This window comes from Lynx canadensis, chromosome B2 (genome assembly GCF_007474595.2).
Source record: "Lynx canadensis isolate LIC74 chromosome B2, mLynCan4.pri.v2, whole genome shotgun sequence".
NCBI lineage: Eukaryota > Metazoa > Chordata > Mammalia > Carnivora > Felidae > Lynx > Lynx canadensis.
Window position 1 is genome coordinate 94,994,293 of NC_044307.1, and position 259,726 is coordinate 95,254,018.

General features: G+C 37.7%; 2 protein-coding genes and 3 pseudogenes across 2 annotated transcripts; 1 reads left to right on the forward strand and 4 right to left on the reverse strand.

The window, feature by feature from the left end:
- The first annotated feature begins 47,967 nt into the window (after nucleotides 1-47,967).
- LOC115514973 lies at nucleotides 47,968-51,976 on the forward strand (annotated as a pseudogene).
- Nucleotides 51,977-64,826: 12,850 nt separating this feature from the next.
- LOC115514227 lies at nucleotides 64,827-65,638 on the reverse strand (annotated as a pseudogene).
- Nucleotides 65,639-68,374: 2,736 nt separating this feature from the next.
- HACE1 (HECT domain and ankyrin repeat containing E3 ubiquitin protein ligase 1) lies at nucleotides 68,375-190,574 on the reverse strand. Its single transcript, XM_030316034.1, is given in 26 exon segments — nucleotides 68,375-69,224; nucleotides 69,775-69,888; nucleotides 82,632-82,702; nucleotides 82,992-83,089; nucleotides 91,436-91,474; nucleotides 91,477-91,530; nucleotides 91,533-91,563; nucleotides 100,215-100,411; nucleotides 100,935-101,084; nucleotides 104,792-104,879; nucleotides 105,060-105,157; nucleotides 105,251-105,362; nucleotides 126,518-126,605; nucleotides 126,843-126,911; nucleotides 127,395-127,729; nucleotides 135,830-135,980; nucleotides 142,397-142,503; nucleotides 143,126-143,227; nucleotides 144,258-144,354; nucleotides 152,650-152,732; nucleotides 165,066-165,197; nucleotides 173,011-173,086; nucleotides 180,132-180,236; nucleotides 181,494-181,583; nucleotides 182,786-182,840; nucleotides 190,289-190,574. Coding segments are annotated over 26 exon segments (2,721 nt in total). The 5' UTR covers nucleotides 190,365-190,574; the 3' UTR covers nucleotides 68,375-69,121.
- On the reverse strand, nucleotides 129,662-130,347 carry LOC115514228 (annotated as a pseudogene).
- Nucleotides 190,575-198,612: 8,038 nt separating the features above from the next.
- On the reverse strand, nucleotides 198,613-198,879 carry LOC115513471 (apolipoprotein C-I-like). The gene has a single exon (XM_030314647.1). It carries the CDS (start codon nucleotides 198,877-198,879, stop codon nucleotides 198,613-198,615), a length of 267 nt encoding a protein of 88 aa, XP_030170507.1.
- Nucleotides 198,880-259,726: the final 60,847 nt, after the last annotated feature.

Genomic DNA, 259,726 nt, shown 5'->3' on the forward strand with positions numbered 1-259,726 from the left:
GCTACCTGACACATAGTATGGTGTTTCTCATGACTTTCTATAGGACTGTCCTTTTCCTTCTATCAAATTCATTTTAAATGAATCACAAGAATTAAAGAAGGAATACTCCAGAGAAGTAATCCCTAATTACAAAATTTTGTGCAGTATGGCACTGAGTTGTAGGTCCATAGGAACGGAGTTTCCCAGTGTAAGTGGAACCTTCCTTTCACATCCTCACATTCTTGCTGGTTCACAAAATGAGAACTTCTGCTCTAGCTGTAGACACTGTAGCTACATGAATGCTACTCACTGGCTTCTAGTAGGAGGGACATTTTTCCTCTGTGTTTTGTGATGAGAGCCTGATGTTCAGTAGTTCACTTTTCACCATTGGATGGATCAAAGGGTTCAAGGCTGCTACATACGAGTGGCCTCTCACTCAGGTTCTCTAAGCCCAACAGGTATGAGTGGGCCATAGTACTTCAATGAGATGGCAGGGGAAATACCACTCTGCAGGCCCAACCCATCCTCCATTCATGTCCGAAACTTGTTGGGGAGGGAGTAGGAAGCCCATTTTGGCCCCACATTCTCCAGTTTTATCCATAATAAAATTCCCATGTCTATTTCTGTGTTTTATTCTCATTGTCCATTTCCTGTGTCTATTTCTCAGTTGGTTCAGAACTCAGAGGGGAGATGGAATTGACTGAATGGTCCCCTTGAAACCCCAACATACAACATCTCTCAAATTATATAATTTAATTAACTATTTCTGAGACTGTCTCATAAATCATAGAAAATTTTCTCTCCACATGAAGAAATTAAATGGTACAAATGAATATACAAGATGATTCTGAAGAGTAGGAAAAAAGACAGACATGTAAACTCTATGAAAATCAATCTTATCCCTACTCATAAAGTCTTCAATGAAACAATATGATTTTTACCCTCCTCTTTTTCTATAAGCCATAGTCTCCTCAAATACAGATTCAGGATTTGTAATGCTCTCCAGACTCCATGCAACAATCTCCAAATACTTAAATCAGCAAAACAAATTTACCCATGAACAGCCTAGGAGCTGCCAGCATCAATTAAAAATAAGTGGTGTATAACAAATTGATGAAGGATAATTTTGATGCAACACCATTTCAGTTTATACAATGCCTTCCATCTCTAAAAATAAGCAGACCTGAATAACAAAAAAAAAAAAATCCCTAAGAAACAAACAAACATTTGTTCCATTCAATAAGAACAAATTGCTTTTATGTTATCTGAAAGGGTTTAGTCAAACAGAAATATTGGCACTGAACCACAACATTTGAATATTTTGGCAGAAGTGCTTTTAAACCATTCCTCTACATAATTTAATAAAAATGGCACTACCATTGGAAAAATAATGGAACAGAAAACTTTGCAACATACAATCAAGTTACCATAAAATGTGAACATTATAAAAGCAGTTAAGCTTTATTATGTTGTTCATGGTTTATATGGGACTTACTCTTTAATGCCCTTGAAACTATATTTTTTAAAAGATGAGTTTTAAAATAACATGACTTCAAATGCTACAAAATAAAAGTTTCTATTTTAAAACCATTGTCTCCAAATAAATAAGGAAGAGCTGTTTCTAAATAAGCCCAGAAATCTTTATGTAGTCAGTACTTTTCAGGGCCAGTTTCTCACCTTCCACTCCAAGTTTGGGCATCTTCTCATTAGTTCCTATTATGATTGCTCCAAATCTTTTCAATGTTTCCCAGGCTCTAGTGCTGTGTTCTCCACCAGACTCATAGTGATGAACCTGTGATACTAAGACTAAGAAACACCTCTCATCTTCTCTTCCTCTCTTCCCCCAAATGTCTGGAGAAGCTCTTCCTTTATTCCACTTTGCCCTCTACCTGTTCCAATTCCCTTCTCACCTGCAACAGCCTCAACACAGACTTCTCCCTGCCCTCTTCCAGTGATGCTCAGGGCCCCTCTTTTCCCTTTCTCTGACAAACCATGTGACAGATTTGGATCAAATCCAAATCCCAAAATCACTCTCCTACAGCAGCCACCGAGGTCATGCAAGTGAGAGAAATGAGCTGGTAGAAAGGATAACCATCAGGGACAGGGGGTCAAGAAAGCACATTATTTTCTAAAATGGACAACCAATTGTTGCCAAGAGGAAGCAAAGGCCATTGTTGTCAGATCTCCCAGTTTTTTCAAGAGAAAAAAAAAATTATGTTTTATGTGAAACCTCCCAGTTTTTAAATATTGAAAACTAATTTTTTTTAGTCTTTGAACACTGTGGAGCACAACGACGTGCAGGTCAGCTAAAGCACAGCGCGAAGCACGTGTGTAGCTAGTCTCTTGCCTCTGTCTACACTTAATACCTCCATGACTCCAGTGTTTTTACCTGTTTTGCAGTTTGGCTTCCAACCACATCACTATACTGAAACTCGATGCAACACTCTCTGGCTTCTTCTCATTCCTTACCATCCCTAAATTGCCACAGCATTGGACATCAGTGATTGACACTGATGACCAACTCACGCTCCTGGAAGTCCCCTCTCTTGGTGTCTATGACATCGTGTTTTCATGGTTCTCTTCTTCCCTCTCTGACTTTCTCAGGCCCACTGTCTCCTCTTCACCTCCCACATCTATCTATACTACCCTATAGTGTAGTATAAGGAGGTTCACATGGAGCGAATGCCTACACAACAAATTCCACAGGGCAGTTTCTGAGAGGACAGTATCGTAAGGCATCAATCATGCTTCTCAGGGGAGATATTTGGCAGTGTTTCTGACCCTTGGATGCACACTAAAATCACCTGGAGTGGAGGGCCTTAATTGGCCTGGATTGTAGCCTGGCCTCAGGATATTTTAAAAGCTCCCCAGATGATTCTAATGTGCAGCAAAGCAGAGCACCCCTAGTATACTTGGTGACTAAGTAAGTGGGTGACTATTCAAAATTGATGACTCTCACCTTGTGCAAACTGCTGCTTTCAGGGTATGCCAGACAGTGTGGCTCCACATACTCATCCAACAAGGATTTCTGAGTGCTAACAAGTGCCCTGCACCATGGCCCTAAAGGAAGGCAATGGAACTGGCCAAGCCAGCACTAGTTGCTAAAAGCATCCTCTCTCTGAGTATATCCTGTATAATGTGAATAAGCTTTTCAGTGAAAACAAGCTGTTTGTTTCAATGGAATATAATTTATAGAAACTTCTCTTATACCAAATTTTGACCTTGGCTTATAAATAGGAACTTTCCAAATCTATTTTCTCTCTCTCCAATTCTGAATACCCTTATCAAATTCATTTCTGCATTTCCAACTACTTGGTGGACATTGCTGTTGTTCTTCTCCCTACTATCCAAATCTTCTCCTCTTCCCAATTTCTATTATGATGTTTCCATTCCCACTGGAGTGTGAAATCTTGACCCAATCCCTGACTCCTCCTTCTAACTTCTCCTTTATATCTAATACTGTTTCTTCTCTCACTCTGTTACTGCCATCTCACTGTATCTCCCCATTCCCACCATACCTTCCAACTTAAGACACTGCTACTTCATACTTGACCTAAGGCAAAGGTCTTTAGTACTCTCACTGTTCCCAGCCTGTTCCTTAACTGGTCCATTGGGCTCCATCATTGTTTCCCCCTTCTTACAAATCTTTGTTGCATCTTGGAGGAATAGACAGCCTGGGTCTGCTGAGCTATTGTACCCATTCCCTTGAATAAAGACTCAGAGATGTGTTGACCCATTCTGGAACAGTTTCTTGTACCTGGTGAACAGGAAAACCCAAGCTAGACTCTACTGTGTGGTAAGGTAGGTGGCTATGAAATCCACCCCCCTCCTCACCCCCCAAGAATGCAAAGGTGAGCCTCTCGCTCCTGGTCAAAACCTCACCCTCAGAAATAGATTGAGTAGTTAGGAGTAACTTCTACAGGAACTTTGGGAGAATGATGCCTCCACTTGGGAACATGCCATTCTCCTGTTTTATGTAGTTATTTCCAAATGGGGATATTTCTGGATCCTTTGCCACTGAAGAACTTTCATCCTCTTGTTGCATCTATTGGCATCTTTCTGTATTCCATATCACCCTCCCAAAGTGACAGTCCCACAGATTCCAATACTCAATAATTAAGATCTATTTTTCTTAGAGCTGGTATCCTAGGCCCTTCCCAATCTGGCTTCACCACCCTTCTGGCCTTGATTCCCACTACACCTTTATTTTTACCCTGTACTCTGGTCTCAATAGGCTGCTTGCAACATTCATTAAGGCCAATAAGAGTCTGAATCACTAAAATGCCCCATCCTAAAAAGGGAATGGCCTTTTATATTTTCCATTTACTGAACTATAAAAACACAACATCTCTGAAGCTAAAACTACAGCATAATGAGAAATGTTGGAGATTATCATGAAAGTTATTCTTGATTTTAATAAAAGTTCTATCTCTCACTTTAACATTATGACTATAATTTTATATAACACTTGATAACACTTGACAAAGTGCTTTGCATATATTATCTCTCTAATACATACAATCATCCTGTGAACACCTACAGATGAGAAAGTGGACACACAGATATTTTTATTTTCCCAAGGTCGCACAGTGTATCGGTGGCACAGATGGGTCCCAGTCCCATTTGCCATAATTTTAAAATTCTATGAACATTCTACTACCTGGTCTTGCTTTATTTACTAATATAAACCTCCACACTGTTCACCAAAACTTACAATGAGAATTACTACAATAAACTACCTATCTTTGAGAATTTCAATGCTAAGCTTTCTTGATACTGTTCTGACTCTTTTAGGGCTGTAATAAGGAGAGTATGTCTCTCTGTAGATTAGTATCATTAGAAACATCATATACTCAACGAAGACTGTCCACAGATGGAGAAAAGAAAGCTTGTAAAAGGCACTGGAACTGAACAAAAAAGATAGTAATGAAAAGGTAAGAAGACAAATAGCATTTCAGTGATTACACTGTTCAGCACAGAAAGCTGTCCATCATTAAATATTGGCCTCTTTATGTTGTTATGCAAAAACCTAATTGCACCATTTGCCTTCTATTGTGCTGTAGAGAGAACAAAAGAGCCAAGCATCATTTCTTTATTACTGTCATTTGCCATGGATTCCAACACTAGAAGGAAGAAGTAGAGATAATGTAGACCTGCAAGAATCTACTCTGTTCTAATACTGGTGAAGATAAATGTGTGTCTCCAGGAAAACCTTTGGCATACAGATGGGAAAGGGGCTGGGAACAGCTGAAGTGAGTGAAGGAGGCATGACATGAACTCTCAAGGCCTGTCTCATGGCACACTGCTTGGAGGGCTCAAATGGCTCAAATTAAAAGTAGTCAAATATGAATATTTTTCACAGAAACAAATTTTACTCACTTGTAAAAAAGAAATGCTTCTCAAATCTTTGACTTAGCTATCCCACTTCTAGGAATTTACCTAAGAAGAAGAAATACACAGGGATACCTAGGTGGCTTAGTCGGTTGAGCATACAACTTCAGCTCAGGTCATGATCTTGCAGTTCCTGAGTTCGAGCTCCATGTCAGGCTCTGTGCTCAGAGCCTGGACTCTGCTTCAAATTCTGTGTGTGTGTGTCTCTCTCTCTGCCCCTCCTCTGCTCTCTCTCTGTCTCTCAAAAATAAATAAACATTAAAAAAAATTTTTAAGAAGAAATATACAGACACATTCACACACACACAGACACAGAGTCACTCATACCTATGTGATAACAGTAGTTGAGTAAGACGAGGATGGCAGAGGGAAGACAAGGAGAGGTTAAAGGAGATTTAATTTTTACTGTGTCCTGTGGTCCCTTTGCATTTTTATCATATAAACACCTATTATATATATGAAACTACCTAAATAAACAGGATTATTCTTAATTCATGCTTCAAATACACAGTCTATAACCCAGAAATGTCTCTTTAAGCTTATTTACAAATAAGCACCAAAATCTGTACAAGGGTATTTGGTGCAGTAGTATTTATTATACAAAAATCAGATTGAATCTAACTTCCAATCAGCAGAAGAAGAGTTTGATAAATTCCAGCACATCCATTCAATGTAAAACTCTGCAGCCATGAAAAGGAATAATATATCTACACGCAGAATACTCTGCAAAAAGCAGAAAGCCTAACTCACCTACCCATATTAATCAGCCTTGTTCTTTGTTCATAAATCTGAACAATCAAGAATTAACGGTATATAAGGAATAGCAACAATCTAAAAGAGAAGGACCAATAGAAGCAAAGGAAACAACTAAACTGGCATGGAGGGAAGTCACTTACTATTCCCAGAGATATGTGAGATAATAATACAACCTCCACCCCCTAAAAATAAAGAAATGGAAAACAAATTGTTCTTAGAAACCAAAACTATGATTGATAAATATAAAAAAGATCATATGTATTATGCAATCAAAACAAAAAGAGGGGTGCCTGGGTGGCTCAGTTGGTTAAGTGTCAGACTTCCGCTCAGGTCATGATCTCACAGCTCACAAGTTTGAGCCCCCACATCAAGCTCTGTGCCAACAGCTCAGAGCCTGCAGCCTGCTTCAGATTCTGTGTCTCCCTCTCTGTCTGCCCCTCCTCCACTCGTGCTCTGTCTCTGTCTCTCTCTCTCAAAAATAAATAAACACAAAAAAAATTTTTAAAGAGAGAAAATATGAAAGAAAAATTGATACACAGAGGATAAATCTTTAAGAACACATATTTACCTAATAAAAGTTCTAGAAAGAACAAAAAAGAAACAGACATAAAATAATCAAATAAACGGTTGAAGAAAATCTCCCAGAGCTGAAGAAAGACATAAGACTTCATACTTGCAGTCCCAGTGACAGCCAAACAGAAGAAATGAACAAACTCTTAGGAAATTAAGAACCCCAAAAATAAAGAGAAAATTCCAAAAGACTTTCCTGAGGATGAAACAAACCAACAAAAACAAGTTTCTTACATAGGAATGAGACACAGAATCACAGGGAATTCATTATCAGTTACACTAAATGCTAGAAGATAGCCAAATGATGGCCTCAAATAAAGTGAAATTAATTTTGAATCTGAAATTCAGTACCCAGGAATCTAATCAAATGTGAAGGTAACATAGATATATCTTCAAACATAAAAAAAAAAAAAAAAACAACTGAAGCAATTAAGCAATCCTTACCAAAATAACACCAGCATTCTTCACAGAGCTAGAACAAACAATCCAAAAATTCGTATGGAACCAGAAAAGACCCCAAATAGTCAAAGCAATCCTGAGAAAGAAAAAAAATCAAAGCTGGAGGCATCACAACTCCAGACTTCAAGCTGTGTTACAAAGCTGTAATCATCAAGACAGTAAGGTACTGGTGGGGTGTTGGTTGGGGGGGATGGGCTAAATGGGCAATGGACTTTAAGGAGGGCACTTGTTTGGATGAGCACTGGGTGGTACATATAAATGATGAATCACTAAATTCTATTCCTGAAATCATTATTACACTATATGTTAACTAACTTGAATTTAAACTTAAAAAAATAATAATTAATATTAAAAAAAGAAAATTTCCAAAAAAAAAATCCTGAGACAAGTCTAAATTAGTTTTAATTGGGCCTTTTAGATGGCCACTTAAGCACTTACTTTTCCTAAACTATCTGTTTTTTACAACTAAATATGCAACGTGTTGCCTTCTAATTTCTTTAATTCCCTCTTCTTTTCTCAGGAGAGTGTTCTGTATAATTGAGTATGCTATAACTAGATGAACCCAATCAAATGACTCAGACTTTGGTGTAGGAAGATAAATATCAGTGAGATTCTGTAGGGATAGATAATGTCAAAGATACATTTAGGAAGTGTCTACTTAAAGTTTTATGAAATCAATGCATTTATGTATTTTTCCTAATGAATTTGTGTAACACGTTAAAATCTTCACAAATACTGAGTTTTAGGACATCATACAATAATATATAATTTGCAAAATTATGTTTAATTTCTTTACATTTTTTTGTTATTTTAATATTCACAAGTGTGCCTATTCCCAAAGAAACTGTATGTGTCTTTATATGAAACAAAATCTTTTGGTATCCTTAAAAAAAAAAAAAAAACCTGAAGCAATTAAAAAAAAAAAAAAAAACAAAACAGAGGCAGTTTATTTCCCCTGTACTCTACTATGGTTCCTTTTTACCTACTATGGTGGATCCATATTAAAGAAATATTATTATTAAGCAGTAAAACAATCTTAAGATATGATGTCTTTCTTATATAGAAAAGAAGACCAATTAGAAGTATCAAGAGAAACAAAGAAATAAAGAAGAGACTGTGGTACAAATAGTGTCATGGTTTTGAATAATTGACAATGTTAAAAAAAATTAAAGTCCATTTGATCTTTATGCTTAGAATGTTCTTTTATGAACACAAGTTTTATGACATTAAGATGATATCTTCTCCACAGGTCCAATCATACTATTTGGCTCTACAAAGAAAATATTTTTTATTTTATAAAATTATAAAAACTATCGATTCTCAATTTTCAGAATCAACCTACTAACCAACATGGAAAACATAAATATAATTACCAAACAGAACATAAATATATCTTGACAACATAAAATAATAACGTATCTGATGATAGCTGGGAGTTAGTTATATGGGTAGCGGGGGCTGGAAAGGATAAGAGCAGGAATTTCCTCATGATAACAGTAGGGATCCAGAATTTTGTCTAATGTTTGCTAGGTCAAGAAACAGGGCTATGTAAATAATTCAAAGTTATAAAAGTAATGAATAGAAAAACCAAAATATAATGAACTCAAATGGGGCTAGTAGGGTGGATATGGAAAATGGCATGGAATCAACTGATAGTGTTTAAAGTTGATAAATCATCTTATGAGTGTTTGAGATATATTTTACATAAAAATTAACTTTAAAGTATTTCTCAATGGCTTCCCCTGGGAAGTGAGGTCAGGCTGTAGGGCAATAAAGTCTTTTCATTTTTCTTTTATTCACATTTATGCTGTTTGAATTTTTACTTCTATGTTCTTAAGCTTTTTTATAATTTTTTAAAATGTGCTTATATAAATCAGCTCATAAATTCTAATCAAGACATTTATATAAGTATTATTATTAATGATAACAGTAATAATGAATAATAGTTAAACTTTACTCAAGGCTTTTTGCATGCTAAAGGTTTTTTTTTTTTTTTTTTTTTTTTTAATGTTTGTTTTTGAGAGAGAGAAAGAGAGACACAGAGCACGAGCAGAGAGAGGGAAGGAGGGAGACACAAAATCTGAAGCAGGCCCCAGGTTCTGAGACGTCAGCACAGAGCCTGACATGGGGCTCGGACCCATAGCTCATGAGATCATGACGTGAACCGAAGTCGGACACTTAGCCTAAAGTGAGCCACCCAGGCGCCCCGCATGCTAAAGGTTTAATGAGCACTCCCACTGAACCATCACAATTATGATACAGATACTATTATCTCTGTTGTTTCATGCATAAGGAAACTAACACTTGGAGGTTAAGTAATTTCCAAAGGTAAAAACAGCAAAGACTCCAGGGGAAGTAGTACTCAAACCAGGTCCGCTGACTCCAAAGTAATGCTTCTTTTTTTTTTTTTTTTAATGTTTATTTATTTTTGAGAGAGAGAGACAGAGACAGAGAGACAGAGCATGAACGGGGGAGGGTCAGAGAAAGAGGGAGACACAGAATCTGAAACAGGCTCCAGGCTCCGAACTGTCAGCACAGAGCCCGACATGGGGCTTGAACTCACAAACCGTGAGATCACGACCTGAGCCGGACTGAGCCACCCAGGCGCCCCCAAAGATAATGCTTCTAACCACTAAAGTCTGCTGCCTGTACTTATCCTGTGATTTTTGAATTTGCAGACCCTATTTTTTCTATCAGCTATATCAGCTTTGACAGATGTTTATTTGAATTCAACGGTGGCTCCTTTGAAGCCGATTCCCAAGACCAACATTTTATATATCAGCTGCACTCAGTGCTAGAAGATTACCACAGATTCAGAGAGGGAGAGAAGAGATAATTCAATACCCAAGGATCTCATCAAATGTAAGGCTGACGAGCACCTGTCTGGCTCAGTTGGTAGAGCATGTGACTCTTGATCTCTCCATAACTTCAAGCCCCTGTTGGATGTAGAGATTGCTTAAAGATAAAATCTTTTTTTAAAAATACAAGGTTAGGACAGAGACATTTTCAGACATAAATAAGTCTGAGTTTATTTCCTTTGTACCCTTTCACAAAAAATTGCATGAAGATTTATGCCACGTGGGGAATAAGTCCCAGCACAAATGGACCACTTGAATTAGCAAAAAAAAAAAAAAAAAAAAAAAAAAAAAAAATCAGTCCTTCCTCTTACTAGAAGGTTTGTAATTAGGAAAACAAAAAAGTCAGCACCCCTAACTTCATATGACAAGTTACTTAGTTACTACTTTGGGCAAACAGAATGGTAATTCCATCATTCAATAAGTGTTTAGAATCACATAGCTGGGTGCTGGGGGATATGGCAGTGAACTACAGACATCATTTTGAGGAACTCACCATAAACCAAGGAGTTCCTTGAGGGGCACTTGTGGCCCGCTCATCTCAACCAGCCCTCCATGCCTACCATCACCACCGTTCTTCTGACTTTTCATGATGATTTTAGTTCTGGGAGAACAAAACTTCAGGCCCTCCACATATTCCTCCCCTTCAAAGGGACTGCTGTCTCAAGTCCATCCTACATAAAAGTTCAGAAACTATTATTATAGCTTAGGATCTAGTGGGGATACACAAACAATTAACCAGAATTATATAATTCATGACACATACATGGGTGATGAAGGATTCTAGTTTTTTAGTATTTATAATATTTTACTGTTATATTGTTATATTAAGTGATAGAACAAGAAGTTATGGGCCAAGCAATACAACACAGTTTCAAGGTAAACGATAAGAGTAATCAATCACAGGGGTGCCTGGATGGCTCAGTTGGTTAAGCATCCAACTCTTAACTTCAGCTCAGGTCATGATCTTAGGAGACTGAGCCCTGCATCGAGCTCTCTGCTAACAGTGTGGGGGGCCTGCTTGGGATTCTCTTTCCCTCTCTCTAAGCTCCTCCCCCATTCATTCTCCCCCCAACACACACGCACCTCTCTCTCACACACACAAAATAAATAGGTAAACTTTGAAAAAGAATTCTAAAAAGAATAATCACATTTTTCTTTTTCAACACAGTTTGATTAAGTTATGAATTGTATTTTTACATTTCAAAAGTATTTAAAATCTCCACATTGCTCATATAGGTATATATGCAAAAATCTCTTTGGGAAGTACATGTTTCCATTTACCAACTTCAAACAAGCGTCAGAATAGTACATATTATTAAGATAACATGAAATGCATTCTTTTTTCTGAATCCTTTTCATAAATCCATGACCAGATATTTTGCAGAAGGCTCTTCAGCTTAAAGTAGAAATTCTCTTCTGGAAATAGCTAAAGAAAATTTGAGATGTTTAACCACTCCTTTATGGGTCAAATACAGATATGCTTCAGCCCTCACAGCACAGCTAAACTTTCAGTCATTGACTGCCTTAGTTCCCATTTCCTTCTTTCCCTCAATGCCTTTAAGCTGAGTCCGTTTACCACATTGGTTTACAGAAAATTCATTTGATGGTTCCTCCCATGCCTTCATACCAAACAGTGAAGTTTGATTAGAGATGTGGAAAATTATGCTACCCATAGTAGAAGTGACCCAAATCCAGCCCTGTCTTCCCCCTTGCTAAAAGGATGCCTTTATTGTTTGGGTGTTCCCTCTCCTCTGTATATGCTGGTACTCAGGAAAGGAAAACAGACCCACCCCACATCCCTCATTTCATGTTCCTATTGCCAAGAATTAGTTTGAGCAAGAGCATGTAGTATAATTCTGAATACTGTGATGTGTAGGAAATCTTGGAAAGGCTCTCCTTATTAACAATGAAAAAGGTTGGGGATAAACATCCCCTGCTGCTGGAGGTCACTATGTCTACAAGGATTCCCAGAGTTGTGGGCAGCCATTTTAGAACCATGTGGGGAACTAAGTCAACAGGCCCAGGAGGGCAGAACAGAAAGATGCAAAGAACTCGGGTTCCTGCTTTTTTGTCAAGCAACTGAATCAGTCAATCTGCAGCCCTCCCTCCCATACTCATACTTCCTGTTATGTAAGATAATAAATGTTCCTCATTAAGCCATTTTTAGTCAGTTTTCTGTTACTTAGCAGATAACGCATCCAGATTGGTACATATGAATTAGTTCTCTCTGTTATCCCTCTCTTCCTCCACTGAGCCAACATTTTAAATATTCTTAACATAATTTAATTGGTATTAACATTTTTATGTAGGTAGATTTTGGCTTTCTTCAATGATAAATTTAAATTTATCCTCATGTTTTATACTTTAGCTTTAGGAATCTACTTTAAGAAACTGAATCTCATCAAAGATACCTGGTTCCTATACCCATACTAATTATATTTTTTTAAGGTCATGCAAATATCAGTATGAGACTACAATGTTTTTTGATAACCAAACATATCCATTTTGACCAAAGACTCTTGCCCCTATTAAAAAGAAAGAAAGAAAGAAAGAAAGAAAGAAAGAAAGAAAGAAAGAAAGAAAGAGAAGAAGGAAGGAGAAGGAAGGAAGGAAGGAAGGAAGGAAGGAAGGAAGGAAGGAAGAAGAAAAGAAAAGAAAGAAAGAAAGAAAGAAAGAAAGAAAGAAGAAAGAAAGAAGAAAGAAAGAAAAGACTAGAAAAAAACTCAGTTATATGTCGAAGCTTTCTAATTCCTATCCCCAACTTTTTTTGGATAGACTTTCATTACAATTCCTTGAAGCCTATTTGGCTTTCACAGTTTAATTTCTTAGCTTTGAGTTAATATTATTCCCCTAATCTCACTAATCCCCTGAGGAAGATGAACATAATGGTGAACTTCATATAAGGAATATTCTATTAAATTTTGAAAAGATTAAATTGTATACATAAAAATAAAATATGAATACACATTGAATTTACATAACTTCCTCCCCAAATTTCTAGATTTAAGCCATCTTTTCACCAATTCCATTTCCAAACATCCCTCTATGTGAGCTTTATCAAGACAAGTGTCAGAATTCATAAAATCAACCAGAGCAACTGAAAGGCCTATGTTAATTATAAATCATAACACAAGTCAAGGTTAATTACACTTAGATTTTAAATGTTTTGCTTGAGGATGCTTAGCTTAGTCTAGAACATATTTTTTAAAATGAAATGCTTATGTAAGAAAGATTAACTTTACCCACAGCTGTGGGGGGGGGCGGGAAGCACTAACCAGCACTATTTAAACATTGCACTTTCACCTTAAAACTAACAAATGCAAGCAGTTTGAATGTAAATTATTCTCAGGGCTTTTTAGCTCTTAAAAGGAAATAAATGTAAAGGCCATAATCTCTTAAGCACTTCTGAGCAATAATAATTTTAAAAAATTCTAACTGGGATGAAACTAAGATGCCAACATTTATTTATGGAATTTGCAGCCAATTATGTCATACAAATGCTTTACTAATATTTTCTCATTCCTGCGTATTGTTCTAAGAGTTCTCCAAAACAAAGCCTTAAGTTTAAATCAAAGTCAAATTGAATCCACCCTACCATATTTTTAGTGACTCTCTGGTTCCTTATAAGGAAAAATATTGGAGATGGAATTAGAACCTTTGGGTAACTCTAAGAATGTGAGAGAGGAGGGCACCTGGATGGCTCAGTCAGTTGAGTATCTGACTCTTGATTTCAGCTCAGGTCATGATTTCATGGTTCATGGGATAAAGCTGGCTTTGGGCTCTGTGCTGTCAGCACAGAGCCTGCTTGGGATTCTCCGTCTCTCTCTCTTTCTCTGACCATTCCCTACTCATGCTCTCTCTCTCAAAATAAATAAACATTAAAAAAAAAAAAAAAAAGAATGTGAAAGAGAACAATCTTACCCAGTCTGGAAAGTGGGCATGGGATTGCTAAAGTACAAGTATACTGGAAAGTCTAATATGAAACTGAATGGAGATATTCTACAAGTAAAAATATAAACCCTTTTCCTCAAGGGAAATTCAAAGTAATTTTAAGAATTGTACTTTGGCTATGCAGCATATAAATGTCTGAGGGATCTAGTAGAAGATACACAGAGTTCTCATTTTTCTAATTTTTTGAAAAATCTGAAGTTAATACAAAATGAAACATGTAAAAATGCTTTAAGATGCTTAAAATTATTACTATTTTCACATGAGAAATTAACTCAATTGTCTAAAATTTTAGTTTCTGACCAGGGTCAAACTAGGTAAGAATTTTAATGTGTTGGAAAAAGCTTCAATATGTAGTCCATAGCCTCAAATCTTGTCTCAGTTGTCAGTGGTATTTAAAGACACCAATCTCCATAGATAGATATTTATTTCATATGGCTGAGTTTTACATAGAAGAGATACTGCAAACTCCATGGACATACACCTGAGTTTGGATAGTATTTGAAATCTGACTTAAATACATTGCTCTTTTATTTGGTAGTTTATCAATTCCTGTCAAATTGCTTCATAACATTTCTAATTTTATGTTTCTTAAAAATAAATCACAGAATTATAGACCTAAAATGACCTATAATTATAGTCATACACTCAGAGCTCAAAACGATATTACAGATTATCCTAAATGGCACAGGGATGTGAAGGGACTTACCAGAGGCAACACACTATAACCTGATATATAACATCACACAACATAACACACCAGTTAATTTCAATATGGGAACAAAGATTGGCTCATATCAAAGACATTCTTATAACAATTAGGGTATTTAAACATGGAATGACTACTAAATAGCGTTATACCATTACTGCTAATTTCCTTAAGTATAACAACTTATAATAATAAGTTATGTTATATAATATAATAATACATAATAATTATATTAAAAATTATATAATTAAGTATATTTTGTTATATAAATAAGTATATTAAATATAACATACTTTTACTTTAATACACTTATACTTAATATACTTATAAAATAAATATATATAATATATAGTTACATAATAATAAGTTATAAAAATAAGTATATTCCCATTGTCTTTATTCTTAGATGATGCTTGATTTATTTATGACTTTGGAACTCATTATTAATTTTCAAATGGTACAGCATATGCATCTGTGTGTGTGTGTGTGCACGTGTTACCATATTGAGAGGGCAAGATAAAGAAACTATGAAAAAAATGTTAACAATTATTTTATTTACATGGAGAGCACATGGGAATTAAAATTTTCTGTACTTTTAAAAATACAGAATATCACTGTACTTCACCAAAAACCACAACAGCTCTCATAATAGTACTTCGTCTCTCTCACATTAGTAGCACTGGTACTAGTGACTTTGTTTAGAGCATCACTGATTCTTTATAAGCATACAGCTCTTAACAAAGTTGATTTTTCTCTTTTTCTTAAGTACGGTGATTAAAAGCCAAAATTGAAGAGACAGAAATGGATGTCAGAGATGGTCACAATCCATTTGACAAACATTTATAAAGTATCCACCAGACTTGTGAAACAGCAATGGCCAAGATATGATCCTGGTCCTAAAGGAGCCCATGATACAGCTGGCAACAGAGACATGCAAACAAATAACCACAATGATAACTAAGGTACCTAATACAGAGGAAGAATAATAAATAGTAGATACAACTGTATTAATAACCAGTGAGAAATGAAACTCACAATGATGACCCTGAGTCAGAAGTAAAAGGTCAAATTTCATTTCATAAACATTTAGAAACTTAGAGAAATTAAAATTATATTTTATAAATACTATTGTGAAAATATTTTAATAACTAAAGATTTAAAGCTTACAGAAAAAAAATGTTTTTACTTATTAAAAATTTTATTTCCCTGGATAGTGTTGGGGAGGAAAAACTTTCCTTCTATCCTTCTAGGTTCTTTGGCTGGTCTAATAATTAAATTAACATAAAACAGTGTAATGAGAGAAAAACAAATTTAATTACATTACCAGGGCCTCATTACGAATGTAAGACCTATAGGCAGTCAGGCAAATGAGGCTTATATGTTACCCTGAGCTAAGAAGAAGGGAGCAGAGGTTTGGGACTTCAGAGGGGAAGAAAACAATTCACAGATAGATGGAAAGAGCAAATGTTTAGTAATCAAATATTTGCCATGCTATGTGGAGAAGTCTTTCTTATGTAAAACAAACATATCTTTGGTGACAGCTCTCTTCCTGGTGCACACTCCTTATCTATCTAAATTATTTTGAGCAATTAAGGGAGAAGTAAAAAGAAAAACTTCTTCAGCCTTCTGTGTCTTAAAGATAACCTACCTAAAATAATCCTAATGCCAAAGAGACACATTTTGGAGTGGCGATTTTGCTCTCCAACCGTAGGATGTCTCAATATTCTTCAGTTGTCAATTCTTCCTAACTTGATCTATTGATTCAGTGCAATCCCAATCAAAATTCTAAAAAGTGATTTTGTGTATCAACAAATATATAAACTAAAATTTATATGAAAAGACAAAAGACCCAGCAAAAGAAAAACCAACACAATACTGAAGAAGAACAATGTCTGAGGACTGATACTACCTAACTTAAAGACATACTATAAAGCTAAAGTAATTATCCAAACAGTATGGTATTGATGAAAGAATAGACAAAAAGATCAATGGGACAAAATTGAGAGCCCAAAAACAGACCTACACAAATATAATCAACTAATCTTTGACAAAGGAACAAAGTCAATTCAATGGAGAAAGTGTAGTCTTTTTAACAAATGGTATTGTAACAACTGGACATCCATATGTGAAAGAAGGACAGAAAGACAGAGAGAGAAAGGGAGGGAGGGAGGAAGGGAAGAAGGAAGGAAAGGAGAGAGAGGAAGAGTAAAGAAAGGAGGGAGGAAGAAAAAGTAAAATATAGACACTGGCCTTACACCTTTTACAAAAATTACCTCAAAATTAAAATGGATCATATACCTAAATGTAAAAAGCAAAGCTATAAAACTTCTAGAACATACAAGAAAATCCAGGTGACCTTGGGTTCAGCAATGAGTTTTTAAACAGAACAACTAAAGCACAAGCAACGAAGGAAAAATTACTAAGTGGTACTTCATGAAAATCAAAAACTTCTGCTCTACAAAAGAAAATCTTAAGAAAATGAAAAAAAAAAAAGGCACAGACTGGGAGAAAATATTTGCAAAACATATAATGAAAGACTTTGTATCCAAATATACAAAGACCTTTTAAAACTCAACAATAAGAAAATAAGCAACCCAATTACAAAATGGGCAAAAGATCCAATCAGATACCTCACTAAAGAAGATATACAGATGGCAAATAAACACGTGAAAAGATGTTCAACATCATATGTCAGAGAATGGCAAATTAAAACGTCAAGGAGATACCACTCTATTCCCATTAGAATGGAAAAAAAAAAAAAAAAAAAAAACTAACAATATCAAATGCTGGCATCGATGTGGAACAACAAGTACTCTCATTCAGTGTTGGTGGTAACAAAAAGATTCAGCCACTTTGGAAGAGTTAGGCAGTTTCTTACAAAACTAAACAGTTTTATCATATAATCCAGCAATCACACTCCTAGGTATTTACCCAAATGAGTTGAAAACTTACTTCCACACAAAAACGTGCACACAAATGTTTATAGCTGCTTTATTTATAATTTCCCCAAGCTAAAAGCAATCAATATGTCCTTCAAAAAGTGAATGGATGGGGCGCCTAGGTGGCTCAGCCAGTCAAGCATCCAACTTCAGCTCAAGTCATGATCTCACAGTTTCTGAGTTTGACAGGCTTGAGCCTGCTTCAGATTCTGTGTCTCCCTCTCTCTCTGCGCTTTCCCTTCTCATTTTCTTTCTCTCTCTCTCTCTCTCTCTCTCTCTCTCTCTCTCTCTCTCTCTCATAAATAAACATAAAAAAAAGACCAAAAAGTGAATGGATAAACAAACTGTGAGACATCCATACAATGGAATATTATTCAGCAATTAAAAAAAGAGCTATCAAGCCACTAAAAGACATAAAGAAATCCTAAATGCATATTGCTGAGTGAAAGAAACCAATCTTAAAAAGCTAGGTATGTTATGATTAAAACTACATGACACTCTGGAAAAGCCAAAACTATAGTGACAATAACATCAGTGGTTGCCCAATAGTTCAGAACAGGAGTAGAAGAGGGATAAATAGAGCATAAGGGGTTTCTTAGACCAGTAAAACTATTCTGTAGGATACTATAATGCATACACATAGAACATTACGCATTTGTCATAACCCATAGAACTGTACAACACAAAGAGTGAACCCAAAGGTAAAATATGTTTTTTAGATAATAATAATGTATCAACTACAGATATTAATGATACTGTATCAATATTGGTTCAATTATAATAAATGTACCACATTAATGCAAGATGTTAATAAGAGGGGAAACTGATTAGGGGAGAGAGGGAGTATATGGGATGTACCGCTCTAAACCTAAATTGCTTCACAAAGTAAAGTTTATTAATTTAAAAAAATTTTTATGTAATATTCATTTTCCCCTAATGCCAAATAACAAGGCTCCTTTGGAATAAGCATGTGTTGCTCACAGGTAAGTCTTTATCTACACTAAACTGGCTTTTTATGAATTGTCAATCACTTTTAGATATGCTAAAATAATGAGCACATAAATTATGGGTAGGCCCTGGGTAGAGTTTGGAGAAGTGTGGTCTTCAAACCACCTGCACCAAAATCATTTGGATGCTTGTTAAAAATCATATCCCTACTAAATCAGAGCCTCAAGGGGTGGGCAATCTGCATTTTTAACAAGTTCCCTGGGGATTGTGATGCACAGTAAGCGTGGGAAGTACTGCATTAATAGCGTATAAGGATACTTAAGGAATACTCCTTTTATTTTACTGCTTATAAAAAGCAAACAATTAAAACATACCAGCTGCCCAGTAATTGAGAACAGGTTTTTCTTCATCTCCCTGGCAGAAGATGACAATCAGTGACTTATTTTGCAATTTCAGGAATTCTAGCCATAAGGACTAAATTCTCCAGAAGCACTTTATCATGTAACACCTTGTTTTTTTAAAATACTGGTTTTTCAAGAAAGAAATAACTAGATGGTGAAAACTAGACTGATGCTTATGGTCCTTTTGTACGTTTTTTAATTGAAGCTTTATGAATCATAGTTTTAATAAAGGATTAAAGAAAAAGCCGATGCCATATCATTTATTATTTTCCAAACTGAATATTTTTTAATAAAAATTTCAGATGACACTGCCAATTCCTTTTTTCCCCAAGAAAATTAATTTCTATGAAATAATTCTGGTGTTGCCCTTTGCAGGAAGATATAATTTTACTCTGTCTATATCAAAGAAGGTCACAGAGTCAGAACACAGGGTAATGCTTCACAGCAAAGCCCCAGAACAATGATAGAGTGAGCCTGATCAATCCTAGCTGTCATCATTTCTTTCAGACTCTCCACCTTGCCCTTTTGTGATTTTAGCAATCCACCTTTAAGCTGTATTGTATTGTTACTACCCAAATTTATCCAGTGGTCAAACTTCAAGCAACCTTAGCCATTCATAACACAGCAGAAACATACGTTTGTCAAATCTTTGCGTTACCTTTCTGTATCCTCTCCCTGCTGCTCTAACATATCATTTACAGTCCTTCCTTAGTAGAAATGATCTGATGGGAGTCATTTACACTTATAATCTAAGGCAGTGCTGCTCAAATCTGAGTGTGTACCAACTGTCATCTGGAAGGCTTGTTAAAATGCAGATTGCTGGGCCCCACCCCCACAGTTTCTGATTCAGGGGGTATGAGATGGGGTCTGAGAATTTGCATTCCTAATGAGTGATACTGGTGCTGCTAGTACAGGGAACACACTTTGAGAACCACTAATATAAGGTAATTTACCACTTTTGTTTAGCATTTGTTCCAGATACTATTGTGACCAGTGTTGTGATTTATGTAAACCGTTCCAAGACACATTAGAGTGAGCATCCTAATTAACAACCTCTGGGTGGTATATTAGAAATGATGCAAATTAGGGGTACCTGACTGTCTCAGTTGGTAGAGAATACCACTCTTGATCTCAGGGTTGTAAGTTCGAGCCCCATGTTGGGTATAGAGATTACTTAAAAGTAAAAATCTTTTTAAAAAAAGAAATGATGCAAATTGATGACTCCTTTTGACAGTACAGTGGTCACAGCACCATACATAATATTTTTCCATTTTCCCAAAGAAGATCATGCAACAAAAATCTCAAGTTAGCACATGAGAACTCTGGCCTTTTACTTGTCAACCAAGTCTTAACTAGCCAAATCTCACATCTGCCTCCACCTTGAAAGCACTGTCACTCAATTTCCACTTGCCTGCCTGCAGTCTTGCCTAATCTGTTGGAACATGGATCCACTACATGAAGACCTGTGTCTTCCCACCATGAACCCACATCCCCCACTGCCATCCTGCAGAACCCAACCTATGATTCTGATCTCATCGTGGATCCTCTCCATCTTGGCTCCCTGAGTACCTGAGGAGTTCTGGCCCAATTCTTTCCAGGGCTCCCAGGACTTAGTGTGGATAAATCTTTGGCATCAGTCCTCTTGGCAGCCTCTCCCTGACATGATTTGGAGAAGCATGTTTACTCTCTTTTAAAGGGAATTAGAAGCATGCCAAAGATGAGGTGAGGTAAAAGCCACAGTGGGAACTGGGTAAGTGAATGTGCCCCCCTCAGTAGATGGCAGGAGAAAAGGGAGCTTTCACACATAGGAGTGTATTGTTGAAAGAATATCAAGTCCTGCTTCTTTAGTTGATGTTCTCCAATATTTTTCTTAAGTGAAGTGATGACCAGAGTATTTTCTCACCTTCCAAGAAGACTGGCATGCACTGCAAAAGATGTAGCACTCGGAAGATGAAGATTAAGGCCACAGGAAACCAAGCAACAAGAAAAGTGGGCCACTTTGCCAGCAGAGGGCGGCAGACCACATTACAAAAGGACCCCATCCACAGCCACTATTTCCACAGGAAGTCCAGGTCTGTAACTACTGCTCATTATGGGGATGCTGAAGGGAGCACATTGAAGTATTACTGTTGCTTCCCTGTTGTTATTTCTCATGGCTCTAACACTAATAGGGAAATGTCAGCATTGCATAGGAAAATAGCACAGGACTTGGGAGAAGCTGGACTCCAGCATTTTCTAGCTATTTGACTTGGTCAACAACCCAGAGCCTCCATTTTCTTTTCAGTGAAATGGAGGGGAAAAAATAATAAAACCAAGAGCAATCTCATGTGGCTCATCAACATTACAGGTTTGCCCTTGGGGTGATGAGTAAAAGGAAAAAAAAATCTTTATGCACAAACATTACTTATTTCTCAGAGAAGATGTGGGCTGTGAACTCAAGACAAAAGAAGTGTGTTAACCCCCAAAAGGCCACCTCAGCTCTTCACAGGCTCCAATGCTCAAGAATTCTTTAACCTTATTGCTATTGTTCAAGGCTATTTGGGGCACCGGACTACTGAGATAGAGGGGATTTCTAGGGTAGAAGTCCATTCAGGGAGGTACCAAATCCCACTCCATAATTAATGGCACAGAGGAATCCACCCCAATCACAGGTACTTATGTGACGCTGGCAAAAGAGAAGCCAGGAGCCACAGTGCAGAGAACTGATGTGGGGGAAGATTAAGAGAAAGACCAATGGGCGCCTGGGTGGCTCAGTCGGTTAAGTGGCCGACTTTGGCTCAGGTCATGATCTCGCGGTCCATGAGTTCGAGCCCCGCGTTGGGCTCTGTGCTGACAGCTCAGAGCCTCGAGCCTGTTTCAGATTCTGTGTCTCCCTCTCTCTCTCTGCCCCTCCCCCGTTCATGCTCTGTCTCTCTCTGTCTCAAAAATAAATAAACGTTAAAAAAATGTAAAAAAAAAAAAAGAGAGAGAAAGACCAAATCTAGGGCTGTCTTTCCCAAATAATCACTGGAAAATTGCAGAACCAATCCTCCCCAGGATATCTCTGGGAAAATATTACTTTGTGTGATTGCATCTTTCACAGAGCATACGAGAACACTGCCAGGCATTGCAAGGCAGAAGCTAAGAGCTCCAGTAGTTATGGTATGCCTTTATGGGGTTTCTGTGCTTAGTTAATGTTGAAAGAAGCACAAAATTTAAATGCCAAAGTTAAAATCACAAATTCTGGACTAAACTACAAGTCAGAGTTCCAGATGATTTCATTCCATTATGTGACAGGCTATTAATTGCAATCACTGCACAGAATTTTTATTTTAGGACAGCTAAGGTTTCTCCTGCCTGCAAGTCCCAAGCAACATAGTCCCCTCTGCTACAGAAATTACTCTAACCAGTTTTCCCGTCATCTGCCTCACAGTCTTGTTCAAACTGACACCTGAGAGTTAATTTACACCTTCCTATTTTATAAAACAATCCCAGAAGAAGGTACCAAATTCTCTCTCCCATTTGAATTAAAAGCCTAAGTTCTGATTTTCAGTCTCTGCTATGTATTATATAAATGGGAACCCTTGAGGAGGACACTCAGATGAATGTCCTACCAAGCTAGTTACTTTCAAATCTACCTCTACCTCTTCTTTAAAATCCAGCTAACAGGGGCGCCTGGGTGGCACAGTCGGTTAAGCGTCCGACTTCAGCCAGGTCACGATCTTGCGGTCCGGGAGTTCGAGCCCCACGTCAGGCTCTGGGCTGATGGCTCAGAGCCTGGAGCCTGTTTCCGATTCTGTGTCTCCCTCTCTCTCTGCCCCTCCCCCGTTCATGCTCTGTCTCTCTCTGTCCCAAAAATAAATAAACGTTGGAAAAAAAAATTTTTTTTAATAAAATAAAATAAAATCCAGCTAACAAACAAATCATTATAAATAGTGCCTTTTTAGAGAAACGGAAGGTATCACCACTGAATTGTTCAACAAGGAAGTCATTAACATAGGTAGGTGAAAATTAGAACCACCTCTGAATAGTCATGTCTTCTCTGAACCTTAGAATAGACATAGGGACCTTTATAAATTGAAGATAATATGTATTAGAATTTGTTTAAACTAAAATATATTTAAGACCAACACAGGTTTCTTCTGAATACATGTGGTATTATGTTTATCACTGACACTGCCTATTGCCTGCCTTCCAGGCAAGTAGGTGATAGTATTAACACTTCCCTGTCCTTCTGAAATTAGGCAGGGCCAAGTGAACTGTTTTGGCCAATGAAATGAGACAGTAAATGCACGCATCACTTCCAACAGAACATCAGAAGAGCCAATGCCTGATTGGTCTGTTCCCTCACCCAGCCACAGTGTCCAGCTATGTAGCCTAAGCCCCGAGTAAGAAAATCATGAATCAAAGGCTCCTCGAAGGCAAAACAGACACGTTGTACCCATGACTGATGTGCAATAAATATTTGCTGTTTTAAGCCACTGAGATTTGGGGGTTGTTTATACTGCAGCATAATCCAGCATAGCCTGACTGATGCCACATCAGAAAATCGTACCTTAATAATGCACCAAGACACAGGCTTTGTAGAGGCAGAGGTCAGGGAAGGTATCACTGGGCAAGGTTACAGAGAGATTTAGTTCTCAAGAAGTGGTAGGAAACTGCAGAAAGAGCTAAGCTTTCAACACTGAAACAGGCCAGTTTCAAAATCTGGCTCTGATAACTATCCCTGATTACAGAGGCAAGTTCTTTAATATCTCTAAGCCTCAGTTTTCTCCACCAGAAACATGAGAATAATAATACCCTCCTTAAATGAGAACCTACATGCTGTAAAACACCTTTCACACAGTAAAATATCAATATAGCTTAAAAATAGCTATTATTATCACTTGTTCTTATAGAAGAGAATCTGAACATGAAAAGTGCAAGAGCAGAATAAACATTTCCACTTGTTCATCCTTAAAAAAATGCTATGTTAAGCACTGACACTTACATTTTCTAGTTAAACAAGCCCTGTACAGGAAATACAAATTTTATGAATAGCAGTGCTGGCATCTTATGAATGCAGAAAATAATGAATATATAGATGTTAAGTACACAGCAATTCGATGATAGAGAGGGATTTATTTATTTACTCAATTTATGAATTTGTGACCTTGAAACTCTTATGCAAAAAAGCCATTAATCCCAATTTGTAAAGTACATGAAACTAGCAACACGAGAGGTAATATAGATAAAGGACAACACAAGAAGAATTAGAATGGCTTTTAAAGCAACATTTGTCTGCTCCCTTCTCATTAAGACTGTTTTAAAAGGTGAGGTATATTCCTGACCCCAAAAATTAAAATTCCGTACCCCAATCAATCTGGTTTTGTACACTGAGATATACTGCCTTCCTCCACAAGCTCTAAAAGATTTTATAAACCCTGGGGTAGCCAGAGATGAATTTCTTAATAAAAATTCAATTTGCAGGGTTTAGATATTATTTACCTCTTGATTGGAGAGCAATGTGTAAACCTTACCCAGCATGGCTACATAACTTCTTCTTCTGGCAATGGGAGTAAAATTGATTGGATCTTTTCACGAAATAACACATGGGTTGATCCAATTTTTTTTTCTCTCACATATCACATATGGCCTTGCTATTTACTTTCTGTCAAAATAATCCTAGCATGCCAGCCACCAGGCAAAACATAAATTGTTATCTAAGAATTTTCATCTTTGTTTACTAAACAATTCTGTCTATAACAGATTCTTCCTGCTCACCAAATCCACATAGGGCGAAGAAAAGGATAATTTGGGTTTATCCATTTGTTTCACCTTCATCAAAAATCTGCTGACACCAGTCCTTGCTTCTCATTTGTACTAAGGACTCCTTTCCGTATTTTGCACTTCTAGAGCTATTAGTTCTCTTCAATAATCACTCAGAACTTAATTATACCTCCAAAGCCAGAAAAGACACATCTACTAGCCACAACCACATGCCCTCCTCTCAGTCACACAGGCCAGTTGACGGCCCTCTTTGGACTTGGCCATGTTTCAAGTTTCATTGGCAAGACAAGATAGTCCATATGGGCATGGCAATACAAGTGTTTCAGAGCCTAAAGGAAAATCCATCCTATTACGTTCTCTCTGAATTTATCAGTTTAGGTCATAAGTACGTGGAAAGAATCCCTCCTTCTCATAAGGGAGTCATTGCTGGGAATGGGAAGCATGAACACATGTGGCCCTGCAGTGGCATTCCCAGTAAGATGTGCCCCCTAATTGAGCTCTCTGACCAATGGTTGATCATTCAGCTAACCTTAAATTCAGGGAAAAGTAACAATAATAAAAATAAAACACTCAAATATCATAGCACGTTGTAGGATAATCATACAGCACCCACAAGCCCAATAACACTGGGGGGGGGGGGGTATTTCAAAGTTGAAACCTGCCTTGGATTCTCCCTGGGGCAAGGAGAGAAGATACAGTAAAGGAGACATCGAATTGAAACTACTCAGAAGCCTCCAAGTGCTTCAGGCTGAAAGGTACCAAGCACGATGTAAAAAACTGGCTGGGTAGTCTGCATTTCCTTTGCACTACATCCTGGGGATCTAGTTATAATCATGATTGTTACTGATCAGAACTGGACTTTGGTTGATGGTGTGTGAAGTGGTATAAGGATGTGTGCTCTTACGTGCAAACGTACACAGCTCATTGACTTTATTCTCAAACTCCTACACAGTGCTCATCAAAACATTATAGGAGCTGCCCCAGAGAGGAATATCCATCCAAAACAGTCAGTTGAAAGATAAGCCAAGGACGGTGTAGCCAGAGAAAGGAATTCCAACATGACAGATGTTTGACTGCTGTAAGTTCAAAAAAGCAAAGAAAATGAGAAACAGAAGCATGAAGCTGAGGTTAGAAAGGCTTCTTTCGTGAAGGCCTTGCCCAAGAGCAGCTGCTCAGAAAGACCAAACTGCCATATAGGCACCTCTAAGAAGACAGTCAACAAGAAGGCTTTACCCTGATGCTAAAGATCAGAAGCTGCAGACATCTTAGTTCCAGCCTAGAACATTACAGGTCAGAAAGAGCTGGCTTAGAAGCCTCTGGTAAGAGATAGTAGTAATAGCTTATTTTGATAACATACAATCCAAATAAAGTTGTGCTTGCTCCTGCTTTAGGACGAGCCTATTTTTAAAAACAAAATCCTGGGATGCCAAGGTCGGTGGAGAATCTGACTCTTGATGTCGACTCAGATTGTGATCTTGCTATCGTGAGATCAAGCCCCATGTCAAGCCCCATGTCACTGAGTGCAGAGCCTACTTGGGATTCTGTCTTCCTCTCTCTCTGACCCTCCCCTGCTTTTCCTTATGCACGCACATACACGCTCGCTCCCTCTCGCTCACTCTCTCTCAAAATAAATAAACCTTTAAAATTTTATTTTTTTTTTAATGTTTATTTATTTTTGAGACAGAGAGAGACACAGAATGAGCAGGGAAGGGGCAGGGAGAGAGGGAGACACAGAATGTGAAGCAGGCTCCAGGCTCTGAGCTGTCAGCACAGAGCCCTACGTGGGGCTCGAACTCACAAACTGTGAGATCATGACCTGAGCCGAAGTCGGACACTTAACCTACTGAGCCACCCAGGCGCCCCAACCTTTAAAATTTTAAATTAAAAATAAAAATAAAAATGAAATCTCAACTCTGGATCACACCTGAAGATTTTTATTAAGGAAAGCTGGTTGGCAAGCAAAAGAGGTATATATTACAATATACAACACACACTTAAACTTTCTAAAAATCCTCTTTTCTCATCTCTGCTCCTAAAAGTCCTACTTCTTGGAACAGCTGCCCCGTTCTCATTCTCTATTTCTTAACATGCTCCAGAATCAGTAGGCTCTACTTCTCATTAGCCTATCAGCAACTCTCCTGTATTCCTCTGACAGTTTCAGGTTCTTTCTTATGTTCAGTCATCATGCTCTTCAGTGTCTTCAGGTTTTATCTCTGACCATTTCCCCAAGTAGATCCAGTAGCTTTGCAAGGAAGAATCCTGGCTCCCAACAAGACAGAAGAAGGAAAAGGACTATCTAAATTGTTCCCTGAATATTCATTTTTCATTGCACACACACACACACACACACACACACACACACACACACACAGGTACACATACAGACACTTATACAGCACAGTGATGGGATACATGGAGAAGCTACAGTCATTCAAACATTCACTAATGAACCTACTCTGTTTATCCCACTCTGCAACAGCATCTATCCACTCCCAAGCTGAGGTCATCACTTTGGTTAGCGCCTGGCTATATTAGTATCATATTACTATAAACTAAGTCCCTTGAAACAACACAAATTTATTCTTCTACAGTTCTGGAAGTCAGAAGTCTGAAGGGGTTAATATCAAGGTGTTGGAAGGGCTTGAGCCTTCTGAAGGTTCCAAGGCAGAATCTGTTCGTTGCCTCCTCTAACTTCTAGAGGCAGCAGGCTTTTGTTAGCTGGTGGCTGCATTACTCCAATCTCTTGTTTCCAGCCTCAATCCACCACTCATTCCGATCTCTTACCTTCCTCTTATAATGACCCTTGCGATTACATCAGACCCACCTGAATAATCCAGAATAAGATCTTTATGATCTTGGAGTGCCTGTGTGACTCAGTCAGTTAAGCATCTGACTCTTGGTTTTGGCCCAAGTCATGATCTCGGGGTTCATGAGTTCAAGCCCTGTATTCTCTCTCTTCTCTCTCTGCCCCTCCCCCATTCTCGTGCTCTGTCTCTCTCTCTCTCAAAAATAAATAAACTTAACAACAAAAAAAAATCCTTATGATCTTAAGAGGCTTAACTGAATCATATCCACAAAGTCCCTTTCACGACATAAGGTAACATTCACAAATTCAACAAATTAGGATGTGGACATGACTGGGGAGGCCATTATTCAGCCTATTACACTATTAGATGTCACAAACTTTATTTAAAAAAATCAGTACAAATTCAATGCAAGACGATCACAAAGAGAAACTGTCAGACTTGCAAAAGATGAATGAATCCATAGTCAACAAAAGTTATGGTTGAGAACTGCTGAAATTATGAGCAAAGCCATTGACAAATGATGATTCAGCAAGATAGAACCTGAAACAATTGAAAAAAAATAGAAAATCAGCAGGAAGAGTAACAGCTGGGTACAGCAAAGAAAAAATTACGGAAATACTACCTGATTAAGAGAGAATCTTGGAAAACTGATGAAGCTCCTCAAATTTTTTGCTTATGATGAAAAATGTGAAATGGTGTATATATGATCATCCAATTGTCTTAACAGATTTTTTTTTTACCAAAAGCAAATCAATCTGGATTCATTCCTTATTGAATCTAAGTTCATTATTATAATTATTGTTAATTTTATTCCAATAAGAAAACTTATTTTCATAAGTTTTTAGTTTTAGTTTTCAAGGCAAGAAGTCAATTTAGGCCTTTTTCATATTTACTAGAACGTTTTGGTCCCTATTCTAAATGGATTCATTTTAAATGGCTATTTTCTTATAAAAATTAGCCTTAGAAAAAAATAGGGGGTTGGGGGAACCCTCCAAAGAAGCCAAAATATACTCTAAAGCAAAAAGGAAGAGGCCCAAAGCCATAGCACAGCTGAAGGGGGGAAGCTATGGAGACCAAGGTGCTAGGACACCTTAAAAAGAGACCATTTCTCTATCTGGGACAAAGATTTTTCCCCTTATTACAGCCTAGAACTTCAGCTGTGGGGGAAGAAAATCACCAGTCTGGTAAATTTCACACTACAAAGTGATCACAAAAGCACAATGCCATATGGGAAAGTATTTCACATTTCTGAAGGGGGAAATATCTACCATTTACTGAGTGCCTCCAAAATGCCAAACAGGATAGGATACATTGTCACTAATCCTCCACAAATTAAGTGCAATCCACCATTTACTGAACAAGAAGCTGAGATTCTACAAAAGTTGAATAATTTTCCCAAGATCTCACAGATAGGAAAGAGCAAAATCAGGGAGCAACTGGAATATTCCCCACCCTACAGCTTCTTTTACTACATCATGTTTCTTAGCATGGTTGCATGTCATAACAGGTGTGCCCGTGGTCTCAAGAACCTGCCTTTCCCTGACATAAAAGGACAGATGAGACTGACTGGATGTGTAGGCCATAGAACAACAGAAAGATCAGGAGTATAAAGGGAGAACATCTTGTCTTAGGTCTTCTTCAAGATTTGTCATTTTTGTGACTTTGAGCAATAACAATGTTTAAAACCTCTAAAAAGATCTCTGCTTCCTCTGTAAAATGAGAATATTATTAACACTTGTCCTCATAAATTTGTTGATTTCAAGAAGTCAAGTTAAAATTCAGATGAGTAGCTAGTAAAACTCAGTATTAAAGTAACGATAGCCATTTAATGCTAGCCCAATAAAGATACCAATAGGAATATTTGGAATGAAACAAGTTAATTCTAAAGTTAAATATGGAAAAATAAACTTGCAAGAATAGTCAAGGATGGTTTTGAACCTACTTTATAACTGGATTATAAGAAAATAACGAATTTGACTCCATAACAATTTTTAATTTCAGCTTGAAAAGAAATCACAAAGTGGAGAAAAACAGCCCCACTATTCTTTCTATTCTTCTTGCATGCCTCAGGTATTTTTACTTGCTATTCTCTCTGCCTGAAAATGCTCTTTCTCCAGCTTGCAAATGCCAAACAGGAGAACCTATCTTCAATACACATAAAGATTCCAATATATCAATCAGAAACTATCAACAACTCAAAGGAAAAAATGGGCAAAAACAGTAAGTCACAGAAAATGAAATACAGGGTGCCTGGGTGGTTCAGTCGGTTAGGCATCTGACTCTTGATTTCAGCTCAGGTCATGATTTCACGGTTCATGAGATTGAGCCCCACAACGGGCTCTGCGCTGACAGTGCAGAGCCTACTTGGGATTCTCTCTCTCTCCCTTTCTCTCTCTGCCCCTTCCATGCTCTCTCTCTCTCGAAATAAATAAAATAAACTTAAAAAAAGAAAGAAAGAAAATGAAATACAATGGTTTTCCTACATGTTAAATATTCAAGCTTTCACAAAATAAGTGAAATTCCAATAACACTATGATTCCACTTTTTAGCAATCAGATTAGAAAAAAACAAAACTTTGACTGCATATTATATTAGAGAGATGAAACAAATACTCTTATAACAATGTTGGTGGGAAGGTAAGTAGAACATACCTTCTGTTTCATTCACAACCTTGGGAACATCCCAAGTGAAATCTGAAATTAGCTCCCGTACACAAAGGGCAAGGAGAGACCCAACACACAAGCAGATCACTCACTCCAGACTGGTTGGTAGCAGGTTTAATAAGTAAGCGAACTTAAATAAAGGCGTGACTTAAATGGCTACAAGAAAAAGTAGATTTCTATACATACCCCTCAGAACTGTAAAATTTTATATAGAGCCCTTAATGGAGTTCAGTCAGGTATCCATCCAGATGGTCTCAAGAACACATTACTCTCTGAAGGCTGTGTCGTTGAAAACAGCTCCAGCTATGGGCACGGTGTGTAAAAAATATATTCTAGGGACAGGGGAGGGGGTGATGAGCCTCTAATTGCCCAGGTCCAGCTCGAAGATCAACTGGTGGTCATGTCCTCATCTCTTCCAAAATCAATCTCTTTACAGAGAAATTTGGGAGTATCTATCAAAATGTAAATGTACAATTTTTTTTAAGTTTACTTATTTATTTTGAGAGCAAGAGTGAGTGAAGGAGCAGAGAAAGAGGAAGAGAGAGAAAACCCGAAGCAGCCTCCACACTCTCAGTGTAGCACCCAAGGTGGGACTTGAACTCACAAACTGTGAGATCATGACCTGAGCCGAAACCAAGAGTCTGACACTTAACCGACTGAGCCCACCCCTAAATATACAAATTTTTGACACATAAATTCTACTTATATAAAAATATCTATGAGAAGTTTATATATACGTATCCTAACCCTAATATATACTGCTAAAATACTCTCACATATACACAAACAAGTATGTAAAAGGGAATTAAACGTAACTTTTTTTTGGTAATAGAAAACAATCAGATAAAAATCAAACACCCTTCACTGAGGACCAGTTAAATAAGTGACTGAACACACACATTCTGCAGTCGATGATGGTAGTGAACGAGCTCCAAGTGATATTACTATATGAAACAAATCAAGGTGCAGAACAGAATATATGGCATGCTACCATCAGTGAGTGTTTTAAACGATATGTGAATACAGTTACAGCTGCACATTGTAGCATCAAGGATAGATGAAGACTTTTGATCATGTTCATTATCTACTCAAAAAATTACAGAAAAAATGTTCAAGCAAGGCCTTGGGCAATTATCTGTGATTTTCCTCTGCCAGCACCACTGAGACTTGTTGTTGACACAGATAAGGAAAAACTAAACGTACATCATCTCTCACTGTTCACCGAACACTGAATTCAGCGAAGTCTGAATTCAATGGGAGATATATGATGCAGTGCACATACACAGGAAGCACAGGAGCTGAAAGACCTGGGTTCAGTTTTCAGCTCCACATCATCAAATCTGTGTAATCTAGAAAAAGGCACTTATACTTCAAACCTCAGTTTTCTCAACTATCAGTAGGAACAAATCTAAAGAGGTTTCCTGTGAGGCTCCAACTGGGTAATGACAAAACTGAAAGCGCCATATCAGTTTAATGTGACACAAACATGCTAGTTAATATCTAATTCATATCTAAGAATTTAGTGCCATATAAACTGAAAGTGACATAAACAAGCTCATTAATAGGTAATTAATTTTTAAGAATTAAGAAACTCAGTGGCCTGAGTAGAAGACAATAATCTGGAAAAATCTTAATGAAGATCACATGGTAATGAGGCTTAAATTTAAAAACCCACAGCTGCATCAGGCAAAGATGTTTAATGTGCCAAAGGAGACAGCACCATCACACATATGTCCAAAGAGTGGGTGTGTGTGTGTGTGTGTGTGTGTGTGTGTGTGTTTGGGGAAACATAGTATTTTCACCTTTCAGCTTGAACCCCAATCAAGATGTCTGTCTTCTCCTTCGAGGAATTTCATGAATTCAACCCTTCCCTCTGCCCTGACAGATGCTGAACACAAAGCGACACAACCCGGAGGCAGCTGGCTACAGAGCACAGAGCTCAATGAAAGGCAGAAAATTATGACAAGCCATTTCCAGGTGCACCAGAAGCATTTGGTCAAGTAAATGTGAAAGCCAAATTTCCATACAATTGTTAAAAACATGTTATTTATGGGGCACCTGGGTGGCTCAGTCAGTTGAGCTGTGACATCAGTTCAGGTCGTGATTGTGTTGTTTGTGAGTTCCGGCCCCGTGTCAGGCTCTGTGCTGACAGCTCGGAGCCTGGAGCCTGCTTCAGATTCTGTATCTCTCTCTCTCTCTCTCTCTCTCTCTCTCTCCCTCTCCCTCTCCCTCTCTCTGCCCCTCCCCCACTCAAACTGTCTGTCTGTCTCTCTCTCTCTCTCTCCCCCCCAAAATAAATAAACATTAAAAAAAACATGTAATTTAAAAATCTAAATTTGACTAACCTCAAATAAAAACTGAAAAAAAAACCCTGCAAATAATACTAAGGACCCTAATATAAGGAAAGGATACTACACATGAAGTAAGAATGAATAGAATGACCAGTAGAGAACATAAAAGTCAAAAAAAAGGAGGGATCAGACAAATCTGGATATGAGGATTTTAACATCTATCTGTAAATTCTGGAACACTTCTGTCATCAGAAGTTATGTTTCTAGGTTCTCTGCCTTTGAATCTGGGTTGACCTTAGTGAGAGTGACTTTCCTAGTCATGGACCTATGAAATCATAAAAGGCCCCGTGCTCAGAGGGCTCCTTACTGCAATCTTCAGATTCTTAGCAACAAAGGACTCACATTTTCATTTTGTAGTGCCACCCCCCCAAATTATGTAGCCAGTCCTGCTTCTGAGCCTGGGTCACAAAAGGCAATGCAGTGTGCACTTGGTTCTCTGGGACACTTATGCTAAAGCCTTAAGCCACCACATGAGCACTCTGAATTAGTGTGAGGCCATCATGCTGTGAAGAAACTAAACTATCCCACCCAAGGAGACTACAAGTGCTGAGTCTACATGAAGAGAGAAGTGCCCAGCCAGCACGCAGATGCCCTAGGTCCCTGATGTTCCAGTTCCAGAAAACATAAGACTGTAAACACAGGAGACCTAGAGCCAGAACTGCCCAGCTGAGCCCTCCAAATTCCCAATCAGAAATTGTCAAACCTAATATAGTAGCTGTCAATGTTCTATGACTTTAAACTTAGGCTGATTTTTTATTTTTATTTTTTTTTAATTTTTACAAAACAACAGTTAACAGGAACAGTGGAATATGCCAGACTAGATTGTATACCTTAAACCTTAAGTTCCTAATCTTTTTTATGACTAAAGGAGAAAAGAGCAGGTAACAAAGAAAAGAGACACTTTCTTTAGCCCCTTCTCTAGCTATTAGCCATGAAACAAGAAAGGGAGTCAGTTTGGGAGAGCAACTAGGCTTGGAACCCAAGAAACAAAGTACATCCTGACCAGTCAGTGCCTGGAGTGGAGCCTCATCCTGGAGCCCAGTGAGCCAGGGATGCATCAACCCCAAGAGCCTTAACTGAATGAGATAAAAAGAGTGAAAAGAGACCTTATCTTATTAATCTAAGTAATCTCCATTTGCTTTGTGTGTCTCCTGGGATCAACCTCACACTGCTGAGCCCTTCTGAAACTCCAACCTCTGATGTGGTTTGCAGGACTAAGGGATAATGGCAACCATTCATCAAGAACTCATCGTGAGCCAGACTCTCCACCTACACTTGCTCTCATTCCATAAACAACACCATGGAGAGGGTTTTATTGTACCCATTCTAGGAGTTAGGGAAGGAAGCTTAAAGTAATGAGGTAACTTTATAAAGCTGATGTCTACTGAATGCTGATTATGTGCAGCTTCTACTGTGTGTTCCACATGCATTATCCCACTGCTCCCTAAAGTAGGGAATAACACCATCCTTGTTTTACAGCAGATGATACATATTTCAGAGGTTAGATAACTTGCCCAGAATCAGAGTGGCCTTGAGAAAGCAATCCTCCTCAGACCCTCTCTTCTATGGTAACTCCAAAGGCCAGGCTTTGCCCACAGGATACCTTGTTGCCTCTTTGTAAAGCTCCCTCTTTAGAAGAGGGAAAGAGAAGTGAAAAACCACGGGAATATATCCCCAAAACCAAGAGCATACTGTACACACTGTACGTTAGCCAACTGACAATCAATTATATTTTTTTAAAAAATTGGAAGAGGGAAGGAGAAGCAGTGCCCCTAACATCAAGACTATGGTCTTTGTAGGGTGAAAGGGGACATGTCCCTCAACTCTCATGGCCATGTTATAAGATTATTGAAAGGCACAGACTTTACAGGTTGGGAGATGCATGAAACGTATTTTATAACAGACTATTATAAAACTTCACTGAGTTCATTTTGTGCCCCACAAGGGCTCCTGTCAATGGAGTGTGCCATTCAGTTTAACAGTAGGAAATGGTATAGTATAAGATCTGGCAGCGGCCTAGGGAGAGCTCTCTGGAAACATAGGAGCTCATCTTGCCTCTACTTGCATGAAATGTCTTTACATGCCTGTAGACCTACCTGACTTCTGTGTGGTTCCACTTCTCTAAGACAAGGCAGCTGTACTATCCTGGTTGGGTCTAATCACCACTACGCAAGTGACATGAAGCAAAAAGAAGTCTAAACTTTTTCTGTCTTTTGGCTTATATTCACAGGTTTTTTATAACTTTCAGAGCCAATTTTGTTGGCAGTTCCTAAGGTTAGCAGCATCAACCCCATCAAACACCTCTTTTCTATCTCCTAGATGGGATCTTACACCGTCTATTCCCAATCATTGCTTCTTGCTTATTGTGTAAATTGCATTTATCACTCTAAAAGGACTTGAAACATCTTGACTGTTTTCTTCTTTGCGGAACTTGAAATGCATCGATTTCAGTTGCTACAGCCCTAGCTATATGCTTATTATCTGTCACTTCTAGTTTACTTAGAAGTTGCCTCTATAGAACCTAACAGTCTAAAACTAGTTCACAAAAGAAAGAGAATCAACAGTCATATTTCATCCAAATGTTGACACTTGCCACCCACCTTCCCAATTCTACTCAGCATGTTTCCACTGGAAAGACCCCGGCATCAGAGGACTTTCTCTCCTTCAGTGGCCATCAGAAAAGCCTTCTAAATGCCTCCACTTGCTAGAAGAGAACAAAGTTGTCAAATTCAGATCACAAATTCAGACCTGTGACCAAATTCAGAAATTCCTGGTATTTCTCTCACCATCATGAAGTATGTTACACAGCAAAGCCATGTGAACCTCAGTTTCCAGGACCCCTATAAAGTCAAGAATATCTTTACTCCAGTTAGGTCCTCAGAAATAAAAGCAGGTCTAGAGAAGGAAGGGTAGGCTTTGAAGCCAGATGGATGTGTTGTTGGAAAAGTCATTTAACTTCTTTTGAGGGGTAGTTTTCTTCTCTGTAAATGGTATAGATCAAGGTTCTGTAAGAATTAGAAATAATATCTGAAAAAAACTTGTTTTCATGCTTAACAGATAGAAGGTCCTCAGTAAACAGTAGCTATTATTGCTATTTAAAGAAACTAGTATAATAGCTTTCTTTTATTTATTTTTAAATATTTATTTTTGAGAGAGGGGCAGAGAATAAGCAGGGGAGGGGCAGAGAGAGAGGGAGACACAGAATCTGAATCAGGCTCCAGACTCTAAGCTGTCAGCACAGAGCCTGACGCAGGGCTCTAACTCACAAACTATGAGATCACAACCTGAGCTGAAGTCAGACACTTAACCGACTGAGCCACCTAAGCGCCCTTTTAATGGCTTTCTTTTAAATGTTAGTTTTATTTTTAACAAAGTCACACCTGCACATATTTTAAGGGGTAAAATGGGGCTATCAATTTTGTTATAAAAATGCTACTCTTTATGTTATGCTTGCTTCCTATTTGAAATGCAATGACAAACTGTTTTCTAAATTGGTTGGATCCATTTACACTCCCATGAGTCCATAGGCTCTTTGATTCTGGAAACTCTTGTCCTTCAATACTGAGATATTTTAAAAATTATTTTTGGGCACCTGGGTGGCTCAGTCGGTTGAGCATCCAACTTTGGCTCAGGTCATGATCTCACAGTTTGTGAGTTCAAGCCCCACGTCAGGCCTTGTGCTGACAGTGTGGAGCCTGCTTCAGATTCTCTTCTTCCCCCCCCCCCCCCCGCCTCTCTCTCTCAAAAATAAACATTAAAAAAAATTTTAATAAATAAATAAAATTATTTTTGGTCTATATTCTGGCTTATTTCTTCAACTTTATCTTCCCACCCTTCTGCTGAATTTTCATTTCTTCTCTCATAGTTTTAATTTTTAGAATCTCTTACAGTTTTCTGAATGTTACTTTTTATAGCCAATATTTTTTTTCTCTATGGCTGCAATATCTTCTTTCATCCCCCTGGTTAATAATTTCCTTTGGTCAGGGGTGCCTGGGTGTCTCAGTCAGTTGAGCGTCCAACTTCAGCTCAGGTCATGATCTTGCAGTTTGTGGGTTGAAACCCTGCATTGGGCTCTGTGCTGACAGTTCAAAGCCTGGAGCCTGCTTTGGATTCTGTGTCTCCTTCTATCTCTGCCCCTCCCCTGCTCATCCTCTCTCTTTCTCCCTCTCTCTCTCTCTCTCAAAAATAGACATTTTAAAGAATTAAATAACATTAATAATTTCCTTTGGTCATATTTTTCTCTTCCTATTGTCTTCCTAGTGCCTATTCCCTCCAAGATTGTTTTTCAGGTTGTTTCCGTCTCCATCAGCCTTACTGGCACACTTTCCTAAAAGGTTAGAAGATCCCTGGTTGTCTGCCTCTAAAAGTGTCGCACCCACAAGTTCATTAAAGCTCTGTGTGCATGGGTGAGACTTGGCAACTTTGTTCTGTCTAGTCATCTGCCTAGGTGTTTCACTGGCCGCCATTCAATGTCAGGAGATGAAGGTCTTTCTCTTGCGCTGGTCAGATTTTTCAGATCAGACTCTTCCAGTCTCCTACATATACATATAGATGAAGTCTGACTCCATATTCTGGGAACGAGTAGAAAAAATGGACAGGGAATGTATCAGTATGCGAGTATTCACTTAATCTCCCCGTTTTTAGTATGGTCCTGCATAAATAAACCTAGTTTCCTGCCAGGGTAGGTGAGAGGCAGTCACCTGGTTGTGCAAAGTGGGAAAGAAGGTCTTAAGATCTGTTTCTATGTTAATTTGGAAGATACTTTATTTCTTCCCAAAACAGTTGAAAAGAAGGTAGTTGGTCCTGGTTGAGTTGACTTTGCTCCATGAGAAGGAAAAAAAAAAGTCCAGATGTGTTCTATTTCTTGCTCCACCTTCTTCTAGGAGGTCCTCTTCAGATGGTACAAGTCAACTCAACACATGATATCTATATTCCAGCTCACAGGAAGAGAGGAGAGAGAAATTGGAGGAAAATTAACTTCTTTTCTAAGAGCCTGACTCATCACATCCTATTAGCTACAATTTATTCATGTAGCCATCTCTCCCTGCAAGAAAGATTGGGAAATGTCACTGCTAGCTGGGCTGTACATGCTTAGCTAAAACACGGTGATGAGGGGGTTCCAAAAGGCAGAAACAGAGATTGGATTTGGAGACAGGAGCCTTCTCAGCTGTAGCTTCTCAAACAGATTTTCAATCAGTCCTTCTGTTCTTAGCCCTACTTCCACTTCCCCTTCTAGAAGAACCTGTGACACTAACCTGTGACAGCTTTCTTGGGGTTTTGTAGTGTTAATAAGATTGCTTTTTTAACTTTTACAACTCTGGGCCAGGATTCAGAATTCTCAAATCCACTTTACTTTTAATTTTTTTTTTTTCAACGTTTATTTATTTTTTGGGACAGAGAGAGACAGAGCATGAACGGGGGAGGGGCAGAGAGAGAGGGAGACACAGAATCGGAAGCAGGCTCCAGGCTCTGAGCCATCAGCCCAGAGCCTGACGCGGGGCTTGAACTCACGGAGCGTGAGATCGTGACCTGGCTGAAGTCGGACGCTTAACCGACTGCGCCACCCAGGCGCCCCAAATCCACTTTACTTTTTGGAGATAATCCACCTGTTCTCTAGTTTCCCAAATTTCCTGGCTGTTGTCTTCTTCTGATCTCCTTTTCCTTGAAGATGTATTCTTTGTGAAATACAATCTTTTATTCTTATTTTAGCGGGACTGGGGAGGGAATGGTGGTTAAATATGTGTGCTCCATCTGCCAATTTTAAACAACTATGATTTTACCAATACTGATTTTTAATCAGGATTAAAGGTGATAGGCATCTACTTTCGGTCCTTTCATTGGTTGCCTTTCATTTACTCATTTATTCATTCCAAAGGATTTAAAATATCTGTTACATGGCAGTCATTGTGATAAACACTGAAGAGACAGTGGCTTTATCAACCTTAGAGCCCAAAGAAATAAACAGACAGTAAATACATTTTAAAAGTCACATCTTGGTGGCTCAGTTGGTTAAGCATCCAACTTCAGCTCAGGTCATGATCTCACGATCAGGTTCACGAGTTCGAGCCCCATGTTGGGCTCTATGCTGACAGCTCAGAGCCTGGAGCCTGCTTCAGATTCTGTTTCCCTCTCTCTCTGCCTGTTCCCCACTCATGCTCTGTCTCTCTCTAACTCTCAAATATAAACATTTAAAAAAAAAAAACTTTAAGAGGTAAACATGCAATAAAAACTTAAGAAACATTCAATAAATAAAACAGTACACTGGGCTAGAAAATAAAGAGTTAAGAGAAGGCCTCTTTGATGTGGTAACACTTGAGGTAAGATTTGAAAAAGACCTAGAAGCCACCAAAGCAAAGTACATGTGCTATGCTTGCTTTGTTTCAGGAATTAAAAATATGCTACTGTGATCTTGTGGCTTCCCACTTTTATAAATTCCTACTTTCTGACTGCCAAATAGTACCACAAAGTTTTTTCTTGTTTTTCTTTCTCAACTTATAGTTGGTGGTGGTATAATGACATTACCCTCTGACTCAAAAGATAGTTCACATTTTAGTTCTGCCATTTTCCAGCTGTGTGACTCAGCCAAGTTTTTCAACTTCTCAGAACTTAATGTCCTCAGGTAAAAAGTGAAAAATTATGGAAGGCTTATAGTGAGAATCAAAGCAGATGATTCATGTGGAAGTACCTGGCATATAGCAGGTACTCAGAAATTGTTGAAACTAAATCTAAATATTGAACACGTTCTCAGGTACATTAATGGATTCCTCCCTAAACTGGCAAAAGACCCACCAATTCGTTTTCTACTCAAATAATGAGAAAAAGAAAAAAAATCTGTGAATGTAACAAACAAGTATTTTAGGGAATGAAATCAGAATGAATGGGTCAGATCCATGTCTCTCCCCACTTAGAATCACATCTGATGGTGATCTTCAGAAGCATGTTGTGTAAGGCAGTAGCTATGCCCCCGATATCTGTTTCAAGGGTGGGATGTAACATGCCTCAACATTCTACCCTCCCATAACCTATTACAGAAATACAGCTAATGGACTTATCTAATGCGCTTTGAATAATTCTCCTTTGGCAGCATGTATAAACTTTTGGGAAGTGTAAGTTCCATAAGTTTAAATTTGAAGTACTCCAGTTTATTTTTCTATAACTTAATGTCTTGAATACTGTGTAATGCCCCTGGTGATATTATTTAGACTTAATTCAAGAAACCTTGATCATTCACTTCCTAGACATACAATACTTTGTTAATGTGCTGGGAGGTATACAAGGATGAACTTAATATTTATAATCTAAAATTACAGACAGTTCCAAAAGTCCTTTTTCAATGATTGGGAGAGCACTTAATAATCTTACACCATTCCAGAGTAATCACTGTGAATATCAGTTACTATTCTATATGGTCATACTTGTAAGGAACGGCTGAATAACGTCTATAAAATACAAAATAGTAGCAAAAGATTGAGTTATCTTCTCACTCAGTTCTATGTGGAACTTGGGAGCTTGATATTGTAGTAATCCAAATCCTGAGAGAACTGCCCTTCAGATTCTGAAGTATTCAGGAGCCAGGCCTGTCCATTTTTGCATTCTTAGTATCTAAAATTAGGTGTGGTATGCAGTGTGCACTTAAAAAAATGTGGAGGGTTGAACACAGAGATGACTGTCTAAGGCCTTCTTTTTCTATTTATTGCCCTAGAAAACACAGAGTGGTAAACACTGACATTAAAGACATTCCACTATAATACTGAAATTTAGCATTTGCCTTGCACATAGTGATGCTACCATTTCCACAGCAGCATGTATAAGTGTGAATAAAGGGTTAATATCAGGCCTGGCTGAGGCAGGCCTGTCTGAGAATGACCTCCTGCCTCCCATGGCCTTGTTTCCTGGGAAACAGTAGAGTTAAGATAAATGGGGAACAGTTGTCTCTCCCTCTGTATTGTGTAAAACAAAAACCTGGGCTGAGGGATCTGTGAGCTGGCATGCAGACCTCAAGCTTGATGAAAACCATATACAAGACTGGTGGGGGAAGTGGCCTCTTTGTGACAAGGTGACCCCACCCACCCTGACTCTCACACCTTGGACCTGTGTGAGTGAGGGGGCAAACAAAAAGCTGCTACTAAGGTAGCTGCTAGGCATCCCCATGAGCTGATGACACTATCTCCTTGCTGGTCTTTGGCTGTGTTTCCTTCCAGGAAGTTCAGTAAGAGTTGTATTGATTAAAGCCTGTCTGTGTCTCCTAAGTCTGATTTGCCAACTCGAATTCATAATGGCAACTGAGCTGACGCAGTCAGTAATCTTCACAAATGGCTCTCCTGCTCCCAGATGTAACTTTCAGCACAGAGAAGGGGGAGTTAAAAAAGAAAAACAAAAGAGAAGAAAAATCTCCAATACTATGTTCCCCAAGATGGAAAATAAAAGCTTCTCAAATATTGGGGGATGCCATGAACCCCAGGCAAAACGCAGACTGGCTCCCAAGAGGTCAGCACGCTTGATGGTCACATCCCAGCAAATGAGAACGAAGGGGATTAAAATTAATCCAAGTGCCAATGTCTGGTGTAGGCACTGCACAATTTAAACTGCATTACCAAAGAAAGGCCATTTGGGAAAGGAAGTGCAAAAGAGAAAAAGCAGGATAAGGGTAATTTGACGACTAGGAAAAGGTCAAAGGGGCATATTCGAGAAGGTCCCTCTGGATCTGTGAAATAAGAGGGGATAAAAGCACATGCATGTTCACTGAAATTAAAAACCCTTTTAGGTTGTCTTCTCTGCTAAATTCTTAGGACTTGAATGATTTTAAATTCCTGAAAGCAACTCCTTCCCCTCTGAGTGAATGTTTAGCCACTTTAATGTGCTTTACCTGGGACTTTTGTATGTGCCTTCAAGCTAGGAAAAGAGTTTTAAGAGGGTCTAATTCTCCTTTAAGGCATATGTATTTTTTCGAGCACCAAACAGAGTCCACAAGCCAATGAAGACTAAAGAAGCCATGCAAGTGACATCAGACAGAGCACCACCCAAAGGACTTGGTTCAGAGCACTTATGACCATCTTTACTACCGTTGATTCATTATCATTCATTTTTTTAATGTATTGAGAGCCCACCATGAGCAAATCAAATTGGCCCTAAGTTTCTTCTACTTAATTTATTCCATGTGTCTAGTTCCAAAGAGAAATGTGCTACAGGTCATTACTCTCCACATATTTAAAAACATCTAAACAACCTACAGTGGATCAATTCCAAGAAATATTGATAGTTTTAGTTATAGCAACATAAAATTAGCATACATGTCTTTGAAATGATACCTCTCCCTCCAATAAAATCCTATATGCAATATATTTAAAGTAGCCTAATCGTGCTAATATTATTTTAAGAAAAATTGCTTATATTCCTACAGCCCTTTATATGTCTAAATACCTTGCATAAATCACCTCATTTTTATTCTCAATAACCCTGCAAGGTAGCAAGGTAGATATTATTATTATTCGGCTGTCCTAGAAATACAAAGTAGTTTAAAAGTGCCCATAAGAAGACAGAAAGTTGTTAAATGACCTTAAACGACAACCCAGATAGTCTGATTTCTAGCAAAATCCTTTTTCTACTATACAACTTAATAAAAACACAAGTTTTTTCCAGTTCACTTCTACAAAATTTCAGTTAATAAAAACAAATAAAAGTTGTTAACTATCTCCTCTCAGAAATAAGGTTACTAGTAATTTGTAGGGGATTATGTAAAAACTCAAGCTTTTGAGAAACACAGAGCCATTTTTGTGATGCTACTGGGTAAGGAATTCATTCCATTTCTTTTTTATTTCCCAGGAGGGATTTACTAGACAAATACCAAGTTTAAAAATCCATATAGCTCAAGCAAAGTTCAGAAAGTTTAATTCCAGCAATATGAATACTTTAATTTCCTGAGAATAAATTTTTTTTTCAAAAATCAAAATTCAGACCCACTTCCTTTAGTATGCTGCATTCTAACAGTTTACCAAGCTCCATATTTTGTTTCAGAACAGATCTAGTGGGCATTGTAACCCTTTGAGGTAATCTTCAGATTTGCTCTGAATTCTACTGGAAGATTCACACTTTTATAGTTGGGGGGGGGGGCAGGAATTAATGACTTCTGTAAAGGATAGAAAAAAGTATTTATAATGGGATTTAGGGGCAGGGGCTTTGCAATTAAAAATACCATTTAAACATTTTACTTAAATCCAACCAAACTGGAGTGTCAGCACAATTCTATTCGTTAATTTTGACATGATTTACTGAGTAAAATCCCCTTAAGTCAGAAGCTGACCTCCACAGCATTCAAGCTTCCTGTGGGATCAAAAGGAATAATAAGAAACATGTTACTACTGTAAAATAAGCAAGTCTGGTGTTGCGCCATAGGTCTGTTCCTATGTTGTCAAATAGACAAGAATGCAGCAAATACTCAGCAATAACAAAATAAGTGTCCAGAGACCTTTTTCCAACCAACAAGCCGACAACTCAGCAACTTCAAACAGATTTTTTTTTCTTTCAGAGCCAATTCACTTGCAGTGTAGGCTGATAAAGCAGTATTAATCTCCTGCTTTAAATCAAGTTTCTGTCACTGGGCTCCATTAATCTCCCCCCTGTTATCAAGTGTCTCCATGGCAGGAAATTATATTTCTAAATTGAATTTTGTTCTGTTTCGATGTAGTAAGAAATATTTTCCAGACTACTAATAGGATGCATAAAGATTGTGACTCTGACAATACCGTTAGATAAATAAAAGCTATAAATTAAACCCACCTTCATTCACTAGCAAGCATAATAGCAAAATAGAAAGCATTGATTACCTGGAAAGAGTAATCAAATAAAAGATTTTAAATGAAAAGTGAGGTAGCAGATGGTTAACTTTTTAATTTACCTTTTTATAGCAATTGCCCATAAAAGTAAAAAGAAAAAAAAATCAATCCAATGAGTCTCCTGGTGCTAATAAAACACATATTGATTCTCAGTGCATATGCTTACTCTACAAGATGCTCAAACCTGGTTCTACCACTGGTAATAGAAGCAGATACTGTTTACGAGCACTTCAGTGGAGACAAATTTACAGTAAAGCAATGTCTCTGAGCTAGATTTATTATTAAAGAACAAAACTTTATAACCACAAGCAACAAAGAGATTTCATTTTACGGTGAGGGATCCACTCATAGGAGGCCAAGACAACTCAAATGGCAATTCAGTCGCTGGAAGAGGCCTTCAGAATTACAGTCTCCCTTTTTGTCAGTGAACAATAGTGATTTCAAGAAGGTTTAGTTTTTTTTTCCATTGATATAAATTTCCTTGTACTGCCTCCCTTAATACAGGTCTAGTTTCTCATTGACAGTAACAATTTGGAAAAAATCTCTTCAACCACTTATTGAAAACATGGTCCCAAGGTGGTCCATTAAAACTTCGCATACTTAAAGCAACATTGCATGAAAGAAGCTTTTCATTGTGCATCAGTGTAAGGGGCTTATAGAAGACGTAATTAATGCTATCTGACAAATATACAGAGGAATGTGGGGAAAGTCTTCCAGACAGAAGAGAGATGAATGGATACCAGCACCTCTTTTCTACTCTAACCTACAGATTTTAACCTGAATAGACAAAATAAATGGATCAAATCACTATACCCTCTTTAACTTCACATTCAGAATACCATGCTTCAAACAAAATTACCATGGTGATTTAAACCACTGTTACATACACTATCTTCATCAATTTAGGTATTCTCAGGTCTCATTAAACATGTAAACCTTATTTATAATGAGTAAGAGAATAATAACAATGTGAAGTCACAGAACTTAAAGTTTACAAAAGTAAAACTGAGAATCTGATGAAAATTATAAAGAATACCTTCAAAATAATAAATCAATATTAACCAGAACTAGAAAGCAAACTGAAACAGAATAAATTACTTTCAAAAGAAGAAATGCAACATGTTTTTATAAATAAAAGCAGGTAGTAAAAAGAGAAGTCAGCATTTGAAAAACATACATCCTCCTCTTTTACCATCTGAGAAGATCTTACCTACATATGTGAGAAAGAAAACTACAGCATCATAAACTACAGGTCAGAAGTCACATTCCTTAAGAGTAACAAGCAGTAATGGTACGTTTGGAAAACTCTGAAGCTTATTTGTTATTATTATCAACATAATTTTGACTAAAATGTAGACCATAACATGTTCCTGGGAGGAATGGCAGCAAAAGGGAATGACAACCATTATTTTTCTATATGCTGCAATTTGACAATGTATTTTGCATAAAGCACACCACCAGATGTCTAGCCTCTGGACTCACTTTTTATTAGAAAGCCCATCTCATCAAGTGTGATGTACATTTCAAGCATTTACATCATGCTCTGTTTAATGCCAAAAGGTTTGGTGGGATTCCACATGGAATTAATTTGTGATGCTGAAAGCCAATTCAGGACAGTCTCAATTTCAGGCTAAGTCCATCTGCCAAAATGTTGCTTCGCAACGTGAAATGCACTTGCTCATCACTAATTTTCAGAAGTGTCTCTTAATCACCTACCGATATATAAAACATAAGAGTTCAACTGCTATTCATTAAGGGAAAAAAAAATATATTGCCTAAACAAAGCACAAAACAGAAGCCACAAACAAGGACGTAAAAGCATTTCAGTTCTACAGTAGAGAAATTTCCTATACTGCATGTATTAGAGTTTTCCAGCATCACACAATCTCCCATGATGAATATTCAAGATTTTCATTTTCACCATTAAATGGACCCACTTTAAAAGCATCACCTTACTTGGCAAAACATATTTACATACCCAGTTGTGTGGTTCAAAAGTTTCTAGTTCTAAATATTTATAGTTAGAAAAGAAAAGTGGTAGAAATCCACTTCACCTTGCCTTTACCTGAGATTTGAAAAAGACTGATTGGGGCACCTGTGTGTCTTAGTCACTTAAGCAGCCAACTCTTGATTTCAGCTCAGGTCATGATCTCACAGTTCATGGGATCAAGCCCTGCATCAGGCTCTTTGCTGACAGCACGGAGCCTGCTTGGGATTCTCTCTCTCTGCCCCTCCCCTGCTCACTCGGTCTCTCGCAAAATAAATAAATAAACTAAGAAAAAAAAAAAAAAAAAAAGACTGATCAACTACACATCAGAACATCAGGATATGGCCAGAGGCTTTGCTCTTCAGCTGTGAGATAAAGTTTTCTCAGGAAGGAAATCTTAAGAAAGGTATCAGGAAACTAAGAACTATGCCAGTCATCTTTAAAGAGCTCAAAATACTTCAGAGAACAAATGTTCAACCACGTTCTTTTTTTTTTTTTAACAGAGAAATCAAATCTCAAGATCAGCCAAGGAAAAAAGATCACAAGGAATATCCTATCTCTATCTCCAAAAAAAAAAAAAAAAAAGAAAAAGAAAAAAAAGTGGCACCCATTTTCCATTTCTAAAATGTAAGTATTTTTATCACTTCCAAGTATAACATTTATATATATTGAGAGCTTTTCTCTGAATAATGGTGCTGGATTCTCCATAGTGTATTTCCCACACCATTCTCCTTGAATGTCACATTGCCCAGGAAGCTTCCTTAAGAGAGCCTTACTTCCAGAAGATACCAATCCCTAAAACTTGAGCTGAACAGGAGAATAAATGCTTGATTTTAAAGCATTTTTTCAAGTTCTAGATGAATAGAAGGGACAACTCCCAGGACTAACATAAAGTATCTTTGAAGATCCAAATTAATAAATGACTGATTAATCAAGAATCAAAGCTTAAGAAGGGAAGAAAGTTCACTGACATGGCTTCTTAATACCTATCTGGTTCAAAACAGTCAATATTTATATTAAAAGGCTAAAGCTAATAATTTTTTTCCTGTCTGTATCAGTCTTAAAATACATCAAATCTACAATATCCTAGAATTCCTCCAACTAAATTCTTCAGCAACATCTATCTCCAATCCACAACATGAGGAGAAATATAGCAGGATACAAAAAAACTAAAAGAGCAGGGTCTCTCACCTTAACAGAGTTTTAAATTCACTACTGCCATTTTAAAATTTGAATATTTCCTATAAACATTCAGATTAATGGGTTTTTTTTTTTTTTCTTTAATTGTAGGATCCAACATCATTGGGCCTTCATTGCAGTCTGGCAATAACTGACTGGCAATGAGTGGCTACTGCTTAATCCATTGGTTAGACTATCTCCAAAATCCTTCAGGAACAAAAATCTGAGTGCCTAAATAAGACTGTAGTTAGTTTATTGTTAAACTTTTCATTCAAGTAGCATTAACAAGGTGCCTACGTGTCTCAGTTGGCTAAGTGTTTAACTCTTAAGTTACTCATCTCTCTGCTCCTCCCCCATGCTCTCTCTCTCTCCTGCCCTCTCTAAAATTAAAAAAAAAAAAAAATTAACAGCATTAACAAAATAGAATTCATAAGTGTGAAGCTCAGAACACTTCTTTGATGTGAAAGTGAATTTCAGAATTACGATTCTTAAAAATGACAGGGAGGTTCCTCTTGTACTAAATAAAGCAGGACTGCCTTACCATGGCAGCAACACATTATCAGTAAGGTAAAACTAACCTATCCCATGATGGTCTAATCCCGACTTTCCCTCCCTATTAATGAATGAATAATTCACCAATGCTTGGTGAATTCTACTTCACAATGATAGGAAGAGACAATTTCAAAGGATCATAAAGCAACATTGTTATGAACGTTTGGCCACCACAAGCCAGTTATCCTTGTGGTAACTCTTCTGACACCTCCTACTTAAAACTTACCAAGATATCAGAAGGATCATGAGGGCCTGTTTTCACAATGTGTATTCACACTGAAAATCAAGATCAAGGGAGCATCTGTCCTTCTGCTCCATGGAAGCTCACCTTCCTGAGCTCACCTTAGGACACCTGCATTACGGTTTGACAGGTATATCACCCCAGGCCTGTATGGCAGCCTGCCAGCCATACTGGTAATGTATGTTGTGCTTGTAACATGCTTGTTGAACAAGATTTGAGAAGGATGGCCCACTCAGCGTACTCAATTATGTTGAAGAAGGCTAAGGCACCATCTTCATCCAGACTCCCAACCTTGAACTGCAGCCTCTTGAAGACCTCTTCCAGGGCCTCAGATGTCTTCCAGTCAAGGTAATGAATCTCACTCTTGAAGCTCTGCATACACCACCCCTGGACCAGAGAAAGGAGGTTCCAGGTGCAAGGAAGAAAGACAGGTGGAGCTAACCAAGGTGGACTATGGTCTAGGGCCAGGCCAGGCCTGCCATGAAAGAGGAGGCTGCCCAGCACATGATGCTCACAGGACCTGACACAGAGACTGACAACTACACCAGGCACAACCTGACTGGCCACAGCCCCATCCAGCTGTACCCCTCTGTGCCCCAGGCTGAGCCTAGAGAGACATGGGGCCCACTTCATCACGGAACAGTGTTCTATGCATGTGTGTGCCCTTATCACCAAAATCATATGGAGCATCACCTACCACAGCTGGCTGGCCTTCATGCCTTTGTGCTGCTGCTCTGGGCTTGCCTCATCTGGTTGATGTGCAGCTGCCACCAGCTGGCCATGCTCTGATCACCTTCCATCCTGCTCTACAGGCTGGCACTATGTGGGCTACCCTACACGTGGGTCATGGAGGAGTGTCCCGAGCTCACCACGACCCTGGCCCTGTCAGCCTGGCCATCTGGAGCTAGAGAACACCTGCTACCTCTGCTTAAACCTGGGTGCCATGGTGCTGTACATTCTTACCTTCTGGCTCCTGCTACACCTGGTGTATCAAAAGGTAGCTGCTAGGGGTTCCAGGGTAGCTCAGTCGTTTAAGTGTCTGATTTTGGCTCAGGTCATTATCTCACAGTTAATGAGTCTGAACTCCACATCGGGCCCTGTGCTGTCAGCGTGGAGCCTGCTTCAGATCCCCTGTTCCCCTCTTCTCTCGGCCCTGCTCATGCTCTCTCTCTCTCTCAAAAATAAATAAACATTTAAAGAAGAAGGAGGAGGAGGAGGAGGACTGGGGAGAGGAAGGGTGTGGGGAGGGGAAGGGGAAGAGGGAGGAAGGGGAAAAAGCTGCTGAAGGTGAAGCCCCCACTGCACTAATGGAAGTCACCACGGAAGACACAGAGTTTATGTAGATGCTGTTTCAGAGCCTAGGGCAGCCAATCACAGGTGTCTATGCCAAGTACTGGATCTACATGTCTGATGGCATGTTCATTGGTGTCAGCTTTGCCGGCTGCCCCATCATCTACAAGATCATCTCTGTGTTCCCCTTCTTGCTCCGCCTCACCCTCTTCCACATCTACTATAGCCGGTAGCAGAAGTTGTTCAAAGCGTTCTGGTGGCTGGGTGTAGCCTACACCATGCTGGTGTTCATCGCTGTCTATACTTTCCAGTTACACAACTTCACCATATACTGGCACAACCTGATGGGCAATGAGCAGTTGGGGGACCTGAGCCTGGAGCAGCTCAGCATGTCCAAGTTCTTCTCCAGCATCTTCATCCCTGGCTTTTTCCTGCTCCCCTGCATCCTGCACAGCACTCCTTCCACCAGCCCTTTATGCAGCTCTTCAGTCTGAAGCATGTCCCCTGACCCGGCACCACCTCCTGTGTGGGGTTCACAGGCAGGGTGTGGTAAGTGGCACCCCACTGGTCCAGCAGCAGGAGGAGGATGAATAGGTTTCTAAGGACAAGGGGCTGAGCACAGCTGGCTCCCACCAAGCCACACAAGTTCCAGAAGCAACAGCAAACAAGTGGGGCCTTGTGGGCAAACAGCTGTTGGAGTTGGCCACTGGCTTCTGGGATGTCCTCACCGACATGCAGGTGTTCTTGTGATAACTGCTAAAGCTGCATATCTTCAAGCTGATAGTCTTATACACTATCTGGATGGCCCCAAAGGAGGTGTTAATGATGAACCTTTCACTGGTTGTGCTGTGGGCCTTCATCCTGCCTTACCCCCACTTCTGGTCCATGGCTTCTTGTTAGTCTACTGTATGGATCGGCATCATCACCCTGTGCGAGACTGTCTATCGAGATCATCAACCCCATGAGTACTCCAGAAACTATACTGAACCCTTTCTCAATAGCACCAACTTTCAGAAGACAGAAGAAAAAAAAAAAATCAGTTTTTGCTATACCAACGGCCCATTAACCCTGCTAACTGGTTTGGGTGTGTGGAAGGGCTTTCCAAACCTGGGCCACATCCAGAACCACCTACCGACCCTACTGCTGCTGGCATCTGAGGCCACCATGTACCAATGCCAGGATCATCACCATCCACAACACCTGCTGGCCCCTGCTGTCTATAAATGACAGCACTCCCCAGTGGCTGAGCCAGGACTTGCTCAGCTGCCTCAAGTTCTTCTTCTACAAACTTGGGCTGGGGATATTCCTGATGGCCGTGAACGTGTTTGGGCAGTGCAGGAATGTCATGATCTTCCTGCATGGCCATCCTCACCCACCAGCACTCTGGTCAGTGCCTCTTCCTGGCACTCTTGCTGCTGCACCAGTACCTGCTGTACCTGGGCATTCTCCCCACCCTGTGCATAAACTACCTGTAGCACTGGGGCCAGGCCATCCTTGTGAACTCCACATGCAAGTGGTGTGCCTGCCCAATTTATTCAGGGCCCCCAACTCTACCAACCTCATAAATGACTTCCTCCTGCTGCTCTGCACCTCCTGCCAAGCACACAGAGGGGTGGCCAGCATCAATACTGACCACCTGGAGCCTGTGGAGGGGAGCCTAACCCATGAAGCTAACTTCATCCCCTGAAGGTCCTACCTCAACATGATGAAGGTGGCCATCTTCTCATTCCTCTTCCGGTTGGCCTTAGTCAAGGGGGCCACTCACATCAGCATCTTCAAGCTGGGCTACGTACTAGTATGCTTATACCTGCTGCTCTTCAGCACCAAGCTGCAGAAGAACACACGTGCCTGCCTCCTGCCATGGGACTGCCACATTCTCTATACACGGTCACCACCATCATCTCCAAGAACATGCTCTTGTTCCTGTCCTGTATGTTTGTGGAGTAAATGCAGAGCAACTTCAGCTGGGTCACTCAGCTTTTATTGAAGTCAAAGGTTACTATGACTCCAAGGAGACGCTGGGCAGGAACCAGGACTGCCTGCTGCCCGTGGAGGAGGCCGGGTCCTCTGCGACGGCCTCTGCTCCCTGTTCTTGCTGCTGCAGCGCTGCCTCTTCCTCAGCCACCGCTTGCTGCACATCGAGGCCAAGGTCCACGCCACCCGCCCTGCAGGCCTCCAGGAGTTTCGCCCTCTACAATGCTGTCAACCTCAAAAGCATCCACCCGTGGCACAAAGCAAAGAAGTCCCTGGCACAACTGCGCCAAGCAGGAGAAGCACAGGCAGGACCCAGCGGGCGGTGGTCCGTCCCAAAACCAGGAGCCAGGGCCCGGCAGTCCAGGGGTCTTCTCCCTGACGCAGAAACAGTGGAGGTGGCTGTGGCGAGACCGCCCCCGACCCGTCCACTTCCGCCCGGGACTACTTTCTTTTCGAGTCCGACAGTGAGGAGGGGAAGGTGGCCCAGTCCACGGACCCCAGGCGGGGGGCACAGAGGGCCCTTCAGATGGCACAGCAGGAGCGGGTGTCCAACGTCCCGGTCATGCTGAGGCGGCGGTGGCAGCGCCCGGCAGGACAACTGCCCGCGGGACGGCCTGCGCCCAGAGGCGGAGCCAGCGGAAGGCCTGGCGCAGCCACGTGACCCAGCGAGCGCTGAGCACGAGCCCCGTGGAGTTCCCGCGGGGAAGGAGGCCTGAGCCGAAGTCGCGGGCCGACGTACTGGCTGCACAGCTTCGCGCGGCACCCCAGCGCCGAGAGCGACGTGCTGCGCGCCGGTGCCAACTCCACTCGCAGGATCTCCTTCGGGGGCGGAGAGACGCACCAACGCCTGCTGGACCAGCTGTAGGAGAGCAAAGCCCAGGCCACGCTGCCAGGCCCCTCAGAGGCCCGCGCTGCACCAAGCACAGCATCAGGTGAGCCGCTGAGCAGCACAACCGACGACACAAGCAGTCCCCTCAGCGCCGGCTACAGTACCCTTAGCAGCAGCAGCAGCAGCAGCAGCGAGGAGGAAGTGGTCCCGAGCTGGTGGGCTTCCCTGTGTGACCGTGGGAGCTTCCAGCCCACACTGGCAGCCGGACGCGCATGGGCAGTGAACCTCTCCTCACCAGGCACCTGTGCGTCCCAGAGCTGGAGAAGGCCCAGCGGTTCGCGGTGGGGCAGGGCCAGGCACTGAGGCTGCTGTAGGCCACTTACCAGTGTATGGCCGCCCACTCGGAACTGCTCTGCTCCGTCCTCATCGTCCTCAACCACGTGGTCACCGTCTCAGCCACCTTCCTGGCGCCGCCGTGTTCATCTTCCTGTGGGCCATGCTGTCCATCCAGTGGCCACACAAGGAGCCATTGCCCCCACCAAGGAGGACATTCAGGCTGAAGTGAGGGACCGGCCTAGGGACAAGTTCCCAGTGAAGCTCAAGACCCCCAACACAAAGTTCTTTGGCCACATTTTAGGAGGGAGAGCCCAAAACCCAGAAGACCCTCAGGAGCAGGGGACAGGGGCTGCTCTGGGAGAGAGAAGGGGTGGAGTGACCCCCAGGAGAAAGTGAGGGCAGCTGGGCTCCACCTACGGAGCTTCTTCTGTCTGTCCCTGGCCCAGAGCTATTGCTAACTCAGAGCATATATCAGCAACAGGTGGCAGCTGGCCAGGCAGTCTGGCAGCTTGATGACCGCCACTCAAGGAAGCCAGCAACCCCTGAGCCCACACTCTCCTTCCAACGCTGGACACTCATGTCATGGTAGTCATCCTCCTCTTTGGGCTGCAGCTCCTTCATAGGGTTGGCTTCAGGCCTCCTGGGTACACAGATGTAATTGGGGAAGCGGTTGGGGATGGCCTGTAAAGGGTACCCTCCAGCAAGCTGCCTGGCTGTCATTGCACAGTGCTGTTCCATAGTGTGATTCTCGGTGTACTCCATGGAACTGCTATTGGCCAGGTCTTTCTGGAAGTTCCAGGCTGTCTCTTCTCTGTGTGAGTAAAAGCATTGTTCCATCCAGTGTTTAGCTATGTTCCGTTTTCCTTCGTGACTCTGATACTAAGATGCAGTGGGCACAAGTATTTGGACTCTATACCAGTTGGCTCTCACTGTAATGTTCTTTTCTATCCTCCGTGTAGTTGGAGTCCTCTCCTGGCATTGATTACTGGTACACAGTGTTCTGCTGGACAGAATGCTAATGGATACCTGGGTTTCTTTTGGGTGATCAAAATTGCCTAAGCTTAGATCATGATGGTTGCACAACTCCACAGATATATTAATAGATGACATGGCAACAGTGCTCTTTGTGGATAAAAGTTCACTACAAATTCACTAAAATTAAAACTCTGTATAACCAGTGCTTTCTGTAGCCTGGGTCCATGTAAGGATTATACCCTCCAGGGACTTAAATTCCCAAGAAAAGAGAAGCCCATCAAGCCAGGCTTCTCATGTCCTCCACTTTAAACATCCCAGTCAGCCTCCATATTCAAAGATCTCAAGAAGCCTAAACATAAAAGCAAGCTGTGATGCAAGGGATAGTGTATAGGAGACTTTCCTCTAACACTAGTTTCAATACTTTTCTTTGCTGATCCACCAGAGAAAAGTTGGATGTCAGCTTAATATCATCTTGTCCTACAACTCATGCAGGCTGGGAATGTAATGTCAGGCATTAAGGGTAAATTTCACTAAAATCAGATATTCCATTCATTTTTTAAAAAATTTTTAACGTTTATTTTTGAGAGACAGCATGAGCTGGGGAGGAGACAGAGAGAGAGGAAGTCACAGATTCTGAAGCAGGCTCCAAGCTCTGAGCTGTCAGCACAGAGCCTGATGCAGGGCTCGAGCTCATGAACCATGAGATCATGACCTGAGCCGAAGTCCGATGCTTGACCGACTGAGCCACCCAGGTGCCCCTCCATTCATTTTTTAAAAGATGGTTTACGTTTTAGCATACTGCTACTTCAGCCGTCTTGATAGTATTGTTTCTTCTATTAAATTCCTAGGTCTATTCAGAAAGGGGAAAGGGAGAGATGCTTATATCCCCAAATATTTTCCGTTGTTCATCCCAGAAGATGGATCCTTTTTACTCGCAAATCTAATGGTAGTGAATGTTGTATGAGTGTGGAGCAGAGTGGTACCTCAAACATTGTTACTGATTTAGCAGTACATTGGGCACAAGTAAAGTTGCTATTAAAAGCAATGTACTCTTCCCTCCCTCGCATATGCCTGGGGTCACTTTTGTTTGGCATTTATGCTCCCTCACATTATTACAAAACTGTACCCCAGAGAATTGCTAACTCAGTTTTCTCTTTACATCACTACATTCGATGTATTTTTCACATCAAGGTGTTTCTATAGACTGGACACAGTTAGAGTTCAGCTTTTTCTAGCCAAAGTGTTTAAATTTGACTAGACAGCAGCAATTGCTTTTTAATCAAAGCAAACTGATCTGTCAAAGGCAATCAACTCAGGGAAGTTATTCCGGGAGGATCCTAATAATCCCGATGTATCACACTGCCCTATGTGAAACTCAGCCGCTGAACTCTTGACATAGTGTCACAAGCACTTAGGGGAATTAGTACATACAGCTGAACCCTATGTTCACACACAAACTCTAGCCTCTCGTGCATAAGCTAATGATTACTGCATTCGGTCTGGGGAGGAGCACACTGCTGTGTGTGGTGATGTCTGTTCATCTTTAATGATGTTATGTCACCTAGGCTTCATATTGTGTCATGTCCACAAGCATTTATCAACAGGATGCTCCATTCCTCTAGATGTAAATAAAAGTTTGTCATGGTTATTTTTTTTTAAATCACCTCCTATCTTTTAACAGGGGTTCCTAACCTCTTAATAATGCTTATACCAATTTAGGGCTTTACTGTCACCAGGATCTTTAAGTACATGTTCTTGTTTAATTATTGCAACAACACTTGAGAGGTCTATAGACATGGTAACATCATTTACCTCATTAGTAAGTTACAGAACAGAAACTCAAACCTAGAGCTGATGGCTTGAGGTTTTGAAGTCTTCCTGATGCTGTAAATCTTGGTTTTGGAGCTTTTTTCTAGTGTTAGGATTAGTAGGATAGGTGGGGGGGGGGGGGAGCATTGTTGAGAATCTTGTCCCCAAATAAGGCAGCCCTGTCAGGTTCCCTCTGCTCCCCACAGAGAACCCTAACAAACTTACGATAAAGAAACAAAATAGATGAGGAGGCAGCAATAATGAATGGGATCTCATGGAAGGCTGGGCTGAAAATTCTTCCTAAGTGATGGTACAGGTGTTCTTTGAGAATGATCTCCTCTAACAGTTGGAGGAGAACTTTAAGAGAAATAATGACACACACTCAATTCAGTCAGAGGGCAATGAAAGAAGAGATTGGTTACAAGACAAGCTTGGAAGAATAATGAAAATAGTAATATAATAGCTAATGTATACTGAGCACTTGATATTTTCCACTATTCTGAGTGTTGTATGTATATTAACTTATTAAATTCTCATCACAACCCTCTGAAGCAGGTACTGTTACTCTGATGAAAAATTGAGGCAATAGGAGGTTGAGTTACCTGTTACCATACAGCTAGTAAATGTTAGAACCAGCATTCCAACTCAGGCAAACTGATTCTCCAACTTGTGCTCTGATTATTGTCTGGTAGTAATGGTGAATTTTCAAAGACTTCCTGAATTATGAGAAATTTCACTTGCTTTTCTGACTTAAAGACAATAATGAGTATTTCCATCTCAGGCAGTAATTGTAGCCTAAATGGTCTGACTGACCCTCCCTTTGAAAACACACAAAATCAATACAGAATATTAAAAGGAAAAAAACTTTTTAAAATATACTAATAAACTGGCAAGAAAGTAAGGAATACTTAGGTGCCTAAAATCACGTGAAAATGTGGACCCAAAAAGACAAGCAGAACCCCAAAGTCAGTTTTCACTCTGATAATATTCAATGTTCCTGTAGATCTTGATCTTTGATTTCTCATAGGGTCATGGGCCATGGAGACACAAGTGGCCTGACTGGGTGGAAAGACTAATAGGAGACTTCAGTGACCCACAGATCTACTGCCTACATTAGAAATAATAAGAAAAACTAACTTTTCAATCCCTAGGTGCTAGTAGAGGGCCAAAAAAAAAAAACTCTCCTAAGAATTCATAACCACAAACAGACCTTTATTTGGGTTCCTAGTCCAAATTTACACTACTAGAGTGGTGCCAAAGAAACTTCAGGTTAAGAATATGGTTTAAAATTTTATTGTGTTGGTAGTGCACTCAGATGCCTGGAAGAATCAAAAGCAACCCAACTCAAAAGGGGCCAACTGTAAGGTCGATTCCCAAAGAATTCCCACAGATAAACTACCAGACAATAAAATCTAGAGTAGAGTATCACAAAACACATAAATAAAGGACCGTGAGTTTAGGGCCATTGGAAACTATAATCATAAGAATTAGACCCCAGAAGACACCAGAGAGTGTAATTATGTAATAGAGAATGACAGGTGTAATCTGGTAGTGTTTCACTTCAGCTGTTCCACTTATCTCTTGCTTTCTATCCCTGGGCTTCTCTCATGTCAGTTAGGATGTATTCAGAAGTCAAGAAGGCACTCATGCACACACATCTGGAATTATGGAACGTTGCCATCCTGGGGCAACCTTTGACCAATGGAGTATGAAAGTTAATGGATAAATGCCCTCATTTTTCACTCTTTTAGTGGACAATTCTAAGGTACGAGATCTTCAAAAGTCATGATGGAATTGAGTCCCAGTTGCCCACAGTGAAGATCAATCCATAGGACACCCTTATATTGGCTTTCCCTCCTTTCCTTGTTTCACTTTCTCCAATGTTTCCCTGGGTTCACTTCCTCCAATAAACTATGTGCCTGAGAATTTAAAATATGAATGAAGAACAAAAAAATAAAAACACAAAAAGGAAGTTTCAAAAAAAGAACCAAATAGAACTTCTAGAAATGAAAAATGAAAGTTTTATTTTTTCCTTTATTTATTTATATATAGAGAGAGAGACAGAATGCCCAAGCGGGGGGTGGTATGGGGGGAGGGGTGGAGGAAGAGAAAAGTGGGGGAGAAAGAGAGAGAGAGAGAGTCTTAAGCAGGCTAAGCAGGCTCCACACCCAGTGCAGAGCCCGATGTGGGGCTCGATCCACCCTGAGATCATGATCTGAGCCAAAATCGAGAGTCAGATGCTTAACTGACTGAACCACCCAGACACCCCTAAAATAATTTTAATTTAAAATTTAAAGGATGGCTAAACAAAAGAATAGACACAGCATAAGGCAGAATAAACTGGATGATAAATCAGAATATTTTGCATAATGCAGACAGAGACACAAGCATATGAAAAATCTTGAAGAGACGGTAGAGTGGAAATATCTACTTTTACAAAAGTCAAATTGGAATGTGTGAAGGAGTGAATAGGGAAACTTTGGGGAGACTATATTCAAAGAAATAATCGCTGAATTTTCTAGTTTGAATGATTTAAATCTTCAGATTCAGGAAGTACTAAGTTAGAAAAGAGAAAAACAGAAAAGCTGGATAAATAAAAAACAAATTCATGCTTTTTTTTTTAAGTTTATTTATTTTGACAAAGACAGAATATGTGAGTGGGGGAGGGGCAGAGAGGGTGGAGAGAGAGAATCCCAAGCAGGATCTGCACCTTCAGCAGGGAGCCCAGTGCGGGGCTTGAACTCACAAACAGCGAGATCATGACCTGAGCTGTAACCAAAAGTGGCATGCTTAACTGCGCCATCCAGGTGCCCCCAAAATCATGTTTTAATAAACATTAGCACATGAAAATAAATTTAAAATATGAATTATTATGTAAATTTAAATTAAAAAATGAATGTGTTTAAGAGTGAAGATTATTGGATTGGGTAAAAATAAATCCACTTATAAGCTGCTTTAAAAAGAATCCTGTGTTTGTGCACCTGGGTGGCTCAGTCAGTTAAGCATCTGACTTTGGCTCAGGTCATGATCTCATGGTTGATGAGTTCCAGCCCCACATTGGGCTCTGTGCTGACAGCTTGGAGCCCCACCTGCTCTGTATTCTGTGTCTCCCTCTCTCTCTCTGCCCCACCCCTGCTCATGCTCTGTCTCAATAAATAAACATTTAAAATTTTTTAAGTAAAGTAAATAAAAATAAAAAGGATCCTGTGACATAAGGATAACTAATAGTTGAAATAAAAAGATGAAAAAAAATATGCACATTGCAGATAACCAAAATAAAGCTGATGTTACAATATTAATATCAGACAAGATAGATTTTTAAGACAAAGGGCATTGAGACAAACTACATAATGAGAAAAGGTTAATTCACCATCAGATATAAAAATTCCAAATAATAAAGCTCTAAATAATATAGCTTAAAACTATATAAAGCTAAACTTAAAAGAATTACAAAAAGAAATAAACACAATGGTAGAGCTGAAGAAGTTTTTAACACACCTCAGACCTCAGTGATTGATAGCCCAAAAATCAAGCAGAAAAAAATTAATAAGGGTATAGAAGATTTAAACAATACAGTTAACAAGCTTTACCTAATAAATATAGATAGAACATTTCACCCAAAAAGTGAAGTATTTCAGGCCTCTCTAGAAATGGTAATTTACAAGAACTGAATGCATTCTGGGTCAGTGTTTTAAAATTCAACTAATTTTAAATGATTGGTATCACACAGATTATATTCTTTGCCACAATGCACTTCATAGAAGACTGGAGCACAAATGGCCAATAAATTATAAAAATGCTGCTAAACTTTTTAGTAATAAGGAAAATGAAAATTTGAGTCACACTGTGATATATTTCACACTGACTCTCTTGGCAAGATTTTGAAAATCTGACAATCTGAAGTGTTGACCACAATCTAGGAATAGTCACCTGTCTTATACACTGCTAAAGAAAGTATTAGCTGATATCACCACTTTGGAAAACCATTAGGATCACCTATTAAACTTGGAGAGGTGCATTCCCTGTGATCCAGCAATTCCCCCAGAAAAACTGGCACATATGAAGACATTCAAGAATACTTATAGCAGTATTGTTTTAAAACAAAAACAGGAAGCAGTACAAACGTCTACCTTAAACAAGGCCACAATTAACAAGTTATAATGTCCCCTTATAGACAAGTGTGAAACTCTTCTAGGAAATATAAAGCATGAGACAACTGAACCATAGGCACACACATATTTAGTTTTACCAAATTTTTCTAGAATTATTTTTTGGAATGGCCCTACCAGCTAACACTCTAAATATCAGGGCTTAAGAGTTCTCACATGGTCATTAAAATTTAGTATTTTCTATTTTCTAATATTTGCTATTCTGATGTGGAACCTAATTTTTATTTGAAACTTGCCTGTTTTGTTTTGCATCTCTTCATATACTTGTTAGCCAGCTGGGCTTCTCCTGTGAATTGCCTAACCATGTCCTTTGCCCATTTGTCTCTGGGTTTCCTGTCTTTTTCTTGTTGATATGCAGCATTTGTTTATATATTATATATATATATATCAATCCTATGTTGGACTTAGACATTATAGATCTCTTTTCCCCATCTGTCATCTGTCTTTCTGTATGATGTCCTTCAAATGAAAGAACCTCTTAATTTTGGAGCAATTTTTCACCATAAAGTTTGAACTTTTTGGGTCTTAAATGTTTTCCTCCACCTTCAGGTCATAGTCTTTAAAAAGTTTTAAGGTTTTATCTGTAATTTTTTTTTTTTAATTTTTGAGAGGTTATTTCTTATTTTATAGTTTTAGCAGGTAGTGTCTAATTTCCAATTAAATTTTCTGATTGGTTATTGCTGATAAAGACAAATGCTATCATTTTCATCCCATTAGTTCTAACAGTTGTTCTGTTCAATCCACTTATTTCTTATGTAATTATATCTGCAAATAATTTTCTCTTTCCAATCCTGATAACTTTTACTTACTTTCTTTACAGCATGGCATTAGTCGAACCTTCAGTATTATGTCAAACATTAACAGTGATATTGAGGATTCCTGTCTTGGAGCAGATCTTGATGAGAATAAAGTTTCCCCATTAATATGATATTTACTGTAGAATTTTTGGTACACAATGTGTATTTATCAAATCAAGAAATTCTTTTAAATTCTGAATTTTGACAGTTTTTATCTAAAGGGATTGAACTTTATGAAGTGCTTATTTCTACACTTATTGATGTAATCATACAGATTTTCACCCTTATTCCAATAATGTTCTGACCTCATGAATTGTTAAGATAATAAATGTTTGTGGTTTTAAGACACTAAATTTGGGTAGTTGGTTACAGCAGCAATAGAAAACTACATAAAATATGTAATTCTCATAATTTTACATCTCCTTTATAAATTGTAGCAGGGAGCAGTTAAGAAACTTGCCCAAGGTCACATAGCTGAGGAGTCAGGCTGGCTCATGGTTAAAAACCTATGTGATTTTTCAGATGTGACCATGGCAATTACAAAGGCTTTACCTGGCAAGCCTGGTGGGAGAAAGCTGCTGCCCCCCACCCAGACTTGGCACACAGCAAATGCACTGCAGTCTTTGAAGGCAGTTGCAGTCCACTCAGGCTCCCTGCTTACTCATGCTCTTCACATATTTGCATTCCTAGCCTGGTGTCTTCATCTCTGGGTCTCTTTATCTGAGGCCTGGGGCAGAAGCCTTCTTCAGGTGCTTCTGCTGAGTCTTTCTTTTGACGGGAAGAAGTGGAAACCCTGAAAACACTTTGTTCCACTGTGACTTTTCCCTGTGATTTTCCACTCCTAACCTACCTCCTTCACCCTCCCCTCAACGATAGGGTCCATAAAATTGCTGCGGCCTTTAGTTCCAGCAACATCCGACATCTGTGCTGATATACCCAACCCTGGATTAGTGCATTTTTCCATGATGGAATGTGACAGGGGGCATCAGTGCCTTCTCCAGTTTTATACTCTCACAGGTACCATTGCAGCAGATTAAAGGCCTACCTCTTTCATTCTGAGTTTGTTGCATTAATTAGCTACTCTAACATCTGAAGCTCAGCCCGCTTTCCCAGCTGAGGTGGGCTCCTAACAGTTACCAGTGCGAAAGCTGGAATTCAAATCCAAGCAGTTCAGTCTAACCCTGTATTCCTAACCATAATGTGCTACTGCCTCCCCTTGTGTTAGAACACTCTAGTCCAATAGATACTGGCGAGGATGTGGAGGAACGGGAACCCTCTTGCACTGTTGGTAGGAATGCAAACTGGTGCAGCCGCTCTGGAAAACAGTGTGGAGGTTCCTCAAGAAATTAAAACTAGATCTACCCTATGACCCAGCAATAGCACTGCTAGGAATTTACCCAAGGGATACAGGAGTGCTGATGCATAGGGGCACTTGTACCCCAATGTTTATAGCAGCACTCTCAACAATAGCCAAATTATGGAAAGAGCCTAAATGTCCATCAACTGACGAATGGATAAAGAAATTGTGGTTTATATACACATGGAATACTACATGGCAATGAGAAAGAATTAAATATGGCCCTTTGTAGCAATGTGGATGGAACTGGAGAGTGTTATGTTAAGTGAAGTAAGTCATACAGAGAAAGACAGATACCATATGTTTTCATTCTTATGTGGATCCTGAGAAACTTACCAGAAGACCATGGGGGAGGGGAAGGAAAAAAGAAAAGAAAAGAAAGGTTAGAGAGGGAGGGAGCCAAAACATAAGAGACTCTTAAAAACTGAGAACAAACTGAGGGTTGATGGGGGGGGGGGGTGGTGGGAGGGAGGGTAAGGGGTATTGAGGAGGGCACCTGTTGGGATGAGCACTGGGTGTTGCATGGAAACCAATTTGGCAATAAATTTCATATTAAAAAAAAAAGAACACTCTAGTCCAAATAACTTATCATGGTGACTTAGGACAATAGAAGTTGACTAAGGTGTACTAAACAGGTAAACTCAACAAGAGTTGGTAATGGGTCGGATGTAGAAGGTGAGAAAAAGGGAAGAATAAAGGATGACTTTTCGGTCTTCAGCTTAGAGCAATGAGGTAGATGCTGGTGCCCATTTGCTGAGACAGGAAAGATTAGGATGGGGTGACAGGTGGCAGGGGGACAATGGAGAAACAAGAGATCATCTCTGGATATATTTAAGGTTTCAGATTCTTAATAAACACCCAACTGAAGATGTCAGGTAGGCCACTGGATATGGAATTTTGGAATTTGAATGAGAGTATTACTTTTTTTTTTTTTTACAGTTTTACTTTTTTTTTTTCTGTGTCTAGATATTAGGAAAAGACAAATACTGTATAAGAGAATACTGTGCAGATACCAACTTAAGCACTTCTCCCCACTCATACAGTAAGCTTTCAGAATCAGATATTGCCACTCTTCTGAGAAAAATACAGAGCCATCTTCAAATATGGTTGGTATATGGACACAACAGTCTCCAAATTATGAAAAACTACCAGATCAGAATTCTCAAGGAATGTCTAGAATCTAGAACTGAGCAAGCTAATAATTCACTAATTAAAAATCTGAGAACCCAGTGACTGCCACACATTAGCCTAGTTGTTGCAATTTTATCATTTTTAACCTGATGTTCAGTTTTGTCCAGTCAACAGGGTGAACAATTTATTTGTCTCCATATCTAGAGAGCAACTTAGTAATTCAGTTAGGCCAAATATTTGAAGCTACCTTGGATACTCAGTTTATGTTAAACCCTTCTTCCCCTATACAAATACATTTCTGTAGCTGGTTTTTATACTTAATCATATGCCACACTGCACAGTTTTAAAATCTGTTTCAAATATGCCTTCCATCTGCCCAACCCAATTTCATTTCCTTTGAGGGTAGGGACTGTGACCCAGTCCCTAAACCAATGTTGAATACTTTTAAGGGAAATTTGTTGATTTGGAAAGTTGTCTCCACTAACTGCATATCCAGCACTCACCTAGGATGACTCACTCTCCATTTCACTCAACTAGACTCCATTCACTCACACAAGTATACAGTAATAGTCGTCATAGTCTCGGTTTATGGTTTTAATGGTATTGCAACATTAGATTCACAACATATTTCCAAGCACCAAGTATGCTTGAAATTGAACATTTTTATAAAGATAATAAAACTTAATGACTACCCATGATCTATGATCTGACAATACATCTGTTCTTTTTCATCTTGAGATGGTAAAATACCCACCCTAGCTCATTGTGGCACAGTGGGAGAGAAGAAATATAGTCCTATTAATCACTCTTAACTATCAGCTTATTAAGTTATAGTTTCCCAACAGGCTTGTCTTACATGATTGTTAATAGGCTGCAGGTGTTTTTCCAAAAGAGTCTTTTTACAATGCAGTTATGTCATAAAAGAGACAGCATGGAGTAAAAGAAAAACTGGTGGACTAAGAATCAGAAAATCTAGGTTTTAAATTCTAGTAGTAAAGTAGCCCTGAGACATTAAGTCAGTCACCACCTCTCTGATCTCCACAATTTTCTCATCTGCAAAATGAGAGGACTTATTATAAATTTTAAGAATGGATTTATGACATTTATACCAGATCAGTAGGCAGGTAATCATAGCCCAGGACCTAAGAATTTCTTTCATAAAGGACATTTAAAAAAAAAATCTCTCCACATTAAAATAGCTTAAGCCAAAGTGTAAAATTGAGATTTGTTACTATTGTTAACTTTTAAAGTAAATTTTGTTACCTAACAACTGAGGATATGCACAGGAATAGAGGAACATGTTTCACATGAAAAAAAAAAAGTGACTATTGACACATGTTAATATGCCTAAATCGTCCTGAAAACAACCACAATTTTACTATTAGCTAGAAACTCACTCATAGACACAGCTCTTATAGATACATTTTGCAATTGATGAAAGGGTTGCATTCCAAAAGCTTGTAAATCCCTTTTTGGAAAACTTTGTAAATGGAAGCGAGGTTTCTAGTTTAACCCATAAGAGCATAAATAATTGTTGATATACCTGAACTATATAATATTAAATGCTCAACTTATATATAGGTCCTGAGAATGGGACTTGGGTGATATTGATGAGTCTCCTCCCCTGTTCTTGGAAAGACTAGAAGTAAGCAATGATTAAAATTGATTTACCTTTATCACACCCTTCTACCTCTCTAACTTTTTACACTCTGATAGAGCACACAGCCCTAATCATGCTGCTGAAACAATCCTATCCAGTCCTACCTACCATCAGTTTCAACAGCACTTCCTTGAACCTTTAAATAGTAATTTCACAACTGTGAAGCAGTTGATGGATATTTCAACAAATAATCCAGAAAATATTACCACTCCTAAAGTAGAACTAGTGTTGAAAGAGACTGTTACTTATACAAGCAAAAATATTAGAATATTTAAAATATTAAAACTTAGACAAGCAAAAATATGAGAAACCTTTTAAAAATTTTACAGAGATGGTCAAATAAATTGATACATTGATACGACTATTATGCCAACGTTTAAAAAATGTTTACAAATAAGTTGTAATGACATGGCAATTGTATAAAATAAAATGCTAAATAAGTAAAAATGATACGTGCTATGTTCTTTATGAACTCAATTATTGAAAAAATGTATTAAGACTAGGCGCTAATAAAATTGTTGGGTAGACGACTTGTAATTTATGGCTTTTCCCAAGTGAGTACATGAATCCATGCTTTCCAGATTTTCCCATACCAGTAAGTGCTGTTTAAAAAAAAAAAAGAAGGAAAATCAAGGGAAAAAAGTATAAATTCAAATAAATCTCTAATAGGTAGAATTTTAGAGAGCTATAAACAGTGCTAATTAACGGGGAACGTGGAAATAGAGTTTTGTGAGCAAAAGAGCATTCCTTTGTTTGCAAAAGTTTAATTAGGAGACTTGTGTGTGTGTGTGTCTTAATTGAAAGTCCTTTACTGGTCCTGCTCCCATAAGCGGCTGCCACCCAAGGAAAAGGGGAGGGGGAACCAGGTGGTCAAGGAGGGGTCATCCCAACATTCCATTTACACAGAACTAAATAGACAAGCACAGAGTCACTACTGAGGTTAGAAGTTGGCAGCATGGGGGGCGCCTGGGTGGCGCAGTCGGTTAAGCGGCCGACTTCGGCTCAGGTCATGATCTCACGGTCCGTGAGTTTGAGCCCCGCGTCGGGCTCTGTGCTGACAGCTCAGAGCCTGGAGCCTGTTTCAGATTCTGTGTCTCCCTCTCTCTGACCCTCCCCCCCCCCCCCCCGTTCATGCTCTGTTTCTGTCTCAAAAATAAACACTAAAAAAAAAAAAAGTTGGCAGCATGGGAAGAGGATAGAACAGGTGGGGAATTGGGAGTTCCATTAAAAAATCTCAGCCCCCTCCCAAACTGGGGTGCCTTGGAGGAACTTGGTCAGCTTCAACCCAAGAGGAATCAGAAGATCAAAGACGGTTTGGGAAGACCATAACTGTCACGGATCGAGGGAGGAAGAAGGTCCAGGAGGTGAGGGGACTGTTTAGCAACTGGGCTGAAGAGATTGCCATTCCCCTGCTGGGATCCCCCAGGCCCTCAGGTCTGGCAGGACAGAGGCAGCCTGCAACACCCATGGGCATGTCTGGGGCTGCCAGATTCTCCAGGCAGGGGGCTTAAGGGGGCTTTCAAAGTCTTGCCCTCCCGGGAGATGTCAGCACTGCCCCCCCCCCCCCAGCTTCTCTGCCAGGGGGCAGGGGTCCTCGACCTCCTCATAGCAGTTTACTTCTAATTCATGCTTGATCTCCATCAGCTTCTTCCTGGTGGCGTCCTTGGAGCTGACACTGATCATTTTACTCTTAAGGGGTGCACACAGGTGCACACCAAGTCTTAATCTTGCTCTCCTTGGTCTCAAAGGTTGTGTCATAGAGGGCATAGCAGCTGTCCTTGTCTGGGAGCATCTTGACAAAGGTGGCATGGGGTCTACAGTCTGGCCCACATCAACTACCAGAATCTCCTTGCCCTCCTCCAGGATGATGTTCTTCTTGTCCTCGCCCAGGCAGAGGAGTACTGCCTCCTCTGGTGCTGGGGGCTTATGCACCTACCTTCATGTCACTGAACACTTTGATGACACCCTCAGAGACCACCACAGTGGAGGCCATGTTTCTGGAAGCAAAAGGGTGATAGCAAGGAGAGTCAGAAGAGAGGAGAGCCACCGCCACTGCCAGGATCTGACTGAAGGAGACTTATTTTAAATTAATCACATTATAAAACGGTAAGTTTTGTGGTTATAAAATATCACTTATTGCTATTGTTGTGGATTTTATAGATCCAATAAAACCTATTACTGATACTTGCTTCCCTTGATTAAAGATACTAGACATTTCTTTTTACATATACCACATAGAAAATAACACAGGCATGTGATTTAGACAAACAGGAAAAAAAGGATATACAATGAAGGAGTCTTCATCCCATCTTACAAAGCTTTCCCACCTAGAGCAATAATCCATGGCCCAGAAATTGTTTCTGTGTAAAACTATCCCGTGTAAATTGTATTTATATGCTAATCACTCTTCTATACATCTTACCTCATTTAACATACCTTAGAAACATTTACGTACCAGTATTATACATGTATAAATCCATCTTATTCTTAGCAAATACTACTTAATATTCTCCTGGATGGCTGTAATTTATTAGGAACCCTTTACTAATGGACATTTACTGACAGACATTTAAATTATTTCCAGTTTACCTTTATAACAAGGCTTCAGGGAACATTCTTATATAAATATCTTTATGTACATGAACAAGATTACCTATGAGATAAATTCTTAGAATTGTTGAGTGAAAGAGTGTATGTACATTTAAGAAATCTGATATTGCCAAACTGCCTTCCAAAGAATTTATACCAATTTACACTGCAGGGGAACATTTCCGATCACGACAGATTCCTTGAAGAAAACTCCAATGCTATCAATGGCCAGGAGGGTAACATGAATTAGTAAGGCAGGCTGGAGTAAGAAAATGGTCAACTGAAGAGCATATTCAGTCAATGAAAGAAGCAGCTTCAAGCCTACTATGCCTTCTAGAAATCTATGCCTAATATTGTTATTCCCTTGATGTCTCAAAAGCCTAAAATCTAGACTTATGCATGAAATCTCTAGATTTTTAAAATGTTGACAACTCATTAAATTTCTAGAATCGGCAAGACAGACAAAACTGTGAGTGGCAATCATGTTCTGGGGCTCCAAACTGTGGCCTATGCTTTAAAGCCTTAATTTCCACCTCCACATCCAACAAAGACTGTCATGGCTTTACTTGGTGTGTAGTGTACAGTTTTAAAGCTGGGATTTCCTTAGATTCCATTTTGGTTTTAGATGAACAAGAAGATTTTATTAACAACATGGTCACTATTCCCTCAAAGTATTTGAACAACTTAATCTACTCTTGCCCAGATGTTTTTATTAATCAGTTTCCTACATTAGGGTCCTTTGCCCTACATGATTCTTCCTTTAGAGTGCTGTGTTCCTCTGTTTTCTTTGTTATATGGAACTACAACATGTATTAAAGGTTGAGTCATTTTCCTGTTAATCTTTTACCCGAAGGAGTTGAAAATCTCTAGTCATTTTTCTAAACTACTTTGCATTCAACATATCCATCTACTTACAGAAGAAATTATGGGAATAGAGTATATTAAAAAGACCTGCTGCCTCTTGCTTATTTTCAATCCACATAAAATATTTTATATAATAACTACATTCTTATAGTCAAAAATAAAGACAATATAAAAATATAAACCCTGAAATCACTAAATCTGTATCAAAAAATATTCAAATTCAGGGATAAAATACTATGAGATTTTTAATATTTTATTATCTCTTCTACATAAATAGTTGCAAAAGAACCAATCTGACAAAGCCAATATATTATATGATTATTAATGGAAATGAGTATTTGTAAAAATTCTAATTATGAGCAATATAATTTTAATTATTTTTTAAGTTTATTTATTTTTGACAGAGATAGAGTGTGAGCATGAGCTGGGGAGGGGCAGAGAGAGAGGGAGACACAGAATCCGAAGCAAGCTCCAGGCTCTGAGCTGTCAGCACAGAGCCTGACACAGGGGTCGAACTCACAAACCGTGAGATCATGACCTGGGCCGAAGTCAAATGCTTAACTGACTGAGCCACCCAGGCACCCCATAAGCAATGTAATTTTAAAGAGGTCAGTTATCTATTTGAAAACTCAGAAGGCAATGACCTCTTACACAGATGAATTTTGAAAATCAAAATTTTAAAATTAACTTTATTTATTGTAAATAAGCATGTGAGTCTTAATTTTAAAACTAATTATAATTTTTAAAGAATTTCTAGTTTTAAAATTAATCTGGTGAGAGACTACACACACGCACACACACACACACACACACACACCCCTACAGTAACAAAAGAAAACTAAGACATATATTAAAGAAGCTTTATAATGTAGCGAAGTTTTCAATGTATACTGAAAACATGAGCGAAGCTGTTCATATGAGAAATCTGCATGAGTCATTTTACCAACATTGATGCCAGTAGACAGTGTACTTTTAGTTTCCAAAGGCAAAGTTCTAAAGATTCTACAAAGGCAAAGTTCTACAGATTCCTCTCTTAGCACTTCTAAATATGTGAGTGTTCTATGCTGTAACTACTCAAGTGTACCTTTTCAAAAGAAAACTCATAAGATCACCTTTAAAAGCCCAAAGCTCTGTATTAGGCATATGTCACTTGAACTCAACATTTTAACCAGGAGAAACAAATAAGAAGTTCAAAATTACAAATTTAAATTGTAATCTGCACACTGGATTACTTCTTCCAATGTATCATCAGAACTCAGAGATAAAACAAAAGTAATGATGTGGTAAAATATTATATTTAATTTTACCTAAAGTATAAATTAAAATAGGGCATAAGAAAAACGTTGAGACCGTAATACATATATGGAAAAGTGACCACTGAAAGATGCAAATAATTCATACAATATAAGCTTTAATATATAAATTAAATGTCATTTCATCAGCTGTTAGTCACATCAGTCTAAACTTTATATATTAAAATATTAAAAAGCTAAAAAACATCATTGCAATATAGATTCAATATGGGAAAATACATATTTGTGGCTTTATACACAATCTAAATTAATCCATTCTATACAATAGTTTTCCAAAATATAAACGGCACTTTACATGCAATAGAACATACCAGGCTGGATGTCCTAATATAATTTAATATATAGGAAAATAAAGAGAAAACACCCTTTTAACAAGACAGTTACATAGTGTAGGTGGAATGTAGAATACGGTTTTGCCTTGACACGATCTTGGATACGAGTAAAGAAATATGAAAAAGGACAGTTTCTACTACTTTCAATTAGCATTTTTTAAATTGAAGACTACTGTGATTTTATATTTTCTAATTGTATCACAAAGAGAAAACAAAAAAAGGAAGCAGGGAGAGGAGGGTAGAAAGCGTCATCCTTTATGAATTTTAAACATCACCCCTGCCTGTGGGCTGCATTTAGGCTCCTTTTCTGTTGACAGTTTCCTAAATTATTTCTGCCACTTGGAATTGCGCATCAGTAATCAGACGAATTTTCCAGACTTAAGCCATTGTGTAACCATAGCTGCCACAGTGTAGTGCCACAAGAAGTCTGTCCTTGAGTATTTCTTTACTTGGGTATTCAGGTAACTTGAGCATGTTGATGCTTTAAAAGAAAAATATACCACCATTAAATAGGAAATCTATGAAATTTCTGATTGTTTTGTCTAGCAGTGAAAACACTACTCAAATTAACATAAAACCACCCTCTAAATTTGCATTAAAATTGGAAAACCCTGAAGAAGTATTTAAAAGACTAAAAAAAAAAAAAAAAAAAAACCTGCTGCATTGCAGTTTCCTTTAGCATGCAAATGTAGTGAAAGAAAATAAGTTCCTTTCAGCCTAAAATAAATAAGCGATAAGGGAATTTAGTTTGAAGTGATGGTGTAACTCAGTGATACTTATGACAGGATAACTTCAGTGATATGTGAACTACATTTTATTAAATTATAGGTAGTTTCCCCAAATATTTTCCCTAGCACAAAAGGGAGAGGCAAGGAATTATGTTGGTACTTATTTATCAGTGATTCCAAAATGATGAAAGAGATTATTGTTGAGGTTTTCTTCTCAATGCAGTAGTACAATAGTTAGACCTTTAATTATTCAAAATTAATCAAAAACAATTCACAGCATTTAAAAAAACCAATTTAACATACCATGTGCTTGAAGTTGGTAGGAGATTTGGAGTATATGGCACAGCAGCAATTGTAAAGTTTTGCAGTCCACTTCCACCCATGATATTAGCAAATCCACCATGTGGGACCCTGGAACTAAGAGTTCGTATCTTAATAAACTAATCGTGCAAGGAAAACCTTTGTGATACATATATTTCAACTGATCGCTTAGGGTAAGAATATATTCAGCTCTAGGATACTGACCAGGTAACATTTCTGGTTCTGCAAAACTCCAGCTCATTATTAAAAGGTGCTTCATGGCCAGTTAGCAAGCTTCCATGGAGACAGTCCTGGAAATTTCTGTAAGCCATACTATGCTTTCAATTGGCCATAGCACATACCTCTACTATTGTACATAGTGTCTCCCTACTAAACTGGGACTAATTTGAGGACCAAATGTGTCATGTTTATATGACCCTGGGGTTAGCAAAATGACTGGCATCTAATTAGATATTTGTTGAATACATGAATGTTTGCTTGATTAATTCAAGCAATAGAGAGGCTCTTAGAAATAATCCAAATGATTTCCCTATTTGTGAAAATATCTAGGGTCTGATGGAGTTAAAAGCAGGCCACCCCAAAATATGCCACTTTGGCACACTGATTATTTTGAATTAAAGTTACTTAAAACAACCAGTGCAAAAAGGACACTCTAACCTTCCCCTGTCTCCCTGAAAACAGGAAATAATTCTCACTTGTAAGAGGTACTCTCCCTGTACCAGGAGGTAAAGAAACATCCTATGACCAGAGATAGGGAATTCAGGGCTTTGAAGGTGTAGAAATAAACCTCATACTTCTTCATCAATTTACTACCCCAAGCACAAACTCCTTTGTCTTTTTTTTAAATATATATAATTTATTGTCAAGTTGGCTAACATACATATGTGTATATACAGTGTGCTCTTGGTTTTGGGGGTAGATTCCTGTGATTCATCACTTACATATAATACCCAGTGCTCATCCCAACAAGTGTCCTCTTCAATGCCCATCACCCATTCCCCCCAACCCCCCCATCAACCCTCAGTTTATTCTCTGTATTTAAGAGTCTCTTCTTTGTCTTTTCAATTCCTCAAACATTTATTGTCTCTTTGGTCTAAAAGGTGTAAAACCTGCCTACTTTGGTCACTTCTCTGAGACTCCTATTTCTATGACCTCCAAAACATGTGAATTAAATTTGTTTCCCTCCCACCATTGATCTGTGTATATCAATTTAATTCTTAGGCCAAGCAGAATAACTTTGAGTGGTAAAGGTAAATTTTTCCTTCCTAATAGGTCAAAGTGATGAGGGAGCATGGGGTAAGCTGAGGGCAAAATACAGCTGGAACACCCCCCAGCCAGGTGGAATACGAGTGATATTCCTCGAACACTCCTGGCCACCCAAGAACAAAGGTTTAAGTGCTTGCCATGGCAATGTGAGAAACTAAGGCAAATGAGGAATTAAATTCTCTTACTGCCTATGCCATTGACAAGTCCTTGAAACCAGCAGGGTGACCTCCCTCTAGGAGCTCAGCTGCCTGAAAGGATGACACTTTGCTAGGGGCAAAAGAGAGTCTTAGCTAACATTGTCCCACCTGGAGGATCCTGTAAGTCTACTTCCTTTATCTTAATTGCCCCAAGAGAGATGCTGGCAATCATACTCCAAGCTTATAGCCCCCCACCCCATATACATCTGAAGGGTCTCATGACTGAGGTTTTATTAAATGGTAATAAATGGTGTTTCCCTAGCAACAGCTAGTCCCTTGAGGTCCTAGAAACCTTGCTTCCAAAATACCTTAGAGGCTTACTCTATCCCTGAGCCCCTCTCCCAACCTGAGGATATATATTGAGTTACCGTCAGGACCCCAGTGCAACTCTTCCTGCCCACAGGTATTGTCCCAGGGCTTAATAACATCAGCTTTTTGCACCAAAAACATCTTCAAGATTCTTTCTTGGCCGTCTGCTCTGGACCACCCCACCATCACCCCAAAACTTCATCAAAAGGGTTTTGGGTTTTCACAGTAGGAAAACTAGAATATTCTTTTTTTTTTTTAAATTTTTTTTTTTTTTTAAATTTTTTTTTTTTTTTATTTAATTTTGGGACAGACAGAGACAGAGCATGAACGGGGGAGGGGCAGAGAGAGAGGGAGACACAGAATCGGAAACAGGCTCCAGGCTCCGAGCCATCAGCCCAGAGCTGACGCGGGGCTCGAACTCACAGACCGTGAGATCGTGACCTGGCTGAAGTCGGACGCTTAACGACTGCGCCACCCAGGCGCCCCAAACTAGAATATTCTTTACATTTCCGTTCCAAAGATTCAGAATATCAGACGTATTTATATTTTTTTTAATTTTTTTTTTAACGCTTATTTATTTTTGAAACAGAGAGAGACAGAGCATGAACGGGGGAGGGTCAGTGAGAGGGAGGACACAGAATCTGAAACAGGCTCCGGGCTCTGAGCTGTCAGCACAGAGCCCGACGCGGGGCTCGAACTCCGGACCTCGAGATCATGACCTGAGCCGAAGTCGTGCCGCTTAACCGACTGAGCCACCCAGGGCCCCCAGACGTATTTATTTTTTAATGTCACCTAACATAACAACATCAGATTCAAATTGGAAAACCCTAACAAAATGCATAAACAGTACTAGAAAATTTAATCTTGAATACATGGCCATAGAGAATGTAATTACAACTTCCTAAAATTCTATTGTGTTACATTTGAAAGACAATTAGTATTTCAAATTAGCCTTTGATGTATCATGATTAGACAATCTGATCCTGTAAAACACTTTGTTAGTTTTTTGTTTAAAAAAACTTTTTTAATGTTTCTTTAGTTTTGAGAGAGAGAGAGAGAGACCGAGGCAGAACAGAAAGACAGATATGAGTGGGGGAATGGCAGAGAGAGGAGACGATCTGAAGCAGGCTCCAGGCTCCAGGCTCTGAGCTGTCAGCACAGAGCCTGAAAGGGCTCAAACCAACAAACCATGAGATCATGAGCTGAGGTGAAGTTGGGACCCAGGCAACCCAACACTTTGTCATTTTAAAAATGAGATGCTGTAGTGCTTTTAGATAATAAGAATGATGACAAAGAAATATTTAAGGTACAGGTAATTAAATGCATAGGCAGAAGTCTGACTAGTATTAAACTGTTTTTTAGGGGTGTCTGGGTGGCTCAGTCGGTTAAGCATCTAACTTTGGCTTGGGTCATGATCTCATGGTTCATAAATTCGAGCCCCACATCAGGTTCTCTTGCTGTCAGCACAGAGCCCACTTTGGATCCTCTGTCCCTGTCTCTGTGCCTCTCCCCCACTTGCACTCTCTCTAGGTCTCTCTCAAAATAAATAAATAAACTTAAAAAATTTGTTTAAAAAATGTTTTCTAACATTGGATCCTGAGTACAAAGCATAATTCAGTTTATTAAAAACAAAAAAAAAGACCAAAAAAAACCCAACTTGTTGAATCTCCAATAGCCAAAATAATCTTGAAAAGAAGAACAAAGTCAGAGGTTTCACAGTTCCTGATCTCAAAACTTAAACTATAGAACGATGGTTATCAGAACAATGTGGTACTGGCATAAAGACAAACATACAGAAATAGAATAGACAACCCCAAAATAAACCCTTGCATATATGGCCAAATGTTTTTCAACTAGTCAACTGGGAAAGGACAGTCTTTTCAACAAATTATGTTGGGAAAACTGGATATCCACTACCAAAAATAAAGTTGAATTCTCACCTAATACTATACACAAAAATGAATTCAAAATGAATGAAAGATGAAAACATGAACCAAAACCACAAAATTTTTGGAAGAAAATAAAGAGGAAGAGCTTCACAACACTGGATTTGGCAATGATTTCTTGGATTTGACATCAAAAGCACAAACAAGAAAAGAAAAATAAGTTGGATTTCATCAAAATTAAAAACTTATCCACCAAAGGACACCATCAACACAGTGAGAAGGTACCCATAGAGTGGGAGAATATATTTTCAAATCATAAAACTCATAAGGAATTGATATCCAGAAAAATAAACAGAACTTCTAAACAACTCAACGAGAAACAATAAAAATCCAATTTAAAAATAGGGAAAGGACTCGAATAGACATTTCTCCAAAGAAGATATACAAATGGCTTATAAGAATATGAAAAGATGCTCAATCAACATTACTAGTATTAGGGAAATGGAAACCAAAACCATAATCAGATATCATTTCATACACATTAGGATGACCATTTTAAAGAAAAAACACAAAAATGAAAAAAAAAACACAAAAAGAACAAGCATTGGAAAGGATATGCAGAAAATGGAATCCTTATGCACTGCTGGTGGGAATGTAAAATTTACATCAGCTGTGGAAAACAGCATGGCTGTTTCTCAAAAAATAAAGATAGAATTACAATTTGTAGCCCAAAGTATTGAAAACAGAGACTGAAAAAGATTATTTGCACATCCATGTTGACAGCAGCATTATTCATGAAAGCCAAAAGGTAGAAGCAACTCAAGTGATCATCCATGGATGAAGGGGTAAGCAAATGTGGTATACACATACACTGGAATATTATTCAGCCCTAAAAAGGACAGAAGTTCTGACATATGATCCAATGTAGATGAACCCTGAGGACACAATGCTGAGTGAAATAAGCCAGTCACAAAGGACAAATGATGTATGGTTCCATTTATATGAAGTACCTACAGTAATCAAATTCATAGAGATAGAAAACAGAATTGTGGTTGCCTAGGGTGGCAGGGAAGGAGTATGAAGAATTAGTGTGTAACTGGTAGAGTCTCAGCTGAAAAGGATAAAGTTTGGGAGTTGGATGGTGGTGATGATTGCACAATATGAATGCACTTACTGTCACAGAACTGTATACTTAAATGGTTTACAATGTTAAGTTATATTATGTATTTTCTGTCATATACACTATAAAAAACTATGAATTTGCACCAGGATTTTATTTGAAGTTATAAATGATATGTATACATTGACAGGGGAAAAAATAACAATCTAATATAAATAAATATCTAAGAATAGTTTCCTTTTATACCTGGGAAGTCATTTGGTTGCGATTAAATGCTTTACTGATTAAATGCCTTAGCTTACCTTAGAAATCCAAGTGAATACTAAAACATTCCTGAATATTTATATTCCTGGCCTGTATCTTGTTAGAAAATACTAATGCATGAGCAATTTCTACTTAGGGCAAAAGAATAGCTAAAGAAACTGGACTGAAATAAAATTCAACACTAATCTATGCATATTAACCTTTGCTTGAAAAATCAACAAATGCAACCAAAAATGAAAAGGGATAAGAAGCCAAGTTGTTCTCAATTTCCTGTAGAGGCAGAATTTATAAAAGTAAGTTCCAAATAGGCAAGGAAGAAGTCAAACTTTCACTATTCACAGACAGCATAATGCTCTATGTAGAAAACCCAAAGAATCCACCAAAAAATTGCTAGAACTGACACACAAGTTAAGGAAATTTGCAAGATACAAAATCAACATACAGATATCTGCTGCATTTCTATACACCAATAATGAAGAAGCATAAAGAGAAATCAAGGAATGATCCCATTTACAACTGCCCCCCAAAAACCATAAGATACCTAGGAATAAACCTACCTAAAGAGGTAAAAGATCTGTACTCTGAAAACTATAGAACACTTATGAAAGTAATTGAAGATGACACAGGGAATAGAAAACATTCCATGCTCATGGACTGGAAGAACAATACTGTTAAAATGTCTACTCTACCCAAAGCAATCTTCCCAATTTAATGCAATGCAATCCCTATCGAAATACCACCAGCATTTTTCAGAGAGCTAGAACAAACAAAAATTTGTACGGAACCACAAAAGCCCCCAAATAGCCAAAGCAATCTTGAAAAAGTAAAGCAAAGGTGGAGACATCACAATTCCAGGCTGGCACAAAAACAGATACATAGATCAATGGAATAGAATAGAAAACCCAGAAATTGACCCACAACTTTATGCTCAACCAACCTTCAACAAAACAGGAAACAATATCCAATGGAAAAAAAGACAGTCTTTTCAATAAGTAGTGTTGGGAAAACTGGACAGCAACAAGCAGAAGAATGAAACTGGAACCACTTTTTTACACCATATACAGAAATAAATTCAAAATGGATGAAAGACCTACATGTGAGACAGGAAACCATCAACTCCTAGAGGAGAACAGAGGTAGCAACCTCTTTGACATCAGCTGAGTAACTTCTTACTAGATGCATTGCTGGAGGCAAGGGAAACAAAAGCAACATGAACTACTGGGACTTCAAGATAAAAAGCTTCCGCACAGTGAAAGAAACAATCAACAAAACTAAAAGGCAGCCTACAGAATGGGAGAAGATATTTGTAAATGGCAGCTGATAAAGGTTAGTATCCAAAATCAATAAAGAGCTTATCAAACCCAATACCCAAAAAACACTTAATCCAGTTAAGAAATGGGCAGAAGACATAAATAGATATTTTTTCAGAGAGCATACAGATGGCTAACATGAAACATGTTAAGACACATGAAAATATGTTCAACATCATTCATTATCAGGGAAATACACATCAAAACCACGATGAGGGGTACCTGGGTAACTCAGTTAAGTGTCTCTTTTTTTAATGTTTATTTTTGAGACAGAGAGAGAGAGAGCCTGAGAGAGAAGGAGACAGAGGACCCAAAGCCGGCTCTGCCTGACAGCAGAGAGCCCGTTGGAGGGGCTCAAAATCATGAACCGTAAGATAATGACCTGAGTTGAAGTCGCTCAACCACCGACTGAGCCACCCAGGAGCCCCCTTAAGCATCTGACTCTTGATCTCAGCTCAGGTCTTGATCTCGGAGTCCTGAATTCAAGCCCATGCCCAGTGTGGCGCCTACTTACAAAAAAAAAAAAAAGAAAGAAAGAAAGAAAAGAAAAAACCCATGATTAAGATACCACTCACAACACCTGTCAGAATGGCTAAAATTAACACAGAAAACAACAGATGTTGGTGAGGGTGCGAAGAAATGGGATTGGTGGGAATGCAAACTGCAAATGCAGCCACTCTGGAAAGCACTATGGAGTTTCCTCAAAAAGTTAAAAAGAGGGGGCACCTGGATGACTCAGTAGGTTAAGCATCTCATAGTTTGTGAGTTCTAGCCCTGCATCGAGCTCTGTGCTGACAGTATTGAGCTTGCTTGAGATTTTCTCTCTCTCTCTCTCCCTCTCTCATTGCTTCTCTCCTGCTTACACATGCATTCACTCTCTCTCTCTCTCAAAATAAATTAACTTAAAAAAAAAAAGAAAATAGTTGCATTAATTAAAAAAAAAAGTTAAAAATAAAACTACCCTATGACCCAGCAACTGCACTACTAAGTATTTACCCAAAGGATACAAAAATACTGATTTGAAGGGGCACATGCACCCCAATGTTCATAGCTGCAGCATCAACAATAGCCAAATTATAGAGAGAGCCCAAATGTCCATCAGCTGATGAATGGATAAAGAAGATGTGGTATATATACAATAAATAATACTTAGCCATCAAAAAAGAATGAAATCTTGCCATTTGCATGACATAAATGGAGCTAGAATAGAAAAGGTAAGTACCATATGATTTCACTCTTCTGTGCAATTTATGAAATGAAACAGATAAACATAGGGTAAGGGGTCAAAAAAACGAGAGAGAAGCTAACCATAAAGATTCTTAACTATAGAGAACAAATTGTGGGTTGATGGAGGGGAGGTGGCAGGTGATGGGCTAAATGGGTGATGGGCATTAAGGAGGGCACTTGTTCTGCTGAATACTGGGTGTTATATGTAGTGAGGAATCACTAAATTCTACTCCTGAAATCAATATTACACTATATATTACCTAACTTGAATTTACATAAAATTTTGAAAAAAATTTTTAAAAAAGTAAGTATACCACTTTACCAGGATAGGATGAGAAAATGAGACTTGACACAGTTTCTTACACAATTAATACAAAGTATTTCAATATCATAATAATCGAGCTAATGTTTTTCGTATCACTAAATTTTCAAAAATAAGCTTGAAAATCAGAAGATTCCCCAATTTTAAGATCTAAACTAATATTACACTGTAAACTGATATTCACAAACAATCTCTGAAACTTTACTCCTCTTCTTCTAAACTACAAACAAATATGACTGGGCAGCTTAAGCATGTATGAGAAAATAAATGAAATGGTCTTTGAGTATTATGACACTTGGATTATACAATATAAAATTACAGTCAATGAAAATGACATAATACTTTTATTTATACACAAATTATTAAGTCTGATTTCATTATTCTCAACAGTAAGAAACACAAGAGTAAGACATTTAATTAAGACAGTCTTTTTTTTTTTAATTTTTTTTTCAACGTTTTTATTTATTTTTGGGACAGAGAGAGACAGAGCATGAACGGGGGAGGGGCAGAGAGAGAGGGAGACACAGAGTCGGAAACAGGCTCCAGGCTCCGAGCCATCAGCCCAGAGCCTGACGCGGGGCTCGAACTCACGGACCGCGAGATCGTGACCTGGCTGAAGTCGGACGCTTAACCGACTGCGCCACCCAGGCGCCCCAAGACAGTCTTATAGGCCAACAAAATAATGTTATACCATAAAAATATTTTTAAAAAATTTTTAATGTTTATTTTTTTATTTTGAGGAAGAGAGAGACAGAGAGAGAGACAGGGCATGAGCATGGAAGGGGCAGTAGAGAGAGAGAGACACACAGAATCTGAAACAGGCTCCAGGTTCCGAGCTGTCAGCACAGAGCCTAATGCGAGCCTCGAACTCACAAACTGTGAGATCGTGACCTGAGCCGAAGTGGGATGTTCAACCAACTGAGTCACCCAGGTGCCCCACCATAAAAATATTAAAAATTATTTTGTACTGAATTTTGCTTCTAGTAATTGGAACGCATTTGACATTTCACTGAGGTTGCACCAAACTATACTATGTATGTAGAGAAAGAAATATATCTAAATATAAACAAATAGATAAGCAGAATTTTCGAAACACTGCTGAAGAAAAAAATATAGACATATATGTATGTACACACACACACACACACACACACACACAAAGTTTAGAATGGCAAATGCTATACCTATACTTGAGTCCAATATAAAAGAAAATTCAGGTTTAAAAAAACTTAGAACTTAACTCAGCCTGAATTCAAAACAAGGACTCTATGTAGACAGTGTTGAAAGGTGGCTTCTTCAGCATGATGGTGAAGCTGAGCTCTCTGTTGTTCCCCTCAGCTTCTGTGGCTTCTATTTTTTACTCACATCCTTCAGTTCAAATGGATTCACATTTTTTACTCACATCCTCAGTTCAAATGGATTCACATGTTACACTTCATGACCAGTTAAATAATAAACAGTGCAATCCTTTTCAGTACTGCTAACAATGATTATGCTATTGAACTGGAATTATGCACTCTGACACCAGTGGTTTTTATTCTACAAGAGCACAACTTAACAGACATTTTTAGTACCAGAAAACTTGAGTAAACTCTTATCTGCACTTTAAATCATACCAACCAAATCATGGTGTGTGTTTTGGGGAGAGGGGATGTAATAATAATTAAATAGTGCTTCAATATAAATCATTTTGAAAATAGTAACAGCTCTACCTCACAACATAAACAAAGTCCAGATGATTTAAAAATTAGAATGTAAAATAAAAAGTTACAGAAAAAAATGCTGATAAACATATATATCAAATCTTGGGAGTGGGGAAGGATTTATAAAAACCAAAAGGAAAGGTACTGATAATCACTTACAAAATTAATTTGATTTTATAAATGTTATAAAGTAAATTTATAACTTTTTTAAACTACATGGAAATCTGTATATTTACCTTTATGAAATTAAATGGCAAACAATAACTGGAAAAAGTATTTGCAGCGTTCATGTCTCATATAAAGAACATTTAAAAATGAATTTTTCTTTTTTTTAAGTTTATTTATTTTGAGAGAGAAAGAGCAAGCAGCAGAGGGTGGGGGGGAAAGGGGCAAGAGAGAGAGGCAAGGCAAGGAGGGTGAGAGGGAGAAGGGAGAGAAGATCTTTCTCTCCTTTCTCCTTCTCTCGCTCTTTTCTCTCCTCTCTTTCTCTCTCTCTCTCCTCTCTCTCTCTCTCTCTCTCTCTCTCTCTCTCGAACTCCCTCCTTTTTTCTTCGCTTGCGATTCAAAGACCCGATGTGGGCTTGAACTCATGAACGCAAGATCATGACCTGAGCTGAAACCAAGAGTTGGACACTTAACCAACTGAGTCATCTAGGCGCCCCAAAACTTAATTTTAGAAAACGACAATAGAATAATGCATACATTTAAGACAGGCAATTCACACAAAATTACATAAATAAGGGGGTGCCTGGGTGGCTCAATTGTTGGTTAAGGGTCTGACTCTTGATTTCGGCCCAGATCATGGTCGCATGGTTTGTGAGTTCAAGCCCTGTGTCCTCTGCGCTGACAGTGTGGAGCTTGCTTGGATTCTCTCTTTCCCTCTCTGCTCCTCCCCCCGCTTGCAGGCACATACACACACTCTCTCAAAATAAACATTTAAAAAAATTATATAATAATAAATTATATAAAAACGGAAATTATTACACCCTGTATTGATGCAGTAAATGGAACAGACCCTCTCATTACCTGTTGATGTGAATGAATACTGATAACTTTTTGAAGGGTAAATGAACAATATGTATCAGGTTATAAAAATTTACATACTTTCATATCCAAAAATTTCCCTTCTAAGAATTTATTCTATATAAATAATCAAACTGGCCCACCAATGTATAAGTGCAAGAATTCCTTATTTGTTCAGCATTATTCACAAGCAGGAAAATTACCAATTAAGGGAGGACAATACCAATTAAGGGAGGCCCATAAATTGGAGACGAGGTAGCCATGAAAAAAATTAGATCCATAAATGGAACCATTAAAAAAAAATTTTTTAATGTTTATTTATTTTTGAGAGAGAGAGAGAGAGAGAGAGAGAGAGAGAGCATGCATGCAAGCAGGGGAGGTGCAGAGAGATGGAGACAGAAGTTCTAAAGCTGACAGCAGACAGCCCAATAGCTCAAACTCACAAACCAGGAGATCATGAATGAGCTGAAGTCCGGACGCTTAACCAACTGAGCCACCCAGCTGGTGGCTCCCAGAACAATTTTTAATAATATATTCTTAATTTCAAAAGTTACAAAAGAAGAACATGTTTCAATGTTTTAAAAAGTAAAAATTTATGTATGTGGGAAAATTTCTAGAATCCCAGATACTGATATTAGAGGTGAATTTTTTAAATTGAAATTGCCTAACCCTCCTACATAGAATAGAAAATTTTTTAAATTCTTTTATTATTAAATTACTTTTTATTAAATCTTTGGGTATTTCTTGGCATTAAGAATTAAAAAAAAAAAAACAACTTTTTCTGTTTTCTTTCATATCTTAAGTCTATAATCTGTGAATATTCATGGTGTTTTTAAAGATTTTATTTTTAAGTAATCTCGACACCCAACACAGGGCTCAAACTTACAACCCCGAGAACAAGAGTCATATGCTCTCCCAACTGAGCCAGCCAGGTGCCCTTGAATATTCATGTTTTATTTATCATTTAAAAATAGACATATAATGTGATTCCAACGATTTTTCTAATTATATAGTTAAAGACTTAGAAAATAGGGGTGCTCGGGTGGCTCAGTTAGTTAAGCATCTGACTTCGGCTCAGGTCATGATTTTACCATTTGTGAGTTCGAGCCCAGTGTAGGGCTCTGTGCTGACAGCTCAGAACCTGGAGCCTGCTTCAGATTCTGTGTCTCCCTCTCTCTCTGCCCCTCCCCTGCTCACGCTGTCTCTCACTCTCTCAAAAATAAACAAACATTTAAAAAAATAAAAATAAACATTTCCAAAGACTTAGAAAATAAAGCAAATGTTAATAGTATTATCTCTGAATAGTGGAATTACTTAATGGATTCTCATTTTCTTCTATCTATATTCTTCATTTTCCAAATTTTCTATAATGGTTATAGACTACTTTAAAAAAAAAAAAACCTAGTGGACTTTAAATTACGTGTATATTTCATAGAGACATATAATCACAATTATGTTTTTAAAATGGCAGAAAAAATAGAGTAAATACATCAAATTGTTTACAGTAGTTATTGCTGGCAGGGAGTGTTTTCCTTATTTGTTCTCATTTTATGTGTGTTCCAACTTTCTTAGAAGAACCATGTACATTTATAATGGAACAAATGAACAATGTTTCCAATAACAGGAGGGCACAGATGAAATTCTACGATACCAAGAAGGAAAATCAGATTTTTTAAAACACCTTCCAGAAATATAAATTAAAGGAGGTTAAAATCATCTAGTTTTCTAGTATCTATGATATTTAATCAGTCCAAAAGTAGACTTTCAAGAAGTGTGGTATCACAAATTATTTTTTAGCCATGTGTCTTGAGACTTTAAAATTTGATAAGAAGTGTAGAAAAAATTGCTGAGTGTGGGTATTACATATGTCAGGTGTATGTGTCTGTCTGTTGTCCAGCAACACACAAATATTAAAAATTTGGCACTATCATTGACTTACCTATGGAATGAAAAGATTACCAAATTATAAAATACAATATATATGCTGACAGTCCTGATTAGAACAGCTTATTTTTTATACAGTAAATAAACATTTATTGAGCACTAGTTTATGTTTTATCTTTAGTAGCTAAACAAATCTTTGTTTAATACTAAAAACAGGAAAGGGAGGTGGAAACTGACAATTCAAAGTAATAATGCATTTTTGTTGTTTAAGTAATTAAAATTGGAACACATTAAGTTCTTTCCACATTAGCATATAAACACTTCTTACCTGCCAGTAACAAACTGCAAGAGAAGAACTCTCTCCTCTGGAGTAATGTCTTCCACAACTTCCCAAAACCACTAACAACAACAATGACAAAAAAAAAAACCGAACTCAAATTTCTGAGCAATTGTAGACTTCCTAATACCCGAGAAACATGCAATATTCATAAAGCATATTTTATTCTATGAAACTCATTTATCAAAAATGCTTTCATACAAAGCTTTCACATGCAATATCCCCATGAGAGGAGTTTAGGGGAAAATTTTTACTTTGTTAATTAATGTAGGTTTTCATCCAATAGTGCTGTAAAGCTTATAAATTAAATGGCAAAACTTAACTTCATTCTAGGCTCTAGAGAGATTTTACCTGAATAACTGGATCTTCTCTTTCGTAGCCACTTGTGTATTCTGTATTTCTTATCCAATCGCTCACATCAATTTCTGGCATGCCAGAGAGCAGGTAGTTCCTTTGGGGAAGAAGAAAAGTATTTCATTAATCTTCATTAAGAAAAAAAGCTATTACATTTGAATAGTAAATTTGCCTTGATTAGAAACTAATCCCATGTAAAACTGATTTATTTTTGTGACAGTTTCTGCACGTCATCAATAACAAGTACTACATGGGAGAGAATTCTTCATCCTGATAATCTCAAATACTGCTGAGATGTGAAATGTCTCCACACTGATATCTCACTAAAAACATAAGAGATAAATACATGAACACATATGCAGCAAGTTTACATTTGCAAACAATTTTATGAATGTTATTATCTCTGGTAATATGCCTATGTTTATTTTAATGAATTTGTTAAATTCTGAAGAGACCATACTCTCAACATGTAAGTGACAACAAAGCCCTGAATAAATTCTGGGTTAAGCAAAGGAAAAGATCATCCAGAAACTCTATCACTATGAAAAGGAGTAATATAAAAAAAGGAGGTATAAACAAAAATAGTCATTATGTGGAAAAAAACAACAGATTTTAGGCCTGTGAAGAACTCTATTTTGGAATGATTCAAATCCTTTAACGTAAGCATTCCCAGCGTTAAGGGAAAAAGCAATTTTCCTAATGACAGTCTTTTTTTTTTTTTACATAAAGATCATCAAACAAAATATTAAGTAAATAAAAATGAAATTAAGAATGTCAAAAATATTTACCATTATGTTTTCTAAGAGAAAAGAGAACATGGAAAGAACTTGTCCATATGGCTCCATCAGCCCGTATCTCACAGTGGATGTATTTACATAGTCAGATAAGGCAGTGACTATACTACATTTAACTAAATACTGACAAGCCAAACAGCAGGGTTTGTTGTCACAGACATGGACAGAATGTGATTCAAAATCACATCTCCTAGAGCACATATCTGACTAGTAAAGAAGTGTGCTCTGAAGAAAATTAGTGAAGGTTAATATGAGATGGTATCTGACAACTGTTGGGAGTTTCTAAGATCTTTTCAGGGTCTGCAAGGTTCTCCCTTCTCCAACATATCTGAGGCCGGAATTTCTCTACACAGTTCAAGCAAACAACATATTACAATTGATTATATGCAGAAGCAGACATGAGAACCCAGTGTCTTCTATTAACCAGATAGTAAATAAACTTACAAAAACACAAAACAATGCCACTCTTCCCACTACTTTTAAAATTTTATTTTTTCCTCGTGAAATGCCCCTCAATTTTTTTATTAGAAAATTATAACCCATTGAGGGGCGCCTGGGTGGCTCAGTCGGTTGAATGTCCGACTTCGGCTCAGGTCATGATCTCGCGATTATGAGTTCAAGCCCTTCATCAGCTCCGTGCTGACAGCTCCGAGCCTGGGGGCTGCTTCGGATTCTGTGTCTCCCTCTCTCTCTGCCCCTCGCCCACTCATGCTCTGTCTCTGTCTCAAAAATAAATAAACATTAAAAAAAATCACACTGAAAAAAGAGATCAAAACAAAATCCCTATGAATTCGTCATCTAGCTTCAACAACCATCCAAACGTAACATAATTATTTGCATCTCCACCCCCATGTTTGCTTATGCATTTTTATTTTATTTTATTTTTTTTTTAAATTTTTTTTTTCAACGTTTATTTATTTTTGGGACAGAGAGAGACAGAGCATGAACGGGCGAGGGGCAGAGAGAGAGGGAGACACAGAATCGGAACAGGCTCCAGGCTCTGAGCCATCAGCCCAGAGCCCGACGCGGGGCTCGAACTCCGGACCGCGAGATCGTGACCTGGCTGAAGTCGGACGCTTAACCGACTGCGCCACCCAGGCGCCCCGCTTATGCATTTTTAAAGAAATCCTAGGTGTTATGGCATTTCATTCCTAGTATTTCATGATACATCTAAAAACCAACTATAGAATTTCCTTACCAAACCACATGGCAATATTATGTAAAATACAATTAATCTGACTTCTTGAAAACCATCTAATATGTTTCATATAAATCGCCCTGACTACCTAGAAATGTCTTTTATAATCAATTCATTTATTTTTTTATATAATTTCTTGTCAAGTTAGCAAACATACAGTATATACAGCATGCTCTTGGTTTGGGGGGTTATCTTCCCACTATTTTTAACTTTATCCTGGAAAATGCAATTTTCAAATATTATTTATGTTTATATGTAATGGATCATTATTTCTATATTAAGAAAATATTTTATATTTTTGTTTTAATTTCAAAATATAATAAATATCAATTATATAACCCACATAAACAAAACTTTTGTGTAAGTGTGTCCTGAAACCAAAAAGTTTGAGAACTGCTGATCTGAGATGTGTTTTAGTCCTCCTTCCCATAGTATTATAAAATACTTTTACTAGATGGACATTCTGGTTAGTCTCCATTTTAACATTCCAAATACATTCTCCACCTTCTTTGTACTATTCTGTGCCCCTGGAGACCAATCCTTACAGACTGGTTTCTCTTGCCTATCAGCTTTAGACTGGGTTCCATCCTTAGGAAACAGGCAGGAGTGTAGAGGTGAGGATATTTTCTGCTCCCACCTTGCTTCAGCCCATCTTTACGGTAGCCATGGACCCTCAATAATAGCTACTACCAGGTGGCCCTCATTGAGGACCAGGGGTCCTCACATACAGTAGTCCCCCCACTCTTACCCATAATTTCACCTTCTATAGTCTCAGTTACCCATGGTCAACCGCAGTCCCAGAACCAAATGACTCCCCTGACATACTGTCAGAAAGTCAGTAGTAGCCTAACGCTACGTCACAATGCCTACATCATTTACCTCACTTCATCTCATCACATGGGCATTTATACTGACGTCATCACAAGAAAAAGGATGAGTACAGCACAAGAACATATTTGAGAGAGAGACCATATTCACACAATTTTATTATAGTATATTGTTAGTGTTGTTGTAAATATTATTATTATTCATTATTGCTGGTAATCCTGTGTCTAATTTATAAATTAAACTTTATCATATATATATATATATATATATATATATATATATATTTAGGAAAAAAACATACTTTATACAAGATTTGGTTCTATCCACAGTTTCAGGCATCTACTGGGGATGGTAGGACGGATTCCCTCTTGATAAGCGGGACTACTATAATTCCTCCACCTGTCTCTTCAATTCTAAGGATGATAAGGCGATCCATGTTGCTAGTCTGTGGATGCCTCACCCTACTGCTGTTTATTCTTAATACTGCTGTACCTCTATAGTAGCCCTTTTGGTAAAGTTTCTATTTGAACCATCTGGGGGAAATTCTGGTCCCCTGGCAAGATCCTGATACAGATCTTGCCAAAAGGTGAGTGGGGATGAATTTTACACACATTTCATACAAGCCATGAAGAGTTTAATTCCTCTTCCCTTCTAGACTGAAGATAAGCATTTAATAATATCAAGTATGCTTTCATTATTAATAAATTATGAATAAAAATGACTGGGACTGTATTCTCTCAAGAAATTTGAAATCATTCATGAATATATTATTATGACTTTTGTGAAGAAGATGAAAGATCTTATTATCCCATTTAACACCTAGGCAAAAAAAAGTTATTACACTGACTAAAAACAAGTAGATAAAATAGTAATTCCACAATAAAAAGAAGCAAGAAGATTTCAAATCCCAATCAATAATTTATTGCTTTTTAAAAATATGACAGGGGTGCCTGGGTGGCTCAGTAAGTTAAACGTCCAACTCTTGGCTTCAGCTCTGGTCATAATCTCACGATTCATGGGTTTCAAGTCCCACATGGGCTGTGCCTGCGTAGGATTCTCTTCTCTCCCTTATTCTCTGTACCTCCCCTGCTCACTCACTCTATCGCAAATAAACATTTTTAAAAATGGGAAAATAAATGAATAATCCACTGGAAATTGGTATAACACATATAGCCCCTACCAATGGTCAGAGACTGAGTCCTGCAAATGTTCACAGCCCATTAGCTTACCTAGTATTCACATGGTTCAATGTTTTAATATTCGGGTACCAGCATGGATAAGCAGCACAGTATGAAAGGACAGTCCCTCAGATATTTGTAGGGATCCCTCAACTGTTATTGTATATAAGTGTATAAATGATAGCAGTGTTGTCACTATTTGTTTTTTAATGTTTGTTTATTTTGAGAGAGAGAGGCATGAGTAGGGAAGGAGCAGAAGAGAGAGGGGAAACACAGAAGTCCATAGCAGGCTCCAGGCTCTGAGCTGTCAGAAAAAGCTGCGTGAACCACAGACGCATTACCTGAGCCAAAGTCAGACAACTCAACCGAGCCACCCAGGCGCCCCAGAGTTGTCACTATTTTTGAACCTATAATCATCTCTTGACTTGGAACTTGCTTCTGTCCACAGTGGATGAATACAACCTCAGTTCAGGACACTGACACTACAGCTACCTTCCTATCACTAAACTTTAGAATCTAACCTGTATCTTTTAACTCAGATGCACATCTAGCTCAAATGTCGGTGCCAACTTTTAAAAAAGAGCTTCCTAACCCAGTGTAGCATAGCCCTTTCCCATAGAAGACATAAAGTCATACAAAAGGTTCTAAAAGTCCCCATTTAGAACTCATGCCTCTGAGAGGCCGTCTGGCAATACTCGATAAGACAGACTGGGCTGTAGGTCACAGAACATGGTTCCCAGCATGGCTCTAACCACATACTCTATGAAGGAAGCAGTTCTGTACCTTCTTTGGCTTAGTTTTCCTCATCTGTAAAATAGAAAGAATAATACCTCAGGGGTCTGTTGTGAAAAAAATTTTAAAGTTAATACATTATAAGTGCCTGGCAAATACTACAATTTTAATAATAATTTTCATCACTACATAATTAGGATCATGCTGACAACACTGCTCTTCCCAAATAAGCCCTCTATTTGAATCAGCTCAGGTGGAATAAAGCCAGAATCTAACACAGAGTAGGAATCCAGACCTAACTCCCAATATAAAACCACTATAGAAACTTAACAGTACAGACCTAAATAGGAAGATAAAGGAATACAGATAAAGGAATAAAGGAAAAATAAAGATAAATATAATAAAGGAATAAAGGAAAAATAAAGGAAAAAACCTTCATGACCTTGGAATAAGAAACACGTTCTTAAACACACAAAGAAGACACAAAAGGTTCCATTCATTAAACAAAGAAAAACCAAGTGATAAACCAAACTGTGTTAAAACTAAAGGTTTTATTCCCAAAGGACACCAGAGTAGAAGACACTCACAATACAGATAACAAAGACTCCCAAAAGAATCCTATAAATCACTAACAAAAAAAAACCCCAGAAAACATAATAGAAAAATGGACAAATTAGTTAAACTTCAAAACCAGAGTGCAAATGGCCAACGAACACACAAACACACTCAACTTCATCAGTCAGGAAATGAAATACCACTACTGATCCACAAAAATGATAAAAATGAAAAGAAAATATCAAATGCTAGCACAGATGTGTATATCCCGAGCTCTCACACCCTAACTGGTGGGAATGTAAATTGACACACATACCCTTGAACTATCTGCTAATACCTACTATAATAGAAAATGAAACACCTGTATCCCAGCAATTCCACTCCAAGAATGCATACATATATTCTCCTAAGAGAATATGAAAGTGTATGAAAGTGTTCCTAGTAGTGCTATTTCAAATAACCCAAAACTGAAAAGTGCCCACCAAATGTTCATCAAGAGTAGAAATAGACCTCTCTACACACACACATGCACGCACACACACACACAGACACAATGAAATACTATAATGCAAAAAAATGAACAAATTACAACTTCATGCAACATATGTATAATTCTCACAAAAAAATTAACCTGAATAAGTCAGATATATTTTAGGTGATTATTCCATTTATATGAAGTTCAAAACAGGAAACCTAATCTATGGTATTAGAAGTCAGAAGAATGGGTTCCCCATGAAGAGGGGATAATGACAGGAAGAAGACAGGAATAGACATCCTGGGGTGCTAGGAGGTTTCTCTGTTTCTTGATCTGGGTACTGGGTGTATTCAGTTTGTAAAAATTCATCAAAGTATACATTTATGATGCATGTGCTCCTCTCTATGTACATTGTAGATCAATAAGTTTCATAAAACTTAGCACTATCAGTAATTAGGAGGCAAAGGGGTGCCTGGGTGGCTCCAGTCAGTTAAGGGTCCAACTCTCGACTTTAGCTCAGGTCATGAACTCTCAGTCGTGGGATCGAGCCACGCATTGGGCTCCATGTTAGGCACTGGGCATGGAACCTGCTTGGGATTCCTACTCTGCCTCTGCCCCTGCCCCACTCACACACACTCTTTCACTTGCTCTTTCTCTCAAAAAAAAAAAAAAAAAAAAAAAAAATTAGGAGGCAAAGTTTTTGTCATTATTATATTGTTGCTTTTTTTTTTTTTTACATACAGGTTAAGAAAATAATGTAATTATCTGGTTTGAAACTTTCATAAAAGCTAATTTAATACAAGCACAGTACATAAAAAGTCAGATTTTAGTCATGTTTAATAATAGCTCATAAGTACTCCTTAGCTTTAAGTGCTAAAAATAACTTATTGCTATGCAAAAACTAGACAAGTCTATATACTAAACAAACTATTAATCTTGTAAGCAAAACTCAAAACTGACATTTAATCAAACTAGTCACAATGGACAACTTCAAACTTAATTCACAATTTTGTTCACTACTATACTAAATATACTATGAATGATAAACTGAAAATACTGGCATATATGTAAAATTAAAAGTGTATAAACCAGTGTACTTACTCATACAGTAAAGTGAAAGGCACAGGATAAAACTAATTTTATGGAAAATAATAAAAACCAAAGAGGGACACCTGGGTGGCTCAGTCGGTTTAAAGTCCGACTTCAGCTCAGGTCATGGTCTCACAGTTTGTGAGCTTTTCTGATAGCTCAGAGCCTGGAGCCTGCTTTGGATTCTGTGTCTCCCCTCTCTCTCTCTCTGCCTCTCCCCACCTCACACTCTGTCTCCTCTCTCTCTCTCAAAAACAACATTAAAACAACAACAACAACAACAACAACAACAAAGTATACTTCTCCACTGATCTAAAAATGTGCTATTCCAAATTATAATTTTTAAAATAAAAACAGGGGCACCTGGGTGGCTCAGTCGGTTGAGTGCCCGACTTTGGCTCAGGTCATGATCTCACAGTTTGTAAGTTTGAGCCCCACATCAGGCTCTGTGCTGACAACTCAGAGCCTGGAGCCTGCCTCGGATTCTGTGTTCTCTCTGCCCCTCCCATGCTCATGCTCATGCTCTCTCTCTCTCTCTCAAAAATAAATAAACATTAAAAAAATTTAAAATAAATAAAAAATAGTATACTCTATTAAACTACTGTGTTTTATTAAGGCGTTAGACAAACTCAAAGTTTCAAAATAATTCATTACTAACTGATAAAAGAGAAAAAGGATATGAGGGAAAATGCAAACATAAATCATATAAAATTAGAAATCCTGTTAGGTCACAGTAAAAGCATGCAAATTAAAAAAGCAAACAAAACATTTACCTAGATATTGGAGGCACAACAGAGAGGGACTCCACAGAGATTTTAAAAGGAGAATGAATAAATTATATATATGGTCAAATGAGAAACTAGAGAAAACTAAACAAATAGAATAAGAAAAACCCTCTTAATTCTCCTTTTGGAAGTACAGGAAGTCAGTATCATTATTTTTATCTCATATGGTCAAATAAAAAATGGAGAAATACATTTGATTCTTGAACAATGCAGGGGTTAGGGACTACCTCACACAGCCAAAATCCACATGTGACATTTGAACTCCCCCAAAACTTAACTATTAATTATGTACAGTTGACCAGAGGCTTTACTGATAACATAACCAATTGACACATTTTGTACATTGTATGTATTATATATCATATTGTTAGAATAAGGAAACTAGAGAAAATAGAACTAAGAACACCAAAAGGAAGAGAAAAACATTTACAATGATATACTGTAACACATCCACATTTTAAGTTTCAAGCCACACAGTTCAAACACGCGTTGTTCCAGGGTCGACTGTAATATGAACACCGCTTTTGAGAAGACTGGCCTTCAACATCTCCACATAAAATATTTGAAAATGTATTCCATCTTTGTTTATCACCACTTCGCCCCGTTTCACACTGAGGAATTATTAATCGGTTATTAAGCTCAAGAGAAGCACAATCACAAATCTTGTAACAAACCTCTAAACATGAACATTAAAACATAATGTCTTATTATATATTATTCATTCACAGTACCACAAAATTATTCTGAATTGCAGCAACTGGAGTTTTGTATGGCTTATAACAACAAAAGAACTGATGTTTTTCCTTACCAATTCATATTCATCGAAAAGTTGTATGAGAGAAGGTGAAGGAACATATGAAAGCCCTGTAAAAAAGCATTGATCTGAGGCTGAATGGCTCTGTCATCCGAAGTTCAGTAACAAGCTGGACCGTACTCTGCCTATTAAAAAAAAAAGTGATGATTTTTCTTCAATTTCACATATTTAAGACACTATTGATATACTCATTTCTCATTTTAGAGGTAAAGGCTTGGAATTATTTGGCACCATTATCCACATATCTCAGTAAACCCATAATCTACCAATCACTAAGCTACTTAGGCCAAAATCCTAGGAATCAATCACCCGTGACTTCTCTCACAGGCTGTATCAGTGGGTGCTATCACAACTGCCTCCAAAAAAATACTGAGTCTGACCTTGTCTCACCACCTCCACGGCTAGCAAGCGGTCCAAGCCATCATCTCTCACCTGGATTACTGCAACATGCGGTGCTCCAGCTTCGTTTTTGCCTCTGTACTGCTTCTTCCTTACTACTGAGTGGTTTTTTAAATATGTTTTATATGTAATTTCATATACAACTCAGACCACATAACTTCTGCTTAAAATCCTATAGTGACTTAAGTAAAATCCAAATTACTTTCCTAGCCTGTAAGGCCCTAAGTGATCCAGCCTCTGCTTTGCTCTCTCATCTCATTTCCTTCCACTCTTCCCCTTGTTCATTCTCTCTGTTCCCCAAACTAAAGTTTATTCACTCCTCAGAGTCTTTTTTTTTTAATGTTTATTTGTTTATTTTGAGAGGGAGAGCCAGAAAGAACCAGCGTGCACATGAACGGGGGAGGGACAGAGAGAGAGACAATCCCATGCTGTCAGCACAGAGCCCAACGTGGGGCTCAGGTCTCACAAAACATGAGATCATGACCTGAGACGAAATCAAGTGTCAGACGACTGAACCAACTGAGCCACCCACCCAGGCACCCCTCAGTGTCTTTACACTTCCTAGCGTCTCTAACTGAAATATCTCATTAGAATATAGTATCTCTGCAGGCAGGGAATCCGTTTTGTTTACCAGGATACATACATGTTCCCAGCTCCTAAAAAAGTGGCTGCCACTTTGTAGAGTGTTCAGTAAATATGTGATGAATGCATACTTTCAACAAGTGCACTTAATACAGAGTTGGAACTTGATAAATGGGCCATTTAAACATAGTCAATTTGATTCTGAATTAAGGTAAACTATTTTCACACATTTTATTTTAAAACACATCATCATGAATAGATAAAAAAAGATGTGATATATATACACATACACGCACACACAGGCACAGTGGAATATTACTCATCCATCAAAAAGAATGAAACCTTGCCATTTGCAGTGACATGGATGGAACTAGAACATATTATGCTAAGCAAAACAAGTCAATCAGAGAAAGACAAATACCATATGATTTCACTCATATGTGGAATTTAAGAAACAAAACAGATGAACCTATGGGAAGGGGGGAAGAGGGAAACAAATCAGAGGAGACTCTTAATGATAGAGAACAAACTATGGGTTGATGGAGGGAGGAGAGTGGGAAATGGGCTAGACAGGTGATGGGTATTATGGAGGGCACTTGTGATGAGCACTGGGTGTTTTATGTAAGTGATGAATCACTGAATTCTGCACCTGAAACCAATATTGCACTGTATGCTAACTAAAATTTAAATTTAAAAAAATGGAAATAAATAAACATAAATAAATAAAATATATCCTCATAGAAAATAATGTCACTTAAAATTTAAGGTAATAAAAACATATTTTGGCTCAGACAAGAATGAGTTGCCATATCTCTCAATCAACTCTATCAATTGTTATCGTTTATATATTTTAAATTACGTCTAAGTGAAACTTTGTCATTTAAAAGCAATATATTGTATATATTTCTCACCTCTCAGGTATGATTACTCTGAAGAGGTGAGAAAGCCTGTTTCAGGTTCCTTCCTTAATTTTGTTTGGCGCTAATCTAATGCTTTGCCTCCACAAGCACTAAGTCAGCAAATTGTATTTAACCACTAGCTATGAATTCTCCATACATGCCAAAGCTACAGAAGTGTCATGGTGGATTCCCCACAGTTCTTCCCAAACCCAACGTGGTCCCTTGTGTAATCTGGCACAGCGAAAGCTGCCATCTCTGCTATTCAGTCTACGCCCACCCCAAACTGCACTCCCTACCACCCAAAAGTTTTTCTCCACTACACAGGAATGAATCAGTTACTACAAGTTACATTCAGGTAGTTACTAGAGAGAGGGAGATGGAAATGTGTGCCAAACAATCAAACAGAAACATAAACTAGATTTTCCAATACAGGAAATAATATACACAGCACACTTCCAAGTGATAACCAGCAGTGATTTCAACATTAGCACCTCATTATCTTTTAATTTATGTCTGCTCTAAAACTGCCTACTTGAACTACTACAATTTTTCTGCTCCATTCACTTGTCAATTGTATGTTTAAGGTACTATATGAGACCCTATCTTCCTTTAAGAAGAATAACTTTTTCCCAGGGGCACCTAGTTGACTCAGCGGGTTAAGCATCTGACTCTTGATTTTGGTTCAGGTCATGATCTCAGTTTGTGGGACTGAGCCCCACATGGGGCTCCACAGTGACAATGCGAGTTTGCTTGGGATTCTTGCTCTCTGCCCCTCCACCATTCATGCTCTCTCTGGCTTTCTCTCAAAATAAATAAATACACTTTTAAAAAATAGCTTTTTCCCAAAAGGTTTTGCACTTAGAATTTTGTAGTACTATTCAGTAATCATTGTTTAAGATGTTAAATTATGAAGCATAAAAGTAAAAGATTTGTGAATTGCTCAAGGGCACTTTACCTATTTTAATTTGCCATTGCAGTCCATATTTATCAGAATAGTACACATTCCATTTTCTACCAGCTAATTCCTATTATTTTCTCACACATTCTTTTTAAAATTTTCACAAGTATACTAATCTTTCCTTACATGTTCCCTTCTATTCCGTCTAATATTAATTATTTTCCACATTTATTTCTATAACTTTGACCCCTAGCTATTGGATATCAACTTATGGAAATCAGCTCCTTCACATACCATTCTCCATATTAACTTAACTGTGGATGAATCTTGGTCTAAATTATTTCTCAGTAAAATAATAAAATCCTAGCCATCACAAATCCTCCTGAGGTATTTAATAAAATAGTTTTCCATGTAGCTGTAAGATAACTGTGTTTAATAAAAGAAATCTAAATCCAACTGCTGCTAAAATGTTTCCCTGCTTCCTTAAACATTGCACATCCTCAAACAGAAGGACACAAATTAACATTATCTTGATGATACAATTATTACCATGAACAGCCACTATTATCACACACTAACATTTTGACTATTCACACTGTGCAGAAATATACTGGCTGCATTCCCATTACCTATGCAGACATCCAAGGGACTCATCCCCCCACACCTTATGCCCCTGCATCAAATATCTTACATGTTTTAATAAGGAAACAGTGGATGTACAGATGATAAGCAGTCCACAAAACACTGGCATAAAGAGTTGCATAATTAAACATTAAATACAAACCATACCAAAACTCTCATTTTGTTTTAAGTTATTAAAAGAGATTGATAGAACTTGGAGGCAGGAGATCTTTTATCCCTAACAGATGGCATATCCTAGGAGTCCTATTTGCTCCCACCTGAGTTTTGCCGTCAATTCTTTGAAGGCATAAATTAATACCAGATGCCAAAGAATTAAAGAATTGATCATATTTAAAAATCTTAGTACTTATAATGGTGAAATAATTATGTTAATACATGGAAATCTTTCAACTGAGAAAGTCTGAGCATAGAAACAACAACAGCAACAAAAAAAAGAGCCGTAGCAACTTTTTTCTGGCTTTAACCTCCAACCCTGGTCACTGACATAAAATAGGTAAGCAAAAAAGAAACTGCAAAGTGAAAAACATAAAAAGATTAAGATTAAGAAGAATGAACTTCTGTACATTAAATTCCAATTAATGTCTAGTTACAGAACCATTTTGTTTTAATAATCTCCCAGTCTTTTGAATATGGGAAATAAATAATATCCACCCCTCAGAAATCTTCCTTAAAATTTTAACTTCTCTTCAGGCTTTGAACCTAAACTATATCTTCTTATGAAGAGTGGTGGTGATGCTGAAAACTAATGCATTTGTTAAAGCCATCTTTCTTCTTGAAAATCTTTTTTCTCTATCTCTTAAAAGATGTCCGGAAAAAAACCATTTACTTAAATAATAGTTAACTCTTTTTAAAAAAAAATTTTTTTTTAATTTTTTTTTCAACGTTTTTTATTTATTTTTGGGACAGAGAGAGACAGAGCATGAACGGGGGAGGGGCAGAGAGAGAGGGAGACACAGAATCGGAAACAGGCTCCAGGCTCTGAGCCATCAGCCCAGAGCCTGACGCGGGGCTCGAACTCACGGACCGCGAGATCGTGACCTGGCTGAAGTCGGACGCTTAGCCGACTGCGCCACCCAGGCGCCCCTAAAAAAAAATTTTTAATGTTTATTTATTTTTGACAGAGAGAGAGAGACAGAGCATGAGCAGAGCAGGGTCAGAGAGAGAGGAAGACACAGAATCTGAAGAAGGCTCCAGGCTCTGAGCTGTCAGCACCGAGCCCGACGCGGGGCTCAAAGTCAGACCATGAGATCATGACCTGAGCTGAAGTCGTACACTCAACGGACGGAGCCACCCAGGCGCCCCAATAGTTAACTCTTAATAGTGAAAACAAGATTTTTTCCCCCTCCTCGAAGTAGAGATAAAAACTGGACCACGTTTATAAAATGGTTTTGAATAGTTATTTTTTTTTAATAGTTAACAGGTTAAATGGTGTTGTTATTGGCATAATTCAAGTTACCATTTGAATATAAATCCTTTGGTGATAAAAAGCTTCTTTCCTGGGTTTATCCACTTATTATTGCTCTAGTATGTAAAAGTTCTCACTGAAAATTTCTCTACTGAGAACTCCAAAGGATAATCAGGTTTCTTTTGTAGAAATAAGCAGAAATATCAAAAAGGCTAGACACTATCTCATTTTATCCTCACTGTCACTGTCTTATAAAATTCTCATGCATCTTCCCCACACCAATGCCACAATCCCCTAGCAGCTGTCCTGACTCCCGTATCGCCCTATTTCAATCCATTCTTCACACTCCAAGTTGAGGCTGTTTTGTGGTTTTTTTAAACACCAGAATTCACTCAGGAAACTTGGCTCTGTAACACCTGCAATCATCCCTGCAGTCGTCACATTAATTTTCAAATTCCTAATTGTGGTTGCAGAGTCTTTCAGAATTTGGCCCCCATATACTCCCCTCATCTTTTACCACTCATTTACTCCACAACCGAAGCTAAGATCTACAACTCTGATCTACCTGTGGTTCCCCAAACACATCATCCTCTGTCATCCTCAACTTCGTGTAAGGCCAGAACATTTCCTTTCCCCCTTACTCCTTCTATCTGACCACTTAATGCATCTCCTCTATAAGTTAACTTCCATGGCACCTCCTCCATTCCTTGATATCCTGTCTTACCCCACCCCTAATTCTTTCCGTCCCAGCCTGAGTGAACTTTATGAGTAGTATTGTAAAAGTGTTAACATTTAAAACTCATGTAGTTTACTCTTCAGTTCGAGGAGACAGAACTGAAGATCTAAGAAAAACTGTCACTTCTAACACAAATTTTATGGTTCCATGATTCCAGTTTTTGGTCAAGAATAAAAAAGTAAAAGTGAAAAATAGAAGCAAAACTTTTAAAAGAAGGTGAAAGTATTATTTAAATGTTAATGTTTAGCTCCCGGTTAATTCAGCCATTTTCAAAAGTGAAACCAGAGTTTCATTTTGTTATTTGTTTTTAAGATTTTTAAACAAATTGATAGATACAAAATTAAATTTAAAAGAGCATTATATTTCAAATGTGGAACAGATATATATTCTCTGCATACATCATTTGTATTTATTTAAGGTACTCCTTTTTAAACAAAGTTATTTTCATCTATTTGGTTTCCCTCTATAATTACCAAAGACTTTCCATAAAATTCAGGAATAAATGACTCCCCCATGTGGACATCAGCTTACACAGATTTTCTCATACTAACAAGCTTGGCAACTCATTTAAGCTTCAATATGCTTACAGATTTTGACATTGAACTCCAAACGACAGTTACAACTTTACATCTATAGAGAAGAGTAAGTAAAAGGCTAACCCTAAAGTAACAAAAAAGTTCATGAAAGAAAGGTATGTTTAAAAGTAACAAAATCTCTAAAAAACATGGTTTGAAAATTGTATTTACAAAGTTAATACTTTAACAATCTTAGAGCAAGTGATCAATTTAAGATGCAGGTATGTTTCTAAAGATTTTTAATTTTAAAAAATTAATCAGGTTGCTTATTGGGTAAGCATTAAATGTTTAAACATCAATAATCTGATATACAATTATACTTGACTCTGGTAATATTAGAAAATGAAGAGGTTCAATTATTTCAAAAAAATGTTTACATCACAAAATGAAAGCTGAGAATAATGAACATATTAGTGATTGAGATCCTGCTTTTATCTCTATTACCGAAACTAATCATTAAAAAAAAAAGTTAGCCTATAATCAAATTAGTTAATACAGTGAAGTAAAAGTGTATTGAACTTAGAAGCAACTTTCAAGTTCTTTAATATTACAATAGTATTCTAGCCTCAAACTAGGCTCACAACGAAAGGTATACCCCCAATATCCATATATTATTTTTGTTATTACTTACCAATACTACATTTCAATAAAAGACACAAATGCAAAAGAATTAATACAATACGCATTTTTAAAAATCTAAACAAAAGTCATTTCATAATGAGAGGGGGACTATTAGGAGATACAAGGATAAATATAACTATGCATCATGCAATTGTTAATGGGTCTTTCAACTTTGTCACATAAAACATACCTGACAAGAGTGACAAATCTACTCATCAGATATAATATTCACAGATAAGAATCATATTTGAGTTTCTTGAAAAGCAATCTCTTGCTTATAACAAAGATTCTATAACTTCATTACTCTTAATTGAGAATAGGTCTCCAGTGTAAAATAAAATAATAAATGCATGACAGGGTAGACAATCTAATAATTAGATTTTTTAAAGTATTTTAATTCATTGGCAAGCTTATATACATAATCTTAAAAATAAGCATTTTATAATTTTCATCTTCTAGAGCTTAAAATGACTCGTTATGTTAAAAATCAAGTAAGATCTTCCTCAACATGTTTTGCAAACAGGAAGAACATTAGATTTGAAACTGGGTTTTGGCCCCAGTTTTACCATTAACTCTTTAGGCTTCAGTGTCCTCCTGGATAAAATGAAAGAGGAGACTAAAAATTGTCCAAGTGTACATATGCAAATACTCAGTTCCTGATCTTATTTTCAACAATTACACTTAATGTTTTTTTATGTGTATAGTATCTAAGTTTCAAAAAGTAAAACTACAGAGCTTAATATAACTTTCCAATACCCTGTACGTATCTCAAACTAAGAGCCTCTTTATAGAAAACTATGCAATAACAACTGCCTTTTGTGTTATGGTTTTCAGTCAGCAAAACGCTAGTAACAATTCTGTATCAGAAGTATTATTATCCTGGGGTGCCTGGGTGGCTCAGTCAGTTAAGCGTCTGACTTCAGCTCAGGTCGTGATCTCATGGTCCGTGAGTTTGAGCCCCACGTAGGGCTCTATGCTGTCAGATCAGAGCCGGGAGCTTGCTTCCGATTCTGTGTCTCCCTCTCTCTCTGCCCCGCCCCCACTCACGCTCTGTCTCTCGTTATCAAAACATGAATAAATGTTAAAAAATTTTTTTTTTAAAAAGGAGTATTATTATCCCAAGTCTATAGAATAGAAAACTGGGGCTAAAAGAGGTTAAAGTGCAGCCAAGTCTTTTGGGCTTTTAAAAAAGAATATATGCTTTACTAAATCAATGGACATTATTTCTTATAGTTAGTTGCTTCTGAAGCCGTCTTGGAATTATAATCCAACTAACGGAAAGGGAAAAGATTTTAGTCTTGTTTAACCAAAAGTTGCTACTGGCAAATGACAGAAGTGGAATTGCCAAACCAGATTTTCTGACTCCCAATTTCCTACATTTTCAAACATAAAAATGTATTATATATTAAAATAACATATTTTTCAACAATGAAATTTAAAACATATGCCAAAATTTAAAACTAATATGTACAGGTGTATGTCAATTATTTCTCAGTAAAACTGGAAAAACTACTTACAGACAGAAGATACAATACATAATCAAGTTATAAAGCTTAAAAAAATCAAGTAGTCGAATAGATCTACTAGATCCATTAGCTCTACTGGATCCCAAAAGCAGGTACAGAGCTTAACATGGGAATTTCTTCTTTTCTCCATTGGAACTCTTAATATCATACATTAAAACATGAAACAGTGACTGATCAAATATGTTCTTGATGTAAGCTTCCATTTCTAATTGAATTTTTCAGTATACAGTTGCCCAAGTTATACAATCAACTAAATTGTGCTCTAGGCTGCTTCAGGCACTGCCTTGACTGTCTAACACAATAGTGATTTAATCCTAATTCAAAGTTTGATATTTGATGGTTTAGTTAATTTAAATATCTTATCTGTTATAAAATGCTGTGAAACCCTGTAACAGTAAAAGCTTTTCTAGCTAGTGGCAGGAAACTAGAGTAATTAGCAATCAGGGACAAGTTACAAACATTGGCTAAGGTAAAAATTCGAATACTCACTTTGTTATTTTGTGTCACAAGAATACTTCCACCCCCAGGTTTCAAAGGCACCTCTTCCATTGCTCCAAACACATCAGTTTCAACAGAAAAGGTTAGTTCTAGACCTAGATCACTAATATCATTATCTAAAATCCACTGCAAATTTTTGGCATATTCTGGATCAATGGATGCCACATCCTGGTAATTTACAGGAATACCTAAAAATGCAAACATACAGCAGTTATATTCTAAATGTTTCTGCCTTTCCTTGTTTGTTTAATGGTGAAATACTGCCCTCTACAGATATTCCATAAAACTGCAAAATATAATCCAATTGACAGCAAGATTTAAATACATGCTAATTCCTGGATTTGGAACTCTATTAATTGAAGCTTGTGGTTTTTTCCACATTTTTACAATGTATTCTTTCTTTGAAATAGCTATACAGGAAAATTATCATGCACTTCAAGAAGTGCCAATTCTCTTAAGTATATTCATATTAAATTGCATTCTTAGCATGAACATATACACACTAAATGAAAAACAATTTTTTTTTTTTTTTTTTTTAGGAAAAAAGCCCTCTCCCTCAGGCTCCCAAATGCCTTACATACACAGATAGTCTCCAACTGAAATAAAAATTACCTCATCCAAAATGCCACCTCTTGTCTACTTAGTTTTTCCTAAAGATTCTAAGAAAAACACTTTAAATAAATGCCTATGGAAATAACAATAGAGCCGTACCAAGAATGTGCTTATAGAATGATCTTGTAAAGTAAATGTTGACCAGCTGCCTGTGGTTTAAAGCTAATCCCAAGATTTGTCCAGCAAACCGGAAATAGTTCAAGTGATCAGGATTTACATAGGAGTTGCTATTAGGCTGAAAAGTTGTTCCTATTAAAATAAATACAATATAATTTATTTCTAAGAATCCAGATGCAGAAGAAAGATCATTTCACTGCAGATAAATCAGTTCAAACACAACTTTGACAAAACCAAAGTTACATGATGTATAAACTTCCACAGTAATGTTCTTTGTGGAATATATAGCAGACAAGGGAATTGACAGAAGATAATCATTAATTCACACATACTTATCAGAGTTAAGTCTTTGTGCAGAGAGAAAATTTTAGAATACTTTTAACCGAAAGGTTGGAAGATGTGCCAGAGAGATAGTGGAAATAATATATTATACGCTAAAACACACACACATTTTCCTCGGCAGTAGAAATATTAGGCTATGAATTAGGGCAGGTATTGTTTCATTCATCTATACATGCCCAGTGCAGTAGGTATTCACTACTAGGTATTTGTTTCTTATGGAACAGAGCACTATGAGAGGGTAAGAATTTTAAATGTTCAACTTGTTCTTAAGTAATGAACTTGATGCCTTTTAACAATTTTCAGAAAATCACCTAAATCCACAAGTCAACCAATTATTCTTCACTTCAAATAAGTACCACTGAGGTATAAAAGTAAAAATGGCAAAGGCAATAGTTACCAATTACTGTCAAAACCCAGTATGATTCCACTTATATGAAAAAAAGATCTGGAAATAGACAGTGGTGATGGTTATACAACACGGTCAATGTACTTAACACCAGTGAACTGTATACTTTAAAGTGGTTAAAACAGTGAATTTTGTTATATATTTTACAATAAAAAGTCTAAAAAAAATCTAGTGCAATGGAAAAACCTAATACCAAGCCTTACCTTTAAAGAATTCTTTCCGTATTTTTCTGTGATGATCACTAACACTGAATACAACTCTCATTCATTGAACAAATATTTATTGAGCTCAGCCCATTTACTACTCTTCTAGGCAACTGGGCTAAAAGAAAGAATAACTGCTAAATCTAATAAATAGTATCCCTTCCAAAAAAATAAATAAATAAAATAAAGGAAAAATGGAAAGTTTTGGAAAGTGAGATGTTTGGTCATTTAGTATACATATTTTGATAATAATTCACTTTGTGCATTGCTGGTCTTTGATGTCTCACTGTTAGCACTAGACTACATTGCTGTAACCAGTTTACTTAGATAAAAGGTACAAATTTGGAAGCTTATGGTTGAATGACTTAAAAGGGCCACATGAAGCTAGTCATTCACTGTCAAGTATCTTTTGAAAATCATTCCCAGTCATGGGTAAGACTGGGTATTAAAAGTCAAAACAAGGGGCACCTGGGTGGCTCGGTCAGTTAAGCGTCCAACTTCGGCTCAAGTCATGAGCTCGCGGTTTGTGGATTTGAGCCCTGCATCAGGCTCTGTGCTGACAGCTCAGAGCCTGGAGCCTGCTTCAGATTGTGTCTCCCTCTCTCTCTGCCCCTCCTCTGCTTGTGCTCTGTCTCTCTCTGTCTCTCAAAAATGAATAAATGTTAAAAAAGTCAAAACAAAGTTTTGTGAGATGAATAAAAGACTTCAAGAACAAACATAATAATTCTAAAAATATAATATTTTAAGAATAGTCACAAGTATTTTTTTTACCTATCAAAATAGTAAATGCTTAGGGTTACTGATGAATCAGCAAAGATTTTTGATGACTCAACTTTCCTTTCCTAGGTCTGTGATTTATAATTCCTTTGCTAAGTATTTTCTGGGAAATCTGGGTTCTTAAAAAGGAGAAATTTTTAAAAAATAAGGAAACAAATTGGGGGGAGGGATCTTCAGGAAAGAAATGTTATTTTTAACTTGAAAACTACTTAAAACAGAACACAAAGTTTACGTTCTCAGTTCAAAATAAGTGTAACTGTGACACAGCTCTTTTCATTACTCAGAAAAATCCTATAGAACAAGAAAATATAATTCTCACAGAATAATAGCTTCTAATATTTATTTCTGCTTTCTATGTGCCAGGTACCGAGCTAAGCATTTTTACACATCAGCTAATTGATTTCTTTCACCACATTACAAAACATAGGTTATCATCATTTTCAAAAGGAGAAACTGAGGTCCAGAAAGGTGACGTTTACTGGCCCAAGATCGTAGCAAAAAGAGGTGCAGAGCCAGGATTCATGTCCAGTGTAACACCAAAGGCCAAACTCTATAGTAAGCATCTTAATATAATGAGAAAGCAAGTTTTAAAGAAATTGTTAGACATGAGATCTAGCCAAACATTTCCCACATTTAGGAATTTTAATTCAAAACTTTAATATAATTCCCTCCATATCAACTAAACATAAGAATAAAGAAACATTTCATCTAGATTTTAATTTATAAATAGTGTGACCCTAAAGAGAAGACTTATATGGCTTACAAAAAGGACAAATCACCATCTTTATGGTCTCTGTTAGCAGAGCAACATATGCTCTGCTAATATATTTGTAATATGAGGAAGAATCTTGACTTATGATTCCACACCAAATCTGTTTTCCAGGTATGAAAATAACAGACATAGAGTAAGGGACTATAAAGAAAAGAAATAAATCTAAAATAGAATGTTCTAATTCTAAATCTTGCTTCAAAGGTTAGGCCTAATTAAACTCAGCACCTCATCAAACTTGTCATCAAAATCACAAAGACACCAAATTCACCTCAGAGTAAATAATCAGTAGTTACAGAATTAAAGCAGACAGTCCCATAATCCTAAGTAACTTCCAAGAGACCATGTGAGTCTGAAGCCCATTACACAGGTGAATCCCTGCAGCTCCCTGGCATCACTGCAGCCCCCCACCCCCTCGCCTCTCTTAGAGTCATCCTTCTTACTCAATGGAGATTTGCCTGCTGGTTTGGGTGGAGGCAATCAGAAGCTGTAATTAATGATATACTCTCTGCTTATAAAAAGAACTGAAACACCAGGAAAGAAAAGACTTTCAGGAAATAAAAGCAACTGTGTAAAGCATTGAAAACTTGGAATCCCACCTTCACTTGGATATGTCTTTATTAAGTTAGAGAACTGTCAGGTATACCTCCCACAGATGAGGCAATAACCATTTCCATTTTGCCTACAATATCAAGTTACAATTGTGCAGATTCAAAGCATCATTTCAACAAACAGTTTATCTGTTTTATAAGATAATAACAGGTTTTCAGTTACCAGATTTTGATCTTTTAAAAGGGCTGAAAACTAAGCTACTATACATAAATAGATTATAAGTTAAGATTTAATACCATGATTTCTAGACTTTTTTTTTTTTATGATCCAAAAATTTTAAGACTTGGAAACTCAAATAAGCAATAGCAAATTTTAATTTTTCCACATAAGGCTATTTTTAAGCCCATCTACTAGCACTGTTTCACAAAAGGAAATTTTTAACTCAAAAATGAGTCTAAGGACAATCCTTAAATTGAGTAAGTTTAGTTGTACTTTACAAAGGACTGATGAAAACTTCGTTGGGGCCAGCACTAGCCCTTGAGACAAATATCTAAGAACCAACTATTTACGGGAAAGAATACCAAACTGAATCAGATTCTATTCATGATCCTACCGCTCACAAACTGTGTTAATGTAGATGGAAACTCTGAATTTCAACTTTCTTTTCTATGAAATGGGAATACCCCACCTAGTTCACAGGATCACTACGGAAATCAAAGGGTACAATGCACTGAAGGAGTTTGAAAATGTGACAAGCCACAGAAAAAGTGATGTAGACTGTGCAACTTACCATCAGCTGACTGGGTAAACAATGCATAATCAGGATTGACTATCTCATTAGACAGAATATCAAACCACTCACGCACAACACCTTGACCCTGAGTTCAAGAAAATAAAATTAAGTATGAACAGAAATATATGAGGAAAAATTTTTTTCTGAATAACAAATGAAAATAATTTCAAGTTTCTTCCACTATCAATTAAATACTAAACTTTATTCAAGTGTATTTCAATCTTTTATATATAATGACCTTAACAGCACTTATTTTTATACCCACCATGCCTTCTTCTCCATGGAACCGTACAGCAATTCCTTGCTTTAGCTTTGCACAATTTGCTTTTGACACAACTTCACAGCTACTCCTAAAAATAGAATCTAAATATGTAGCATTGATTAATTTTACATATTAAAACTTGTAATAACTAGTATTTTGTGCCTCACACACATCAGTTTCTTTGTCAAACATACCTCTGTGAACCAGCAGGATATCATTTTCATTCACTGGCCTGTGCACCATGTCTGAATCTGGTTGTCCTGAATGCAAATGTTCATAGAACCATTCACAGCGATCTTTAAATGGCTACCCCAACAAATAACGGTAAAATATGTTAGCATTATTTCAGTTATCTATCAGATTACTTAATGAGCCTGCTAAATCCCCTTTCTACAAATAATCATTCTTAGACCTTTATTTATAATAAACAGTTCTAGATAATGTTCTGACATTTCAAAAATTATTCGCAAAAAGGCAGGTCTTAACTGAAATGCTTTGATTACATAGAGTGTACTTTTTTTAATTATATTTTTTAACAGAAAAGACTTAATAAGTTAGGTTATATCTAAAAACTTAATATCAGATATGTAACTGATATGTAATTTACTCTCAATATCTTTCAATCCCAACAACACTTGTAAGGATGAATTTACAGGGGCACCTAGGTGGCTCAGTCAGTTGAACATCCAAGACCCTTGGTTTCAGCTCAGGTCATTATCTCACAGTTCATGGGTTTGAGCCCCACATCGGGCTCGGCACACAGCCTGCTTGAGATTCTCTCTTTCCCTCTGTCTCTCCCTCTCTCTGCCCCTCCCCTGCTCGTTCTCTCTCTCACACAAAAATAAATAAACTTTAAAAAAAGAATGGATTTCCAAATCCAGAAAGATTACACTTCATGTTACATTTAATTTTCCATGAAAATAATCTTTAGGCCTAACTTTATTCTTATTTCTATCCTTTGAGTATGTAGTGTAAACCTTGATAAATGGGGTATTTTTTCTTACTTTAATGTAAGTGCCTGACTTAAGCTTTGATTGCCAAGGCAACCAATTCAAAGATGGCTATTTCAAATAAACAGAATGACAGCCACAAATCTAGATAAAGAGTCAGGCCACCTTCCACATGGAGGCTCCTCCATTTTAGAGATCTTGGTTCATTTCTGTAACTGACCATTTGGACCACTTGTTGTTTTTTTCTCTTCCCGTGCTTTAAATTCCCACTCTTACGTTGTAAATTCACCAATAGTAAGCCTGTGAAATCCTAGGCTCCTACCTCAACCCCAGTAAAAGCAGAACAAGAGGTCCATGCATGTTATCATGCTCACACATGTGTACACACTCTCCCACTCCCCCACCTCCACTCCCATGTATACTGTGTAATATCCAGGTCCTATATAAGTAACAAACCTTTATTTTTTTTGTTTCCTGATAGTTATTGCTGAACGGCATCTTGCAATCATAATAAGAACCACAAGGGCTTCTCTAGCCACAAAACTGGTTAATGACAAGACCAACACACAACTGGCATAGTCGGCAAGACTACATGATTGCCCTTGCAACTAACCAAGGGTTATGCCTTTACCTGCAACTTGCCTACTAACTGCCAAACTCACCATCTAAGAAAGGGACACCTTTAGCTAGGGGTCATACTACTATGTGCTTTCACACATTGCCTCTGTTGTGTGTTGCCTGCAGTATCCAACCTAAAGGTCATGGCTGCCATAATAATCCAAAAATTTCCCCAGAGCAGCATAATCAAGGCCATGTGGTCTAATGCGACAATCAGACTACTAATTATAAAGATCTTATTTGATTACTAATGTGCATAAAGATCCTCAATGGCCAAGGAAAGCTAAGGAGGGTAGGTAAGACTGCAAGGCTATTGTCACTGCCCAAGGAGGGTTCTGAGCCAAAGATAGGAAGAAATTATTCCCCTTAGGTGAGGAGGACTGAAGGTTTCCACTTGCAACCACTGAGTCAACTGTGTTGTGCCCAAATTATATGTCCTAACCCAGAAGAGTGAAATAGGCTTACAACTAGAAGCCAATGGCACCACAAAGGGAAAATACAACAGAGGCCTACAGTCTCTGTGTTACCATTTCACTCACTGAAATTGCTATTGTCCCCTGACCCAATGGGATACCATGGGTCCAATTCCTGGTGTGGTATTGCTAAAAATTAATGACAAATAAATATCCTGAACATCTGGTGCCAGCACGTCCTAAGAACCCTGAGGAGGTACAGCAGCTCTGTGATAACTGCAAAACCCATGAATGCTTCCTGGTATTATTCAATGTCATGCATGCCAACATGCCAAGACTCTGGTTTATGCTCCAGAGGCCTAGGGACTTTTCCCAAACACCCTGTGCATATCACGCTACTGAAGACAGACTCCAATCCTGGAGATGTCTATTGGGACACCCTGGAAAAGAAAGCAACCACCTATGAAGAGGGCTGACAGTGATGTCATCCAAAATTTTCTGGTAACAACATGGAAGATTAAGGTCACAGGAGAAAAAACACGTAGAAACCAAGATCAAAAACTATACCTTAATGAAACTCAAACCTTGCTTAAAGATTTTATGCAGCAGGAAGGAGAGAAGAGAGCTAATTGGCTATTGTGGATTTTCTTGTTTGTTTGGAACAGGCTCTAAATGCCTCACAGTGGCCAAAATGCACTAACAGGCCAGTATCTAAAGACCCTAAAATCCATAACTTTCTCAGAGATCCATCTGGGCTATACTGTCCTTCCTTCTGAGATACTATAGATCCTGAGCCCCCTCGGCTTTCCACTGAACAGCTTTCCACTAGAAGCATGCCTCATGAGGTGTCTCTTCCAACAAGGGAAGAGCTGACAGGATTATCGAGCCCTCTCCTAGAGGAGGAAGAGGGAACTGGGAAGGCAAAGGTCCCTAGAGCCACTGATACTCATAGCCGAGCCCTCCCTCTCCTCACCTGGATATACATTGCCTGGCACTGCACCTGTCCTTCCATCGTCGTGATTACTGCTAAGGTTCACAGAGGAAGCCCATCTCCTGCTGCACAAAATTCCCATGGTCCAATGGGTTCATCATTCCCATGACCACAATGACCCAAATGACCCCTTCTGCATTTCCAACCTGAAAAGGCCCCATTTGATGTGGAGTCCAGAGAATTATTTTTACAAGGCATTCCCCCTAATTACAGGGTAGCACTACTACATTTTATTGTGACTGCCAAAACCATCCAAAAGGCACTAGAACTCTTAGGAGAAAGCTTGCATTCAACTCTGTCCCTTGAAGATTTAAGATCCAGCCAGGGGGTACCTAAAAGCCCTGCCCACAAACGCCTGAAACCGCAGGAAAAAAAGGGGGAAAACAGGCCTTTTAAAATACAAAATGCTATAAAAGCTCTTTTGCCCAAACTCTAGTCCACAGCCTCTTTAAGATTATTTGTTAAGGATAAGTACAAATCTTAAAAGTCATCTCTACAAATATTAGTACAAAGCTTTCGCTACTAGAGCAGGCAACCTTTTCTTATTCTGTCTGCCAATTTGGATTCAGCCCTTATTTATAAACTAGTGAGTTTTATATTGCTGTACCTGATTCATGGCTAGAATGCTGAAATGGAAGCTACAGGTCTCTATGTCTGTCTGCATGTTCATGTATGTCTATGGGTATGTTATGTATATGTGATTTTTTTCTCTCTACCTCCAGAGACAGGATCACCAAATTAATTTGTAAAAGAACTATTTCACTGGCTTAAAAATAAGCACTTAGGAAATAAGTATTCCTAAAACTCAGAAATACTGAAACTAACTCAAATATTTTCAAGTTCACATGATCTGGAATAATCTCTGGTAAGTAAAAGCTACTTTAAATTTGGTTTAATTAAAAAAAGTATGTCTTCAGACACATAGATATTCAGTATATTGCAAATTATATCTAATTCATTTATATTATAAAATTATACTGTTCATGTATATTATATATAGTAAATATAATGCAGATCATATTAATATAATTAATTACGTTAAGTATAATTCAGATAAAAAACTTACTCTACCTGGGTTTACTAGTCAAATAAATTCATGTTATATCTTATAAAATTTGTCAGCAAGAAAAATAGCTTGGGATGGTGGTTTACCTTTGTCTACTGTCTAAAGAAGTTTTTCATGGGTAGTCTAAACATAATTGCTGTGATCGAGTGATTTAGATAAATGTTAAATGAGATAAGAGTTTCTGAGCGAACTTTTCAGCAATATTTATGTGAGGACATGTCTACTTAAAAGTAGTTTCTAAAATTTTTGTTAACTTCCACCCTCAGAATTTTGCTAAATTAAATGAAAGGAATTCACTGATTATCTAAATCATTTCCAAATAAGATAAAATACTGAAATATTAATTGCAAAACAAGCCTAAGTTGACCTACTTTTGACCTCTTATTACAGAGGAACTAAAGATATTTGGGTCTGTTAGTAAATGTGTCTTGTGCCACCACACTGCTAAGCTGTACTACGAGGAAATGTATGTTTATAGAAATTATGAAATATAGTCACAAATTTGCCAGTCTAAAGAATGCTGATATAATAATTCACAAGTTTTACTTCTTACTTTTTGTGAGAAATTAAGATTTCTAAGGGCTAAGAATTCTAAATAATATATATAATTACAGCTACTAGAAATAATAAGGGAAACATCTCTGCATGCAAGAAAAGTAGGATGTATCTTCAGCTAAGAGAAGGTATGAGGTATGAAGATGTATTTTTGCTAAGGAAAAAGAAAGCAATTTGCCTTAAAATTGTTTTTTTCAGAATGGGAAAGAGGAAAATAAAGCACAAAATGGTATAGAAAGTTGAGAAGAAAGAGAAAAGAATTTTACCTTGTGCGGTCAAGTTGGCTAAAACTGAATTGTTGTTATAAATGATGGTTTTTAAAATAGTAAGCTTTAAAATCAATACTGTGCTTATATAATTTTCTTTCATCTGCTATAAGGACAAAGTTTTCTTGGGAGTACTGGTCAGCTCTTGATAATAGATTATGAAAGGTTTTGCCTTATCTTTCAAGTAATCTAGCTAGAAAGCAAAGATTTTGTGTTTTATCAAAATAATTAACCTGTTTCATGTGTCTTAATCAGATCTTTGATTACTTAAGCAAACAGTCTTTTCAATATTAAAGGAGCTGAATTTTGCTCACAACTATGTAACCTTCTATATTTGCCTTTAAAATCTTTTGTCACTGCAGTACCTGGGTAGCTCAGTCAGTTAAGCTTCCTACTTCAGCTCAGGTCATGATCTCATGGTTCATGGGTTCAAGCCCCTCATCAGGCTCTGTGCGGACAGCTCAGAGCTTGATGCTTGCTTCAGATTCTGTGTCTACCTCTCTCTGCCCCTCCCTTGCTCGTGCTCTGTCTCACTTTCAAAAATAAATGAAAACATTTAAAAACTAATTTAAAAAATACAATCTTTTGTCACTTAAGTAGATAATTAAGTATTGTTTCATAATCATCTGTGATCCTATTTACTCAAGTGTCTAAAACCTTTTGATATTTTTGACAACGTTCCCCGAATCAAATTCTACATCAAGTCCTTTTAACGTGGAAATAACTCTGGGATTTCCTAGGGAACCCCTGGAACATCTCAAAAGATCTCTTTACTTTCCTTATAAAAAGAGAGATGATGAATTAACTAGGTTTATTTGATATGTTAAATTATAAGAGAAGCATTATCAAATAAGAAATAACACTAAACCCTCCTTATGGATATCCTTGTATGGATATATGCTATTAATGTAAGTGTTCCAGAAATTCTATAAAATTCCTAAAAATCTGATATGAAATGTTATCAGTTCAGTCATCATTTCCAGTTATCATCTTAAAACGTGTGGCACAGAAATAGCCAAATTTCCTTGTCAGCGGTGTTATAATTAACTCTCATCAGAGCTTTAAATGTAAGCACTCTTAAGTCTTTTATCATTTACAGAAGTTACTGTTTCACTCTCATGCTTTTGCACAAATGCTTCATCTTCAAGGAGATTCCTGGAAAGGAATCTGACAAGCCCAGGTTTCTGATAACTTTCAGATCGTACCACTAAACTAGGTAAGAATGGACAGAACTCTAAGGAAAAACTAAATTCATAAAACTGCTAAAAAAAAGATCACGACCAAGAATCACTAGGACTGAATGAACTGAAGAGAATAATTATAATTTTTTATGAGTTTTGTTTGAAATATTGCTGGTTCTTTAATCTTCTGTTTTCCAGATGGAAGGAAACGTTTTCTCTTAAGCTAGCTATGACTTACAGCAATTTGGTAAAATATATACCTTTGTCGGGGCGCCTGGGTGGCGCAGCCGGTTAAGCGTCCGACTTCAGCCAGGTCACGATCTCGCGGTCCGTGAGTTTGAGCCCCGAGTCAGGCTCTGGGCTGATGGCTCAGAGCCTGGAGCCTGTTTCCGATTCTGTGTCTCCCTCTCTCTCTCTGCCCCTCCCCCGTTCATGCTCTGTCTCTCTCTGTCCCAAAAATAAATAAACGTTGAAAAAAAAAAAATTAAAAAAAAAAATATATACCTTTGTGAACAAAGGTGAAACAATCACTTTTTCCCTCCATCTGATCCCTCCAGAATTCGGAAACTCTCAGTGACTATACTTTCACAGCAGTACAATTATTTGCATATGTTCACTTAAGAATCTGTTCTCCTCATACCAGGACACAACTGGAAACAATGGTTACATTACCAAGGCTTTGAATGGAATGTCATAGTTGAGAGAGACATACATAGATTCAGATATGACCAGATAGTTTTAAAAAATTAAGGTTGACTTTATGGAACCAGTAAGGCCCCTAGGGAAAGTCTGGTGCCTTACATACAGGGTTCCCAGCAGCCTTACCAGGTAAGTGAAGAAGGTCACTTCCTGGCAGGCCCAGGAACCTCAGAATAGTTGAGAGCCTCAAAAAATGAGGAATTCACCCCAATCTATCTGTATTACAGATGAAGTCTGACATCCAAGTCTTTGGCTTGGCTTCATAGCCTTGAGAAGCATCTACAAGTTCAATGTATGACTCCTTATGAAAAATTCAGCAAAGCTGAATTAAAAGAGTCTATATGGTTAATCATGGTCAATAGCTATTCATGCTGCACTTATGTAAATAACCAGGCCAAGTTTAAAGAGACTGGACTTATTTTACAAACACTTGAGCCTTATTTTCCTGATCTCTGATAGAAATGGGGGTGACTGCAGAAAGACCTAATTCTGTTTCAGTAATATGCCTTTCCAGATATCAGATTTAAGTGCTTTTAATTGTCCTTGAGGTTTTGTTTTTTACCTGTAAATTGAAATGGATCATAAATTCTTCTAGTTTCTTCCAGTATTTGGCTACAACTCCCCAAACTAACATGTCCAGTTTTTCTCCCACCCTTGTGACTTGGAATCATTGAGAACTAAAATTGCCTTTCTCCAAAACAACGAGAGCTAGAATGGAATAGCTGGATATACACTTCAGAGAAATCATCACAATCTCATATACAATCTTCGTGTCTGTTGCTATGTGGGCAATAAAGAGTTTGCCTGAACACCTGATGTTATCATCACAAAAATTCAAACTGCACAGCTGTTTTGACCCTAACATCTAGGAATCCTGCCCTCCAGATACAGATTCGGTTTACAATTTGCTTCAACCATTAGCCTTTATTTTTCCTTTACTCCATAGAAATGCCTCTTATTAAATACCTGATTTCTTGCAAATATAGGCCTAACTTTGGGAATCCACTTGCAAGACCACCTCCTGAAATGAGATACAACTATTTAACTGATCTATTTTCATAGCTGGACCGTTCAAATTTGGGACAATGGCTACAGACTGGATATCAGACTACTGCCTGTATAATTATTAAGTTTTGCTATTACAATGTGCTATTTAGATGTGTACTGGGTTTTACACATGCCCTACAAAAGACTTATATCTGCTACCCAGGCAGTTAAGGCCCTCACCATTGACTCTGATGCCTCAGAGTGGACTACAAATACTGACACTTGTTTGGGGTGTTTGCCTTTTCATAATGCAAGGGCCTGACTTAAACTTTGATTGCTGTGGCAGCCACTTCAAAGATGGACTATCTGAAGGGGGAGAATGGGGGGGGGGGGGGTATGGGACACAGCTACAAAACTAGATACAGAGCCAGGCCATCTCCTCACACTGAGATTCCTTTGTTTTAGAAATCTTGGTTAATTTTAATAACCAACCATTTGGGCCACTTGTTTTTTCTCTTCCTGTGCTTTAAATTCCTTCTCTAACGTTTTAAATTCACCAGTAAAAAATGAGCCTTCAAAACCCTAGACCCCCACATCAACCCCAATAAAAGCAGAACCCCAGGCTCAGGCGTGCTTATGCTCTTTCTCTCTCTACGAGTGACCTCACCGCGTGGCCTCAGGTATGCTGAGTAATTTTCAAGTCCTGTAAGTAATAAACCTTCATTTTCAAAGTCTCCTGATGGCTACTGTTGAAGGGTTCAGAACCACAAAGGCTGGTCCAGCCACAACACTGGTTATTGGTAAGCTGAGAGTTAACACACAACCGAATATATAAGGCAACTAAAAAGGAACTGTTACCTTTTTTCTTCCCTTCCTCCACCCGCAAAACTGAAAAATAAGATCTCTTGAACAGTAAAGAAATCTCTACCTTTTATTCATTTGCCAGATAAGCATAATTTTTATGATTAATCAGGCAGTATTGCATACCTACTAAGTGCCAACACTGCAGGGAACATATGAGCTTTAAAATCTCAATTTCATTGTTAAAAATGATTTAATACAGTTAAAAGAGGTAAGACTAGCATAAAACAAACAATACATATATAATATCAAGTTCTAAACCATTAAGTGAAGACTACAGTGCACTAAGAATTTACAGACTGCAAAGATGAGGAGAGTACAAAGCTTTCATGAGGTCACAGTTTGGACTGGAATATAAAGCTGGGTAAGATTTACTCAAGCACGGAGAAAAGAGAGCACACCAGGATAAGGGAGTCAAGGAGAAAGGCACAGAAGGAGAAACTGTCTTTCTGGAAGATGAAGTGAAGGTAGCTGGCATAACCAGAGTTCTATTCCTGCACATCATGAAGGAAAAAAGTTTGTTGCAAGTACATTGATGACATAATTATGGATCCTGAGAATCAAGTGAAGGATACAGGGGCTACTGTATTTGGTCAGAGGAATAACATGGTAAATGTGGTTATTAAAATGTGAGTTGCACCAGAATAAAAGGAGACTGTCTAGGCAACAGTTAAAATATTAAGTACTGGGTGATAATGTGTGGGTCATGGGACAAAAGAGGAACAAAAAGGAAATGAGACATGACTTCTTTGAATAAAGATGAAAAGTAAGAGAAAATCTCTAGAGATAGAACTTAATGATAGAAACAGCTTAGAGGGGGAAAACCCTCCTCTCACAATCTACCTCTAAACTCCTAGGAAGCAGAGGTGAAGAGATAATGAATGAGGTTTTATATATTCTGAATTTCAGGTTATTTGGGATGTAACTACTAAGAGCTTGGAAATAAGTACTGGAAAGTACCACAGCTAAAGCACTAGAAAGAAAGTAATGAACAAAGCTGAAGATGGACACAAGGTAAGGTCTATTGTTCAAGAGATTAAAGATATAGGGAACAAACACCTATAATGGAGTTTATGATTACAGGTCAGGACTGAGAATCTGCTTGGCCAAATGATACACAAAGCTAGAAAAGTCAAAGGAGGACCAGGGTGGTGTAATACCACAAAGCCAAGAGTTTCAAGAAATAAATATAATCAATACATAAGACCACAAAGAGGTTATCTTACAGGAAATTTACAGGACACCAGTAAATTTTTCATCTGAGCTAAACTAAGAATTAGTTTATCCTCAAAAGGCTTAAATATCACTTTTTATTAATTCTTAGTAAAAATACTGTTGTGAAGATAACTGGTGAAAGATTAACTTCTGCCTTTTATTTATTTTATTTTGAGAGAGAGCGAGAGAGCATGTGAGCACACAGGGGAGGGGCAGAGAGAGAAGAGAGAGAATCCTAAGCAGGCTCCATGGTATCAGTGCAGAGCATGACGGTGGGGGGGGGGGGGGATCAAACTCACGAATGGTGAGATCATGACCTGAGCCGAAATCAAGAGTTGGATACTTAACTGACTGAGCCACCCAGGTGCCCCAAATACTGCTTTTTAATGTCTGCTCTTTCACTAAGAAAGGGCAGATTCTTTTTAAAAGTTAAATGTATAAAGGCATCTGGCTGGCTCAGTCAGATCATGTGATTCTTGATCTGAGGGTCATGAGTTCAAGCCCCATGTTGGGTGTAGAGATTACTTAAATAAATAAACTTAAAAAAAAATAAGTTGTTAAGTTGAGTTAAGATGACAGAATAGTTGGGGCGCCTGGGTGGCTCAGTCGGTTGAGCGTCCGACTTCGGCTCAGGTCATGATCTCACGGTCTGTGAGTTCGAGCCCCGCGTCAGGCTCTGTGCTGACAGCTCAGAGCCTGGAGCCTGTTTCGGATTCTGTGTCTCCCTCTCTCTCTGACCCTCCCCTGTTCACGCTCTCTCTCTGTCTCAAAAATAAATAAACGTTAAAAAAATTAAAAAAAAAAAAAAAAGGATGACAGAATAGTAGGAGGACCTTATGCTTGCCTCGTTCCTCGAACACAGCTAGATAAATATCAAATCATTCTGAATATGAAGGAAACAGATCTGAGGACTGAGAGAACAAACTGCACAACTAGAGGGAAAAAAGAGGTCACATCATGGAAGGTAGGAGGTGTGGAAACGTGATTTGGGGGAGAAAACAATCCCTAATGCTGCAGAGAGGAAGGAGCCCTGATCAGGGAGAGAGGAGAGAAATAGAGAGAGAGAAAGAGAGCACCCTCTCTCTTGTGCAGGGCACTGCAAAGAAAAGATACTTGCCCCAAACCACTGAGAGGGAAAACAAGAGGAACTGATAGTCGCAAGTTTTTACAAGCAGCAGAGTTCAAAGTCTGAAGTTTTAGAAGTCCCCACTATCACTGGATGGAGCCTGGAGGGTACAGAGGTGCTTCTGTGGAATGTAGGGCAGAGGCCCTCACTGTGGGAGCAGAGTGTGGCCTGAGGATCCCCTGGGTGGCACTGGGAGAGACAGTTCCCCTTGCTGGAGTGGATTTTGAAGAGGAAGCACTGCCTCTCCAGGGACAAATGAGCCAGTGGGCAACACTGAGCTACCCCATTCATTGGCACAGGAGCAGAGACGCCTGCTGTGGGCCACTAACCTGGACGCTGGCTTTTTGTTGCATGTGACCATAAACTCCAAGTCCCTGTGCAACTGCCCTTCTGGGACAAAACAGCACCAGACACAGTGTAGCAAGACCCTGCCCCAGAGGATCAGAGAAAGTCCTTGCTGGGTCCCTAAAATTTGGAGTTTTGAAATCCAGTTGGCACACCTGAGATAGAACACAGGAGCACAGGGCTGCCGGGTGAGCAGACGGTTTGGACACAGACAGAGTGAAGGCAGGGATCTGAGGGAACCTGTGACAAACGAGGAGAGACTGTTTGCTCTTCTGTGAGGGTTTCCTGAACAGCGGCAGGTGCAAACTCTCCCACCAGGGGAGGAGAGAGCCAGGTGACCCTATGTTTACCTCCGTCCATCAAATTCCAGTGAATAGCACAGAGCCCACAGTGGAGGCTTCAGCTGCTTGCACCAAGCTCTGTGCCCCCTGCGCTCCGCAGGTGTCTTCTTAATGTTTCATTTATCTATTTTGAGAGAGAAAGAGCGTGAGACAGAGCTCACATGTTGGGGAGGGACACAGAGAGAATCTCAAACAGGCTCCCTGCTGCCAACACAGCATCAGATGCGGGGCTCAATCCCACAAACTGTGAGACCATGACCTAAGCCAAAATCAAGAGTCAACACTCAACTGACTGAGCCACCCAGGTGCCCTGCAGGTGCTTTTTTACTAAAGCAAGTGTGCCTGAGAGTCAGATCAGCAGTGGGACCCTCCCCCAGAAGACCAGCACAAACCTCCCACACCCACCAAGTCTAATGACCATAGAGTCCTGCAAAGCTTCAGCTCTAGGGGAAACAGGATCTAGCCCCTTTTATAATACAGATCAAAACATATCTAGATAAAACTCACCGTATAGTGGACAAGGTCCAAATACTCCCCCAGTGCAGGCAAGGAGAAATTCTGCAAAAGACTGACCTCAAGGAAAGAGGAGCCAAAACACAACAGCAGAGTGCACACAGCATATACCAGAAATACTTCCTGAAGCATCAGACCCTGGACAGTATGTGATCTCTTTTTAATATAGCCATTACTCTCAGGAGCAGGAAACATAACAGGTTTTCCTAATATACAGAATACCTAGAGAAAAAGCCAAGAGGAAGGAATTCAACCCAAAAGAACAAAAAAAGGTCATGGCCAGGGAGCTAATCAAAAATGATATAAGTAATATGCCGGAACCAGATTTTAAAACAACAATCATAAGGATACTAGCTGGGCTTAAGAAAAGCAAAGAAGAAACCAAAGAGATCCTTACCACTGAGTGAAAAAAAAAAAAAAACTAAAAACTAGTTAGGCTGAAATTTTAAAATGCTGTAACTGAGATGCAAAACTAACAGACTATAATGACCACAAGAATGGAAGAAGTATAGAAACACATGATATAGAAGATAAAATTGCAGAAAATACTGAAGCTGAAAAGAAGAGGGAGAGAAAAATACTGGATCATGAATATAAACTTAGGGTACACAGCAACTCCATAAAGCATAATAACATTCACATCATAGGACTCTCAGAAGAAGAGAGGGGAAAAGGAGCAGAGTTTCATTTAGGCAATTATAGCTGAAAGCTTCCCTCAACTGGGGAAGGAAATAGATACCCAAATCCAGGAGGCACAGAGAACACCCATTAAAATCAACAAAAGCAGGCCAACACCAAGATATATCCTAGTAAAATTTGCAAAACACAGAGATAAGGAAAGAATTCTGAAAGCAACAGGGGAAAGGAAATCCCTAACCGACAAGGAAAGAAAGTTAGCAACAGATCTCTCCACATAAACTTGACAGGTTAGAAGGGAGTGGCATGATATATTCAATGTGCTGATTGGGAAACATGCAGCCAAGAATACTTTATCCATCAAGGCTGCCATTTAGAATAGAAGGAGACTTAAAGAACTTTCCAGACAAGCAAACTAAAGGAGTTCATGACCACTAAACAAGCCCTACAAGAATATTAAAGGGGACCCTTTGACTAGGAAAGACCAAAAGCAACAAAGACTAGAAAGTAACAGAGAAAAATCTCCAGAACCACTGACTTTATAGGTAAAACAATGGCACTAAATTTGTATCTATCAGTAATAACGCTGAATATAAAGAGAATAAATGCTCCAATCAAAAGACACAGGGTATCAGAATGGATTAAAAAATAAAACAAATAAACAAACAACATGTTGCCTACAAAAGACTCATTTTAGATCTAAAGACACCTGCAGATTTAAAGTGAGGGAATGGAGGGGCGCCTGGGTGGCGCAGTCGGTTAAGCGTCCGACTTCAGCCAGGTCACGATCTCGCGGTCCGTGAGTTCGAGCCCCGCATCAGGCTCTGGGCTGATGGCTCGGAGCCTGGAGCCTGTTTCCGATTCTGTGTCTCCCTCTCTCTCTGCCCCTCCCCCGTTCATGCTCTGTCTCTCTCTGTCCCAAAAATAAATAAACGTTGAAAAAAAATAAAAAATAAATAAATAAATAAAGTGAGGGAATGGAGAACCATTTACATGCTAATAGATGTCAAAAGAAAGCCACAGTAGCCATACTTATATCAGACCAACTACATTTTAAACTAAGGACTGTAACAGGAGATGAAGAAGGACACTGTGTCATAATTAAGGGGTCTAACCAATAAGAACATCTACCAATTCTAAGTATTTATGCCTCCAACTTGAGAGAACCCAAATACACAAATCAATAACAAACATAAAGAAACTCATGATAACAATACAATAATAGAAGGGGACTTTAATACCCCACTTACAACAATAAACAGATCATACAAACAGAAAATCAACAAGGAAACAATGGCTTTGAATGACACACGGGACTAGATGGATTTAACATATATATTCAGAACATTTCATCCTAAAGCAACAAAATACACATTCTTTTTGAGTGCACATGGAAAATTCTCCAGAACAGACCACATACTGAGTAACAAATCAAGCTTCAACAAGTACAAAAAGATCGAGATCATACCATGCATATTTTCAGACCACAACACTGTGGACTTCAGACCACAACTTGAAATCAATCACAAGAAAAAACTTGGAAAGACCATAATACATAAATACATGGATGTTAAGTTAAAGAACATCCTACTAAAGAATGAAAGGGTCAACCAGGAAATTAAAGATAAAGATTTAAAAATATGTGGAAGCAAATGAAAATGAAAACACAACACTCCAAAACCTTTGGAATGCAGCAAAAGTGGTATAAGAGGGAAGTATATAGCAATACAGGTCTACCTCAAGAAGTAAGTAAAAGTCTCAAATACACAACCTAACCTTAGAAAAGGAACAGCAAATAAAGACTAAAGCCAGCAGAAGAAGGAAAATAATAAAGATTAGAGCAGAAATAACTGATATAAAAATAACAACAACAACAACAAAACACAGAACAGATGGATTAAACTATGAGCTGGTTCTTTGAAAGAATTAATAAAATTAATAATGCCCTAGACAGACTTATAAAAAGGAAAAGAGAAAGGACTCAAATAGATAAATCACAAATGAAAGAGGAGAGATCAAAATCAACACCACGGAAATACAAACAATTGTAAGAGAATATTATGAAAAATTATATGCCAACCAATTGGGCAATCTGGAAGAAATAGATAATTTCCTAGAAACATATGAGCTACCAAAACTGAAACAGAGAGAAATAGAAAATTTGAACAGACCCATAATCAGCAAAGAAATTGAATCCGTGATCAAAAATCTCCCAACAAACAAAAGTGCAGGGCCAGATGGCTTCCCAGGGGAATTCTACCAAAAATTTAAGGAGTTAATACATATTCTTCCCAAACTGTTCCAAAAAAATAGAAATGGAAAGAAAACCTTCATTCCAAACTCATTCTACAAGCCCAGGATTACCTTGATTCCAAAACCAAAGACCCCACTAAAAAGGAGAATTACAGGCCAATATCCCTGATGAACATGGATGCAAAAATTCTCAACATACTAGCAAATTGAATTCAACAGTACATTAAAAGAATTATTCACCATGGTCAAGTGGGATTTATTTATGGACCCACAACTATATGGTTAACTCATCACTGACAAAGCAGGAAAGAATATCCGATGGAAAAACAACCATCTCTTGAACAAGTGGTGTTGCGAAAACTGGACAGCAACAAGCAGAAGAAGGAACCTGGACCACTTTCTTACACTATATACAAAAATAAATTCAAAATGGAAGAAAGACCTAAATGTAAGACAGGAAACAATCAAAATCCTAGAAGAGAACACAGGCAGCGACCTCTTTGACCTCAGCTGAAGCAACTTCGTACCAGACACATCACTGGAGGCAAGGGAAACAAAAGTAAAAATGAACTATTTGGACTTCATGAAGATAAAAAGCCTCTGCACAGCAAAGAAAACAATCAGCAAAAGTGAAAGGCAACTGATGGAATGGGAGAATATATTTGCAAATGACATATCTGATAAAGGGTTGGTATCCAAAATCTATAAAGAGCTTATCAAACTCGACACCCAAAAACCAAATAATCCAGTTAAGAAATGGGCAGAAGAGGGGTGCGTGTGTGACTCAGTCAGTTAAGTGTCCGACTCTTAAACTCACGGTCCTGAGTTCAAGCCTCACTTTGGGCTCTGTGCTAGGTGTGAAGCCTACAAAAAAAAAAAAAAAAAAAAAAAGGAATGGGCAGAAGCCACGAATAGACATTTTTCCAAAGACAACTGATGGCTGACAGACACATGAGAAGACGCTCAACATCAGTCATCATCAGACAAATACAAATCAAAACTACAATGAGATACCCCCTCACACCAGTCAGAAAGGCTAAAATTAACAATACAGTAAACAACAGGTGATGGTGAGGATGCAGAGAAAGTAGAACCCTCTTACACTGCTGGTGGGAATGCAAACCGGTGCAGCCACTTTGGAAAACAGTATGGAGGTTCCTCAAAATGCTAAAATTAGAACTACACTATGAATTAGCAATTGCACTAGTAGGTATTTACCCAAAGGATACAAAAATACTGATTTGAAGGGACACACGCACCCTGATATTTACAGCAGCATTATCAACAATAGCCAAATTATGGAAAGAGGCCAAATGTCCATCGACAGAAGAATGGATAAAGAAGATGTGGTATATATACACAATGGAATATTACTTGACCAAAAAGAATGAAATCTTACCATTTGCAACGACGTGGATGGAGTTAGAGGGTATTATGTTAAGTGAAACAAGTCCATCAGAGAAAGACAAATACCACATGATTTCACTCATCTGTGCATTTAAGAAACAAAACAGATAAACATAGGGGAAAGGGGAAAAAAAGAGGGAAGCTAACCATAAGAGACTCTTAATTATAGAGAACAAACTGAGATTGACAGAGGGTAGATGAGCAGGGATTGAGCCAGATGGGTGATGGGTAATAAGAAATGCACTTGAGATGAGCACTGGGTGTTATATGTAAGGATGAATCACTAAATTCTACTCCTGAAACCAATATTACACTATATGTTAACTAACTGGAATTTAAATAAAAACTTGAAACAAAAAATGAAATAACAGAAAAAGATATATGTATTAAAAATAAAGTTAAATGTATAATCTTGTTCATACTTCTAATAGTCTTTCCATTCTGAATAAAGCATTGCTGTTGTTATAAAACTTCTGGGCATATAAATTTTAATAAACTAGAATATAAAGTGCTTTCAGTTTTAATGCTGATTATTTCTAAAACTCTGGTAAGAAAAAAAAATTACACAGAAGTAATGTATTTATGTAGGGGCTTTGAAGTTTGACACACATGGTTTGGAATACTGGCTCTGTCACTACTAAGTTTATGACCTTAGGGAAATTAGTAAACCTCTCAGAACTTGCTTTCCCACCTGTAAAATAGGGAATATATTTCAAGGGCTAACTATGAGGATTAAATGAAATAATGCAAATAGAGATCCTAAGAATCATAACTATAATCATTAATTAGCTAACAATTATTAAAGCACCTATGGATGTGAACAGGTACTGTTTTAAGTACTTCACATGTACTTTCACATGTAATTCTCACAACACTAAGAGAAAAAGGGACTCTTATCATCCCCATTTCACAGAAGAGAAAAGTGAAGCAATAAAAGGTTAGTTAAGTAACTTGGGGAAATACTCAAGACTCAGAATGCTCAATAAATACATATTGTTCTTATTATCATTTGGAATAATGTTAAAATTATTTAACATGACAGAAAATGTATTCCCCTATTGTAAGATATTATCTATAAAATATGAACCAAGAAATAAAAGCAAATGGCATTTTTTAAAGTAATTCAAATGAACATTAAAACGTACAAAATGTTATCTTCAAAAGCTAATAAGATATCTGGAAGATCAAAACACATTTATATACAAGTACAAAGCCGAAGGGCACGTTTTTGTATATAAACTTTCTGAGTACCTGTACTTCCATAAAATAATTCACAAGACTGATTACAGGCTCCTCTTAATAGCATTTGTACAGCCATACAAAACGTCTCTTCCTTTAGCCACCAATAAAATAAGAATTCAACCCCTTACCCCAGGTAATTGCTTTTTTTTTTTTTTTACCCTTCTTATTTTCTGCCTCCAAGTTACAGAAAATTTCTAAGTACAGTAGAGTACAAGTATTTTTCTTCCCTTATATGAGAGTAAGCTGCCACCATGAAATCCAGTCACCCTTAAATACTTCAGTGTTGGGGCGCCTGGGTGGCGCAGTCGGTTAAGCGTCCGACTTCAGCCAGGTCACGATCTCGCGGTCTGTGAGTTCGAGCCCCGCATCAGGCTCTGGGCTGATGGCTCGGAGCCTGGAGCCTGTTTCCGATTCTGTGTGTCTCTCTCTCTGCCCCTCCCCCGTTCATGCTCTGTCTCTCTCTGTCCCAAAAATAAATAAACGTTGAAAAAAAAAAAATTAAAAAAAAAAAAATACTTCAGTGTTGTATTTCCTACAAACAAGAGAATCCTCCTACATAACCAGGTAACAACCATCAAAATCAAGAAATTAACCCTGGTACATTACTATAGCTAATCCTTAGACCCCATTTCAAGTTTTACCAATTTCCTAATAATATCCTTCATAGCGTCGTGACTGATGAATTGCATTTAGCTGTCATGTCTCTTTCACTCCAGTACAGTTCTTCAGTGTGTTCGTAATTTTCATGACCTTGATTGATAGTTTTAAAAACTGCAGGTCATGGGGTGCCTGGGTGGCTCAGTCAGTTGGGCATCCGACTTCGGCTAAGGTCATGATCTCACGGTCCTTGAGTTCGAGCCCCACATCGGGCTCTGTGCTAACAGCTCAGAGTCTGAAGCCTGCTTCAGATTCTGTGTGTCCCTCTCTCTCTGCTCCTGCCCTGCTCATGCTCTGTCTCTCCTGTCTCAAAAATAAATAAAAACATTAAAAAAAAATTTATAAAAACTGCAGGTCAGTTATTTTGGAGAATGTCCCTCCTCTAGAGTTAGTCTGATGTTCTCAAGATTAAATTCAGGGTGTACATCTTTGGCAGGAATATAAAAGTGATGCCAGTCTCAGTGCATCCTATCAGCTGGCACACTGATATGTCTGTTTTGATCACTGCCAAGTTTTTCCACTGTAGTTTTTAATCTCTGTAATTTTTAACCATTCTTTCAGTAGATACTTTGAGACTGTAAACATACTCCCTGCTTCATCAAACTTTCCATTTATTCATTAATTTTTTCAATATAGACTTATGGGTTCCAATTTTATTTGTAATATTTTGCCATCATTATTTATTCAGATGTTCACATCATTTAGCTTTGCCAGTGGAGTCCATTCAAGTTGGTTCTGTGTCATTCTGACATAATCCTATCACTCTTCGAGAAACTTTCTTGCATTATAAGAGGTTCCAGGCTCATCTTGTACGTTCCCCGACTCAGCCGTGAAATAAGCCATTTCTCCAAAGAGCACTGGTTAATTGAGAACGGTGTTCAGAAGCCAAGAACTGGGTGCCAGGTTTGCTATATCTATCAATCTACACTGAAAACTGTAAGTTCACACTGATACGTCCAATTCTAATCCAACAGCGTATGGTTCATTCTGTTCTCCATTTTGTAACTCCTCTCTCCAACGCTGAGAAACCAGGCTCCCTCCCATATGAAGTATACTTATTTGATGAACTGGCCCACCCTCTGTATAACCAATCTCCTGTCACGGACATGCATACTTTACTACACCGATGCCCTCTACCCTACCTGGGCTCTGTCAGTCTACTCTGAGCAACTGTCACTGCCCTCCATGCTGGACATCCTCCATATGCTCTTCCAACTCACATACTCCATGCTGAGCCCCTCTTCTACACAGACAACCTCCTTACCACACCCATGCTCCAAAACCACACATTAGGCCATTATGCATGTGAACACCTTCCTCACTCTGGCCAGGCAACAAAACTTCCTCTATAGGTAAAAACAGTGGACCTCTTAATGCAGATGCTTTTGACTAAATTGTTCAGGAAGGGAAGAGGAAAATAAATGCAGAGATAATAAAAGATAATAAAAGCAGAGATAATATTAAGAATAGCAAACTATCTCTTTCAAAAACTAAAAGCTTCTTATACCTATAATTTCATTTGCCCTAGAATGGAGTCACATAGTTTAGATTAAGAAAATGAACTTAAAAACCAGACAGACCCTTAAATCCTGGTTCTCCCACTTGGTAGCTGAATGACTTAAACAAGTTACATAATCTCTTCAGTTCAAGAGTACCCATGTCGATGATTGCTATGAAAATAACCCAAGTAAAGCAAATATATGGTAACTGACCTAATTAGAGTCAGCATTCAAGAAATGTTATTATTACTATCTTCTTTTTCACATTATCATTTTTAACACATGTCAAAAGGATACTTATATACAGGTGTATAATTTTATAAGAATTAGTTCTTAGGTTTAATTTCTGAAAGGGCCAGTGTCCCTAAAAAGATTTAAAAACACCTATAATATCTACCTTATGATTACTAACCAAACCACAGCTTCCAGTCTGTCCTACACTTCTGACAAATTATTTTTTAAAATTTTGCCAGGATCATATCATTCTCCTGAATGAAAAGTTATCAGGGGCTGCTGACAGCCTAGAAAACAAAGAAGATTCTTCAATCTGGCAATCAAGGCTTAACACAGCGTGACCCCAACCTACCTTTCCAGAATTACACCTCACTCCTCACCTACACAACATTTCTGTTTCAACCATTGTAATTTTATACACTTCTTCACCTACAAGCCCTGGACCATATCTTGGCTAGAATGTTCATCTACCCAATTCACTCCAAGCAAAATTTTGCAATGTTTTTCAAGGTCCAGCATAAAATCCACCTCCTCTTTTTAAAAGTTTCCTTGACTATAGCAGGCAGAAGCAAAGTCTTCCTCCCTTAAAGTCCTAAGCAGTCAGATAATGATGTAATTACTCTTTTATAGGTACATTTATTATCTTACCTGCTAGACTGAATTAAGATCTTTGTGGAGAAAGGACATATGCTTTCTATCTCCAAATAACTGCCATTTATTGAACATACATACCAGTTATTATTTAAAATTTATTCTTCACAATAGTTTTTGAGGTTGGTGTCATTATCTCTATTTTATAAATGAAGAAACCAAGGCTCAAGGATGTTGGAAATGTGCCCAAAATTACATAGCTAGTAAGTAGCAAAAGAACTTTTCCCTAGCATGTTTCACGAAACATGAGATATGTGGAATGAACCCTGGTGGGGGAAAGGATCTCAGGTCAAATAAATTTGGAGGATTAAGAAAGTTAAATCACTATTTTTACCAAATGGTTTCTCAAAGCCTTTTAACAAGCTGCTGATACGCTTTACAAATCTCCAACAGGGCATATTGTATTTTCCAAACGTATGTAGAGATAAAATCCTTTCCTCAAGGACCATCAGCCTTATAGGACTAATGCTCCATAAAACTCACTTCAGGAAATGTGGCAATGTGTTCTGTTGTCTTTGCACAAGCTTTTGCACACACTGGACACTCAGTACACACTTCTTGAAGATAAAAAAATGCCCCTCATACTAATGTAACATATTAATGTAATTCCACATACTGAAGTAAAGAATAAGGTAATTTCACTCCTCTTCTAGCAAGAGGTCTCAAGTATAATAATTATTTCACTAAAAAGTATTCAAATTAAAAAACTAATTTTCATTAGACAGACTAAAAACAAGATTAAGAGAAATCTCTACCTGTGCTTTTATGATATGCATGAATCTTGACATCAACTCAGGACATTCAAGGAGGAAGTGAAAGTGGTCAAATATAATTTTGGGATTTCTAAAAGAAAAATATATTTTGTTTAAATGGACAGGAAGGATGAATAAGTGAAATGCAAATTCAGAGATAGATACTGAAACAAAAGAAAAATATTAATCTACACCTACTATATCTTTACTTATCATTGAGCATTTTTTGAATTGTAACAGAAAAAAACATTATTTCTGTTGAGATAAACACTGTAAGCAAAGAAAGAAAAGCCTACAAGAGCGATCTATGAATCCAAGAAAGCCTTACCTATTAACAAAGCATTTTAAAACTTCATCATGTTTGCAGACAAATTCAATGAAACGGGGTGAAGTCATTCTGTGGGGGATAAAAAAATCAGAACGTATGGACGGAAATTGGTGATAAAGCAAATCTGGTAACTATGTATACAATTGGACTGGCTCCTAGCAGAAGAAAAAAAAAGATCTGTGTTTGGAAAACTAGGCATGCCTAGTCAATTTATAAGATGAAAAAATATATAGAACTTTTCATTAACAGAGGATATGAACAGTGACTTTTTAAAAACCTTGAAATTTAAACATCTCTGCTCTATACACTTTGAATACAAAATTAAGTAATCCTGCACAAAGTGACATTCACCATTCTACATGTTAATCATTTATATAATGCTTAAAACTCAAATATTTTAAACCAATTCTAGATTAGTACGATGAGTGTCCTAAAACAGATCAAAACAGAACCTAAAATCAACAAATTATTGTTTGTTACTGAAATTACCAAAAAAATCATAGCTTTTCTTCATCTATCAGAAAAGGAAATAATAAGCAGAAACCTTCTTACCCTGGGGGCATCTGACAAGAACAGCACATGTAAAAGGCTTGAATGACAGCACTTAGCCGGTTAGCTGTCATAGAAATAACATCCTGACAGTCTGCACTGGCTTCCTGTTTCCCTCCAAGAGCATCTGGTTTAGATTCCCCTGTGCCAGTGGATAGATTTTCATAGCTCCCAGGTCCTGGAGGTTCAAATGGAGGAATGGAAGTGCCATCTTGATCTTGGCCTTTTTGTTTCAGCAAAATAGAAGTGATATCCGTTGAATCCTTCTTGTTTTTCATCAATTCTGTAGCTATTAAAACTAGCCATTCATCTAATGAGTGCCAAAGCAATTCAAGAGGCTAGGAGAAAAACAGAAGGGTTTTTTTTAACATCATTCTTAAACTCCAGGATAAAAAAACTCACTCAAGCAAATATTATAAAAGAGAAAATTTACTCTAGCTACTGCTCCTTTCCCAAGTTAATGTGACAGCAGTGCCTGAAGGTAAATAACAAAACATATGAATGCCACATAAATAACAATTTCTTCATTTATACCAAAATTTAATTTGTATTTATTTATTCCTTGGAATAAAAAGGTAAAACCTAAAATCTAACAAAAAATTCATAAGCAATCTTTCCTCTTTTAAAAATTTTCAAATATTTAGTTCGAAAAGCATATATTACTTTTAAATATATAATCCTCCAACCTTTACTATATTCGTGTGTTAACAATTTTCAACTGTCTTTTTTCAATTAAAAAAAAATAAGAAGTCCTAAAAAGTCTAATGAACAGTTTGGTTCTGGGGTGCCTGCCTGGGTTAGCTGGTGGAGCATGTGACTCTTGATCTCAGGGTTGTGAGTTCAAGCTCCACAGAGAGTGTAGAGATCACTAAAAGAAATAAATAAACTTAAAAAATAAAAGCTTTATTGTACTCTTTTCATGTAATTCATAGAATTTTGAAAATTTATGGAGAGAAATTTAAAAATTTTACATAATGTTTATATATATGCACATACATGCATATGCTTTCATACACATATACACAAATTCCATCTAATGACTAGTAACTATCAAAACTGACTAGCAAATCCTTAATTCCAAGTAAAGATTAACAGCTTGAAAAAGAAAAAGGGAGGGAGTAAACTGTTTCTTTTTTTTACACTATTTAAAATATTCCTTTTAAAAATAATGAAATGTCTTTTGTAAACTAACAGCAAATGAAATTTTCTTTTTAAAATATTATGTAATCACAAATGCTACAACAGGACTAAGTATTAAAGGAGATGAAATATTTACATCATCCCTAATAACTAGTAATTTTTAACAAGCAGAAATATAAATGCCCAAGTACTATCAAAAGAATGCTACCAGGGATCTAATATGCAACATCATGCCTAGTTTTCAATACTGTACTGTAAATTGAAAGCTACCATGGGGCACCTGGGTGGCTCAGTCGCTTAAGCGTCTGACTTCGGCTCAGGTCACGATCTCACGGTTCATGAGTTTGAGCCCCATGTTGGGCTCTGTGCTGACAGCTCAGAGCCTGGAGCCTGCTTCAGATTCTATGTCTCCCTCTCTCTCTGCCCCTCCTCTGCTCATGCTCTATCTCTCTCAAAAATAAATAAACATTAAAAAAAATTTTTTTTAAGTTACTATGAAAGTAAAGCTTTAATGTTGTCACCATGACAAGAAAATGGTAATAATGTGAGTGAAGGATGTGTTAACTGACCTTATTGTGGTAATGTATGTGTGTATCAAATTATCAAATTATACACCTTGAGCTTACACAATGTTATATGTCAATTATATCTCAATAAAACTGGTGGGAAAAAAGGTCTGCAAGAACATTTTTAACCCCAAATAAAAATTAACAGTCAGGGTCAAGGAGAAAGATAGCACTTAAATGCTCCTTCATTCCTACACTATTGTTTTGTTTTGTTTTTGCTTCCAACTGTATTAGTCTCTTTTTATTCTTTTAGTAATCTTTCCCAGAGTTCACTACTTCTGTTTGTAGGTGATGAAATGTGTAAAGAATCCACTTCAAATATTGGCACAGCTATGAGCATGGTCTTTCCGTTTACTTGAACTCAGAATTAAGACTTTGGGTTCTTGTTTTTAATACTGCAGTCCCAGAAGTAGTTCTCACTGTAGACTTATCTGCAGGAAGTCTTATGCTTTCTAGCAGTAGTCTACAACCAGGCTCTAGCTTCCCCAGGACACTACACAGGGTGGATTTAAATATGTACTAAACGAAGAGGCCATTCTCTCAAATGAGTTTAAATGCGTATTTTTTTTTTCTTAAAAACAATGCCTCTACTCCAAATAAATCAAGGTCAAAATCAATGAAGAGCTCAAGATGACATCAGTCCCATTTGTCTAAGTCCTGGTGTTGTGTGGATGAGGAGCCACCAGTTATGACAACAGGGGATACATCCAGAATAACACCCAAATTCGTTAACATGTTTCCATTTCTAAACCATCATTAAAGGACGTATGTGGGGTCACACCACTCTCACGGTAGTCCAGCAGGGCAACCATGCCATCTAGATTCATGTTTCATCAATAAAGAAGTGGTCATTTTTGAAATTAGCAAGGATGTGCCTGATTCGTTCTGCAGGCCCTGTTATAAAAGGTTTTACTCTTTCTGGCCTCTGTTCTTTGAGCTTGCCTTGGATTGATTTCATTTGATGTACTTCTTGTAGGCTTCTTTTGTGAAGCTGGTTTCCTGCAAGTGATGGTTCATGACAACATCAACACCAGTGATTACTGTGCTTTTGGTACCTTCATACACATGACCTTCAGCGGAGGCATTTCCACCAATGAACGATCCACCAATGTTACCCTTGGTCCTACCAACCATGTTCCCCTCCACCTCCAGGCACAACCCACCCATGATCTCCAGATGTTATAGATGTCAGAGAACATCTCATCATGACTGATGAGGTCCTGGTAGATAATCATGATGGCATCTGGAGAGAGACGATGGCAGCACTATCTTAGCAGGAGCAGGGAGCCCTAAACGCGGTGCAGAAGTCACACTGGGGGTGTGACGAAGAAGTTGGGGGGCAGGGGGAGTTTGAAAAGCTATATACCATTTTAAATAATACTGTTGAGAATGATAAACTGTCTTTCTGCAAATGAATATAAGAGTTAATCTTTTTGTTTCTTATGGGATCACAGAATGCTACAAACTAGACGATGCGCTTCAGAAAGACCCACAATATTTCAACCAAAAGAAATGTTACTTTTAAATATTAAAATCTTACTTTACGGAAAGAGATTACACAACTATAATTGGAAGTTTAAGAAATGTTTAAATAACATGTTCTTCCAGGAAATTCTTTATCATTATTTTCTAACAAGTTCTTCTGCTATGTGTTCAGCTTTTCTTCAGGCTTGCAGAACATTGTCTTTTTGAGAATATTTATTTGACTTACTAGATTTGCAAATAATTAAATCAAGCTTAAGTCTTCACTTAAACATTAAACCAAAAAGCAGAAAACAAAACAAAATAAAGCAAAAAAAGCTCCCCCCATCATCAACAAAAACCTAGTCCCTTCTTTCAACAAATATTTAGTTAGTACATACTACATAAACAGGTAGGCAAAGTGAGAAACTGATTATACTCTCTGAGGTTGAAATAAGCACCCCTCTCCCCAACAAAGAGGGCTCTTCCATGGTTAGGCGTAGCAGCTGCAAGATTCAGGATCCCTGAGCTGCTTCAAAGGAAGGGTAAGAGGCACCAGCTGCCATACACACTGACATGATACCTGCACAGAAAATGCTTAATTCTCGTGAGCAAAACATCAAACCTGCTGTAAAGAATGAAAAAGAACATTTTACGTCAGTAAAACTTTTAGCTTTACATCACAAAATGAACTTCCAAAATAGAAAGAACAGGTGGTAATGTAAAACTTCTTGAAACAAAAGGCAAAAGGAATAATTGGCCTCTAAATGAGGACTGCAACCGAGAAAAACAGCACACTGGATAGAGATGAAGCCTAAGGCAAGAAATGATACCTGCTGCTCACACAGATGAGAGCACTGAGCCTGAACCAGCAACAACCAGCAACAATCCCATTTTTTTCTTTCTCTTTCTTTCTTTTTTTTTTTTTAATGTAGGTTCCACACCCAGCATAGAGCCCAAAGAGGGGTTCAAACTCACAACCCTGAGCTCAAGACCTGAGCTGAGATCATGAGCTGGACGTTTAACTGACTGAGCCGCTCAGGCACCCAACAATCCTATTTTTAAATACTGACAATCTGTAAAAATTAAAGGCAAGTTTTGAATAATCCAGAAATAATTTTTTTTTAATTTTTTAATGTTTATTTTTGAGACAGAGAGAGACAGAGCATGAACGAGGGAGGGTCAGAGAGAGAGGGAGACACAGAATTGGAAGCAGGCTGCAGGCTCTGAGCCATCAGCCCAGAGCCCGACGCGGGGCTCGAATTCACAGACTGTGAGATCATGACCTGAGCCGAAGTCGGCCGCTTAACCGACTGAGCCACCCAGGTGCCCCCAGAAATAATTTTTAAAGCCCATATCTGTGTAAAAATGATAGTCTAAAAAGAGTTTCAATAAAGGAACACAGCAAAAATTAAAACAGAATGAGGAGAAAAAAGAAGTAGTACGTCATCTTAGGCCTTTCTTTACTCTTCTCTTTTTCGTATCTTTTTTTTCTTCGTTCACATATGTATTAAAACTAAATCCCAACCTCAAGGTATTTTTACCTACAGAGTTTTCCTTTGAAGATCTGTTCACAAAGTTCATGCCTCAACAACAAAAAAAGTACTGTGAAAATAACTTTAATTTCTAACTGTGGTACTAGCCACAGATAAAAAGGATTAAAATAAATTTTTAAAATTAAAAATAAACAATTTCAAGCCTTATCTATGATGCTTTCTATATTCATAAATAATAATGATAAAAACATTAGCTAAGACACAAAGCACCAAAAAAATAAAGATATAAAGCACCGTATATATATCAACTTTTACTGAAAAATGAGCCAATGACTATGGAAAACATTAGCAGATCTCGCCATTATGAAATATTGCTTCATTTCACATTATTGACAATCATACATAATTTTCAAAACATTTTAAGTTCTATTTCAAAGCTGTAATATATAATCTCAAACTTGCTGGACAATTTTTTAAAAATTTAAGATCCATGTACCAACGTGAGATATGAATTTGACAGGAAAGCATTACTAAATTAAGTTCTTTAATAGTATCTTGAAATACACTCTAGAAATTTAACAGTATAGTCTCACTATTCTCAATTTGACAATGTCAAATGTTACAATCCAAAATGTAAGATTTTGAAGTTAAAAGTTTCTCAATCATTCTCAGCTTCCAAACTTTCCCAATTACAATTCTATGTAAGTATAACTAGACACAAAAGAAGAGCATATCAAGATTCAGTAAGTCTAAATTGTCTTCCCCATGTTCACACTGCTTCAATAAACATAACTACCTTCTCCTTCAGATGCTCCGAAGTTCCCAAGGCATTAGATAAAAATCTCTTAACACTGAAAAAATGGCTAAGTGTTAAGATTAACTTAAAAGATTTCTAAGATAAATCAGAAAACTACTAACAGGATGTTAAACAATTTCACCTACTAAAACCACATGGCCTATAAACCCACTCATTCGTAATGGAAAACCCATTAGTTAATCCTAACAATAAAGTGACATGTTAGAGTACCTAGTTAATGAAATGGAAAGTAGGGATCAATGGCAACCTTAGACAAAATGTGGTAAAAATTAAAATGGTATTTTCCAGTCTAACATTGCAGGAACTCAGGAAATGGTTATGATCTTTACAACTCTGAATCACCCCACAATGAACACAAGATTATATATAAATAGATGACAATGTAGTTTCTATTTTTTATCCTTGTAAGTGGGAGGGCATCATTTTGTCATCCTCCAGTCATAAAATATAATTCATAAAATTATATGTCAAGAGACTAATAAATTTTTAAGAGTAACATTTAATGTTTTTAAAAACGTAGGTAGTTTTGTAATAAAAATGTTTTACCGAAGTATAAGGTCAAAATTAAAAAAAAAAAAAAAAAAAAAAACAACAGTCAAGGGAAAAGCAGTTGTCAATGATGCATAAAACAATCCCTTAAAAAAAGATACTAACAAATGAAATAAGATAGAAAAAAAAGAGCTTTTTGTAATATATATGTCATTGATATAATAATCAAAACAGAGTTTAGATTTCACAAAAGAAAAGCTCAAAGAAAACCAGGGATACCCTTTTTTACTCTGTTATACCAGTATTGACTGGCTAGATAGGAAACTAACATTTTAAATCAAGCACAAAATTCCTATAGAGATGCTACGAATTAACACATACTTATTTTCTGATCATTAGCAAACACATGGCAGACTCAAATTTTAACCAAAAAAAAAAAAAAAAAAAAAAAAACAGACAATAGTGAATATAATCTATACCCAATTTGGAGAATAGTGACTTTATCTATACCTGATTTGATTTTCTATTCATCATTATAGGTAAGTAGAAAGGATAAGCAGAAAATTAAATCAGCACAAGCCATACCAGAATACATTAAGAACAACTGCATGTAATGTGACTATTTAAGCAGTAAAACTCACTTAAAATAACACTGACAAAATAGTGGATCAATATTTAGATTCAAATTTTACAAAGATAGTAACTTATGACTCCAAACTAGTATTGAAGAAGTGGTATATGAAAAGCCAAAATTTGAATTACAAAAAGTTGTATAACTGCCTTCTTCCAGGAGGTGGCACAATAGGGGAAAAAAAGGAAAAAAATAAGAATCAATCTCTCTCTCTCTCTCCTCTCTCACTCTCTCTCTCTCTCTCTCTCTCACACACACACACACAGATGAAAACTCTTTTCTGCACTAACTCTTTAGAAACAGTGAAGAACACAAACAGATGCAAGACCCTTACACACATCTTTCTAAAAGCCTATTGTACCTATTTTAGCTATTAAAATCCACCAGTGTCAAAATGCTTACAAAGCACTTATTTGTAGGTGCCCAAAAAGTTCCATGTAAGAAAAGAATCACTTAGCATTGGTCATTAGTTTTACTTCAAATTTTACAGACAGTAAAGCTGTCAATCATAACTAGTTTTTTTAGAAAGTGACAAATAAAAATGTTTATATCACTTTTTGGATAGATAACCTATATTTATACTCAAAAGACTATTTAAAGAAATACAAACCTTCATGAACCCAAAAGCAAATTTTATACCATGAAAATTTCTTAAGATAAGTTACCTTTAAAAAGCTAATATGAAAACAGTTATAAAGTTACACACTTGTCCAAAATCTGAGTTATTTAAAAATACGCCTCAAGAAAAAAAAAAGCCTTAACAATAACAATTATAGCCACATTCATTTTGCTTAATTCATAAAATTGTACTTTAACTTAGGTAGCAACACTGTCTTGGGTCTTACAGGAAGCAGCTGAAGCAATACAAATATTTTAAGCAAATATCTCAGGGTGCCGGGGTGATTAAGTCAGTGAAGCATCTAACTCTTGATTTTGGCTCAGGTCATGATCTCACAGTTCATGAGATTGATACCTGCATCAGGCTCTACGCTGACTTTGATGAGCCTGCTTGGATTCTCTTTCTCTCTCCCTCTCTCTCTGTCCCTCCCCTGCTTGTACTCTCTCTCTCTCTCAAAATAAATAAATATATATTTTTTTTAATTTTTAAGAAGAGAAAAGAAAATATCTCAATGATTCTTCCTTGAAGTGATCCCAGGAATTAATTGGTAGTAAACACAGGAAATGAAAGTAAACTTACTTTTAAAACACATATATGGACACACACATTAACTCCCTTCTGAAAATATGCAATAATAACCTCTAAATAGAAACTAGGTATTTTCAGAAGGGAGTGGGGAGAAGGAATGGGTTATATAGGTGATGGGGATTAAGGAGGACACTAGTGATGAGCACTGGGTGATGTATGAAATTGCTGAATCACTATATTGTACCCCTGACACTAACATAATACTGTATGTTAACTAACTGGAATTAAAATAAAAACTTAAAAAAAAATGGACACAAGGAAAAAAAAAGAAAACTAGTTATTTTCTTTACTTCTGAATAATTTTTTAAAAAGCATGATGGCTACATATTGCTACATTTAAAACCTATAATCCAATTTAAAAAAGTAGATTTAAGTATTAAGTATCTTTACCCTTTGAATACAACACTAATGGAATTAAAATGTTACTTGTAAGAAAAATACAGAAAGCTTACCACTTAAGAATTGCTGTTGATTACACAGGGATGAAAGGAGAAATGTGTGTCTAACTTAAAATGTGATAGGAGTATGAACCAAACTTAGTTTATGAGGTTTCTGACTAATGAATGCATGCTTTGTCACATTCATCTCTTTTTTTGTCTATGTTATTAACAACATCATATACTTTTCTGACCTTGAACACCTGGCTTCTTGGAGTTTTATTCCCATTGTAGCCCAAATCGATTCCATTACTGGGAGAGGATGGACCAATTCGAAAGACATGACAAAATATCCTCACAATCCTTAAAAGGCTCTTCATTTGAGCATCATAATTACTAGACAAGCTGAAAATAAAAGTTAAAATACGAACAGGTTAGGTGGAATAAAACAAATTACATCTTAAAATACTTAATTTAAAACATTTTCATCACATTAATCATCTGTTTCCTAATATAACTAGCGAAGTTCCTTCCTATTGTGATAGGGAATGGAATGCTTTGTTTAATAGGAAGTTGCTATACATTATTTGGATTGCATATGAATGAATTATTAATGTTTAAGCAACCAGAATAGAACCAATAATCAAAGCACAAATATGAAGGAAAGCATCAACAGTTGGTTTCTTGAGGCATCAACTTTAAGCAATCTCTAACTTTCACTTCCAAAAGTATATTTATAAATTAAACGGACTCTTAGGAATTCTGAGGACATTTCACAGAGAAATAGAAATGTTGATTATGTTCTCAAGTCAACCTACAACTCTATTGTAGAAGCTGAACTTTCTACTCTATCCATAACCTCATTTCCCCTCCTCACCCCAGAATAGTAACCAATTGTTCACATATAGCAGAACACTTACAAATTGAATAACCTTAAAGTTAATATCAGCATCAAGGCAGTTCTCTAATGGTAGTCTTAGTAGTCTTATGACTCTACATAAATATAGGATATACACACCACTGTGAAGAAAAAAAGAACTCAAATCCAATTAACACAATACTGAATATAATATAAACCTTCTTTGACAAATCAAAAAGCCCTTCATAATTTTATAGTGCCTGGGAATTGTTCATCATTACAAATATCAATCAACTATTCTTCCATAGAGAAATTGTAGGAGTTAGGCTAAATCTGTATTGAAACTAGTGGCAGATCTTTAAAAAAAAAAAAATGTTTTTTGTTGTTGTTCAGGGGGTTGTTTAATTTGGAATCTCTAACATCAGTTATCTTGTATTTTAATGGTAGCACAAAAGCAGAGTAAAGAGTTACATAAACTTTTGGGCAGAATGGTTATGATTGTATATATTAATTATCATAGCTTACCCTAAATTCTCCCAAGTGTATTTTACCCAGCTCATAGAGATGAAAAGTCAAGGAGATGAAAAGTACAGCATAGGGAATATACTCAATAATACTGTAATAACACTGTATGGTGACATATAGTAACTATACATATCATGTTGAGCCCTGAGTAACATGGAATTGTTGAATGACTATGTTATACACCTGAAATTTACACAACATTGTATGTCAACTATACGTCAATAATAATAATTAAAAGGATTAGTAGGGTGAGTGGGTGGCTCAGCTGATTAAGCGTCCGACTCTTGGTTTCGGCTCAGGTCAAGACCTCACGGTTCTTGGGTTTAAGCCCCGTGTTGGGCTCCGTGCTGGCAGTGCAGAGCCTGCTTGGGATTCTGTCTCTCCGTCTCCTTCTGCCCCTCCCCCACTCTCTCTCTCAAAATAAATAAACAAACTTAAAAACAAAATAAAATAAATAAAATGCATAAGTAATGTGGAAATAGCAAATGCCTACTTCTAAGAATTCCAGTGTGTAAGTGCCAACTAGAGCGTATTTTCTCTGCTGGTGACATGTGAACCCAAAATTTCCTGACATTTTCACTTCAATATTCATATTGTTTCTCATTCTAAGAATTATTAAATTGTTAAAAATATTCAATAAAAATTAGCTATCAGTTACAACTGTTAGTAAAATATGACAGTTACTGCTATCCATACTGTATTGAACTGGGATACCTACATCATATTAACAAAATTTTTTGTTTTAGTAACTTTGTATTGATTTTTATGTATTTGTCTTTATGAAGTGTTTCTAATTTTATATCATAAGATTGTTGAGACTGACAAAACAGAAATGTAGTTTGGCTGAAACTACTTCCTTCTTTTATTGTGGTGGAGTATTGGAAAAGTTAACTATGGATGACTCTCAAATTTTTCTATGAGAAAGAGGTGAATTTGACTTTCCTCTGCAAAATTACCATACATTTAAATATTTAAATAACTGATCTAGGAAACATTTCATGACTTAAGTATTTTCTGAACAATGGAATCTGAATATGACTCTCAATTATAAACACTATCTAATAATTTTATATTACTATAACCAGTTTAAAATTCTTCCAAGCTGAATCATTGATTTAAAAAACGTTATTTTTCACTTTACAACAAGTGAAATATCTTTAGTATTATACAAAAATATCACAAAATCTAAACTTCATCATATCTTTCTCCACTTGATCATAAAATGATAATTTCTTCTCAAGCCATAAGGTCTCAATATAAAAGTTTTAACATTAGTTTCCTAAATCAAGGCCCTATCAATGAACTTACCTTTGGTTTATATGTGAAAGTATACTTTCATTCAATGTCTTACTAAGCAAACAGCTGTGATTTCTCTGTTCATTTGCACATTGATAACTATCTTTATCTTTAATCATAAGTATACAGAAAGTAAGATAATTCACTTATTTAGTCAAACACATTATGTGCAAAAGGGACTACAAATAAATATTATCCAGGAGCACCCGGGTGGCTCAGTTGGTTGAGTGTCCAACTTTGGCTCAGGTCATGATCTTGCGGTTTGTGAGTTCGAGCCCTGTGTCGGGCTCTGTACTGACACTCTTGAGTCTGGAGCCTGCTTCAGATTCTGTGTCTCCCTCCCTCCCTCCCTCTCTCTCTTTCTCTCTCTCTCAAAAATAAATTTTAAAAAACATTAAAAAAATTTTTTAAGTACATATTTATTATCTTTAGTAAATATTCCCAGAATTGGTTAGACAAAAGGCTATCCATTTTTTCAAAAGTAAGCTAATTAACATCTCAATTGTCACTAAATATATATTTGAATCAGTTTTCTTAATTAAAATTTCTATTAAAGCGGCCAAAATTATATCCCATTGTGGGTTAAGAAGCATAAAATGATTTATAAATTAATGAACAAAAGGGAGACAATTTGCAAAAGTACCATGAAACATAAACCCTCAGGAGGGAGTAATTTGTATTTGAGACCCTCTTATTCTACCTTGGCAGCTGTGAGGCAATAGAAAACATATATATTGGTCTCTACCCCGGGTTCCTGGTACAAAGCTCCTAAAACCCTCATAATTTCCTAAGTGATAAGAGCACTAGGAACATCTTTTGTTCTAATATTTGGTCTTTGACTGCTGTTCCTGATACAGAGTTCCTAAATCTCTTGTCATTTCCTGGGTGACAGCAGTTGTCTTTTGTTCTACTGAAGTGAATCTTAGTGGGCTCCTGGATGGAGGCTGGTCACCAGAAAGACTAAGCCACGATTAGAAGCTTAGAATTTCCAGTCCCACCCCACGTTATCCAGAGAGGGGAGAAGGACTGGAAATGGAGTTATTGATCAACATGCCTACAGGGTAAAGCCTCCACAAAAAGCCCAAAACTATGGGGTTCAGGGAACTTCCAGATTAGTGAACACGTCCACATACTGGGAGGGTGGCACCCTCAACTCCATGGGGACAGAAGTTCCTGTGCTCGAGATCCTCCAATACCTTTTTCTTTGTATCTCTTCATCTGGCTGATCATCTGCATCCTTTATTGTGTCTTTTAATAGACTGGCAAATCTAAATAAGTGTTTCCCCGAATACCGTGAGCTGTTCTAAAAAATAACCAAACCCAAGGGGAAGGAGGTCATGAGAACTTCTAATTTGTAGTGAAGTCAGACAGAAGTTATGGCTAACCTGGGGATTTACTACTTGGAATTGGCATCTGAAAGTGGGAGCGGTCTCGTAAGAAAGAGTCCTTAACCTATGAGACTTGATGTGTCTCTAGATGGATAGTTTTCAAAGCTGAGAAAAGCTGCACACCAGCTGGTGTTCAAAGAATTGCCTGGTGTGGGGAATGAAGAACCCACACAACTGGCGAGGGTGGTAACAGTGTCAGGTAAAGGAAGTAAAGGAGAAACACGGGATTTCCCAAAACAGTAAACAACACAATAAATTCTAATATAATTCTAATAACCAATACTCACTACCAATCTCAAGAAAAAGATACTTAGGGGTACCCAGGTGGCTCAGTAGGCTGAACGTCAGATTTCGGCTCAGGTCATGATCTTGCCACTGTTAGCGCAGAGCCTGCTTCAGATCCTCTGTCCCCCTTTCTTCCCCTCCCCACTCTCTCTCAAAAATGAATAAACATTTAGAAAAATAAAAGAAAAAGACACTTAGAGCCCCAAAATAGCCATAATTAGCAGATTTCATAGAGCATTTGAAAAGTAGCACTGTAGGTGGTGAGGCAGTGCAGTTTAGTAAAACAGTTTTAAAACTCGTTCTGGCCATGGCCCCCTTTTTCCTACCATACTTCTGTTCCACTCATCTCCCTGTTACTTTTTTTTTTTTAATTTTTTTTTTTTAATGTTTATTCATTTTTGAGAGACAGAGAGAGACAGAGCATGAGCGGGGAAGGGGCAGAGGGAGGGAGACACAGAATCTGAAACAGGGCTTGAACTTACGAACTGCGGCATCATGACCTGAGCCGAAGTCCGACGCTCAACCGACTGAGCCACCCAGGTGCCCCTCTCCCGGTTACTTTTAAGAGCTAGATTGGAACCCAGAATTTGCTCTCTATTAATGAGAATAGGAATCCTCACTCTTCTATGTAGTAGCTTGGTCAGTTGCTAACTTCAGTTTTCTTCCATGTAAAATGGAAATTACTACCTAAATAACAAAATTATTGTGAGGTTTAAATAAAATAATGTCTTTCAATGCTCCTTAGCTTAGTGTCTGGTTGTAAGTATTAAAGGTGAACTTAAAATAAAACCACAAACATTTAAAAACATAGGCCTTCTCATTACTGTGGAAAAGCAACAAATAGGACAAAAGATTTAGGTAGAAAAAAACAGGACATTTTTCTAATACAGGAAAACAGGGTGTTTAAAATAATCATCATTATCTCTGGCATTTTCCATTTATATAATCATCATCACCATCTCAACTATGGGCCAAACATTATGCTTGGCACTTTACAGTATCTTATCATTGCATTTTTACAACAATTGATTAAGAAGATATTTACTACCATTTTCCAATAAGGAAACAAAATCCTGACTAGGCTGTAAATTAAATACAGGGAGAGATCTTGTCTGTTTTATTCACAATCACCTACCAGATGGCCTGGGGGGATGGTAGGCACTCAAAAGTATGTATTAGACGGATGGGTATATGAAAAAGGGAAACTCAAAACAGTCACTTGCTGAGATCACACAGTAAATAGTGATATCTGGATTTAAACCTGAGTCTGGCAGACTCCCGAGCCATGCCTTTAGTATGTCTGAATCACAGAAAGCCCTCATCAAATAAATGGATTAATGGAAACAACTAAATAAAATGAGAACATTATATAAAGGTGAAATTCAATGAATCCCATAAAAAGAATCTTAAGTAGTCTCAAAGTTAGAAACTGAATTATAAAAAATTAGCAAATAGTATAGTGAGTAGAACTGAAGAAAGACTTACTGGCTAAAAGAAAACAAGAGGGTAACCTTGGTACCACGAAGTTTAAGGGGCCTAGCAAAGATCCTTCTACATAAATGTTATAGAGTGTGATTCTGGTCTGAGTATATGAAAACCCCAAAGGAAGACAGAAAGGGGCTAACATAATGGACTTGACAATGTAGCTGATATATAGAAATATCATGGAGTTGGGAGGAGGAAACTCCAGTTGCAACCACAGAGATAAGACCATGACCTGTTCTAAGAGTTGGGTGTACTAAGAGAAGTGAAATGAAAAGTACCCAGGGAAAAGCATCCATATTAGAAGTGGGCCAAATTTATAAGCTAAGAAAGAATACATTAACCATTTCTAAGTGGCTGTTTGTTCCTATTTGGGGCAGCTAACCATATACAATAATGTAAAGTTGCAGGAAAAGGCATATATAGAAATGCAAGTAATATAAAGGCATTACCTCCAAGAACATAAAAATCGGCCATTAAAACCATAGCGTCTTTTGGAAAGAATAAAGAACTGAACAGAGGGGGACAGTTTAGGGCAAACACTTTGTAAGGAATCATGAAGGTATGCTGAGACCCTGAACAGTAGCCTGTACCCAGAGTTCTATAAATTAGAGATCACGATTTGATTGCCAAACTATTTTCTTGGGGGAGGAACAACAACAACAAAAGACTCCTAAATTTCCTTGATTCTTCTTCATGTATATTTTACTTAGATGACTAACCTATCATTTTATAAAATTTTAGAAACCTATCCAAATCCAAAGTAAGTCCCTATTTTTCTTCACCTAGAGAGACCAAAATTTCCCAGTAATAGTTGATTGCTCTGGTCCGTTAAAACAAAACAATAATAAGTCAGCAAAATTTTAGAACATCTTACCACTGACAAAAACATCCAACCAAATAAACTATTCCCAGAAAAGCCTGGAAGGAGACAAAGCTGACAGATTCTGCTGCCTATTGATTTGCTTATATTTTGAAACACTTACCTAAGCAGTTTATGGCCATTTGTTGTGGCAACTTCAGCAAGGCTTGTTAGAATCTTCAGGTACTGGCTTTCACTTTGCTGAGACAAATGTTCCAGAACTTGTCGTAACTAAATTTTTTACAAATAAAAAAATGTGATTACACAATAATCCATTAAACTTTATCAAGAAAGTAAGTACCTATTAGTTTAAAAAGTATCCCAGAGCCATCTAGTTTAAATCAACTCCTTTACAGTTATTTTGCCTTACAAAAGCTAATAGAGAGATAAGATGACAAAAAATCTTTTCAAAATTACCCAGTAAAAAAGCAATAGAAAACATAAACAGAAATCACCAAGTTCATTTACAGAAACTTAATTCCAAACTTCTAAAATATAAGAGAAATTCAAACTCTGCAATTTTTCAACGAGTAAAACTATTACAAATAAACTCAATAAACTAGTGATTACTAATGATACTATGATATTCCTCCTTAGATTACTTTCCCCTACCTCTGGGGAAAATTCTAATTATTTTAAGCAAAAACCAAAGACCCAGAGGACAGAAGATTCACAGGGCTAAATATCAGCACAAAGTTTATTAGTGTATAATTCATACTTTCCTATAATGCAGACAATTTGAATTATTAAAATACTTGTAATAATAAAACTACCAAGCACATTCTAAAATGCCATATATGATAAGCATGAATAAGGCTTATTCTTTTACAAGCTATTAGCACAATTACATCACCATGTTTTCTCGGAGATCTTCATTCTGTGTCATTTGAATAATTGTCTGGAAAAGCCTAGGGTGATACTGAATTAATACTTCACAAGTCTCTCCATAGCCACCCTAAAAAAAAAAAAAATAGATTTAAACTTATCTAGATTTTAAAAAAGTTCCTAAAGGAAAACTGGTTTCCTCTACATACCAGTCTGACACTGTATGTTTAGGTTTCCACACCAAGAATTTCCCAACTGTCTGTGGACACCAACTGAACGTCATACAACTTAATTCAATCCAAACACAAACTACCCAGAGTGAGCACGGGCTCCATGGGTTCGAAGCTCAGTCTCATAAGAGTGCCCCCTCCTTTAGAAGCCATTCACAAGTTCAGGCCACCTATACTTCTGACTAAACCAGCTGTAAGTCAGGATTTCTCACAAACACCTCCTCAGGTTTGATAATCTGCTATTTGCTGTTAGATAACAGCTCACAGAATTCAGGGAGACACCTTATTTAATATTACCCGTTTATTATAAAGGATACAACCCAGCAACAGCCAAATGGAAGAGATGCATAGGGTAAGGTATGTGGGAAGGGGCACAGAGGTCCCACGCGCCCTCCGGGCATGCCACCATCCCACAACTTTGATGTGTTTGCCAACCTGGATACTCCCTGAGAACCCCACTGTTTATAGGGTTTTATGGAAGTTCCATTACATAGGCAGGATATTGGTCATTGATGACTGAACTCAATCTCCACTCCCTCTTACCTCACAGGGAATGGGATAGGACACTGCCCTATAGTCACATGGTTGGTTCCCTTGGCAACCAGCCCCCATGCTGAAGCTTTCAGAGGCTTTTAGCCACCAGCCATCTCATTCACGTACAAAAAGACATTCTTATCACCCTGGAGATTCTAGGAGCCTTAGAAGCTCTTGTGTCAGGAACTGAGATGAAGGCCAATATATATTTCTTATAATGCCATAGTTCCTATTTAAGGATCATATTCTTTTTTTTAAAAAAAAAAAAGCTAAAATAAAATAGAATAAAATCAGAACAAAACAGAATAAAAATCTTTCTCATTTCAGAAAAGTAGTTTTACCAACCTCAATTTCTATTATAAAATAAAAGGCTAAGAATATACACTAACAGCATACCTGTACACATAAATCCAGAGGCGTTACTCCATTTTTATCTGATAGATATTTGGCTCCTCGTAACAGGAGAATCTGTGCTGTGTCTCTCTGACCGTGACTGTATAGAAAAAGCCATGTTAAAAAAGTAATCTTTTTAATTTAGTCTTTTTCTATGAATTATAAACAGTTAATATGAATCAACAGAGGATTAACAAGGTTTTGGGGGGTTAGAATTTTTTTTAACTTTATTTATTTTGAGAGAGGGAAAGACAGCGCAAGTGGGGGAGAGGGAGAGAATGGGTGGGGAGAGAGAGAATCCTAAGTAGTCTCCATGCTGTCAGCACAGAACCCAATGCAGGGCTCAAACCCACGAAGCCTGAGCAGAAACCAAGAGTTGCTTAACCGACTGAGCCACCCAGGAGCTCTGAAGACTAATAATTTTTTTTAAACTATTTATTTTTTAATTTACATCCAAGTTAGTTAGCATATAGTGCAACAATGATTTCAGAAGTAGATGCCTTAATGCCCTTCACCCACTTAGCCCATTCTCCCTCCCACAACCCCTCCAGCAACCCTGTTTGTTCTCTATATTTAAGAGTCTCTTATGTTTTGTCCTCCTCCCTGTTTTTGTATTATTTTTGCTTCCCTTCCCTTATGTTCATCTGTTTTGTATCTTAAAGTACTCATATGAGTGAAATCATATGATACTTGTCTTTCTCTGACTAATTTTGCTTAGCATAATACCCTCTAGTTCCATCCACATAGTTGCAAATGGCAAGATTTCATTCTTTTTGATTGCCGAGTAATACTCCATTGTGTGTGTGTGTGTGTGTGTGTGTGTGTGTATACCACATCTTCTTTATCCATTCATCCACTGATGAACATATGGGCTCTTTCCATAGTTTGGCTATACACTGAAAACTATAGAAAGCTTATGAAAGAAATTGAAGAAGATAAAAAAAAAACAGAAAAATATTCCATGCTTCTAGATAGGAAGAACAAATATTGTTAAAATGTCAATACTACCCAAAGCAATCTCCATATTCAATGCAATACCTATCAAAATAACACCAGCATTCTTCACAGAGCTAGAACAATCCTCAAGTTTGTATGGAGCCAGAAAAGACCCCGAATAGCCAAAGCAATCTTGAAAAAGAAAACCAAAGCTGGAGGCATCACAATCCAGACTTCAAGCTATACTACAAGGCTGTAATCATCAAGAAAGTATGGTACTGGCATAAAAACAGACACTCAGATCAATGGAACAGAACAGAGAACCCAGAAGTGGACCTACAAACATATGGCCAACTAATCTTTGACAAAGCAGGAAAGAATATCCAATGGAATAAAGACAGTCTCTTCAGCAAATGGTGCTAGGAAAACTGGACAGCGACATGCAGAAAAATGAACCTGCACCACTTTCTTACACCATACACAAAAATAAACTCAAAATGGATGAAAGACCTAAATGTAAGACAGGAAGCCATCAAAATCCTCCAGGAGAAAGCAGGCAAAACCTCTTCGACCTTGGCCGCAGCAACTTCTTACTCAATACATCTCTGGAGGCAAGGGAAACAAAAGCAAAAATGATCTATTGGGACCTCATCAAAATAAAAAGCTTCTGCACAGTGAAGGAAACAATCAGCAAAACTAAAAGGCAACTGACAGAACGGGAGAAGATATTTACAAATGACATATCTGATAAAGAGTTAGCATCAAAAATCTATCAAGAACTTATGAAACTCAACACCCAAAAAGCAAATAATCCAGTGAAGAAATGGGCAAAAGACATGAATAGACACTTCTCCAAAGAAGACATCCAGATGGCCAACTGACTCATGAAAAGATGTTCAACATCACTCATCATCCAGGAAATACAAATCAAAACCACAATGAGATACCACCTCACACCTGACAGAATGGCTAACATTAACAACTCGGGCAACAACAGATGTTGGTGAGGATGAGGAGAAAGAGGATCTCTTTTGCACTGCTGGTAGGAATGCATACTGGTGCAGCCACACTGGAAAACAGTATGGAGCCTGCTTCGAATTCCGTGTGTGTGTGTGTGTGTGTGTGTGTGTGTCTCTCTCTCTCTCTCTCTCTCTCTCTTTTTCTCTCTCTGCCCCACCCCTGCTCACACTCTTTCCCCTCTCTCTCTCAAAAATAATAAATAAACATTAAAAAAAAATTTTGTTTAATGGAGAGGATGATCTGAATTACATCCTCAACAACCTGGAAAACTTCTCCCAATGTTAAAACATACTTTTACTATATAGGTAAGAAATTCACCTATTAAATCTTAGAATTGAACTTAGGACATATTATCTACAATAAATCATAATATTCTGGGATAAACAGCTGCTACTCCGGCTTATGCTGCTTTGTTTTCTTCCAAACAATTCCCTTTGCAACTCTAACCTTCTTCCTACCACACCCTCTAAGTTTCTAGACTTCTTACCTCCAAAAAACCTTCAATATTCAAAACAAGTACATTCTATAGCACTTTAATACTTTGTAAAAAAATAAAATAAAAATAAAATAAAATGGAAAGAAGTAAGACAAAAATACAAATATCAACATAAGAGAATGGGGGAGGGGTGTGGTGGTGGTAGGGATTAATTAGCCAAAAATACTATCTAGCACTCAACCTTCATTTATCAACCCACTCAGTTTGGCTTTTGTTGACAGCTATTCAATTTGACCTAAAATGAACAGTGCTCTTATCCACATGCTCATTCTAATTGTTCTCTTTTCTAGTAGGAGTAAAATCAGTAACCACAACTCTTTCAGCTAGGAGGAAGCTACTTTGGGGACAGCAACCACTAGACTCTAAGTCTCATTATTCAAAGAGCTAAACTGATCCTAGATACTAGGCAATAAAAAAATAAATTTACAATCCAGGGACACTAAAGTTTAAAGCTAATTTTAAGAAATTCCCAAGGAACTCATATAGTTTGGAAGAGTATCTGATCAAAGATTTTTATTTTGTAGATGGTAAGAACTATTAACTCAACCATAGGTGAAACTAGAACTTAGATCCTTGGTCGTCTATACCAGTACTCTTTCTACAGTACCATTATACTTATAAAGATATGTCATTTCCCAAAGAGAAAGGACACACAGCCTCCTCAGAAAGTTAAAAAAAAAAAAAAAAGCCTACTCACCCTTTTTCACAGAATGACACTGCATTATTTATAACCAAATGGAATTAAACTAAAAATATTTAAATTTTAAATCTTAAAAATTTAATAGATTCCTAATATGAATCTAATAGTAGACATTATAGGTATACCACTCTCTTGATACTCTATTGTAATACTGATTATCTTGCTTAATGCAAGTATCAAGAGGCCAAAAGTGACCTAAGAGCAGTATCTAATTTATACCTGAAAACCAAAAAACCAAGTAAATCTGCAATCTCTCCAAAGGCAAAAGTAGTTATACTATTGTACATCAAGAAAAGTCTTCATCAAGCATCGTTTGTCATTGAGCTGGGAGTGCTGGTCAACACAAATACTATAGCTAATATCAAATACTTTACAATTAATACTGTTGTATTCTTTGTAATACCTAAAAAGGAAAGCTAAGTGAAAAGAAACTAACTTGAGCTTAACTTATTTAGGGAAGACAGTGATATCTTTGCTAAAACCCTTGTTTCTGAGAAACTCAGATGTGCAAAGCTGATCTGTTCAACTTTAATGACATTTCTTCTACAGATATTTAATATCCACATATCCAATCCTTCCAATTAAACTGTAAACTTGACAACATATTTGTTCCATAACACAGAGCATGATAGTTGGCTTATAACATGCACTCAATACATTTGTTGAATTATATTATAGTTTTTAAATTCAAGTACCATTCATTTGACAAGCATTAAATAAGGTAGTTTATTATAGAAAATAACATAAAAAAGACCGGAATCATAACTGATTTAGGATCTACTAGGTGACAAGCATGATGCTCAGTTCTTTGTACAAAGTCTGACTTAATCTTGACACTGTTATAAAATAAGTATTCATTCTATTTTTCAGTTGAGAAAACCATTAAGTTGCTCAAGATCAACAATTACGTAACAGAGGAGAATCTGAATCAAGATCAGTTTGATTCCAAATCCTTCATCTATATCATACTATTCCACCAAGATGAATAAACATAGAGTTTTACCTCAAAGAGTAAACAATTCAATACTCAAGAGAATAATGTATAAGGTGCAAGGGGATTTATGTTATGAGAAAAATACGATGGAGATCACACACTATGAACAGAAGAGATCACCATCTACAAATGGAACACGGTTGAATATACGTGGTTTTTAAAAAGTCTGCAAATGATCAGTTATTTACCATATATAGCAAAATGGATAATTAGCATGAAGGAAAAAAGTACCATTACGACATTTTTACAAAACTGGGGTTATTTCTAAAACCACATTAAAATCTCACCCACGATCAAGTGATGTTTCATTTCAAAAATAAACTAAAAGAAAAAAACATGAGCTAAGTAATATACAAAATCTGCAATAACCCAATTAGGATATCAAGTGCCTCACCTGTAATATTATAAGACATTAAGATTAACCTATAACAGACTGCTCAGAGTATTGCATAAAAGATTTTTCAGTTGAAATAACTGCAAAACTTGGCCCAATGAATAATTTTTCTTTGCCATTCTACTACTTTTTTTTTTAATGTTTGTTTTTGAGAGCCCGAGAGAGGCAGAGCACAAGTGGGGGAGGGCAGAGAGAGAGAGAGAGAGAGAGAGTGAGAGAGTCAGACAGACAGAATCCAAAGCAGGCTACAGGCTCTGAGCTGTCAGCACAGAGCCAGATGCAGCGCTGGATGGAACTCACGAATTGCAAGGGCAAGACCTGAGCCCAAGTTGGACGCTTAACTGACTGAGCCATCCAGGCACCCCTCAACCACTTTTTTAATATTGATTGAGATCATTCTCCCTTCAAGGAAATGCCAATGCATTTTCTGGAAACCAGGAAGTTGGCAAAGATTTAAGAAGAATGGTGTAGTACTTCTACAGCACTTAGAACTGATTTTTTAAGCACTTTGAGTCTCCTAAATTTAGGCTGTTTTCAAGCAATATGATCAGAAAACTTGCCTAAGTGCATCTAGTACATATACTGCAGTAGTTTTTGGAACTGCTAATAAAACAAAGAGACTACATTTTCCAATGGTCCTTTTCTAAAAATTTACAATTTTGAGTCTTTGGGCTGTTTTATATGGCTTTGACTGTGAATTCCACTAACTGAAAGGAGATGCTTGGCAGTAGCTACAAATCTATGTTCAGAATCATACCTAAGTGCAAAATCCTCTGCTGGATGCTTTACATAAGCCATCTCATTTAATTCTCATTACAGTCCCACAAGCCAGATAGCAGCATTTCTATTTCACAAAGAAACAGAAGCTTCAGAGGTCAAGAAATTTCATGAAAGTTGCATAGCTTTGGGGCTGAGATTTGCAACCTGCCTCCCAAGGTTCTTTCTACTATATATCTCAATATCTTTTGAATTTAATTCAAAACAAAAAAAAATTTTCAGTAGTTGATTCTTAAATAAGACATATGATGATATATCTAGTAATACCGCTCAACCAATAAAAACTTAATTTAAGTTTAGCTTTTTAAAGATCTACAATTTGTCTATAGGGTCAACTTGTTCTATTCCCCCACATTCCTTTCCCTTTTCATTTAATCAGAGACAATACACTGGGAATAATACGTTGAATGTATACCTATATCTAGATATCACAAATAGAATTAAAAGTCTGCCTGCAAATGAACCATGTTCCGTATCTATCATCCTGCTACAATGATAAATTCATTTTCTAGTTTCAATTTCAATTAGACTTGCTTAACTATCTCTGTTCAAAGAGAGCCAGTATTTGCTAGATTAAAAGTTAATGATGGGCATATAATACTAACAGAAAGTACTTCTAAAATATTCTTTTACCATACGTTTAAGTTCAGACTAACTATAAGAATATCCAAGCTCTATACAACCCTAATATACCTATATTTAACTATTATACAGGGCATTATTTATATATTTTTCAAACATGTAATTACAGCAAATCATTCATTCAAAAAACACTTACTAAGCATCTAAATGCAAAACACTGTACTACACATTGAATATAAAGCAGTGAATAAAATAAAATTCTCACTTTCATTGAGCTTCCAGTCCAGTAGGAGAGACATGCCATAAACAAAGTAAATAAATAATTACAAAATACAAAGTGGTATAAAAGAAAGGATTGTGATGCTGTGAAAGAAAATTTGGGGAGAGGCCTACTTAGACTGGTCAGGAATTGCCTTCCTAAAATGCAACAGTTAAGCTGTGACATAAAGAGTCAGCCACATAAGAAGCCTAGAGAAGAGCATTTGAGGTAAAACAAACAGCATGCAGAAAAGCTTGCTAGAAAGAGTCCCTTGCATTTGGTAAACTCAAAGAGAACCAATGTGGCAAAAGCACATTGGTCAGACCATGCAGGTCTCGTAGGCAAAGGCAGAGTATGCAACAGAGGCACTGAAAAAGTTTTAATACAGGGTTTAAACACAGAATGACAAAAGTCGATTCATTTTCTTAAAAGATCATTTTGGCTGCTGAGAAAAGGACAGGTGGGAGGGAAACAATAGAGAAAGGGAGACCAGTTAAGAGACGGCTACAGGGCTCTAGATGAGAGGTAACAACATTAACTAAGGTCACTTCTGTGAGCTGGAAAGAATTTAAGTGATTCAGAATATATTCTGAAGGTGAAATTTATATAACTTACTAATAAATTCCAAGTTGAGGGTGAGAGAGAGACAGACAGAAATACAAAATCACCATCTAGTTTCTGGTTTAAACAACTAGAAGGATAAGGGTTCCAATAACTGAGATGAGAAAAGGTGGATGAAAGGTTTGAAAAGGAAAATCTAAGGCTCCAGTTTGGACATTCTGACATCTGAGATTCTACAAGACTTGCAAGCGATGATGTAAATCAGGCAGGTAGCCATTCAAATCTGAAGCTTCAAAGAAAGAACTGATCTAGAGATAACTCCTAAAGATAGGATATGATTTCAGGAAACCAAACAATGACATTATTCATAAATTCAGGACACTACAGAAGGAATTGGCTTCCTAGCCAAGCAACCAAATCATAAGTATAATGCAAGAAAATGGCTGGGTTCAGACGAGATATAAAAGTCTAGAGATCCAAAAGTCCTTGTATTCTAATTCAAGGTTGTTCAATGATGATCTGAACCAGTGTAATCACAGTAACATTAGAGACCCCAAAGAGAAGCTAAACAAGAACAAAAGCAGGTCTTTTAGTCTAAAATAAACCTCCAATGAAATGATATACAACAGAAAGAAGGATAACAAAAGAGGAACCTTCTGGAGACCTTTATATCTGAATTTAAGAGCCTAAATAAGTAACACAATTCATATAATCCAAACCAAAGACAAGAAATACTAGCATACTGTAAACTGCTTCTAATTGCAAACTACATTTACGTAACATTATGCATATATGTGGGGGGGGGGTTATGGAGTGGAATATATGTATAACTTTTATATTGTTAGCTCCTTAAGGACTGAGGTTTATTACTGTATCACTAATCCCCATAATATATGGCACACAGTGAGTGGTTAAGTCAATGTTTTCTCATTACATGAATGAACCAACAATCAAAATGTATGCTCCAAGAAAATGAACCAAGACAGAAGTGCAAAAATAACTTAATGCATAACTTAATACCTAACAAGACAAATTCAAAGATTTTTTTAAAAGTTACAAATGCAAGGGGCATCTGGGTGGCTCAGTCAGTTAAGCGTCCAACTTCGGCTCGGGTCATGATCTCACAGTCCGTGAGTTCAAGCCCCACATCGGGCTCTGTGCTGACAGCTCAGAGCCTGGAGCCTGCTTTGGATTCTGTGTCTCCTTCTCTCTCTGCCCTTTCCCTGCTCACATTCTGCCTCTGTCTTTCTCTCTCAAAAATAAAGAAACACTAAAAACATTTTAAAAAATATATTTGCAAAAGTTACAAATCCAAAGAAAACAAAGACACGGCTCTGGTCCAAGACATACTTTAATAGCTTATGCCTTTGGAACTGACCTAGTACTTAATAAGGCAAACTTTGGAAATCACTGGATTTTAAACATGTCTTTTTTCATTACCTACTAAGTAATTAGTTTAAAATTTAAATAATCAAGTAAATCAAAAGCTCCCACCTATAACATATAAAAACACTGGCAATACAGTAGAAAAACTTTTCCTTACACAGTTAAGGGAGTGCAGTATTTGTGGGAAAACAAGAGAGGTTTAGAAAGTGTACAGAAATGCCTGTGTTTGGAAACATAACGGATACACAACATTCTTTAATGTGAGCATCTGAAAATATAAAATATCATACCTGCAGGCAAAGTACAATGGAGTGGCTCCAGATACATTTGGCCTGTTAATATCAGCACCACTGTCTAGCAAGCACTGCACTGTCTGAGGGGGAAAAGAACAATTAAAAGTAAATACGGAGAAAGACACAATTATCACAGTTTAAATAGATATACGGAATTCTCTTGCCCCAACGTGAAATTTTAAAGCTGAACAAGTAGGAACATGACAATTACGATGGCTGAACAGCTTCTACTTTTTGGTTAGCTCTCCTGAGACTCTCAGGCACTAAACGATATATGTGGAATTATAATGTAACATAACTTGTGTTAACCTGGGAAGGCTCTAGAAAATCACTGACGCATAGAGTTATCAAGGACTTGAAAAATGGCTACAACAACTGAGAAACTGAAATTTTATTTTACTATAATTAACAAGTTTAAATAGCCACATATGGCTAGCAAATTGGACAGCACTGCTCTAGATATTTGAAATCAAACACCAGAATTTCCTGGGGTGCCTGGGTGGCTCAGCCGATTAAGCATCTGACTCTTGGTTTCAGTTCAGGTCATGATCTCACAGTTTTGTGAGTTCAAACCCACATCAGGCTCCGTGCTGGCAGTGCAGAGCCTGCTTGAGATTCTCTGTCTCCCTTGCTCTCTGCCCCTCCCTCACTCACTCTGTCTCTCTCTAAAATAAATAAATAAACTTAAAAAAAAAAAAAAAACTACACAATTTCTTGCCTCTAAAAGCCAAAAATAAGTACCAAAGCTATACCTTTCTTAAAATCAAACATAGTTATTAAACATAAATATTAAAGTACAAAATGTTAAAAAACTACAAAGTCCTTTTGCTATTAACAGGAACCAATACTGACTCAGTTTCTTTGATAGTCTCATTCATCCATACTCTGTCTCCTAAGCTCTACTTCTGCAATCATCTGAGTCAAACTAAGAAAATCAAGTTAATATAAAATCTTAAAAATACATATCAGTAATTAGAGAGAGAAAGAGGCTCGCCTGAAACCCTTAAAAAAAAAAAAAAAGAATTTCTTCTGGTTTATTCCTTTAATCCTCATTTGAGTTTCTCCTGCAAAAAGGAAGAAAACATGTAAAAATCCAAAAGTTTTTGGAATTACACTGTTTAGTATTACTTCTGGATTGAACACTCATGTTCATTTTTGCTGCTCTAAAATCTAGCACAAGGTCAGCAAAATAATAAGACTATAAACCCACAAGGAAGAACAGGAAAGAACACAACAGCATACTAGATAAGTCTGTAAGTTCTAGGAAAATGGCCAGCAAGTGGAGGAAAAGTAGCTGATTTAGCAGATCAAAGACAGCTGAAGTCGAAGTGCCTATAAATGTGGATTTCAACAAACCACCAAATTCTCACTATAGAACACAGAAAATACAGGAATTGGAAGTACCAAGTACCTTGGATGATGGGGATAGTTACAAAAAGTTCTAAATAGGAAGAGCAGTTGAAAGCCTATAAAAGAAAATAATTGGTGGGGTGCCTGGGTGGCTCAGTGGGTTAGGCATCCAACTCGGTTTTGGCTCAGGTTATGATTTCATAGGTTGTGAGTTGAAGCCCCACAATGGGCTCCAAGCTGACAGCACACAGCCTGCTTGGGATTCATTCTCTCTCTCTCTCTCTCTCTCTCTCTCTCTCTCTCTCTCTCTCTCTCTCCCCCCCCCCTGCCCTTCCTCCATTCATGTTCTTTCTCTTTCTCAAAATAAATAAACTTTAAAAAATAGTAATAATAAAAAACAGTTGAACTTTACCCCAGGACCTTTCCTCCCCATGCCGTAGAGTTAGACACTATCCCTCCCTATACTATCTCAAAGTAGGAAGGTTTATTCTCTGGGCAAAGTAAAATGGGAGGCTCTAGACTGCAGGCAGGATATACAGGTAAAGCAGAGATAAGGAGCCATGATGAAACAATTCAGTGAAAACCTCCAACCCCCATATTCCAGTAGGCTCCCAAAAATCCAGTAGCCAGGCTTAAAACCTCAAAGGGCAGAGATTGTAAGTTTCCTCTCTAAAGACTGGCACCACTACAAATAAGGCATTACAGAGTGTCTATGAAATATCTCAGTTGTCCCCTAGGGAACATTCAGAAATGCTGATTTTTTTTTTTTTTTTTTTTAATGACTGGAGAAGAAAGAGTACAAATGGCAGCTTGTAGGTAGAGGTCAGGGATATGTCTAGACGTCCTAAATCTACAGACAGCCTCCATAACAAAGGAAGTTCAGGCCCCAAATAACAATAGCGGCAAAACTGAGAAACCATAGCATACCGTGAGGCCAGCCAACAAAACCCAGCCCATGTATACAATGCTTCCAGACAATATTTTAGTGCCTCACCACTATACACAAATGGATAGACAATATTTAAGAGACAATTAACCCGATGGCTAACTAAAAGTAGGTCTCTAGCTTGAAAAACAAAAATTAAAACAAACAGAAATAGGAAGTAAAAAATATAAAGATAATACAGGGAACCAAAGAAAAAATAAAAATCAGGTAAGATATTACCCTCTAACAGAAAGGATATTATATCCATAGGATAAAACAAGATGCTGAAAAAAAATATTCAGAGAATAAGAAATCAAAAATATGATGGAAGAAGCAAAAATTCAATAGAAGTTAAACAGTTTTTTTAAAGTGTATTGTTATTTATTTATTTAAGTAATCTCTACACTCACTGTGGGGCTCAAATTCACAACCTCTCCCCCGCCCCACCCTCGAGATCAAGAGTTACAGGCTCCTCTGACAGAGCCAGCCAGGCGCCCTAAGAATTCAAGAGAAGTTTAGAAAGACAATGTTGAAAAACTCTACAAGAAAGAAAGTAAAACAAAAAGACAAAGGAAATGGGAAGAATGGGAAATTGGTAGATCAATCCAGGGAGACACTGTGAAAATCCAGAATAAAGACAACGAGGAACCAAAAGGAAGTAATCAAGAAATAATATCGAAAACTTTCCAGAACTGAAAGACCTGCAGTGCCAGACTGAAAAGGCACACCAAGTGTCTGACATAATAAATTAAGACTTTCAACAAGGTACATCAAAGTGAAATTGCAGAATACTAGGGATGTACGATTCCAGAGATAAACAGAAATCAGATTAGCGCTAAACTTCTCAACCGCAACACTGGAATTTAAAACATGAAATGCCTTCAAAAAAGTAAAGTAAATAACTTCCAATGTAGAATCCTACAACCAACCACACTACCACTCAAATACATGGTTTTAAATAAAAAATATGCTGAGCTATGTAAGATTTGAGGGAAAAAATTCCCTCCAATGCACCTTTTCCAAGAAGCTACTGGAGGATATCCTCCTCTAAAACGAAGGAACACATCAAAGTAGAAGATGCGAAATCTAGACTATTTGGGATTGAACATAAATAAGAGAGACTAAGAAATTCCCAAGTTAAAAAAAAAAAAAATGGAAGTGATAATTAATGAATTTGTCTTTGTTGAAAACAGTACTAAGATATTTTGTAGGAGCATACAGGAAGAATTACTGATTTATAAAAAGAAAAATTAAACAAGGCCAATTATTAACTTTAATAAAAGTAGTCACCCTAGATAGAAAATGTTATTACAATTCATTACTTGACTCAGCAGTAAACAATATTTACCTAACTATATATACAACTAGTCTTATCTAGCCAAAATGTACAATATAATTTTAGAAATGGGGGAAGGCGGCACGGGAAGAGGATGTAAATGAGTTAAATCCTCACTCAACCAGGACAAGAAATGATTCAGTGTTACCTAAAAGTTGAGAAAGAGCAATAGAAGCATATTGTTTGAAAACAGATACCAGAGGAAAATCTAAGAGTTGAAAATTGCTGCCTGGTGATCATGGCTTCACAAAAAATGGTGGTTCAAGGGACTATCATTTTTACTGCAAAGATTTTGATAAAAATATTTTAAGATAACAGTACTCACGAGGGCACCTTGGTGGCTCAGTTGGTTAAGTGTCCGACTTAGGCTCAGGTCATGATCTCAGGGCTCATGGGTTCCAGCCCTGTATTGGGCTCTGTGCTGACTGCTCGGAGTCTGGAGCCTGCTTTGGATTCTGTGTCTCCCTCTCCCTCTGCCCTCCCCCACTCACACTCTGTCTCTCTCTGTCTCTCAAAAATAAATAAACATTAAAAAAAGAAAAGAAAAAGAGGGTTGCCTGGGTGGCTCAGTCAGTTAAGCAATCGACTTTAGTTCACGTCATGATGACACAGTTCTTGAGTTCGAGCCCTGCATTGGGCTCTGTGCTAACAGCTCAGAGCCTGGAACCTGCTTTGGATTCTGTGTTTCCCTCTATGTCCCTCCCCTGTTAGCACTCTCTCTCTCAAAAATAAATAAACAAACATTTAAAGATTTTTTTTTAATTTAATAAAAATAAAAATTAAAACAAAGATATCAAGTACTGCTACTTTATTTACTTCTATCCCAAGAGGAATAGAAACACTGTTACATAAGACTTTATCATCAGCTATATAATTCCTTTAAACTAAGGACAAGTAGTCAAGCACAACTTTCAAATATAAGAAAAATAAGCATTTAGGTCAGTATTTTATAAGACAAAACCTATTTAAGCCTTTTGATTATGACTTTCTCCTTTCTGAGCTTTGACCTAGAAGCTGCATCTGCATGGCCCAAAAGAAGAATGAGATAGACAACAGCAATAATGTTCATTAACTGTTACAGCAATTAGACACAAGCCACAATTCAAAAGGCTCAAGAGAGATGAAAGCAAATTTATTGAAAATATATACTAATATGCAATTAAAACCAAGCAATCCAGATAGAAGCAGAAATTATTAATAAAACATATTATACATTCACAAAAATTATACAGTTTGAAATGTTTAAAATGTAAAACATATAATATTTTAAGTAACCTTAACATGTGCCTGGAAACTGTGCTAATAAATTTAATACATCCTGTGAGGAAACAGATATTCTTTCTACTTTTAAAGTAGAAAACTGAGTCTCACAGAAGTCAAGTAATGTGTACCCCAACATACAAATAAACAGGGATGCAGGGATTAAACCTAAGCCTGTATTCATAACCACTATGCTACCTACCAAAAAGTAGGAATTCTAATTTTTCTGAATTCAGACTACTAAATAGTATTATGGCTAACTGGCATACTTTCACAAACTGCATTAATTCTACAAATTCCCCACTAAATAACTACTTGAGAGTCAAACTTAAGTGCCTAGACAGCTGTTTGTGTTCAGTTTTAAAATAATACATTTTAAATCATATACTTTTTACAGTACTTCTGTGTCTATACTGTAGAACTTAAGAGCACAAAAACAATTTAGCCATTAGACTAACATATTCCTCTCTACTGTTCTCTTCAACAATGTGATGAGACAAACTAGGCAAATCATAGCAAGAAAGCATGACTTATAATATGAACTATCATATGTTCCTATCACATCCTCACTTATAGGAAATATCTGATGAAGACATGAAAAATTATTTCTGTTCTTAAGAAAAGATCAAGAAAGTAAAAATAGCTCATTCTAGCATTTTCTTTTCCATTTGTAAATCTTTCTGCTTTTCTAACAAAATTATCATCAAAATATGTACCTACTAAAAGAAACATGTATTTTTAAAAAGCTTTCAACAGTTCCACTTGTACCTAGAATGTTGCCTGAAGACAAATAAGGAGAAAAAAACAGTTCCTTTAGAGTAAGGATAAATAGTATATAAAAGGATTTGAATGTGAAGAATGAAAACTGCCTCTGCCTCGTAGCACTGAAATGACTGAAAAGTCATGAATCTTTAGGATTAAAAAAACGGGTTTGTATACAGACTGCTTTTTGTAAAAGCTCTGAAACAGGAGGAGAAAGGATAATTTAGAATTCAATCACCAGTTAAATGGAAGAGGAGGAGGAGCAAGAAAGTCACAGATAACCTAAATCACAGTTTTTAAAAAATATTTTCAGTCTATGTAGAACTACTTGTATGTATACAAAGGGCAAAATAACTTTGAAACTAGTAAAACTCAGGTGGAGGAAACTCTGCGTGTTTATTAAACTAAAATAAATACATGAAAGCTCTCTACTAGAGGACTTTAAATTATACAGAAGCATAAGGAAAAACATAATTGAAGAAAATAATTCTAGATTTAACAACTAAAATCCCTAACAGGTCTCAAAACCAGAGATTTTCACCAGTAGAAACAAATTAAACCCGAACTTTTATAAGAATCAGCACTATGTACAACACTTAAAGGCACAAAATTTTAAAGTGACAAACATTCAGAAATGGAAAGAAAATGGCAGGAAAAAACTGGCTGAAATAGTACTGTGTTTGTCTTGTCCATTCCATCTTTAAAAAAAAAAAAAATCCAATGTCTATTATGTACTAGAGACGACTCTAGATGCTGGAGTTACAGCAATGAACAAAAATCTTTGCCCGCATGAAGTTTATGTTCTAGCAGAAAAGGAAGACCAAGAGACAAAACAAATAAAATATGTACTGTGCTAGACAGTAACTAGTGATATGCAGAAAAATTAACAAGATTCTCTACGAGAGATTTGGAGTCAATGTGCTTTAGCAAATTCCTCACACCTGTACCCCTATATACAAATACTTCTGTAAAAACTGCATTGTGTCTATTGTATTGTGACTATAAACCATGAAGTTCAAAAAAGACCTGTGGTTTACAACAGTCCTAAGTTCTTCTGTTTTCAAAATTTTGTGACTTCTCATTTACTTGAAAAAAATTAAGCTCAGCAGCTTACAGTATAAAATGCAGACATATAAAAGCATACCAACATAAATATCCTGAATGATAACTGGTTGTCTACATTTTCCAATTTAACATAATACATAATTTTAAGAATGACACTGAACTGAAATCATTTTATTTGCCTAACACAGATCATCAAAATATGCTTTTAAAATAATCAAAACTTTAGGGGCTCCTGGGTGGCTCGTTGGTTGTGTCTAACTGTAGCTCAGGTCATGATTTCACAGCTTGTGAGTCTGAGCCCTGTATCAGACTCTCTGCTGTCAGGGCAGAGCCCACTTTGGATCCTCTGTCTCCCTCTTACTCTGCCCCTCCCTCACTTGCTCTCAAAAATAAAAGAACATTAAAAAATAATAAAAATAATAATCAAAACTTCAAATTCCCTGTCCAACACCCCCCCCCAGCAAACAAAACAAAAAAATTCTCCTATTCCTAGATAATCTACAATGGGGGGTCCTTCCTCCTTACAGTATAAGAAAGTGCTGGGAAGGAATGTTGAAAAAAAAAAAAAGCACTGAAAGGGGATTTTCATATGGCTTAAAGAAATTCTTGAAAAGAAACAACACATCTTCAACAGACTGTTCATGACCTTTCAAGTGATACAACAATATTCTAAGTGGAAAACTAATGTGCAAAAGCTAATGTTTGGGTCAATCTCAAAAGTCATTTAATTGAAGGCAGTGACTAACCAAGACCACCTGTGCCCAATACACTGATAAATTACAAAGCAAGAAATCCAAGGCAGCTCTACTTTATCAATGTCAACTCTCTAAACAACACTGATCAAAGTAAAAAGAAACAGATATTCAATATTAAAACTACAAGTAAAAATCTGAGTTATGGTATCATTACTACCTAAAAGAAGACCAAACAACAACAAAAAAGCATCTTTATCTTTTATTAAAAATAATTCTGATGACATGACTTGACAGCAATGTACAAATAACTTATGCACCAAGAAAAAATGGCCAACTCACTAATCAATGACTGGTTTATATAGGTTTTCTATAGAAAACTGTCCACCTAAACCTATCAAAACTTTGAAGTCATATGAAAACATCTAGTAAACATCTAGTAAAACTCATTATTTTCCAGTTGTGTTTGAAAATCACAGTAACAGAACTTTCTATTATTTGCTCACATTTCCCAGAAGTGATTAAAGGAGAATTCTAACATTAGAATAGATAAAATTACTCTGAACCTAAAAATACAATCCAAAATGTTAATCTATCTACCTTTGTGCCTCAAGGCTGAACCCAACAAATGTTTTTGTAAAAGCTTTCAATTAAGTTTGCATGGCTGTCCTGTAATTCTCTAGATGAAAAGCTTGGAAGCTGACTGAAAGGTATCAACAGAGCGGACTGAAAGTAGGCAAACATTGTTCCTTAACAAGCTTACAATTTCAGTAAAACATGCAGTCAGTTCTATCAAAGATAGTCTATAATGTCAGTGTCAAACAATGTTTTTAAGTTTCAAGGGCTTAAATCTACTCTAAGCAGGGTTCAACTATCATTTTATATTGTCAAGCTTCATATTTAGCTATATAAATTTAGGAGTATAAAGTTAAAAATAAAAATTAAGTGAAGTGAAATTAGTCCATAAACTAATCCTGCTGTATACTCTAATTTATATAAATTGAGATTAAACCATTTGACAATTTCCTAGGGCTTCTAAATCCAAGTTATTCTAGGAAACCAGTAATCAACCTTTTGTGGCAATTTAACACATTAATACATCTTAAAAAACTAATGACGAAGAGAAAAAGTATCAAAAAGTAAGTTCCATTTATGGCCAAAAAAAATTGGTGTCAATTATATCTATGTAGAATAATATTATGTTTTATTATACTTTCTAAAACTTAGAAATCAAATGATTAAAAATCAAACACACTGGTCCTAGCTTACCATACAAGAGTAAATGAATTAAGGGTTCAGAGAATGTTTTCTACCTTTCCTTGCAGAATCACATCATCCATATTAATAATGATAGTAAAAATAAACAATAAATGTAATAACAATACCAATTCTATTATCGCTCTGAAATGTCTTCAAAGTGTTGACAACAATTTACTAATTACATAATCGGTAAACAGAATATACCTTAGGAGGTAGATAAGGGCAAGGGAAGAAAAAGTTGCCAAAGACTATATACTAGGCCAGCTGAATAACCAAACTCTGAAGTGATTTTTAAAATCAATATCCCAGGGCGCCTGGGTGGCTCAGTGGGTTAAGCGTCCGACTTCAGCTCAGGTCGTGATCTCGCGGTCCATGAGTTCGAGCCCCACGTCAGGCTCTGTGCTGACAGCTCAGAGCCTGGAGCCTGTTTCAGATTCTGTGTCTCCCTCTCTCTGACCCTCCCCCGTTCATGCTCCGTCTCTGTCTCAAAAATAAATAAACGTCAAAAAAAAATAAAAGGCAATGATGGAAGAACTGTAGAGGTGAGGGAGCTGACCTCTGCTAGCCGCCATCTTTAAAAAAATAAATAAATAAAATAAAATCAATATCCCAAGACAAACCATACAACTAATAACAGCTGACCTAAGGAAAGTTATAGAAAATTAAAATACTAAGGAGTTATTATGATCATTTCTTTCACCTGATCATTTCTAAATCAGAACAGAAGTAGTTTAAAATCATAGTGCTACTCTGTTGCAAGAACAAAATGGTCAGACTGCAAGCAAGCCACTTTCTTTCAGTAAGATGCTGACACCTTTATCTTGATTTACCACTACCGAAACCAATGCATCTATATGAAATCATGGCAAAGATTATTCAATTTCTTAGTTAAAACAAAAATGAATCTTTCTTCCAAATCTTTTGTCTTTTAAAAAAATAATGCATATCTGAACAGCATTTCTTGTCATCAAAGCAAGAATGCAGTATTCAATTACAAATTCTACAAAGCTTTAGAGTTCTTAACCAGTTGATCAGGATCTTTCCATGTACTCCTGAGATTTACCCTAAAATGGAGTGAGAAAGTAAATTTCAGAGGATTAGCATATCTGCCTCTTTAATTTGAAAAGTGCTAATATCTTTTAAAAATAATTTTAAATGGAGCTTTCGCCCTTTAAAGTTTTCTATTTTATTCTGTAAAATATATATAAACAATATGTAAGTTTTTAAGTTTAAATATAAATCCTGAAACCTACATGCACTGTTATATGTCTACATGGAACCAAGTTTTGAAGACCTTTTAATAAATTTATGCATGAACTGGCTACTTGGAGACAATAAAAAGGCCATTTTTTTCTTGCTGCTAAAGTAAGTCACTAGGATACCTGACAAAGCATTTTAGACTCAGTGTTCAACTTAGGGAAAAATATACAAAGAGTTAAAAAAAAATCAATAATCCCTACCCTGTAATAATCATATCATATGCTCATCCACTGAGATTTGAACATGTCCCAGAAATATGTAAGTAATTATGAGACACAGGTAATATTAGCACAACTACCAACAAAGATTTTTAGAGGTATATTTCAGCCTGGAAGCTAAGAGATAGACTAATTTTTCAAGATTCTTTCTTGCCCTAATTGAAGAATTAAAGATGCATACAATGATTCACAAAATAGTCAGTGCTAAACATACTTTCTCTGTTCATGATCTTTGCAGATAATTATAATTGACCAACTATGACAGAATGGAATCTCACTCACCAATACAATCAACCACAAATCAACATGGCTTTTGTACCCTTCCTCCTCTATATCTGCAAAATCTCACTCTGTGAAACTCATCATTGTAGTGAAGTCAGGCCCCCTATAAATCTTCTGAGAATATAATTCTTCAAAGGCATTTGACTATGAGGAATTCTCCCTTCCTTCACCACACCTGCTTTAGGTTGTAAACCATATGGAGTATATTATACTTATACTAACTATTCTTCAATAACTTCAGAAGGCAATTCTAAATTTTTAATGCAGCCTGTAATACACATGTTTTGAAATAAGGTTTTCTTAGTAATTCTTATTTCTTCACTGGCTCAAGGCAAGTAAAACTGGGTTTTGTAGATCTCTTCTGATCTGAATTCCAGTGTTTTATACAAAAGTTATGGGCAACAGGTAGGGTTTATAATCTTAGTAAATGACACTCCAATCTGTTATAACAGAGAATGTTTGTATTAAAGTGGGTGCTTTTCTGTCCTATGACAGCTGCCAGCAGGACCCCTTCTCTAATACACAACAGTTCTTTAAAAACCTGGGCCATTCCACCACATTAGAGCATTTCAGATCATTTTTTTTTTCACACAGAATGCTTTTTCAATGAATAGTATTGACTCTCAGAAAGTAAAAACTAATGAGAAGGAAACACTGGGTCAGTTTTCAGATGATGAAACACCAAAAAAATAAAATAAAAATGAACAATTGGTGTCCAGAAGAAATTCCAGTAAAGAAAACAAAAATCCTATATCCCTCCTTTTATCCAATTCTTATAAAACACAGCAGTGTCACACTCGGCCTATCTTAAAGAAGTGCAATATTCTGTGAATTATAGTCATACATAAAGCCTCTAAACACAAAGGATCCTACATCCTGAACCCAAATTAAGGAAAAGTATTTGCAGAGATGAAAATCCAGATTCCAGTAGGAATTCTCCCAACATAAAGACTCAGAGAGAGTATGTACAAAATAATAAACACACTAATTTCTGTATCTTTGCAGTTACTGGTGATTTTTTTTTTTGGCTGGTTTTTGCTGTTGTTATTGTTGTAGTTAACAAGTAAATAAGTAACACTGTATTATAATGTTAAATATGAAAAAAAAACTCAAAAGTAACCAGGATAGAAAATTATAGCAAAGCAAATATTAAAATCTTAAGCTAACAATTTTTACATAGGCAGCAGTTCTCCTAATGAAAGAGAAAACTATTAGCAAAATTTTTTTTATTTTTTTAATGATTTTTTTTTAATATTTATTTATTTTCAAGAGAGAGAAAAAGAGAGTGCAAGTGGGGGAGGGACCACAAAGCGGGAGACAGAGGATCTCAAGTGGGCTCTGCGCTGACAGCAGCAAGCCCGATGTGGGGCTCAAACTCATGAACTGCAAGATCATGACCTGAGCCAAAGTTGCACATTCAACCAACTAAGCCACCAAGGCACCCCAACTATTAGCAATTTATAAAGCTAAAGGGTTTGTACATGGGAGTAACAGGAAAGTACTGACATTAAACAAATACATGATTTTAGAACTCTAAGAAAGAATGAAAACCATCACTCTAGTCTTGCAGCATATTTCAAGACAGCAGAAAAATATGATAATCCAAGCTGAACTATTTAAGTAATGTCAGTGTTCACTTTCTTACTATCTAATCCCAGTAACTGGGGCTTAATGGTAAAAAATAAAATATGAAAAAGTTATGTAATAAGACTGAGAATAAGAACATTATTACTTAAAATTACATGCGAACATACACTTAAAATTTTAGTGAAAATCTATGAAGCAGAAATAAATTTGAAATCCAAATATTTTAAACAGATTTAAAAGCACTGTTTTCTATTCCTTTTATACACAAAGAATATATTAATCATAAGTCCATATAATGCATAAGATTTTGCTATGGTGCTTCATGTTCCCAATTATGCACAGTGAAAAACTTTTCATAAATTCAAAGTTTTCAAAAATAAATACATGCAATTTAAAGTCCTCAGGGATGAATTTACCGTCTTGTGACCATTCTGGCAGGCCACATGCAGTGCTGTCTGCCCCATCGCATCCTCAACATCGACGTCACTGACGTGTTGTACAAGGTCATGGAGTAGTTCTGTCCGCCCATTCACAGCCAGCCAGTGTATCTGTGCAGCCATGGAGTTACTTAACATTTGTGCAAGGAGTGTTTCATATAAAACCAGCAGATAAATAATGCTATTACATCTCAAATGTGAGCATGATACACACACTAAAGATTAAATTAAAATGAAAGCCCCTACATTTTCCTATATTTTTATATGGGGAAAAACTATGCATCCAGATGTAGGTTACACACCGTGTACTTTATGTACTTCAAAATCAAGCATTCCATAGATCAAAATAGTTAAGTGTCCTAGACTTAGGATCATCAAATACTCTGCTTCCTGGATGATCCTGGACTCTATGCATAGCTTGTCTCTAAAGAAAAGGTACTGGATACTTTTCCTTCCCCAGAAGCAAACATGAGTAAAAAAGTAATTAACACAGTAGGCACCATATTCTTTACCTCATGTCTTTTACAAGTAATGCATGTAACATACATAAGTAATAATATATACAGAAGATAAAACACCTATAAATCTACCACTCAATCAATATTAAAACTTTGGACTATGCCATCCATGCATTTTTTTAATGTTTTATTTATTTGGTGGTGGGGGGGAGACAGCGGTTCCCAAGTGGGCCCCATGCTGACAGCAGTGAGCCCAATGTGGGGCTGGAACTCACAAACCATGAGATCATGACCTAAGCCAAAGTCGGATGCCCAACCAACTAAACCACCCAGGCGCCCCAATCCATGCATTTTTCAAATGACTTTTTTCCATTAAAAAAATGTATCATGAAACTTGTTTTAAGATGGCAGCTTGAACATATGCATCAACTTCTATTTCTTCCCCAAACTCCATTGAAATGACAATAAAGAGTACTTTTTCTTAAAAGATAGATCTTTATCTTAAGATAAAAAAGAGACTAAATAGCAACAAGTTTTGGAAGCTAAAAGCTTTTGTCAGAGTTATCAGAACAAAAAGCTGAATCCTAAACCAGCAGTAGAGAAAGCCAAGAAGGTGATTCAGATCACTGAAATCCCAAAAGGCTCAAAATCAGTAGTAAGCACTTTGCATCTCTTGAAATCTGTATTAGCAGACCTAAATAAGATTTAGACCCTTAAATTACCATCCCTCCTGAACTCTTCAAGGCCAATAACTGCCCCTCCCCATCTGAGAGAACACAAGAGGCATGAAAACAGTCTCTACATAAGAGAGACACCAGGCACAATGAAGCAAGAATATCATACTGAAAATGGGAGATGAAGTGCAAGTTTACACACACTGAATACTGAAATCCCAAAGCATTTTCCTCTACCCAGCATCCAGAATGCTAACTAACATCCTCCTGGAAACTGTTAGAGCTTTCTCTGAGGAATCTGACCAACTTGAGAGTAAATGCCTAAAGAAATTGACAGCAGAAAGAATCCTAAAGGCAAATGCCCAAGCATATCACCCTACACTGAAGTCCACAGTGAATAAACCTCCTTCATTTAAACAGAGGTTTCAAAGAGCTTTTCCCAGTTCCACCAAATATTTGACAAATGCATCTAGTCTGAAAGACAAAATACTAAATAAATAAATAAATAGCAAGAGAAAAAAAGGAACCATGGATATTGAAGGAAAAACTGCAAAAGAAAAAGTTATATTTAATACTCTCAGAGAGAGAAATATTGACTGCACCCTTTAAACAAGAACAGGGTACTGTTTTTTTAAAAAGGACAATGCAATTGGGGCGCCTGGATGGTTCAGTCAGTTAAGCGTCTGACTTCTGCTCAGGTCATGACCTCACAGTTCGTGGGTTCGAGCCCCGCATCGGGCTCTGTGCTGGCAGCTCAGAGCCTAGAGCCTGCTTCAGATTCTGTGTCTCCCTCTCTCTCATTCCCAATCACACTCTCTCTGTCTCTCTCTCTCAAAAACAAATAAAACACTAAAAAAAGATGTTGAAAGATATAGGTTGACATGTCAAAAGATATAGATAGCAAAATTACCCAAAAAATACAAAAATACCAATTCAAAGGGATACATGCACCCTGATGTTTATAGCAGCATTATCTATAATAGCCAAATTATGGAAACAGCCCAAGTGTCCATCAACTGATGAATGGATAAACATGTGGGGTGTGTGTGTGTGTGTGTGTGTGTGTGTGTGTGTGTGTGTGTGTGTATCTACAATGGAATATTACTGAGCAATAAAAAAGAATAAAATCTTGCCATTTGCAACAATGTGGATGGAGCTAAAGAATATTATGCTAAGCAAAATAAGTCAGAGGAAGACAATTAGCATGATTTCACTCCTATGTGGATTTAAGAAACAAAACAAGCAAAGGGAAAAAACAGAACCAAGAAAGACTCTTTTTTTTTTTTTTAATTTTTTTTTTAACGTTTATTTATTTTTGAGACAGAGACAGAGCATGAACGGGGGAGGGTCAGAGAGAGAGGGAGACACAGAATCCAAAACAGGCTCCAGGCTCTGAGCAGTCAGCACAGAGCCCAACGCGGGGCTCGAACTCACAGACCGTGAGATCATGACCTGAGCCAAAGTCGGCCGCTTAACCAACTGAGCCACCCAGGCGCCCCTAGAAACAGACTCTTAAGTATAAAGAACAAACTGATAGCTATCAGAGGGGAGGTGGGTGGGGGGATGGATTAAAAAGGCAATGAGGATTAAGGAGGGCACCTGTAATGAGCACTGGGTATTTTATGGAAGTGCTGAATCACTATAGTGTACATCTGAAACTAATAGAACACTGTAGGTTAACTAATTGAAATTTAAATAAAAACTTTAAGAAAGAAAAAGAAGGAAAGATATACAGATAGCAAAAAAGGACATGAAAAGATGTCAATTAGGCAAATGCAAATTAAAACCACAATGAGATAGCAACTGCACACATCATAACAGATGAAATAAAAAAACAGTAATAACATCAAATGCTGGTGAAGATGCTGAAAAACTAGATCACTCATACATTGCTGCTGGAGGTATAAAATGATGCAGGCACTCTGCAAAAGTTAGGCAGTGCATTTTAAAACTAAACATGAAACTACCATATAACCTAGCAACTGCATTCTTGGGCCTTTATTCCAGAGAAGTGAAAACTTTTATGTTCACACAAAAACCTGTACACTAATACAGGTTCACTAGTACACTATAGCTGTTTATAGCAGCTTTATTCGAGATAGCTCCAAACAGGATATGACCCAGATGTCCTTCAATGGTTATACTATACTAACTATAGTACTATACTATACTAACTACTATACTATACTAACCAGTAGTACATCTACACCAAGGAATACCAGTCAACAATATAAAGGAACAAACTATTGACACATACAACAACTTAGATCAATCTCCATGGAATATGATGAACATATAAAAGCCTAAAGGTTCCATGCAATATAATTCCATTTATATAACATTCTTAAAATGATGGAGTGCAGATTAGTGATTGCCGAGGGTTAGGCATGGAGTGAAGGGGAGAAAAAGTATGGTTATGAAAGAAAAGCAAAACGAAACATCTTTGTGGAGGTGGAAATGTTCAGAATATTGACTGTGGTAGTGGACACATAGACCTACACAGGTAATAAAACTGTATAGTGCTATACATATACACACACAAGTAAAACTGGGTACAGATAAACAAGTAAAACTAGGGAAATCTGAACAAGAAAGATGATGTCACTATAAATATCTTGGTCATGATATTATACTATAATTTTGTAAAATGTTACCAGTGAGGGAAACTGGGCAATAGGTAAGGGGATTTCTCTGTATTACTTCTTATAGGTACTTAAGAATCTACAATTATCTTGATTTTTTTTTATGCAATTCTTGACTACATGAAAAACAAAATGCTATCTAATAAAGAGAAGTAACTATAACAAACTATTTGGTACTACTATAAACAGTATAAATATAATTTAAATATTAAAATACTAAAAAATGATCTAACTAAAATTACAACAACTATATTGGAAAGATGTGACAGAAAAGTGCTTATACATGATGGGATAAAAGGAGGCGGGATTGGAAAAGAGAGCAAATAACCTTATGTTCCATAAAGTCAATTGGTAATGCCTAAAACTGAAAAAGCAAGAAGTAGCAACAGTAGTACATTATTTAGATTTGAGGAAACTAAATTTCTATATCCACTGAAATAGTTAAGAGCTAACTACGGAGTTAACAGTTTATAAAAGTTGGGGAGGAGAGTCAAGAGAATGTTTCCTTTTTTGGAGGGGTGTCACAACATAGATGTACATTTATTTGAAGTATAATGCCATACAATTCACATGCCATACAATCCACCTTTTGTACTGAAAGTATACACCTTAGTGGTTTTTAGTGTATTCACAGAGTTGTGCAATCATCGTCACCACAATCGATTTTAGAACATTTTCATTTCCCCAAAAAGACACCCAGTACCCATTAGCAGTCACTACCCATTTCCTCTTTTTCCTGAGATAGACAGGTAAGATACAGGTCTCACCCTGATTTTGTCACCTGGGTGAAATAAGTCAACATTGCCTTCAGTATTTTTTACTAATGTTCTTTGCTTTGCTCTCATAGACCTCTGTTAGAGGCAGTGAATTGTCAGACAGTGGTTGGGGGATGCTATAGGCGACATAATCAAACAAATATTCCATCACTCCTATTGCCTCACTTTTATAATTTTGCTGAGTTTGGAACAAACCAACTCAGTTTAATTACCTCACCCCTAACAGCAATATGTGTAAGGCAGGGAAAAGTCTACAAAATCCTGCCATGATTTTATGGTGGGTACTGAGTGACAGAGTCTTTGCACACACTAATACTTTGAATTGCTCTTTTGTTTGACACTACCCCAGGCCACCCTTAACAATGTGCCTTGGCAATATTCAGGAAGGCTGAGCACAAAATGTACTTCATTCAAAAAGTGGTGGAAGAGTGATTTTGAAGGTGAAGGTGGGAAGGGCAGGATATCTACTACAGAATGTTCCTTGAGCACATAATCTTGAGAAAAAAGTACATACGGTAGCTAAAGGTCTGGAAAGTGATCCCTGTAACTATCCATGCCAAAGACCTTTGGGAAGTTTCCATGAACCCCCAGGGGTACCTGAACACCAGTTAAGCTCACCACTCTAATGTAGCGTGCTTTCATCTCTAAGCCTTCATCAGTCTATTCCACTGAGTCAAAACTCTTCCCCACCCCCTCTCTCAACCCCACAACCGCGACATTCACCAGTCTAACTTCTGTTGGTCCTTCTGGACTTAGCTCATGTGGTATGTCCCTGGGATACGTCTTCCAATGTCCCAAGTGATGATGGGGCCCCTGCTAGGACTTCCATAGCATCTCCCTTTTCTATGTTGACATTCATGACATTGTGTTACCACTGCCTGTTAACTTTCCTGTCTTCCTTAGAAGTTTGGGGACAACAAGGACCAGTCAGTCATATTCATGGCTCTATCCCACAATATCAAAGTGCTCAGCACACAGTAGGTATTCAAGAACTGTTGAAAGAGCAAATGAATGAAGAAATATGAGAAGTCCTTTGTGAGGGTAACCAGCCTAGAAAGCATACAGTCAACAGTTCTCTCCTTTTGTAAGAAAAGTCTTGGGGCTCTTGGCTCCTCATACAAGGTTTCTTCCAACTCAGGAGCCCTTGGCTTTACTGTCCCATGTATTTGCTGGCAACTACTCAGTTCTGCAGCAACATATTTTCACCAGCCCAGCTTCCTTCAACTGATGGAGTCAAGTGGCCCAGCTGTTGAATTAATTCCATCATGGTGGTCTGGGCCTAGGCAGAATCATGTTCATGGCCAGAATAGTTTCCAAGAGGAGGAGGCACACTATACTATTCAGGGCCACAGGAGAGAATATTAAGGTTGGTCCCAGTCAGAAAGAGTGCAGAGACTATTTTTCTACAACAAGCTTTGTAGAATCTTTTGACTCTTTAAATATATGCACAAGGGCACCTGGGTGGCTCAGTCGGTTGAGCATCCGACTTTGGCTCAGGTCATGATCTCCCAGTTCGTGGGTTTGAGCCCCGTGTTGGGCTTTGTGCTGACAGCTCAGAGGCTGGAGCCTGCTTCAGACTCTGTCTCTCCCTCTCTCTGCCTCTCTCATGTTCACGCTCTGTTTCTCTCTCTCTCTCTCAAAAATAAACATTAAAAAAATTTTTTTAATATATGCACTAATAATTTTTTAAGTAAAAATTTGATTTTTAAAACTTTTCTACTCTACCTTCCTTAAAGTTCAGGAGTGGGAAATTAGCAGATAAAAACTTATGTGATTAAACAGATTATGTTAACACTGAACATCTTAACTTGCCTATATCAGATAGTGTACTAAGGACAGGTCTACATCATTGCCATAGTTTTGTAATACCCAAATGGTAGCTACCATATCACTAAGCATCTTGTAGATATTCAGACTACAGTTTTTCTTTATAGACAGCGTTATGTTGTTAATATATAACAAAATCTGAATTATCACAGGAATTGTGGGTTCCACATAATAATCATGATTGAGCTTATTCTTTACCTTTAGTAAGTCATTCACAGAATAAAGTAAATCTTAGGCAAGCTGTTTGTTATGCCCCAGTACCCCCTACCTCCAAAAATATTTTTAATCAGAAAGGTCTTAAAAACTGGCATGGTATGTAAATACTCAATATTCTTCTTTATCCACAAATTAAAAGATTTAGAATCTATAAAACACTACCAAAATCGGCAAAAAAAAAAAAAAAAAAAAAAAAAAAAAAATTTTTCAAACTAAGAAACAAACCCTTAACTATAGAGAATAAATTGATGGTTACCAGAGGGGAGGTGGAGGGAGCAATGGATGAAATAGGGGGTGGGGATCAAAACACACACTTATCATGGTAAGCACTGGGTAACATATAAAATTGTTGAATCACTATACTGTGCACCTGAAATTAATATAATGCTCTATGTTGACTGTATTGAAATTAAAAATAAAAACTGAATAGAAAGGATTCTGACCATCCACTTAATTAATACCATCACCTCATATATAGGAAGGTAAAATGTGATATATAAAATTTAACATCTGTCACAACTTCAAAACAATTTTTCAATAATCACATAATTCTATTTTATCTCAACTTCTAAAATGAATAATGTTCCATTAATGAAAATGATTAAAAATTTTTATTTCATGTACAGAACTATTGAATCACTACATTATATACCTTCAACTAATAAAACACTGCATATTAACTGCACTAGAATAAAAATAAAAATAAATAAATTTTTAAAGATTTTTGGATTTCAACAATCTTTTCAGAAATATCCCACACCACTTCCCTATAACATCTATATGGATCAAAAACATATTAACTTATGTGACATAGCAAAATGGATAAAAATTCTAGCATAGGTAAGATATAAACAAGTCTAAAAGGATATAGGCCACAATATTAACAGTGATTATCTCTGAGTGCACAGGATACAGTGAGTGATCATTCCATTCATTGTCTTTTTTTTCCTTTCTGCCTAGCCATCCAATTTTCCTACCATGCCACGTACATATTAAAATATTTTAAAGGACCTAATAAAAAACAGCTCTCCTATGAAGAAAGAGCAGAGATGCCCCTAAGAAGTGCCCTGAAAGTCAGTGACAAAAGCTAGAGGAATAAGCCTTCAAAATAAGTGAAAGGTTACAAACAAAAAGGAGATAGGAGAAACAGAGTGAAACGTAACTTCTCTTAATACAGCAGAGAATCAGGTCTCAAATCATTCTGTATCTTCTTCATGAACACCAAGAAGTAACTTGCAGAAACACTTGTACTGCATTTTGCATTACTATCACCTCCAATATCATTTTCTAAAAGTATTTTAAAAATCTCAGATAAAATTCTTAGCACTTACTGCTGTAAGGCCTTCATTATTACAAATGTTGACATCAGCACTGTATTCTAATAATTTACTCATGCATTTCTTCTGCCTGAAAAGAAAAAAAGACACAGATAACTGGTAGAAGAAAAATAAGCAAATGACTATTATTTTATTGCAATACTGACTACACTCAACATTAGTTGGTGGCAAATATTAATCTGTATCTTTTTAAATAAACACTATAACATATGAAATAAAATGAAAAATTGTTTCTATAATTCAAGATAATAGGATAAAGAAAAGGTACAATGAGGTTTTTGTGTCATTAAGACAACTTTATCGTTCAAAATGCTAAGGAAAACGGGACGCCTGGGTGGCTGTTGGTTAAGCGACCAACTTCGGCTCAGGTCATGATCTCGCAGTTTGTAAGTTCGAGCCCGCGTCAGGCTCTGTGCTGACAGCTCAGAGACTGGAGCCTACTTCAGATTCTGTGTCTCCCCCTCTCTCTACCCATCCCCTACTCATGCTCTGTGTCTCTCTATCTCTCAATAATAAATAAATGTTAAAGTAAATAAATAATTTTTTTTTTAAAAATGCTAAGAAATTTCTACTGTTGACTGAACATTTGGAATAGTAACCTTCCTCAGAAATATAAGACAATGGGGGGTGGGGTGCCTGGGTGCCTCAGCTGGTTAAGCGCCTGACTTCGGCCTAGGTCATGATCTCACCATTCCAAGTTCGAGCCCTGCATCAGGCTCTGTGCTGACGGCTCAGAGCCTGGAGCCTATTTCAGATTCTGTGTCTCCTTCTCTCTCTGCCCCTCCCTCACTCATGCTCTGTCTCTCCCTGTCTCGCTCTCTCTCAAAAATAAACATTAAAAAAAATTTTTTTAAAGAAATATAAGACGGGGCGCCTGGGTGCCTCAGTCAGTTGAGTGTCGGGATTTTGGCTCAGGTCATGATCTTGCAGTTCATGAGTTCAAGCGCCACGTCCGGCTCTATGCTGATGGCTCAGACCCTGGGGCCTGCTTCAGATTCTGTGTCTCCCACTCTCTCTGCCCCTCCCCCACTCACACTCTGTCTCTCTCTCTCAAAAATAAAGTTTTAAAAAAATTAAATAAATATAAGACAATGAAAGTCAATGTTCTAGTATCCTACATTCCTGATTACAAGATATTTAAAAGTTAATACTTAGATGAGTTATAAGAACATAACTATAAAATTAATGAAGTGCATATCTATGCATCCCCCTACCTATTTCATTTCTTTTTTTTGTTATTTTTACTGTGGAAAAATACACAGAACCTAAAATTTGTCATCTTTTTTTTTTTCAACGTTTTTTATTTATTTTGGGGACAGAGAGAGACAGAGCATGAACGGGGGAGGGGCAGAGAGAGAGGGAGACACAGAATCGGAAACAGGCTCCAGGCTCCGGGCCATCAGCCCAGAGCCCGACGCGGGGCTCGAACTCACGGACCGCGAGATCGTGACCTGGCTGAAGTCGGACACTTAACCGACTGCGCCACCCAGGCGCCCCTAAAATTTGTCATCTTAACCATTTTTAAGTTACAGTTCAAGGGTATGAAGTACATTGATATTACTGTGCAACCATGACCACCATTCAAGCACAGAACTTTTTTCATCTTGCAAAACTGAAACTCTATACCCATTAAACAGTAACTTTCCATTTCCTCTCCCCCTAGCCTCTGGCAACCACTATTCTACTTTATGTCTCTACAATTTATCCAAGTACCTCATAAAACTGGAATCAGACAGTGTTTGTCCTTTTGTGATTGGCTTATTTCACTTAGCATAATGCCCTGAAGGTTCATCCATGTTGTAGCATAAGTCAGAATTTCCTTCCTTAAGGCTGAATGATATTCCATTGTACATATCTGCCATATTTTGCTCATCTATTCATCCATCAATGGATACTTCGATTGCTTTCATTTTAGCTAATGCTGCTATGAACATGGATGTACAAATACTTCTTCAAGACGCTCCTTTCAATTTTATTGGATATATACTGAGAAGTGGGATTTTTGGATCACATGGTAATTCTATTTTTTTTTTTTTTTTTTTGAGCACCCACCGAATTGTTTTTCAGGCCATCTATACCATTTTTTTTTAATGTTTATTTATTTTGAGAGAGAGAAAGAGAGAGAAATGGCAGAGAGACAGCACAGAGAGAATCCCAAGGAGGCTCTGCACTGTCAGCACAGAGCCCCACATGGGGCTCAATCTCACAAACCATGAGATCATGACCTGAGCCAAAACCAAGAGTCGGATGCTCAACTGAGCCACCCAGGTGCTTCAAAGATTTTTTTTTTCATTTTTTTGAAGTTTACTTATTTATTTTGAGAGACAAAGAGCAAGCAGGGAGGAGCAGAGAGAGAGGGAGAAAAAAGAATCCCAAGCAGGTTCTGCACTGTCAGTGCAGAGCCTGATGCAGGGCTTAAACTCATGAACCATGAGATCATGACCTGAGCTGATACCAAGAGTCAGACGCTTAACTGACTGAGCCACACAGGTGCCCCTACATTTGTACCATTTTACAATCCCACCAACAATGCATAAGGGTTCCTTTTCTCCACATCCTTGTTCACACTTGTTATTTTCTGCTTTTTTTTTTTTTTGATAGCCATACTGAGTTTGAGTTGGCATCTCACTGTAGTTCTGATTTGCATTTCCCTAATAATTAGTGATATTGAGCATCTTTTAATGTTCTTATTAGCCATTTGTAGATCTATGTAGAAATATCTGTTTAAGTCCTCTGTCCTCTTACAAACTGCCTATTGATTTCATTTTGCTCACAATGTTTACTCTTAGCCTGATCCATTCCCAGTGACTATTCAATCTCCATTTCCACTTCACTAAAGAATGAAGGGGTGCCTGGGTGGCGCAGTCGGTTAAGCGTCCGACTTCAGCCAGGTCACGATCTCGCGGTCTGTGAGTTCGAGCCCCGCGTCAGGCTCTGGGCTGATGGCTCAGAGCCTGGAGCCTGTTTCCGATTCTGTGTCTCCCTCTCTCTCTGCCCCTCCCCTGTTCATGCTCTGTCTCTCTCTGTCCCAAAAATAAATAAACGTTGAAAAAAAAAATTTAAAAAAAAAAAATAAAAAAAAAAAGAATGAAAATTCATGCTTTAGAAACCAAAAGTGATGCACACACAATATATTTATAATACACATTTTATACCCACACATATATATATATGCTTGACAATGTTCAGCACTAAATTAAGGAAATAAGATATAATCCATAGCATGAAGAAGTTTATGATCTGGTTGAATGAACAATTATACATATAAAAAATATGTAACAGTGTACACATAATAGCATATTATGTACTATATGTCATATGCAATATAACATATACATAGTATTAACATGAGTATACTACATATATAATGCTGTATATGATATATACAAAGTATATAATATAGAGTATGTATGTGTATATATTATTATTTACTCAATTCCATCATAAATTTCTTCATGACTTAGACTGTATATTTCTTAAATAAACTCAATAAAATCACAGCTAGGTGCTCTCGATGAACTGCAATAAAACTTGATTAATTGATTAATTATTCAATCTTATTTATAAGTTAACAGCTAAGCTTTTTATTAACTGAATAAATATTTTTTAACAGAGAACAAATTACTTTTCTTGCTTTGGTTTCTGTATCTGAAATGAAGTTAAATGTCATTTAAAATCAGCATTATAATCAAAGAAAAGAAAGAAAGTTCTGAGTAAACTTATAAGTTCAAACATTTACAAAGTTCCTTTATCTAACACATTGTTATGAAAATCTTAGGAAATAAATCCTCCTTAATCCTAAGACAACAGACCAGATAGTCTTATTAAAATGAATACGTTGTTGGTGCGCCTGGGTGGCTCAGTCAGTGAAGCATCCGACATTGGCTCAGGTCATGATCTCATGGTTCCCAAGTTCAATCCCCGCATCGGGCTCTGTGCTGAGAGCTTAGAGCCTGGAGCCTGTTTTGGATTCTGTATCTCCCTCTCTCTCTCTGTCCCTCCCCCGCTCATACTCTGTGTCTCTCTCTCAAAAATAAATAAACGTTAAAAAAATGTTTTTATGAATACATTGTTTAAAGTGTGTGTGTGTGTCTGTGTGTCTGACTGTCTATACCCATATTGCTGGATTTCTAAAACATCTTCAAGCTGTCTTGGACCACTGGCCTACTGACAAAATAAACACTTCCATGGGAATGGGCCAGGGAAACAGTCCCAAGGAGGTGTTGGGGGGGGCGGGGGGTGTTGATGAAGAAAAACAGCAATCCATAATGTTCCCCTTCAAAAATGAATTGCAAAAGAGAAATATGAGAGAAATTATGTTTTCTTACTTAACAATCATTATTGCTACTTTCCAGAATCTCAGTAAGTCAAAACAACCCACTAAATGAGCACCAATTTTGCCAAGAATTAGAGCTAAAATATTAATTAACACACAGACTCTGCCCTTTATGAGCTCACAACACAGCCCAAAAAAATAAAGAAAAAAAATCGTATTTCAAATCTGAGCAACATGCAACCTAAGAATTCCCAACAATTTTGAAGTCTTCTCTTTTAATATTATCTCATATAATCATGAGCAACCCTGGATCCTCCTGTACAGGAAGCAACTATTTTCCAGCCCCAATATTGCAATAATTATAGGAAGCTTATGGTAACCCAAATGACACAAAGACCAATCATGCAAGTGGTCTGTGGAAGCTTAATGGGTCTTCTACTAGAAAGGAGGGTAATTCAGTACTAATGTACCCAGCACCACTGGTTACAGAGAGGACTGCTAAAGCAGGCCAAGAGAATTATACTACTCATCTGACGATAACTGAGGGAACAAAACAAAAAACTAAACCCCAAAAACAGACGTATGAGCAAAAGGCAGACTTCTGCTTCAGTCTAGACAAATCTGAACTCGAAGAAATTGTAATAAAAAGTTATTTTTGAAAACAGCAGCAGCTACAGGAAGTAACATGCATTCAAGTCACTCAGCAAACATTTACGGAACAAGTCTAAAATGTACAAGGTACCCAGTAATAAAAAAGAAAGTAGTTAAGTATTAAATATCAAAATTAATCTTCACAGAAATAGAAAGGCATCCAAATCAGATGTTATGTTAGGGTTACAAACTCTTCTTATTCCTTCTCTCCTCGCGGATTTGCCATGTGAATCAAGTAATTTCTGTTGTATTTCTTCGTCTTTTAAACTTAAAGCTCTCCAACTTAAATGCTTCCACACATCCCCCCAGCAAAAAAGATAAATATGTGAGGTGTTAATGATGGATGTGTTAACTAACTAAATGAAAGGAATCCTTTCACGATGCATAGATCTACCAAATTATCATCACGTACACTTTAAATATCTTACAATTTTGTTAGTTATACCTCAACAAAGCTAGGGGAAAAAAAAAGTAACGGTCTCCTAAATGACTTAGGTCTCTGACTACAATGGCAGTAGACATTTTATCCCCAGTGTGTAATGATGTGTCCTCTCACTTACAGTTGTTGAGATAGAGTACTGAGATATTTTTTTATTTGTAATTTTTTTTTTTTTTTGAGAGAGAGAGAGAGAGAAAGAGAGCAGGGGAGGGGCAGAGAGGGAGGAAGAGAGAGAATCCCAAGCAGGCTCTGCTCTGTCAGAATAGAGTCCTAGGCAGGATTTGATCTCACAAACTGCAATATCATGACCTGAATCGAAATCAAGAGTCAATGGACATTTAGCCGACTGAGCCACGTAGGTACCCCTTAATGTGTAATTTTTTTAAAAGAGCTTTGTTACTATCCCACCAACACCTGGGATAATGTATCCAGATCTGACATCAATTCAGCAAGGAATGAATTCAACAAGATCTATGACCTTGAGTGTGACACCCTACAAACATATCTAATGTGGCTAATTATTATAAAAACAGCTCTTTGATCAGCACACTGTTACCTACCAGAACAGTGGACAACTAGTTCACATGCTAAATCAGGAACTGGAACAGAACAGTCAGTGTCAAAGGACCATGCCTTCCCCTGGTCCAACCTAGACGTCACTATGATTTTTGTATTTTTGGTTCCACTTTAATCCTTTATATGCAAAAATTTAGTCTCAGAATGATGCAGTGTACAATTTTAGCCCCATATCTATCTCAGTTAGGCAGCTACCTCAACTACCTAGAATCCCAGATCAAAAGAGGAAACAAAAATATTTTCAAGAGTAATCAAAGAGACACATGGGAATAAACTTTATAGCGTTTGAAACATGTTTATAAATGTAAATTCCTCAAGTCCTGAGTCAAAACTACTTTTTTTCATTTTAAACATAATTTCAGCCATTTGATATGGTTTTGCAGTCCAAGAGAATTTTAAGGAGTAAAAAACAGTGGTAGAGGCAGACACAAAGATGTGACATCTGAAATTTTCAACAACAAAAAAAGGAAAACGAAAACCATAAAAAGTATAGTATGGTTTAAAATAGCACATAATAACATAAAGATGTTCATAATGATGACCAAAGTTATCCAAAAAAGGCAAAAATATATTTACATTTTGGAAATACCAGTTTTATAATGGGAATAAATTTATTTAATAAAAAATTCAAAAGGAAGGCTAGTAAACACATTATTTATTCAGAAAGCTTTTTGTCATAATTAAAAGAAAACACAACTTTTGGCACTGAAATGAGTTAGCTAGCCTCACTTAGAAAGCTGACTATAGGACAGCCCATTCTCAAAAAATTATAAATAAGCTAGGTACAATATATTTACTCTATCTTTAATTTCATTAATAAAACTAACTAAACAAGTAATTTGGAAAATAAGGTATGAAATTAGACACAGGAAAAAATTATCAGGAAAAGGGATACCAAAACAAAGAGGTGACAACTCTGCTTTTCAGAAAATAAAATGTCATTATAATACAAGTAAAAATGAACCTCAACAAGAATATTTTCAAGAAAAAATATTAGTAAACAATGTAATAAATTATTAAATACGATAGTTCTTTAAAAATTGAATATAAGACCCACAACCCACTTTCCAAGGCAAATAATGGTCAAAAGACAAAATCATCAAGAGTGCCTTGAATACTGTTAGACATAACTGATAATGGAACTTAAGCTCCTCAAGGAAACAAAATATTTACCCATTTCGAGCTGCCAAATGAAGGGGCGTACAGCCTGAAATATCTTGATAGTTAGGATTCGCTCCTTTCTTTAAGAGCAGAACCAAGCATTCCACCGATCCACAACTAAAACAGTATTAAAAACAGTTCAGATACATTCAATGAATAGCCACAGTTGACATAACTTAATTAAAAAACAAAAAGCTCTAGTAAACACATTATTTTTGAGGTCCATTATTAACTTACAATTTGATTTAACTTCCGTCACAAATAGTAAATATCCTCTACTTTCAAGATGGTACATTCTACTATGAAAGCTACGAAGATATTCAAATAAATCAAAATAAAGTATTAATACACACAAAAAAAACCACATAGTACTTCCAGAAGCCAAATTTATAATGAAAAATTAATTTTAACACATTTACCTAACTCTTGAAAGGAAGTTAGATGTCAACTAATTGAGTGATTGATTACATACTTGAAGACTATGGGTAAAAATCATTCTCAGACCTAAGTAAAAAATATAAAGCCAATGGCTCTGTGAGCAGTTAACATATAAAATTTCATACTGGTAGGATAAGAAAAAGATTACAGTGAAAATAACCTTTGTTTTCCTTTTCAAATTTTTATTTAAATTCTAGTTAACAGTGCAATATGGTTTCACGAATAGAACTCATTGATTCATCACTTACATATAACACCCAGTGCTCATCATAATGGAAGTGTCCTCCTTAATACCCATCACCCATCTAGCTCTTCTCCCACTGATCTCCATGTCCCACAGTTTGTTCTCCATCATTAAGACTCTTATGATCTGTTTCCCTCTCTCTCTTTTTTCCCCTTCCATATGTTCATCTGTTTTGTTTCTTAAATTCCATTTATGAGTGAAATCATGTGGTATTTGTCTGTCTCTGACTGACTTATCTGGCATAGCATAATACACTCTAGCTCCAGCCACGTTGCTGCAAATGGCAAGATTTCATTATTTTTGATGACTGAGTAATATTCCATTGTGTATATATAACACACCTTCTTTATCCATTCAAGAGTCGATGGACATTTGGGGTCTCTTCATAGTTTGGCTATTGTTGATAGTGCTGCTATAAATAAGTGAATGTACCCTCTTAAATACATCCAGGAAAGGCAACCTACTGATCTGATCTAAAACAAGCTAAGACAGTAGATGTGAGACTTGAGTCTGATCTCAAGGTTATCTAGAGAAAGAATACAAACATAGCATACTATGCTCTAAACAGAATAAAGAACCATTCAGCAGCCTATTCTCATCTTTCCCCAAAACTACTGTAGGATAACAATGATCCAGAGCTTACTGATCATTACTCTAGATCAGACTTTAATCCACAATATCTTTTTTCTTACTTTGCTGCAATGTGAAGCAAGCTTCTTTTCACACGTCCAAATGCATAATTGACATCAAACCTCGAATTTGATAGTAGCTCAGAAACAGACCTACACCAAAAGAAAATTAGTAAGAGTCAATATGTTAAAAAACGTGCTTGTAAAAACATAGTAACTCAAGTTAATAGCTCTTCAGTTACTCTTAACAATTATCCAAAAAGCTCTGTCCTACAACAACCAAGAAACAAAGCACTATTCTCTAAGCATAGCATGGTAGCCAGCAACATTTTATCCAAAAACCAACTGCACTGACCTATAAACTGGTGTTGAAGGTTTCTTCATCTGCTGATCTATATCATCTGCTCTGAGGAAACCTAAACTGGCTTCAGTTCTCCCTAGATTCTTAAGAAAGACTCTTGGGCTGGCTAATCCCCTTGCAAAAAGTATGGCTTATCTGTATTAATCATAGCCAAATAAGAAAAATCAGATTAAAATATGTTTTAGTTGCATAAGACAGGAAGTTTAAAGCAAAAAAATTATTTACATTGTAAACTACTGCAAAACAGTTCCCTCGTCACTTTCTTATTACACCAAACTATCCAATGGCTAACCACAGCAGAAATGTCTGCTACAAGTGTAAACATCTCAACATCTAGTCAGATAACTGTGTCTCATATGCACCAAATAAAAAGAACATCAAAGTAGAACATTAGGGAAGTAAGTTGTCCATCAGCCCTAACCTTTTGCTATAAAGATCAGTAGTGACTTCTAACTGAACCCATCACAGTGTTTTTCTGTCAGTGACCAACCAAATACCTGACTTAATAGCTGACAATTCATTCAGAAAATCTCTTACCATAGAATTTTACAGGTGATACGGATCTTGGAAAATTTTGGTTTTTATTTCACAGACAGTAAATTATAACAGAGGTTAAACAACATGCCCCAGGACAACATCTATGTCCAAACCGTGTGTGTAGGTTTGTGTGTGTGCATGTAAGTGTACACAACATTTAGGTAAATTTATATACTTCCCTTACTCATTTAAACAAAAAGTATACATGTGAAATAGGCATGGAGTGCCCGGGTGGCTCAGTCAGTTGAGCGTCCGACTTCAGCTCAGGTCATGATCTCGTGGTTCTTGAGTTTGAGCCCCACATCAGGCTCTGTGCTGATAGCTCAGAGTCTGGAGCCTGCTTCGGATTCTGTGTCTCCCTCTCTCTCTGTCCCTCCCCTGCTTGTGCTCTGTCTCTCTCTCTCTCTCTCTCAAAAATAAATAAAAGTTAAAAAAAAAAACTTAAATAGGCACTCACCTGTGTTGATCAGCCATAACCATTGGCATTAATGTATAAACAGCAGTTTCATTATCTGAGTAAAAAACAAAAACAAAACAAAAAACAGAATTAATTTATCTATTTTCTTCCAAAGATACTTAAGACTACTTTAGAGTTTTTCTAATTTCATATAAAAAGTAACAAGAGGTGGAAGAAGGTTAAAGATAGTACAGAGGGGTGCCTGGGTGGCTCAGTTGGTTGAAGTTGAGCATCTGACTCCTGGTTTCAGCTCAGGTAGTGATCTCACAGTTCATGAGTTCCAGCCCAGAGGTGGGCTCTGTGCTGACATCACGGAGACTGCCTGGGATGCTCTCTCCCTCTCTCTCTGCTCCTCCCTGGCTCTCTCACTTTCTTTCAAAATAAATAAATAAACTTAAATTTTAAAAAGTGCACAATACCAGAGGTATTGCAAAATTTGCAGCAATGCAGAACTTTTTATCATAATGTTCAGTCCCTTTAAATCATCACCAAAGTGCTTATTAGCTTCTGGATGTGATGGGGAAAATGAGATACATATTAGTTTCTGTAGCTTTACAAAAAAAATTTCTTTTACTTCCAAAGATGTGTTTATCAACTTCATGTTTTATCAAACTTACATGTAGTTTGGGGAAATTTTAAGTATATATGGGCATTATAGATATATATGCTAAAATAATTTTAAAACATTAAATATACATAGTACTTGCTTCTTGCCAACATTAAAACGAAAGAAAGTATTTTAGAAGCTTTTATGAAACTATATTTTACGAAATTGAATTTTTGTTATTAAAAAAAAATTTTTTAATGTTTATTTATTTTTGAGAGAGACAGAGACAGAGCTTGAGCAGGGGAGGGGCAGAGAGAGAGGGAGACACAGAATCTGAAGCAGACTCCAGGCTCTGAGCTGTCAGCACAGAGCCCAACACGGGGCTCAAACTCACAGACAGTGAGATCATGACCTGAGCCGAAGTCGGACGCCCAACCGACTAAGCCACCCAGGCGCCCCTATTTTATGAAATTTAAGTCTTAATTTTCCCTATTACTTTACACCATTCACATTTTCATTTATATCTTGTATAGAGTAAGTTCACAGAAGTGTGATCCAAAAGAAAAGGTTAAATGTCAACAATATCTATGATAGATTATACTTACATAAGTTTCAGCAATGTTTGGATTTATTTTTACATATTACTAGTGGTCGTTTCTCAATTCAATGCATTTATGTTTTTTTATGAGTTATTTACAGAGAAGTAACTCTGACAATGACCATTTAGCCCTTAAAACATTAATGCTGATACTAAATTAATGAGTTAAGTTTCAGGAAGAAAAGGGTATTTGCAGAGTATCAAAGTATCTTCCCAAAATATTGACTAATTACAAAGGAAAATAGTAAATTTACAGTGGAGAACCCAGCTGATAATCACCTTGATCAACTGATAAAGGGTAGCATCACCAGATATAACACATATCAGTATCATGTAGTATCATGTAGCCTCTGATATATAACCCACGTTTTTTTATAAAAAGCACATAATGAAAAAAATATCAGACAAACCCATATTAAGGGGAATTCCACATAACATCCAAGCAGTCTTCTTAAAAAGTCTCAAGGCCCAGGGTGCCTGGGTGGCTCAGGAAGTTAAATGTCTGATTCTGGATTTTGGCTCAGGTCATGATCTCACAGTTCATGGGATCTAGCCCCTTGTTGGGCTCTGCGCTTACAGCACTGAGCCTTCTTGGGATTCTGTCTCTCCCTCTCTCCCTGTCCCTCCATCACACACATGGATGTGCACGTATGGATGTGCACGTATGCACGCACTCTGTCTCTCTCTCCCTCTCTCAAAATAAATAAATAAGCATTAAAAAATGTCTCAAGGCCATTAAATTCAAGAGAAGCTTGAAGAACTATTACAGTTTGGGAAAGCTAAGGAAACATGGACAACTAAATGCAATATGGTATCACCAACTGGATGCTAAAATAGAAAAAGGACATTGTTGAGAACGCTTGTCAAATTCTAATAAAGTCTGTAACATAGTCAACAGCATTACACCAATGTTAATTCCTTAGTTTTGACAACAATACTATGGCTGTAGAAGATATGAACATTATGGGACACTGACTGAAGGGTGCATGGAAATTCTGTGCTATTTATGCATTTTTTTCTCTAAGTCTAAAATTACTTAGAAATAAGAAGGTGTAAAAAAAGGGGGGGGGGTAACTGTTATCATTAAAAGAGTCTTAAGAGATGATCAGCCAAATGTAATATGTGGACTTTGGATACTGATCCAAACAAACCAACTGTAAGAGAATGTTTCTGAGAGAAGAAAACTCAATATGGACTGGGTATTTGATGATAACAGAAATTATTGCCAACTGTGTTGGCTCTAACAATAATATTGTGATTATGTTTGAAAAAAGCAGTTTACGTATTTAGAAATATATACTGAAGAAATATATAACTGAGAAGGAAAAAAGTTATCACCATTTCTTCACATCTTTGCTCATTATTTCACTATTTGTAAGTATATCCATGAAAAGCAATTTAGTTCTAGTCAGGACTATTCACAAATTCAGCATACAGATGCAACATTTTCACTACAAAAAAATAATAACAAAAAATCCTAATCGTAACAGCCCACATGTTTTAAACCATAATCTTTTGGGTTTTAATTTTTTTAAATATTTTTAAATTGTTTTTAATGTTTATTCATTTTTGAGAGAGAGCGAGCAAGCGAGTTGGGGAGGGGCAGAAAGAGAGGGAGACACAGAGTCTGAACCAGGCTCCAGGCTGATCAGCACAGAGCCCAACGCAGAACTCTAAGTCACAGACTGTAAGATCATGACCTGAGCCAAAGTCAAATAACTGACTAAGCCACCCAGGCACCCCTTAATGTTTATTATTTTTGAGAGAAAGACAGAGTGCAAGCGGGGGGAGGGACAGAGACAGAGACACAGAATCCAAAGTAGGCTCCAGGATCCCAGCTGTCAGCACAGAGCCCAACACAGGGCTCGATCTCACAAACCCTGAGATCATGACCTGAGTCAAAGTCGAAACTCAACCAACTGAGCCACCCAGGAGGAGCCCCTAAAACCCAATCTTAAAGGCACTGTTCTAAACACTTTATATACATCATCTCTTTTAACGTCACAACCATCTTATGAAGGAAGTACTATTATTACCCCCATTTTGCAAATGAGAAAACTGAGCACTACATTAAGTAACAAGTTGTGTGATGGTGTCAGTAAGGGGCTCAGTTCAAACTCAAAGCTGGCTGAGTCCACAGCCCATACAGTAAAAACCTTACAGTGTACCCAGTATACTACATACAGTAAACAAAAGGCCTACATACTTATTCTTTTATGCACAATACACTCTATTCTCTTCTATTTCAATTTTTTTGTTAATGCTGACTGCAATAAATTATTCTCATTAACTATCAGTGAGTCACCACCTGGAGCTGAAAACACTGCACTAAGCCTCCCTTGACATGGCAACATTCTTTCTCTCTCGTATGATACACGCCCTAATAAACATCTGAACTTCCAAACGATGACAATTTCATTAAGTCCCTCCATAATAAAGAAAGTCACAAAAAGGAAATACCCTTATTTTGAATTTAAATTTTTAAGTCAAATTAGTACATAATTTCAAGTGACCATGAATGAGCATCATAAGGTTCACATGGGTTTTATTTAAAGGGTATTTATTTAGGTAAAATTCAGATGCAGATCTTACTTTTTAAGTCACATATAACCTTATAAAAATTCAGTTCACATACACTAAAAGTATGAGGAAATAAATATAACCACAACTATGATGCTAGAAGGAGACTATCCAGGAAATAGTATACTATGAAAGAACAGAACAGGGGTGCCTGGATGGCTCAATCAGTTGAGCATCTGACTCTTGATATCGGCTCAGGTCCTGATGTCAAGGTCATGGGATTGAGCCTGCTCGGGATTCTCTCACTCCCTCTCTCTCCACAGCTCACTCACTCTCTCAAAAATAAATAAGTAAACATTACAAAAAAAGGAAAGAACAAAATTTGTTGTCACATGCTTCCTTCTCCACACTCATGAAGACACGTTAAGAATTAGGCACATAATTAAAGTTTTCAGAGTGATAAGAAGAGTTTAATCTCAGTTTATCAGATATGGTGACCATTTTGATCAATTGATAAAGCTCCAGAACTCTACAACTAAAAGGAAATCCTTTAAGAACAGGGAGCTCAGGTTCATTATATTATTTACAATTTCTCTATAAAACCATCAAATGGGAGTGATTTTTTAAAAAGTGATAATCACAGGGCGCCTGGGTGGCTCAGTTGGTTAACAGCCAGACTTCAGGGCTCTCTTCAGCAGCACAGATACTAAAAAGAGCCAGACTTCAGCTCAGGTCATGATCTCATGGTTCGTGTGTTCCAGCCCCATGTCAGGCTCTGTGCTGACAGCTCAGAGCCTGGAGCCTGCTTCAGAGTCTGTGTCTCCCCCTCTCTCTGCCCCTCCCCGCTCACATTCTGTCTCTCTCTCTCTCTCTCAAAAATAAACATTAAAAAATATTTTAAAAAATACAAAATAAAAACTGATAATCACCCTAATCATCATTCAAATATATGCTAATATGGGTTCAAGTTCTATTATTTTACTAAACAAACTCACTGTAAATTCAGTAGTTTAGGACTATTTTTTCCACATAAACAAACAATATAAACCAATTTTTTAACGTCCACTGAGAATCCACATCCCTAAAGTAATTTCTTTCTCTACACTTCCTCTCTCACAAGAATATTCCAATGTTAGCCCTGACCAGGATGATTGAACAACCTGCACTCCATTACTTAGTGGTATTACTTAGTGGTGATACTCAGGTTTTCATCATCCCAAGGAAACATAAATGTGTTCTACCAGAATCCAGATTCAGTAAATCAAATACGCAGTTTAATCCTATGCAACAAAGTTAATTTTAGAGTAAAAGGAGATTAAAAACTTTCCAACCTTAATATTGTGTTCCAATTAGACGTTTACTGATCACTGAATTCTAACATGGCAAAATAAGTACAGTATCTGATTATTTTCTAAATTTAGAGAGATCTCAGGACTTAATTCTGCAGCTTTTAAAATGCAAGCACAAGCTGGATTTTTGTAACCAGAATGCAATGCATACACGCGCGCACACACACACACACACACACACACGCGTGCGCACACACACATATATTACATACTTGAAAGAGCCAAGCTCAGAAAATTCAAAAAGATACATCAGAACTTAGGGACAAAGACAAACTAAAGGAAAAAGATGAACAAATTATTACAATGAAACAGAAACAAATGTAAGCAAGATGCCACTTTTGCCTAGCAACATGAGAGAATGTTTTAGTTTTACTTACTACTCTAGTTTCCAAGGACCCTAGACCATTGGTGAAATTTTCTATGGGAGGGTGATAACTCAGAGCTTTAAAAATGTCGATGTAATTAGGTCTATAATTTTTCTCACACTTATTAATCCTAAGGAAATATTTAGAGGAAGGCTAAGACTTTAAAACTACAAAGTTGCTCCTCATAAAATCTATTATCAAAACAAAAATGAGAGTCAATATTTGTTACATGTATCCTATGAAATGCTGCAAAGTCATTAGGCATATTTAAAGACATAAAAAATGTGATATTTTCTAAAAGCAAAAGACTATATGCAGTAGGTACTTAATTTGATAAAGAGAAAAAAACACTAAGGAAATAAAATACTAACACTTTATTACTAAATGGCAGAATAACAGATTTTTTAAATTATTCTTCTTGAAATTTTCTATAATGAAAATACATTACTTTTCAGAGCAGGATACATTATCAAAGTCTTCTAAATCATATTTGTGTAAAATATAGTGGAATTTAAACTAAGCAACATAAGTGCCTGGTTAATTCAACTGTACGTGCTGTGTTCTTCATCAGCCTACGCCCATAATTTGTGGAAAATGAGTGAGGACAGCACCTAAGAAATGGACTCAAAGTAGAAGCTGGAAAGAAAACACAGAATGTAGAAGTTCAAGCTAGAAGTCTAGTTACTGACATCATTCATTATTTTCAGTCAACTACTTCATACTAGCAGAATATCAAATAGAAAATCATTTTTCAGAAAGTCACACAAATCATCCCTATTCTTAATCCTAAATAGAGACTGGGGGGGGGGGAATTTTTCGTGAAAATTACCCCTAAAGTCCTCAGTGCCACATTTATTTGTTTGATGACTCTCTCCCAAGGTCCCCTTCCATAACCTACAAGTCACCTCTCCGGCAGCAATCCAAAAAAAGTTTTGAAAAATGAAAGACACGGGGCACCTAGGTGGCTCAGTTGGTTAAGCGTCCGACTTGGGCTCAGGTCATGATCTCACGGTTCGTGGGTTCGAGCCCCATATCTGGCTCTGTGCAGACACACTCGGTGTCTGGAGCCTGCTTCTGATTCTGTATCTTTCTCTCTCTCTCTGCCCTCCCCTGCTTACGCTCTGTCTCTCTCGAAAATAAAATAAAATAAAATAAAATAAAACATTTAAAAAAATGTTAAAAAAAACAAGAAAAGGAATTCTATCTTAAAAAAAAAAAGAAAAAAGAAAAATGAAAGACACACTAATACAACGCATTAAAAAAAATTACCAGCCATAACCTCCTAACCCTTCTCTCGCTGGGGCATACAGAACCGAAAGCCTATTAGATGCAGCACTGCCATCTCCTGCTGCCACTAAACGGTGGGAATTCATGAGGCTGCGAACAACAGTTTTCTCACCTCCTTTATTGCTAGTGCTTTACCCATTCTGAAACCCTGGCACAACGAACTAAAATCCCGGAACTACAAAGGTCATGCCTTATTCCTTTCTGGGGAAGGTCCTCGCCTCACTCTTAAATCTGATGAATAAATGAAGAAGGCAGGCAGGCACGCGTATTTTTAAAGTATACACATATACATACCTACATACACAAACAGAACTTTAAGAGTACAAGTGTGGTATCTGACACCCTTTTATCTGTTTACCATCAAAATACAACAGTGCTCTACATTTCCGAAAAGAAAAGAAAGGCTACTTAATTCCCGCTCTGCAACTTAAAGCAAATAATACTGTTTTGATGCATCTCTCTACCCCCAACTAGCAGCGACTGTAAAATGCCCCACAACTGTAATGTTTTCTGGATCCGGGTCTCCGCCATCAGACTGAAATTTCTGCCCCTTTGCTAAAACCTTAAATCGACAGTCGGGAGAGACTTCGGTCGTGCTTCTTCCAGCACCAGGGCCCCGCCAAGCCCAGACCTCCCGCAAACTCCCATCTGCCAGGGCGGGAGCCGCGGGCGAGGGGCGGCCGCGGGTTCCAGCCTGGCCCCTCCCAGCTAAGGAAAGTAACTGTGGGCGTTTTCTCGGCTTCGGGTCAGTTTCTTCACCCGACCTAGCCGCGCCCCAGCCCCGCCCTCCGCCCCCCTACGGCCGCCCCGACACGGCGAGCCCCCTTGCCCGCTCACCGTCGGGCAGCTCGACGGTGCGCGCGCGGCGCAGCGAACGCGTCAGGCGGTTGAGCTGCTCCATCGCTCTCTCCATCCTCGGCGCGCCCTCCGCGCACACCCCGCCGCGCCGGCGGCCTCCGCGCCCAGCGCCCTACATCCCGCCCCGGCCCGTTCGGCGGAAGAGCCACCGGCTCGCCCCGGCTCACGCCCGGGGCTGCACGGGCCGCTCGGGGCCGCGTCCCCCGTCCCGGGACCGGAGACTGCCTGACCGATCACTGACGGGGCAGCCGCGGCCGCCGATCGCGCCCTTCCTGCCACCGCCGCCGCTTCCCTCCCGGATTCGCACGGCCTTCTGGGAACTGTAGTTCCGAGCCGGCCGACCCGCGCGCCTGAGGCGGAGCCACGCTGGGCGCGCCCGTGGCTCTGCGCCGAGGCCACGCCGACGCTGGGGTAGAGTGGTGAGTGCGGGAAGCCTGGCCAACACCCGGCTTACCGCCAAGTTCCTGGAGAGACTTGCTGGGTGGCCCCACGCCCTCTCTTGCCCTCCAGAGTTGTACAGGAGCAGCTTCTTTCAATTCTGTCGCTCCCCTATATGGCAGATTGGGGTTCTGCGCGGTTCTTAAATCCTTCCTCGCCTTCCTCCTAGTTTGGGTACATTTGTTTTCCAGATACATGAACTGTTGAAATAGTGTATGTTCACATGTCAAATTTAAAGAAGACCGAAGTCAAACAAATGCAAAGCATTTTCTCTCAACTATTTGTGTCCCCATTGGGACAACTTCGTGAGGGCAAATCACGAACCTATCTTGCATCTTGTACTCCCGTACTTGCCACGGCACCTGACACAACGATGAAACTTTAAGGAAGATACAGATGATGACATCCCGAAAGAAAACTTTGGTTTCTTTAGTACACTGCTGAAGTTGAAGGTGACAATAGATACCAGTGGGGAATCCAGACTTTGACTTTATGACTTGCAAAAAATTTGACAATACCAACAAAGTGTGGAAGAAATGAATTATAAGGAAATCAGTGGGGGGGGGGGGGAATCATTTTTGTCAGCTCTGCACTGAAGTTGAGCACAAGCCAAGGTAAAAACAGAAATTTGAGCAGCTGAAACATGGAAGAATGCAATCCAGGTAAATACGAGCCTGGCTAACACCACTGACAATGAAAAAGTTAAGGGACGAATTTTCTTTTCTCGGACGCTTGAGTAATAAAGAAGCAAAGAGCTTGGACTTTCTCAGTTTCTCCTTCCTCAAGAAGCAAAGCTGTCCCTGCAATGAATGGGCACATAGGTGTTAATGCTACATGTTGCCTGAGCTAGAGAAAGAGTCTCACCTGCCCGTCCAGGATATGCAGGGGCAGATGGTGGCCGGCATGGTGTTCTCTGCCAATGCCCCCCTAAATTAGTTCTAAACTGCAGCTGTTGGTCACTTTTGCCACAGTGCAACAGGCTCAGGGCAGACCTCCTAACTAGCTGGTTCAGATGAGACCTAAACCAGTCTAACAACAAGATTGGGAGGTCAAAGCTTCAAAAGAATACCAAATGCTACAGCCCAGTCTGGTCCATGCCCAACCCTTTGCAATCTGGTTTCCACTGGAAATGCTTCAGCCTTTCTTGGCCTCCCCACTCCATTCAGAAGATCAAGACCACTATTGTACAGAAGCTAACACCTCAGTCTCTGTTATCACCATCACTCCCTAAGCTGTTACTCCCATTTAAATTACTTCCAATGTCCTGTGGGCACCAAGCCCAGAGTCTGGGTACACTGGCAGGAGCCCCCAATAACCTCCATAGTGGGCATTGCTCCCCATGCTGGTCACTATTCACCACAGGAGCAGAAGATGCTGGAAGAATGCTGCTATAGATTGTCAGGTCTAAATTCTGCAACATGAGGCAGTCTCTCAAATAGCTCTGCTCCAAGCTGTATGAAACTACAGTACTATGATAGGCTTATCACCTCCTTTCCAATACAACTTTCTACAATGATAGAAATGTTCTATAATCTGCACTGTCTAAAATAGTAGTCACTGACCAAGTGGAGGTACTGAGTACATGAAATGTGGCTAGTACAAGTGAATTTTAAATATGTATTTAAATGTAACTAAATGGGGTGCCTGGGTGACTCGGTTAAGCAACAGACTTAGGCTCAGGTCATGATCTCACAGTTGGTGGGTTCTGGCTAGCATCAGGCTTTGTGCTGACAGCTCAGAGCCTGGAGCCTGCTTCAGATTCTGTGTCTCCCTCTGCCTCTGCCCCTCCCCTGCTTGTGCCCTCTCTCTCTCAAAAATAAATGAATAAACATTTAAAAACACACACACACACACACACACACACACACACACACACACATAAGGGGTGCCTGGGTGGCTCAGTCTGTTAAGGATCTGACCTCGGTTCAGGTCATGATCTCGAGGTCCCTGAGTTTGAGCCCCGCGTCGGGCTCTGTGCTGACAGCTCAGAGCCTGGAACCTGCTTTGGATTCTGTGTGTGTGTGTGTGTGTGTGTGTGTGTGTGTGTGTCTTTCTCTGTCCCTCCCCTGCTCATGCTCTGTCTCTCTCCCTCTCAAAAATGAACATTAAAAAAAAAAATTTTTAAACACACAATACATATAATTAATTAAATTAATAGTTTAATTAAATTAATAGTTTCTATTAAATAGCCATACATGCCTAGTGGCTACAATGTTGAACAGGGCAGTTTATCACACCAAAGATAACAAAAAACACCAAATAGCTTTTCATAGGTTATTAGCTAAAAAACTGAGGATGTTCTCACTTGTCCTGTGGAAGTCAACACCAAGAATATCAAATGGAAAAATTTAAAAGGTCATTTTGTATCATAAGTTCCGTTATTAAAGAATAGAGGTTTTTACTTATAAGAATCCAGGTTTTTCTGTGGCCCATTTTAACATTTGGAAGAAGAAAACAATCAATTTGACAAAAAGCAGGAAGAGAACAGGGGAGGAAAAAGCAAAGAATAAAGAACAGTCACTGTAAAAACAAAACACAAAAATCAGATCCATGGCCACAGTCACAGAAAATATAAACAGACAAAACCTAATGGCTAAAAAACAGAAGTCTTGATTGTATGAAAAGGTAAAACAAAACAGCTATTTGCTATTTCTAAAAGGCCACCATTTGCAGGAGACTGCCATTTCCAGGAGGAAATGGGAAAAAAGATACCTAATAAATTTTTAAAAGCTGTTGTTATGTTTTAGTCCAGGTTATCCAGAGACACAAGACCAATAGGATATGTGTACATATGTAGAAGGAGATCTACTATAAAGTGTTGGCACATGTGATTATGGAGCCTGTCCAGCTCAAAATCTCCGTGTGGGCAGGGAGGCTGGACACTCAGTAGAGAGGATGGTGCAAATCAAGTGTGAAGGCAGTCTGCCAAAGAATTCTCTCTTGCCAGTCCTTTCCTTCTATTCAGACCTACAAGAGATTGGATGAAGTCCACTCACGTTATAAAGGACAATCTGCTTTAGTCAGAGTTCACTGATTTAAATTTTAACTCATCCAAAAAGATCTTCCAAATGGACACATAAAATTAACTGTCACAACACTATTAACATTAGCAAAATAACCTTTAGAGCAAAAAACATTATTAGAGTCAAAGAGACTACAAGAAGTTTATAATAGTCCTGAATCTACACTGACAACAGAGACTAAAAATAAATCTACACTTGACAGAATAACAAAAATAAGTTCCACCACCAACGGTAGATTTTTAATACCCTTTTCTCTGAAACTGATAGAGCTAGAAGAAAAAGATAGGCAAGGAGATACAAGATTCAGAAAATTGAAACACAATCCTTATCAAGGGCATGTGTGAAACATTCACTCTCCTAACATAGAGGGGATACACATTCTTTTAAAGTACATAAGTTACAGGGCACCTGGGTGGCTCGGTAAGCGTCCAACCCTTGGTTTCATCTGAGTTCATGATCTCATGGGTTTGTGAGTTTGAGCCCTGCGGGGGGCGCTGCGCTGACATGTTATATTTACAAAAACACAAAGGGCACTAGTGCTTGTCTTCAAAACAGCCTCAATCAGGAGGCAACTAAGGAGACCATGAGAGAAGCCAGGCTAGGGTAGTGTGCAAACTGCAAGGAATGAAGTGTACAGAGGCAGCTATCAAAGGAAAACAAAGCAGGCTGCAAGTCAAGGAAGGCAAGGGACAGAGGAGCCAGAAAAAGGAACTCTGGAGACGAGCCACAAGAACAGCCACGGGTCTCATTAAGCCACACTCTCTCATTCAGTATACAATCAACAGAATTTTTAAATTAAAGTTCAGGATCCTATACTTGCCCTGTTGAATTTCAGCTTTGAATACTGAGGCCCCTATTGTATCTGCAAAGATCTTTTTGGATCCTGCATCTACTAATCAGGTGTTTAGTATCCTTCTGTGATGTATATCATGTACAATGTTGACAAACATCTCTCTATAGAGATTTAAGTCAGGTAACAGTGCTGAAGTAAGAGGGGGCCAAAGGAAAAAAAAATATTACAATTGCCACTTAAAACTTTTCCTACATTATCTTTAATTCATTAATGGGCTTTTTTGGAGAGAATGTTTCATACTCATTTATGAGTATATCTAATTATCCATCTATTGAAAGCCACGTAAAATGGTTGTGCACCTTTTAGCCCTATGCAGAGGCCCGTGTGGTAAGGAACTGAGGCCAGCCTCTGACCACTGGGGAATTGAATCCTGCCAATAACCACCTGAGTGAGCTCAGAAGCAGAAGCTTCTCTGGTCGAGCTTTCAGATGACCCCAGCCCTGGCTGACATTTTGAAGCTTTGTGAGAGACTGAAGCAGAGGACTCATCTAAGCTGCACCCTGACTCCTGACCTACAGATATCAAAATAAGAAATGTTGTTTTAAGCCATTTAAAAAAAAAAGTTATTTTAATCAACTCATTTCACCTCTGGGAATGTAGCCCAAAGAAATAATCTGAAATAAAGACAAAGATTAATAAGTAAATATACTCATTTATTCATTCAGAAGTATGTGTTGAGTACGTCCCATGATCTAAGCACTACGCCATATATCTTAAATAATATTTTTCAAATAATTATACTCATGGATATATAAGTACAAATAGAGATAGATGCTCTGAAAGAAAGGAAAACCATTCTGTGGTAGACTGAGGATATCTAGAAAGGATTTCCCAAGAAACAGACTTTTAAGCTAAGAATCAAAAGATGGATAAGAGAGGGGCGCCTGGGTGGCTTAGTAGGTTGAGCATCCAACTCTTGATTTTTGGCTCAGGTCATGATCTCACAGTTTGTGGGATCAAGCCCAGGATCAGAGCCTGCTTGGGGTTTTCTCTGTCTCTTTCTTTGCCCCTCCCTTGTTCATGCATGCGTGCCCTCGCTCTCTCTCTCTCTCTCAAGATAAAATAAACTTTTTTAAAAAGAGCACAATTTTTAAAAAAAAGACGAATACGAGGTATCTATGCATAGGAGAAAGGCTGGTGAGGAACATTCTGGATGGAGAGAAAGGTATTTGCAAAGATCCTCTGATGCATGAAATGTTTAAGAAACCTAAAGAAAGTTATCTTTCAGTTATGTCGCTAAAATCTATGTAATAAAAGGGAGTACACTGAGATGAAACAAGAGAGGAAGAAGTTCACACAGGGCTTTGAAAGCCATGGTAGGCCCTTAACTGTAATGGCAGTGGAAAGGCATTAGAGAATTTTAAGCTGGTGGGAGTAATGTGATCAGATTGGTCTTCAGAAGGAAAAGTCTCTCCACCTAAAGTATGAAGAATGGATTAGATTCATGGTAGAGGAGATAAGAAGAGCTAGTTAGGAGTACTAGTTAGTTTAAGTGAGAGGTAATTGTCTTTTGGGCTAGCATGATGAGTCTGTAAGTAGAGAGTACAGGATGGATTGAGAAATATTTTGCTGATAAAATCAATAAGAACTGACGATCAATCGAGATGGGAAATGAGAAAGAGAAAAGTGGCTCATGCAATTGCATGTATGATAGTACCCTTCCCTGGAACAGAATAAATACACTGGAATAGAACCAAGTTTAGAGGAGGAGATCATGTCGTGAAGAGTTTGAAATGCCTTTGAGGTAGTCCAGTGGGGTATCAGGTACACATATAGCTATTCTGGGGTAGATAAATATTTGGAGATATCACTGTACAGATGGTGTTTGAAAACTAAGTTAAGAGCATAAAGTAGAAAAGTAGACTTAACTTTTCTGAGATTGATCCCTGCAGGTTGACTTCCTGGAGGGGAAGCTGTCTTCCTGAAAGCTCAGTGGAAAGTGGGTAGATAAATCTGAGTGGTAAAGGTAGTCTATTCCAATAGAATATTGAGGTGTTGGATCAGGGTGTGGAAGGAGCAAAGGGTAATACAGAGGTAGGTGAAGTGGGATGGGGGGTTGACAGAAAGTTTTCTGTTTCCAAGTAATCAGATGATTGAGGATGTTTTAAATGCTCTGGTTGAGATTAATTGAATATTCCAGAGAAAAAAGGCAAGTGTTAGTGCATTCAGGCTGCTATAACAAAATCCCAGAGAGTGGGTTATTTAAACAACAGACATTTATTTCTCACAGTTCTGGAGATAGGATAATCAATATCAGGGTGCCAGCATGGCCTGGTTCTGGTGACACCCTTCTCTAGGTTGCAGACTGCTGTTTTCTTGTACCCTCACATGGTAGAAAAAGCTAGAGAGCTCTCTGAAGTCTTTTCATAAGGGCACTAATCCCATTTTTGAGGCATCATCCTTATGACTTAATCATGTCCCAAAGACCCCACTTCCTAATGCCATCACTTCAGGGGATAGAAATTCAACATATGAATTTTGGAGGGACACAAACATTTGGTTCATAATAAGGAATAATCAGTGATGTAAGATCTAAAGCACAGGAAGCTTTGTAAATATATTAAATAAGTAAGCAAATAAATAAATGAGAACTGTTTCAACAATAAGAAAATCATTCAATAAATCATGGTATGTTTACACAATGCAATGTTTTGCGGCCATTAAAAATGGTGAGTATGAAGGGCACCTGTGTGGCTCAGTCGGTTGAGCATCCAACTTCTGCTCAGGTCATGATCTCACGGTTCGTGAGTTCAAGTCCCAAATTAAGCTCGCTGCAGTCAGGGCAGAGCCCAGTTTAAATCTTCTGTCCCCCTCTCTCTCTCTCTGCCCCTTCCCTGCTTGTGCTCTCTCTCAAAAATAAATAAATCTTTTAAAAAAAAAATGGTGCGTATGAGAAAAGGATAGCATTGATCCCAAGTTAAGGTGGGAGGGGGGCTATGGGATGGAAGTCTAAGTGACAAGGGCCAGAGATCACAGGGAGACTTATCACTGTATATATACCCTTGTAAATCTTTTTAATTTTGACCTCTATGAATTCTTTTTTTTTTTTTAAGTTTATTTATTTATTTTGAGAGAGAAAGAGATAGCACAGCGGAGGGGCAGAGGGAGAGGGAGAGAGAATCCAAAGCAGGCTCCATGCTCAGTGCTGAGCCTGACTTGGGGATCCATCTCACAACTACTAGATCATGACCTGAGCTGAAGTCAAGAGTTACATGATTAACTGACTGACCCACCCAGGTGCCCCATGACAATTCTTATAACAAGAATAAAAATCTCATTTAAAAAAATGTTTATTTATTTACTTTGAAAATAAATAAATGTTTATTTATTTACTTTGAAACAGAGAGAGCAGGAAGGAAGAGAGAGAATCCCAAGCAGGTTCCATGCTGTCTGCACAGAGACCGGTGCAGGGCTCACTCATGAATTAGATCATGAACTGAGCTGAAACCAAGAATTGGATGCTTAACCGACTAAGCCACCCAGGTGCCCCTATGAATTCATTTCTTATTCAACACTGTGAAAATAAATTCTTATTCAACACTGTGAAAATAAACAAGTGAATAATTTAAAACAATAAGAAACAACGATATATACAAAAAGTATTAATAGAGTAGGCACTGTGGTTGCCCCGAAAGCTTTCAGTCTCCCCATTCTTTTATGACAATCCTTATTTAACTTCTTTTCCAAAGTAGAGGATTTTTAAAATTTTATTAAGGAATATAATTTTACAAAAAAATAAGGAAAATAGCAAAATAAAACCTAATATACTCATCATCCAACCAATCTTGTTTTGTCAATGTTCTCATTTTTACTCCCCTACCTTCACTCTGGATTACGTCTTTTTCCCCCTCTATGGGATTTTTGTTGGTGGGTGGGGGTGGACCTGGGTATCATCAAGTCCTGGGCACAGGAGCAGGGGTATGGGAAATTTTGGAGCACCCTCCTAGGGCACAGCCACAGAGGAGAGGGGCAGGCGGCTCTCATTGTATTCAGGAGAAAGTAATTTTGAGCCTCTCCTTCCCTTTGTTGAAAGTCTTGGAAAACCAGTTCTGGGTCTTTGCAGGAATGTAGCTCTGCTTGATGCTCTCATGGCTGCCCAGGGCCTTGTCCTTCAGAGCTTTACCAAACTCCTTCAGCTTATCCAGGATGAGCTCCAAAGTGCTGGAGATTTGTGGGGCTGCCTGGGCCAGGGCTGGGCCTTCCAAAACCAAAGACAGAACCACCACCCAAACCGGGAGTGACAGGATGAGACTCATGTCTGGACTGGAGGGGCACACTGGATCAGCCACAGGACAGCATGGGGTCACACTGGATTACTTTAATGTACATTTCAGACATTCTAGCATTTTATCTGTAAACATTTCTCATGTATCTTTAAAAGATAAGGGATCCAAAGAATAATTATACTACTATTATTATATATAAAATATTTGCCAAAATACATTGATACTGTCAAATATCCAGACAATGTTCAAATTTTCTCAATTGTCTTAGACATACCTTTTTAACTGAATTTTAGTTGACATACAATGTTATATTAGTTTCAGGTGCACAACATAGTGATCTGATAATTCTACACATTACCCAATGCTTGCCACTGATAAGTACAGTTACCATCTGTCACCATACAAATTTATGTGATTTACTGTGACTGATTTTATAACTGGAAATTTGTAAATCTTAATCCCTTTCTCCTATTTTATCCACCCCCCACCCTCCCCTCCACTCTGGCAACCACCAGTTAGTTCTTTGTAGTTATGAGTGTGCTTTCATTTTACTTGTTTGTTCATTTGTTTTGTTTTGTTTTCTAGATTCCATATATAAGTGAAATCATATGGTATTTTTTTTTTCTGTCTGACTTATTTCACTTAGCATAAAACTCTCTGGGTCCATGTTGTCATGAATGGCAAGACTTCACTCATTTTTATGGCTGAGTGATATTCCATTGTATATAGATAGATAGATATCTTAGACATTTTTAACAATTGGTTTATTTGAATCAGCATCCAAATAATGCTCACATATCATATTTTGTTGATATGGCTCAAAAATCTCTTTTATTCTATAGGATCCTCTTCTTCTTTTTCTTTTTCCTGAACACTTATTTATAATTTATAATTTCATTCAGGTGTCCATACTTCTGCACAGCCATGTGCTGACTCCATCCCTGAGTCAAGGGGCATGTGGCTCAGGTGTAATCTCATCCCAGGCCACTACTGATAGTCAATAGTTCATAATTCAGACCAATGAAAAATAAGCTACCGAGAATTGTCAGGAAAGAAACTTCTTCACTTTTCTAAGGAAGCCTCCAGAATTCAAGCACTCGTGCATGCTCTCTCCACACCCCAGCCCCCTTCTCTTTCTCTATTATCATATTTATGGCAAAATATTCCTCCTAAGATCAGGAATAAGGCAAGAATGTTTGTTTTCATCACTTCTTTTCATTATACTAGAATCCTAATCAGTGAAAACAGTATTGGAGTAATTTGATACTCATTTGGAGAAAAAAAAGAAACCCAATCTCTATGTCACATCATAGACAATGATGTGACACATCAATCTGGGGAGGATCATAAATCTGCACACAAGAGCTAAAACTATGAAGCTTCTGCAAGAAAATATAGGAGACTATTTTCATGACCTTGGAGAAGGCAAAAACTTCTTTTTTTTTTTTTTTTAATTTTTTTTCCACGTTTATTTATTTTTGGGACAGAGAGAGACAGAGCATGAACGGGGGAGGGGCAGAGAGAGAGGGAGACACAGAATCAGAAACAGGCTCCAGGCTCCAGGCTCCGAGCCATCAGCCCAGAGCCTGACGCGGGGCTCGAACTCCCGGACCGCGAGATCGTGACCTGGCTGAAGTCGGACGCTCAACCGACTGCGCCACCCAGGCGCCCCGGCAAAAACTTCTTATATAGGACATATAGGACATTGAAAGCAAAAAAGCATAAAAACAAATATTCGATGCTAGTCTTCAGTATTAAAAACTTAAGCTCATCAAAAGATACCATTATGAAAATGAAAATTTTCCATGGGAAAGAATACTTACAAAGCATATATCTCATAAAGAATTTCTTTCTTTTTTTTTTTAAGTAAGCTCTGTGCCCAATGTAGGCCTCAAATTCACAATCCCAAGATCCCCAAGATGTCAAGATCTCAGGCCACCCCACATAAAGAATTTCTATGTGGAAAAACTCCTACCATTTAAAATACAACCCAGGGGGATGCCTGGCTGGCTCAGTCAGGAGAGCATTCGACTCTTGATCTCAGGTTTTCAGTTCAAGCTCAACGTTGGGTGTAGAGTTTACTTAAAAACATTTTTTTTTAATAAATAAAAGACGACCTGGTAAATTGAAGATGTTTGTGCTATAATACTCTCAGAAAATATACATCATCCATGGAATAGAAAGACATTCTAACATCTCTTATGACACATAAAGCTAGTGACTTTTAACAAAGCAAGAGGCTTCTTCTCTAAGACTAAAATGAAATAATATGGGGATAAGGTATTAGATGCTCTCCTTTCCAGATGACACTCATCCTTAATATATGGGGGAGAATTAGTCCTGGAAAACCCCAGCTGTATGTAGTAAAATAATTTTTTTGAGTCCTGAGATAACACACTACAAATATTAAAAAACATGTACATTAAAAATTCATACCTAACTCTATGAATTCATAGCACAATAGATACCATTCTCTTCCCACATAATCATCCATGGGAAGTACATGCCAACATCAGCTATTCCTCATGGATATAAATTGCAAGGTACTAGAACATTCTTGGGAGTAGATTATTGAGAGCGTGCATGACATTTAGGATTAAAAATGTATTTGCTCTTGGGGAAGGTGTAAAATATGGGATTTCCACAAATCATATAAATTGTGATTGTGTAAAGTAGGAGATTTTGGCTACGACTAAAATAATTTTTCAGTTTAAAACCTTCATAAAACTGTTACAAAAATTTCAAGGTTTATGCTAATATTAAAAGCAGTGCTATGTCTCCCAATGTGAGGCATTAGGATCTAACGGACAATGTCCAAAATGAGACTCATAGTGAGAATTTAAATTTTTTAAGCCTTTAAAGCATTTGCAGAAGTCTCTGAATTTCATGATAAATGAAATTGAAATCAATAGTCCTATGAAAGAATTTTCTGAATTTCATAGTAAGTTTAATGAGCTCAGTGATCACTTGAGAGCATGAAAGATCATGTTTCCTACCAAAAAATAATAGTGTCCAGAAAACCAGTATCATTGAACCTGTGTATATTTGAAACCATTTTACATGTATTGTTTTTTTCCACTTCAGTAAAATTCTGCCTTTTTAAAACATACAGTTTGGGGTAGATAAAAGATTTTTCTGAATTCATTTCATCATCAGTAACTTAGTCCCAAATTCAATGTAAACAAATATTTACGTGCAAGGTGCAAGGTGGATATACAATAAAGAATAAGCCTTTTTCATTTTACTCTCAAGGAGTTCAACTTCTGGAAATAATGTTCTGTCATGTAGAAATATGATAGTAACACATGGCAAACTGTGGAGAGCTCTTCACATTGTGTCAAAACTCTGGAGACATGAGGGGGAGAATCATTACCTCATATTGGGGAAGGAGTGGAATCAAGGAAATGTTCATGCCTGAAAGGAGGTCACATTAATACACGAGGAATAGAAATAAGCAGGACAATCTGATTAACAACAAATAATAACAGCTGATAATTGTTGAGCATTAATTGCTGATTTAGCTGAGGCTTACGGGCAATTGGAGAATTAAGGCTAACATATGTTAGTCAGATTTTAGTTAGCCTTGATAGTGGGTGTGGGAGCTAGAGGCCAGTTCTATGAGCAGTGAGAAACGATATAATTAGATAGTAGAAGAGAGTGGCAACAGCTGAATGAGTTAAGAGACCCTACAATTATATAGGCGAGCGGAAACAAAGGACCATATTAAGGTGGTAGTGAAGGAAAAAGATGGATTTGGACCGCCATGGATTGACAAGAGGCAGAACCGAGATCAGCAAGAGTTAAAGATGACTCCAAAGTTAGTGGTGGTCAGGAGTAAGTTCTTTTGAGGGAGAAAATCTTGTTCAAGAGTTAAAACTGGGGCGCTTGGTCAGCTCAGTCGGTAGTAGCCTGTGTGACTCTGGATCTCAGAGTTGTAAGTTTGAGCCCCATGTTGGGTGTATAGATTACTTAAAATAAAATCTTTTTTTTTAATTTTTTTAACGTTTATTTATTTTTGAGACAGAGAGAGACAGAGCACGAACGGGGGAGGGGCAGAGAGAGAGGGAGACAGAATCAGAAGCAGGCTCCAGGCTCTGAGCCATCAGCCCAGAGCCCGACACGGGGCTCGAACCCACGGACCGTGAGATCGTGACCTGAGCTGAAGTTGGAGGCTTAACTGACTGAGCCACCCAGGCGCCCCTAAAATAAAACCTTTAAAAAAAAAAGTTGTTAAAACTCTCTTACTATTTATATGCACATGCTGTGTCCTAACTCCAAATCATTAGACTGCAGAATCTAAAGAGCTTTATCAAGGCTTGAGTCTGGAATATGGGATGATCTTACGCTAGACACATTTAATAAATGCATCTGTCATTTAAGTTCCACATTCATATCAGTTATGATTAATTTACATAAAGTCACCTTAAATCACCATGAAGAAGAATTGGTTTGTTCAGCATTTCTTCAAGGCAAATCATGGAGTGAAAAGGTAAAAACTCTAATATGCCAGAGTAGACTGGTTTAAGACCGGGAATGGAGACATTCTAGTGCTGGCAATAATACCAGAAAACTGTGATTCATTCAAACTGTATGGTTTCAAGTTTCTTCATCTGCAAACTGAGATTTATTAATCAGGACTTTTCCAGTTTCAAATGGCAGAAATGTGACTTCAGCCAGCTTATGTTAAATAAAGAATTTATTAATACAATAGGATTATTGTATTGTGGACTGCCAGAGGAGGAAGCACCATTAGCACTTTCTCTGATCCCTAGCCGGTTTACCTTTCTAAAGAACAACCTGAAACACATCACTTTCCACCTCAGAATCTATGTAGTTTTCTCCACTTTCCATAATTTGAAGTCTAAACTCCTAAGCATGGTGTTCAAAACCTGACGGAGTCCGTTCTCAAACAGCCTTTTCAGGGTTCTTTTAATAATTGCCTGCATGTATTGAGCCCTGACTGCAACCAGAATTTGTCCTAAAGGGAAACAAGCTGGGATTAGAATTCATGGATCAACCCCTACTAACTGTGTGTCTTGAAAAAAACTTCCTTAGCCCCTGGAAAACGTCATTTTCATCATTTGCAAAATGTAAGTAATTATAGTAACTGTCTTATTTCACTTATTTCATGCTGTATTTCACGGTAGGAAACATGGTCTCACATCTTTCAGCTTTCCTTGATGGCTCATTTTCGGGCCAGGGTGCAAGGCCAAGCTATTTAAATAGGCTTAGGAACCATGTACTTGAGAGATGTAGTTCCCCCCAAAATAAGAGCCAAGAAATGCAAAATAATTTGGCCAATACAGAGGATGTGGACTTACTTATTTGACTGTAAAAGTCTGTGTCTGGAAGTAACATCTTTATTTGGCACCTCCTTGACAGCTATTCTTCAAAATGTTGTTAAATTTTTTTGCTTCTTTTGTCTGTACTGCCAGCCTGGCATTTACCTCCTGAATCTTTCTTCATTTTTAGGATAGCCACAACCCCAAGAATTCTCGATTAATTTAATATCTTAGCACTCGTTGCTTTTAGGAAAACAGGCAAGCTGAAGTGATCTAACAAATTGATCCTCCACCATAGCCACGGTGAAAGACTGTGCCCCCTCCCTCACCACTCTTCTGCCCCAAACTGGCCATTGGGGACAGAGTTAAGAATACTTGATCAGCCTCACCACCCTGAGCCTTGGGAGTCGTGGATTTCCTGTTATTTAAGGAAGAGCAGAACTTGATCTTACAGCTTCATTTTACCCAGACACATATCACAGCTCCAAAGTCCTTATTTAATCTCAGTTCCACCTAATTAACCATTGATTTCTGTGCCCCAACCTGCTTCCTACCTAATGCCACAGTTCTAGTTTAACACCTGCATTTCAATATCTGGGGTAGTAGTTCTTCAAACTACATCTATAACTTAGTATGCCTATAGCATTCACAAAGGCAGTGTTTGGCTTCATATGGAAATCCTGGCAGAAAAACAGTAAAGATTGTTGGATCTATCTTTTCTTCACAATTACTTAAAGTGTGCATACCTGGAAATGCAAATATATAGATTTAGAAACAGAATGTAGCAAATCTTGGACACTTAACAGTGCTTTCTTAGCTGATCACGAAATCAATTGGAAAGGGCTGATTTTTTTTTTCATCTTCCTAAAAAATCTATACAGAATCTTTAGTTTCTCCCTCTGAATTTCAACACAATACAGCCAGTTATGCTTCCTGGGTCATTGCCAAGAAAGATTTGCTGGGGATGGGGGCAGAAAGCAGATAAAGGGGGAAGTGGGTGCTCTAGACTGGATGCCTGAGAAATAGTGGGGGGAGGGGAACTCATCTGCATTCTTACGTTCAGACTCAGTGACACTTCCTGTTAGAGGATTACATGGCTCTGACCCAGTCATTTTTGGAAGGAATTCCTAAGAGCATGAAGGTAGAAGAAGTCAGATTTTCACTGAGAGACCCACATCACCATGTACTACTTACAATGATACTCAGACAAGTGCCACTAGGCTGACACTATTCTATTACAGTTATTCTATTATAATTACTGAATAGCTACTATACTAGAGCTATACTAGCTAATCTGGACTATTTTTATAATTGGGTTGATTATAATTTCAAACATTTTTAGAAGACATTATCAGACTGTAAGACTAAAAGAAATAGTCTTTTATCTTTTTGACATCTCTTTCTTTCTCCAAATCCCTATTTTACCAACAGATGAAACAAGTGCAGAGCATTGTGTTTCATGCTAAAAGCGATCATGAGAAATATAAGTGTTATTCTAATCTATAAAATACATGGCAAGTGAGAACTGGTGGTGGAGATAGGGGAGAGGTCAAATACATGTCAGAAGACAGATTAAGACATGCACATTTTAGGGGAGCCTGGTTGGCTCAGTTGGAAGAGCATGCAACTCTTAATCTAGGGGTTGTGAGCTTGAGCCCCACGTTGGGTGTGGAGATAACTAAAAAAATAAAAATAAGAAACTTTTAAAATAAAGACATGCACATTTGAATTCACTAGACACCTTTTTATTGTTTATCTATTCTGTTCCAGGTGCTGTTCTAGGTACTGGGGGTATAGCAATAAAGAAGACAGATAATATCCCTATCCTAGTAGGGAAAACTGAAAATATGAAAATAAAAATAAATAATATGAGGGGCGCCTGGGTGGCTCAGTCAGTTAAGGGTCCAACTTCAGTTCAGGTCATGATCTCACAGTTTGTGAGTTCAAGCCTTGCGCTGGGCTCTCTGCTATCAGCACAGAGCCCACTTTGGATCCTCTGTCCTCCTCTCTTTCTGCCTCTCCCTGCTCACATGCTCTCTCTCTCAAAAATAATAAAATAAACATATAAATAAATAATATGATATGGTATGATATTAGTTATTTAAAAGTGCCGAAAAAATGGCAGAAGGAACAAATAGAAAAGCCATTAAATGGAAATGCTCTTGGTGTTTGAAGAATAACACAAAGCCCAGTGTAATTAGAATATTGTGAGCTTGGGAGAAAGTACAGGAAATAAGTTCAAAGAAGTATTGGGGTAGGTAGACATAGTCTGATGAACCAAATGTTTTGAACCGATGGGGTGATAAAATCTCATGTATATTTTTAAAATACTTGTCTAGCTACTGAGTAGAGAGGAAACTGTAGGAATGCAAGAGCACAGGCCAGGAGGTCAGTTAGGTAACTGTCACAACAATTCAGTAGAGGAATGGTGGTGGCTTGAACCAAGAGTATTTCAGTGAACGTGGTGAGATATGGTGTGTTTTGAGAATTTGCTAGTGCATAGGATAAGGGGTTTGAGACAGAGAAGTCAAGAGTCTAAGATTTAGAACCTAAGGACTTTGGCCCAAGTTACTGGGTGACTAAAGTTGCTATTTATGGATATGGAGGACACTGGAGGAGGAGCTTGGTGGGGAAGGGAGGAATCAAGAGTCTTTTATGTTTGAGATGTTTATTAGACATCTAAAAGGAAATGTCAAGTAGAAAGCTGGATAGATGAGTCTAGCAATGAAGAAAAAGGTCAATACCAGATACATTCCATTTTTTACCATATTTACATTGTCTACATCATCAACATCGAAGTATTAAAACCACAGAACTGAATGAGACTCTTCAGGATATGACTTTAGATAGCGAAATTTGAGAAAATAAGCCATGCAACATTTACAGATAGGAAAGTATAGATACATTTAGCAAAGCAGTCTTAGAAGGAGCAATCAGTGTGAGTTGGTAGACCAGAAGGCAAGTGAAGGAAGTATTTAAGTTTCCCTGAGAGAGTAAGAAGTCTGAAAACTGACTACTGGATTAGGCAGCATAGAGGTCATTTGTGTTCTTGGTAAGGGTAGTTTCATTGGAGTGATGAGTGTGAAACCCAACTGGAATGGGTTTAATGAGAAAGGGAACGTCTTTCCTATATCACTGAAGATAGAGTTAATTTATATAGCTCGTTTAAAGGACAGTTTTGTAATAGCAATCAAAATTCAAATGCACATATCTTTGACCTAGCAATTCAACTTAGAATTTATCCTGCAAATATACTTGGATATGTGCAAAATAACATACGTAAAGGTAATTTTTTTAAAGATTATAGTAAAATTTATGTAACAAAATTTACCACCTTAACTATTTTTAAGTGTATTATTCAGTGGAATTAAGTACATACACCTTATTGTGCAACCATCATCACCATCCATTTCCAGAACATTTTTCTACAGAACTGAAACTCTGCACCCATTAAACAGTAATTCCCCACCCCCCGCCCTTCAGCCCCTGGAAACACTGTTCTACTTCCTGTTTCTAGGACACAGAGATGTTTTTTGACCACCATCTTATATAAATTAACAGTGTTAAATTAATTAAACAAGGAAGCCATTAGACTGAGGTAGTTCTAATGCCTCAGCAGACTACCTAAGAAAACCAGATACTAAGCCTGTAAATGTCTCAAGGTTAAGAAATCAAAACCTAAGGACAACCAATCACTAGGCAACTAAGCTTTCCCAAATAAGGAAACCATTTAAGCTACAAATAAGTTCCTTGCTTTGCTTCTATGTCTTCTCCATAAAATGTCTCACCCCTCACTCCTTTCCGTAGAGCACTTCCAACCACCTCCAGTTGGATGCTGCCCAATTCCAATAGATTTTTGCTCAAATATACTTTAAAATTAGAGTACACTTCAATTTATCTTTTAACCGCACCCATCCAACCCCTCCTACCATTTTCTAAATCCTTTATCCTGTTTTATTTTTTTCTTATTATATTTATCTCCATCTGATACATGTAGTTACTCATCTGTCTCCCCCCTCCCCATTAGAATGTATGCTCCTTGAGATCAGGACATTTGTTTATTTTTGTTCGTTGCTATATCCTCATAACCTAGCGTAGTGCTTGGCAAGTGGAAGAGCACAGATATTTGTTGGCATGAATGAGGTTCAGGGAGAAAAGCATTCCTATTCTAATTCCTGGTCAACGGATTAGACCCTGACCCTAAGGATGTTCATTCTCTAGGTGTTGAGCCTTTAGTCCTTTGCTCCTATTTGTCCCCAACTATCAGTTCTTTTTTTTTTTTATGTCTTTATTTTATTTTGAGAGAGAGAGAGAGAGACAGAGCACGAGTGGAGGAAGGGTAGAGAGAGAGGAAGACACAGAATCTGAAGCAGGCTCCAGGCTCCGAGCCGTCAGCACAAAGCCTGACAGGGGGCTCGAACCCACGGACTGTGAGATCATGACCTGAGCTGAAGTTGGACGCTTAACTGACTGAGCCACCCAGGTGCCCCCCAACTATCAGTTCTTGATCAGCACAACTTTTTTCTAAATGCAACTTTGATACAATTTCTTATTTTTTGCCACATTTTAAATTCATAGTCCCCTTTTCCTTCCTCAATGACCTCCTGAAAACTGCTACTTCCAATTCATTAACGTGTTCAAGATACATGAATATATTGACTACTTCTTCCTTTCTTTCCGTGTTTACTAACACTATTCTGAATGTATATACACTAGGTTCCTAGAGTAGAGACAGATTGTTATTATTCACTTAAAAGCAAATAACACCCCTAAATTGCCCTGTGTCCCAATTCTTTTTTTTTTAACGTTTATTTATTATTGAGAGACAGAGAGACACAGAGCATGAGCAGGGGAGGGATAGAGACAGGGGGAGACACAGAATCCGAAGTAGGTTCCAGGCTCAGAGCTGTCAGCACAGAGCCCGACACGGGGCTCGAACTCACAAACCGTGAGATCGTGACCTGAGCCGAAGTCGGTCGCCCAACCAACTGAACCACCCATGCGCCCCCCAATTCTTTCCCCTAGAGTGATACAACAAAAGCCAGATGTGACTCTACAAACACAAGGCTTGTATTGTAGCAGAGGAATGCTCCCGCATGCCAAAAAAAAAAAAAAAAAAAAAAAAAAAAAAAAAAAAAAAAAAAAAGAATCTGGACATATATATAAAAGAGAGAAGAAGCTGTCCCCTTCCCTACTGAAAGTCTCCTTGGAGATGGGATGGAGAGGATCCTGGATTCTCTTATATAAATCTCTCAGACAAAAGACAAGACCATTGTCTTCAGCTTTATAACCCAGGGTTGTCTCTATCTTAGCTTTCACCATTTCCGCCCACCCCCCACAACTGTATACGTGTCTTTGTGAGGAAAATCTCTCTGGAGTCTCTCTGGAAGTCTCTCATTATCTAATTTGTCATAAGTTACCTTTCAGTGTTTGCTGGAACCATGTAACATTTGTTCAAAAAGCCTTGGCTGTGCAGAAACATAAAAATATTTTGTCTACAGCCCCCCCACCATCTTACCCTCCAAGTTTGTTAGTATCCACTAAGGACCTTAATCACAAGCATCAGCATCACTCTGGCCAATTTGAGCTGAAGAGTCACTAGGAAGCACACAGCCAGGCTTGAAAAATAGGCAAGGAGGTTCCTGAATAGCAACCAGGGTTACAACCAGGATCACTCCACAGAATGAGTCTGACGTGACTGCTGATGAATGCCAGGCACCACAGCCACACAGCTACTATCAGCTGGATGCCACAGCAGAACTTCTGCTACCACTGCTATCATAACAATGGATTAGAGAGTCCATTCTTATATCATCGGTTTTCAGTTTAAACTTTGAGGCTGGAGCATCAGATTGGCTGAGTCTGTGACATGTGCTTCTACCCTCGCTGCAAAGAAGGCCAGGAAAGTGAGTCTGTCATATTAGCTTGTATGGTGGAAAGTGAGCTCTGACTGTAGCTAAGATTTTATTATGGGGAGTTGCCCCCTCAAAAGAAGGGAGTTCTGATGCTGGGCAGCCACAAAAAAAAAAAAAAAAAAAAAAAAAAAAAAAAAAAAAAGAAAGAAAGAAATATCCACTATTTGGCTATTTACCTGTGTTCTTTACATCAGTCTTTATCTATATCCATCCAAATACATAAGCCAGAAATCAAGGCATCATGTTTGAATTGTTCACCCCTACACCCAATAGGTCTCATTGCACCTCACTGACCCTTGCCCGTTATTTCTCCTTCTTTCCCTCCTGGTTTATTGAGGAAAAATGATGTGTAGCATGTATTAGTTTCAAGTGTACAACATAATGACTTGACATATGTATATGTTGCAAAATGATGACTACAGTAAGTTTAATTAACATCCATCATCTCACATAGTTGAAAATTTTTTTTCTTGTGTGAGGAATTTTAAGATCTATTCTCTGAGCAGCTTTCAACTGTACAACACTATAGTCACCATGCTGTACGTTATGTCCTTGAAGCTTTTTTCTTTCTTAAATTTTATTTATTTATTTATTTATTTATTTATTTATTTATTATTTATTTATTTATTTTTAGAGTAGGCTTCACACCCAGCATGGAGCCCAACATGGGTCTTGAGCTCAAGACCCTGGGATCAGGACCTGAGTTAAGATCAAGGGTTGGATGCTTAACTGACTGAGCCACCCAGACACCCCAAAGCTTTTTTTTTTTTTTTTTTTGTAGTATTTTTTTCTGGAAGTTTGTACCTTTTGACCACCTTCATTATCTGCCTGCCCCCCACCAAACATTTCTTTTACCTGCCTTTTACCTCTATCCCATTACCATGGCCACAATTTGAGCCTGCATCATTTCTTCTGCAATATCCTCCTTGGATATTTGCTGTAGTGTCCTACTTGGTTACCCTGAGCTGGGCCTTTACCACCTCCCTCATCAGTCTTCCGCACTGTTACTACACAAATGTCTTCCTAATATTTGATCGTATCATTCCACTAACTAAAGTTTGTCAAGTGGTCTTCATCACATTCAGAATAAAGTTCAGACTATTGGAATTGCCTACAAGGCCCTTCTGAGTCCCACGATCAGCTTCATCTTCTTTCAGCATTCTGCTATATGAAACCTTCACTTCAATCATGACAAAATACTTGTTCTTCAAATACAAAGTGCTTTCGGGGCGCCTGGGTGGCTCAGTCGGTTAAGCATCCGACTTCAGCTCAGGTCATGATCTCGCGGTCTGCGAGTTCGAGCCCCACGTCGGGCTCTGGGCTGATGGCTCAGAGCCTGGAGCCTGCTTCCGATTCTGTGTCTCCCTCTCTCTCTGCCCCTCCCCCGTTCATGCTGTGTCTCTCTCTGTCTCAAAAATAAATAAACATAAAAAAAAAAAATACAAAGTGCTTTCTCACACATCTATGTATATACTATTGATTCTTCACTGAATGTCCTTCCAACCTCATTTACTTGCTTTGAGTACTACTTCTCCTGTAACACTCAGCTCATGTCTCCCCCTAGATGAGTCAGGGGCTCACCTTCTCTGATCACATAGCTTGTTCTATACACATATTTCAGGCTAATCATTGAATTTGTTTATTTTACTGTCTATCTCCTTCACTAAGTGATTTCTTTGAGGTAGAGTCTTGATGTCTCTATATCTTCATTATCTTGAATATTCAATAAATATTTGGTGATGGAATGAAACACATCACTGGAGGCCAAAAAGAAAAGAATTTCCACTGGACCAGATGAAACTGAGATACTAGATAAGTTTTCCAAAGATATATAGTTAGTTATAGCAAAACAAAAAAATGCTTCTCTCTCTCTCTCTCTCTTTTTTTTGTAATGTCTAACCCCAACATGGGGCTCAAACTCATTACCCTGAAACCAAGAGTCTCATGCTTTACTGACTGAGCTAGCCAGGGACTCCAAACTAGAATATCTTTTAAGTTTTGGTGTTTTTTTTTTTTTTTTTTGAGTAATCTCTACACCCAATGTGGGGCTTGAACTCATGACCCCAAGATCAAGAGACACATTTTCTTCAGACTAAGTCAGCCAGGTACCCCCACAAAATAGAATTCTTAATACCTAACCCATTACTCACTCTTCTCTACTACAACTTTTCTTCTATAAGGCATATTGCCTCTTATGAAAATCTCACTGCAGATTTGATTCTGGAAATTTGCCCTTACATGTGGAAGGGGCATATATTACTTTAAGTAGGAAATATTCAAAGATATTGTCTCAGAATCAACTCTTATGAGTAAGAGGCTATATAGCACCTCAGTAAAAGTTACCCAAATTGTATTAATTTCATATACACAGACATTCTTTCCATCATAACATACTTAAAAGTCATTATCTCATAACATTGTCAGCTGATCTGCCTTACAGATGTTTGAAATGATGGTTTATGTGAAGGCAAAAATTCTGGTTTTCAAAAAAGACAAGTACTGTATGATATCACTTATGTGGAATATGAAAAAGACAAATTCAAAAGAAACAGAACAGATTACCAGGCGTTGGGTGTAGAGGCTGCTTTTAGGCAACAGGCTTGAGCAATGGCCTTTGTTCTATAACTTTTATTAAGCAAATCAGATGATTGTTTATATTTCTTCCAGTGCTTAGATGTAGTGTAGTAATTGTCTGATCAATAAAAGTAACAGAATGGTGCCTGGCTGGCTCAGTCAGTAGAGCATGGGACTCTTAATCTTGGTTGGGATTGTGAGTTTGAGCCCCACCTTGGGTGTAGAGATTACTTACTTACTTAATCACGTTAAGTAAGTAAGTAAGTAAGTAAGTAGTGAATACATAAATAAATAAATAATTTTAAAAAGTTAAAAGTAACAGAAAGCAACTGACAGGCAGCCAAGAGCATATGGATGACCCAGAACAAAGTTGTCAGATTTGCATGTTTGGCTGTCATTACAAGATCAGAGCAGAATGCACCATGACTAGAAGTCTAATTGTAGCTCAGTACCATAGTTCCTGGAACACTGGAATTTTTCAAGCTGCACAAATGAATCTGCCACCTGGGTCCTCTTCACTCCCATGAAAAAGATGAGTTAACCTACATGAGATACTTAGACACTTTGCTTTTCCCCCTAGAAAATGGCCTCATCTGGAACAATCGTTTTCTTTTGCTAATAGCTTTTCTGCATCCACCTTTCTTCTATAAATATTTTCCAACTCCTTGGAGCATCTCTCTACTTCCTAGATAGGCTGCTGCTTGATTCATAAATTTGCTTAATAAAGCAAATTAGATCTTTAGATTTACTTGGTTAAATTTTGTTACTTAACAGATGCAATAGGTATTTTAAGTAGAGGACTATATACCTATTTAATGACTATTACTAGGCCTCAAATACAGTTAAATTTAAAAACCAATTGGCAGAAAAACATTGTACCATATAACATATACATATGCAATACAACTATATATTCATAAATTTATACATCAATATTAGTTCATTTTTTAAAAAGTCTACAGGGATAATAGCAAAAAACCTGATAGTGGCATCACCTCTAAGGAGGGACACATATTGAGAGAAGAAAAGTCAAGGTCATATGTAGCAATTTATACTTTACATGTCTCCATATATTCTTAAATTTTTTTCAAAAATATCCCAAGTTGTAGTCTGTATTCATCTTGTCAGTTAAAACAACAACAAGAAGCTTGTGACACAGCAGAGCAGGTAAAATTTCCCATGCCCTTAATAGCTCTGTTACAATGACACAATTATATTATGAACATGTTTACATAATACAGTCTACAAGTAATTTAACATGTATCTAGTATCTTATTATATAGATACAGTTTAATTTTATTCAAAAGTCTTTTGTTTCAAACTATTTAAAACAACTTCAAAAACTTTTATTATGGAGTTTTCCAAAAACAAAATTAGATGGCATACAAATAAGGAACCCACAAGTATCCATAACCAGCTTCAGTGATTATCAATTTATGGCCAAACCTGTTTTCCTAAATGAAAACTTTACTTTCTCTACTCATTTAACTTCTCTTGGTAATAATCTTTACCTAAGGATAAAGAAGAGATTTCATAAATATCTGGATTCTGGTCCATTCACTATTCTCAACAACTTTAATTAACCTTTAGAATCATCTTCCATTAATAACATGGTTATTTATCAGAGTTTCACAACTATCTGGGGCAAACTTATTTAAAGTCTAAATCCCCCAAGATTTTCTCTATCCCTATGACAATTCAAAAATATAAAAATCCTGGGGCGCCTGGGTGGCGCAGTCGGTTAAGCGTCCGACTTCAGCCAGGTCACGATCTCGCGGTCCGTGAGTTCGAGCCCCGCGTCGGGCTCTGGGCTGATGGCTCAGAGCCTGGACCCTGTTTCCGATTCTGTGTCTCCCTCTCTCTCTGCCCCTTCCCCGTTCATGCTCTGTCTCTCTCTGTCCCAAAAATAAATAAACGTTGAAAAAAAAAAAATTAAAAAAAAAAAAATCCTGTGCAAAGAACTACAATAATTGTTTATTTAAAGTTATCAGCATGCAATGACAGTTAAAGAGTTGAGAAAAATAGAGGAGTTGAGAAAAGAAAATAATTTGGGGAAATGATGTAAAAGTTTTTCCACACAATGTTTTGTCTTAAGCATCTCTTGGTTAAAGGAAAATAAGCTAGGTGGCAGATGCAAGCCCAGTTCCCTATTTTAGTGGCTCCACATTGCATCCTCCTGGAGTGCTTTGCAAATTACAATAATGTCGTTGTTTAATGCAAGGCAAAGTAGAACTCAGAGGTCAAGACCATGAATTAGGCTGGAGAACTAGGCGAATTAAGTGTAATCACGTGGTAACAGTGCAATGGTGATTCAGAACCATGGACAGTGGCACTCTCGCCTCCCTTCTCCCTGTGGTAGAAAGCTTGCTCCTACAAAAAAGCATCTGTTACTGTGTATCTGGAGTGGCTAGATCAAAGGCACAGACCATGCTCAGAGGCCAAATGCACAGGTCAATCCAGCAGCAACAGAGCCCAGGCAGAAGCATGGTGAAGGTCTTAAAATCCAAAGACAGATATGCAGGAATCACACTCAGGGAAATAGCAAACGAAATCTGAGGTCAAAAAGCAGGACTGGAGTATAAGCTAAGGCTAAATACAATAGAAAACAGAAGGCATTCAGGCTTGAGGACTAGAAACAACACTTTCAAGTACAGAAGCAGGCAACAAGGTTTCACAACAGTGCAACTAGAGTTAGGTCTTCTTGCATTTGGATCTGAATTCAATTCAATTCAATTCAATTCAATTCAATTCAATTCAATTCAAGTTCATTCAAATCCACAAGCACTCAATGCACACCAATAGTGAGACAATGGCTTCAGGAAGTAATCCTGGTATGGACAGATAAGAGCTAACAGATTTGCACTGCTCAGAGGTGTGAACAAGATTGAACAGATACTACTGATTACACCTGTGACCTAGGTCTTCTGGAGCCTCAAGGTTTTGACATCTGGAAGCAGTGCCTTACTTAATTCACTATCAATTCTTTTGCACTAACTCAGAGAAGATAAAGAAAAAAGAACAAAAAGAGGGATAAGGTCCCCGGGGAAGGGGAAATTGATGCATACTGACATGATTATCCCCACCTTCTTATTAGGTATTTCATTTTAACATTTTTTTTTCAATCTCTCTAGACAAAAAGTGACTTTATATGGACGTCCTTTAGAAAGAAAATGATGTGTGTGTGTCTGCATGTGTGTATGTGTGTGTATGTATGTATGTATGTACATGTGTGTATAAATTGAGAAATTTTGTTTTGATTTTATCCAAAACAAAGGGGTGCCAACACAATTGGGAGAAATAGACAATTAACCACAGTATATAAATACTTTTTCCACTAAAGAAGAAAGCATCTCTTATTTAAGGGTAAGAGAATCCTTATACTGTCTTTTTAAATATATTAAATAAAGGACAGACTCATTAGATAAAACAAACCAAGAGTATAGTAGGTAAGATTCTTAACACCAGAGGTTCCTTTCTCAGAGATTGATAATGGTGCCAACTTAGTGGGAAGAAATTTTAAATAGAAGTTCAAGAGTTTGGCAATTAAACAAGCCAAAGTTATGGAGGGCCATATGCCCACTTAAATTTGATGCACCATTGGCATAATTATTATGGACGCAAATGTCATTGGGCACTAAGTTAAGTCTCTTCATCGGCCTTTATAGTAGATTTGGTACGATGTGACTACATGGGTATCCCTAAACTTCTTCAGTGCCCCATATGTACTTTTTCCAAAATTGTGCTTTGTTGGTTATAGAATACCTTCCCAGATAAGAGACTTATTCTTTGTTCAGAGATAAACAGAAAACTATACTTCTGCTTAAAGCACATTCAGGTCTTGCCTAATATCTAGGAAGATTAAGGGCCATACCTGGACCACAATGATTTTTCTTCTGTAGATGCTATTAGCAGATTTGAGCCAACTTCTAGAATAGGGGTCAGCAAACTTCTCTCTGTAAAGGGCCAGATAGTAAATATTTTTTTTTTGTTTTTTTATTTTACTTTTGAGAGAGAGAGACAGAGTATGAGCAGCGGAGAGACAGAGAGAGTGGGAGACACAGAATCTGAAGCGGGCTCCAGGCTCCAAGCTGTCAGCCCAGAGCCCAATGTGGGGCTTGAACTCACGAACCGTGAGATCATGACCTGAGCCGAAGTCGGACGCTCAACCGACTGAGCCACCCAGGCGCCCCCAGATAGTAAATATTTTTAGGCCTTTGTGGGCCACATATTCTTCTCCATCATATATTCTCTTTCGTTTTTTAAACTTTTTAAAAAAGAATTTAAAAATGTAAAAAACATTCTTTTTCTTAATGTTTATTTATTTTTGAAAGAGAGAGAGAGAGACAGAGCATGAGCAGGGGAGGGACAGAGAGAGGGACACACAGAATCCAAAGCAGGCTCCAGGCTCTGACCTGTCAGCACAGACCCCGATGCGGGGCTCGAATTCACAAACCATGAGATCATGACATGAGCCAAAGTCAGACACTGAAGCAACTAAGCCACCCAGGCACCCCATAAAAAAATTCTTAGTTTAAACAGACTATAAGCCAGATTTGACCCATAGGACATAGTTGGCCAACTCCTGCAAGGAAAAAGTTCAGAAGAAGATTAGAGTTGCCTGACCTAAAGAAAGGTGTGGGATGAGGGCACATCAATGAAATCTGAAAAACATAAATAACTTTCTAAAAAAAAGTGACACTCTTTTTTTTCAAATGGCTATGGCCATACCATCTATGATTTTGTTTCGACAACTAAAATTAATTTACCCCTTGGAAAATGATATGATTTGTCCATTCCACACAAGCAATGATGTTCATAGGAGTAAACTACTAAGAAAGACATCTGGGGGCTCCTGGCTGGTTCAGTCAGTAGAGCATGCAACTCTTGATTTCAGGGTTTTAAGTTGGAGCCCCATGTTAGGTGTAGAGATTACTTAAAAAAAAATCTTAAAAAAAAAAGAAAGAAAGAGACTTCTGACAAACTCAAGGGGAGTATTCACTACCCTCCTTGATTTTCTTCCTCATATCAGCTATATAAGCCACAGTTTGAAAGAAAACTTTCTCTCCATATTATGTAGAAAATACCTGTACGTGATATGTCATGGGGGGGTGAGTATGGGGGTGGGGTGGGTGTATATATGCATAACAGGAATAGATAAATAGAAATAGAAATAAAAATAGATAAAATGTATGTGCATTTTGGGGTCCCTGGGTAGCTTAGTGGGTTAAACATCTGACTCTTGATCTCTGGCTCAGGTCAGCTGATCTGACTTACAGATGTTTGAAATGACGGTTTATGTGAAGGCAAAAATTCTGGTTTTCAAAAAGACAAGTACTGCATGATATCACTTATGTGGAATATAAAAAAGACAAATTCAAAAGAAACAGAACAGAGCAGTGATTACCAGGTGTTGGGTATGCTCAAGCCCTGTGAAGGGCTCTTGCTGGCAGCACGTAGCCTGCTTGGGATTCCCTCTCTCCCTTTCTCCCTCTCTCCGGGCCCCTCCCCCACTCATGCTCTCCTGCACATGCACATTCTCTCACTCTGTCTCAAAAAATAAATAAATAAATTTTTAAAATATCTGGGCATGTTTATGTATGTAATAATGAATTCATAAATGTGTATATATAATAAATATATAAAAACACATTTATATATTTCTACTAGTTCATAGAACTACTTTTTCAGGACACTGTTTTTCATACATAATTTCAAAAGATATATAAGGGAACTAAAAGAGTATAATTGCATGAGTAGGAATGGTCACTGCAAGCCATCTAGTTAACTAGTTTTGTCTATCATTGCCTCCCATGCCCATAAAGTACTGGACACACACACTCATGTAGCAAAGAGTCCTCCAGTGTCATTAAAAAAAATTTTTTAAGTATTTATTCTCGAGAGAGAGAGACAGAGCGTGAGCAGAGGAGGGGCAGAGAGAGAGATGGAGACACAGAATTCGAAGCAGGCTCCAGGCTCTAAGCTGTCAGCACAGAGCCAGATGCAGGACTTGAACTCAGGAACTGTGAGATCATAACCTGAGCCAAAGTTGGATGCTTAACTGACTAAGCCATCCAGGCACCCTACCAGCATCAGTAATACTCATATATAGAATGAGGAGGGTTCTACACTTGCTTGATAACTGTTGCCAAGGTGTATCACACCCATTTCCACTTAATCAGCTGCTCCTCTTAAAGAAGGAAGTTTTTTTTTTTAATAAATGTATGTATTTAGATTAAATTTACTGTCAAGGAGGTGACACTGCCTGCTACAAATGATTCACATATGTGCTAATTACCTTACAGAACACGGAGCTATAGAGAGATTAGAGTAATGACTTGGATGGATGAACAAATAGGTCAGCTAGAGATGAGTGAACTGATTTGTCTAATATTAGAACCGAGCCCTACAAACCCCCTGCCTGACTAAATCATCCAATTGCTTCTGCAGTTTTAGAACGTAAAGTATGGTTTTAAACCTTTGGAGTTTTTAATTTGCATATGATTGGCAGTCTTTTGCAAGAATTATAGGAGATGTAAATATAATTACATCCTGGAGAATTATAAGAGATGTAAAACCACACTCTCTAACAAAACTGTGTTCCTAAAGCTTTCATTATTTCCCTAATATCCATCGTAGAAAGGCTCAGAACACGAAAACCCTCAACAACTACATGGGCTGCAGTCATAAACAAATACCAAAATGTAACATAAAGATGTTCCTCCATAATATTTATCAGCAGATAGGACACTATGATTTGAGTAGATAATACAAGGTGATAAGCAGCCAACACAGGGGTTTTGCTGCTCTAGGAGTTAAAAAACACAGACTCTTAGATCATTTCTGCCTGAAGGGGCTTTGTGAAAGAAGACATTTAATCCCTCAGTGCCTCATTTTTTCTCTTTATAAAATTGATTTCACATGCTAGCATCTATGCCTCAATTAATAGTAAAGTTATGTAAAAGAAGGAAAAAGACAGAGTTCTTTATTTTGTACTTCTCTATGCCTTTCAAATGCACCCTTCTCAATCTTCAAAATAAAAAATAAAAACACTAGATTCAGTAGTAGAATAAGAAAGATCATTGATTGAATAAAAAGAGAAAGCTAAGCTATTGGGCAATATTATTCAACACTTGTTTTAATTCCCTTAGGCAACCACAGACCATCTCTCTATGTGCTGCCCTCGTATCTCATCTCTGTAATGAGAATCAGGTTGGAGAGTTTAAGTAAGACCAATTTTTACCACCATAGGAAAAATTGAAGGTTACTCACATGATTGGATGTAGTGGGACCTTCCTGAGTCAAAACTAGTATCAGTCGGTAGAGCATGCAACTCTTGATCTTGGAGTTGTGAGCTCAAGCCCCACATTGGGTGTAGAGATTACCTAAACAAACAAACAAACAAACAAATTTAAGCAATTAAAAAAAAACAGCATTTAGACGTGTCTGGACCTAATTTTAACTTGCTTTTATTCTTTTCTCCCCTGCCATTTCCTACATCTGCACAGCCTACTCCCCACCACACCCCCTCTGCCACCCAAGTCACACCCCAGAAGCCAAAGATGGAGAAAATAGTATATATATGTGTCTTGCATGTTTTTCCTGGAGCTCAGATCTATTGATTCCTTTTTTTTTAAGTTTACTTATTTTAGAGAGGGGGAGAGAGAGAGGGGGAGAGAGAGAGAGAGAGAGAGAGAGAGAGAGAGAGAGAGAGAGAGAGAGAATGCACATATGGGGAGGGGCAGAGAGAGAGAATCCCAAGTAGGCTCCGCACTGTCAGTTCAGAGTCCGATGTGGGCTCAAACCCACAGACTGGGAGATTATGACCTGAGCCAAAATAGTCAGACACTTAACCAACTGAGCCATCCATGCTCCCATCAGCTCCATTAATTCCTAGTGGAACACTCCAGAAAGAGAAGCCACAAAAAAATGCCAAGGAATACACTATATGATACTCTAGGAGCCAAGGGAACACAGCCGGATATAAGCAAGGAAGGGGGCATTTTCCACATTTTGTCACAGCACAGCATGACCTGGCATCATATTTGGCAGCTCTGAAAGCAATGAAAGATGGCACTTTTAACAGATTCAATATTACATTGGATGTGGGCAACAAAGGAAGGCACCACTTTCAGGGGCTTCCTCATTCATGCAGCACATTAACCAGGTGACCAGAATTCCTGAGCATGTAAGAGGGCTTCCCAAGCCAATGTGAAACATGCCCTGGGCAGTCAGAAGGAGCCTGGAAGCCTTCTGAGAGCAGGTAGGGGCACTAATGTGAAATTCGTTTGATCACTTATTTATGTCCATTTGTACCCACAGGCTGGTGACAACTGAAAATTAGTGTATATGTGTTTTCCAGTAAAATCCAGGTTTCAAATATTCTTCCCATGGTATTCAAAAATCATGGAAATGCGGGGCACCTGGGTAGCTCAGTTGATTTGGGCATCTGACTCTTGATTTCAGCTCAGGTCATGATCTCATGGTTCGTAGGATCAAGCCCCGCATGGGGCTTCACTGACAGTGCAGAGCTCGTTCATGATTCTCTCTCCCTCCCCCACTCCCATGCACACGTGCTCTCTCTCTCTGCTCTCTCTCTCTCTCTCTCTCAAAGTAAATAAACTTTAAAAAATTAAAAAAAAAACACATACATGGAAATGCACAAATTTCATCTCCAAACTATATGCCTGACGTGGGGGGCAGAAATATAGTTACCATATTCATATGTTATCATCAGAGGACAAACGTTTTCATTGATTGCTGAAGTGCCAGCATAAATAATCTATTCCTTTTGCTCAACACTACTAACAGCAGACCTGTTTCTTTATCAGGAGAAAAGGAGATGGAAAGGAAGTTGAGGGGGTAGTGAAGAAGTAAAAATTAGAAGAAATAAGGAAACTGTCTTATGCTTCACAGTCTTTTTTTTTTTTTGAAAGTACAAACTTGGAGAGTTTATATTGTTCCTACTTTTACTTGTTCCACAGTCCTAATTAGTACTGTTCCTCTGGTTGGAAGGCAGAAGGAAACGGCCCTTTCGGTCTCTGCTTCAGTCCACCTTCCCCCGTGTGTCTCTCAGAGGTCTGTAGTTATGCTGGTGAGATGGGTGGTATGGTTTGGTGAAAGGAACACTGGATTTGGGAATAGGACACCTGGTTTCAGACCTGTCTCTCTAGCTAACAGGCTCTTCGGATGAGGGGGAGGGTTGGGGAGAGGAGTGGCCATGCTTTTTGGAATTTGCCAATTTCCATGATATAAATATTCCCAACATGACATTTCATACCCCCATTCACATGTCACATTCCCATCCACACATTTACTGCAAGGAAAAAAAGAAAGAAAAGAATTCTTTTTGCTCTTTGGGTTTCATTATGGACAGTTTCTATTGTTATGTATTGAAGTTCACCAATGTTCTGTAATGTTGGGTCAGCTGTTAATCCAACCTGAGATTTTTTCATCTCAGGCACTGTAGTTTTCATCCCTAGAAATTCTATATGGGTCTTCATTCATTCATTCATTCATTCATTTAGAGAGAGAGCACAAGCTGTGGAAGGGCAGAGAGAGAGGGACAGAGCCTCTGTGAGCCCGATGTGGGGCTTGAACTCACCAACTGTAAGATCATGACCTGAGCCAAAGTTGGGTGCTTAACTGACTGAGCCACCCAGGTGTCCCTATATGCGTCTTCTTTTAGATCTCCCACGTTTCTACTTAAATGTTGGACACATGGAACATAGTTAAAATAAATAGTTGTTTTACTGTTTTTCTGTTAATTGTAACCTTTGTATCTATTCTGAGTCAGTTTTAATTGACAGATTTTTCTTCTTGTAGCTTCTGCTTTTCTGCTATTTTACACTCCTGACAATCTTAGATCGGATATTGTGAATTTTATTTTGTTGAGTGCTGCATATTTTTTTAATTTTTTTTAACGTTTATTTATTTTTGAGACAGAGAGAGACAGAGCATGAACGGGGGAGGGGCGGAGAGAGAGGGAGACACAGAACCGGAAGCAGGCTCCAGGCTCTGAGCCATCAGCCCAGAGCCCGACTCAGGGCTCGAACTCACGGACCGCAAGATCGTGACCTGAGCTGAAGTCAGACGCTTAACCGACTGAGCCACCCAGGCACCCCATAGTGCTGCATATTTTTATATTCCTCTGTATTTTCTTGAGCTATTTCTGAGATGTAGTTGTTACTGGAAAATATTTCCTTTTGGGTCTCAATTTTCGTATTTTTTAAGGTGGGGCCACAGCAGCATTTAGTCTAGAGTTAATTATTCCCCACCACTGAGGCAAGACCCTTCTGAGTATTGCACCCAAATTATGAGCTTTTCCAGCTGGTGGGAACAGGCACTGTTTCAGATCATGTATTAGCACAGAATACTATTTCCTCTAATCCTTCCAGATAGTTATTTTTCATTCCTAAAGAGATTTCCTTAATGCATGTGTTGGTAAGTACTGTGCAGAATGCTTTGCAGGGACCCTAAAGAGTTCTGAAGTAGTTTCTCTCTGCAACTCTCTCCTTTCTGGTACTTTGTCTGGAGAACTCTAGCCGCCTTGGTCTTCCTGGACTCTCAGCTCTATCCACATTCTCCCCCTTTGCTCCTGGCCTTGAACCTTTCTCAAGGAAGGTAAGTTGGAGCCAACTGTAGGGTTCCTTTGTTGTTTCTCATCTAACGGAGATCACTGTCTTTTGTTACCAAATGTCCAGTGTCTAGAAAACTCTTATTTCATGTATTTTGTTGAAGTATTAAAAAAATTTTTTTTCAGGTGGGCAAGTAAATCCATTTCTTACTACTTCATCCTGGCTGGAAGCAAAAGTGATTACCTTCATTTTTGGTATAATTTATTTCATTATAAGTTTATGCAATTTAATATTCAATAATGGTAGTGTAAATTACCTGCCTATAAAATCCTGCAAATTTAACAACTGGCTCCCAACAAGCTGGTATAGGCTAGCATATCTCTGCTTGAGCTTCACTTTCTGCATCAATTGACAAAGACACTATTTTATACAATTTAAGATTACTTCTAGTTTATCAAATCTAAATTCCATGACCTTAAGAGCAACAACTCTGGTCAGAGTTATTTAACAATTTTTAAAAACAAAGCACATAAAATAAAACCAATAAATTCTTCTGGATTCAGACTCGGGATTCCATGTACTATACTACTCTTTTTATTCAAGAGTATCCTGCCTCTATGCATCCTAAAGCACACTTTCAACCCAGGCCTTTGTCATCTCTAGACTTAAGAAGTTACTGAAACTGGTATTTTTGCTTTTAGTCTTGTTCCTCTTTACTCCCACTCTTCATGGCATCAAGGGAATGAGCTTTCTAAAAATCACAGATTTGAGGGGTGCCTGGATGGCTCAGTTGGTTGAGTGTCCAACTCTTGATTTCAGCTCAGGTCATAATCTTACAGTTCATGGGTTTGAGCCCTGCATTGGGCTCTGCATTAACAGTGTGGAGCCTGCTTGGGATTCTCTCTCTCTCTCTCTCTCTCTCTCTCTCTGCCCCTCCTCTGCTAATGTTCTTTCTCTCTCTCAAGATAAATAAATAAACTTAAAAAAAATTTTTAAAAATCACAGATTTGATCAGATATTTCACAGTACCTGCAGGATGAAGTCCAAGCTCCTTAGGATACGCAAGCTTTGCAATAAAATGAAAAACCAAAAACCAGAAAAAAAACTAACAAAATACATCACTCCCAAATCTTATTCCCCTTGGTAGTATTATACAGCATACACCTGTCATGGCTTCACGGAGGCATTTTGTGCTTTCCTACTCTTTGACCTTCGAGTTGACCATGTGGTCAGATTTAACCATTTGACCAATGGGATGTTATGAATGTGACATATGCAGAGGCTTGAAAAGAGCCTGCATGGTTTGGCTTGCACTTCTGTCATCACTATAAGAGAGTGATAGCCTTTGTCCCTATATCTTGAGCCCAGAATGAGATATGTGGGCTGGACCCATAACATGAAGCAGAGCTTCCCAGCCAACCCTACAACAGCCAATCTGCCCTTGACCTACAGACCAGTGAGCATGAAAATGAATGCTAATTTTTGTAGGCCACAAAGATTTTTGTGGTTGCTAAGTATGCAGCAAAAGCTGATGGATACACTAACTAGAATCTGTTATTATTCCATGCGAGGAAGTTGCACATCTATTAGCTCATTTAACTTTCTCAATAATCTGTGAAACTGTTTTCTTGCATTGTATGGATGGGAGAAATGATAGTTAGTGAGTTTATGTTATTTGCTTAAGTTTACATACTAATAAGAGTGGTGGATATGAGATTTGAACTCAGATTTGTCTTTCCCACTACACACCTTCATTTCCTACTTCTCCCTTAATTTCTATTTTCTGCTTCAGCAATAACATACATAAAGTACCATTTCCAACTCTAGCCTTCGCACATGCTATGTCTAGGCATATAGTAGGTGTTCAAAAAATATTCAGTAATAGCTAATGAATAAATGAAAAACGCCTCTCTTTTGTCACCTGGTTAATTCAGTCTTCAAAACCTGTTTTATATTTTTAATTGTTTTAAAGTTTATTTATTTTGAGAGAGAACATGTGTGCATGGGAGTGCAAACAGGGGAGGGGCAGAGAAAGAGAGAGAGAGGGAAAGAGAGAATCCCAAGCAGGCTCCACACTGTCAACATGGAGCCCAACATGGGGCTTATTCTCACGAATGGGGAGATCATGACCTGAGCTGAAATCAAGAGTCGGGTGCTTAACCGACTGAGTCACCCAGGGCACCCCCAAACTCTGTTTTAGAGTTTTTTTCTTCACCTCTCTAGTAATTTCCTCCTTTCTGCTTTTCAATCTACCATAGTCAAAAAGTCTACCTATCATACTAAACTGCAATTATCTCATTGACACATTTGTCTTCCCTGCCTTAAAATTTCTCATTGTTAGGGTCCATAAAAATTAATCTTGTATCCCTAGGGCTACTCTGGGAATAGCACACAACTAATATGTGTATGTTTTCATTCATTTCATTTCATAAGCGTATCGTTTCGTTCTGATCATTTGTGATCACCGGAAGAGAGGTAGGCTTCCAGGAAATACCAATTAATTTAAACATTATGATCATCCCTGATGCTATTCACATTCATAAGCAGACATTAAAGAAAAACTTACAACTAGTTACATTTCAAGAGGTTTAGGAAACTCCTTGCCTGTACTCTAGTACCTCCCACTTCTCCTCCATGATCCTCTTGAAAGTCATTGCATGTAGCAGATGTTTTGATGGGAAAGCACTTCTGAATGCCATAGTTGCATGGGAGGAAATATTTGAAAATTCTATTTAATTTGAAGGTTTGAGAATGATTTTTCATAACCAAAGTATTTGAAGGGCACAGGGTTTTATAAGGAGAAATAAAATTATTTAACGTTTTCAAGTAACTAGTTTAAAAAACTTATTACGACAGAACCCACAGAAAAGAACCTGGGAAGTACTTTATCAAACAGCAACAACCACTAGATGTCAGCACTTAAGAACTGTAATCCCACCAATGTCTCTGATGTCGGTTTAATTTTTTTTTTCTTTTCAAGATTATGATTTATGATACAAGATAATTGGAAAACAGGTAAATGTTTGCTTGAAGTAGATAAACTCACATTTAGAAAACAATCTCAATTATAGTGATAATTCTTATAACAAGAATTAACATCTAATTTTTAAAAATTGTTTATTTATTTATTTGGAGAGAGAACATGAGCAGGGAGGGGCAGAGAGAGATTGGGAGATAGAGAATCCCAAGCAGGCTCTGAGCTGTCAGTGCAGAGTCTGATTCGGGACTTGATTTCACGAACCATGAGATCATGACTTGGGCCAAAATAGAGTTGGATGCTTAACCAACTAAGCCATCCAGGCTCCCCTAAAAATCTCATTTTAAGTGATCATTTTGCAAGCCCTGGATGTTCACCAACTGGTACTTTGCCAAAAAAAGACCAGGACGAGATTCTACATGCAAGAATCCCCTACAGGCAAATACCCTAACATCTCAAGAACTGAATAAGTGGACTTTGAACCTATGTATCTGGGATTTTCTTCAGGTCATGATAGCAAAATGTTCTTCTTCGCAAAACCATACTAGTTATGGCCCTGCACATACACTCCTATGCTGCTTCTTGCCAACCATCCATCAACTTTTTTCAGTTTCTCCTTTTAGATTTAAGCCATACAATCACTAAATTTCCTTTGCTTTTGAAGCATATTCAACAAATCAAAATCAGTGCACTGACAGGCCACTTAAAAAGCAAACCTTCATTTGTTTGTTTGTTTGTTTGTTTGGTTTGGTTTTTTCCTAGAACACAAAAATCTCTCGTGGGCTATTTCTGAATAGCATACAAAGTGAGATGCACCAAGAGCAAGAAGCAGGCCAAAGGTGTGTCCATAGGGCGGGGTCTGTGAGCCTGTGGCTGAGAATAATGTAAGTCTAATTAGCTGCTTAATGAACCATTATTAAGCTGTCTGGCGTTGAGTGAGGAATGCACACACTGGGCTCAGCTGACTGGCATCATTTTGATCAGAGTCTGAAATGAAACAATAGAATTTTTTAGGCCATTAGATACTTTCATAGGTATTCTCAGAGATGTCTTCCATATCTGAAGTTCTGTGATACATGAGTCTAATTGAATAGCCCATTTCTTGTACCACCTGTACATAGCTTTAAGAAAGTGAAAATTGTTCTTACCCTTATTTAAAAGTAAAAACATGATCAAACCATACCATGGAGTTAGCATTTCTAGTAGCTGTGTCTTATGACACAGAAGTAAAATAAGGCACCAATATTGCTTTCCATTTCCCACAACTTCAAAGTTTTGTTTACATGCTCTGAGAATTTTGCCCTAGACTATTACAGTTGATTTTTATACACTAAGATTTTCTTTCAATAATTATAAGATTTATATCCTCCTTTCTATAATTGCCAGAGTTATTTAAACTTAACTGTGTTTATGTGAGTTAAATGTGTATTGATAGTCTTTTCCTACATGACTTGATCATTTATTTTCATTTTATTTTATTTAAAAAAATTTTTTTTAATATTTATTTATTTTTGAGACAGAGAGAGACAGAGCATGAACAGGGGAGGGACAGAGAGAGAGGGAGACACAGAATCTGAAACAGGCTCCAGGCTCTGAGCTGTCAGCACAGAGCCCAATGTGGGGCTCGAACTCACGGACGGCAAGATCATGACCTGAGCCGAAGTCGGACGCTTAACCGACCAAGCCACCCAGGCGCCCCTTATTTTTTAAAGTTTATTTATTTTGAGAGAGGGGCAAAGATAGAGGGAGAGAGAGAATCCCAAGCAGGCTCCATATGACAGCACGGAGCCCTATAGGGGGCTCCAACTCACAAACAGAGATAACGACCTGAGAGGAAATCAAGAGTCAGAGCTAAGCACCCAGGCACCCCTTCATTTACATTTTACAGATACAGAAAGAAAAAAGTCCCAAAGTGCTTTCGTTTACTGGGGTGCCTGGCCGGCTCAGTCAGTTGTGGAGTGTGCGACTCTTGGTCTCAGGATTGAGTTCAAGCCCTGCATTGGGCCCAGAGCTTACATTAAAACACACACACACATTAAAACACACAGGGGCACCTGGGTGGCTCAGTCGTTTGAGCATCCGACTTCAGCTCAGGTCATGATCTCATGGTTCATGAGTTCAAGCCCTGTGTGGGGCTCTGTGCTGACAGCTCAGAGCCTGGAGCCTGCTTCAGATTCTGTGTCTCCCTCTGCCCCTCCCCGCCACTCATACACTCTCTCTCAAAAATAAGTACTAAAATGAACATAAAAATTTTTTTAAACACACACAAGTGATTTTGTTTATTTGTTTCAGTCAAGATTATGTGGTGGGTCAGACATAGAGCTGGGGTTATCTGACATGGTCTTTTCTTATTTTGCAGAGCTCATTATTTTCTTTAAAATCTTTGGGAATCAAAGCAATTATGAAAAATTTTGTTCTTCTGAAGTGTGCTCTTCATCTGTAATATACATCTTCTGCTCCATTCTGTTTCTGTTCCAACATTTCTCTACAGGTACCATGTGAGTATTTCTTATTTATTTATTTATTTGTACCTTTTTTTTTCTAATGTGTATTTTTGAGAGACAAAGAGAATAGGAGCAGCGGAGGAGCAGAGAGAGAGAGAGAGAGAGAGAGAGAGAGACACAGAATCCAAAGCAGGCTCTAGGCTCTGAGCTGTCAGCACAGAGCCCGACACAGGGTTCGAACCCACGAACCGAACCGTGAGATCATGACCTAAGCTGAAGCTGGACACTCAACTGGCTGAGCCACCCAGGCATCCCCCATGTGAGTGTTTCTTATTATTTGTCATAAACAGTGTGGTAGAATTATCTTAATGCCTTTCCTTATTCATTTGGCGATCGTTTGAATCCTTACCTTAGAATGTGAGGTGAAGTTTCACTTTGATGCTATTTTCCTATCATCAGTTCCCTAGTTGCCTAAGGCAGAGCGGGTGTAAAAACCTGTGGCAGTAGGTAGCCACAGTGTTAGCGGTTTATGTTAACCACGCCACCAGTGTACGTTTATGCCGAATTATGAACAATATTTTCCTTATTCACTGGGATGTCCTTGGATACTGGTTTGTTCTGTCATTTAAGGGTGAGTTACAGAACTTGGTATGAAATTAGGTTAGCATGGCACCTCATGGTTTGTTACCCATTTCCTTCCTCGCTCCCTCTTTTCTCCCTCCCCTTCTCCCGGCTCTTCTTTCCTTCCTTCTCTTTTCTTTCTTTCTTTCTTTCTTTCTTTCTTTCTTTCTTTCTTTCTTCCCATTCTTTCTTTTGCAGGTAAACTTATCCTTTTCTCCATCCAATTGTTTCTGTTTCTCTGCTGCAAATTTGGTTCCCAATATAGAATCCCCTCTTATCCTGATTAAGGAGCCAGATTAGATAAACTTTTAAATGCTCGTGGCCACAGGGTCTTTTACAAGTGAACTTCTGCATTGGAGAAATTGCTTCAGGAGACCTGGTCTTTGCCTTATTGCCTCCCATGCTTTTAGCTTTGCATCTTCAAAACGGGGGTACAGTGGGTACCTTATTACCGTAACTTACTTTTTTTTTTTTTTTTTTAACGTTTATTTATCCTTGAGACACAGAGAGACAGAGCATGAACGGGGTTGGGTCAGAGAGAGGGAGACACAGAATCCGAAACAGGCTCCAGGCTCTGAGCTGTCAGCACAGAGCCCGACGCGGGGCTCAAACTCAACGGACCGCGAAATCATGACCCGAGCCCAAGTCGGCCGCTCAATCGACTGAGCCACCCAGGCGCCCCAACCGTAACTTACTTTTGATGACATTGTATGACCTCAAGTACAGGAATGCTTTATTGATGCCATGGAAAAGAATATGCCAAACTCTTAACTCTGAGAATTCTACTTGTTACGTTATGTACCCTATCACGTTCTAATTTTTTCAATAAACTTATTTCGTTTCCGTAATTTTAAGATTAAAGGTTTAAAAAATTAGTCAGCTTTAACATTGTAGCAAATAAAATTTAGAACACTGGAAATTTAAATATGGAATGGCTACATGTAAATAATAAGAAAACACTCCGTAGAAAAAGTAGATAAAATTATGATTAAAGAAATAGCAGTATTGAATTTTGTTTCTAAATGAAAATAAACATACTAGAGCAAGTACATGGACTGAGGAAGGGAACTAATTTTATTGAAATGCAATGAAAATTGTATTCAGTATAATCTAAATATCAATTTGAAGAAAATACTGAAGGAAAAGGGGTCCAGAGCTTCTTATTGAATTAACTGACTTACTTCAGAAATGTTAAAACATTTGAAGATGCTAGAAATGCTTTTGCATATAAAAGTGCTCTGATTTTCCCAATTATCACGAAAACTGTTTCAGTTCAGTAGGCCATAGGCATCAACCATAAGCCCTTGAAACAACTTCCCAAGTGTTTTTATGAAACAGTGATTATATCATAGATGTTCTCCCCACACACATATTATAATTTGAACCAGACAATTGCCTCACAATGCACTGATGGTTATTTAACCCCCTTCCAAGTCACCTATTCAGCTAAATAGGGGTGTCTATGTTCCAAGCCCCTGGGGAACCCTGCAGGAACCTAGGAGACTAAGGAATTTGAGCACTTCCATACCACTCTGTATCAGCTGTTTATTTTGCAGCTAACTGCCCCACACTGTTTTGAAGATAGAGCATCACTATAGCAAGGTGGGTGGTTAGATAAAAACAATGTTTTATGAGTTAATATCATAGATAATATTTTAGTCCCAATCCTGCTTATTATTTGTGTGAAACACTGCCCCAGTTGTCTCATGTTCATGTGTTTTATCATTGTCCGAACAACCCTTGGGATAATCATACCATCCTCTACATCTCTACCCAATGTGGTTCGGCATGGCAATGAGAATTTGCCTGAGCCTCTACCCACTATCAGGACTGGGTAAAGTCTATTCCTTTGACTAGCCCATGTGGCTCATGCTCTTCTTTGGTAAACACCGCAGGATACCGTTACTTAGAAATGCTTTCTGGGCTGTTTTTACTATCATCCTGATGTTGGCACATGTCTTTGCATCTCCAGCCACAATATTCTCCTGGTCTTTGTTGTTTTGGTCCCACAGTGGAAGAGAGAGAGGTGATAAAGTGTTTTGTTCTCTTAATGATACTCTTTTGGTCTCCAAATACAACTCTTACTATGAAATGATTCTTCATCCTACTGAAATGTCCCCTTCATGAGGGCAGGCACCAAATCTTATCCGTATTTCTAGGATCCTTCCTGGCACATAGTAAGTCAATAATATTTGTTCAATGAATGGTCCAAGTCCCTCAAGGATTGGCTAGAGAGTACATAAATGAAAACATTGCTTTTAAAAATATCCTTTCTGGTGGGCTTGTTTTTCAGACAAGATGGCATAGACTTCTCTTCTTGTTCCTGCTAAGTACAGCTATAAACCCCGGAAATAACAAAAGAGGCAATCATAGGAGGACTTTGAAAGATGAAAAGGGAAAGGCAGACTGGCTAGGGAGCCAAGACTAGAGGAACACAGTGGCTAAGTATCTTAATTACCCTTCTCACCCAGCAAAAGAAAGCAACCCAGACCCTGTGCCTAACCTAGTAGCAGAAGATGGCTCAGGTAGGCTTATTTCTCCCCTGGATCAAACAGAAGTCCTGCAAATAACACCAGGCAGGCCAAGTGGCACTGACAAAGGGGACAGAGGGGAAGTTCTTCTGACAAGTGGCCCTGGGGAACTACTCTTCATCACTGTGGGCTGAAGGCTTCCTTCTCCCACCTAGAGGCATGGGTGGCTTGGACTGGGGAAGTGCCTTTTATCCCCATAGGTGGCAACAGCAGAGACCAGGGGAGACCCGAGTGGCACCAAAGGAAGCAAGCAGACCAAAATAACACAGCAAAGGCTCCAAAAATTAAACTGTCATTGGAACCACAGTCTACAAGTAGACCATGACCTGCATGTTAAACCTAAACAGAATGACTGCCTGCTAAAATAGAAAATGTATATAGGACCTAGAATTTCCTAACACAATAGCCCAAGTGTCTAGTATACAATAGAAAATCACCTGCCATACTTACAGCCAGGAAAACCACACCTTGAATGAGAAAAGACAATGAAATGACACCAACGCTGAGATGAATCACATGTTGAAGTTATCTGACATGGATTGTAGAGTAGCCATCATAAAAATGTTTCAACAAGCAAATATGAATTCTCTTGAAACAAATGAAAATGTAGAAAATCTCAGTAAAGAAACAGATGTTTAAAAAACAGAAAAGAGAAAACTGAAAAATACAGAAACCAAAATCAATAAATCACGAGATGGACTTAGTTGTATAATGCAGATGATAGGATAGAAGCAGTAAACTTGAGAACAGATAAATTCACCAAATCCGAATAACAGAAAAAAACAGACTGAAAAGAATACCCTTTCCTTGATGATCAATAAGAAGTTCTTTTGCTCTGCAGTGAATTGTTTCCCCTCCCAATGCATTAAACCCTATTTCCATCCAGCTGGATGGATTTCATCTCCCTTCTTTGTCCTAATTTCATTAGCACAGCGCCCTAGCTTTCAGTCCCAAAACTTTCTTCAAGGGCTCTTGGGACTCTAAGCAAAATGGCAATTTTGTAACCTGCTTCAAAGTTCCACATTGGGTAGATTAACAACCAATGTCACTTTCCATATCCTTCCATCTCCCATCCAACAGGTATTTCTAATGGTTCCTCAGATAAGATAGCATTGGGCTGTCCCATCAGGACTCAGAAGCACAGTCTCCTAGCTATAATCTATTTATGACAGTCCTGGGGCACCTGCGTGGCTCAGTCAGTTAAGCGGCGACTTGGGTTCAGGTCATGATTCCACAGTTCCTGGATTCGAGCCCTGCACTGGGCTCTGTGCTGACAACTTGGAGCCTAGAGCCTGCTTTGGATTCTGTGTCTCCCTCTCTCTGCCCCTCCCCCACTTGTGCTGTTTCTCTCTCAAAAAAAAAAAAAAAAAAAATTATGACAACCCTTTGAGCTCCAGAAGTTAGCTCTGTAAATTTGAAAAGTAAATGCTTATATATAAATATATAAACTTTTATTGATATTATAAATGAGTTAGCTATTCATTATATAAAGTGATGAAATACATAAAAAGTGGTATAAAAGAAACATTTTTAAAGATACAAGTCACATCCCTTTCCGAGTAAATCTGAACTTCTATCAATGACTCCTTAATCTTTGGTTTTCTTTGCTACCTTTTTTTTTTTTTTTCAACGTTTATTTATTTTTGGGACAGAGAGAGACAGAGCATGAATGGGGGAGGGGCAGAGAGAGAGGGAGACACAGAACCGGAAACAGGCTCCAGGCTCTGAGCCGTCAGCACAGAGCCCGACGCGGGGCTCAAACTCACGGACCGCGAGATCGTGACCCGGCTGAAGTCGGACGCTTAACCGACTGCGCCACCCAGGCGCCCCTTTCTTTGCTACCTTTAAGAAAAATGTAAATCTTCTACTTAACGGTATTTTGAAACTGCTCACTTATGCCTGCTGTTTCGATTTGTGTGTTCTACTTTGGGAACAGTTTCAAACTCTAAAGCCTTACTTTAGCTGTTTCAACTGCTTTGTAACTAGGTTTTCAGAGCTTAGGGGAAGTCTGTTAACTAATTAGCTCTGGCTAATTACTTGCATATTCTAATTGCCCTAGCTATCTATCCCTGAATCCACCATAATCTCTGAGACCTGAATACTTGGTACTTCTCTCACTTGTCAGATTTGGCTTCATTCTGTTCTGAAGCTTGCCCGCAAACCCTCTCCTTCCTGTCTGTCTTCAGACTAGAAGATTAACAGGAAAAACAAGGACTCAAATGACAAATCACAAAATGTGACTCCTGCCACTTCCTTCCCCCAAATTCGTGATAAGCTCATTATGGTTATTAAAAAAAAATTCAACGAATGGGCTTATGGTATTCACGGCAAGGTAATGTCTATTGAGAAAAGGGAACTGGTAGTAACCACACATAAGCATCTCCCCATGTAAGCCTCTCTTTCCATCTGATCTACTGGGTTTTATGTTCATATTACTTTGCCTATTATTTTTCCCGAGTTTATATCCTAGTTTAAGGACCTAATTTCTGTATGTCCATGAGTAAACTATTTAATATCCCCCCAACCAAGTCTCAATTTATGCACTTATAAAATGAGCATTATATTAGTACCGACATCACGATTCTGTGGAAAAGATCAACGGTGTTGATCAACAGTGCCTGGAATACAGTAAGCACTCAATAAGTGTTGGCTATTGTCTCTCTTCTTATTTCTAGCATTGAAGTAAGTTGTTCCCATCTCCTTTATCTACCAAGTTACAAACTTTGTGAGGTTGGTCGTATTCATCTCTGTATACCATTTTGGGAGGCTCTGTCTGAAACTGATTGACCCTTTTCATGGTTTCTATTGCAACCACCCACATTATCTTTGCCATAGACTGTGTCACGCTTCTCTAACCAAAACTCTGCTACATGGCTTCAAAAAAAAAAAAAAAAAGTCACAACAGCCTTCTAATTTGGTGGGAAACCCCATACTTGCTTAATATGATACCATCAAATATACCAGGAAGCAGCAGAGATATCCTGGGTCTGTATTTCTCAAAACCCCGATTCAAAGAGTCCCGGAGGATGCGCATTGAGTCTGGACATCTGCATTCTAATAGTCACTATGTGACTTCTTGAACCATGTATTAATTCCTATTGGATGATTTAGCATAATCAATTCACTTAATCATGATTCTATATGATTTTTTGAATCTCTTCAAGCAAGGTGAATTTTCAAGCTAGGAAATCTGTATGGCAACATTTTATTTCTGCATATTTTCACAGGGAGAGAAGGCATAGACTAAAGGCAGTAGTCAGAAGTAAACGTTTCTCCCACACTTATTCTACCAGGCCTAGCATCTAGTTTCTGGAGCTAAAGTTGACTAAATTTTATTAGGTCCCCATTTTGTAGAGAAACTTGCCTTCATATATATTTGTGTGTATTCTAAATATGTCCCAATACAAAAGTACTAACACCCATACCTGACTTAAAACATGGCTCAAGGCTACTACTTGTCTTTGTTATGGCTCCCTGGGCTTGACATTTGAAGTAGTGATTCCAAGTCAGTGGGTGATTCCAAGGTCTAGATTTGGTGAGAAGTATTAGGAAGTCTGCTTGGTCGTTGTCCTAAGCCTTAGTTTTCAATCTAGCTTTTTTGTTTTAATCTCCATCTGTCTTCTTTCTCTGTACATATCATAACTGGTTCAGAACTGGGAAAAGGAAAATGGAGTATTGTTCAATGCCTTACCAAGCCACCATAAAATAGCGATAAACTCAAGGCACATCAATAAGAAAGTAGAAAGGATTATATTAACTAACTGGAATTAAAATTTTTAAAAATTCTAAAAATAAAAAAATAAAATTATATAACTTTATTTTAAAAAGAGAAACTGGGGGGCGCCTGGGTGGCGCAGTCGGTTAAGCGTCCGACTTCAGCCAGGTCACGATCTCGCGGTCCGTGAGTTCGAGCCCCGCGTCGGGCTCTGGGCTGATGATGGCCCAGAGCCTGGAGCCTGCTTCCGATTCTGTGTCTCCCTCTCTCTCTGCCCCTCCCCCGTTCATGCTCTGTCTCTCTCTGTCCCAAAAATAAATAAACGTTGAAAAAAAAAAAATTAAAAAAAAAAAAGAGAAACTGGGGCGCCTGGGTGGCGCAGTCGGTTAAGCGTCCGACTTCAGCCAGGTCACGATCTCGCGGTCCGGGAGTTCGAGCCCCGCGTCAGGCTCTGGGCTGATGGCTCAGAGCCTGGAGCCTGTTTCCGATTCTGTGTCTCCCTCTCTCTCTCTGCCCCTCCCCCGTTCATGCTCTGTCTCTCTCTGTCCCAAAAATAAATAAACGTTGAAAAAAAAAATTTAAAAAGAGAAACTGAAATAAGAAAAGCAAAATAAAAACAAAGAAGAATATATTTTTAAAATAACTGTAAGTGATAAGAATGGTACTAGTAATTGCTTTTGGTGGTATTCCTGACAGTCAATTGAAGAGACTGAGTAGACTAAAGTCTAGAATGTTGATCTCTTTCCTCTTTATAATGCTGCCTTTATTCGCAGACAAAAAATTAGTATTGACCATTGATAACACAGAAACATAACTATAAATATACAGATATTGGTCACTAAAGAACTTTATCATGAACAAAGGTAGATTAACTGATGATTTTAACACCCACCTATCAAAAAAGAAAACTTTCATGCATTTTTCAAAGTTAGTATAATTTATTTAGTTCATTGGTGTTTGGATATTGTTTGTTTTGTTTTAATTGTTGTCGTTTTTGTTCATTGGTTCTTGTGAAAGTATCCCAGAAATTATGATTCAGTGGAATTTGACTTGAGGTCCAGGAATTTAAACCTCTACTAAGCTCTTCAGGCAATTTTGATGTGAGTGACCTGTGGAACACTCTTTGAGAAACATGAAGTAAATAAATAGCTTTAGAATCCTCCTCTATAAATGGAAATGATTATGCTCACTTCATGGGTTTCTTATGAGATACAAGTGAGGTAATGTACATAAATGCTTACAACAAAGTCTGGAACTTAGTAAGGATTTGACACATGTTAATTCTTCACCCCAAATCCCTTCCTTTCTGTTTTAGAAATTGTTTTCCACTATACAAGAAGGAAAAATGTTGAATATAATTTCCCCCTACTCAATATGACCACAATAAATGTATTCTGGTGTTCAGCTAGATTTATTTCTGGATAGCTTTACTGACTGTTTAAAACTGGTCTACCACCTGCCCCAGGTTAACATCCATTACACTATGCTCTAATAAATGAAAATCACGATGGCTGTCACAATATTTTAATACTGTCCCATAATTTGAGCTAACTTGTTTGTCCCTATTTTAAACATGAAATATCACTTGGACTTTAACACTATCTTCCCATGACTTGATCTGTAGGGCTAAAAGTAAAGCAATTTCAGTTATTAAAGTAAAACTAATAGAGAAAGTGACCCTGGGAAGACCACCAGTTGGGAGTTCTTTACCCATCAACTCTATAAGGATTTTTTTTAAGTAAACTCTACCCCCAACATGCGGCTTAAACTCAGTACCCCAGAGATCCAGTCACATGCTCTACCGACTAAGTCAGCCAGGTGCTTCAGCTATAATGATTTTTTTTTGTTAACCAACCATTTAATACAATCTATGTTAAAGCTAAGTAACAAGAAAAGGTATTTGTGAATCTGTAAAGTTTTGAGGCATCCTCCATTTTTCTTTTTTGACATTTTAAAATATGTTGCAATGAAATAAAACCAATGTCTTTCTTTTCTCAATAAATCTATTTTTAATGGACAATCCTTAAACTCTTTGGGAATTTTTGTTGGGAGAGAAACCCAGTATCTAAAATTTGAAAGTGTGCTCTAAAAGGTAGCAGAGACACCTTCTTCATGGCTATCACCACCTACAAACCCGATGTGGGGGAGGGTTCTCTAGTTTAAAAAAAAAAGAAAAGCACTACAAAAATTATTTTATTTATTTATTTATTTGGAGAGTGAGAAAGAAGGCATGAGCAAGGGTGGGCAGAGATAGAGGGGACAGAATTCCAAGCCGACTCTGCACATACTGCAGAGCTCAATGTGGGGCTTGAACTCTTGAACCGTGAGATCATGACCTGAGCTGAAATCAGATGCTTAACAGACTGAGCCACCCAGGCACCCCTACACAAATTATTTTAAACGTGGTCACCTAGGTGGCTCTGTCAGTTAAGCATCCGACTCTTGATTTCAGCTCAGGCCAGGATCTCACAGTTCCGTGAGTTTGAGCCCTGCACGGGCTGTGTGTTGACAGCGCCCAGCCTGCTCAGGATTCTCTCTTTCTCCCCCTTTCTCTGCCCCTCCCCCACTCACACTTTCTCTGTCTCTCTCAAAATAAACAAATAAACTTAAAAAAAACACCGAAAAACGTTTTAAATGTATTGTCTTGTATATTGCGTTTCTGACAAAACTAAAAGCAGATGATTCCAGGTAATCCTTTGGCAGATTAAACAATGATCATACAACAGAACATTGAATCATATTGCCTCAGTATCTCTTATAATTTATCTGTAGACCAAGTTCTGAGTAGCACTACTGAAGGGAACAATGTAAAAAGATGGAGGAACCTGAATTTATCCTTATGTGTATGTCATTCTTCAACCTTTTTATTAAATGGTCAGTGAGTCAGTAATAATTTTAGGTAAAGAAGATGGGCATGATTTGAAGACTAGCAAAGTATTCTCCATCTACGCTCCCCAAATACCACTCCCTACTCCTCCAAGTGACTCAGAACAAATTTGCCTGCCCTGGAAATTCTTCCCCAAAAGTCCTGGTTAGAAATCAAGATAGGAAAACTTGTGTGAGAAGCCACATAAAAATACTAGCCTATGATTATATGCACACAAAGTTTATTCGCCACGTTAGTTCTCATCAGTGAGCAGGTGGGTCTGGATGAAAATGGAAGAATAAGAAAGAGGCCATGCAAAAATGCTCTGCTGCACTTCTCTAGAAGGTGTGGATGAGTGGGTTTCCACAACCTGGAGACATCATATGACAGAAGCTAGCAAAGGATCCGAGGATAAGAATTTCATACCAATTTTGCTGTGTAATAAGCCACCCCAAAATGTAGTGGCTTAAAATTTCAAACACTTACTATTTCTTGTATCTCTTTGGGTTGGGTAGGTGATTCTTATTGGGAGAAAGAGCATAAACTAAAGGCAGCAGTCAGAGGTAAATGCTTCTCCCACACTTATTCTATGAGGCCTAGCATCCAGCCCCTGGAACTGAAGTGGACTAAGTATTTAAAAAAATTTTTTTAATGTTTATTTATTTTTGAAGGAGCAAACACAAGCATGGTAGGGGCAGAGAGACTGGGAGACACAGAATCTGAAACAGGCTCCAGGCTCTGAGCTGTCAGCACAGAGCCCCTCGGGGGGCTCAAATCCACAAACTGTGAGATCCTGATCTGAGCCAAAGTCAGATGCTTAACCCACTGAGCCACCCAGTCGCCCAGAAGTGGACTTTTACTTAGGTTCCAATTTTGTAGAAAGAGTTGCTTTTACATATATTCATATATATATACATATACATATATACATATATATATAATTTTTTTTAATGTTTATTTATTTTTGACAGAGAGAGAGAGAGAGAGAGAGAGAGGCAGAGAGGGAGACACAGAATCCAAAGCAGGCTCCAGGCTCCGACTGAGCTAACAGCAAGAGCTGACACGGGGCTCGAACTCACAAACCAGGAGATGATGACCTGAACAGAAGTCAGATGCTTAACCGACTGAGCCACCCAGGCGCCCTTCAGATATATTCTAAATATGTCCCAGTATAAATGTATGAATGCCGCATCCTTGATTAATCTTTGTTCTGAGATAATTTAATCCATTTAGAGGATTTTGTTTAATTTAGGTTCACTCCAAGACCAATATTTAATCAGCCAAACATTTACAAACTCAGATGTTTTACCATATAAGGTGAAAATGCAGATGCCATTCTAAATATTACAAGACCCTAGATTTCTGACCTTATTGGCTAGATCTAATAAATTCTTTTCTGCCTCAAGGCAGAATTGGAGAGAACTGGATGAAAGTAGTACAAATATTCATTTTTTCAGTCTATTCTATAGCTATTTATTGTTATACATTTATATAAATTTATTGTTATTATTTATTTTATACTCCAAAGTATAAAAGCAAGCAAAAACACCTATCCTCATGGGGCTAAATCACAATTAAATTATAACAGAGGGAAATGACACTACTGATATACCATCATTAAGTCTTGGATTTTATTTTTCCAGAATAGGGATAAATTTCCCATTAATCTGCCCTTTTTCGGTTTTCATTGTGCCCTTAAGCAATAGTGGGGTAGGATTACAGTTGTGCACTGTCCTGGCATCCAGCCTACCTGGCATCCAGCCTGGCATCCAGACCACCAAATCCAATGGTCTCCAAGTGGGATGAGCACACAAGATAATCCAATAAGGAACGGGAGATACATAATTACAATTGGTTTTTATCCCATTGGTTTAAATTTCTACTCTATATATGTTTAATAATGTACACGCCATATTGTTTACAAATGTATATGCATACAATCTATAAATAAATAAACATATTGGAGGTATGTGGTCCAAATTTTTTTTACTAAAGTGGTGCAATACAAAAACCATGGCTCTAACAATTTAAAATATAATTAAACTTTAAAAATGAGCAATGATTCTCTCCGAAGTTGGAGACAGATGAGGAAGTTTGATTTTAAAAAGTTGGGGTCCGGGCGCCTAGGTGGTTCAACTTCCAATTCTTGATTTCATCTCAGGTCAAGGTCCCAGGGTGTGGGATCAAGCCCCATGTAGGGCTTGGATCTGAGAATGGAGGCTGCCTGAGATATTCTCTCTCCTTGGCCCCCACTTCTCTCCCCTGCTCATCCTCTAAAATAAGTAAATAAATAGATAAATAAATAAATAAATAATAAAATTAAATGTTAGGGTCTATAGATCTATCTATGACTGTGAATTGTAATAATAAATAGCCTTTCTGCCAAGCATTCCTTTTTTCCTGGTTGGTTTACTTGACAAGACTACCAATTCAAAGGACACTTTACTGATTATTTCTGGCCAACTGCCTTAAAGCCTAGAATTATGTAGAGTCCCTCAAAGCCAGGTATATTAGACATCAACAATTTTTTAATGATACGTAATTTTTCAAAAATTTTTAGAAATTTATCTAATTTTTTAGGTAACTCATACAATTTAATAAATGCTTATGATTAAAAGAACATTAAAAATATGAAAATGTTCAGGGGTGCCTGGATGGCTCAGAGGTTAAGCATCCAACCCTTGGTTTCAGCTCTTAGGTCATGATCTCACAGTTTGCGAGTTCAAGCCCTGCATGGGGCTCTGTGCTGACAGCATGGGGCCTGCTTAGGATTCTCTGTCTCCCTCTCTCTCTGCCTCTGCCCTGCTTGCTCTCTATCCCTCTCTTAAAATAAATTAAAAAAAATTTTTTTTAATTCTAAAAAAAAAGAGAAAATGTTCAAATAGATAAAATTAGACTAGTATGATGAACTACCTTATACCTATTACCAAGATCAACAGTTACCAAGATTTTGCCAAATTTCCTTCACTGATCCACACTGTTTCATTTGGGTGGGCAGGCTGTCATTTTTTTAACAATGAGTTTTCAAAAAATTGGAAAAAATTTTAAGAGTGCTTTCCATAGAAGTAGCATCAATAATTTGGCATACTTTACTGTTTTTATTAAAAATGTTTTTCAAACTTTTTAAAAATAAAGTTTATGAATTTATTATTTTTGAGAGAGAGAGAGAACAAGCAGGGGAGGGGCAGAAGGTGAGAGGAAGACACAGAATCCAAGGCAGGTTCCAGGCTCTGAGCTGTCAGCACAGAGCCTGATGTGGGGGGCTTGAACTCAACAACTGCCAGATCATGATCTAAGCTGAAGTCTGAAGCTTATCCTTTCAGGGCCACCCAGGAGCCCCCTTCCTATAGTTTAATATTCTTAAACTATTTTAAAAATTGTTTTAGAACAAGAGAGCAAACATGTAAAGAACCTAGTTTTCAGTATTACAACATTCAGCACTTGTAATTCATAAGCAAAGGACATGATACCTGGGATTTACTTTCATATACTCCAGTCATTTATTTTATTTTTTAAAGATTATTTAAAGCAATCTCCACATCCAACATAGGGCTGGAACCCATAACCTAAAGATCAAGAGTCCCATGCTCCAAGTGAGCCAGCCAAGCACCCCTTATACTCCAGTCATTTAAAAAGGCGGGGATGAGACATAACACACTCAAACTGCATTCTGTTATTTTCTAAACGTCTTGCTAATTATTTGCTTGAAAATTTAAAGGGGTGCATTCTTATGCACTAATTAAAAACCAACATTTTTTTCTGGGACACTTGGCCAGCTCAGTTGGTAGAGTGTGCTACTCTTGATCTCAGGGTTGTGAGTTTGAGCCCAATAGGCATTACTTAAAAATAAACTCTAAAAATTAATTTTTTTTCTGAAACTAATATAATGCTGTATGTTAATTATACTTCATTAAAACAATAAAAATAAAAACACTTTTTTCACACCCGCTATGTGCCAGGCACTATTGCAAGCATTGGAGATAGAATAGTAAGATAGAGCCTGTTCTCTCTGGGAGTAATTATCAGATATAATTGTAAGAGTAAAGCAACTTATCAACATGGCCTCAGGTAGAAAAATATATTTTTATTTTTATTTATTTATTTATTTATTTATTTATTCTTTTTTTTTTTTTTTTAATTTTTATTCACTGTTGAGAGAGACAGAGACACAGCATGAGTGGGGTAGGGGCAGAGAGAGAAGGAGACACAGAATCTGAAGCAGGCTCCAGGCTCCAAGCTGTTAGCACAGAGCCTGATGTTGGGCTTGAACCCATGAACCGTAAGATCATGACCTGAGTCAAAGTTGACTGAACCACCCAGGTGCCCCGAAAAACATATTTTCAGAAAGATATCGTCAAGGGCCATACAAAACTAATGCATTCATTTGCCTTTAACTTTCTCTTGTAGCTTTTTATCCTTTCTTAATCATACTAAGATATTCTTTAGCAAGTGCTTAGTTTATCAAAGTTAATTATCTCCCCTTCCTGGCACCTGATATGAAATTATACATTAAATATTATAATGTCCCATTTTTCATTTTTGTGACAGCAGCATGATGCCATGATGATAAATAATTTGAAATCCAAAAAAAATTACCTCTGGATTTGTCTGGGATACCAACTCTAGGTTATGTTTTAATGTGTTTTTTCCATAACAAGTTTATTTTTTAAATGTTTATTTATTTGAGAGTGTGTGTGTGTGTGTGTGTGTGTGCACAAATTGGGGGCAGGGGCAGAGAGAAAGAGAATCCCAAGTAGGCTCCTCACGTCAGCACAAAGCCCTAAAATTCACAAACCATGAGATCATGACCTGAGCTGAAATCAGGAGTCGGAAGCTTAACCCACTGAGCCACCTATGTGCCCTTGTTTTAAAGTTTTAATTTCTATTTTATTTGCAATTCTTCTCAGGACTTCACACAGGTATTACATAAATATACCTAAAGTCTAATAAAGCACCTAAAAAACACAGTTATTAAAAGAAAATAAAGCCCATTCTATAAATGCATCATTTGGAAGCTCTATTTATAAATTAAAAATTGCCATAGTGCTTTTAAGTCAAAGTATATCATATTTCAGATGGTGATATATAATTAATCACTGTTTTGCATTTCTAGTGATCAATGTCTACATCCTCTTCCACTAAGTTATATTTGGAATATAGTGTAAAGTATACAGCATTATAACAAATCCATTGCAATTGATTGATACAATGGTTATAACTAAGAATTGTATCTAAAAGAATCCTCTGTACTAGTCAGTAATGTAAGAAATACTTTCTGTACTTGCTAACGAAAAAGCATCTTTAAAGTCAGTCACATTCTACACAGACTCAATGGAAAGTCAGGCAGCCATTTAGGGAATTTGCCAAAAGTAGTCATTCTGTAAAATTCTTGGGAGGGGGTTGTCACAATGGGCTTCTGCTTCTGCTCAGTTTGTCTGCACTTATATCATCCCCAAGCCAGAAACATTTTCTCTAGACCTTGGTTATCCCTGACTGATGAACCGGCTTGCTGCTGCCCAGCATCAGGAGAGAGAACCCGTAACATAACCCTAGCACTGGAAAAGATCAAAATTCAAAGTTTTGAAGAAAGGTTTCTACTGAACCCCTATTGCTTTCGCATCATTTTAAAGTAAAAAAAAAAAAAAATGGTTAAGTTAAATCATGCAAGTCAGGGACTGTCTGTAGTCTATATAGGATCAGACCAGATCACAGATCAGAGGCTACGTGTCAGACACTGGTCGACCAGGACTATTTGGTTCTGAGAGTATGAAGAGAAACTTTGCCAAGAAAGCACTGTTAAGTCATGAAGTAGAAAACAGTAGGAGAGAAGGCAGTGACGTTTTGGGAAGATACAACAAAATGCATATGTCAGTATTTAGGGCCACAGATCTTTTGGTACTTTGTGAGATAATGTTTGCATTCAATTTGAGGTTGAGTAAGTAATTACTGTTTCAGTAAAGTACAATATGGAGTAGTTGACAATAGGTTCCCCAAACTTCTGACACGATGTAGGACACTCAGTGGATCCTGAGATACATACAATGACCACTTGGAACTGCACAGCTAGTAATTTGCTATTACGTGGAACCTCCAGAGCGTTTGTGAATAAAGCCGAAAACAACCCCGGCTGAGGACACGATTTGATACCTTCTTACGGTTTCGCTCCCGCCTCCCTCCAGGCGCACCCCAGGGACCGCCAGCTAAGGCTCTCCAGGATCAGACGCTGCGCGCTGGGGGATCAGAGTGGCAGGCCCAGTCACTGGAAGCCTTCATGGGAGCAGCGCGCGGCGGCGACCGGCGCGCCCACACCCCGAGCGGGGACGCGCCCTCGAGACGGTAGGAGGTGGCGCGCGTCCCCCGAGGCCCGCGAGGAAAGCTCCACCACCGTGGTGCACGCACGCCGGGCCCGAGAATGAATGGAAAGTTCAATCTCGCGCGCTCGGCGCGGGCAGCCAATGACGCGGCCGGGAGAGGCGGCGGGCAGGTGTGCGCGTGCCGCCGCCTGACGCAGGGCTCGAGCCGAGCAGCCTGCCGCCGCCGCCGCGCCCCGCGGCCCCCCTCCACCCCCAGCCCGGCCCCCTCCTTCCCAAGCCCCGCCACCCGCCGGGCTGCGGCGGCGGAGCGGCGGCGACAGCAGATTCCGCGCCGGGCAGCCGAGCGCCGCCTTTGCTCTCCGGCCCCTCCGCGCCGCGTCCCCCCTGCGCCCCCCCCCCCCCACGCCCGCCTCCGGCTCACAATGTGCTGACCCCTCCCGGCCCCGCCGCGCGCGTCCCGGGTCTCCGGTCGCCGCGCTCCCTCAGGAAGTGACAGACTCCAGGCCCCTTCCTCCGCCCCGTCCCCCCGGACTGAACGCCACACACGTACTCACACCCTCTACCCCGCTCACACCCGGGCTAGCGACGCGACCATGAGGCCCCGGAGGTAAGCAGCGCGCCCCGCGGCCGGGCGAGCGCGAGTGTGGCCGGGGTTGCGCGCGGGTGCGGACGCCGCTCGCGGCCCCGGGTCTGGCACGTGAGCAACGTCGAGGGGAGCTAGGTGCCGAGGAGCAGGAAGAAAGGAGGAGGCGCGAGCGCCAGGGAGGGGAAAGGACAGGGCAAGGTGGGGAAGTGACAGGTCTCGCAGCAAGTTGTCGTGCGGGAGCCGAAGCCGCGTCCTTCCTTCGCCGGCCCTGATTTATTGCCCCAGTGTTACCACTGAGATGCGGGCGGTCGATGTACTTCCGGGTTCACACCTTTCTCTCCCCGCTCGGTGCCGCTGGGTCGGCGCTCGGTGCGGGCGCTGCGTCGCCAGCGTGGTCGCCCGGCCTCTTCGCCGCGGTCGCCGCCCGGCGGTCGGAGCCGGCTGGAAGCGGGAGGGCCGGGCGGGGAGGGGGAGCGGGCGACTCGGGGTCGCAATGGTACGGCGCCGGCGGCGGTCCCGGCGGTCGGTTCGCGCGGCCGGAGCTGGCGCCTCGGACTCGCGGGGCCGCACCAGCAGAGGGCGTCCGCACCTGCCCTTCCCGCACTCCGCCAGCGGAGCTGCTTTGTAGCGGGCAGGCGTCGGGGATCCTTTTTGCTTCGGTATCGGTGGTGTAAATTCATGAATTAAAACTAAGAGTTTGAGGAGAACGGAGAAAAACGCACTTGGATTTAGGTTGCTTTTGAAAAGAAAAAAAGAAGCGATGCATTCGCAGGAGCATTAACCGACTGCTGACTGGAACATCGGAAGCGGGTGCATTACGAGGATTTGTACTCCAAAACTTTTTTTTTTTTAATTGCACGTTGGTAAACATTGAATGTTTTCGAGTAACATCTTACAGTATGTATTTAGTGTCCTCATTGCGGAAATTTCTTAAATGTAAGTAATAGTCCGCCATTTTGAATTGTTTCATGTAACACAGACTGAAATCTTAGGTTCCTGTGTTTCCTTGAGTTCCTTTCTGTTCTTTCTGTGGATTTGTTTTCATCCATAGGTTTTTAAGGTTACCAGGTATTATTACAGTTCTCCAGTGAAGGTTTTTATATCTACAGTTGTTAACGCAAGGGAAAAATGAATTATATTTGTTTTATTGTTTTTTTTATTTCTTAGTCACAAACATTGTGGAAGTTAAAATTATACGTGGAAACTAATATTACAATGAATTTAAAACATTTTACAATGTTGTTGGAAAATGTGACTTTTAGGAAATTTTACTCTGATCAAAGAAAAAAAAATCCTCCTCTTTGCCTTCTTTGTCCAGATTATTACCAGAGTTTTACCTAGGTGATGACGCAAAAATGCTTTTTGAAATTCATTTGTTGTTAAAACAAATTTTTAAGTCCAACCATAAATTATGGCACATCACAATTTTATAAAAGATTTCAGGGAAACATTACAATTTAAAATTAAATTCTTGGAAATGTATGCCAGTTTATGTAATTTTCAAAATATTTGTGATGAAATTTATGCCCTTTTTTTTCTGCAGTGGACTTGCACGTATTTGATAGAGGAGCCATACTATAAGTTAAAAACAGAACATATAATAATATTCCATGTAGATTAATAATTGGACCCTTGTCCATTTGGGGAGAAGTCTTGCTTCCCAAATTCTTTATCTCTGAAAGTATGAAATAGGACAATACAGCATGCCTAGATTTACTAAACACCTTCAGGAATTAAAATCACACAGGCCTGTTTCTAGTACTTGGGAGGGATACCACAAATGAACAAAATGCTTTATTTGAGTTTTCTATTTTATAAATAGGATCAGCTAATCATTGCTTGATAGGAAAATGTCAAGCACTTAAGTATCTGGATCAGCTTGTAATGAATGTTGGTTATAAGAACTGTGTACAGGTGCTTCTCTATTAACAGATCTGAAACCTAATGATTCAAGGATCAGTTCTTATTAATCCTTGTCCAGTTGTTGTATCTTATTGTATGTCTGTGCCAAACATCTTTCAGAAACAATGAAAAATTTATTGTGAAATTAATCAGGATTTAAATTTAAAAATCTGTTATGAGGGAAAATACAGTTAACTATACTTTGTAAGTGAAACAGATCGAGTGTTAATGTGGCAGTATTCAAAGTCAGTCTTCAGAATGCCTTATTTTAAAGTGTGTTGCACATGTAACTTCCAGAAAACACCAGGATTTTAGTAAACGCAGTGGATTTATTTAAAGTGTTTTTTCCCCCTATTCACTCTGAAGAAAGAGAAGATTAAACAGATCTTACCTGTCTGATAGTCTGCTATCTGATCATGTTACTCTTTTTGGTATTTATAACACACTGCTATCGAAATTTACAAACCATGATTAAAGGGGAAAAATTTGTTACTAAATTAAACATATATGCATAACAGTCCTCAGGTTTAAGATTGATGTCTCTTTAAAATGATTAAAGTGCTGTTCATAACTACCAAATTTGGTGACTATATTAGAAAGCCCCAGTCAGAAAATGATCTATAAACATTTATCTTGATCCATAGTTGAGTTGATTTTTAAAAAAATGGGAAGTGGAGATTCACACATGGAACAATTTAGAAGTATTTCAAGCTATTGATTATGAAAGAGACACTGCAAAATTTGGGTCACCTAAGGAGTTTTCTTATTTGATAATTTTTAATGGAATCTTATTTCCTCTTAAAATTCTGTAAGTCCACAAATGCCCAAAGTTTTAATGTTTAAATGCTTAGAATCTGTACTTAATTTTCTTGCCTTTTAAAAAGAACTGTATTTTCTTTACAAATAAGTACTGTTGTTGATGAACCACAAGAGAAAAAATAATTTTTAGCTTGCCACTGAGAACAATGAAAATTCTTTACATTAAAAAACTTAGGATTGATTCATTTGAACATATCTAGGAATATATGAAATCTAGAATCACATTGGTTTGAGAAACTTGCCTGCTGTTTGCGTGTATACTGTGTTGTAGTTCTTGGACACAATGACTCTCTATAAAGTCGCTGACCATAGTGCTGAACCAAGACAGCCATATTGGTCACTGCTGAATCTGACTGAAACCCGTACACAGAAATTATGTAAAGGTTTAAGTAGCATCATCACTGTAGGAAATGTATATATTATATTTCACATATACTTTTTTATGTATTCTCTTTACTCAGCTGCAATTGAAATGAGCCAGAAATTGTGATAGAGAAGTGTTATTTCTAAAGTATATTAATTTACTGTATAAAATTGATTTTGAATAATGTCAGTAAAATCAATGGGATCAATGCTAGAGGTTTTCCCTTTCTTTGAAAGCTGCCACTTGCAGATGAAGACAAGATTTTAAAACCAATTTAAGCAGCCAATGATTTCTCTCCAAAACTACACTTATAGTTGATACCACTGTAACTTTGAGTAGGAACTTGATATTTACCATTTTTATTCAGGTTTATATTCTGGCACTATCAAAATCAACATCAAAACATATTATTGGAATTAATAAAGGTAGAAATCACTCATAAAATATATTCTTGGAAACAATAATAATATAAGCAATTTCTAGGTAAAGAGAAAATATAAAATTTGAAATGAAAATGATCTTGATTTAGCACTTTGAAGAAATTTTCTATTGTTTGAAGCAGAATGAGCACCAGGGTGTCATTGCTTATAATATTACTATATTCTACATTATATGAAATGAACACTGCTGTGAAACCATTGTAGAAATTACCTGGAAAGGAAAATGTTGTAATACATTTAATATTTCAGTGAAAAGTACTATTTTAGGCATAGAACTTTGACATTATTTTCCTAAAAATAGAATGGGTCAATATGCAGGATCATCAAATTAAGGGTCAAAGGTGACAAACCAGGACAAAGGGCATGCAGCTCATTTTCAAGTAATCAGTTTCTAGTTTTTTCATGGCCGAACAAAAGCTTAATTATATAGAAAAAAGGACTTAGTGTTGAGTGACCAGTTCTAATGGCGGAAAAACATGTTTTAAATTTGTTACATATTTCAAATCACTATTTTTTATTTGTGAATGCAAGAGCCAAAAGGCTACTTTTATATTTTTTGAACAATTCTTTTGTGTAACATTTTTTTCAAACTCTGTATTTCAACAAAAATATTTAGTATACTGTATAGGCTGAAAACACACTTTTTTTTACAATTTTAAAATTTTGAAAAAATTATAAATTTTATCTTTTTTCATTAGTCTCTTGGTAAATCTCCTCTGCTAATTTCAGTCCTATTATTTTTATTTAGTATTACATTTATTACACTATTAGATCACTGGCAGCGATGTAAGGGTGAGCAGCCTCTAAAACATTTCTCAATCTTTATTACATTAAAATGTTTATTGAAAGTATTTCAAATGCACCAAAAGTTCTCATTAGGTTGTTAATCTCTTGTGATATAAATTTTTAACATGTTAATGTTGTATATTAAAACTCAGAATGTATTATCAAATAAAATTGTCTTGTTAACACTGTAATTAACTAGTGGTATTCAGCTTTATTTAGAGTCATTTTTGTTTATCATATCAAGAAGCTACTCTGAAGTTTTCATCTTACAGTTTTGGTGGGCCTTCAAAGTGTATGTGATTAGCTTCGATAAGACAGGAATTTTGCCATTATTTTGACTTCTTCAAACCACTGTTGTTTTCATTTTTCTTTTATTCAGTGCAACCTCAACAGGGACTCACCTATGAGCTTTATTATGTAAAACTGTTGTTTCTTATGGTGAAAAATACAGTTTGCAATGGCAAAACCAACGGCTGTGCCTTAATTGTGTTACTACATTCATGTTCAAGTTAAAGAATTGTTTACCAAATAACATTTGTGCCTACATCAGTGCCTTTAAACAATCTTGACAGTTTGCCAGTTGACTTAAATTATCATTCATTGAAATTTTTTAATTTTCTGGAATAGAATTTTTTTTACTGTATTGTATTTGAAGAGAATGCTAGAATTTCTCATATCTTATGTGAAACCAATAAAATTGTAATTTGTAAAGTGGTTGAGATAGTTAAATTCATCTCTGTGTTTCAGCTGTATTATAAATATTAACCTCTCATGTTAAGGGTTCACATAATGTATTATAAATTAAAAAATGATGTATTATAAATTACTTCATAAATATAAAAATACAATTTAAAATGTTTTTCCTAAAGTAATATAAATTTTTTGATTCTCTCAAGATAACGTTCGAAATATTCTAGTAAATGCAAAGTTTCCTGTGTTAACATTCCAATACCTATGGTTTTTCAACTGTATAAAGTCACATGTAAATATTTGTTTTACTTTAAAGTAGATTGTTTTCTTTAACTTCTTGTCTCTACATGTAGTTAAGAATATAGCATTTTCAGTTTTATCTATAATTAGAGTAGGATTTTCAGTTAAATTACAAAATGATTTCTTCTGATTTTGCTTAGGCAGCATTTGAATTTAGTCTATTGACTTAATTTGCAAAAAATAATTATAATGAAGGGTTTTAATATATATTAATGTTCCTTTAGAGGACAGAGTAAGAAAACATTTTCATAAAGCACACACATTCACTTCAATGTTGAACTTCTACATCTTTTATTTCATATATGTATATGTTGTATTTAAGTTATAGCAAATGTAATAAGTATCTTGCTTTAGGTTTTACTCTGATATTTGTGTACTGTGTTTGCTATATGATCTTAAGTAGTCATTTGAAACCTTTTCTCTCATATATTCTAAGAAAGAAAAGTCATATTGTTGCCTATTTTGCTTTCCAAAAGATGTATTTAGTTCAATGATAATTGAGACATATTGTAAATAGACTAATTTGTGTTGTAAACTGTAAGGTGAGTAATTTAGTAAACTATAATGTACTCTACATTTACATTATCTTAGAAAATACTAATAGGAGAAACAATTTGTTATTTAAATATCTTTTTAAATGTTGAGAAATTGTAGTAATGAGAATAATGACATAATTTTCCTTTTATGATAGTGAATGTTTTTTATTGCTAAATTACTTTTTGCCACCTTAAAGTAGCTTGTTTTTTAGAGGTAAAAGCTAACATGTAAATTGAATTGAAATAAAGTTCTGAGTAACATGTAGTAGCATTTTATTTTTATCTATTACTACTCAATTCTTTGGGCTTAAGAACTTGGCAATTTTTAAAGAAATTACAGCGTATAATGCAGAATAGTAAACACTTTATTTTACATTGAATAGTTACAATAGTGGACTAACAGCAATATGGAAAGTAGTTGAGAAGAATATGGTTACATATTTTAACAGGAGGAAATATGAAATCTAAGAGTGTAGTGAATAGAGTTTATAAGTTAAGTAATTTTATAATCGTGTACATTGAAAATAAAATTATTGAAATCACTTTACATGTACATTTACATTTGCAGCAGTCAAATAATTAATTGCCTATCACATTCTCTTTTATAAAAATACGGTTTTAAGAAAATTTTGTATACAAGTCCACTTAATTCATAAAAGGCATCCTAGGAATAGTCAGCCAGGGTTCAGAAATTCATTAAGTCATTGGTTCATTAAAAACTATGTATTGAGCACTAAAGAATGCTAAGATCACAATGATGAGATAAATATATGCAATCCCCTCCACCCCCCACCACCATAGAGCATAGATAGCATCAAGTTGGGATAGGGACCATTTTCATGGGTTATTACAGTCATAATTTTGGTATGGTATTATATGGAGAGGCATTATACTCGGTATGGAACAATAAGCAAAGGAGATCTAAGCGGAGATTTAAATGATGAATAGGGATTGTTCTAGTGAAGGGGCAGAAAACCTTACTTTACGATGTCACAGTTTTAATTAGATTTTTGTTTTCTAAAATTTACTAAAAGTTATGGTATCAAATGAAAATACCCATGTATAAAATTACAAAAAGCTGTTTTTGGAGTACACATGCATTTAAAGGCTTATTTTTTATTCTTTATCATTACTTCATGTCAAAATACAGTCACCTATAGTAATGATATGAACATATAATATTTACCTATCTCATTCCTAAAATAGTTACTCAGTAATCATTGGGTAGATAGATTTTAATAACCATATTTAAACTTAATTCTACTTTCTTTACCTAGTCTTGTTTTTGGAAAGTTTTAAACCGTTACTTAGCATCAATGAAATACATTAATGTCTATCAAACAATTCTTTTTATTTGAAAGGGATGATAATATTAAAATTGTCAGTAACTGAAAAACATCATATGGTAAGTTTGGATAGTGAAAAATCTGAACATCTTTATCACTCAAATTTATAGTGTATTTAGTAGCTAACTTTCTTACACCATTTGATTTTCACTTTTTTGAGTCTACTGCTTATAATAATTTATATGAATTATTTGAAAAAAATTTTTGACAAATCCCTATTGACTGTTTTTATGTTGGTTTGAACTTCTCCATAACTATAAGCAGATAGAGAGGATTAAGCATAGGCTGGGGCTACTAGAATAGGAAAACATGAGCTAGGGTTTTGCTGAAGTTTATATCTAATATTTAAATGCATGTCCACATCAACCAAATGTACAAAATAAAACAATATAGACTCAATATAAAGGACAGCTCTATTTCAGTAAGTTTTAATGAATTTTATTAACTTTAGGGTCTGTCATTGTCTTCTAGTTGTAAACACAGGATAAATGAAGGATTTAATGCATAGAAGTTCACGTGCCTTTTGTTGACAATATTCCTCTATTCTTTTCAAATCGTACTCAGTGGGATTGTCATCCTTTGTAGGAAGAATCTTGGGTCACCATTCAGTAGAACTTTACACTTGGAAAAGTCTCCATTTCATTTTGAGAAGACAATTAGATTGCACCTCAAAGAATTTACACATTATGTTTTATTTTTCGTGAGTTGATACAGTAGATTGAGCGTGTAAAACTTAGTTAAGGGAAGAAAGACAACCCTGGGTGGTAGCAGGTGAGTGGATGCATGTTCAAACTAATCTATTTTTCCAAACCTCAATAATTCTGAACCCAGGATAAAAATAATTCAGTTGCCAGCAGGAGTTTCTCTTCTAATTGCTATACTTCATTACTGGACAACCTCTTTATTGCAAGTTTTATTGTGTCATGACATCTGCCCATGGATATATTAGAAACATCAGTACTTATTCATAGTTTTGAAACAAGAACTGTTTTTGCTTTTTAAAATGTAGGTTCATGCATGTTAGATACTGTTAATTAAATATACTTAATAATTAAGTGTACTACTATTAATTTTTTTCTCACAAAGCATTTGAATGTAATGGACCCAATATGAGTGGTATAGAACCACAATTAGAATCACACAATTTATATTCTAAAATCTATCTGAAGAGAATTGTCAGTTAAGTTCATCAATAAAATATTGTGTGTTAGGTTGATTTTTAACTGTGGTTTTAAAAAATGGGATTTTGGAATTACGGTGTAAAATTAAGCTTTAAAAATTTTTAAAACTGTATTGTTCATGAAATTGGCTCATGAACAATTAAGAGTAATCTTAATGGTCTTGTGTAAAATGTTTTTTTAAACAAATGTCCTTTAATAGGAATGAAAGTCGAGTTTATGCCAATTGGTTATATGATTTTGCTAGGTGAGTCTTAAATTGTTAAAAAAAAAAAAAAAGTTTACAGGTCACTTCACAGAGCCAAACACCTAGGCATTTTATTGCTTTCTAATAAGCCGTTAAACTGAAGAAGAGGCAATTAAATAGGCAATTAATATAGTACTTACTTGAGCTCTCTGATTTTAGGTTCTTCAGAAGACGATGAGGTCATTCAACCAGGTTTCATCAGCCCCAGGTTAGTCTGTACTTTTTCCCCCCCAATTAAATATTTAACTTGACTAATGTTTTAAAAAGATTACTGGAGACATATAAGAAAACTTGACAGCCCGCATCAATTCTCCACTTTGGCAAGATGGGTACCATATCCTACTGTACTCCAGATGATTTCATCTATAAACTGATATTCCCATCAGAATGGCATGGATGAAGTAGTCTAACTCCTTTTCCTTCTGATTGTTAAACATTTTTCAGGGAATTTTCTTAATTTAGGAAGCTCCATTTATTTTGCTTCTCATGAACATGTACCAAATTTGTTCCTCATTATACTGCAAAAATAAATCACTTGAACTTTCAATAATTTAAACCTACACTGTAAAAAACATATATCCTTTTGTTTACTTAGGTGTACTGTAAAACCTATACTTTTGGTATATATTTTCTTGTATTACTGAAATTAACTGAAAATTTACAATACTTTTCAGTAACAATTCTATTTGATAATCTAGTATTTTAGCTTCTGCTCTGATGAATTTAGTGTCTTGGATCTACTCTTGATTAATACTGTTTTGAAAACACATTTAAGAGCTATAATATGACAAAGTTTGTGAGCATTAATAAGTACAAACGAAAAGATGTTATTCTGTTATTAAGCTTATTAAATATAGGACTGTAGGTAGCAAGAGGAATTAGTAGGGATCAAATTTTTAATGAGGAAGCCACTGAGAGGCTTTGCCATTTGACAAACACTTTGCTTTTTTCTAGAGTGAATCCTTTGACATGGAGATGATGCTCTTAATGAGTATCATGAAAAAGAAGATTCTGGAAAGTTACTACAATACTTTATTTTACCACCCAGTTGCCCCTTACTATTGATTATGTTTTTTTCTCCAGGGGCAGATGGGAGGCAGTCCAGAGACCTTTTTTTTTTCTGTTGGGAAATAATGTTAACACCAATGTGTTAAGTGACTGCAGTAAAGTTTCATGTCTGTGTTTCCTTGTGATTAAAAAAGGGCTGGCCAGGGAGAGATTCCACTTTGACCAAAAGAAAGGTTATTTCCAGATATTACATGGAAACAAAGATTTGAACATTGACTGGTTGGTCTCACTTTGCAGATGAGGAAGCTGAGACTCAGAGAAGCTCAATGACTGGCCTAAGGTCATAAAGTCATTAATATGGGACCAGAACTCTGGCCTCAGTTTTCTTTTTTTCCCTCCTTTTTTTTTTTTTTTTTAAATTGTATTTATTTCAAGTATTCTCTCTACACCCAATGTGGGGCTCAAACTCACAACCTTAAGATCAAGAGTTGCATGCTGTAACGGTTCTAACCGACCGAGCCAGCCAGGTGCCTGTGGCCTCCAGTTAGATGTTTTCTTCTCCACAGATTTGCTTCCCACACAGGCATCTTTAAAACCTGAAGATGTCTTCTCACTTGCCTAATCTTTTACTCCTGGTCTTCTTTTCCTTCTCATTTTCCATCTCCCTGACCTCTTCTCTCAGATAAGCCCAAAGTGATGATATTAAGAGAAATAACTTGGAAACAGTCCACACTCTTATTTCAGCTGATTATTTGCTTTAATGAGGTTAAGTTTTAAAGAATAAACTTTGATTCATTGCTTTGGGAGACAGGGAAGGAATTGTATGTTTATGTTATTTAGTGTCATTTCTACAGACAGAATATTCACTGCAAAAGTATCTTTACATTATGGAGACTACATGTTTAAGTTGTACAGGTGAAAAATATGAACTTATTTTTAAAATAAAACATGAAACTTCTTTTTGTGCTGTTTTGGGCAAAATAATGTAATGCTTATTACTGAATGATTTTTGTAACCCAATTGCTGTTCCATTTGAAATCATATAAGGAAATATTGAGCACATTTCAGAAAATATTTGTTAGGAGTAACAAAAAAAATTATATTTCTCCTTTTCGTTGGGAGAGAAGTATGTTAACAGTAGGGCTTTTTTTTTTTCTATTCTTTTTTTTTTTTTAAACGAAACTTTCTACAAAATGGTGGTCTTAAAATAATGCCCCTTTCTGAATTTAATTGTATTGCTTTGAATACTTTGCTGAAACATAACTGACCAAAAAGAAAGAAAGTTGCTTGTTTTTGAAACATGAAGGTAATTTGTCTGGAAAACTTAAAATTTATGCTAATCGGTTCCTGTTTTTCCATAATTTAATTATACCTGGGGAAATGTGTTAAGATATTTAAGGCAAAAGTTTAAGAGAGTTTTACAGCTGTGTAAAAGTTCTCAAATTGGAACAATTGTGTTTAAGCCAGAGCATTTTGCTTCCAGATAAGGAAATTAAATGAGAACGGAATTTTGCTTTTTGGAAACAAAAACAAAATACCCCCCCCAATTCTGAAGTGCCTCTACTATAAGACCAGCGCACCCAGGCGAGTACTCTTTCATTTGACTCCGTATTATAAGAATTTGAGGAAAAGTTATTTGCCAGCAATGCCGGTGGTTCGCTGAAACGCAGCGGGTGGGAGGGATGGGGAACACTTTGCCCGACGTGTGGGTCCGCAGTTTTTGAGCAGGAAACCTCACCCCGGGGCCAGAGAGCCGCTTCCCTAAAATCCTCCGCGGTCGCCGCTCCACCTCCTTCCCCGCGGAATTCTTTTCCCGATCCTCTAAAGGCGCATTGCCACGTTTTCCTGGCTTCCCGAAAGGACGGCGCCAGGGGTCTGTCTGAAGACAGTTCCATTTTAGGTTTGGCCTGTTGGGGGAGTGAGGGTGGCGGTGGTGGTCAGTCCCTGGGGGCCTGGTTCCCTCTCCCCCTTGACCTCACTTCTCTTAGGGGAGACTCTGACCTGTCACAGATAAGGGACCAAGTTACGAATTTTATACATCTGGAAATGCAGTAAAAGTAGTGGATTGTGCCAGGTGTTGCCTTCAAAATAGTGAAGGCAAGGGCTTCTTTTGTTTGGTGTTCTGGGGGCGAAAGGACAAATCTAAACGCCCCTCACTAATGAGAAATCACCAGCCTTCTTTGGAAGGTTTGACTTCTAGAGAGGGGGTGGTGATGTGATGAATAAGGGAAAGGTGACTGGGGAGGGAGGGTAAGGGGAGAGGAAGTTGCTGGGGCGGGAGGTGGAGGGAAAGGGCGGATCCGCTGGCCTGGGGGTCTTGGCGACCCTGAGAGGCTAGCTGGGCGGGAAGGCGCTCGGCTGCGAAGGCGAAGGCGGCGCAGGGGCTGCAGACCCCAGCCCCATTTGCCTGGAGGAGAGCGCGGGTGGAGTCGCTCACCGCAGTGCCACTGCCCCTCCTCCTAGTTTTAAGAAGAACCAAAGCATTGTTTCTGCTGTAATAGAAGTCACTGAAGTCACTCATTGCTTATAGTTGACAACGACGTTGGCTCAGGCACCTCTTTGGGCTCCTTGCATTGTACTCTTAGAGGTAAAAGAAAAAAGAAAAGAAAGGAAAAGAAAACGGTCGATGAAATGTGTACTTCGTTTTTTTAAACGAAGAAATCTTAGATTGTCATGACCAATGGGCATGTGATAGGTTAATTCCTTAATTTTTCTCCCCAGTGCGTTGATGATTCTTTGTAGGTACCTGAACTCATTCTTAAAACATTTTGAAAGAACTATGGTAAATCAAACTACTAAACATTTGGCTTTCACAAATATAAAACATGCGTTTTGAGTCAAGCACAGGTCTTTCTGGCACTAAAAACAAGTAGGAAATGAGAAAAAAATTAAAACCAGAAGACTTCAGGAAGGTGACAAATTGGAAAGCATTCTAGGAGATTCATAGGACTATTTTATGTGAAAGAAGCACTCTAAGAGCTTAAAGAGATTATGGTCAGTTTTATAAAAAGGATCTTAGGCTCAAAAGATTGGGGGGGGGGTGGGCAGAAAAGACGAATCTATTGAAATGACAGTGCTATATCCCCCAAATAGTAGTATTTTTCTGTGTGTGACTGTGTCTCCCTTGTCAATTTCCTCCCCTCCTCTCCCTTCTCTTCCTCTTGTCTTTTCTACCCACCTCCCTCCCCCAGGTATGTAAATGTATTTGACTTAAATTCCTTGTGAATGAATGTTAGAGGATTTCTCTGAGTTCCCAGTTGGAAAAAGCCTTCTACACAACTTGAAAGGCTGATGTCCCTCTCAGGAAATGAATGAGTCGATAACCTCTGACACCAGTGACCAGTCCAGTGAACCCTACCTTAATTCCACTAATACTGGAGGCCGCCAATCAGGCAAGACTGTGAATCTCATAACCATACCATTCAGTGTAGTTCAGTTATGGTATTTCACACTTTTAGTATATATTTATATATTGATAGTTTTGAGTTACATCAAATTTAAGCATAAACAAGAACTCAGAATCCACCTATATGTTGTTTCTGATTTTCTAATTAAACTATTTTCTAATTAAAAATAAACAACAGATAAAATATTGTTTACCATAAATGTGTGTTGGTGACAAAACCAAACTATAATGCTCTGTGAATTTTATAATTACTTTCATATAAATAATAACACCTCCCTTCAATTTACATGAGTACTTTTTTAGATTATTTTTCTGTTACCAGATGTTGATTTTTAAAAGTAATTCTTTTGTTCAAAATATAACAAAACTTATTTTGTTCAAAATATATAAAACTTATTTTAAATTTTTTCTATTTCCTATTATGTGAAATGTTTCCCCTGAAATGCCATCATTAAAATTACTTCATTATAGGTCAGTGTAATCAGTTGATTTCTACTATTAAAATAGTGCCTAAAAATGTTTTGTTAGCAAATAATTTTTTTTGAGAGCTTGGAGCTTTTGTTACTCTTGCAAAATCATTTGGATTTTTACACTTTTGCTTTCTTTCCCAACCAACTGGAAGGTGGTTATTCTCCCCAAAGTAAATAAAATGAGAAAGCTTTGCCTCCTTTCCTGAGAAACAACAAAAGAAAAACACGAAAAATCTTTCCAAATTGATCAATCTTGATTGATGCCTTTTACCACAAACAGCTGAAAAGAACATATTTACACACACCCGTTTATTTGTTCTGCACTAATTAGAATTTATATTTAGTTGTTTACTATGGGGAGGAGGTGTAAAAATAGGTGCATTCTGTGGATTTTCAAAGCTTTTAGATTCAGAATCCCCACATTTTAGTTTGTGTGAAACAGTATAAGAGTTAGAGGAGTGTGGGCATGTTCCGAGATCGGGGAGGGGGATTGCGGGTAAGGTGGGGGAGGGTCAACCCGGTAGCTTTGCCGAAGGGAAGTGGTATCTGTACAGTTTCTCCGTAAACTGCTTGTTTAAGAAAATGGGGGGTGGGGTGGGGGAAAGAGTGGTGGTGCATTTTAATGTTTCAGAGACGGGGTATGTTTTGTATTTTAAAGGAAGTAAGGCATTTCTAGTGGATCTATAATATTTACTGTAGTATTCGATGAGGGCGGTGATATTGGCGTCAGCGTCCAGTCATCAACAATCGTTTGAATCAATTTGAAAGGTAAAGGGTAAGCGTTTTGAAACTGGGGCCAGCCAGAGAAGGGATGGAAGGAGCCTAATCCGTTATTAAATTTTCGCTTCTTCAACTCTTCTGTCCATTGGCGGTGGACTTTTTAAATGTCAGGGTCCAATCAGTAGGATACGAATTTACCTTTTCTACTCCACTTGTCCCCTTTCTTCTCCCCTCCCCCCGCCCGTGCCCGCTTTTTTTCTCTTCCC

Coding starts and splice junctions, on each gene's coding strand:
- LOC115513471 (XM_030314647.1), bottom strand. CDS start 198,879: ATGAGTCTCATCCTGTCACTCCCGGTTTGGGTGGTGGTTCTGTCTTTG.